At 44.3% G+C, this 288,358-nt stretch overlaps 5 protein-coding genes, 1 long non-coding RNA gene and 1 pseudogene across 7 annotated transcripts; 4 read left to right on the top strand and 3 right to left on the bottom strand.

Annotated features, from left to right (window-relative positions):
• Nucleotides 1-3,285: 3,285 nt before the first annotated feature.
• On the top strand, nucleotides 3,286-4,159 carry LOC137095586 (uncharacterized). Its single transcript, XM_067462365.1, has one exon. The coding sequence runs from the start codon at nucleotides 3,286-3,288 to the stop codon at nucleotides 4,144-4,146; it is 861 nt and encodes a 286-aa protein (XP_067318466.1). The 3' UTR covers nucleotides 4,147-4,159.
• A 26,751-nt stretch (nucleotides 4,160-30,910) lies between these two features.
• Nucleotides 30,911-76,371, top strand: LOC137095585 (proto-oncogene tyrosine-protein kinase LCK-like; annotated as a pseudogene).
• Nucleotides 76,372-77,585: 1,214 nt separating this feature from the next.
• LOC137095584 (proto-oncogene tyrosine-protein kinase LCK-like) lies at nucleotides 77,586-87,013 on the bottom strand. Its single transcript, XM_067462364.1, has 6 exons — nucleotides 86,941-87,013; nucleotides 85,552-85,658; nucleotides 84,372-84,533; nucleotides 83,950-84,094; nucleotides 83,321-83,452; nucleotides 77,586-77,788 (listed from the first exon to the last, which is right to left on the bottom strand). Exons 1-6 carry the CDS (start codon nucleotides 87,011-87,013, stop codon nucleotides 77,586-77,588), a joined length of 822 nt encoding a protein of 273 aa, XP_067318465.1.
• An 11,226-nt stretch (nucleotides 87,014-98,239) lies between these two features.
• On the top strand, nucleotides 98,240-219,549 carry LOC137095242 (histone deacetylase 1-like). 2 transcript variants are annotated; one of them, XM_067461694.1, is made up of 14 exons: nucleotides 98,240-98,332; nucleotides 165,807-165,919; nucleotides 167,389-167,506; nucleotides 173,375-173,449; nucleotides 174,798-174,936; nucleotides 188,515-188,656; nucleotides 188,769-188,861; nucleotides 190,146-190,254; nucleotides 191,856-191,996; nucleotides 200,233-200,341; nucleotides 200,431-200,561; nucleotides 210,083-210,229; nucleotides 216,404-216,452; nucleotides 218,262-219,549. In XM_067461694.1, the coding sequence occupies exons 1-14, from the start codon at nucleotides 98,284-98,286 to the stop codon at nucleotides 218,290-218,292; spliced, it is 1,446 nt and encodes a 481-aa protein (XP_067317795.1). In that variant the 5' UTR covers nucleotides 98,240-98,283; the 3' UTR covers nucleotides 218,293-219,549. The 2 variants fall into 2 exon arrangements, with proteins under 2 accessions (XP_067317795.1, XP_067317794.1); XM_067461693.1 differs by having other exon boundaries at nucleotides 218,259-219,549.
• A 7,730-nt stretch (nucleotides 219,550-227,279) lies between these two features.
• Nucleotides 227,280-248,408, bottom strand: LOC132780432 (MARCKS-related protein). The gene is made up of 2 exons (XM_060784145.2): nucleotides 248,050-248,408; nucleotides 227,280-228,517 (listed from the first exon to the last, which is right to left on the bottom strand). Exons 1-2 carry the CDS (start codon nucleotides 248,140-248,142, stop codon nucleotides 227,906-227,908), a joined length of 705 nt encoding a protein of 234 aa, XP_060640128.2. The 5' UTR covers nucleotides 248,143-248,408; the 3' UTR covers nucleotides 227,280-227,905.
• Nucleotides 248,409-267,831: 19,423 nt separating this feature from the next.
• Nucleotides 267,832-268,266, top strand: LOC137095090 (uncharacterized). The gene is made up of 2 exons (XR_010908787.1): nucleotides 267,832-268,029; nucleotides 268,111-268,266. It is a non-coding gene; the product is annotated as an uncharacterized lncRNA (long non-coding RNA).
• Nucleotides 268,267-275,481: 7,215 nt separating this feature from the next.
• On the bottom strand, nucleotides 275,482-276,672 carry LOC137095583 (golgin subfamily A member 6-like protein 25). The gene has a single exon (XM_067462363.1). It carries the CDS (start codon nucleotides 276,670-276,672, stop codon nucleotides 275,482-275,484), a length of 1,191 nt encoding a protein of 396 aa, XP_067318464.1.
• Nucleotides 276,673-288,358: the final 11,686 nt, after the last annotated feature.

Below are 288,358 nucleotides of genomic sequence, written 5' to 3'. Positions count from 1 at the left end.
CCTTTCCACACAGCCATATAACTCAGAATATCAAAGCAGAAAATCCCCCAATATGTGCTTTGAACTCGATTATATGCAGTGTGGTCTCAGATAACCCACCTTTCCACATAGCCATGTAACTCAGAATATCAAAGCAGAAAATCCCCCAATATGCGCTTTGAACTGGATTATATGCAGTGTGGTCTCTGATAACCCACCTTTCCACATAGCCATGTAACTCAGAATATCAAAGCACAAAATCCCCCAAATATGTGCTTTGTACTGGATTATATGGCAGTGTGATCTCAGATATCCCACCTTTCCACACAGCCATATAACTCAGAATATCAAAGCAGAAAATCCCCAAATATGTGCTTTGAACTGGATTATATGGCAGTGTGGTCTCAGATAACCCACCTTTCCACACAGCCATATAACTCATAATTTCAAAGCAGAATATCCCCCAATATGTGCTTTGAACTGGATTATACGGCTGTGTGGTCTCAGATAACCCAGCTTTCTACACAGCCATATAACTCAGAATATCAAAGCAGAAAATTCACCAACATGTGCTTTGAACTGGATTATATGGCAGTGTGGTCTCAGATAACTCACCTTTTCTCACAGCCATATAACTCAGAATATCAAAGTAGAAAATCCCCCAATACGTTCTTTGAACTGGATCATACGGCAGTGTGGTCTCAGATAACCCACCTTTCCACACAGCCATGTAACTCAGAATATCAAAGCAGAAAATCCCCCAATATGTGCTTTGAACTGGATTATATGGCAGTGTGGTCTCAGATAACCCACGTTTCCACACAGCCATATAACTCAGAATATCAAAGCAGAAAATCCCCCAATATGTGCTTTGAACTGGATTATACGGCTCTGTGGTCTCAGATAACCCACCTTTCCGCACAGCCATTTAACTCAGAATATCAAAGCAGAAAATCCCCCAATATATGCTTTGAACTGGATTATATGGCAGTGTGGTCTCAGATAACCCACCTTTCCACATAGCCATACAACTCAGAATATCAAAGCAGAAAATCCCCCAATATGTGCTTTGAACTGGATAATATGGCAGTGTGATCTTAGATATCCCACCTTTCCACACAGCCATATAACTCAGAATATCAAAGCAGAAAATCCCCCAATATGTGCTTTGAACTGGATTATATGCAGTGTGGTCTGCATATAATCCCACGTTTCCACACAGCCATATAACTCAGAATATCAAAGCAGAAAATCCCCCAATATGTGCTTTGAACTGGATTATACTGATGAAGGCTTGATGAAAATACATAATACACATATTGGAAAATATATTTGATATAACCATATTAGAAATAGGAGTTAGAAAATATATAAGAAAAATGTATGTATGCATAGCTAGTTCACTTGACTTCTCAAAAGCTGCAAAATAAGAGGCCAGCTCCAGGAATGCAATGTGGTGCCTGGCACTTCGAGAGGCCATAAGATAAGATATATACCAGGCCCCAGGCACCTTATTGTAAATTTGCCATTAAGGGGTGCCTGGTACCTTATCGTAAAATTGACTAATGAAGTGTCCATTAGGGGGTCTCAGGAATGTTATCTCAAGATGGATGGAGCAGGTCCGGAGACATCCCGGCGCTGGGAGTACATTAATAGTCACTCTTTAGATAGTAAATTAATGAGGATTGACAACTTGTTGATTTTCAAAATATGCCTTTGAAGTCAATGTAAGAGTAGATGTTTGTGACGCACATTGTGATGTTTCTATGATGCATGAATACTTATTTTCAAAAAGTGTATAAATACTCTGCATTTCCTTTGTTCGGGACCCTTCTTTCCTGGGCTACCAGGGGGTCTATATCCGGTTGGCGCCAACCGAGAATAAAGCGTGCTTTCCAGTACTCTGGATCTCTCTTTGTCTTTGTTCCTCAAACCATCTCTCTTCCATAACATATTTCTGGCGAGCCAGCCAGGAGGCTTTTGAGAGAGGTTTGTAGGGAAAAAGATTAAAGACAGAGGCCTTTTGGGAGGCCTGGAAGATTCCTCCGAGGCAGCAGGCTGGCTGCATCATTTCGACAGCACTCTCACCGGCCGGCATTGGAGGGAGCCCTCGGGAAGGTGAAGACAGACTGCTGCTTCTGACGAAATTCCATCCTTTCACCTAAGAGGCTGCGAAAACCACGGATCAGGCGAGTATGAATTGCACCATGACATTTTAGGAGAGTGTAGACATCAGGAAAAGCCTTAGCATTTTGCTGAAGGCCCCAGGAGTAATTAACCTGGAAAAAGGCAGTCCCTAGTAGACTTTTTTGGGGTTTGTGTTTGCTTTGTGTACCAGAAAAGGGAAACCGACTGCCTAGAGAAATAAGGAAAGGGGTTGGGGAGACAAGTACCTTGTGGTGGATGCATGTGTGAGTGAATGGTGTATGAAAGGGCCAAGAGGCTGGTCACAGGGGATCGCAGAATCCCAGACTGGTGAGCGAAGGGAAGTGTGGTCCGTGTCCGCCCCTCTGGGGTTGGCGTTCCTTCTAAAGGAATCCCTTGCAGTTCTCTTTGTCGGGCGACTGGCAGAGTCAGGGGACGGATGAAAGCGGATGATTAGATCCCGTACCTTTTTCCTTTTTTGTGTATTAGTTGTCCATTTGTCTGAACATGGGAGGGTCTGTTAGCAGCAAGCCTAAAACTCCTTTAGAGCTCATGTTAGCACACTTTGACAAAAGCTTTGGAAAGCTAGACTATGGAGAACCACTAAGGCCCAGTAGATTGCAGACTTTATGTCAGAAGGAATGGGTTAAATTTAGCGTAGGTTGGCCAGAAGAGGGCACTCTTGATCAACAAATCATTGCTAGTGTCTATGATAGAGCAAGAGGAGCAAATCCTTTTGAGGGAAGTTATCCCACACATATCCCCTATATCCTAGCTTGGGGAGATGTGGTGCGCCAAATGCCAGAATGGCTGAAGCCTTGTGCTTTAGCACATTGCAAAACTCTCCTAGCACAGAAAACTAAAGCTCCTATTCTGCCATGCCCTGTTGAGGAGGAAATAAATGCACCTCCTCCTTATTCAACTGGGGAGCTCATAGCCCCCCAGGCCCCTGCAATTCCAGCCCTTGATCCAGCAGCAGTAAGCCCTCCAACGCAACCTATGGCCCCAGCACAACTGTACCCAGATCTCCCTGAAGATTTAGATGATGACACAGACTCTACTATGACTGAGTCTTCTTCAACTCCATCCCCTGAAAAAGAATCCCTACAGGCAAAGGCACCACTGAAAACAGCAAAAGGCCATGACCATAACTTAAGGAATATGGACAAGGCAAACAAGAAATTGGCTACAGTAATGCCCCTTGGTCAAGTGAGGGAATTCATAGGGACCCAAGTTGAAGGTGGACAAAAAGAGCGTCAGTTCCGGCCAGCTTTTACGCATGTGCCATTTACCAGCTCAGATCTTTTCAATTGGAAAACACACACCACCCCCTTCTCTACAGATCCAGGACCAATGACAGATGTTTTCACTAATATTGTCAATACACATGACCCTACATGGCAGGACTGTCAGCAGTTGATGACGTCCCTCCTTACTACGGAGGAACGTAAAAGGGTCTTAGCAGCTATGAAGCGGCAGACTGAGGCTAGGAGAAATGCTGCTGTTAACCTAGCTGACCACATGAGGGAGAATTGTCCAGAGACTGATCCACAATGGGATCCTAATACAGCAGACCAATTGACTCGAATTCGTCAGTATGGCCAGTTAATGATCCAAGGCCTTGCAGAAGCTGGGAAAAAGCCTACTAACTTATCTAAAGTAAAAGAAATAAAGCAAGGTGCCGATGAAAGCCCAGGCGCCTACCTGGAAAGGCTGTTAAGTGCCTACACACAATACACGCCTTTCAACCCCGCAGAGGAAGCCAATAGAAACATGGTGAATGCAACTTTTGTAGAACAAAGCGCCCCAGATATTAGAAGAAAGCTACAGAAATTGGATGGGTTTGCTGGAATGAACATGTCTCAATTACTTGACATTGCTAATAGAGTCATGGCAAATAGAGATCAGGAAGAGAAGAGGGATAAACAGAGGCAGATGAGAGCTCAAGCCGTTTGCTTGGCTGCAGCACTGAGGGAATGGAACCCAGAAATAAGGCAAAGCAGAGGGCAAAGCAGAGGGTGAAGTTATGGGCCAGGAAGAGGACAGCCCCTTGGGCAGGACCAATGTTCCAACTGTAAACAACGGGGACATTGGAGGAGAGATTGCCCCCAGATAAGAAGAGGGAGAGGAAGAGGACACCCACAAGAGCAGAGAGGAAGAGGAAGTGAGATGCCCGGGAGACAGAGACCCTTCTATCAAGAAGCACGTGAGCAGCCAGAGGAAGAAGGATTCATTGGATTGGCCGGAGGCCCCCAATGGTCAGGGCGAGAAGAGGACTGAAGCCAGTCCGGGGTTCTAACCTTGGGATCCAGGGAACCCTTGGTCAAGGCAAAAGTAGGATCCCAAGAAATAACATTCCTAGTTGACACAGGAGCGGAAAAATCAGTAGTTACCACCCCATTGGCCCCCATAACTCAGCAAACCATAAAAGTTATGGGAGCAACAGGAGATCAATGTCTCCGACCCTTTCTACAGGAAAGAAGATGTCAGCTAGCAAATAAAGAAGTAACCCACAGCTTTCTATATATGCCTAACTGCCCAGTCCCATTGCTGGGAAGGGACATGCTGTGCAAACTAAAAGCAAGGCTATCATTTGAGGAAGATGGATCTGCTAAGATGGCTGTAGGAAGAACCACAGGCCTTTTGCACCTCACCTGCCCTATGGAGGAGGAATGGAGGCTGCTAGTAGTTAAAAGGGGCTCAGAGAACAATGAATGGGAAAAGTTTGAAACTCCTGAGGTATGGGCAGAAGATAACCCCCCAGGCATGGCCAAATACATACCTCCAGTCGTAGTAGAGTTAATCCCAGGAGCCCGTCCAGTCAGTCTAAAGCAGTATCCAATTCCCAGACCAGCAATAAAGGGAATCCAAAAGCATTTGGACCGTCTGTGGCAGCATGGCATTATAACAAAATGCCAGTCTCCATGGAATACACCCCTCCTTCCAATCAAGAAGCTAGGTACCACAGATGATTTTCGCCCTGTTCAAGACCTTAGGGAAGTCAACAAGGCAACAGTTACCTTGCACCCAGTTGTGCCAAATCCTTATGTGATATTGGGACTCATACCAGCAGAGGCCACCCATTTTACAGTCCTTGATCTTAAAGACGCTTTTTTCTCCATAAGGTTAGCCCCCCAAAGCCAGTTGTTGTTTGCTTTTGAGTGGGAAGACCCAGCCACAGGAGCAAAACAACAGTATTCGTGGGCAAGATTGCCTCAAGGTTATAAAAATTCTCCAACGATATTTGGAACCTCCCTAGCAAAAGATTTGGAGGACTTTCATTCTGACCCAGAAAAGACTGTCCTTTTGCAATATGTAGATGATTTACTTTTGGCCTCGACCTCAATGGAAGAGAGTTGGGGTGCCACCAAGCGGCTTCTCCAATTACTTTGCCATAAGGGATATAAAGTATCAAGGACCAAGGCCCAGCTGTGCAAAACTGAGGTCAAATACTTAGGATTCCAAATAAAACAAGGATTTAGAAGCCTAGGAACTGAACGAAAGCAAGCCATCTGCCAAATCCCAGTCCCCACTACGAGGAAGAGAGTCCGCAAATTTTAGGGGCAGCGGGGTTTTGTAGACTTTGGATTCCTGGCTATGCAGTATTGGCAAGACCTTTGTACCAAGTTACAAAGGGGGGTGAAAAAGAACCCTTTAAATGGACACAAGAACAGGACGAGGCTTTCCAGCAAATAAAGTCAGCCCTGATGACAGCGCCAGCTTTGGGTCTACCTGATGTAACTAAACCCTTCACTCTTTATGTTGCTGAGAAAGAGGGTGTAGCCGTTGGCGTTTTAACACAGACTTTGGGCTCCTGGCCACGACCAGTGGCCTATTTTCTAAACAGCTAGACATGGTAGCAAAAGGATGGCCCCCATGTCTACGTGCAGTAGCAGCTGCTGCCTTAGTAGCTGAAGAAGCCAGGAAGTTGACCCTAGGACAGGATTTGACCATCAAGGCCCCGCATGAGGTAGTGACATTGTTAGAGCACAAAGGACACCATTGGCTTACCACCTCCAGAATGCTGAAATACCAGACTTTGTTATGTGAGAACCCTCACATTAAGGTTCAGCAATGCACTACTTTGAATCCTGCTACCCTTCTACCTATAGATCCCCATATGGAGAAACATCATAGCTGTATTGAAGTAATGGACACAGTATATGCCAGTCGACCTGATTTGACTGATGTTCCATTGCAAGGAGCTCAGCTCACCATGTACACTGATGGCAGTAGTTTTATGGAAGAAGGGGAGCGAAAAGCAGGATATGCAATAGTTACCATCAAAGAAATATTGGAAGCAAATTCACTGCCAGCAAATACATCAGCTCAAAAGGCTGAGCTCATTGCTCTCACCAGGGCTCTGGAGATAGCAAAGGGAAAGAGAGTTAACATATACACTGATTCAAAGTATGCCTTTTCAGTACTGCACGCCCATGGAGCACTTTACAAAGAAAGAGGACTTTTAACTGCAGCAGGCCAACCAGTCAAACATGCAGAAGAGATATTACATCTCCTAGAAGCTGTATGGGCCCCAAAACAAGTAGCTGTGATGCACTGTAAGGGACATCAACCAGGGCAAGATCCGGTAGCACAAGGGAACTGAAGGGCAGATGCAGCAGCCAAAGAAGCCGCCGCCAGACCCCTTCAGGTGGCTACCCTCATCCCCTTGCCCAATCCCAAGGTGCAGCCTACCTATAATAAAGAAGAACAACAATGGGCCCAGGACAATGGAGCAGTAGAATTGGCGAACTCTACTGGTTGGCTAGCCTTTCCGGATGGAAGAATCATTGTCCCCAGAACCATGGCCTGGGAGGTAGTAAAAGGAGCCCATGAGTCAACACATCTAGGGAAAATGGCGCTAGCTAAACTACTAGAAAGACAACTGTACATAGATGGACTCCACTCTTTGACAATGGCAGCTTCAGCTAGGTGCCACACCTGTGCTAAGAACAATCCACGCCAAGGGCCGCGCCAGCCCCCAGGCACCCAGCATTGTGGAAATGTAACCTTTGAAGCCATTGTTGTAGATTTCAGTGAAATGCCTAGAGTAGGGCGATACCGCTACCTACTGGTGATGGTAGACACTTTCACTGGATGGCCGGAAGTGTACCCTACTGTTACCGAAAAGGCCACGGAAGTGGCAAGAGCACTCATGAAAGACATAATCCCAAGGCATGGGATGCCAGCATTCATAGACTCAGATAATGGCCCTGCTTTTGTTAAAGCCACCATTCAAAGCTTGGCTAAGGTTCTTGGAATTACTTGGAAATTGCATTGTGCATATAGGCCTCAGAGCTCAGGCAAGGTTGAGAGAATGAATCGAACTCTGAAAACTAAGTTAGCTAAAATGTGTCAAGAAACTGAACTTAGTTGGATTCAACTTCTTCCTCTAGCAGTGTTACATATTAGATGTACCCCCACTAAGACCATTGGACTGTCTCCCTTTGAAATGCTTTATGGGAGGCCCCCTCCTTTGTTTCCCAGATTGCAAGGGGAACTACATGAGATAGGGGCCCAGGCAAAGAGACAGGAAATGGTTGCTTTGGGGAAAACACTGCAAGAGCTACGACAGTATGCCTATGAGTTCAGGCCGCCCATTCACATGACCCCCACTCACTTGTTTCACCCAGGGGATGAGGTATGGGTTAAAGATTGGAAAGGGGAAACGTTGCAACCCAAATGGAAGGGACCTTATGTGGTAATTCTTACATCACCCAGTGCGGTCAAGGTAGCAGAAATCAAACCTTGGCTTCACTGGACTAGAATTAAAAAGGCTGCTCCCAGTTGGCATGCTATTCCAGACCCAAAAGACCCACTAAAGCTTAAAATAACTCGAAACTTTGGTTGTTCTAACCAAAAGGAAGGCGGTGGTAAATAAGAAGATTCAGACTAGACTGATACTGCAAGACACATACCAGGAAGCTATCTTGCCCTGCGTACAGTCAGATCTGCCCCTGCTGTTGGATGAGAAGATACGGGCTAGACACTGCGGCTTAAGTCCATACCTGGAAGCAACTAAGCTCTACGCACTGTCAGACCCCAACTGGAGAGGATAGAAGACGGAACTAGACCCTATTGCAGCCTACCGGAACGGTTGCTCTACATACGGTCAGATTCCAGAAGAATGAAAGCTTTGTGGGTGATATGTGTGTTAATGTGTGTGTCAATTTTAGAAGTAGATGGTAACTGGTTCAAAGAGCATGCCAAATTTATGTTTGATCAATATGGGAGAAATGCCACTCTGATATATGAACACCCTGAAACAGTACGTGAGTTTTCCTTTTTGCCTGCTTTGATCAATGAGGAAGCGGTGGTTTTGGCCACTCTTCTCTTAGCAGAGAAAACAGGAAAACCTACAATCTTTAACCCCCCTGCCTCTCTAAATGGGCTACGGCATAGAATGATAAAGGTTTCAAAGACCACCCCTGGCAAATGTTTTTGTTGTCATTATCCAGAAGGTTATCGGAAAGGGTGGAAGAGTATCCCAGAAAAGGAGAGGGAAATCCTTCTCAATGTGGGAAATTACTCTCACTGTACTGAGAAGTTTTACCTTCATGGGAAACATAATGCTTCCCAAGCATCAGGGTATTGGCACAGTTTATATTTCCAAGAACAATACAGTGACCCCTCCCAGGGAGAGGATGAATATTACAAAAAAGCCAGAGAACAATATGAAATCATGAAAGATAGCTCCTTTGGGTTATTTTCACAGTTTATGGAACAATACAACACACTTGAAGAGTTTTTGAAAGACTTAAGAGCCCTAATGATGAGAAAAAGCATGACAAATGAAGGGGATATTCTTACATGTAATGATTGGAAAATATATGATCCCAATTTGTGGTTTTTCTATGATGGTTGGGCGTCAAATTTCCATCCAGGTGGATACCAGTGTGCAGGCGTTGGATACTTTACATTCCCAGTCCAGGTTGCTTCTCACCGCATAAGAACAAAGCGAGACAGATCAGCACCCCTAGGCCCAGCCTGCTCAGATGAGGTAATAATAGGAGCACAATTGTCTGAGACAGAAGGAGGCCGAGTGGCTGGAGGTCTGCTAACGGGCATACTGACGCTTGGAAGCTACCCAGGCATAGTGGCCCAAGAAAATAGAAAGAGTATCCTAGGCCTCACCTGCCGATTGGAAAAATCCATAAATGCCACAGGACTCATAGTTAGGGCCATGCAAAATGAAGTAGAAGAGCTACATCAAATTGTCTTACAACACCGTATGGCCCTGGACTACCTGTTGGCAAGACAAGGAGGGTTCTGTAAACTAATGAAAGAAGGTTGCAAAGTCAGATTCCATGATCTGAATAAAACAATTGAGGATGAATTAAATCAAATGACAGACTTAATAGAAAACAACACACATGGGGTTTCAAACCCTTTTGATTGGCTCACGAGCTGGCTACCATCGATTCAATGGTTAAAGGAACTGTTTTTTGCTTTCTGTATAATCCTATTAGTAGTGTTACTAATGTTATGTATTCTGCCTATTATTTTCCAAATGCTGAAAAGATGCATATCTAAGATGGTAAATGATAAACAAGACGAAATGCAATTATTGGCTTTAGTTAGATGATGCTCTTCCCTTTCCAGTTCAGAGCACCAAAGGGGGGATTTGATGAAGGCTTGATGAAAATACATAATACATATATTGGAAAATATATTTGATATAACCATATTAGAAATAGGAGTTAGAAAATATATAAGAAAAATGTATGTATGCATAGCTAGTTCACTTGACTTCTCAAAAGCTGCAAAATAAGAGGCCAGCTCCAGGAAAGGAATGTGGTGCCTGGCACTTCGAGAGGCCATAAGATAAGATACATACCAGGCCCCAGGCACCTTATCGTAAATTTGCCATTAAGGGGTGCCTGGTACCTTATCGTAAAATTGACTAATGAAGTGTCCATTAGGGGGTCTCAGGAATGTTATCTCAAGATGGATGGAGCAGGTCCGGAGACATCCCGGCGCTGGGAGTACATTAATAGTCACTCTTTAGATAGTAAATTAATGAGGATTGACAACTTGTTGATTTTCAAAATATGCCTTTGAAGTCAATGTAAGAGTAGATGTTTGTGACGCACATTGTGATGTTTCTATGATGCATGAATACTTATTTTCAAAAAGTGTATAAATACTCTGCATTTCCTTTGTTCGGGACCCTTCTTTCCTGGGCTACCAGGGGGTCTATATCCGGTTGGCGCCAACCGAGAATAAAGTGTGCTTTCCAGTACTCTGGATCTCTCTTTGTCTTTGTTCCTCAAACTATCTCTCTTCCATAACAATACGGCTGTGTGGTCTCAGATAACCCACCTTTCCACACAGCCATTTAACTCAGAATATCAAAGCAGAAAATCCCCCAATATGTGCTTTGAACTGGATTATACGGCTGTGTGGTCTCAGATAACCCACCTTTCCACACAGCCATATAACTCAGAATATCAAAGCAGAAAATCCCCCAATATGTGCTTTGAACTGGATTATATGCAGTGTGGTCTCAGATAACCCACCTTTCCACATAGCCAGGTAACTCAGAATATCAAAGCAGAAAATCCCCCAATATGTGCTTTGAACTGGATTATACGGCTGTGTGGTCTCAGATAACCCAGCTTTCTACACAGCCATATAACTCAGAATATCAAAGCAGAAACTCCCCCAACATGTGCTTTGAACTGGATTATATGGCAGTGTGGTCTCAGATAACTCACCTTTCCACACAGCCATATAACTCAGAATATCAAAGCAGAAAATCCCCCAACATGTGCTTTGAACTGGATTATATGGCAGTGTGGTCTCAGATAACTCACCTTTCCACACAGCCATATAACTCAGAATATCAAAGCAGAAAATCCCCCAATCCGTTCTTTGAACTGGATCATACGGCAGTGTGGTCTCAGATAACCCACCTTTCCACACAGCCATGTAACTCAGAATATCAAAGCAGAAAATCCCCCAACATGTGCTTTGAACTGGATATTATGGCAGTGTGGTCTCAGATAACCCACCTTTCCACATAGCCATGTAACTCAGAATATCAAAGCAGAAAATCCCCCAATATGTGCTTTGAACTGGATTATATGGCAGTGTGGTCTCAGATAACCCACCTTTCCACACAGCCATATAACTCATAATATCAAAGCAGAAAATCCCCCAATATGTGCTTTGAACTGGATTATACGGCTGTGTGGTCTCAGATAACCCAGCTTTCTACACAGCCATATAACTCAGAATATCAAAGCAGAAAATCCCCCAACATGTGCTTTGAACTGGATTATATGGCAGTGTGGTCTCAGATAACTCACCTTTCCACACAGCCATATAACTCAGAATATCAAAGCAGAAAATCCCCCAACATGTGCTTTGAACTGGATTATATGGCAGTGTGGTCTCAGAAAACTCACCTTTCCACACAGCCATATAACTCAGAATATCAATGCAGAAAATCCCCGAATACGTTCTTTGAACTGGATCATACGGCAGTGTGGTCTCAGATAACCCACCTTTCCACACAGCCATGTAACTCAGGATATCAAAGCAGAAAATCCCCCATTATGTGCTTTGAACTGGATATTATGGCAGTGTGGTCTCAGATAACCCACCTTTCCACACAGCCATATAACTCAGAATATCAAAGCAGAAAATCCCCCAATATGTGCTTTGAACTGGATTATACGGCTGTGTGGTCTCAGATAACCCACCTTTCCACACAGCCATATAACTCAGAATATCAAAGCAGAAAATCCCCCAATATGTGCTTTGAACTGGATTATATGCAGTGTGGTCTCAGATAACCCACCTTTCCACATAGCCAGGTAACTCAGAATATCAAAGCAGAAAATCCCCCAATATGTGCTTTGAACTGGATTATACGGCTGTGTGGTCTCAGATAACCCAGCTTTCTACACAGCCATATAACTCAGAATATCAAAGCAGAAACTCCCCCAACATGTGCTTTGAACTGGATTATATGGCAGTGTGGTCTCAGATAACTCACCTTTCCACACAGCCATATAACTCAGAATATCAAAGCAGAAAATCCCCCAACATGTGCTTTGAACTGGATTATATGGCAGTGTGGTCTCAGATAACTCACCTTTCCACACAGCCATATAACTCAGAATATCAAAGCAGAAAATCCCCCAATCCGTTCTTTGAACTGGATCATACGGCAGTGTGGTCTCAGATAACCCACCTTTCCACACAGCCATGTAACTCAGAATATCAAAGCAGAAAATCCCCCAACATGTGCTTTGAACTGGATATTATGGCAGTGTGGTCTCAGATAACCCACCTTTCCACATAGCCATGTAACTCAGAATATCAAAGCAGAAAATCCCCCAATATGTGCTTTGAACTGGATTATATGGCAGTGTGGTCTCAGATAACCCACCTTTCCACACAGCCATATAACTCATAATATCAAAGCAGAAAATCCCCCAATATGTGCTTTGAACTGGATTATACGGCTGTGTGGTCTCAGATAACCCAGCTTTCTACACAGCCATATAACTCAGAATATCAAAGCAGAAAATCCCCCAACATGTGCTTTGAACTGGATTATATGGCAGTGTGGTCTCAGATAACTCACCTTTCCACACAGCCATATAACTCAGAATATCAAAGCAGAAAATCCCCCAACATGTGCTTTGAACTGGATTATATGGCAGTGTGGTCTCAGAAAACTCACCTTTCCACACAGCCATATAACTCAGAATATCAATGCAGAAAATCCCCGAATACGTTCTTTGAACAGGATCATACGGCAGTGTGGTCTCAGATAACCCACCTTTCCACACAGCCATGTAACTCAGGATATCAAAGCAGAAAATCCCCCATTATGTGCTTTGAACTGGATATTATGGCAGTGTGGTCTCAGATAACCCACCTTTCCACATAGCCATATAACTCAGAATATCAAAGCAGAAAATCCCCCAATATGTGCTTTGAACTGGATTATATGGCAGTGTGGTCTCAGATAACCCACGTTTCCACACAGCCATATAACTCAGAATATCAAAGCAGAAAATCCCCCAATATGTGCTTTGAACTGGATTGTACGGCTGTGTGGTCTCAGATAACCCAGCTTTCTACACAGCCATATAACTCAGAATATCAAAGCAGAAAATCCCCCAACATGTGCTTTGAACTGGATTATATGGCAGTGTGGTCTCAGATAACTCACCTTTCCACACAGCCATATAACTCAGAATATCAAAGCAGAAAATCCTGGTTGGACCTCGATTGCTATGCTGGGAGATTCCCTATACACTAGTCAAACTCTGATCAATATTCAAGACAGAGTTTGATTTCTGTTTCCTTTCTAAAAATTGTAATTGGGAAAAAATCAGAAAAATCTCTAGGACCAGGTTAGTATTAGACGTCTGTTTATGTTTTATGTTTGTGTGTAGTCTAAAAACACTACAAGGTACACTACACAACAATATAACGCATGCCAAATTGCTGCTAAGTCAGACAGAAAAGAACGTATTGTGTGAGTGACAGCTGTTGGATTGAAAAGCTGTATGCCTTTGTCTTATATTTGGCTGTGTATGGCTGGTTAAAATGTCTGTGTGCCTGTATGTTGACACATGGAGAAAGAGAAAGATAGTAAAAATAGCTAATTGGGCTGGAGAAGGTGTCTTTGCCTTGCCCCCTGATAATGGAAATGAGACTTCCTCAGATTTGGGGTCTTACATTAAAAAGGCTGAGAGGAAGGCAAATAGATTAGAATTGAAGATTCTAGAAGGAGAAGTAACTTTGAGGCACATACAAAGAACGCATAGAGATGTAGAGCTGAAAATAAGGGCATTTAAAGAAATTCAAATGGAAATGGCTCAGGAGTATCTAAGAGCTCAGAGGCGCTTTAGGCCTTCTCTGGGACTGGATCAGTGTTTTCTGTGTGGTTGTCATGGACGTTGGAAATCTTGTTGCCCAAGAAACATTAGAGAAAGACAAAAGGGAAAAATGCAAGGAAAAATGCAAGGTAGAAAGAAACAGATGAAACGAAATGATGTTAGAGAAGCCTGGCAGGTTTCCAGAATAGATACTCCAGGTTGAAATGAGTTTAAAACAGTGTTGTTGAATGATCTGTTCTAGGAAAAACATGATTGTGTGAATGAGTGTGATTTTGGGAAAAAGAGACAGTAGTAGACAAGGAAATGATAATGAGTTATGTTTGATTTGTGTTGTTCCCTCAGGACAGTACATTGGTGATATGGAACAGAAGGGGAAAGATGGAATTGAGTTCCCAGGAATGATAAAAATTAATGATGATTATGTTATGGTCCCATTTGGACAAAGGTTGACAGTTGAATCTGAATACATTAAGAGGCAAAAGTCATCTGAAAAGAAGAAGAAGCAAACTAAACAGCAAAAAGGCTTACCTTCTTAGGTGAGATTGAGATAAATAGAAAATTCCATTGGTTCCTTTTCCCTTGTCTGTAATATATCCATAGATCCATAGTGTGAAAAAGAGTTTCGCTTGCTGTAAAAAGAAAGAGGAAGGATCTTGATTAGCAGGTGGTGTTAGTCAGATGTTCGGGGAGCCAAAAAGGGAAAATCTCATGTTCAGGGAATATTTGGCTGAGGAGCCCCAGCTACTGTCCCATGTAGCTGCAGATGGAGGTTGGATTAAGCCCTGAATAGGTGGATGAACCCCAAGGTCCCCCCCCCCCAAAAAAAAACAAGCTCGAGAGAAAACGCAGGCTTAGATAGAATGAGATCCTTTCCAAATTGAAGTGTGGTGAAAGACAGAAAATGCATGAATGAGTTAAAGGCTGAGTTTGAGATTGTGAAATCTTTCTTTTCCGGCTTCAAGCCAGTTGTGGTTTCTTCCATGCAGAGAGTGAAAAAGAGGAAGTGTGATGTTTACATAGAAGCTTGGAGTGTAAAAGGAAAAGATTAGAGGGAGAGATCACTTAGACTCACCCCGTTTGGAAAACATTCAGTTTTGGGTTAAATGACTCAGTGTGTGTGTGTTATGTTAAACAGGAGAGAAAGAGAGAAGTACGTCTATAAATGTTGTCAAACTAAAAAGAGTGTTTTGTATGCTCTGTGTTGAAGAGAATTGTTTACAGAAAAAAAAAGATGATTAGAAACTCAGGTGCCTTTGGGAAAAGGGTAAATTCAAATGTGGCCACTTTGAATGCCTTCCCCAAATGCTAGAATCAACAAATTAAACAAAAATCAAGGTTTAAATTGTTCTTAGAGAAAAAGCTCTGTAGATAGGTCAAAAGGTATTCCCAGTGGGGACGGACCCCCGCTGAAACCCAAATGTGCCTGAAAATAAGGATTCTTTGAAGTAGTACCAGAAGTTGGTTGTTCGAGCCCTGAGGCAGGGATCCCCTCGGATCCCTAACCTCAGAAAGATTTATGAGCTAGAGCAGAGGAGAAATGAGAGCCCAGCAGCGTTCCTAGAAAGGTTGAGAGAGGATTTTGTGAGATATTCCCCGTATGACATGGAAGATCAAGATGCTAAGGCCGAGGAGAGGGTATTGTTGAAAAATGCCTTCATCGGCCAAAGTGCTTCTGACATTCGGAGAAAACTTTACAAAAATCCTGGGTTAGTTCACATGACCTTAGATAAGGTGTTGGAAGTGGCAAGCCAAGCCTATATGTCCTGGGAGGTCAGTCAGTCAGGCTCAACAGGAAGATGCCAAGGTGTCTCAGAGAGCTAAGTTGGTAGCGGCAGTGTTCCAAGAAAATGAAAAGAAAGGACAGAATCAAGGAAAGAAGCCCAAGGAAAACGTTTGGGGCGGAATGAATGTGCCCGATGCCATCAGCAGGGACACTGGGCTAGAGATTGTCCGACGAGAGCAGGAAAAGGAAAGAGATCAGCCTGAGGGAAAGGAAAGCAACCCCGTTGGGGCCCGGTGGCGGCTGGGTTGGCTAACCCAGCCCAGGATGGATTTAGGCTTGCTGCTGTCCAGGAGGAAGATGAGTGAGCAAAATGTATACAGAAAAGTGAGTTGGGTGTGTCAGTGGAATGTGGGGAAATATAGTTATGAGACAGAAGCCAAGCTTTGGGTTGTTAAAATGCATCAATCTATTGTTAAGAATTTGAAACATTGTATAGAGGGGGTTTGTGAAGATCAATTGTGTCTACCCTTGATGGGTAGACCTTCAATGGTAATTATACAAAGGTTAAAGTAGCCTATGATTTGAAAATCACAAATTGATACTTAGACAAGATAAAACTTGAGGAAAATATGAGATCCAAGGTTCCGGACATTTCAGGAAGTGGATTCTCATAACTAAGAGACCGGATGAATTGGTGATTTCCAAACCAGGCAAGGAAGAAGATTTGATAGAAATTTAAATGATTGTTACAAATGGTTCACAAAAGGTTTTAAAATTTGGAATTGATAAGTATGCAATTGTATTGATGTGTTACCCCTTCCATGTTACTGTGGATGCATTCTTTCCTACCAGGGGGCCAGGGTAACTGACTGAGAGATCGAGAGAGAGTGAGTCCCTGAGTCCGAGGTGGAAACGACTGCTGTTGGTGCTGTTGATAATCCCCATTGGTGAGTGAGCTGCAAGGGGTTTAATAAACTACCCACTCCGGAGAAGATCATAATTTCATCAGAGACTTGAACTTATGGGCAAATAAATTAAAGTTTGGACTGTTGATTGACATTTACTCTTAAATAAAGTTAAGGGGCAGGCTAAAAAACCACCCTGAAGAGGAGGGAGATCCAGCTACCTACAGCTACCTCCCTGAGGCCAAGTGACCAAGCAATGCCTTGAAAGGAAGGAGGGTAGCTTCCGAGAGTTACCCTAAAGACCGAAGGGACATTGGGGGCCTGGGAATTGTTTTATAAAACTGTATATCTAGTTGATGTTATAGTGTAAGTGTAAACATGAGATTCATATGTTACTTGATTTGGTTAGAAGTGATCCACCTAAAAGCATCATAGGGAGGGTGGAGTCAGAATAGTTTTCATGCAATGATTGAAACTATGGTTAACACAATAGAGGTTACTAATTCATGGGTTTGTACACCTAGTCCTCCCTCTCAACAAGAGGGATGGCCTCTGATGGTGGGGCCATTGATAAGTCGTAAGAGTTGGGCAAAGTTTGTACCTAAAAACTATGAGATAGGAAAAGGAATGTTTGATCTGGGTCACATATTGATTACTCATTGGGAAACTTCACCAGAATCCCCTGAGTGTATAGTATGGAACAAGGATGAAGAATTGGACCAAATAGACCTTGGAAATTATCCCATTTGCAAAGCTATCCGTCTAGACTTCCTAGACCGGCATTTGAGGCTGCAGAGGTCCACTGCCTCTGGAAAAAATGTCAGCAAAGGTGTGCCTAGGGTTCGCCAACATGGAGGTAATGTTGAAAAACATACATCAGTATTGGCGGCAGGTATAGAGACGGCGTCAGAGAGAGCGGGAGCGCCTCCTCGTCGCCCGATCCCTAGCCAGTCCAAAAAGGCCCCCCTAGTGGCAAAGACAACATTAAAAGAGGCTGACAGAAGACAATCACTCAGTGCCAGTAAAACTAGAGGAGTAGCAAGATTTGCAATGGGAGGTCTACCTGCAGGGTTGTTTTGGATTTGTGGACATTCGGTAGGAAGACTCCTACCTCCGGTCTGGAAAGGCATTTGTACTATTGGTACTTTGCTTCCAGCAAATGTAAAGGTCTACTCAGAAGAACAACTCTGAGAGATATGGAATAAGACCTTAGATTGGCATGATTCAAAAGAAAAATCTGATAATAAAGATAATATACAGGACCCAGATGACACATACCTTGATGAAATAAAGAAATTCGAAACTATTTTGTTCCCTGCTGGAAACACTATTCTCAGAGAGAGTCAGATTATATCAGTATCAATGCAAATGCAAAAATTAATGGGAAAAACAGGAGTTATTGAAGCTAGGACTGATTCATTAACAAAGATGCGGGGGCAAAAAAAGATCGTTTTAGATTACCTGTTCTCAGTTGGAGATAAATTATGTTTATGGTCATGAGGGATGTGTTGCCACTATGTTAATGAATCAGGGAAAATCGAAACAGACTTAGGGAAAATAAACAATATATTTTCCAGCATAAAGAATAATAACTCCCCAACAAAAACCAAAGAGTTCGTTTGGTTGACGTCTTGATTACCAAATCTTCAATGGTTAAAAGATATTACTGTTATTGTTTTTATAATGATGCTGCTTATCCTTTTTGTTATATTGGTGACACCATGTATAGTGTCTTGCTTGAAAAACAGGATTGAGAAGGTGATTAAAGCTACTAACACTAGAGATAGACAGAAGCGTGCTATTATATACATGAAATTGAAGAAACTGAACAAAATCCTAGAGTCAGAAAATCTATAAGTTGGAACTAAGAATGTTTTCTTAAGTCCCAAGAGAAAAAAACAAGGGAATGAGAGAAGTAATGAACCAAGGTCTCTCCATTTTGGGCTTATCTATCTCAAAGGTGACAGGGAAAGCATATTTCCAGCCTCTCAGTCAAAAAAGCAACCTTTGCTTCTCTATCTTTTGAAATAGGTGTCGCAATACGCAGCAGCTTGTCAGCTTGTACCAAGAGACCGTTTGTGGTCAGCCAATGTGGTCAGCTAGTTACTGTTGAGAAATGTATGCAATATGTTATGCCATAAATAATGTATATGGGAGATGTTTACAAAAACGGAAAGGGTCTTGCTAAATATGAAACGGTTTTGCGGTGGGCCGATTCCCCAAAGTGTTTATGCAGGAGGAATGGGTTGCCCAACCCAAAACTGTCAATAGGGAAAAGGGGAACTTCTTCTTCATAAACAGCCCTTCTATAAAAGCCCCAGGACCAGAGGGTCCAGGGCAGGCAGAACTTTTGATTGCCATGTTATGTACATGACTCTCTGTCTGTCTCCTTATTGCGCAATATGAATAAAGCTTGTGCTTGCTTGGTAAACTCTTGGACTCCTGCTTTGGATTCATAGCGAACTGGTAAGAACTTTGGGTTGGAAACTACGTTTTCCACAACAGTTGCATAATAATAATAATAATAATAATAATAATAATAATAATATGGCTCCTTCTACATTGCCATATAATCCACTTTATAAATGCAGATAATAATAATAATAATAATAATAATAATAATAATAATAACACTTTATTTGTACCCCGCTACCATCTCCCCATAGGACTCGGTGCAACTTACATGAGGCCAAGCCCACAACAATACAAGCAATAACAACACAGTACAAACAATTAAAAACACATAGACAATAAGAAACACAACATTATCAATAAAATAACACATAATTAAAAACAGATAAACCACATCTGCTTTGAACTAGATTATATGAGACCCTTTCTACACTACCATATAAAATCAACATTGGCCCCTTCTACATTCCATATAACCCAGTTTATCAAAGCAGATAATCTACATTATTTGCTTTGAAATGGATTATATGAGTCTACACTGCCATATAATCCAGTTCAAAGCAGATAATCTGGATTTTATATGGCAGTGTAAAAGAGGTCAGGATCTGTTTTGAAATGGATTATATGATGCCCCATCTGAACTGCCATATAAAATCCAGATTATCTGCTTTGAACTGGGGCCCCATCTGCGCTGCTATGTAAATCTTGATTATCTGCTTTGAACTGGATTGTATGGCAGTGTAGACTTGTATAATCTAAATCAAAGTGGATAATGTGGATGACCTGCTTTGATATTTATTTATTTATTAGCTTGGGGACCTGGCGCTGCCCGAGTTGAGAAACTAATGGTGGTTCTGTATTCCAAGTTTGGTCTTTATTGGTCATTGGATTACGGCTGCATTGTTTTCAGGAAGTGAGTTAAGGTACTTGAAGTCCCATCATCCATGGTCCACCCTCCTCCAAACAGCAGCAGGATATAGAGTGAGTCATGGGGGCTCTGTGTGCCAACTTTGGTCTTTATCAGTCATTGGATGAGGGTGGCAGTGGTTTCAGGAAGTTAGTGAAGGTACTGCAAGTCCCATCATCCAAAGACCGCCATCCTCCAAACTGAAACAGGATGTAGATAGGGTCATGGGGGCTCTGTGTGCCAAGTTTGGTATTGATCAGTCATTGGTTCTGGGTTGCAGTAGTTTCAGTAAGTGAGTGAAGGTACTCCAAGTCCCATCATCCATTGTCAACCCTCCTCCAAGCTGCAGCAGAATGTACAATGGGTCATGGGGGCTCTGTGTGGCAAGTTTGGTCTTGATTGGTCATTAGATGAGGGTTATAGCAATCTTGGGAAGAGAGTGGAAGTACTTGAAGTCCAATCATCCATGGTCTGTCCTCCAATCTGCACCAGGATGTAGAGTGGGTCATTGGGGCTCTGTTTGCCAAGTTTGATCTTGATCAGTCATTGGCGAGGTCTCAGTGGTCTCAGAAAGTGAGTGAAGTTACTGCAAGTCCCATCATCCATCTCCAAATCTTTCCAAACAACAGCAGGATGTTAAGTGGGTCATGAGAGGTCTATGTGACAAGTTTGTCCTTGATCAGTCATTGGATGAGGTTCACAGCAGTCTCAGAATGTGAGTGATGGAACTGCAAGTCCCATCATCCATGGTCAACCCTTCTCCAAAATGGCAGCAATATGTAGAGCGGGCCATGGGGGCTCTATGTGCCAAGTTTGGTCTTGATTGGTCATTAGATGTGGATTGCAGCAGTCTTGGGGAGTGGAGGTACTTGAAGTCCCATCATCCATGGCCTGTCCTCCTCGAAAGTGCACCAGGATGTAGAGTGGGTTATGGGGGCTCTGTGTGCCAATTTGGCCTTGATTGGTCATTGGATGAGGGTCGCAGTGGTTTCAGTAACTGAGTAAAGATACTGCAAGTCCCATCCTCCATGGTCCATCCCCCTTAGAACTGCATCAGGATGTAGATTGGGCCATGAGTACTCTGTGTGCCAGGTTTGGGCCTCGTCTGTTATTTGTAGGGGCTACAATGTTCTGTGGGAAGTGAATCGGGTGAAGGTACTGCAAATCCCTTCATTAGTGGCCCATCCTGCCCTGAACCGCACTGGAAGTTCCATCATCCATTGTCCCTCCATCTCCAAACAGCATCGGGATATAGAGTGGGTCAAGGGGGCTCTGTGTGCCAAGTTTGATCTTGATTGGTCATTAGATGAGGGTTGCAGCAGTCTTGGGAAGGGAGTGAAGGTACTTGAAGTCCCATCATCCATGGTCAGTCCTCCCTGAAAGTGCATCAGGATGTGGAGTGGGTCATGGGGACTCTGTGTGCCAAGTTTGGCTAGGGTCTCAGTGGTCTCAGGAAGTGAGTGAAGCGACTTCAAGTCGCATCATCCATTGTCAAATTCTTCCAAACCGCACCAGGATGTAGAGTGGGTCATGCCGGCTCCCTGTGAAAATTGTGATCCTGATCCATCATTGTTGACACTTGTAATGGTCTTAGGAAGGGAGTGCAGGTATTGCAAGTCCCATCATCCATGGTGCATCCTCCTCCAAACCGCACTAGGATGTAGAGTGCGTCATGGAGACTCCGTGTGCCAAGTTTGGTCTTTATCGCTAATTGGATGAGGGTTGTAGTGGTCTCAGGAATTAAGCAAAGGTACTGCAAGTCCCATAATCCATGGTCCATCCCCGGTCAAACCACACCAGGACATAAGTTGGGTCATGAGAGGTCTGTGTCAAGTTTGGTCCTGATCAGTCATTGGTTGATGTTAACAGTGGTCTCAGGAAGTTAGTGAAGGTACTGTGAGTCCCATCATCTGTGGTCCATCCTCCTCCAAACTGCACCAGGATGTAGAGTGGGTCATGGGGGCTCTGTGTGCTAAGTTTGGTCTTGATCAGTCATTGGATGAGGGTCACAGCGGTCTCAGAAAGTGAGTTAAGGTACTGCAAGTCCCGTCATCCATAGTCTCCCTCAAACATCACCAGAATGTTGAGTTGGCCATGGGGGCTCTCTGTGCAAGTTTGGTCTTTATTGGTATTTGGATGAGTGTCACTGTGGTTTCAGGAAGTGAGTGAAGGTACTGCAAGTCCCATCATCCATTGTCCGTCCTCCTCCAAACAGCACCAGGATGTAGAGTCGCTCATGGAGGCTCTGTGTGCCTAGTTTGGTCTTGATTGGTAATTAGATGAGGGTTGCAGCAGTCTTGGGAAGTGAGTGGAGGTACTTGAAGTCCCATCATCCATAGTCTGTTCTCTCCCAAACCTCACCAAAATGTTGAGTTGGTCATGGGGGCTCTGTGTGCCAAGTTTGGTCTTCATCAGTCATAGGATGAGGGTTTCAGTGGTTTCACTAAGGAGGTGAAGGTACTGCAAGTCCCATCGTCCATGGTGTATCATCCTCCAAACCACACCAGGATGTAGAGTGCATCATGGAGACCCGGTGTGCCAAGTTTGTTCCTTATCAGAAATTGAATTATGGTTGCAATGGTCTCAGGAATTGAGCGAAGGTACTGTAAGTCCCATAATCCATGCTCGATCCACAGTCAAAGCACACCGGTGCATAAAGTGGGTCATGAGAGGTCTATGTGCCAAGTTTGGTGTTGCTCAGTCATTGTTGAGGATCGCAGCAGTCTCGGAAAGCGAGGAGAGGTACTTCAAGTCCCATCATCCATGGTATGCCCTACTCTAAACTGCAGTAGGATGTAGAGTGGGTCATGGGGGCTCTGTGTGCCGAGTTTGGTTTTGATCAGACATTAGATGAGGGTTGCAGCAGTCTTGGGAAGGGAGTGGAGGTACTTGAAGTCCTATCATCCACGCTTTGTCCTCGAAAGTGCACCAGGATGTAGAGTGGGTCATCGGGACTCTGTGTGCCAAGTTTGGTCTTGATCAGTCATTGGCGGGGGTCTCAGTGGTCTCAGGAAGTGAGTGAAGTGACTGCAAGTCCCATCATCCATTGTCAAATTCTTCCAAACTGCACCAGAATGTAGAGTGGGTCATGCCGGCTCTCTGTGTAAATTGTGGTCCTGATCCATCATTGTTGGCAGTTGTAATGGTCTTAAGAAGGGAGTGCAGGTATTGCAAGTCCCATCGTCCATGGTGCATCCTCCTCCAAACCGCACCAGGATGTGGAGTGGGTCATGTAGACTCAGTGTGACAAGTTTGGTCTTTATCGGTAATTGGATGAGGGTTGCAGTGGTCTCAAGAACTGAGCAAAGGTACTGCAAGTCCCATAATCCATGGTCCATCCCCGGCCAAACCACACCAGGACGTAAAGTGGGTCATGAGAGGTCTATGTGCCAAGTTTGGTCCTGATCAGTCATTGGATGAGGTTAACATCGGTCTCAGAATGTGAGTGATGGTACTGTCATCTCGGAATCTTGGTATTGAGGCTGGCCAATCAGAGACCATATGCAAATTTCCTTCTCTCATCAATTTGGGCAGCCGCCTCGTGACGCGCGTTGTAGTATGCTTTCCTTAACCGACAGACGTCCTGCCCAATGGGAGATTTCCTGCCATAGTATTTCTCTGCATTACGAAACACCTTCAACATGTCACCGTTTTTGCCATGAACCCTTTTCTCCACCAGCTGGCCAATCTGAGACCATATGCAAATAGCACCACAGCGGCAGCCAATCAGAAGCTTGGAACTTTCAGGCTGGCCAATCAGAATGCTGGTGCATACTCCTCCACACTGCCACACGTCCGCCGTATACAAACTTTGACTGTTATTATATGTATAGATAGATAGATAGATAGATAGATAGATAGATAGATACCGTAAAAACTGGCCTACAAGACGACTTTTTAAACCTTGAAAACCCTTTCAAAAGTTGGGGGTCATCTTGTCTTCCGGATATACTAGGACGATGATGTATGGCAGCAGCAGCGGAGCTTGCAAGCGAGCCTTGACTTCGCCTTCAGTCTGGCAGGTGAAGTGGCTTGCAAGTGCACCCACTGCTGCTTCTGGAGAGACCGCCTCAGCCCTCCCTTTCCAGCCTTCAGCCACGTGAAGTGGCTGGCGAGTGCTCCCACCTGCCGCATCCAGTCCAGTTGCCTCTGGAGAGCGGATGACACAGCCTAGGCAGCGGAGGAGAACCTCTGCTTGCAGCAGCCTGCTTGCCTGACTTTCAGGGCTGCACAGTCCTGCGTTGACCTCTGCAGCTGGTGAGCGTGTTTGCCCCTGCTGCTCCCGACGAGGCTTCGAGTGAGATCGATTCTGGCCTCCAGGAGCAGCGAGGTGCGGGCCAGATGCTCCATTGGGCCCCAGTTGGGCCCAGTGAGGAAAGAGGCAGCGTGAGGAGGGAGGCCGGAGGGCAGCCTTTTTCATGCTGCCTCCCTCCTTCCTGGGCCCAATTGGGGCCAACGGAGCGTCTGGCCCCACCGCACTGCTCCTGGAGGCCAGTCGATCTCACTGAAAGCTTTGCCGGGAGCAGCAGGGGAGGGCTCGCTCACTCATCAGCTGTGGAGGCCAGCGCAGGCCTGAAAGTCAGTCAGGCAGGCTGCTGGGAGTGGAGATTCTCCTCTGCCTCGGTTGTATGCTCTGCTCACTGCTTGCGCCAGCACAGGCCTACAGAGGCCTGCACTGGTGAAAGCAGCAAGCGAACGACTCAGCCGAGGCAGCAGAAGAGAATCTCCTCTCCCAGCAGCCTGCCTGCCTGACTTTCAGGGCTGATGAGCGAGTGAGCCCTCCCCTTCTGCTCCCGGCAAGGCTTTCAGTGAGATCGACTGGCCTCCAGGAGCAGCGCAATGGGGCCAGACGCTCCTTTGGCCCCTATTGGGCCCAGGAAAGAGGGAGGCAGTGTGAATGACTGACTGACTTCCAGGCCCAGGAGGTACCATACTTTTTGCTTTTGCTCCATGAAGACAGAAGGGGGGTTGGACTACATGGACTTTAGAGCCCCCTTCCAACTCTATTCTCTTTCTTCTTATTATTAGTAGTAGTGTTAAGCCTGAATGGCCATCTGTCAGGGGTGCTTTAGTTATACTTTCCCTACATAAAGGCAAAAGGAAGGGGGTTTGTCTAGATGGCCTTTAGAATTCCCTTCCAACATTATTATTATTATTATTCATATTGATATAAAGGCTGGATGGCCATCTCTCAAGGGGGCTTTTATTGTGCTTTTCCTGCATGAAGGCGGAATTAAAGGGGTTTTACCAGATGGCCTTTAGAGCTCTCTTCCAATTCTATTACTATTATTATTATTATTATTATTATTATTAAGGCTAGATAGCCATCTGTTTTGATTGTGCTTTCACTGTATGAAGCAGAATGAAGGGGGTTGGGCTACATGGCCTTTAGAGCTCCCTTCCAATTATTATTATTACTATTAATTTTAATATTAAAGCTGGATGGCTATATGTTGGGGTGCTTTCCCTACATCAGCGTTTCTCAACCTGGGGGTCGAGATCATGAGGGGGTGTCAGAGGGGTCAACAAAGACCGTCATAAAACACAGTATTTTCTGTTGGTCATGGGGCTTCTATGTGGGAAGTTTGGCGCAATTCTATCGTTAGTGGGGTTCAGAATGCTCTTTGGTTGTAGGTGAACTATATAGCCCAGCAACTACAACTCCCAAATATCAAGGTCTATTTTCCCCAGACTCCACCAGTGTTCACATTTGGGCATATTGAGTATTCATGCCAAGTTTGGTCCAGACCCATCATTGTTTGAGCCCACAGTTCTCTCTGAATATAGGTGAACTACAACTCCAAAACTCAAGATCTGGGCCCACCAAACACTTCCAGTATTTTCTTTTGGTCTTGGTAGCTCTCTGTGACAAGTTTGTTCAATTCCATCATTGGTAGAGTTCAGAATGCTCTTTGATTGTAGGTGAACTATAAATCCCAGCTACTACAACTCCCAAATGACAAAATCAATCCTCCCCAACCCCACCAGTATTCAAATTTGGGCATATCGGGTATTTGTGCCAAATGTCGTCCAGTGAATGAAAACACATTCTGCATATTAAATATTTACATAACTGTTTATAACAGTAGCTAAATTACAGGTATGAAGTAGCAATAAAAATATTATGGTTAGAGGTCACCACAACATGAGGAACTGTATTAAGAGGTCACCACATTAGGAGGGTTGAGAAACACTGCCCTACATGAAGGCAGAATGAAGAGGGTTTGACTAGATGGCCTTTAGAGCTCCCTTCCAACTCTATTAATATTAATATTAATATTAAAGCTGGATAACCATTTGTCGAGAGTGCTTTGATTGTGCTTTCCCTGCAAGAAAGCAGAATGAAGGGGGTTGGACTAAATGACCTTTAGAGGTCCCTCCCAACTTTAGGATTCTATGAAAGGAATCTTTGTCGACGATGAGCCAATAGTGTGATGCTGCAGCTGAAAAGGCCAATGACGTTTTAGGCAGCGTCAATAGGAGAAGCCTGCGAGAAGGCAAATGGGAACTGATTTCACACTTTACTTCAGCTGGTTTTTTAATTGTTTTAAATGAGAATTATTTAATGCAAATGTTTATTTTAACTTATTGCCAGCATAATGTAATGGACCCAGAGTGTAAATGAAATTCAAGGGAGGAAGAGCAACTGTAATGTACAATATAAGGTACAATGTCCCTCTCATAGGAACCTGAATGTCATAAGCATTTGAATTAAAATTACCATATTGAATTCAAATCTGATTTTTTAAAAATGTTATTTGGTGTGCATTGGAAGAGGGGTGGTCTTATACGGCAAGTATATCCCAAATTCTATGTTTTAACTGGAAAAGTTGGGGGATCGTCTTATAGGCCCAGTCGTCTTATATGCCAGAATATACGGTAGATAGATAGATATAGATTTATTTATTTATTTACTTACTGTATTTGTATACCACCTTTCTCAGGCACTTGGAGACTCAAGGCGGTTTCCAACAAAACAGTACACATAATATCATAAAACAAGTTAAAACATTTAAAAGTATAAAACAACAATAATAATAACATCATTAGCGTCTCCTTATTATCAAGCATTGTCCAATTCTGTTGTCAAGACATTCAATTTCCTATGTCGTTTACTCTGCATTTGCAAATGCTTAGTCAAATAATCATTTTTTAACTTGCCTCTGAAATGTTAGTAGGGAGGGAGCCGATCTGATCTCCCTAGGGAGGGTGTTCCATAGCCGAGGGGCCACCACTGAGAACGCCCTGTCTCTCATCCCCGCCAGATGTGCTTGTGTCAAAGGCGGGACCAAGAGCAGGGCCTCCCCAGATGATCTCAGGGTCCTCGATGGTGAAGTTGAACATGACTCCCCCCCCCCCCCAAAAAAAGATAGTAACTAAGGACAAGGACACCAGACTGGATAATAAGGGTTAAGTCTTGGTCAATTTTCCAAGACACTAACAACAACAAGGACCCTTCCCATGTTAGATAGTGTGTACATTTAATCAAGGTTTTATGCCCTATGTTTCATATACAGCAGAAGGAAGCACATTTATTACTGAAAAACCACCTCCCTTTACACTTATGTGCTCTCTTGAACTTCTATGGGACTCTGGTGGGAAGGATAAGTGGGTATGTTTTCTATATCATGATTTCTATATTTCTATATTCCTCCCTGTGATCTGACCTCTTCCTGACCCTTTTGCCCAATTCCCCTTTGTTGAAAAATGTATAAAAATACAAGGCAACCCCCCCCCCCCCCCGCGTGACCCTGGAAAGAAGGAAATCTCCAGTTTAAAAAGACTCTTATCAAAAGACACTTTTTGCATGGACAATAACAAAGGATCGTGACCTCTGAGTTGGTCCCCCAGAGAAAGTGGTCATTTGGCAATTATGTTCATATCTCTATAGGATGGAGGGGGCCTTCGGAAAGCCGCACCTCATCCTAATCTGTCACGCATTCAACTTTTATTTCACTAAAGACTTCAGCCAAAGTTCCCTCATTGTTCCCATAGCTCCGCACTGGAAAAATCCGGATCTTGGCAGGATTGCCAAACATCAATGTTTATTGCAGCAACTCATAGACAATAGACAGACTGGCTCGCAGGCCCTCAGGACTTGCTTGTCATTTGGACATCTGAAAATCTCCATAATCCACTCAAGAACACATTGTTTCCCCTTGTCCCGCCTCCCTCTCTCCTGATTCGTCAGGACGTCGAGGTGGCAGGAGCCCAGCAATTGGCTCAGGTGCTCGGGAGGCAGCTAAGCCTCCTCCCAGCTGTTCAGGCACCAGCCAATCACTGTCGACTGGCAGGGGGGCAGGGAGTGGGAAATTCAAAACTGACAACCCTGCTTTTGTATAAAAAATGGCTTTTATTTGTACACATGTGCTTAGCTTGGTGAAATATTGCTGCTTTGCCTCCTTTTCAGCTGAATCGCAATACAACTATCTCGGTGGTGCTTCTTTCAACTTTGGTGAGATTTCTTTTGGGATCTTAGGAAAAACCTTTTAAATTGGACTTCTCTTTGCTCACCATTGTAGCGAGACCTCTTTGGTGGGTCCGCAGGGTCTCTCCTTCAGGGCCAGACTCTTTAAAATTCCTCCATGATTTCAATGGTTTGTAAGGGGAGATGCGTTTGGACAGGTAAATTGGGCCAGAACCGTTTAGGGCTTTAAAGGCCAAAGCCAGCACTTTGAAATGAGCCCGGTAGCAAACCAGCAGCCAGTGGAGCTGGGGGGTTGTATTCTCCCTGAGGGCTGCTCCTGTTAGCAACCTGGCTGCCATTCGCTGGACTAGTTGAAGCTTCTGGACCGTCTTCAAAGGCAACCCCACGTAGAGTGCGTTGCAGTAGTCAGGAGCCGGTTTCCAGGCCTTGAGTTTTGGCGCTAAAAACCAGGATCCTGACATGTAATGCTGATAAGAATGTGCAGCTGGTGACCTCGGGGGAAGCAGTTGGCATTTGGCGGGGAATATTGCGCGGGACTTTTGGTTGGCGGGAAAGGGGAGTTCAATTGTGAGGGAGGGTATATAAGGGTTGACCCGCAGCTGCCGGTCAATCCTGGCTTTCTTCGTGTATGAATGTCCAGCAGTAAAAGTTCCTGATTGATTACGGATTGGCGTCCTGTGTCGTTATTGGGAGCGGCTGCTGTGAGCTTACAGTAGTCTATACGGGATGTAACCAGAGTGTGGACTACAGTGGCCAAGTCAGACTTCTCAAGGTACGAGCACAGCTGGCACACAAGTTTTAACTGTGCACATGCTCCCCTGGTCACCGCTGAAACCTGGGGTTCCAGGCTCAGTGATGAATCTAGGATCACATCCAAGCTGCGAACCTGTGTCTTCAGGTAACACCATCCAACACAGGCTGTAACCCTATACCCTGTTCGGCCTTATGACTGACCACACCGTCAAAACTATCCTTGATATTATTATCCTTCCTATACAGATCTTCTGTATAGTCTCACCACCTTCTCTTGATCTCTTCAGCTTCTGTTAGGTCCCTGCCATCTTTGTTTCTTATCATACCAATTTTTGCCTGAAATTTACCTCCAATGTTTATAATTTTTTGGAAGAGGTCTCTTGTCCTTCCTATTCTGTTGTATTCCTCCACTTCCATGCATTGCTTATTTAAAAATAGTTCCTTATCTCTTCTGGCTAACCTCTGGAATTGCGCATTTAACTGGGCATATCTCCCCTTATCACTGTTTCCTTTTGCTTTCCTCCTTTCTTGGGCTACTTCCAGTGTCTCAGCAGACAACCATTTTGCCTTCTTGGTTTTCTTTTTCTTTGGGACGTACTTTGTTGCCGCCTCCTGAACAATGTCTCGGACTTCTGTCCATAGTTCTTCTGGGACTCTGTTTACTAAATCTAGTCCTTCAAATCTGTTCTTCACTTCCACTGTATATTCGCTAGGAATGTTAGTGAGATCATTTCTAACTGGTCTGTGTAATTTCCCTGATCTCTTTAGTTTTATTCTAAATTAAGCAATAAGAAGTTCATGATCTGAGCTACAGTCAGCCCCAGGTCTTGTTTTCACCGACTGGATGGATGTCCGCCACCTTTGGCTGCAAAGGATGTAGTCAATCTGATTGCGGTGTTGAGCATTTGGTGAGGTCCATGTATAAAGCCGTTTTTAGGTTGTTGGAAGTGAGTATTCGTTATACACAGCGAGTTTTCCTGGCAAAATTCTATCAGCCTGCGTTTTGCTTCATTTTGTTCATATAATAATCTGGATATAATCCAGTTAAAAGCAGATGGTCCAAATTGTATACGGCAGTATAGATGGGGCCTTTAATGTCCTCCTATCGATAGCATTGAGCTATTTAAAGTGGTGCCATATTGTATTCAGTCCACAATATTGTTGCACCCTATGGCATGGCTGTTACGCAGAATCAATTTGTTACGCAGTAGCAATGTCCAACATGTCCAAAACCCCAATGCCAAAGACACAGACCAGTCAGAAGAAATAAAACAGTAGAACTTTACTCTTGGTTGCAGAGTTGAAAATAAAACAGCTTGGCACACTTACATAGTCTCTGTAAGTAATACAGAATAAATCTTCTGTGTTATAAATCATAGAGCATAACAAAAGTACATGGTTACTTCACCATAACATGAGCTTTTTGCATCTGCTCTCCAGCAAATCAAACAGCCAACTGCAAAAACAGTTTGCAAAAGCCTCAGAAAACTGTTACATAGAAGAGGCATGGCATAGCCTTGCTGAGCTAAGCTTTTGCAGCTGCAGTTAATCATTAACAGTTTGCAAGGCTTTTCTGCAAGTTTTCTTTAACACACATACACTGGACTTACAACAATATACCGTAATAATGGCTTGTGTTGGTCTCTGTTCCTTGGCTCTGCTCAGGCCTTTTGAGCAATCTCTTGAAAGTCCTATGATTTTTCAATATCTTCTCTTTCTTTTTTGCAGAAGACAAAAGCCTGAGCAGGGAGCTGGGCCTCAGTGTCCCTTGCATTCCTGTCGTGCACCAGAAGCATGGGCTTCTGCTGCAGTTTGGACTGTGAAGAGGGCTGGGAGGAAGGGGACCTGGAGATCTGCCAGACTTGTCACTATCCCATCGACCCAGACACCAAGTCCCAGGTGAGAGGTTTTGCATCTGCACTGGAGAGTTAATGCAGGTTGGTAACACCTGGACTGCGATGGCTCCAGGCTTGGCAGACCCAGCCAGGATGCTGTGGCTAATATCACAACGTAACTTTATTTTTGTTCTTGTGTTATAAATGTAATTTCCTAGTTGGTGCTATCATGAAAACATTATTTTTAGACCTAAGAGGCGGCTGGAAGCCTTGCAAATCCAATACTACTACTACTACTTATAATACTAATAATACTTACTTACTTAGCCGATCCCTCATAGTTGGAGGATGATGGTCCTCCAAGTGTAGTGTTTTGGTTGTGGGTCTGTAGGTGGCTGCAGAAACCTATTCTTGACCTGCATGTTCTTCCACAGTGAGGACACCGGTTTCCAGGTAGAAGGCAGTCCTGGTCGCAGTTGGTTTGACGCTCCTTCCTCTTGGCATGTTTTTCCCTTTCTCACTTCATTGATGCTTCTTTTAATTCCTCAGCACTGCTGGTCACAGCTGACTTCCAGTTAGAGCACTCAAAGTCCAGGGCTTCACAGTTCTCGGTGTCTATGCCACAGTTTTTAAAGTTAGCTTTAAGCCCATCTTTAAATCTCTTTTCCTATCCTCCAACATTACGTTTTCCATTCTTGCGTTGTGAGTATAGTAACTGCTTTGGGAGATGGTGAACGGTTATTCAGACAACGTGGCTAGTTCAACGGAATTGATGGCATAGGCTCACAGTTGTCTGCCCGTCTTCCCAAGAGATTTGCAAGATTTTTCAGATGCAAAGCTGATGGAAGTATGATATCTGTAGAGAATCCACGTTTCACAGGCATATAGCAGGGTTGGGAGGACAATGGCTTATAAACAAGCACCTTGGTATCCCTACAGATGTTCCGATCCTCAAACACTCTCTGCTTTTTATTATTATTATTATAAATTGGTTTTGCATTAATAGAAGACATTGAACAATTTACATATATAAAAGGAGACAAGACAAACAATATGGGCTGGACCTAAAGGAGACATCAAGCAAAAAAAATCAGACAAGCAAAAATATGAACACATGTAAACCGTACAAAATCACCGCTCTCGTGATCCCTCCCCCTCCCATCCCCCATATCTAAAACCGACTTCCCCTCTTCTTCATTCACTTTCTAAATATTTTCTTTTTACAATCCTATTATTACATTCCTTTTCTCCTCATTTCCAAAGATAATATTGCTTTCATCTTAATACATTTCATTTACTACATCAATCTTAAATGAGCTCTAATCAGTCATTACATCTTAGTACATTTCGTTTTCTATATAGTTCTTGAGTAAGCTCCAATCCGTCATCTCAGTTCCTTTTCCATTATGCTGTCTTAACCAGAAAGTCAGTTCATCCATTTCTTGAATGTCCAGTAGTTTTTCTAGCCATTGTACTCTAGTTGGTATCGAGTCCTGTTTCCACATCTTAGCAAACGTCATCCTAGCGGCTGTTACAAAGAAGGTAAACAACTTTTCCATGTTATTGTCAGGAAAGAGATTTGTGTCAAACATTCCTAGCAGATATGCTTCTGGGGATATAGGAATATCTAGCTTTAAGATTTTTCTACATTCCTTATGTATCAACTTCCAGTACTCCCTCGCTTTCGGACATATCCACCATAAATGATAGAAAGAGTCCTCCTTAGCTTTACACTTCCAGCATTTGTTATCTGTGTTTCTATACATTTTTGCTATCTTTTGAGGTGTTAAGTACCAACGATGTAACATTTTAAGCCAGTTCTCTCTTAAGTCAGAAGAGTAAGTGTATTTGAGCCGTCTCATCCATATTGTTTCCCATTCTCTTAGTTGAATGGGTCTCCCTATGTTTTTCGCCCATTGGACCATTGAGTTTTTAATTATCTCCGTTTCAGTGGCCCACCCCAATAGGTTTTGGTATAGGACCGTTATTACTTTCCTACCTCTCTTCTGAATCCTTTCCCACAGATCATTTTCCTCCCCAAAACCTAGTTTTTTGTCCTCCTTGTAGCTTTCTTTGATCTGGGCGTATTGGAACCATAAAGTCTTTGGCCAAGTCGCTCTGGGTTCTTAATTCTCTTGAGCCTTTCTTTTTAAGGAGAATGTCTTTATAGGTCGGCCATTGGACCCAGCCCAATAGTCTACATTGTCTTGCCTCCAGCGGGGAAATCCACAATGGAGTTTTATGGGAGAGGTGTCTCTTATGTCTATCCCAGACCTTTATCAGGGCTGACCTCACAAAGTGGTTCCTGAAATTACTTTCTTTTTTGGTCCCTTCGTACCAGAGGTATGCGTGCCAGTCCTTTCGGAGGTCAAAGCCCTCGATGTTCAGGGTCTTTATGTTGGTTAATTTGGTCCAATCGCGTATCCAAGTTAGAGCACAAGCATCGTAATAGGATTGCATATTTGGTAGACCAAATCCTCCTTTGTTTACTGGTATGGTCATTATTGTATATTTTATTCTAGGCCTTTTGTTTCTCCAAACAAATTTTGAGATCTCTTTGTCCCACTCTTTAAAGATTTTGTTGTTTCTGATGATAGGGAGATTCTGAAAAAGATAGAGCATTTTGGGTAGGACATTCATTTTAATGGTCGCTATCTTGCCTAGTAATGACAGGTTTAGTTTTTTCCATGTCTCCATTTCCTTCTTAATTTCTTGCCATTTTACTGTGTAGTTGTTTTTTAGGAGGTGTAAGTTTTTTGGGTGACCCAGATTCCTAAATACTTGATCTTGCTTACCGTTTTAATTTCTGAAAGATCTTCTAATTTCTTCTGGTTGGATTTCGTGATGTTTTTAGATAATAACATTGTTTTCTCCCTGTTTAGTTTAAACCCCACGACCTTTCCGTATTTGTCGATTTTCTCCAGCCATGTTGTTATATTTTCCCTTGGGTTTTCTACTACACATATGATGTCGTCTGCAAAGGCTCTTAATTTAAGTTCTTGTTTATCTATTTTCAGGCCCTTTAATGCTTTGTCCTCTCTTATTTCTCTCAGTAGGATCTCCAAGGCAAAGATGAAAATTAACGAGGATAGGGGACATCCCTGCCTTGTGCCTTTCTCGATTGGAAAATCCTCTGAGCTGAGTCCATTTATTACTAATTTCGCTCTCTGGTCCTTATATATGGCTCCTATTGCGTTTCTAAATTGGAAACCAAAGTCCATCTCCTGGAATAGTGTTTTAAAGAAGTCCCAGTTGATGTTATCGAATGCTTTCTCAGCGTTGATGGCTAGTAGTGTCCCTTCTGATGGTGAGTTTCATAATATTCTATTGTGTCTAGGATGATTCTCACATTATCCTTGATGTTCCTATTAGACAAAAAGCCATTTTGGTCGTCCCCTATCCACTTTACTAGGAAGTTTTTAAATCTGTTTGCCATGATGTTTGAAAAGATTTTATAGTCGTTGTTTAACAAGGAGATCGGGCGGTAGTTCCTAATATCTTCTTTATTCGTACCCTCCTTGTGGATTAAGATAATTTCTGCCGATCTCCAAGACTCTGGGATTTTGCCTTCCTATAGTGTTTTATTCATGACTTTTCCCAGGGTATTTGTGATTTCATCTTGCATTGTCTTATAGAAGCATGCAGTGTATCCGTCGGGGCCAGGAGCTTTGTTATTTTGAAGGCCCTTGATCGCTTTTTAAATTTTGTCTGCTGAGAACTGGCTTAAATTTTGTCTGCTGATATTTCTTTATTTAGGTTGTACCTTTGTTCTTCCTTTATCTTCTCTAGTTTTTGGTCGCCTAGGTATTTTACTATCACTTCTCCCTTTACTTCGTTTTTACCGTATAGGTCTTGGAAGAAGTTTTGGAATTCCTTTATTATTTTGTTTTTCTTTCTTAAGTATTTCCAATTTTTCTTTCATTATCTGGTTATCTGGGCTGTCTTTCAGATCTTTTTCTGCTCTCCCTATCTTTTTTTCAATCTGGTCTTTTTGGTGATTTTTGTGTTTATTTCTGATTGCATTTTGTTGAATTAAGTAACCCCGTAGTACCGCTTTATACGTGTCCCATACGGTTTGTATCCTAATTTCCTCTGACATTTAATTGAAAATAATCCTTTGTTTTCTCCTTGTTTCTCTTGATCTCCTCTTCCGATTTGAGTAGGTTGTCATCTAGTCGCCATTTTCTAATTCCCTGTTTATGGTTTATTATCATAATTATCAGGCTGTGATCCAAGTAGTCCCTTGGAAGTATTTTTATTTCTTTTACCTTTGCTGTAATTGACCTTGTGGTCCAGATCATGTCTATTCTGGACCAAACACAGTGTCTATTGGAGTAATATGTATAGTCCTTAACTTCTTCATTATGAGTCCTCCAGGTATCATCCAGGTCGTATTCTTCCATACAGGCGAGGAAGCTTTTTGGGAGGGTATTGGTATTTGCTGTTTTCCTCTTGTTCTGGGGTACAGTCTTATCTAGTTTGTAATTTATGATTCTATTAAAGTCACCAAGAATTACCATGTGATTATAAATTCCAGGTGCAATCTTTTCCTTCAAGGTTTCTACAAATTTACATTTGGGGCCGTTAGGGGCATAGATATTACAGATAAGAATGTTTTCTGTCCCTATCGTTATTCTAACTGCCAACATTCTGGCCTCTTGATCTTTAAATATAAGTTCTGAGGGAATATTCTCATCTAGTACAACCCCTTTTTTCTTTTCAGGAGCTGAGAAGTAGTACAATCTGCCTAGTTTTTGTGGGCTAAATGTGCAGTATGACGTTGTGATATATGCGTCTCCTGTAAGGCAACTACGTTATACCTTCCTCGTATTAGTTGGTTAAAGATAGCTTTTCTTTTGCTAAGAGAGTTTAAACCATTTACATTATTAGAGTAGAATTTTACCTGTTGTGTGAAGTCATCCATTTCTTTCTTTTGCTTCATCCTGATCCATGTCATCATCATCCTCTTCATCGTCCCATTCCTCGTTTGTATGTTTTGAGTCCGAGGTCGTTCCGCTGGTTTCAGGAGAGTTGCTTCTTTTCCTCTTGGTTTTTTTCCTTTTTTCCTCTGTTCTGATTTTGAACTCTTTCTAGCTTCTTAAAGAATTATTTTGCTTTGTCCTCAGAAATGAGCCAAAATCTTTCCCCTTTATAGGTGGTCATAATTCCCTCCTGCTTTTCCTAGCGGAACCTAATGTTTAATCTTTTTAGCTCGTCCGTTAGGAAGAAGTATTTCCTCCTTCTACTTAGTGTATTCGGTGGAAATTCTTTTAGTATTGACACAACAGGTAAAATTCTTTATAATATACAGGCTTCTGATGGCTTATTTTCAATATCACATCCCTTGTCTTTTTCCTGACAAAATTTACCACAATGTCCCTTGGGGCCTTATTTCTTTTTGCGTAGTTCGTTTGGATCCTTTAGACTCTCTCTATCCCATTATCAATTTCTTGCATCGGTAGTTCTAATAATTTATTCAATAGATTGACTATGGTCTCCCTAATGTTTTCTTTCTCCATTTCTGCTACATTTCTGAAGCGAAATTGAAATTCTGTCTCACTTTGTTCTAGTTTCTCCTGTACTCACTCTAGTCTTTGATTTTGTTTCTCTATACTGTCCAATCTTTTTTCCACTTTAGTATGGGCTTTCTCTAACATCGTATTATTGGCTTTAATTTCCTTTATTTCCTGTAATGCCTTGCTTATTTCTCCTTTCATTAATTTCATATCTTCTTTAAACTCCTTTTTAATTTCTGAGACTTCTGTTTGAATAACTTTTTGTTGGGCCTCTTTCTTCTCCGCCCTTGCTTGGAAGTCTGCTTGCAATTTATCTTGTTTTGCTGATAGGACTTGTATCTCAGTTTGTATTTCCTTTAATAATTCTTTTAGACCTGGTTCTTCAGGAGTAGATGGACCAGCGATGGAGTGTCTTCTAGGGGTTCCCTTCATGTCTTTCAGCTCTTTTAGATCTTTTAGATCTTTGTCTAACTTGGCTTTAATGCTAGTCATATTTATTTGGAAAGGGGTCTTTGAGAGGGGGTCGTTGTTTTGTTTCGTATTTATTGCCAGATGTAGGAATTCCCTCTTTGTTTTATATTATCTCTTGCCTATAACCTACTTATTGGGTCGCAGTGCTTTCCTGATATACATTGTATTTCCTCCTACTTCCCCTGGGTTTGGCTTTTGGTATTAATTAAGTGGATCTTATATTCTTACTACCCTTTTGCCCTATTCCTTCTCCTCGATAGCTTCCTCGTGGGGTGTTTCTTTTATGTACTCTTTATTAATTTCCTAATCCTATACCTCTAGTACTCCCTGCATCAGTATATCATTGTTTGGTTTGGATTCTTGAGTCTAATGGTCTTAAGTTTCTCTATTACCCCTTCTATTTTGCTATCATTTTATCTATTTCTTCTGCTATTGCCCCTTTTCGGCCCTCTGTGTGGTTTCTCTATCTAATTCTATTCTACCTTCTCTCTTGGCTTTGACTTTTGTTTTGTTTCTTTTTACCCCTTAAGTCAGGCCTCTTGACCCCCTCTTGACCCCCTCTCACCACTTAATGTCTGATCCTCTCTTGCTTTCATCTTTTCCTTCCTACTGTTTCTCTTCTTCGGTATGACATTTTCTCTTCCTGACTCTGTCTTCTTCTCTTCCTCGTCCTGTCTATTTCTCCTTCTCCTTCTTGGTTCGTCTACTACTCGTCCTTGGGTGAGTATTGCTCCTCTCTCTATGTTGTGTCTGTGGTTTCCAGTCCTTGTCTTTAGAGGCCCTTCTTTCTCGTATTTATTCTATGAACTTCTCTGTCGTATCACTTCCTGTCCTCCTATGTGCCCTTCTATATTGTCCTTTCCTCTCCTCTTCTTTCCATCTTCCTGTTGCCCCCACTGTTCCACTATCATCTGCTAGAGGCCCAGCGGCCCCAGGCTCCGCCGCCTCGTTGCCACTCCCCGGGCTGGTTGCCGCAGGCGGTGCAGGCATCCATTGCCGAGGCCTCACTGCTGCCTGCCATCGAACCGCACCTCCACCGGCGCCGCCGCCTGTGGCCCTGCCGAGCCCACACTGCTGCCACGCCCCGCCAATGCTGGCGAGGCCACGCCGCCACCAGCACCGATGCCCGCGGCCCCGCCGAGCCGTGCTGGCGCTCCTGCCGATGCTGTCGAGGCCGTGCCGGCACCGATGCCCGTGTCCCCGCCAAGCCGCCAAGCCGCACTACTGCCGATGCCTCCAAGGCCACCGGGCCACGGTGCCTCCATCGCCTCCCCGCAGGGCTCCTGGGTCCGGCCTCGACAGCTCTAAGCTGTTATTATATTATTATATTGTTATGTTGTAGATTGTAGATTGTAGATTGAAAATTTATATAGGTTTATACAAATTATTAAGCCTCTCTTCCACTGCTGTTCCGAAGATTTACTCCTCGTATTATCCCTCTGCTTCTCCCAGCTTGCGGAGGTTGTACCAGACCCTTTCCTCTGACTTCTCTTCCTTCATTTTTCATCTTTTCTTAACCCATCTTCTATTGAATTTTCTGATTTATGCTATTATATATTACATATGTTGCAAAATTTGAGTGACTTTACGAGCTTTGAAAGAGCTTTGCGAGGCTTTGTTGTTGTTTGTTAGCTTGTTGGCTTGTTATCTTATTGATTTGCTTCAACCCCCCCCCCCCCCGCCCCCAAAGCCTAGAAAATTGGATGGGTTGACGAGAGAGCTAGTCAAACCTGACCTGCCTCAATGAGCGTCCACTGGAAGTCTATCTCCAAACACTCTCTGCTTCATTCGGAAAAATGCTGCACTTGCAGAGCTCAGGCGGTGTATTTCAGTGTCAGTGTTGTCTTTTGTGGAGAGGTGGCTGCCTAGGTAGTGAAAATGGTCAACATTTTCTAATGTTACACCATTAAGCTGTATTTCTGGCATTGCAGAGGGATTAACTGGTGCCTGCTGAAAGAGCACTTTGATTTTCTTGATGTTCAATGAGAGGCTACTTGTATGCTTCTGCAAAGGTGTTCAGAATGACTTGTAGGACTTCTTCTGAATGTGCACAGATTACGATATCCTCAGCATACTAGAGTTCTATAACAGATGTTGTTGCAATCTTGGTTTTGGAATCCTTGTTGTAGTTTGAGGAGGCACAAGAGAAGGCTGAAGACCTTGTGAACCCAATAATAATAACAACAACAACAACAACAACAACAACAACACATTATTCGCTGCTATATCAATAGTCCTAGACGCTAGGGAAGTGTCAGACGTGTGATCCAATACAACAATCAGCATAGTGATCTTGTCTGCTGTGTCCTAATCTTGTTGTGTTTCAAATAATAATAATAATAATAATAATAATAATAATAATAATAATAGAATCATAGAATCATGGAATCATAGAATCAAAGAGTTGGAAGAGACCTCATGGGCCATCCAGTCCAACCCCCTGCCAAGAAGCAGGAATATTGCATTCAAATCACCCCCTGACAGATGGCCATCCAGCCTCTGCTTAAAAGCTTCCAAAGAAGGAGCCTCCACCACACTCCGGGGCAGAGAGTTCCACTGCTGAACGGCTCTCACAGTCAGGAAGTTCTTCCTAATGTTCAGATGAACTCTGTAATCCCCAGAGTTGTACTTTGGGGTAGGCATAAGAGGAGGCTGAAGACTTTGTAAATCCAACAACAGCAACTGCTACCCACTTATGCTCATGGCTCAAGGCAGAGTATAACACAGTTGAAATACCTAGATAAAACATAAGATCATTAAAACAATTTATATTAAAAGACACAAAGCAAGGATTAAAAGATATTAAAATCATTATGCCAACTAATAAAATGTAAATTTAAAATTCAGTTTAAAATGGGCTTGGTAATCACACATGCAGGCAGAGTTTGCCATGCAAAGTGAACATCAGAAAGAAAGAATGATGAAAATGTAGTATAATTGCACATAATTTTCAAGGCGGTAATCTTGCTCTGAGATTCCTCCATGTCAATCTGAGGACCAGAGAAAAAAGAAGTGGGATCTAATAACTTCAGCATGAGATCAAGTTTGTTGAAAAACCTGGGCATAAAATAATATTTGGTGTTTGTTTATTTGTTTGTTTGTTTACAGAGGCCGGCTTTGAACGGCTCTGAGTTTTACAACCCTTTTTTGTATCCTGATGTAATCACGCCTCCTCCAAGTTCACCTCTTCAAGGTAAATACAATCACCATCCTTCCTCCTCTTGCATCTTCAGGTGGCTGAATTGTGTGGGGCAGCAGAAATGGAAATATAATAATTACTTATATGCTTTTCAAGACAATGCTCTTGTGCAGAGATTCCTCCATCTCACTTTAAAGACTAGAGAAGGAAAGAACTCTTAAGGCAATACCAAGCAAAAGGAGTTTTAAACCTGCTGATGCCCATATTAATGTGTTCCTTATAATGTCAGTGCTGTATCTGTATTTCCAACAGCATCTTGCATATTAAAAAGTGCATCTAGACAGCAGAATTGATGCACTTTGGCATCACTTTGAACTGCCATGGCTCAATGCTATGGGATCCTGGGAGTTGTAGTTTCGTGAGGCCCCAGTACCAATTTGGAACTAAGAGCAAAAGACTTGCAAAACTATAACGCCTATGATTCCAAAGCATTTTGCTACGGCAGTTGAAGGGGTTACAAACCACATTATTTCTACATTGTAGATGCACCCAAAGTGCATATATAGCCTCTTTTACACTGTCATATAATCCACATGATCTGCTTTGAACTGGATTATACAAGGGATTATACAAGGGTTGAATGAAAAGTAATGCCTCCACCTTCGTAACTCCTCAACAGATAGCAGTACTGGTATGCGGCAGGTACTGGCTTGTTCAGTAGACTCTCCTCTACAGTTCCATTTTGGCAGAAAGCCTTAGCATTGAACCGTTGTATTGTTAAATTGCGAAGTATGGAACCCTTCACAGACAGTCAGTCAATGCGACTTAAGCAATGTGCAGTCATTGAATTCTTGACAGCAGAAGGTGTTACCTTAACATCTTTAAACTAACTTGCCCAATGATACACAGTACTTACATCAACACAATAACCATAAACAGTTTGCTTTCTCTGATGAATCTCCTTTGGGGTGACACCTTCTGCTGTCAAGAATTCCATGACTGCACGTTACTTAAGTTGCATTGACTGACCATCTGGGCAGGGTTCCATACTTCGCATTTTAACAACACAACCATGCAATGCTAAGGCTTCCCACCAAAGCGGAACTGTGGCGAGTCTACAAGCCAGTACCTGCCGCATAGCAGTACTGCCATCTGTTGAGGATTTACGAAGGTGGAGGCATTACTTTTCATTCAATTCTCATATAAGTCTACACTGCCACATACTGTAATACAGTTATACATACTTTGAACGGGATTATATGATTCTACACTGCCATATAATCCAGTTCAAAACAGATATTCTGGATTTCATATGGTAGTGTAGAAGGGACCTGAGACTGGATCTACACTGCCATCTAATCCAGATTATTAGCTCATATAATCCAGATTTTGATTTGAACTGGATTATATGAGTCTACACTACCATATAATCCAGTTCAAAGTAGATAATCTGGATTCTATATGGCAGCGAAGATAGAGCACACGACTAGCTCTACACTGCATGTAATCCAATTTCTGATCCGCCTCAACAAATGAAGTGAGTCACACTCTCTCAGCCCCAAAGGAAGTCAAGGACAAAGCTCTTCTGAACAAACTTTCCCAAGATATTTTTTTTCTTGCTTTGCTTTTGTGTTGCTATAAATCGGAAACAGCATATAGGCACAGAAGCCTCTTTCATCTTTGGGGCAAATGCTAATTTTCTTTTCTTTCCTTGGAAAGATAAACTGGTGGTTGCCTTGTATGATTATGACTCAACCCACGAAGGAGACCTCGTGCTCCAGACAGGAGAACAGCTGCGGGTCCTGGAAGAGTAAGTCCCTTTCCCTACAGAAAGTGCTCCCTTTGGGAGACAACAAAACACATGTCTACATTGTAGAGTTAATGTAGTTTGACACCACTTTAACTGCCATGGCTCAGTGTTAGGGAATTCTGGGAGTTGTAGTTTCACAAGGTCTTTGGCTTTCTGTGGTTTTCTAACCCTTCAATAATGGACACATGGGAGTTCTATAAACGACAGCTTTCCAATCTTAAATAAGGGACATCTCTTATAATAAGAGATACTTGGGAGCCCTCGGTGGGTTAAAGTGCTGAGCTACTGAACTTGCTGACTGAAAGTTTGCAGGTTCGAATCAGGGAGCCTCGGCCAATCAGAGAGCCAGCGCTGCTTCGAGCTCTTGTCCAATGAGAGCGGAGGAGGCGGTTTAAGGGGAAAACAATGAACCAAGAGTCCAGATAAGTGGATTATAATGATTCAATGTGTGTCCTGATGGCTGGCGATTAACTCAAAGATTCCTCAAGTCTGCTAGATATTGTTCTTGAAGGTTTGAAGTATGCAGATATGGCTGGCACGAACCTGGAATTCTCTGCTACAGGTCAGATCAGCTTGAAGGCAGGGAGTTCCGAGTTGGACCTCAATATGAGTGGACTTAATGTCAGAGGAAAACCTTTACCTGGAAGTATTACAAGGGACAAACTTTCCAATCCTTAAATAGTAGACACCTTATAATAAGGGACACTTAGGAGTCCTATCAGGAACAAGTTTTACAAGTTTTAAGTAAGGGACATCCCTTATACATAAAGGACACTTGGCAGTCCTGAAAGGACAAGCTTTCCAGGATTTCAATAAGGGATATTCCTTATCACAAGGAACCTCAGCACAACTCCTACTTGTGCTCAGATATTCTAATAATTGCCATACTAAACTGCACCTTCCATTTGATAATCAAAGGTTGGTGTTTGTCTTTCCAGTGGTGCAAAATTGGTCTTTTGACCACCAAAATGACCCAGGAAATTTGACCAAACAGTGTCCCTCTTTTTTGGACAATTTGGGATAGGAATTAAAGGGGTTTCCTTCTCCCTGCATAGGTCTGGGGAGTGGTGGAAGGCCCAGTTGCTGACCACAGGGCGTGTGGGCTACATCCCGTCCAATTTCGTGGCCAAGCTGAACAGTCTGGAGCAAGAGCCATGAGTAGAAAATCTTCTTCCTTGGTCAACAGGCAGCAAACCTTTTCAATTTATGGATTCAATGAAAAGTTATGTCATAGATCCCTTCTACACTATCATATAATCCAGATTATCAAAACAGATAGAATTCCAAAATAATCCTATGAAATTCATGGTAAATGGGTAACTAAGGCACTCAGAAAGGTGCCAGATCCTATCTGAACTTAGAAAATAAGCAGGGTCCACCCTGGTTTATTGGAGATCACCAATAACTACTAGGCATCATAGGCTCTATTTCAGAGGAAGAAACTGGCAAACTGTTGCGGTAAACTAGGACTGCAGTTAAAGAGGATCTGTGCCTGGTTTATTTATTTATCATGTCAGACAACCAAACAGTTGTATTACATTTTTGACAGAACAAACAAGCAAACATACAAAAGACACAGAGTTTGCAAGCTTGGTAGTTGATTAAATGTCCTTTGACCAGTATCTGGCCACTTGGAGTGCTTCTGGTGTTGCCGCAAGAAGGTCCTCCATTGTGCATGTAGCAGGGCTCAGGTTGCAATGCAGCAGGTGGTCTGTAGTTTGCTCTTCTCCACACTCGCATGTTGTGGATTCCACTTTTTAGCCCCATTTCTCGTGGTACCAGAGCGCAGTCTGTTCAGTGCCTTCCAAGTTGCCCAGTTTTCTCTGTGCCCAGGGGGGAGTCTCTCATTTGGTATCAGCCATTGATTGAGGCTCTGGGTTTGAGCCTGCCACTTTTGGACTCTCACTTGCTGAGGTGTTCCAGCGAGTGTCTCTGTAGATTTTAGAAAACTATTTCTTGATTTAAGTCGTTGACGTTCTGCCTGATGCCCAAACAAGGGATGAGCTGGAGATGTCTCTGCCTTGGTCCTTTCACTATTGGCTGCCACTTCCTGGCGGATGTCAGGTAGTGCAATACCGGCCAAGAAGTGTAATTTCTCCAGTGGTGGAGGGCACAGACACCCCGTGATAATGCGGCATGTCTCATTAAGAGCCACATCCACTGTTTTAGTGTGGTGAGATGTGTTCCACACTGGGCGTGCATACTCAGCAGCAGAGTAACATAGCGCAAGGGCGGATGTCTTCACTGTGTCTGGTTGTGATCCCCAGGTTGTGCCAGTAAGCTTTCGTATGATATTGTTTCTAGCACCCACTTTTTTTGCTTGATATTCAGGCAGTGCTTCTTGTAGGTCAGGGCACGGTCATGCCTGGTAAAGTGCATGCTAAAAACCAGATAGACCAGGACAGAGAAACCAAGTTGAAGGCAAGCTGCAGAAGTTTGTTCAATTTGGCCAAAAGGGATGCATTATGGCTTCAAAATGTACAAGCATAAACATACAGAGAAATACAAGATACCTGATACCAGGTATGGGCCTGAGGGCTGGTTGCGCCCCCTTGGGTTCTTTTCTCCGGCCCTCCTCTCTCTCACCATCCTGTCCTTCCTTACTTTTCTCTTTTCCTTCCTCCTTCCTTTCCTCTTTGTCCTTCTCTCCTTCCTTCCCTTCCGTCCTTCCCCTTTCTCCTCTTTCTCCTTCCATTTTGTCTTTCCTTCCTTCTTCCCTCCCTCCATTCTTTTCCACCCTTCCACCCTTCTCTTCCTCCCCTTCTTCCTTCCTTCACTCTTTCCTTTCCCCTTCCACCCTTTCGTCCTTCTTTCCTCCTTCTCTCCCTCCTTCCCTAATTTCCCATCCTTCCCATTTCCCCTTTCTCCTTCCTTTTTGTCTTTCCTTCCTTCTCCCCTCCCTCCATTCTCTTCCTCCGTTTCTCCCTTCAATCCTTCTCTTCCGGCCCTTCTTCCTTCCTTCACTCTTTCCTTCCCCCTTCCACCCTTTCATCCTTCCTTCCTTCCTTCTCTCTCCCTTCCCTCTTTCTCCTTCCTTCTTGTCTTTCCTTCATTCTCTGTTTTCTCTCTCCCTTCCCTCTTTCTCCCTTCTTCCATCCCCTTCCACCCTTTTAGCCTTCCTTCCATCCTGTCCATGGTTTTGTCCTTCCCTCCTCTTTGTCTTTTCTCCTTTTTCTCCTTCCTTCCCTCCTTTACCCCACTTTCTCCTGCCATCCTTCCCTTCCCCCCTTTTGTCCTTCCTTCCTTCCCTCTTTCCTCCCTCTTTCCCTCTTTCTCCTTCCTTCCTTCCTTCCCTCCCTTTTGTCTTTCCTTCCTTCTCTCTTTCTTTTCCTCTTTCCCCTATTTCCCTCTCTCTCTCTTTCTCCTTCCATCCTTTTCTTCTAGCCTTTCATCCTTCCTTTCTTCTTTCTCCTTCCTTCCTTTTTGTCTTTCCTTCCTTCTCCCTTCCCTCTCTCCATTTTTCCACCCTTCCTTCCACCCTTCTCTTCCTTCCGTTCTTCCTTCCTTCCTTCACTCCACCCTTTCATCCTTCCTTCCTTCCCCCTCTCCCTCTTTCTCCTTCCTTCTTGTCTTTCCTTTGTTCTTTCCTCTCTTCCCTCCCTCTTTCTTCCTCCTTCCATGCCTTTCCACCCCTTTTGGCCTTCCTTCCATCCCTTACGTCCACCCTTTCGGCCTCCCCTCCCCTCTCTATTTCCAGCTTTTTCTCCTTCCTTCCTTCTCTCCTTTCCCTCCTTTTCTCCTGCCATCCTTCCCTTCCACCCTTCCGTCCTTTTTACTTCCCTCTTTCCTCCCTCTTTCCATCTTTCTCCTTCCTTCCCTTTTGTCTTTCCTTCTTTTTCTCTTTCCTTCATCCTTCCCTTCCTTGCTTCCATTTTGTCTTTCCTTTCCTGCTTCCCTCTCCTTCCCTCTCTCCCTCTTTCTCCTTTCATCCTTTCCTTCTAGACTTTCGTCCTTCCTTCCCTCTTTCTCCTTCCTTCCCTTTTGTCTTTTCTTCCTTCTCTTTTTTCTTCCTCCTCTCCCTCCCTTTCTTGCTCGCTTTCTTCCCTCCTTCCATCAGGGGCAGCCAGTTCTCTTAGCAGGAAGTGCTAGCATATGACCCCCAAAGTAGAAAGTTTGCTCATGCCTGTCTTATACAGTTTGGACTTCCCTCCCTCTCTCCTGATTGGCCAGAAAAGAGGCTGGCTCGGATCTGAGCTAGGATTGGCTGGCAGGTGAGAATGGCAGCCAGGGATTGGTCAGAGTGAAGAATGAATCAGTTGCAAGGATTCCTCTTGGGAGGGCACAGTCTGGGAAAACAAAGAGTAAAGATATGGAGATGGGCTTCTGATGAGCTCCAATGTCTAGTTTTATGTCAAAGATAGGAACTACAGTAGAGTCTCGTTTATCTAACCTTCGCTCATCCAACATTCTGTATTACCCAACGCAGTCTGCCTCTTACCCAGATCCACAACTGTTTCAATACATTGCGATGTTTTGGTGCTCGATTTGTAAATACAGTAACTACATAATGTTATCATGTATTGAACTGCTTTTTCTGTTGATTTGTTGTAAAACATGATGTTTTGGTGCTTAATTTGTAAAATCATAACCTAATTTGACATTTAATAGGCTTTCCGTAATCCCTCCTTATTAGCCAATTTTTTCACTTATCCAACGTTCTGCCGGCCTGTTTATGTTGGATAAGCAAGATCCTACTGTATTAGAAAACAAAGGTGTAAGATAGAGAGGTTGATCTTGGGTATGCAAAGGCTTGGCTGTCAATAAAGAGGTGGGACACATGCAAATGATAAACTCTTATTTTTGCAACCTCTCAGCTTCATGTGATCCATATAGCTAGATTGTCAGATCCTGCGGGATCTCAGAATGAAACACGCACTCACAAAGTGGATCTTTTGGATATCGGTTTATTCAGTCCATACAGGAGTCATGCAAAGAGAGATCTGAGGGTTTTCCCGCCAACAGCCAGTAACACATTCCCCCTGGATGCCTCCTCCCTTCTCCCCTCCTTATCTCAAGTTGTGACCACATTCCATTCCCACATCTACAAAGCAGTCTCTGCAACCAGATGGCTCCCTATCAAGCCATAAACTATCCTATTGTCAGGAGGGAGTCTTCATGGTTCCAGCCGTGTTTTCATAGCATGAAGGCCACAACCTGACATAACTCCCCCCCTTTGAAGATGGTTCCCACCTGGAACGAAAGAAAGAGAGAGATGTGAGCAACAATAACATCATGGCCCCGGCTTGTGCGGGAAGGAAACATGGAACTTCTTAATCAACCGGGGTGCTTTAACATGTTCTTGAACTACCCAATCAGGATGAATAGCTTTTGAGGCCCATTGAACCAAATAATATAGTTTGCCTCTGGTCCGTTTAGAGTCCAAAATGTCTTTGATCTCAAAATGGGTATGGGCCCCCACCATGATGGGGACAGGTTGCGAGTCTGGTTCTGACCACTTTTGGGAAGGACACGCAGGCTTAAGCAGGCTGACATGAAACACTGGGTGCACCTTCCTCCACGTGTGTGGCAGGTCAAGGCGCGCTGCCACTGGATTAATTAGTTTCAGAACTCGAAAAGGGCCCATAAACAAGGCTGACAATTTCCGGGATGGTTGTGTGGATCTCAGGTATTTGGTTGACAAATAAACAAAGTCTCCCACCTTTAGCGGCGGCTGCACAGACCGCTTTTTGTCAGCAATTTTTTTTATATTCCCTTTTTGCCTTGTCCAGTGTCTCTGTAATCATTGGCTAAGACGCTGCAATCTTTTCTCCCCATTCGTTTGCCCCCCCCCCCTTCCCGGCCCTGGTGGGGTGAGTCCTGGAAAAGGAGGAAAGTCTCTTCCCCCCACTATTTTAAAAGGGGAGGCTCCCGTGGAAGCATGATCACTGTTATTATAGCAATATTCGGCCAGATCTAGATTGGAAGCCCATTGATCCTGCTGATATGTGGAGTAACACCTCAAAAACTGTTGTAGGGTCTTTTGGACTCTTTCCGTGACCCCATCAGTCTTGGGGTGGAATGCCGTGCTCAGCGCTCGTTCTGTCCCTAACATAGTCAGAAATGACTTCCAAAATTTGGAGGTGAATTGAGTGCCCCTGTCTGTTATCACTCGGTGTGGACAGCCGTGTAACCTGAACACATGATGTAGGAACAGCTTCGCCAGCTCCGGGGCAGAGGGAAGCCTTTTCAGGGCCACAAAGTGGGCTTGTTTGGAAATAGGTCAATCACAGTCCAAATGGTGTTATATCCCTGGCTGTCGGGCAACTCCACCACAAAATCCATGGCTATATCTGTCCAGGGCTGCGTAGGATTAGCCACGGGTTGCAACAGTCCCGTAGGTCTCCCTACCTTCTGTTTGTTTTTTGCACAGGTGGAGCATTCCAGCACATAATCCCTTATGTCTTTCCGCATAGCTGGCCACCAGAACTGTCGTGCCAGCAGCTTGAGGGTCTTGGTGAAGCCAAAGTGTCCCGCCAACACAGAGTCATGGCCCCCCTTCATGATGGCTTTCCGCATGGAAGCAGGCACATAATATTTAGACCCATATGTCCACAGCTCACCCATTTGGGTGAGGTCTCCCCTATGTTGCTGTAACCACTCATCTGCCTCCGAAGCGTCTCCCAATCTCTGTAACAGTTCTGTGGGCTGACTCGGGGGCTGCAGCTTATTTTGAAGCCTGGTTCTCGTCTGCACCACCAATCCCATTTGTTGTTGGGTGAAAACAGTCCCCATCTCTGAGGGCGCTGAATAGTCAGCGGTGGGCATACGTGACAAGGTGTCTGCTAACTGGTTCGTCTTTCCTGGGACGAACTTAAGGCGGAAATTAAATCTTTGGAAGAACTGAGCCCATCTGAGTTGTTTAGCATTAAGTCTTTGTGGGGTTTGCAACGCTTGCAAGTTTTTGTGGTCTGTCCACACTTCAAAGGGAACCTGGGTGCCTTCCAAGAAGTGCCGCCAGTGTGCCAGTGCCGCTCGCACCGCAAAGGATTCTTTTTCCCATACGTGCCACCGTTTTTCTGTCTCAGAAAACTTTTTGAACAAGTAAGCACAAGGCTTGAGCTGGCCCTCATCGTCCACCTGTAATAGCACGGCTCCATAAGCCGCCTCAGAGGCGTCACACTGCACTATGAAGGGTTTGTCTAGTTGCGCATGAATCAAGATGGGCTGGCTCGTGAATCTCATTTTCAACTCCTCGAAGGCCTTCTGGCACTCTGGTGACCACTCCAACCGAGCCCCAGGGGTCTTCGCCCTCCTTGTCTTCCCTCTCCCTTTGGTTTTTAGCAATTCAGTAAGGGGTAGGGTTATTTTGGCAAAGTCTTTAATGAATTGCCTGTAGAAGTTGGCAAACCCCAGGAATCCCTGAAGCTGTTTTCTGGTGCGGGGTGGCTCCCAAGCTAACACATCTTGTACTTTGGCTGGATCCATAGCGAGCCCCCTAGTGGATATACGGAAACCTAGGTAATTGAGCTCAGTCCGGTGGAACTCACATTTGGAAAGTTTGACATATAGCTGGTTTTCCTATAATATTTGGAGCACCTTTTGGGTTGTTTTTATATGCTGATCCAGGGAGTTTGAGTATATCAAAAGGTCATCTAAATAGACCAGGACCCCATCATATAACATCTCGTGGAAGATGTCATTTATGAATTGCATGAACACTCGGGGCGAGCCTTTTAAACCCATTGGACAGACCCGGAACTGGAACTGCCCTAAGTGACAATTAAATGCCGTTTTCCAGCAGTCTTCATCTCGCACCCTCAGTCTGTAAAACGCGTCCCTAATGTCCAATTTGGTAAAGATTCGTGCTTTACCCAGTTGCGCCAAAATGTCCGACATGAGGGGGAGGGGGTACTTGTTGGACGTGCAGATTGCGTTCAGGCCTCGGTAATCTACACACAGCCTTAACGAACCATCAGCCTTGGGCCTAAATAGCACGGGTGCTGCCACTGGGGAGCTGGACGGCTCTATGAATCCCCTCTCCAAGTTCTTGTCGATAAACTCTCTTAGGGCTTTTTTTTCTGGCTCTGACATCGCATATAGCTTAGGGCTTGGCAGCGTGACATTGGGTTCAAACTCAATTGCACAGTCCGTTTTTCTATGGGGCGGCAGCTGGTCACATTCAGTCTCACTGAAAACCTCAGCCCACTTCCGGTAGACGCTTGGGATGTTAACTCCTTGGTCTGCAGGCGCTGCCTCTGCCTGGGCCCCTTGGGGTTGAGACTTGTGCGATGCCTGTGCGGGCCCTCTTTGTCTGTATTCCCCATCTGTAAAGACGAAAGTTCCCTCTGCCCAGTCAATCCGGGGATTTTGCCATCTCAGCCACGGGATCCCCAAGATGACTAACTGATGGGCCATGGGGGATATTATAAATTGTAAAGTCTCTTCGTGGGTTCCCATTTCCAAGTGTAAGTAACCCGTTTTCTCCCTCACTGGGGCCCCATGGGCAGAGGACCCATCTAACTGGGCGAAGACAACGGGCGTCTTTAGGGGTTGGGGCTTGACCCCCAATTGTGTCGCTAGTGTCGGGGTGATTAAACACCTGGTGCACCCACAGTCCAACATTGCCTCTGTTTCTACTTTCAACCCCGACTCTGGATTTGTTAGAGTTATTGTCATTTTTACTACCCCACAGTTGAGCCTTTTTAACTCACCGCCTTGGGAGCCTTTGATCTGCCTGCCGGCGGTCTTTACAGGAGATCTTGCCCGTTTCCCGCCAGGGGGTAGTCGTCTTCTGCGTCCTCCAGCTCAACCTCCTCCGCAGGGAGCTGGTGGGGCCCCAACGCTATCTCCACCGCTGTGGAGGCTTTTCCTTTAGCGGTTTTAGGGCCCGGTGTTGGCTTTTGGGGAAGGGCCTTGTCGACCTTGGGAGCGCTGGACCCTCTGGTGCATTCGGCGGCTCTATGCCCTTCCCGTCCGCAGGAGTAGCAGGCCCCCCTCCTTACTCTCCTCTCGTGGCTGGACGACCTCCCTCTGGGTGAGGGGCGTCTCATCCCTCCAGGCTGGCCGGCTGCCGGCTGCTGGATTCTCCCTCTCTCCTTCGCTCGACGGGGCATCTGTTCTTGGTCGCACTTGACCCTCCCAGCCAAAACGATCCAATCCTCCAGGTTATCAGGGTTTTCGCGATGCATAGCCCACTCCAAAACGTCGGAGCGCAGCCCAGCCCAAAAGTATTCCAGCTTAGTGGTTTCAGACCAGTCCCTGATTCTGCCCACTATCGCTTTGAATTCCAGGGCATATTCGGACACAGTCTTATTCCCCTGGTAAATCTTCTTAAGCTGTCCCTTTGCTCTTTCTTGGGCTAGGGGGTCCTGGAACCTCTCTCGGAGCGCCCTCAGGAAATCATCCAGCCTCCTTAGCTCTGGCGCTCGGGTGTCATACATTTGCATCAGCCAGTCAGCGGCGGCATCCTTGAGGTTGGCCCCCACGGCGTGGATCATGGCCCCCTCCGAGGGGAAGGTATCCCCATAATCTTCCATGAAGTGTCTTACGTTAGTTATGAAGTAAGACAGCTGCTTCGGGTCCCCATTAAACCTGACACGCAGTTCTCCTCTCCCAAGCCCACCGGGTAGTTGGCTTCTCCCCAGCAGACCTGTGGTGAACGCAGAAGTCCCGGGGGGTGGATAGGGCTGCTCCCCTTCCGCTGCAAACCCCACTCTCCCTGAAGGCCGATATCCAGTACCTTGCGTCTGTGAGCGCCTCTGCTCTCTCTCTCCCCGAGCCGCTTTCCAGGATGCTGCTACTTCCTTCTGCATCTCATCCAACTGGAATGAGAATGTTTGTAGCATGCGCTCCATGGCATCGACCTTCTCTTCTAGTCACCTCGTATCCAACGGAGGCTCCCCGAAGGGTTCCCGGAGCCCCGACATGGGCAGCTTGCGCCTCACCGTCACGTCCTTCTGGGCCGGCATCTGCGTGGAGGTCATCAGCGGCCAAGCAGCAGGAGCCTCTTCTTCCAGGTTCTCCTCTCCAGGGCACAGTTCGTCCTCCGACTCGTCTCCTAGCCCTGTGGGTAAGGAGGCATCCGCGCTGGCCCCGGTGCCCATGAATGGCTCACCCTCGAACATAGCTTGCTTCCCGGATAGATGTTTCCTCACGGGTTGGGCAAGAGTTTGTGAGATCTCTCTTTATGTCAGATCCTGCGGGATCTCAGAATGAAACACGCACTCACAAAGTGGATCTTTTGGATATCGGTTTATTCAGTCCATACAGGAGTCATGCAAAGAGAGATCTGAGGGTTTTCCCGCCAACAGCCAGTAACACATTCCCCCTGGATGCCTCCTCCCTTCTCCCCTCCTTATCTCAAGTTGTGGCCACATTCCATTCCCACATCTACAAAGCAGTCTCTGCAGCCAGATGGCTCCCTATCAAGCCATAAACTATCCTATTGTCAGGAGGGAGTCTTCATGGTTCTGGCCGTGTTTTCATAGCATGAAGGCCACAACCTGACATAGATTAAGACAGGCCCCTTCTATGGAGCCCCTAGTGGTGCAGTAGGTTAAACTGCTAAGCTGCTGAACTTGCTGATTAAAAGGTTGCAGGTTCGAATCTGGGGAGTGGCATGAGCTCCCACTGTTAGCTCCAGCTTATGCTAATCTAGCAGTTTGAAAACATGCAAATGTGAATAGATCAATAGGTACCACTCCGACGGGAAGATAACAGCACTCCATGCAGTCATGCTGGCCACATGACCTTGGAGGTGTCTACAGACAACGTCGGCTCTTTAGCTTAGAAACAGAGATGAGCATCAACCCCCAGAGTTGGACAAGATTGGACTTAATGTCAGAGGAAAACCTTTACCTTAACCCAAGGCCCCTTCTATACTGCCATATAATCCAGTTCAAAGCAGATAATCTGGGTTTTATTTGGCAGTGTAGAAGGGGCCAAACAGTTTCTCCAGGCTGGCAGGAAATCACCTATCTCTTTATACATATGAACAATTGGCTTGTTAATTGTCTCGGCTTGGAAAAAGGCACAAGGGGTTGGCCCACCCTTCCTGTCCAGGAAATCTCTTAGCAGGGAGATGAATACTTCTGGGCTTATCTGGTGATATTTTGATAAAGAAGTTTATACATTGTATATATATATATGAAATAGATACAGTATACAGAAAGATAAGAGTTGTATAGAAAGTCATGAAGAATAGATACACTGTATTAAAGGATATAGATATGATAGCTGTTGCTGGTTTTGTCTTGATCTTCTAATGCTTTGAGCCCACAAAAGGCATTTAGGCGGGGGGGGGGGGTGAGGGGTTGGGGGGCTTCAGCCCCCCCAAAAAATTCTGATGGTGGTCCGTGAGAAGGCCTTACTGGTACATTATTTAAACTGTTATGTTTATTCATATCATGATCTGATCACCATGCTCAACATATCCCATATGCATGGGGGTATTAGGGTAACGATAGAAAAGGTTTGCTAGGGTAGACCCTCTTTCACTCAGACCCCCCCCCCCCCCGAACCAAACTCAGCCCCCCTGAAACAAAATCCTGGCTACGGGCCTGCTGGAAAGGGTCTTTTTTTAAAAAAAGGGGAAAATCATATATGTACAAGGGTTGAATGAAAAGTAATGCTTCCACCTTTGTAATCCCTCAACAGATGGCAGTACTTGTATGTGGCAGGTACTGGCTTGTTCAGTAGACTCTCCTCTACAGTTCCATTTTGGCGGGAAGCCTTAGCATTGAGCGGTTGTGTTGTTAAAGTGCGAAGTATGGAACTCTGCACAGACAGTCAGATAATGCGACTTAAGCAACATGCAGTCATTGAATTCTTGTCAGCAGAAGGTGTCACCCCAAAGAAGATTCATCAGAGAATGCAAGTTGTTTATGGTGATTGTGTTGATGTTTTTTGTTTTTTAAAAATTTTAATTTCTTCATACTGATAACAAAACAATACAATACAAACCTTAACCATCTAAAAGATAACATCAAAAACCGATTGTGCTTCCTTTTACTGCATATCTTGATTGCTAACCCCTCTAAACCCCCCATTTATTGTTCCCTTCCTTTACCTCTATGGTGAAGGACAGAAATCGAGCTTTATTCCAATGTAGATTTTGCTCTATTATTTCCTCTATTACTTCTGTAATAGTATAATATTTTTGGATTTCAGAGCAGTCCCACCACATGTGTGAAAAAGTACCAATCTCCCCACATTTATGCCAACATGTGTTAGAAATGTTTTTCATAATGTGAGCCAATTGAGAAAGGGATCTATACCATTTTGAAATTATTTTCTTTTGTGTTTCTTTTATTCTTAGATGTTTAATTTTTTGGGTTTTATCAATCCAGGAGTTTATATCCTGTTTTCAGGCCTCTACTACAGTATGTTTTGTACTATATAATAAGGCTATTAGTTCCTTATATATTTCCCCTATAATGCCTTTCTCTTTTTCTATTTTCCAGCCAATTATTCTATCCAGCGGGGCATCTGGTGTTTCTTTCTGTTTTATTTCATGTGCTCTTTGTGACAAGTCTAACCAAGCTATCCTATACTGTTATAGAGCTAAAATTTAGGGGTCTTTGCCAGGAGGCAGAGACCAATTAGACTCATCAAAGAGTTCTTTTTTCCCTGGCAAGACAGAGAAGCATCCCATATTTTTCACTGATTTCCCAATGAAAAGTCTCACCAGTTGAAGAAGAGCCATCAAAGTTTGGGGGGTGAAGTCAGCCATGGCCGGATAGAGACGTCTTTCCCTGCAGCTCCGCTGCTCTTGAGGAAAAAAATGGCAAAAAAGCAGTGAAAAGTTGGATCGAAGGACTTCTTTTTGGATTAAAAAGGAGATGAAAGCGGTGAGCTTTAAGGAGCAGAAAAAGAAGCTTCAAAGGTAATTTATTACCACTTAATAGCTTTGATTTATGAGTCCTGGCAGAGACGAGTGAAAGCTGGCGGTGGCTGGCTGGCTGAAAGCGAAAGTAATTTTTTAATTTCGAGTGCGCAGTAAGCTGGAGAAGAAAAATAGCCAGCAACTTAAATAAACATTTAATTATTCTAATTGGAATCTGGAAGGTCATAGCAATAATTAAAGGCATGTTCCTCCTTTGAAGAAGGAGTGAGTCATTCTTGTCAGTTTAAAAATGAATCCCCTAGCTTCAAGGGAAGTATTGCAAGGCCTTGCAAGGAATATTTAACTGGAATTTTTTGGACTGTGCTGAACGGAGGGAAATTAAAAAGCGGAAGGAGTAAAATTGACAGGAAATTGAATGAGAAGGAAGAAACAATGTCAAGGGAAAGAACAGGAAATCCCAAAAAATCCTCTTTGGTCACGTACAAAACCTTCAGATAGATCTTTTTCCAAATTGGAAAGGGTGGAGAAAATTCCCCAAATTCCCCAGGCTCTTCAGCCCCCCACCCAGGAAATGAGTACAATCAGAAGAAGTCTCCCCTCAATCAAGGGGGGGAAACAATTAAAAATTACTCCCCCCCCCCCCAGAAAATGGGGGAGCAACAGGGGGAGGATGTATCACTACCTCACTACCATCTTTAACGGCAGAAGCAGAAGGAAGTAATGAGAGGAAAGAATTGGTGAAAGAAACGAGGAAAGAAATGGACAATAGTAAATTGTTAAGTAAAATAGCAGAACTGATCAAAGAGGAGTTTGATAAAGAAAGAGAAATGAGGAATAGCGATATTCAGGCATTAAAGCAAGATATTCTGACCAGTACCAAGGAAATGAAAATACAGCTGGAGGCAGAAAGAAAAAGCTTAGATGAAAAATTTCAGACAATAAAAGAAGTTTTGCAAACAGCACAGGGAGAGATACAAACAAACAAAGCAGAAATTGAAAAGAACAAACAAGAACAACTGGTACTCAAACAACAAACACAACAAAATGAAAACAGGCCTTCAGACGTGGAAAGAAAGTTTGTGTATATGCAAGATAACCAAAGAAGGAATAATGTAATAATTAAAAAATTTCCAGAAGGGAATAAAAAAGTAGATCAGAAAGCTGAAATTTTGAAGTGGCTGCAAAAGACCACGCCGACATTAAACTGGTCAGAATTGGATTTAGAACGAGTTCATCGCCTTACGGCTGGAAGAAATAAAATAATACCCAGGAATATAATAATTCGATTTCATAATTTTGCAAAAAAAGAAGACCTGATGAAAATACTAAAGAAGAATCCAGAATATTTAAATATGGGCGAATCAAAACTGGAGATATTCAATGACTATTGTCCTGAAACTAAGAACTGGAGATACTCAATGAAGCCTATTACGACCCAGTTAATGAAAACCGGAATTTTGTATACCTGGGATATCCTATCTTTTTCAAATTCCAATGGAAAAGCAAGAGATACAGAATAGACTCATTGGAACAAGGACATCAACTACTTGAGGAGATTGGTATAGTAAGAAAACAAGAGAGAGGTCGAAAGGAAGAGGAGAAGGGTCCGGATGGAGGAGAAGTGGAGGAAATAATCGGCGCCATTGGAGGAATCGAGATGTAAGAAGAAATTAAAGCACTGCAATCAAATTTACTTATTTAAAAATGAGCACTCGGGGGTAGGGAGACTCTGGGCCACAGGATGACTTCACCCCCTCCCCAATTGGGAAGGCCAGGGGCCATGGTTGGGACTAGAAGTCCCGAAGAATGGAAGGGGAGGAAAGGGGGAATGAGGAGGGGGGAGTAGGGGGAGGGGGTATGGGGGGGAAGGGAGGGGAGTATAAGGGACAAGGGGAACAGTGATGGCAGCCTGAGGTTAATGCTAAGTAAACAAAAGCAGAGGGGGGGGGGGTTTCCCCTTATCTTACAGAAACTTTTGTCAAACAATGCTTTACTCTAGTGGGCCATCTTCCGAGGCTAGAGATAAGAATCTCCTTCTTTTATCCATGCAAAGGTGTCTTTGGCGGGAGGTTTCAGTCTTTTGTTTCTGAAGGCTAAGGGGTTCCCTTACATATTTCTTTGGAGGGAGAAGGGGTAAATGGTCAGGAATACAAGGAAGCATAAAAACCATACAGAAATTATACACAGGGAAATAATATGCAGCTATCTTCCCATCCGGGACCCCAGAGAGAGATTAATAATACCAATTATAAAAAGCAGATGATATCAGGACACAGCATGAATTCATAAGTTGTCTTGAAGAAAGTTCATGGGTAGAGAGCGAGTCCTTGAAGAGAGTGAAGTCCAGGAATGTAGCAGAATTCAAAAAGCCAGACAAAGGGAGTCTATGGAGTTCCACTGGGTCAAGATGCAAAGCCCTGCAGCGCTGGGATGGAAGCCGGTCCCATGGTCCTTGGAAAACTACAGCTCTCTCTCGAGAGAGGCAGAGACCCCAAGGTCTAGCCATTCCCAAAGTTTCATGGGGTCCTCATTGTTTGTTAAGGCCTTGACAAATTGACCAAGACTTAACCCCTATTGTGCAGTCTGGTACCTTTGTTCTTTGCAGAACTATAAGTCACCATCCCTTGTTGGGGGGGGAGGTCATGCTCGGCTTCAATACTTTAAGCCACATTTGTCCTTTATCTTCTCCCATTTTTTAATATGTCCATTAGGTTCCAAGAGGTCTCCTACCTTCTTTACTCCATTCTCTTTCAGGGACCTGACTGAATTATTAAATGTAGTATCTTTGTTTTTTAGGGTTTCTAGCGGAAAGGGATCTTTTTTATTTATTTGTAATTTATTTTGCCATTTCTTCCAAACCTGCAGTGCTGAGAGGAGAGGGGCGTCTTTTAATTTTTAAAACTATTTTTAATCAATTTTTTCTCCCATAAATGAGCCCTTTTTCCAATCATTTAATTCTTTCTCTAATTTCACCCATTTCCCCCCCTTCCAGTTCCAGTTCTATTATTTTTGCAATATGGCATGCCACATAATACAATTCCAGGGACGGGGCTCCCCATCCCCCCATTTCTTGGATGCCATCTATACATATAATAAAAGTCAAAGTTTGTAAGCGGAGGACAAAAGTGTGGCGGTGTGGCGGGAGGAGTATGTGCCAGCGTTCTGATTGGCTGCATCTGTGGTGCTACTTGCATATGGTCTCTGATTGGCCAGCTTCAATAGGAGCCCCTGGTGGAGAAAAGAGTTCATGACAGAAACGGGGACATGAGAAGTAAATTTACATATAGTCTCTGATTGGCCAGCCTCAATTCCAAGATTCCGAGATGACAAAGAGAGGAAAGGAAAAGGCCAGGGGCTGCGTCAGAAAATTACCAATACAGACCAAACTTGGCACACAAAGCCCCCATGACCCAGTCGACATCCTACTGCAGTTTGGGGGAGGATGAACCATGGATGATCGGACTTGCAGTACCATCACTCACATTCTGAGACCGCTGTTAACCTCATCCAATGACTAATCAGGACCAAACTTGGCACACAGACCTCTCATGACCCACTTTACGTCCTGGTGTGGTTTGGCCAGGAATGGACCATGGATTATGGGACTTGCAGTACCTTCACTCAATTCTTGAGACCACTGCAACCCTCATCCAATTACCAATACAGACCAAACTTGGCACACTGAGTCTCCATGATGCACTCTACATCTTGGTGCACTTTTGAGGAGGACAGACCATGGATGATGGGACTTCAAGTACCTCCACTCCCCAAGGCTGCTGCAAAACTCATCTAATGACCAATCAAAACCAAACTTAGCACACAGCCTCCATGACCCACTCTACATCCTACTGCAGTTTTGGAGGAGGGTTGACCATGGATGATGTGACTTCCAGTACCTTCACTCACATTCTGAGACTTCTGCAAACCTCATCCAATGACTGATCAAGACCAAACGTGGCACATAGACCTCTCATGACCCACTTTATGTCCTGGTGTCATTTGGAACAAATTGGAGATGGATGATGGGACTTGCAGTAACCTCACTCACTTTCTGAGACCACTGAGACCCTCGCCAATGACTAATCAAGACCAAACTTGGCACACAGAGTCCCCATGACCCACTCTACATCCTGGTGCAGTTTGGAGGAGGACAAACCATGGATGATAGGACTTCAAGTACCTCTATCCCTTCCCAGGATTGCTGCAACCCTCATCTAATGACCAATCAAGATCAAACTTGGCACACACAGCCCCCATGACCCACCCTACATCCCGGTGCTGTTTGAATGATGGACGATGGATGATGGGACTTGCAGTACCTTCACTCACTTCCTGAAACCATAGCGACACTCATTCAATAAAGACCAAACTTGGAACAGAGAGCCCCCATGGCCAACTCAACATTTTGGTGAGGTTTGGGGGAGTACAGACTATGGATGATGGAACTTCAAGTACCTCCTCTCACTACCCAAGACCTCTGCAACACTCATCTAATGACCGATCAAGACCAAACTTGGCACACAAAACCCCCATGACGCACTCTCCATCCTGAAGCATTTTGGAGGAGGATGGACCACAGATAATGGGACTCACATTATGACTCACAGACAACTGTGAGTCATATAAATAACTGATAAAGACCAACCTGACGGAAGACATGGATGTTTAAACAAGCATTCGGTTAATCCGTTGCAACGAATTTTGATGACTAAAGGCTGGTAATCATGGACGACGAATTTTGGATTGTGATTTTAGTTACGAGATGCATGGGATTATTATTGGTGGCCCAATAATTTGTATTGTATATGTGTTTCATGTTTTAAATTGAATACTGTTTTTAATTGGTTTTAACTTTTTAGTTGTTGTAAGCCGCAATGAGTCGCCGACTTAGGCTGAGATATTAGCAGTATACAAGTGCATAAATAAATAAATAAAATAAATAAATAAACCTTGATACACAATTCCTTTCTCAAATAACCCGGGCAGCGCCGGGTCCCCAAGCTAGTAGAATATAAAAATTAGATTGTTTTGAAGTGAGTACTGTGCGTCTTTGGACAAGGAAGTTTAAAGATGATGAGGTGGGAACATCTGACTTGCAAAGAGTTGGACATCCTGTGACAGCAACCACCGAGTTTCACAAGAAAAAGGTTGATAGATTGATTGATTCAGGTCGATCGTCGTATCACTCAAAGAGAAATTTCAAGCATAATCAGCATTTCACAAGAATGTGTGGGTCACATTATTGCTTTGCTGGGCTACCAGAAGTTCTGGGCACGATGGGTTGCGGAAACAGAGTATCGACTTCTTTTGTGACAGTTTCAGAAAGCTTGTTAATCGTTGGCAGAAATGTATCCAATTGTCTGGTGATTATGTCGAAAAGTGAATAGTGGTAGTTAAAGAGCACATTCTAAGGATTATTTCTGCTTTGATTTATTAAAATATTCCCATGCAAACCCAAGTAACAAAGGTGGGGGCATTAATTTTCATTCAACCCTCATATTTTTGAGTCCTTGGTGAATTATAAATCTTTGGGACTGTTTTTTTTAGTAATGGCATTGCAATAATGCAATGGCCAAATTTACTTATGTGCTGCAAATCCCAGCTGCTGCCAGCAGTATTTCAGAGGAAAGACTGGTTAAACCACATCTGGCTTTCTTTGTACCTTATTTGCAAACTCCATTTAAGACATTAATTAACAGATACACAGCACATTCATGCTTCACATAAACATGCATCTTTGTAAACATGCTTTTCCTAGACGGTTACCCTAAATGTACGAGATCTAATCTGAAGTTGTAAGCTAAGCAGGATTAACCCTGGTTGGTTTTTGGAGATGTTCTATAAGGTTCTATTTTGATTCATGACTCAACTATAATGGGGATGCATCTTTGCAAACCTTGCATGCTTTTGATAGGCTTTGATAGGTTTCCGGCCTCGTTGGGTTTGAATCCAAAGCATTTTGTCGCAATAACCAAACCTGACGATTGCTGTGCGTTAGTTGCTTATTGCCGCTGGTTTTTCAAAGCGCTGAGCAGGAAGAATGCCGAACGACAGCTCCTGACCGTGGGCAACACACATGGGGCCTTTCTCATCCGGGAGAGCAAATCGACCAAAGGTAACTGTAATGAGGTCGTTAAACTGCTGCCACCAATTGTAAAGAAGACTGTATTAATGCCACCGAATGCCACCAATTGTGAAGGTGCGCGTGGTAAAGCACCCACTGCCACCTAATCTATGAGGGAAGCCGGGCAACGATCAATATCAGCCTAGGAGCTATTTTATAAAGGAACTGTTAATTACAGAAGGCTTTATTCACTTGATAGCGTAGCGTTTACTTTCTTGGCTTGATTTTACTATTGTAGGCTGTTCAACTTAGGAGCAACTGTATCAGATAAGGCTTGAGGAAAACAGTAACAAGTTTATTTTAACAGGAGTATAACAATGTATAACTGTTCTTCAAAAGAGGCACAAATCTTGATGGATACATTGGAAAGGTTTCATGAGTAAACTCAGGCAAACACTTCATAAGGTTTCACAGTTGGCACAACAGGCTTAAACCCAGCCAAACCTTGATTCTTAATTCAGAATCAACAACCCCCTGTACCGGGTCCTTCTCTGCAACCACTTGGTCACCAATTGATTCCCTGAATCTCCACCAAAAGATTCAGTTCACTCAGTAGCTCGCTTGCGTACTGACTAATTCCCTGTTTCTCCCACTAGAGAAATCAGTCCCTTCCTGTAGCTCACCAGCAACAGACTGCCACTTTCAAAAAGCTGCGCCGTGAAGTGATAGTTGGCTCCGCCCCCGTTGCCATGGCAACTCAGCTCAAGCCACTAGCCACCATCTCTAACAAAATAGAATCTCCCATACTTACCATCCCTAAACCATTGTCCAAACTACACATAACCAAAGAATAAAACTTACACATCGTCACAGTAACGGCAGAGAATTGCGAACAGGCCCAGTACTAGTGTATGTATGTACTCATGCCTCACATGTAGATGTGCATCTACATAGTAGAATTAATGCAGTTTAGCCCCACTGTAATTGCCATGGCTTCATGCTATGGAATTCTAAGAGTTGTACTTTGGTGAGGCCCTATTAGGCAGAGAAGGCTCAATCATCATCATCATCATCATCATCATCATCATCATCATCAATAGTATGTTGTTATTACTGTTAGGATATATACTTGACTTGTTATCTGCCAAAGGAGTAGTAGTAGTATTGTTATTGTTATTGTTAGGATTTATATCCAACTTTGTCTCTCCCTGGTGGCGAAGCAGGTTAAACAGCTCAGCTGCAAACTTGCTGACCGAAAGGTCAGCAGTTCGAATATGGGGAGAAGGGTGAGCTCCTGCTGTTAGCCCCAACTTCTGCCAACCTGCAATTCGAAAACATGCAAATGTGAGTAGATCAATAGGTACTGCTCCGGTGGGAAGGTAACAGCGCTCCATGCAGTCATGCCAGCCAAATTACCTTGGAGGTGTCTATGGACAATGCCAGCACTTCGCTTAGAAATTGAGCTGAGCACCACCCCGCAGAGTCAGACACAACTAGACTTAATCTCGGGGGAAACCTTTACCTTTACTTGTCTCGCTAAAGGAGGAGTAGTATTACACTAGGTAACATGATTTTTGTTCCTGGATAATAAATGTCATTTCCTAATTGGTTTTCTCATAAAAACATGGAAAAAGTTTATTAAACTACAAAAATGTCGTTGTTGTGGGAGGGACATCCTGCAGCACATTTTGCTCTAGTTTTTCAATGTCTCAACCAATTCAACTTAGTTTGTGGCAGCCCCAAAAATGAAGTTACTGGAGTAGATCAACTACTTTCAAAGTAAGGACCACACAATTAAACAGGAAATAACACTTTCAAATCAGGAACAGATTCCATGCCCCCCCCTATATATATATATATATATATATATATATATATATATATATATACACACATACATACACACACACACACACACACACACACACACACAGTTAAAGTGATAGGGCATTGACGCTCTCCTTTGTGTGTGTTTCAGGCTCCTTCAGCCTCTCTGTCCGGGGCTTTGACCAGGACCAAAGGGAAGTGGTGATGCACTACAAAATCCACAACATGGACAATGATGGCTTCTACATCTCCCCGCGCATTATCTTCGACAGCCTCCACAGCCTGGTGGAGCATTATATGCGTAAGGCTGACAGAGTAGGCCATGTGCCCCTTGTCTCTGCCCCATCTATGGATTGGGATGTGGGCCATTGGATCGTGCCCAGATTTTACATGTAGCTGCATGGTCTATAGCAGTGGTTCTCAGCCTTTCCCGATTTAATAATATTAATAATAATAGCACTACATAACACGATTTTGTTCCTGAGTTATAAATGCCATTTCCTAATTGGGTTAATCATAAAAACATGGGAAAAGTTAGTTAAATTGCAAATGCTTCATTTTTGTGTGGGAGGGATATTCTGCAGCACATTTTGCTCTAGTTTTTAAATGACTATCTCACCTGAGACTCAACCAATGCAACCTAATTTAATTGTGGCAGGCACAAAAACAAAGTTTCTGGAGTACACCAACTACTTGCAAAGTAAGTACTGCACAATTAAATAGGAATAACACTTTCAAACCAGGAACAGAATTGTTTTCAAATTTTGTTATATAGTGTAATAGTAATAATAATAGTAATAATAATAATAATAGCTGACATGATATGAGGATTTAAAGATCAAACTGCAAAGACTCTGGCACAAGCCAGTCAAGATGGTCCCAGTGGTGATCAGCACACTGGGTGCAGTGCCTAAAGACCTTGGCCTGCACTTAAACACAATTGGCACTGACAAAATTACCAGCTGCCAGCTACAAAAGGCCACCTTACTGGGATCTGCACATATTATTCACCGATACATCACACAGTCCTAGACACTTGGGAAGTGTCCAATGTGTGATTCAATATAGTCAGCAGAGTGTCTGCTGTGAACTCATCTTGTTTTGTTTCAAATAATAATAATAATAATAATAATAATAATAATAATAATATTGGCCACTTTTCCTTAAGGCAGGGTACAACATAGTTGAAAACACATACCATAAAATACATATATTAAAACATCTGGGTGGAACAGTCCTGGTGAATCCTCTATCATCCCATTGTCTCAGGTGTCTTTCAAACGTCCCGGGTTCTTTTTCCTCCCACTTCTTCCTCAGCTTCCTTCCATTGCCGCAAATTGAATTCAAATGCAAAACTGATTTCCACTCTGATGAGAACCAGATCTGAGCAGGAGTTCAAAAAGTATTTTTGGTGCATTCTTTCTCAAGCATCTCTTTCGACCCTTTTTGCAGGAGACACTGACGGTCTTTGCACCCGGCTGGGCAAACCCTGCCAGATCCAGAAGCCCCAGAAGCCTTGGCGGCAGGATGAATGGGAGGTGCCCTGAGAGAACCTCAAGTTGGAGGAGAAACTGGGAGCGGGGCAATTTGAAGAGGTCTGGAAAGGTGAATGTGCGCTCTTTGGGGGACTGGATCCCATTTGAGACCCAGCATATAGCAAATCCAGTTGTCCCTCCACATGTGTGATTTCTAAATTAAGATTTTCAACAAAAAATGCAACTTAAATCCACCCAATACAAAACCAGGGCTGTCCGAATATTGGGAGAACACAGCAGATATTTCCTGTCAAGTTTGATCTGGATTATATGGCAGTGCAGACTTATGTAATCCAGTTCAAAGCAGATTATCTGCTTTAATAACTGGGATTATATGGCAGCGAAAAAGAGGTGTCATATAATCCAGATCAAAGAAGATAATGTGGATCATCTGCTTTGATAATCTGGATTATATTGGGAAAAGAGAGGAAACGGGAAATAAAAGGGAAATAAAAGAAGCAATAATAGAATGTGCACAAGCAGTAATTGTATTAGGATGGAAAGATAAATCAAAATGGACAGTAAATAAATGGTACCAATATATGGCGGAGCAAATGGAATTTGAAATTATGAAAGTGAAATTAAATGATTTAAAAATCAATGAAAATAGAATGAGCGAAATGGAAGATAGATGGATAAGGGTAAAGAAATATATTATTAATCATTCCGGAGATAAAGCCATAAGAAATAAGATACAAATGTTATATAGTATACAGGATGGAAATGTATAAAAATAAAGATATAATGATTGTCACAAAACGAAATGAATATGTGAAAGATAATAATCCTCGTGTTGGTGGTGGGAATTGTAAATGTTTTGTGTGTACTGTACACTATATTTTTTTGTATTGTAAAAATAAAAATTAGTTTTTTAAATAAAAGACTCTGGATTATATGGCAGTGTAGACCCAGCATCATATAATCTAATTCAAAGCAGATACTGTGGATCGTCTGCTTTGATAATCTAGATCAGGGGTCTTCAAACTAAGGCCCGGGAGCCGGATGTGGCCCTCCAAGGTCATTTACCCGGCCCTTGTTCAGGGTCAACCTAAGTCTGAATCGACTTGAAAGCACACAACAACAACAACAATCCTATCTCATCAGCCAAAAGTAGGTCCATACTTCTCAATCAAATGCTAATAAGTTTACATTTGTTAAAATTGTTCTTCATTTTAATTATTGTATTGTTTTAAGTGTTTTTTGCACTACAAATATAGGATAGATATGTGCAGAGTGCATAGGAATTCATTTATATATTTTTTTCAAATTGTAATTGTGACGATGTGTAACTTTTATTCTCATGTTTATGTGTTGTTTAGACAGTGGTTGATAAATGGTAAGTATGAAGGAATATATTTTGTTGGAGACGATGGCTTGGCGTTAGCTGGGTTGCCATAGCAACAGGGGCGGAGCCAACTCCCTCTTCACGGGGCAGCTGTTTTGAAAGTCAGTCAGTAAGCCGGTGAGCTACTGGGAAGACTGAGTCTCTGGGTGGAGATTCAGGGAATTAATTGGTGACCAAAGGGGTTACAGAAAAGGACCCGGTAGTGATAAAACTACAGGGGGTTATGGATTCTGAGTTAAGAATCAAGGTTTGGCTGGGAGCCAATTCTGTTAGTAAGCCTTTTAGCTTATTTGTTTTATTTAGGACAGTTGTCCAGAAGAGTTACATTTGCTTATAGAAATGTCTTGAAGTCTGTGCCTGAGATTACTCATGAAACCTTACTAATGTAACCAATCAAGATTTGTGCCTCTTGTGAAGAAACAGTTAAACATGTTATACTCCTGTTAAAATAAACTTGTTACTGTTTTCCTCAAGCCTTGCCTGATACAGTTTCTCTTAAGACAAACAGCCTGCATAAGAAGTAAAGTCAAGCCAGGGACAGTAAACGCTACGCTATCAAATGAATAAAGCCTTCTGTAATTAATAGTCCCTTTATAAAATAGCTCCTAAGCTGATATTGATCATTGCCCAGCTTTCCTCACACATTAGGTGGCAGTAAGCTTTTAACCACACTCCTTTACAGTAATCCAGCCCTCCAACAGTTTGAGGGACTGTGACCTGGCCTTCTGTTTAAAAAGTTTGTGGACCTCTGATCTAGATCATCAAAGGGCTCTTCAACACAACCATATAACCCAGAATATCAAGGAATATCAATGACACCTGGGTCATGCACAGAGTACTTGAGGTTTCCAGATCAATTATCACACTGTAGACTTCTTAAGTTTCAAAAACAACAAACTTTACTGAAAGCATTTCTATAAACGACTACATCTTGATGGCTGAAAATGGCAACTGACTGAATACAGCATAAAACACACCAATGTGGTCCCAATCTTCAAGAAGGGAAAAAAGGATGACCCAAACAACTACCGTCCGGTCAGCCTCACGTTGATACCGGGCAAGATTCTGGAAAAGATTGTTAAGGAAGCAGTCTGCAAACACTTAGAAACAAATGCAGTCATTGCTAATAGTCAACATGGATTTATCAAAAACAAGTCATGCCAGACTAATCTGATCTCTTTCTTCGATAGAGCTACAAGCTGGGTAGATGCAGGGAATGCCGTGGATGTAGTGTACCTGGATTTCAGTAAGGCCTTCGACAAGGTCCCCCATGACCTTCTGGCAAGGAAACTAGTCCAATGTGGGCTAGGCAAAACTACGGTGAGGTGGATCTGTAATTGGTTAAGTGGACGAACACAGAGAGTGCTCACCAATGCTTCCTCTTCATCTTGGAAAGAAGTGACAAGTGGAGTGCCGCAGGATTCCGTCCTGGGCCCGGTCCTGTTCAACATCTTTATTAATGACTTGGATGAAGGGCTAGAAGGCATGATCATCAAGTTTGCAGACGACACCAAATTGGGAGGGATAGCCAATACTCCAGAGGACAGGAGCAGGATTCAAAACGATCTTGACAGATTAGAGAGATGGGCCAAAACTAACAAAATGAAGTTCAACAGTGACAAATGCAAGATACTCCACTTTGGCAGAAAAAAATGAAATGCAAAGATACAGAATGGGTGACGCCTGGCTCGAGAGCAGTACGTGTGAAAAAGATTTTGGAGTCCTCATGGACAACAAGTAAACATGAGCCAACAATGTGATGTGGTGGCAAAAAAAGCCAATGGGATTTTGGCCTGCATCAATAGGAGCATAGTGTCTAGATCTAAGGAAGTAATGCTACCCCTCTATTCTGCTTTGGTTAGACCACATCTGGAATATTGTGTCCAATTCTGGGCACCACAATTCAAGAGAGATATTGACAACCTGGAATGTGTCCACAGGAGGGCGACTAAAATGATCAAGAGTCTGGAGAACAAGCCCTATGAGGAGCGGCTTGGGGAGCTGGGCATGTTTAGCCTGAAGAAGAGAAGGCTGAGAGGAGATATGATAGCTGTCAGGTACCGCTGGGTCTTAGAATGAAACACACACTCACAAGTACAGATCCTGGAATTGCGGTTTATTCAGCCCATACAGTACAACAGCAAAGAGAGAACTGAGGTTTCCCGCCAGGATTCTCCCAATCCCCCTCCTGGCCTCGCTCCCCCCTTTCCCCCTTGGCTTATCACAGTTTAGACTACAATTCCTTTCCCACATCTTCAAAGTGAAAGCTTGGCCCAGATGGCCCTATTATAAACTAATCTATCATGGCTACTCCCTCTAGTGTCAGGACAGTGTCAGAAAGAAGACTTCTTGGAATCTCTTGGAAACATGAAGGCACATCCTGACATATCTCCCCCCCCCCTCAGAAGATGGCCCCCATCTGAAAGAAAAAGAGAGAAACATGAGACACAATATCAAGGTTTAGGCTTTAGGGGGGAGGTGGCGTGGAACTTCTTTGCAAGGCGCGGAGCGTTGACATGTTCATGTAACACCCACTCCGGATGGATGGCCTTAGAGGACCACTGAACCAAGTAATACAACTTCCCCCGTGTCCGCTTAGAGTCCAAAATGTCTTTGATCTCAAAATGAGTGTGGGCCCCCACCATGATGGGGACTGGCTGGGAATCAGCCTCAGACCATTTAGGAAAGGGGCATGCGGGCTTCAGCAAGCTCACGTGGAAGACCGGGTGGACCCTCCTCCAGGTGTGGGGTAGTTCCAGCCGCACTGTGACCGGGTTGACGACTTCCTGGACGGGGAAGGGCCCTATATACAAAGCGGACAGTTTACGGGATGGTTGAGTGGCTCTCAAATACTTGGTGGACAAGTAGACTAGGTCTCCCACTTTGAGCTGGGGCTGCAGCGATCTCTTTTTGTCAGCAAACTTTTTATAGTCCATCTTGGCCTTGTCTAAAGTCTCTCTAACCACAGGCCAAGCCGCTGCAATCGACTTCCCCCATTCATCCGGTGAAGTCTCTCCTGGCCCTAGGGGTGTTAGGCCAGGGAACGGGGGAAAGTCCCTACCCCCCACAATTTTAAAAGGTGAAGATCCTGTGGACGCATGTTCGCTATTGTTGTAACTGTACTCAGCGAAGTCCAACAGGGAAGCCCAGTTGTCTTGTTGATAAGTGGAATAGCATCTTAGGAACTGCTGCAGTGTTTTCTGGACTCTCTCGGTGGCCCCGTCAGTCTCTGGGTGGAAAGCTGTACTTAGTGCCCGCTCAGTCCCCAGCATGGACAGAAAGGACTTCCAAAATATGGAGGTGAACTGTGTGCCCCTGTCGGTTATAATCCTGCGTGGGCAGCCGTGTAACCGGAACACGTGGTGAAGGAACAGCTTCGCTAACTCTGGGGCCGAGGGAAGCCGTTTCAGGGCCACGAAGTGGGCCTGTTTGGAAAACAGATCAATTACAGTCCAGATAGTATTATATCCATGGCTGTTTGGCAGTTCCACTACAAAGTCCATGGCAATTTCTGACCAGGGCTGTGTGGGGTTGGCCACTGGTTGCAACAGCCCCGTGGGCTTTCCCACCTTCTGCTTGTTTTTTGCGCAGGTTGGACATTCCCGAGTGTAGTCTTTTATGTCCTTGCGCATAGTGGGCCACCAGAACTGGCGGGCCAACAGCTTGAGGGTCTTTGTGAACCCAAAGTGGCCCGCTAGTAGTGAGTCATGGCCCCCCTTAATTATGTCCTTTCGCATGGAAGCTGGCACATAGTATTTGGCCCCATAAGACCAGAGCCCCCCCCCCACTTGGGTCAGGTCCCCTTTGTGCCCTTGTAACCACTCATCCTTTTCCGCCGCTTCCCTCAACCTTTGTAACAATTCAGCTGGCTGGCCGGGAGGTGGCGGTTTGTCTTTGAGTTTGGCCTGGGTCTGGACTACCAATCCCATCTGTTGTTGGTTAAAGATCGTTCCTGCCTCCGTGGGAGATGAATAGTCTGCCTCCGGCATGCGCGAGAGGGCGTCTGCCACCTGGTTTGTTTTTCCTGGGATGAACTTGAGGCGGAAATTGAACCGCTGAAAGAACTGGACCCATCTGAGATGCTTGGCGTTAAGTCTCTGTGGGGTTTGTAGGGCCTGTAGGTTTTTGTGGTCTGTCCACACCTCAAAAGGAATTTGGGTGCCTTCAAGGAAATGCCGCCAGTGGGCCAGTGCTGCTCGCACCGCGAAGGATTCCTTTTCCCAGACATGCCAGAGCTTTTCAGTCTCTGAGAATTTTTTTGATAAATAAGCGCATGGCTTGAGTCGGCCCTCATCGTCAGCTTGTAAGAGCACCGCCCCGTAAGCTGCCTCCGAGGCATCGCATTGCACTACAAAAGGCTTGGCTGGCTGGACATGTGTTCGGATGGGCTGGCTTGTGAATTTCGCTTTCAGGACCTCAAAAGCCTTCTGGCACTCAGGTGTCCATTCCAGTCTAGCCCCCGGGGTTTTTGCCCTTTTTGTTTCCCCCTTCCCTTTCGTTTTTAACAACTCAGTAAGGAGCAGCGCCACCTCGGCGAAGTCTTTAATGAATTGCCGGTAAAAGTTGGCAAATCCCAGGAATCCTTGCAGCTGCTTCCGGGTGCGGGGAGGTTCCCGTGCTAGCACATCCTGTATCTTAGCTGGGTCCATGGCCAGCCGCTCTGTGGATATGCGGAAGCCCAGATAAGTGAGTTCGGTTTGGTGAAACTCGCACTTAGAGAGCTTAACAAAAAGCTGGTTCTCCCTCAGGATTTGGAGCACCTTTTGTGTTGTTTTTATGTGCTGATCCAAGGAGTCCGAGTATATCAATAAATCATCCAGGTAAATCAGCAGTCCATCATACAGCATCTCCCGGAAAATGTCATTAATGAATTGTTGGAACACCTTCGGGGCTCCTTTTAAACCAAAGGGAGTCACGGCCCACTGGAACTGCCCATAACAACAATTAAAGGCCGTCTTCCAACAGTCTTCATCCCTCACCCTCAGGCGGTAAATCGCCTCCCTGATGTCCAATTTTGTAAAGATTTTGGCTTTGCCCAGTTGGGCCAAAATGTCCGACATGAGGGGGAGGGGGTACTGGTTGGCAGTGCATATGGCGTTTAGCCCCCTATAGTCCACACACAGCCTCAACGATCCGTCGGCCTTAGGCCTAAAAAGCACTGGGGCCGCCACCGGCGAAGTGGATGGCACTATAAATCCCCTTTCCAGGTTTTTATCCAGGAATTCCCTCAAGGCCTTTCTCTCCGGCTCAGACATGGCGTAGAGCTTTGGGATGGGCAATTTGACATTCGGCTCAAATTCTATGGCACAGTCTGTTTTTCTATGCGGGGGTAGCTGATCACATTCTGTCTCGCTAAAAACGTCTGACCACTCCTGGTATACCTCTGGGAGGCACAATTCAGGGTCCTCTGGAGTCGCCTCTGCCTGCGCCCCTTGTATTTGTGTAGGGGGAGGGGTCTGGCTGAGCCCCGTAGGCCTATACTCTCCATCTGCGAAGGTAAACACTCCCTCGGCCCAGTTGATTTGAGGGTTTTGCCATTTCAGCCATGGGATTCCTAGTATGACCGGCTGATGGGCCATGGGGGATATCACAAACTGCAGGGACTCCCTGTGGGTCCCCATCTCCAGGTGTAAATAGTCTGTTTTTTCCCTTACTGGGGCCCCGTGTGCTGCTGTCCCATCCAACTGGGAAAAAATGACTGGCGTCTTTAATGCCTCGGGCTCAACTCCCAATTTGGCTGCCAGGGAGGGGGTGATTAGGCACCTGGTGCACCCGCAATCTAGCATGGCTTCAGTTTTTATTCTCAGTCCAGATTTGGGGTTGGCCAGTCACAGTCATTTTAAGCACATCACAATTTAGTTTCTTTAACTCACCGCCTGACGTCTTCACGATCTTCCTGTTGGCGGTGCCTCTTACAGGAGATCTTGCCCGTTTCCCGCCAGGTAGGAATCTCTGTCTGCGTCCTCCAGGTCCGCCTCCTCCTCTGCAGGAAGCTGGTGCGGGGCCAAAGCGGTTTCCACCGCCGTGGAGGCTTTCCCCTTCGTGGATTTGGTTCCTGGCGCTGGCCTCGCGGGAGGTGTCTTGTCAGGCTTGGGAGCATTGGGGGGGTTGCGTCCTCTTGGGCATTCCGCCGCTCTGTGCCCCTCCTGGCCGCATGCGAAGCAGGGGCCCCTCCTCCCTTTCCTCTCGCGGCTGGCTGACCTTCCTCTGGGCGAGGGGCGTCGCGACCCTCCCTGCGGGCCTGCTGCGGGGTGCCGGGTTCGCCCTCTCTCTCTCACTCTGCGTGGCATCTGCTCCTGGTCACACTCGACCCTCCCCACCAGCACAATCCAATCCTCGAGTGTGGTTGGGTTGCTCCGGTGCAGTGACCATTCCAACACATCGGAGCGCAAGCCCGCTCGGAAGTATTCGAGCTTGGTGGCTTCCGACCAGTCTCTAATCCTGCCTGCAATGGCTTTGAACTCCAAGGCATATTCAGAGACAGTCTTGTTGCCCTGGTAGATTTTTTTAAGCTGTCCTTTCGCCTTCTCCTCCGCCAAGGGATCCTGAAATCTCTCCCGGAGCGCTCCCAAGAAGTCATCTAGTCTCCTCAACTCAGGCGCCCAGGTATCATACATTTGCATGAGCCAATCGGCCGCAGCGTCCTTCAAATTGGCCCCCACTGCATGGATCATCGCTCCCTCTGAGGGGAAGGATTCATCATAGTCCTCCATAAAATGTCTCACGTTTGTGATGAAATAGGAGAGCTGCTTGGGGTCTCCGTTGAACTTTACGCGCAGCTCTCCTCTCCCGGGGCCTCCATGTAGTTGGCTTCTCCCCGCCCATCCCGAGGTGAATGCCGAGGCCCCGGGGGGGGGGGGGTGGAGCGGCTCTCCCTCCATGGCGAACGCCACTCTCCCCGAAGGCCGATACCCACGCCCCATACCTTGTGGATTAGAGCGTCGCTGCCCTCTCTCTTCTAGCGTGGTTCTCCACGACGTTGCTATCTCTTTTCTCATCTCATCCAGTTGGAATGAAAAAGTTTGCAGCATTCCCTCCATCGCATCCACTTTCTCCCCGAAGTGTTGCGCCGGCAGCACCGATGCGCTGCTGAGGGGCGAGGGTTCCCTGCGAGGTTCCTGCAGTCCCAACATGGGTAGCTTGCGTCTCATGGTTACATCCTTCCTGGAAGGCATCTGCGTGGAAGTCCGGGGGCCCCTCCAGTCTTCAGGCACTGCTGGGCCCTCTCCTTCTATCTCCACGTCTCCTTCCTGGGACGATCCCTCGTCCTCGATCCTCTCGTCCTCCAGCCCCTGGGAAGGGGAAGCTCCGATGCTTCCCTCGGCTCCCATCAGGATCTCTCCTTCCTGGAACATGCTCTTTCCCCGGATGGTTGTAGTCCTCACAGGTTGAGCAAGAAGTTGTGAGTTCTCTCTTTATGTCAGGTACCGCTGGGTCTTAGAATGAAACACACACTCACAAGTACAGATCCTGGAATTGTGGTTTATTCAGCCCATACAGTACAACAGCAAAGAGAGAACTGAGGTTTCCCGCCAGGATTCTCCCAATCCCCCTCCTGGCCTCGCTCCCCCCTTCCCCCCTTGGCTTATCACAGTTTAGACTACAATTCCTTTCCCACATCTTCAAAGTGAAAGCTTGGCCCAGATGGCCCTACTATAAACTAATCTATCATGGCTACTCCCTCTAGTGTCAGGACAGTGTCAGGAAGAAGACTTCTTGGAATCTCTTGGAAACATGAAGGCACATCCTGACAAATAGCCATGTATAAATATGTGAGAGGAAGCCACAGGGAGGAGGGAGCAAGCTTGTTTTCTGCTTCCTTGGAGACTAGGACGCAGAACAATGGCTTCAAACTACAAGAGAGGAGATTCAATCTGAACATTAGGAAGAACTTCCTGACTGTGAGAGCCGTTCAGCAGTGGAACTCTCTGCCCCGGAGTGTGGTGGAGGCTCCTTCTTTGGAAGCTTTTAAGCAGAGGCTGGATGGCCATTTGTCAGGGCTGATTTGAATGCAATTCCTGCTTCTTGGCAGGGGGTTGGACTGGATGGCCCATGAGGTCTCTTCCAACTCTTTGATTCTATGATTCTATGCCTCTAATGACTACAATTCTAACACACAGCTGAAAATAACTGAATCAATCATTAAATCTATCTTGGAATACATATGAATACACATTATTAACACATTGAAAAACATACATATAATACTTCCAATTATCCTGACAATCCCCTCTTTTTTCAATGTGGTTCAATAACTCTAATACATACATGTGGTCTGCATAATTGTAACATCTTAACTATTAACTCTTAACTCTTAACTTTAGTATTCGCTTATTCTTACTCTTTAATTTCACTGTTTACTCTTAAACATTTGCCTGCTATTCTTAACTTCTATAATAACCATCCTTCATTTGCTTTTCTCAACTTCCTTGCAATCTGATAACATTTCCATTACATATAATTACCTCTGTTTGTTTCCATTATATCTTTAACACATATAATAATTCCTTCTCCATGTATCTCTGCATTGCTTCATTGTAACTTTTATACACACAATAATTTCCTCTAATTATTCCTGCAATCTTATAATGTCTTAGTACATACAATCATATCTCCATACATTTCTGCATTTCTTTTACATATTAAATCCATATAATTACTGCTCTTCATTTCATAATATATCTCTGTGATTCTATAATCTTTCCAATACACACATTTACTTCTCTTCATTACTTCTTATTACATATTACATATTATTTCTTAATACATATCATTCCTTCATTTCTTCTTAATACATTTCCTCATTATAACTTCTATACTTCATTGCCTCAATACTTTAATTACAATTACATTTCATAATCATTTCATAACCATTATAACTCTTTGAACTCTTTAAATTCCACCTCATGTTTTAACTTCTTAGTCTCAATACATCAATACAACAATACAGGGGAAATGAATGCATCATAAAATCTTAGCAATACACATGGCAAAACTACAATACATAAAACACATTGCATTTCTAACAAATGCACCTACGCTTTAACTGAACACAGTTTCAAATACTTAGCATTACTACATTTTTGTCACTCTAAACCAAATCAAAACAAATTCATTTCATTTCATAACACTCTTGACCCTTGTGGATACTAGCAATCTCCATCATCCCATGTAGTATAGTCTTTCCCTACTGCAACTGTTTCAGTACTCCCAGTGGCCAAATTATGGTACTGCATGTATTTTATCTCATCTTGTTTGCTTATATCACTAACTTTCTCTGCAAATATCTTCCCTCCAGGTGACACGGGTTCCTTCTTCACTTGCACACTCTTTCAGGTGTTTTTGTCATTTTTCCCTTACTCTTTGGTGATTCTACTTCTGACTTGGAATGTGCACCTTGTTCTACTTTCTCTTGCAGTGTCTGCTTCACTTCTGCACATGGCTTAACTGTTATCTCATCCTTTGTGTATGTTTTTCTGACTCATGTTTCTTCTTCACTTCTGTACCTGTGACAACACTCCTTTCCTTTCTACGTGTATCTGGCTCAATCTTTACCTCTTGTCTCTGCTTCTGCTCAATCTCTGCACCTGGTGCAACTGTTCTCTCCTCTCTCTTCATGGGCAAACCATGTAAATTTTGTGTGTTAGTGTGTATGTCCTTCCAGTCTCTCAGTCTTGGAAAATATGCCACTCTCGTTAACCTAACTGTTTGTGGTGAGCTTAAGAATTTTAGACAATCTTTATGATAGCCTAGAAAATACATTTCATGATAACACTTGTTTTTCCTTTTTTCAGACAATAACACATTTGCATAGTGACCAAAGATCCTCATGTGTTTGAAACTTGGTGCATAACCATACAGTTTACGAAAAGGAATATCATCCAACACCTAATCCCACAAACGATTCATTATGTAATTAGCTGTATGGACTGCTTCAGGCCAAAGTGTATTTGCTATTTCCCCATCTTTAAATAACATTTTTTCATTTCATTTAGATATTCCAATCTTTTATCTGCAATTCCTTCCTCATTCTTGAGTTGACTCATTTCAATAACTTCAATCCCTTTTGACTGCACAAATTGTTTTAACTCATCAACACACACTTCAGCTCCTTCATCAATATACAAAGTTTCCAGTTGTGCATCAAAGACATTTTCAACCATTTTTAACCAACTTTTGAGCTTCTCAGTTGCCTCAGACAAATCTTTCAAGAAATAAATGGATCCAAATTTAGTTAATCTATCAACTATTAACATAGTATATTTTGACATTCCACCACTTGGTTGGTAAGGTCCTGCAACACTAATATGCCCTATTTGAAAAAGTCTCTCAGCTCTAATCTTGGATTTCTTGTAAAACTTAATCGGTTCAGATTTTATCTCATCACAGATCGCACAACTTAAATCAAAATAACATTTTTCAACCTCATGTTCTGGGCACAAATTCAGAGTTTTCTTTAAGACTTCCATGTCAGCATGTCCCATTATTCTATGAAGCAAATGTAAACATCTAAGCAAATGTAAACATCCACAATATCTGAGGCCACACTACCATATAATCCAGTTCAATGTGGATTTTATACAGCAGTGTGGAAGGGGCCTTTGTCTTCCTGATGGATTGCTGGTGGTGTCTCCTGGCTAGAAAATACCGTTTTCTTCTGTTCCAATGTTTGACCAGATTGCTCTGTCTCCCTTGGTAGGGATTTACAATGGCCACACCAAGGTGGCCATCAAAAGCCTGAAGCAGGGCAGCATGTCCCCTGAAGTTTTCTTGGCGTAGGCCAATCTCATGAAGAAGCTGTGTCACCTGCGCCTGGTGCGCCTCTATGCGATGGTCACCCAGAGGCCCATGTACATTATCACAGAGTTCATAGAGAAAGGTAACACGATCAAACAAAATTTCTTACATTTTGCAGTCTGTTCTGTGTAACTCTAGCAATGGTGACCAGGGTCCTTTCCATAGTTGAGATGGCTAACTCAATACGGGCATTAGTCTGAACTTGAATGGATTCACCCAAGTAAGGCCTGCACAATTAAACAGGAAATAACACATTTAAACCGGGAACAGAATCCTTTTCAAATTGTGTGGAAAGTGTAATAGTTTTGTGTCTCTTTAGCAATGGCAACTGGTGTCCCTTTTGTTGGTGAGAATGGCCAACCCGCTCCAGGAATTAGTCCGAACTTTAATGGATCCACCCATGGTGCTGAGCCTTATTTATTTATTTATCGTGTCAGTAGCAACCAGACAATTGTATTACAGTTTAAACAAATTTTTAACAAACAGACAAAACAGAGTTTGCAAGCTTGGTAGTTGATTAAATGTCCTTTAATCAACAGGAGACAGGATGGAGGGGAAAGAAAGGAAAAGGAAGGACGGAAGGAAGGAAGGAAAAAAGGAAAGGAGATGGCAGGGAAGGAGTGCGAGAAAGAGGAAGGAAGGAAGAGAAAAGGAAATGAAAAGAAAAGAGAGGGAGGGGGAAGAAAGAAGAAGGAAGGAAGGAAAGGGAAAGGAAAAGGGAGGGGAAAGAAAGAAAAAGGAAGGAAGAGAAAGGTAAGGAGAAGGAGGGGAGTGTAAGAAAGAGGTAGGAAGAGGAAAGGAAAGAAAAATAAGGGAAGGAGAGAAAGAAAAAGGAAAGAAGAGAAAAAGAAAGGCAGGAAAGAAGGCAGGGAAGGGGACAAAGAAAAGGGAAAAAAGGTTGGATGGATTGAAAGAAGGAAAAGGAGGGAAGGTATAAGGGAGGAAAGAGAAAGAAGGGAAAAAAGCAGCGAAACCTGGGCAACGCTAATACATTATTAAACTACAACTCTCAGGACCCTGTAGCGTCAAGCCATAGAAATTTAAGCGGGGCCAAACTGCATTCATTCTACAGTGTAGACGTACCCAATCTTTCACCAAACGAGAAGTCCCAAGACCCTATTAAGCATTGAGCCATGGCTGTGAAAGTGGCGTTGTACCATATTCATTCCACAGTGTAGGTGCGCCCTAGGACCAAGAGGATGGGATTCCTGCCCTAAAAGATTCCATCCATCATGGGTTCCAGATAAATGGATTCAATCCAGCATCTTTTCAATGATGCCATCCCAGGAGGGAGCAGATGATGGGGAGACGTTGTCTTAAGGTTCAGGCAGTGGCCCTCCATTTGTTCAGACCTGCTGCTCATATTGCCCTTCAGTGGCAGTGAAAAAGTCCTCCAGGACCCCTTTCAGGAACTCAAAGGTGGGCTGCTGCTCGGGGCTGTCCTTCCAGCACTGGAGCATCAGCTGGAAAAGCTCAGGCGGGCAGTTCTCTGGGGGTGGCATCCGGTAGCCTTGCTCAAGGTTCTGGATGACCTCTGGGTTGCTCATCCCTGGAGACACAAGGAGAGGAGAAGGAAAAGTGCTGGGGGCAAATACAGGTCATCCCTGAGTTACAAACATCTGAGTCCTAGAGAAGAACAGGGCTGGGACAACATGAAGTGAGAGACATGTGCCTCTCGAAAGGGAAATCTACTCCTGAAAGAATTATTATCAGGGGGAAAAGGTGTCTCCACTGAAGCTTTAGGGTCAGTCCTTGTTTCCAGAACAAGCCACATGTTCTAAAATTCGATTCTCACAGGGACAGAAAATGAGACGGAATCTGTTAAAGGATGTAAAAATCAGTTGGTGAGTGTGTTAACTGAAAAATGCAAAGCATGAAGCTGATTGGTTGGGCTACATTGAAGAGGCTAGCTGAGCCTGGGAGTTTTGGCAACAGCTACATATTTAAACTGTTAGCTGTACAAGAGCTTGCAGAGAAACAGATTTTGCTTCTGAGCTGCTGGAAGAGGGTCTTTCACATGGACCAGTGGAATCTCTCTCACAGGACATTGTGTGAGTCAATACAACTGTTTACATGGCTGTATATATGTTGCTCTGCATTTTAAAGAATAAACTTTCTGTTCTTTACTGACCACCTGCATAACACATCTTTTCTCTGGCAAGACAGCATGTGGACTGGTAAAATGTGAAATACGCATGATTTTCATTCCGCCACAGAATCTTCTGAACAGGGACACAGACAGCAAAAGAAACACCACAAGGGTGTGAACCCTTCCAAATGTGATCCAAAGCTTAGAGAGAGATAGATGTCTAGATAGATGCCTCGACAGATAGATAGATAGATAGATAGATAGATAGATAGATAGACAGATACAGGCAGGCAGGCAGGCAGGCAGGGATTCAGGCCTGTAGCAAGGGGTGGTTTTAGGGGTTCAACCCTCCCCCCTGAAATGTTTCAGATTTTTTTTTAAAAAAAAAAACTGGTTTACTCATGAATTTTAACTGGTTAACCAAATCCTCATGCTAAGTCTATGAGATGCAAAAAATTAAGAGTCCCTCCAGAACTGCAAGCACTATCTCAAGCAAATATTGACAATTTATTCACACTGTCATTACTTGCAGCAATAGCCGATGTAGTGAAGCAACCAAGTTGGGGGGGGGTGAATGCTCTCTTTAAGGAGGGCAGACTTGGTGGAGGTGGTTGACAGGGGCAGAGCTGCAGGCTACTGAAGGCTGCTCTGCCCCCTGCTGTGCTCTTGGCTTCAGCGTGAGCTAGGAGGCAGGTTTCAAACCCCACCCCCCACCCCCCGTGAAATTTTGCTACCTCATCACATTGTTGGCTCATGTTTAACTTGTTGTCCACGAGGACTCCAAGGTCTTTTTCACACGTACTGCTCTCGAGCAAGGCATCTCCCATTCTGTATCTTTGCATTTTGTTTTTCCTGCCAAAGTGGAGTATCTTGCATTTGTCACTGTTGAACTTCATTTTGTTAATTTTGGCCCATCTCTCTAATCTGTCAAGATCGTTTTGAATCCTGCTCCTGTCCTCTGGAGTATTGGCTATCCCTCCCAATTTGATGTCGTCTGCAAACTTGATGATCCTGCCCTTTAACCCTTCATCTAAGTCATTAATAAAGATGTTGAACAGGATCGGGCCCAGGACGGAACCCTGCGGCACTCCACTTGTCACTTCTTTCCAGGATGAAGAGGAAGCATTGGCGAGCACCCTCTGGGTTCGTCCATTTAACCAATTACAGATCCACCTCACTGTAGTTTTGCCTAGCCCACATTGGACTAGGCATTGGAGTTTCCTAGCCCACATTGCCTAGCCCACATTGGACTAGGCATTGGAGTTTCCTTGCCAGAAGGTCATGGGAGACCTTGTCGAAGGCCTTACTGAAATCCAGGTACGCTACATCCACGGCATTCCCTGCATCTACCCAGCTTGTAATTCTATCAAAAAAAGAGATCAGATTAGTCTGGCATGACTTGTTTTTGATAAATCCATGTTGACTATTAGCAATGACCGCATTTGTTTCTAAGTGTTTAGAGACCACTTCATTAACAATCTTTTCCATAATCTTGCCTGGTATCGACGTGAGGCTGACCGGACAGTAGTTGTTTGGGTCATCCTTTTTTCCCTTTGGCCCTCCTCCAATCTGCTGGAACTTCTCCTGTTCTCCAAGAACTCTCAAAGATTGTTGCCAATGGTTCCGAAATGACTTCTGCTAGTTCCTTCAATACTCTTGGGTGTAGTTGATCTGGCCATGGGGACTTGAACTCATTTAGAGCGGCCAGGTATTCCTGTACAACTTGTTTCCCAATTTGGGGTTGGATGTCCTCAAATCCCTCATCCAGTCCATCTTGCTGAGGTTGAAGATGACTTTCTTTTTGTGAGAAGACCGAGGCAAAGAAGGTATTTAGTAGTTCTGCCTTTTCCCTATCCCCTGTCAGCATTGCCCCATCTTCTCCTCGAAGAGGCCCTATCGCCTCCTTGTTTTTCCTTTTTCTACTGACATAAGAATAGAAGCCCTTTTTATTGTTTTTAATGTCCCTGGCAAGCCTGAGCTCGTTTTGTGCTTTAGCCTTGCGGACCTTTTCCCTACAGGTGTTGGTTATTTGTTTGAATTCTTCTTTGGTGATTTCTCATTTTTCCAGTTATTGTGCATGTCTCTTTTGTGTTTCAGCACAGTTAGAAGTTCTTTGGACATCCATTCTGGCTTCTTTGCACTTGTCCTATTTTTTCTTTTTGTTGGCACGGTTTGCAACTGCGCCTTGAGTATTTCACTCTTGAGAAACTCCCATCCATCCGTAACTCCCTTGTCTTTTAGTATCTGTGTCCACAGAATGCTGCTCAGTGTTTCCTTCATTTTTTGGAAATCAGCTCTCCTAAAGTCCAAAATGCGGGTTTGACTTGTCTTTGTTTCGGCCTTCCTTTGTACCTCAAATTGCAGGAGCACATGTCACTTGCCCCTAAGGATCCTACCACTTCAACTGCATCGATCAGGTCCTCCGCATTTGTTAGGATGAGATCAAGAGTAGCCAGTCCCCTTGTTGCTTCTTCTACCTTCTGGACCATGAAATTGTCTGCAAGGCAAGCGAGGAATTTGTTGGACTTTGTACTCTTGGCCGAGTTTGTTTTCCAGCAAATATCGGGATAGTTGAAATCGCCCATGACTACTACATCTCTTCTCTGTGCCTGTTTGGTCAACTGTTGGCAGAAGACTTCATCAAGTTCTTCCTCCTGGCTTGGAGGTCTGTAGTAGACTCCTACAGCAAGATCTTTTTGAGTCTCAGTTCCCTTGATTCTTATCCAGATGCTTGCAAGCTGGTTTCCCGGATTGCTGTCATGCATTTCTTCTGCAGCATAAGAGTTTTTGACATATAAGGCTACTCCGCCTCCTCTCCCCTTTGTTCGGTTTCTGTGAAAGAGGTTATAGCCCTCGATGTCTACATTCCAGCAATAGGAGTCATCCCACCAGGTTTCAGTGATGCCTATGATATCATATTTGTGGTGTTGTGCTAAAAGTTGGAGTTCGTCATGTTTATTTCCCATGCTCTGTGCATTAGTGTAAAGACATGTGAGCCCCTGAGATCTTCCCCTGAGCTGTTTAATTGGGATTATTATGCTTTCGTTACTTGGTCCTTTTTGTGTTTGTGCAGCCCTCCGTTTAGCCTTCTGGCGGTTCCCTGACATTGTGGGTAAAGTAGTGTTCGCAAGGCTGTTGTCCCCTTCCCCCAGTGGGCCTAGTTTAAAGTGCACCTAATGAGGTTTGCGAGTCTGTGAGCAAAAAGGTGTTTTCCTACTTGTGTGAGATGCACCCCAGCCCTTGCCAGTAGGCCATCCTCCTGGAAAAGCAGGCCATGGTCAAGGAAGCCAAAGCGTTCCTCCTGACACCATATTCTAAGCCAGTTATTGACCTGTACTATTTTTCTGGCCCTAGTAGGACCGTGTTTTATGACTGGGAGGAGGGATGAAAAGACCACCTGTACATTACATTGCTTTAGCTTTGTTCCTAGAGCTCGAAAATAATTTGTGATTTTTTGAAAAGTATGCCTAGCAGTATCATTGGTTCCTACATGAATCAACATGAGGGGAGGACGGTGATGGGGCTTGAGGAGCCTGGTGAGCCTCTGAGTGATATGATGTATTTTTGCCCCCGGTAGGCAGCATATTTCTCGAGCCATCCCATCCAGTCTGGAAATGACGGCTTCCATTCCTCTAAGGAGGGAGTCGCCTACTACCAAGGTCCGTTTTACTTTCAGGATTGGCAGGGCCCCTTTTGCGCAATGTAGTGTGTAGGTCCCCAGAAAAGTGATCCTGTTTGTGTGAATTGTGTAGGTGTAAAGTGTTGTCCTCCTCCTCGACATCCCCAGTGCATTCATCAAGGACAATCCATTGCCCCTTGACTTCAATCCCTGGTTTATATAGGGTAACCAGGAAGCAGAACAGGAAGCCCCACCTCTCAAACAAAGCAACACTCAAAGCAATTAATTATTAAACACAGGAAGCCCCGCCTCTCAAACAAAGGAACACTCAAAGTAGTTAATTTTTAAACACTCACTCAGATTTCTAGTGCCCTCTAAGACAAAGCTAATCCTGAAGCAGAAGGGAACAAAATGGATTCTACTTCCTCAACTTCTGTGGGGGCCGAACTGCCCCTTGACTTCAGGCCCTGGTTTATATAGGGTAACCAGGAAGCAGAACAGGAAGCCCCGCCTCTCAAACAAAGCAACAGCCAAAGCAGCAAATTTTAAACACAGGAAGCCCCGCCTCTCAATCAAAGCAACACTCAAAGCAGTTAATTTTTAAACACAGGAAGCCCCGCCTCTCAAACAAAGCAACACTCAAAGCAGTTAATTTTTAAACACTCACTCAGATTTCTAGTGCCCTCCAAGACAAAGCTTATCCTGAAGCAGAAGGGAACAAAATGGATTCTGCTTCCTCAACTTCTGTGGGGGCCCAGCTTCTGTGGGGGCCCAATTGTGGGGGCCCCTCCTGAAATTTTTTCTGGCTACGGCCCTGCTGGGGTTACATTTACAGAATGTCCCTGTTCCAATTTACAAACTAATTCAACTTAAGAACAAACTTACAGAACCGCTCTTGTCTGTAACTTGGGGACTGCCTGTACAGTAAACACTTGGCCCCTTCTACGCTGGCATATAAAGTCCATATTATCTTATTTGAACTGGATTATATGGCATTGTAGGCCCTTTCCACGCAGTTGAATAAAAACTCACAAGATCTGCTTTGAACTGGAATATATTGCAGTGTGGCCTCAGATAACTCAATTCAAAGCAGATATTGTGGGATTTTTTTTTGTCTCGATATTCTGGGTTATATGGATGTGTGGAAGAGCTCTTGGGCCCCTTCTACATTGTCATATAATCCACATTATCAAGTCAGATAATCCACATTATCTGCCTTGGTCTGTATTATATGAGTCTACACTGCCATATAATCCAAAAATTGATCATCTGGATTTCATACAGCAGTGTAGATCCAGCCCCTCAGGACCCATCTGCTTTGCCATATAAAATCCAGATTATCCGTCTGTATTTTACTGCTGAAAAGGTCCAACCTGGATAAGGAATCCGGCCATAAGTGATGATTTCGGTCAGCAGGATCCCAAAGGACCAAACATCAGATTTTATGGTGAACGTCCCATAATTGATGGCCTCTGGAGCTGTCCACTTAACGGGGAACTTGGAACCTGGAATAAACAAGATTATTATTATTATTATTATTATTATTATTATTATTCAAAATGCCTTTTGAATTCTACCCTTTTTGAATTCTGGCCACAAGAAGGCACTCTGCCTCCATCAGATTACACTAACTTTTGAAACTTTTCTATGACACAGAAGGGAAAAATATATTGTTTTGCATATCCTTGTGAAAAGTGTCACCATCTGAGAAAAAAACCCAGTTGTATTGTTGGGAGATAGTTTTGGAACAACTCAGGTAACTTAGGACAGAATAATATAAATGCTTCTGGGCATGAACAGAGTGCAATTAATGCAGTTTGGCTCTGCTTGAACTACTATAACTCAATGCTACAGAATCTTGGGAGCTGTAGTTTTGCAAGGTCTTCAACTTTGCCAAAGAGGGCTGGTGCCTCATTCAATTTCAACTCCCAGGCTTCCATAGAATTGAGCCCTGGAAGTTAAAGTGTGGTCAAACTGCAATGATTCTATAGTGCAGACCCACCTTCCTGTGCCGTGTATTCATCATCCTCGATGAGCCAGGCCAATCCAAAATCGGCAATTTTGCAGGAAATCGCCTCCAACACCAAGATGTTTGCAGCTCTTAGATCCCGATGGATGTAGTTTTTCTTCGCCATGCCTTCTGCGATCTTTATGGGGAAAGAGGTTGGCTTAGAAAATAGCCATATTTTTACAGTCAGGAATGTACAGCTCATACTGTATGTTCGGTTCTATTGAAATGATGGGGCTACAACTCCCATTATCCACAACTGTGGCTGTTGGACACTGTAGTCAGGAACATTCAGGCAAACTAGCATTAGTAAGAGCTGTTTTCTCCCTCTTTTGAACCAAAATAAATACAAACCTACTCCCTCCCCCAAAAGAATGCTTACAGAAGAGGGTCCATCTACACTATAGAATTAATACCTGGGCTGACATGTCCAGCAGTTTATAGATAGTCAGCCGGCTGCCTTTGGGGCCTTTGAGGAAATCCACCAAGTTCCCTATGGAGAGGGAAAGAAAACATATAGTAAAATGAGTGATACAGGCATAGGGGTGTCCACAATTCCTCTGAGCATATGCAGAGTGCTTTTTATAAAACCGACATCAACAAGAGCTTAGTTTATTTTATTTATTTATTTATTTATTTATTTATTTATTTATTTATTTTATTTACTGCGTTTATATACCGCGATTCTCAGTCCGAGGGTGACTCATCGCGGTCTACAACATAAAAAGACACAAGTGCAAATTACAAAACATATCATTATCAAAAAACATCTTATCAAAAACATCAGTATTACTACAAAATTTCTACTACATTCCGAATCGTCTCATCGTCAACCCACAATCCGATATCATTTCCGTTGTTCCATTCCTATGGTCAAATTACCAGTCATTGCACTTCTTGGTCAAATGCCTTCTTAAATAGCCAGGTCTTTAACTTCCTGCGGAATATCAACAGGGAGGGGGCTAGCCTGATGTCCACGGGAAGGGTGTTCCACAGCCGAGGAGCCACCACCGAGAAGGCCCTATCTCTCGTCCCCACCAGCCGTGCCTGTGACGCAGGCGGGATCGAGAGCAGGGCCTCCCCGGAAGATCTCAAAGTCCTCATGGGCTCATAGGCCGAGAGGCGGTCAGTTAGGTATCTTGGGCCGAAACCGTTTAGGGCTTTATAGGCCAATGCCAGCACCTTGAATTGAGCCCGGTAGCAGATCGGCAGCCAGTGGAGCTGGTACAGCAGGGGAGTTGTATGCTCCCTGCGTCCCGCTCCTGTTAGTATCATGGCTGCCGCACGTTGGACCAGTTGGAGCTTCTGGGCCGTCTTCAAAGGCAACCCCACGTAGAGAGCGTTGCAGTAGTCTAAGCGGGATGTGACCAGAGTGTGGACTACCGTGGTCAAGTCAGACTTTCCAAGGTACGGGCGCAGCTGGCGCACAAGCCTAAGCTGTGCAAATGCTCCCCTGGTCACCGCCGAGACCTGGGGTTCCAGGCTCAGCGATGAATCCAGGATCACACCCAAGCTGCGAACCTGCGCCTTCAAGGGGAGTGCGACCCCATCCAGCACAAGCTGTAACCCTATACCCTGTTCGGTCTTGCGACTGACCAGGAGTACCTCTGTCTTGTCTGGATTCCACTGTAAAAGAGTGCCCCCGAGACCCATCCCTGCAAGGCGCTCCAGAAGGATACCGTGGTCGACGGTATCGAAGGCCGCTGAGAGGTCCAGCAGCACCAACAGGGACACACTCCCCCTGTCGAGCTCCCGGTGCAGATCATCCACTAAGGTGACCAAGACTGTCTCAGTTCCATGTCCCGGTCTGAAACCAGACTGTGCCAGATCCAGATAATCCATGTCTCCCAAGAATACCTGGAGTTGTGAGGCCACCACGTGTTCCAAGACTTTGCCCAAAAAGGGAAGATTGGAAACTGGCCGAAAGTTGTCAAATTTAGTGGGGTCCAGTGATGGTTTTTTCAACAGCGGTTTTATTATAGCTTGTTTTAAGCTCGCTGGAATTCTGCCTTCCCGAAGGGAGGCATTAACCACCACCTCAACCCACTCAGCCAATCCCCCTCTGGCCTCCTTTAGAAGCCAGGATGGGCAGGGGTCTAGGATGCACGTGGTAGGCCTCATTCCTCCAAGTATCTTGTCCACATCCTCGGGCTTCACCAATTGAAATGAATCCATCAAAATAAGACAAGCAGGTGCTCGTGTTACATCCTTAGAGACTGCCCTTAATATGGTGTCTAGACCAGAACGGATCAAAGCGACTTTGTCTGCAAAGAACCGAGCAAAAGCTTTGCAGCGAGCTGCCGAGTTGTCAGGGATCCCGCCTAGATTGGCGGGGTTTAAAAGGCCTCTGACAATCCGGAACAGCTCAGCCGGACGGTTCTTTGCAGACACAATAGTGGCCGCAAAGAAAGTTTTCTTTGCGGCTTTTATTGCCGCGGCATATGCCCTTAAAAAGGACACAAACCGTGTTCGATTTGATGAATGCAACACGAGAAATGCAATAATATGAATATTAACCACAATCCTTATTATTATTATTATTATTTATATCCTGCTTTTTCTCTCCATCCGGAGACTCAAAGCAGCTCTCAATTAAAAGCATTACAATACAACTAAAAATATACAAATATATATACACTATTAAACATAATAGTGTTTGTTTTTAATATTAAAAACAATTCAGGTTAAAACCATAAAAGCTTTGTAAGTTGTTATGCAGACATCGGGGTGTCCACAGTGCCTCTGAGCATATGCAGAGTGACTTTTATAAAGTGGTGGGTGTTTGAATTCAAACTCACACTGCCCAAGTCTCAAGTCGTCAACAAGGAGCAATTAGTTTAGTATAGGCTGATGGAAACTAAGTCAACAAGATCTTAGTTTCTTTTAAGGACCACACCTTTAGAAAGGCAATAACAATAATAACAATAATAACAACTATAGTAGTAGTAGTAGTAGTAGTAGTAGTAATAGTAGTAGTAGTAGTACCAGTGAAGTCGATAGGAACTTTAGGAGGGTCTTCCCCAGGAGGAGGGACCCTCAGACCCCACCAAAGAGGCATCGCTACTTTAGCGAGCTAGGAGACGCCTGATTTAAGCTATTTTTATTTCCTTAAAACTCACCAAAGTTGAAGAAGCGGCACCGAGGTGTTTTTATTAGTGATTCAGCTGAAAAGGATGCAATGTAGCAATCATTTGCCTACAGAGCATGTGGTTACAGAGATCAGAGGCGTTTTTATAGGAAAAAGAGGCTCAAAAGTTTCAAAATGCCCACTCCCTGCCCTCCTCCCGGCTCGAAGGTGATTGGTTGACGCGATAACAGCTGGGAGGAGGCTTGGCCGCCCACCCTGCGCCAGAGCCAATCACAGAGCTCCTCTGCTGTGCAGGAGCCAATTGGAAAGCTCCTACCGCCTCAGCGCTCTGGCAAATCAGGAAGAGGGGAGGCGGGATGAAGAAGAAACAATGGATTTATGAGTGGCTTATGGGATTTCATGCCTTGGGGGTCTTGAGTCTGAGAAACCGGCCTGCAAAAGATGCCAAGTCTATTGTCTTTTAATGGGTCTGTGATAAGCGATGATTGCTTTATCCGAGTTTTCCTGTCGCCATCAGATATGACACAATGAAGAAACTGGGATGAATGTCCGTTGTGACAAGTTTTGAAAGAAGAAAAACAGTTTCGGGGGAAAAGACTGTTCGAGGGTCTTTTGTCCCCAATGGGAAGTGATCAAAAAGTTTGCCAAGCGAAATTCTTTGTCTGGCGGCCCAACTCCGAGACCAAACAAAGGCTCTCAAGTTTATGGTTCCACGCACAAGTATCAAGATAAGGGTTCTTTTGTGATTGCTGATTGCCTTTTCAGAACAGCTGGTAGCTTCCTTGATGATTTTCCCCAAAGGGGAAGGGGGCAATGGGCTTGGAGCCAGCGCAAAAATGTGAGGGAAAATACATGGGGAAATATAGAAATCACAAGAAATTCATATCAAACACCCCCTCCCTCCCCCACCCACCGGAGAAATTGATTAAAATAATTTCAGAAAAACATGTGTGCATAGTTCATACGGGGGAAATTCATATGTGAAAATGAGTTCATTAGAGCCAAAAATGTCAATCCTTGGTCCTTGGGAAACTATAACTCCTTCCAAGGACTGGGACCCCAAGGCCAGGCTCTTCTCTGAAAGCCTCGTGGGGTAGCCGCACCGAGTCTCCGGGGTAGGGGCTTGGCAGAGGTAAGGGAACAGTGAAAGGCAGCAGCAGCGCAGCAGCAGCAAGGACAGTCTTTTGACAATCAGCTGTTTCTTGAAATTATATTCTTAAAACTTATAAGATTATTCCCCGAGCGCCGAAGCCAGGAATGCAAAAAGCAACATAGCAGATAGGGTTAGAATTACGCCAGGAAAAATATGCCTTCAAAATGGAGGCGATCCACCATCTTGTGGATACAGGGCCCCCTGGGGGTTTCTGTATCCGCGGTTTGGAGGAGCGCAGATTCGGCCTCCCTGGAACGCCTCGAAGATATTCCGGGCAGGCCTGCAGTCTCCCGCGGCCTGGAAAAGGTTAGTTTCATGCATTTAGATTGTTTCAGGCAAGAAAGAGACACAAAGTATCAAGCTAGAGAGTTAAAAGTTGCAATTTCATTAATCTTTATTGGGGAATTTGTTACATAGTTGAGACTTAGCAGGGAAGTGAAAGGAGAGAGCACACGGCTGTGTAGAGTCCCTGGTTGAGTCTGCTATTGGGACACATTTCATCAGTTGGGCCCAATTTAGCATCCAGGAACTGTGGAATTCCTTGCTGCTGGTCACACCAGTTTGAAGGCAGGGGCCTGGAATGCCCTTGACGACACTAGTAGTAATAATATGGTCCATAGCATTTGAAGTTATGATGCAGTGAGGTGTTCCACAGTGTTTCTGAGCAAATGCAGAGTGCGTATTTAGAAAGGTTAAGTCAACAAAAACTTAAGGGTTTTTGGGGGGGGGGGCGGAAGACTTACAACTCTAGAAATGCAATAATAACAATAGCAACAATAGTAGTATTTATTTATTTATTTATTTATTTGGGGTTCTTTTACCCCGCCCTTCTCACCCCGAAGGGGACCCAGGGCGGCTTACACAGTAAAGGCACAATTAGATGCCTGCATCACAACAATCATCACAAATTACAATAAATTCACAGTTACCAACAGCTTCATGCATTATTCCAATAAAATCAATAAAATCAATACAAACCTAATTCCTCCCTTACATTGTCAGTGTTTGCTGTCTCATAGATCTGCTTTAATACCATTTCGTCAATCCTGCTGGTCTTTAATTGCCTGGCTGCCCAAAGGCCTGGTCCCATAACCAAGTCTTCACCCTCCTCCTGAAGGAGAGGAGGGATGGTGATGCTCTGATTTCCCCAGGGAGTGAGTTCCACAGGTGAGGGGCCACCACTGAGAAAGCCCTGCTCCTCGTCCCCACCAGCCTCACTTGTGAGAGTGGTGGGGTCGAGAGCAGGGCCTCCCCAGATGATCTCAAACTCCGAGGTGGGACATAGCGGGAGATACGTTCGGACAGATACACTGGACCGGAACCGTACAGGGTTTTATAGGTCAAGAACAGCACCTTGAATTGTGCTCGGAACTGAACCGGCAGCCAGTGGAGCTGGCATAGCAGGGGGGTGGTGTGCTCCCTGTATGTCGCCCCAGTGAGCAATCTGGCTGCCGCTCGCTGGACTAGTTGAAGTTTCCGAACAGTCTTCAAGGGCAACCCCACGTAGAGAGCGTTGCAGTAGTCTATTCGGGATGTAACAAGAGCGTGGACCACCGTGGCCAGATCAGACTTTCCAAGGTACGGGCGCAACTGGTGCACAAGTTTTAATTGCGCAAAAGTTCTCCCGGCCACCGCCGAGACCTGGGGTTCCAGGCTCAGCGATGAATCCAGGATCACTCCCAAGCTGCGAACCTGTGACTTCAGGGGGAGTGTAACCCCATCCAGTACAGGCTGTAACCCTATGCCCTGTTCGGCCTTACGACTGACCAGTAGGACCTCTGTCTTGTCTGGATTCAATTTCAATTTGTTAGCTCTCATCCAGTCTGACACAGCAGCTAGACACCGGTTCAAGGTCTGGACAGCCTCCTTGGTGACAGGTGAGAAGGAGTGACAGATCTGGACATCATCTGCATAGAGATAACATCGCAGTCCGAAACTCCGAATGATCTCCCCCAACGGCTTCATGTAGATGTTAAACAACATTGGGGACAGAATTGATCCCTGAGGGACTCCACATGACAATGGCTGTGGGGCCGAACAGGTGTCACCCAGTAACACCTTCTGGGACCGTCCCTCAAGAAAGGACTGGAGCCATTGCAAAGCAGTACCCCCAAGTCCCATATCTGTGGGGCGTCCCAGAAGAATACCGTTATCGACGGTATCGAAGGCCGCTGAGAGGTCCAGCAGAACTAACAGGGACACACTCCCCCTGTCTAGCTCCCTGCGAAGTAGTAGTAGTAGTAATAATATGGTCCATAATACTGGAAGTTTTGATGCAGACATGGGGGTGTCTGTTGTGACTCTGAGCGTATGCAGAGTGCCTTTTCTAAAGCAGTGGGTAAATCACAGGACCTTTCTATGATGTCATATAATCCAGATTATCAAAGCAGATAATCCACATTATCTGCTTTGAACTGGATTATACGGATTGTGTAGACTCATGCAATCCAGCTCGTATCAGATAATGTGGATTATCTGCTTTGATAACCTGAACTAGATGGCAATGTAGATCCAGCCTATGTCAACAAGAGCTTAGTTACTTTTGGGGACTACAACTCAAGAAATGCAATCATAACAACAATAACTATAATAATAGCAGTAGCAATATGATTCATAGCACTGGAAGTTAATCTGCATCAATTCTATTATTATTATTATTATTATTAGCTTTATTTTTATTATCCCGCTATTCTCCTCATCGTGGAGACATAGGGACTCATGCCGGCTAACACTAACATGACACAATAGAATTTAAAAACAAAGTGAATACATATCAATCTAAATATAACCATTAAAAAACAATTAAATGTTCCTGCCAGGTGTATAAAAGTTAAAAAACACAATTAAAATGAAATAAAATTGAATTAAAAACACATTTAAAAACTAGATAGCCCCCTCTTCCAGCATTCAACAGTTTACTGCACCCTGCACTAAATGCCAGTAATAATAAATTTAGAGGAACTTGTGTATTTCTGGAACTAGTGGCAATGGAGCCCAGGGTCTTTGAAAGGCAGGAAACCATTCCCGGATCCCCATCTATTTCTGCATCTTTGCAGCGATGTGTCATAACAGTCTTCCACTTCCTTCACTTCTTCTGCTGCCCTGGACCAAGTTCTGCAAAATTGGCCGGGACCTCTATTTGGCAAAGATACTTCCAAAATAACTCTCTTGGCTCTTGATGGAGGAAGGAGAGCGGAAAATAGACCAGTATAGGTGCATCTACACTGCAGAATTAATGCAGTACAATAACCACTTCAACTACCATGAGATCCTGGGGCTAGATCTACACGACCATATGATCCAGATCATCAAAGCAGAAAATCCACATTATCTGCTTTGAACTGGATTATATGAGGGAGGCCCCATCTACACTGCCATATAAAATCCAGATTATCTGATTTGAACTGGATTATATGGCAGGGTACATTCCTATAACTGAGTTCAAAACAGATAATGTGGATTATATGGCAGTGTAGAAGGGGTCTCATATAATCCAGTTCAAAGCAGATAATGTGGATTATATGGCAGTGTAGAAGGGGCCTCATATAATCAAGTTCAAAGAAGATAATGTGGATTATCTGATTTAATAATCCAGATTATATGGCACCGTAGATCCAGCCTGAGGCCCCTTCTACATTGCCATATATTCTAGATTATCAAAGCAGATAATCCAAATTATCTGATTTTAACTAGATTATGTGGCCTCTTCTATACTGCCATATAAAATCCAAATTATCCAGTTTAATCTGGATTATATGATAGTGTAGAAGGGCCTGAGTCTAAACTGCCAAATAATCCAGTTCAAAGCAGATAATCTAGAATTTATATGGCAGTATAGCAGGGCCTCTCTACACTGCTGCATAATCCAAATCAGATAATCTGGATTTTATATGGCAATGTAGAAGTTCCTGAGTGTACACTGCCATATAATCCAGTTCAAAGCTGATAATCTGGATTTTATATGGCAATGTGGAAGGAGCCATAGATAGTGCCTAGGTTGACTGTTCCAACAATGAAAGGGGAACCAGTCACCACTGATAGAGACACACAAATCTAATTCAAGCTTAGCACTTTGGATGGATCCAATAAAGTTCGGACAAATGCCCAGAGTGGGTTGGCCACCCTAAAGATAAAAGGAGTATGGCTCACCATTGCTAGAATTGCCCGAAACTATTACCAAGCTCGGTGCCTAGAATCATAGAATAGTGTTGGAAGAGACCACAAGGGCAATCTCCCTGTTGGCTCCCTGTTGGGATGGTCAGTCCTGGATGGATCCATTCCAGTTTGGACTTATGCCTGGAGTGGGTTGGTTGCCCTAATGACAAAAGGCACCAGTCACCATTGCAAGAGACAACCAAAACTTTCTGAGGCTCAACACCTTGGATGGATTCATTAAAGTTCAGACTAATGCCTGAAGTGGGTTGGCCATCCCACCAACAAAGGGGACACCAGTTGCCATTGCTAGAGAGACACAAAACTATTACACATGTCACACAATTTGAAAAGAATTCTGTTTCTGGTTTGATAGTATTATTTCCTGTTTAATTGTGCAGTCCTTGCTTTGAAAGTAGTCGTTCTACTCCAGAAACTTCATTTTTGCAACTGCCACAAACTAGGTTGACATGGCTGAGACTCAATGAGATATTCATTGAAAAACTAAAGCAAAATGTGCTACAGGATAGAATCATAGAATTATAGAGTTGGAAGAGACCTCATGGGCCATCCAGTCCAACCCTCTACCAAGAAGCAAGAATATCGCATTCAAATGTCCCTCCCGCAAAAACAAAATAATTGTGTTTATGATAGAACCAGTAAGGAATTGACTTTTATAACCCAGGAAAAAAAATGTGTTACATATTGTTATGAAGGCTAGTACCTAGAATCATAGAATAGTATAGAATAGAATAGAATCCTTGAGTTGGAAGAGACGCTAAATGCCCTCCGATCCAATTCCCTGTTGGCATGGCGAACAACTCAAGTTCGGACTAATGCCGAGAGTGTATTGACCATCCCATTGATGAAAGGTCGCCATTACCAGCAACATACAAGGCTCAACACCGTTGATGGATCCATTAAGGTTAGGACTAATACTGAGAGTGTATTGGCCATCCCATTGATGAAAGGACCCCAGTCCCCATTATTAGCGACATACAAGGCTAAGATCTACAGAGACACTCACTGGAACACCTCAGCAAGTGGGAGTGCAAAAGTGGCAGGCTCAAACCCAGAACCTCCATCCATGGCTGATACCAAATAAGAGACTCCCTCCTGGGCACACAGAAAACTGGGCGACTTGGAAGGCGCTGAACAGACTGTGCTCTGGCACTACAAGATGCAGAGTCAATCTCAAGAAATGGGGCTACAAAGTAGAATCCTTGACATGTGAGTGTGGAGATGAGCAAACCGCTGACCACCTGCTGCAATGCAACCTGAGCCCTGCCATATGCACAATGGAGGACCTTCTTGCAGCAACACCAGAGGCACTCCAAGTGGCCGGCTACTGGTCAAAGGACATTTAATCAACTACCAAGCTTGCAAACTCTGTTTAGCATGAGGATTTGGTTAACCAGTTAAAATTCATGAGTAAACCAGTTTTTTAAAAAAATATCTGAAACATTTCGGGGGGAGGGTTGAACCCCTAAAACCACCCCTCGCTACAGGCCTGAACCCAAGCCTGCCTATCTATCTATCATCTATCTATCTATTTATCTATCTACCTACCTACATACTACCTATCTATCTATCTGTCGAGGCATCTATCTAGACATCTATCTATCTCTCTAAGCTTTGGATCACATTTGGAAGGGTTCACACCCTTGTGGTGTTTCTTTTGCTGTCTGTGTCCCTGTTCAGAAGATTCTGTGGCGGAATGAAAATCATGCGTATTTCACATTTTACCAGTCCACATGCTGTCTTGCCAGAGAAAAGATGTGTTATGCAGGTGGTCAGTAAAGAACAGAAAGTTTATTCTTTAAAATGCAGAGCAACATATATACAGCCATGTAAACAGTTGTATTGACTCACACAATGTCCTGTGAGAGAGATTCCACTGGTCCATGTGAAAGACCCTCTTCCAGCAGCTCAGAAGCAAAATCTGTTTCTCTGCAAGCTCTTGTACAGCTAACAGTTTAAATATGTAGCTGTTGCCAAAACTCCCAGGCTCAGCTAGCCTCTTCAATGTAGCCCAACCAATCAGCTTCATGCTTTGCATTTTTCAGTTAACACACTCACCAACTGATTTTTACATCCTTTAACAGATTCCGTCTCATTTTCTGTCCCTGTGAGAATCGAATTTTAGAACATGTGGCTTGTTCTGGAAACAAGGACTGACCCTAAAGCTTCAGTGGAGACACCTTTTCCCCCTGATAATAATTCTTTCAGGAGTAGATTTCCCTTTCGAGAGGCACATGTCTCTCACTTCATGTTGTCCCAGCCCTGTTCTTCTCTAGGACTCAGATGTTTGTAACTCAGGGACGACCTGTATTTGCCCCCAGCACTTTTCCTTCTCCTCTCCTTGTGTCTCCAGGGATGAGCAACCCAGAGGTCATCCAGAACCTTGAGCAAGGCTACCGGATGCCATCCCCAGAGAACTGCCCGCCTGAGCTTTTCCAGCTGATGCTCCAGTGCTGGAAGGACAGCCCCGAGCAGCAGCCCACCTTTGAGTTCCTGAAAGGGGTCCTGGAGGACTTTTTCACTGCCACTGAAGGGCAATATGAGCAGCAGGTCTGAACAAATGGAGGGCCACTGCCTGAACCTTAAGACAACGTCTCCCCATCATCTGCTCCCTCCTGGGATGGCATCATTGAAAAGATGCTGGATTGAATCCATTTATCTGGAACCCATGATGGATGGAATCTTTTAGGGCAGGAATCCCATCCTCTTGGTCCTAGGGCGCACCTACACTGTGGAATGAATATGGTACAACGCCACTTTCACAGCCATGGCTCAATGCTTAATAGGGTCTTGGTGAAAGATTGGGTACGTCTACACTGTAGAATAAATGCAGTTTGGCCCCGCTTAAATTGCTATGGCTCGACGCTACAGGGTCCTGAGAGTTGTAGTTTAGTAATGTATTAGCGTTGCCCAGGTTTCGCTGCTTTTTTCCCTTCTTTCTCTTTCCTCCCTTATACCTTCCCTCCTTTTCCTTCTTTCCATCTATCCAACCTTTCTTCCTTTTCTTTCTCCCCTTCCCTGTCTTCTTTCCTGTCTTTCTTTTTCTCTTCTTTCCTTTTTCTTTCTCTCCCTCCCTTATTTTTCATTCCTTTCCTCTTCCTACCTCTTTCTTACACTCCCTTCCTTCTCCTTACCTTTATCTTCCTTCCTTTTTCTTTCTTCCCCCCTCTTTTCCTTTCCCTTTCCTTCCTTCCTTCTTCTTTCTTCCCCTCCCTCTCTTCTCTTTTCATTTCCTTTTCTCTTCCTTCCTTCCTCTTTCTCGCACTCCTTCCCTGCCATCTCCTTTCCTTTTTTCCTTCCTTCCGTCCTTCCTTCCTTCCTTCCTTCCTTCCTTCCTTCCTTCCTTCCTTCCTTCCTTTTCCTTTCTTTCCCCTCCATCTTGTCTCCTTTTTTGCTTTTTTTCTCCTCCCTCCCTTCTATTTTCTCCCCCTCCCCTGTCTTCTCCTTTCCTTTCCCCCCCTCTTCCTTCCTTTTTCTTTCTCCCACCCTCCCTTCTCCTTGGCTTTATCTTCCTTCTTTCCTTTTCTTTCTTCTACCTCAGTTCCTCCCTTCCCCTCTCCTTTCTTTTTCTCCTCCTATTTTCTTTCTGCTTTCTCTCCCTTCCTTCCCCTCTCTTGTTCTCTCCCTTTTACTTTATCCTCTCATTCTTTCCTTTCCTTGTCCTTTCCTTTCTTCCCCCTCCCTTCCTTCTCTTTTCCTTTCTTTTTATTTTCCTCCCCTTTCATTTCTCGCTTCCCTCGCTTCTTTCTTTTTCCCCTTCTTTTTCCTTTCTTCCCTCCTTTCATTTCTTTTCTCTTCCTTCCTTTTTCTTTCTCCCCTGCCACTTTCCTTTTTCTCTTCCTTCATTCCTTTTTCTTTCTCCCCCTCCCTCCGTTCTTTCCCCATTCCCTTCTTTTTGTCTTCCTTCATTTTTCTTTCTTCCCTCTCCTTCCATTTGTCCCCCTTTCCCCCATTTTTCCTCTTCTTTCGTTTTTCTTTCTTCCCTCTCCTTTCCTTCCTTATCCTTTCATTCTTTTTATCTTGCTTCCTTTTTCTTTCTTCCCTTTCCCTCTCCTCTTCTTTCACTTCTTCCCCTTCTCTTCTCCTGTCCTTTCTTTTTTCTTCCTTCCTTCCTTCCTTCCTTTTTCCCTTCCCCTATATACATGTAACCTTTCTTTCCCGGTGATGACAGAGAGCCGCTTCACCTAGCAGCAGCCAGTCCAATGACATCGCAGGGGGCCACTTCACCTAGCAACAAATTTTGTGGTACAAACATGTAAACATACATAGCTACATACTTTGACTTATATCTATCTATCTATCTATCTATCTATCTATCTATCTATCTATCTATCTAGACTGGGTACATCTAAACTGCTGAATGAATGCAGTGTGGCTCTACATTACTTGCTGTGGCTCAATGCTATTGAATCCAGGGAGTTGTAGCTTGACAATAGGCATGGGCAAACCTCGCCCCTGTTGGTGTTTTGGACTTCCAACTCCCACAATTCCTAACAGCTGGCTGTTAGGAATTGTGGAAGTTGGAGTCCAAAACACCTGGAGTGCCAAAGTTTGCCCATGACTGATCTACACTGCAGAATGAATGCAGTTTGACCCACTTGAACTGCCAAGGCTCAATACTAAGGGATCCTGGGATTTGTAGTTTGGGAAGGCACTAGTATTCATTGGCAGGGAAGGCTAAAGACCTTGTGAAACTACAACTGTCAAGATCCCATGGACCCATCTTGGTTCAAGTGATGTCACACTGCATTAATGCCAGTATGTAGACCTTTGCCAATCTCTCCTACAAAGAAAGGAGATTCCATCTGAACATTAGTAAGAACTTCCTGACTGTGAGAGCTGTTCAACAGTGGAACTCTCTGCCCCGGAGTGTAGTGGAGGCTCCTTCTTTGGAGGCTTTTAAGCAGTGGTTGGATGGCCATCTGTCAGGGGTGCTTTGAATGCAATTTTCCTGCTTCTTGGCAGGGGGTTGGACTGGATGGCTCATGAAGTCTCTTCCAACTCAATGATTCTATTATTCTATCATTCCAAAGTGTGTAAATGATGTTGTGTAAAATGCCACATTTGTTACCAAGACTTAACCATGGAAATGCACTCTGCTCATGCTCGTTCTCCACGAAGCTTGCAGCCTCTAGCATACATCCCTCCGGTTTCATTTTATATTTTTCCTATTCAAATTTATTATTTTTGTCAGATTTCAGTTACATCTTTTGGAAAATAAAAAAATGAATTATTTTTTCTCTCCTTATTTTTTAAATGTTGCTCTCTGGGGTGAGATTAGTGCATTTACACATTGTAGACTTAATGCAGGTTGATACCACTTCCACTGCTATGGTTCAATGGTATGAGATCCTGAGAGCTGGAATTCACCTGGTTTGATAATTTCAAACGTATGTTTTCCATAATCCTAAAAAAACCCCACTTTTTTGGGTGCTGAAATACATTTGACTGAGAAAAAACGTAGATTTAAACAATCCAAGATAAGTTATTTTGAGACTACAACGCCCATAATTAGGCATGCTGGAGGAGCGATTCTGGGCGTCCCCCAAGTTTTTAGTAACACCCACCTCCGAAGGAATAATGGTACGCTCCGTCTCAATAACTCAGTCTTTGTGGGAGCTTCCATTTCGTTGGCGGGGGGGCAAATTCATTTGTGGTCTTGAGAGGAAATGGTACACTCTTTATCTATATCTCTCCTTTTGGGAGAGAAATGGTACAGTCCAAGCAACTCCTCGCTGCTCGATCTAACTTGTTGTCTCAAAACCGCCCGCCTCGTTGGCCGTTGGAGAAGCTTCTCCACTTGTGATTGGCTGAGGTGGTCCAAAAGGGGCGGGGACAGTGGTGAAGGCTGGCTCGGTTGCGTGCCGGGACTCATTCGGGCCCGGGCTGAGGAGGCGGCGGCGGGAGAAAGAAGATGGCGCTGACTCAGGGGACCAAGCGGAAAGTCTCCTACTATTATGACGGTGAGAGGAAGGGGTGAGGGGGCCCGAGTGAGGACGGGGGGCGGTGGTCGGTTGGGGGCGGGGCTTCAGGAGGAAGGGGCGGGGCTAAGGAGGAAAGGTGGGAGGGGCGAGGAGGAGGAGGATGGAAAAGGAGGTGGGAGAGCCCTGCTTTCAGGCCTCGCCACAACAGCCCTGTGAGGCAGGACACTCAGGATCAGGATGGATTATGGAGGAAGGCAGGGAGTTTTAGAAAAAGCATCTATTTCTGTTGTATTGACTATTCTTAAGCTTTTGACTATGTGGATCATAATAAATTGTGGCAAGTTCTTAGTAGTATGGAGAGAGCAAATCAGAGTAGAATCTTCTTTGGTGGTATATTGTGGTGTTAGTATAAGGACCAAGTAGCAACAGTAAGAACTGACCATGGAACAACAGAATGGTTCAAGATTGGGAAAGGCGTACGACAGGGCTGTATACTCTCACCCAACCTATTCAACTTGTATGCAGAACACATGCGATGTGCGGGGCTTGACCAATCCAAGGCTGGGGTGAAAGAAATATTAACAACCTTAGATATGGCTTCTACCCCTCTCCCCATCTTATGTAATATAATATAATACTTCCCTGAATGCCTTTTACCTTTTTGCCTTCATCTTATTTTGAAATGAAAGTTTCTTATATATAAAATTTTTATTTGTTATTATTTCAGTTCGGCCATCCTAATAAGGTTATACCTTCTCAGGCATTCTGCTAAATTCCATCCCACATCATAGTGCTTTCCCCACTTATTCTAACTTGCCTCTTATATTAACATTAATAGTCAATAATCATAATACATAATAGTACTTTTTCATTTCATTTTCTATCACATGAGATTAGACTAACTCGCCTTTAAAGAGATGTTACTACAGTTCTCTCCCCCCCCCCCATAGTTCTAGGCCCTTTATCCACCCTTTCAGGAAGGAAACACAGAGGTCAAGGAAGCTCAATGGAGGAGAGGGAGGTTAGTCTCTTACTAAAACCACATTGGGCAGAAAGGGAGTTGACAAGAACTAAGGGAAAAAGGAATGAGGAAAATGAGCCAAAAAAACCCCCACCACATTTGAATGGGATCATTTCTGAAGTGCGTTAGCTTGAATATGAACGGTTTAGCTTCAAATAATAAAAGGGCACAATTAAGAAGATATATTTAAAGAAATAATTTTGGCTGTATAATGTTACAGGAAACACATAGATCAAGGAAAGACACAGAAAAATTACTAAATTTGCCAGGATGGAGTATAGTGGCAGAGGCTAGAGCGAATAATAAAGGGAGTTGCCATCTGGATGAAAAATAATTTAGAGGTGGTACAACATGATTTGGTGGTGGATACTAAAGGTAGATGGATAATTTTAAAGGTGAAATTTATGGGGTAAAAATTACAATTCTGAATATATATGTGCCTAATAAAGGTCAAAAAAGATATATAGAAAAGATATTTAGAAAGCTGGAGGGAATATATGAAGGAGAAGTAATTGTTGCAGGTGATTTCAATATGGACTTGATACAGAATAAGAGTAGTATTTTAAATAAATGGAAATTGAAGGACTGTTTCAAAGAAGTAAACATACAACCAAAACCAACATATTTTTCAGGAAGACATAAAAAGTTTACTCGCATAGACTATATATTAATCAAAGACTCCAATCAATCCAAGATATTAAAAGTCGATACCGGAAAGATAGAAATATCAGATCATGCACCAGTACAAATAACAATACAATTAATAGAGGAAAAATCTCAATATAAATGGAGGTTCAGAGATTCAGTACTGAAACAAGAAAAAGATAGGGAAGAGATAGCAAAGGAAATTAAATATTACTTTCAAGTGAACCGAAAGTCGGCAAAAGAAGGAATTATATGGGCTACAATGAAAGCATTTGTAAGAGGTTTATTAATTTAAAAAGAAGTATTCAAAAAGAAAATAAGAAATTTAGAACGGAATACAATATATAAGCAATTGGAAGAGAAATATAAGGAGTTACAGAATAGATATGATAAAAAAACTAAAAAAAGAAATAGATAAGTTGAAAGAAGAGCTGGAGGAAATTGATAAGTTTGATATATGGAAAAAAGAATTAATGGTTAAAAATGATTTTCAAAGGACAAATATCAATTCAGTGAGACGACTAGCAAATTATCTGAAAAAAGGAAGGAAAAACAAAGAGTGAAAAATATATATGATAAAAATAATAAATTGATAAAGTATAATAAAAGCATAAGGGAGATATTTGCAGATTTCTATCAGAAATTATATAAAGGAGAAAAAATATACCATGTGAAGATTGGGTGAGAAAAAAAATAGGAGAGGAGAAAAAAATGCAGAACAAAATATCATATCAAGAGATTGAGAAAATAATAGACAATCTTTAAAAAGGAAAATCACCAGGAAACAATGGATTTACTGCAGAATTTTATAAACAAATGAAAGAGATTCTGATTCCAGAATTAGCAATAATTTTTAATAATGTAATAAAAGAGTAGTACTGGAGTCCTGGAGAGAAGCAGAAATAATAACAATACTCAAACCAGGGAAGAATCCAAGAGAAGTGAATTCATATCAACCAATTAGCTTATTGAATCAAGATTGCAAAATATTTGCAAAAATTTTAGCAAATAGATTAAAGGATATATTACCAAAAATGATAGGGGATGATCAATACGGCTTTACTAAGGGAAAAAATATAAGCCACCTACTGAGGAATTTGATCAACATTATTGCCCAGAAAAGTAAAAAAAGTTACGCATTTATCAAATTAGTTGTATATAAAGCACTAGCTGTGCCCTGCCACGGGTTGCTGTGGCCTGTAGTAAAACTTATCAAAGTTGAGGTAGATATCTGGACTGTTATGAAAGAGAGGTACCTACCTATTCCTTCCCCCTTTTCCTCCCCCTTTCTCTCCTTTCTTCCTTCTCTACCTCTTTCTTTCTTTCCTTCTTTCACTACTTGGTTTCATCCTTCTCTCTTTCCTTCATTCCCTCCCCCTTTCTTCCTTTGCCTTTCTTCTCTCTCTGTTTGCTTCCTTCTTTCACTTTTTATTTCCTTTTATTTCACCACCATCATAACAATAACAATAATGCAATGCATTGCCTCTGGGACCTGACACCTCTCCCATTCCCCCAGGGTCTAATGGGAATAATAGCATAATAATAATAGAAATAACAGCCTTTACCCGCCACGTGTTGCTGTGGCCAACCTTCCCTCTTTCCTTCTTTCCCTCCTTCCTTCCTTCTTTCCTTCCTTCCTTCCCTCCCATCTTTCCTTCTCCTCTTCCTTCTCTATCTCTTTCCTTCCTTCCCCCTTTTTCTTTCTCTTCTGGTCTCTTTTCTTCCTTCTCTCTTTCCTTCTTTCCTTCCCTCCCTCTTTCTCTACATCTTCCACCTTCCTTCACTCCCTCTTTCCTTCCTTCATTGCCTTTTTTCTTCTCTCCTTCCCTCCTTCCCCCTTTTTCTTTCTCTTCTGGTCCCTTTTCCTTCTCTCTTTCCTTCTTTCCTTCCCTCCCTCTTTCTCTACATCTTCGCCCTTCCTTCACTCCCTCTTTCCTTCCTTCATTCCCTTTTTTCTTTCCTTCTTCCTTCCCCCTTTTTCTTTCCCTCCCTCTGTCTCTTATTTCTTTCTTCTCTACCTCTTTCCTTCATTCCCCCTTTTTCTTTCTCTTCTGCTGTCTCTCTTTTCTTTCCTTCCATCTTTCCTTTTCTTTCCTTTTCTTCTTCCTTCTTTCTCTAACTTTCCTTCCTTCCCCCTTTTTCTTTACCTCCCTTTCTCTTTCTTTCTTCTTTCATTCCTTCCTGTCTTTCCTGGATTTTGACAGGGCGGGAAGGGGCAGGGTGGGGTTTGGAGGTGGCATGAAGTAAAAGGAGGTAAGATTGGGGTAGGGGAGTGATGGAGTGTGGGGTTGTGTGTGTGTGTGCGGCGGCAGGGGGAGTGGGGTTGCGTGTGTGTGTGCGGCGGTGGGGGGAGTGATGGAGCGTGGGGTTGTGTATGTGTGTGCGGCGGCGGGGCGAGTGATGGAGTGTGGGGTTGTGTGTGTGTGTGCGGCGGCGGGGGGAATGGGGTTGTGTGTGTGCGGCGGCGGGGGGAGTGATTCAGCGTGGGGTTCCTGTGTGTGTGCGGTGGCGGGGGGAGTGATGGAGCGTGGGGTTGCTTGTGTGTGTGCGGTGGCGGAGGGGAGTGGGGTTGCGTGTGTGTTTGCGGCGGCAGGGGGAGTGATGTAGCATGGGGTTGCATGTGTGTGTGCAGCGGCGGGGGGAGTGATGGAGCGTGGGGTTGCATGTGTGTGTGCTGCAGCGAGGGGGAGTGATGGAGCGTGGGGTTGCGTGTGTGTGTGCGGCGGCGGGGGGAGTGATGGAGCATGGGGTTGTGTGTGTGCGTGCAGCAGGGGTGTGTGTGTGCGGGAAGCGGTGCGGCGGGGATTGGAGTGGGCATGGCTTCTTCAGGGGGAACGTTGGACGGAAGGCTGTGTGTGCACGCCAGAAAACTTGCGGCTGGGCGCCAATGCACATGCTCAGTTGTTTTGCCGGTTTGTGAATGTGTTGTTGTGTTATTTTTCATTTTGAGTAGATATGTTTGTACCTTGTGGGTTGTGTTATGGGCATGGGAATTTTGGTTAAGTTTTGTTGGGTTTTTTTAGTTTTGTTGTTTTGCCGTTTTGTGAGTGTGTTGTTGTGTTGTTTTTCATTTTGAGTAGATACGTTTGTTTCGTGTGGGTTGTGTTGTGGGCATGGGAATTTTGGTTAAGTTTTGTTGGGTTTTTTAAGTTTTGTTGTTTTGCCATTTTGTGAGTGTGTTGTTGTGTTGTTTTTTCATTTTGAGTAGATATGTTTGTAACTTGTGGGTTGTGTTATGGGCACGGGGATTTTGGTTAAGTTTCGTTGGGGCATTTTTGAGTTTTGTTGTTTTGCCATTTTGTGAGTGTGTTGTTGTGTTGTTTTTCATTTTGAGTAGATATGTTTGTACCTTGTGGGTTGTGTTATGGGCATGGGAATTTTGGTTAAGTTTGTTGGGTTTTTTTAGTTTTGTTGTTTTGCCGTTTTGTGAGTGTGTTGTTGTGCTGTTTTTCATTTTGAATAGATATGTTTGTACCTTGTGTGTTGTGTTATGGGCATGGGAATTTTGTTTAAGTTTCGTTGGGGTTTTTTGAGTTTTGTTGTTTTGCCGTTTTCTGAGTGTGTTGTTGTGTTGTTTTTCAACTTGAGTAGATATGTTTGTACCTTGTGGGTTGTGTTATGAGCATGGGAATTTTGGTGCAGTTTCGTTGGGGAGTTGTGGAGTTTTGCTGTCCCGTTGAACCAACCTAACAGATTTATATATATAGATTTGATACAGTTAACCACAATTTCTTATTTAAAAGAATGGAAAATTTATTGAAGTCATAAAAGAAATATATAAAAAGGGGCAGGCAAAAGTGAAAGTAAATGGGGTATATACTAGAGAAATAGTATATAGAAAGAGGGGTCAAGCAGGGATGCCCACTATCCCCAATACTATTTACATTAGCTATAGAGTATTTAGCGGACAGAATAAGAAATAATGGGAGAATAATGGGATATACAATAGGAAATGAGGTAGTAAAAGTAAATTTGTTTGCCTATGATTTATTGATAATTGCAAAAAACCCATTAGAATCATTAAAAGAATTGGAAATAATATTAGCAGACTTTTACAAATCTTCAGGACTGAAGGTTAGTATAACAAAATCAGAATTGCTGGGTTTCAATTTGGGAAAAAGATTCGAGGATATTCAGAGAAGAGTAGATATTCAAATAGCAAAAAAGAAAAGAAAATATTTGGGTATTTTCCTTACTAATATGTCAGAGAGGCTTTTGGACTTAAATCATAATACCATATATTCCGGGGTACAAGACGACTTTCTAAGCCAGGAAAATCATCTCAAAAGTGGGGAGTCGTCTTATACCCCGGTATAAATTTTGTTGGATCATTTTTTCCCTCGTGTCCCTTGCCCTTAGCATCCCCGCGTGGTGGAGTCTGAGGAGGAGGGAGGGTGGAGGGAGGGGGCGAGGCGGAGCAGCGGCAGGCTTCACTACCAAGCTGGCAGCAGGATAGCCTACTGGGCTCTCTTCACCCTCGCCGGCATTGAGTTGGCTCCGCCTCCGCCCTCTAATCCCAGGACAGCTGCTGCAGGAGCCAAAGCTGGAGGGGCGGGGCCTCTGGCTACTCCGGCCCCACCCCCACAGAGGGCCCCACCCCTGGTTCTCCCCCCCCCCACTCCGGCTTCAACTCCTGCTGCTTTACCAGGCCGGCGGGGGGTGTTTGTGTGCTGTGCTGTCCCCTCCACTACTGGTCTGCTGCTAGCTCCGCCTCTGGCCTCAAAGCCAGACCAACTGCCGAGGGAACCAAAACTGGAGCGGGGAGGCAGTGGGAGAAGAGGACCCCACCCCTTGTGGCCCCGCCCACACTCCGGTTTTGGTTCCCTCAGCAATTGCTCTGAACTTGAGGCCAGAGGCAGAGCTAGCAGCAGACCAGTGGTGGAGGGGATAGTACAGCATGCAAACACCCCCGCCGGCCTGGTAAAGCAGCAAGAGTTGAAGCCGAAGTGGGGGGAGGGGCGGAACCGGGGTGGGGCCCTCTGTGCGGGGGGCAGAGCAGCCAGAGGCCCCGCCCCCGCCCCTCCGGCTTTGGCTCCCTCCTGCAGCAGCTGTTCTGAGATGGAGGGTGGAGGAGGAGCCAACTGAATGCCGGCGAGGGTGAAGACAGCCCAGTAGGCTACCATGCTACCAGATTGGTAGCAAAGGCTGCCGCTCCTCCTTGCCCCCTCCCTCCCTGCGCCCTCCCTCCTCAGGTATGTGTGCCAAGTTTGGTCAGATACATCAGTGTTTGGATTCACAGTACTTTCTGGATGTAGGTGAACTACAACTCCCCCTAATCAAGGTGATTTTCCCCCAAAGGCCTCCAGTATTTTTTTCTGGCCATGGGGGCTCTGTGTGCCAAATTACTTCCAAATCCTTCATTGGTGGAGTTCAGACTGCGCATTGCAAGTGAACTATAAATCCCAGTATATAAAACTCCAAAATGCCCAGACCAATACCCCTTAAATGCACCAGTATTCAAATTTGGGTATATTGGGGATGTATACCAAGTTTGGTCCAGATCCAATGTTGTTCAGGTGCATACTATGCTCTGGATGTAGGTGAACTACAACTCCTGTAAATCCCTCCAAAGACCTCCAGCATTTTTGTTGTTCATAAGGGTTCTGTGTACCAAGTTAGTTCCAGGTCCATAAGTGGTGGAGTTCAAAGTGCTCTTAGATGGCAGGTGAACTATACATCCCAGTACCTTATTTATCCCAGTATTTATTTATTTATCATGTCAGGAGCAACCAGACATTTGTATTACATTTTTAACAAAACAAACAAACAGACAGGCAGACAAAACACAAAGTTTGCAAGCTTGGTAGTTGATTAAATGTCCTTTGACCAGTCTCTGGCCACTTGGAGTGCCTCTGATTGTCAGGTTCTGCTGGGTCTTAGAAAAAACTCGCACTCACAAGCAGGTACTTGGATTTGGAGTTTATTTCAATCCATACAGAACAAAGTCAAAGAGAGAACTGAGGTTTCCCGCCATGAGTCTCCAGATCCCCCCTCCTGGCTTCGCCCCCTCCTTCTCCCCCTTGCTTATCAAAGTTTAGACTAAGATTCCTTTTCCCACAGCTTCAAAGCGAATACTATGCGCAGATGTCCCTGCCATAAACCCATCTATCATGACTACTCCCTCTAGTGTCAGGAAGAAGACTTCTTGGAATCTCAAACATGAAGGCACATCCTGACATATCTCCCCCCCTCGGAAGATGGCCCCCATCTGAAAGAAAAAGAGAGAAACATGAGACATAACATCAAGGCTTAGGCTTCAGCGGGAAGGCAGAGTGGAACTTTTTTATAAGGCGCGGAGCGTTTACATGTTCTTGTAACACCCACTCTGGGTGGATAGCCTTCGAGGACCACTGAACCAAATAATACAGGGTTAGTCAAAATGAATAGGCCAATAAGAAAATTAATTGTACCCGAATGTATGTTTACTGTAACCAAACCACAGCTACATAGCGACAGATAAACTATCAAAGTTTTTTTTTGAGCAACACACATGTACGTTAATGCCACTAGGCGTCGCTAGGAGTCGCTGTTTTCAAAATGGCGGAATCAGGCAAAGAGAAGGCGTTTTGTGTGATGACATTTGCTAAAACAATGTCAGTAATTACGGTCCAGCGAGAATTTCGAGCCAAGTATGGCAAGGAACCACCTCATCGACATTCCATTGCGAGGTGGGTAAAGCAATTTGAGAAGACGGGCTGCTTATGCAAGGGTAAAACCACAGGACGACCGCGTGTCTCCGAAGACACAGTGGAATCCATTCGTGCATCCTTTCAACGAAGTCCCCAGAAGTCGACAAATCGTGTTTCCATGGAATTGAACGTTCCACAAAAAACTGTGTGGCGCGTGTTACGCAAACGTTTGCAGTTCAAGCTGTATAAATTGCAAATGGTGCAGGCTTTGAAAAAAGGTGACTATTCGAAACGACACGATTTTTGCGAATCAATGCAGCGAAGACTAGAGGAGGAAGGCTTTGCCAACAGACTGGTCTTCAGTGACGAGGCAACGTTTCACCTGTGCGGGAAGGTCAATAGGCATAATCTCCGCTTTTGGGGATCTGAAAATCCTCATGCCTTATTGGAACATGTAAGGGATTCGCCGAAGGTAAACGTTTTCTGTGCAATAAGCAACCGTCACGTGTTTGGCCCATTCTTTTTCGCGGAGAAAACCGTAACAGGCATAGTGTACGCTGACATGTTGTCTGAATGGTTGATGCCACAGTTAGAAGAGAAAGTGCCCGATTTCGTATTCCAACAGGATGGTGCCCCTCCGCATTGGCACAACAGTGTACGCGAGTACCTCAACGAACACCTTCCCAGACACTGGATTGGCCGTGCTGGAGTGACTGATCTTCCATTCCTCCTGTGGCTCCCCAGGTCCCCCGACCTCACACCATGCGACTTTTCTCTCTGGGGGTATGTGAAAGACACTGTGTTCCGACCTCCATTACCGCTGACCTTGGAAGTCTTAAAACAGCGCATATGTGCTGCATTCGATGCCATTACGTCGGATGTGCTGCAACGGATGTGGAATGAACTGGACTATCGCTTGGATGTCTGCCGTGTCACATGGGGCGCCCATATCGAACATCTCTGAAGGTGAGACAAAACTTTGATAATTTATCTGTCGATACGTAGCTGTAGTTTGGTTACAATAAACATACATTCGTCTAAAATTAATTTTCTTATTGGCCTATTCATTTTGACTAACCCTGTATAACTTTCCCCGTGTCCGCTTAGAGTCCAAAATGTCCTTGATTTCAAAATGAGTATGGGCCCCCACCATGATGGGGACTGGTCGGGAATCCGCCTCAGACCATTTCGGAGAGGAGCATGCGGGTTTAAGCAAGCTCACATGGAAGACGGGGTGGACCCTCCTCCAAGTATGGGGCAGCTCTAGCCGCACAGTAACCGGATTGATGACCTCCTGGACGGGGAAGGGCCCCATATACAAAGCGGACAATTTACAGGAAGGTTGGGTGGATTTCATATATTTGGTGGACAGGTACACTAGGTCCCCCACCTTGAGCTGGGGTTGTAGCGACTGCTTTTTGTCAGCGAATTTCTTATAGTCAGACTTGGCTTTGTTTAAAGTCTATTTAACAACAGGCCAGGACGCTGCAATCATCTCTCCCCATCCATCCGGTGAAGTTTCTCCTGGTCCCAGGGGTGTCAGGCCCGGAAATGGGGGAAAGTCTCTACCCCCCACAATTTTAAAAGGGGAGGACCCCGTGGACGCATGTTCGCTATTGTTGTAACTATACTCAGCGAAGTCTAGCAGGGAAGCCCAATTGTCTTGTTGATAAGTGGAATAGCATCTTAGGAACTGTTGTAAGGTTTTTTGAACTCTCTCGGTGGCCCCATCAGTTTCTGGGTGGAAAGCTGTACTTAGGGCCCGCTCTGTCCCTAGCATGGACAAAAAGGATTTCCAAAACTTGGACGTGAACTGTGTGCCCCTGTCTGTTATAATTCTGCGTGGACAGCCATGTAACCTGAACACATGGTGAAGGAACAGCTTCGCCAATTCAGGGGCAGAGGGAAGTTTTTTCAGGGCTACGAAGTGTGCCTGCTTGGAAAACAGGTCAATTACAGTCCAGATAGTATTATATCCATGGCTGTCGGGCAGTTCTACTACAAAGTCCATGGCAATTTCTGACCAGGGTTGTGTGGGGTTGGCCACTGGTTGTAACAGTCCCGTGGGTTTCCCCACCTTATGTTTGTTTTTTGCACAGGTTGGACATTCCCGGGTATAGTCTTTTATGTCCTTGCACATAGCGGGCCACCGGAACTGACGGGCCAGTAGTTTAAGGGTCTTGAACCCAAAGTGGCCCGCTAGCAGTGAGTCATGGCCCCCCTTAATTATGTCCTTTCGCATGGAAGCTGGCACGTAGTATTTGGCTCCATAAGCCCAGAGTCCTCCCTCTTGGGTTAGGTCCCCTTTGTGTTGTTGTAACCACTCATCTTTTTCTGCTGCTTCCCTCAACCTCTGTAACAATTCAGCTGGCTGGCTGGGGGACGGTGGCTTGTCTTTGAGTTTGGCCCGGGTCTGCACTACTAATCCCATTTGCTGTTGGTTAAAGATCGTTCCTGCCTCCGTGGGGGATGAATAGTCTGCTTCTGGCATGCGCGAGAGGGCGTCTGCCACCTGGTTGGTCTTTCCCGGAACGAACTTGAGGCGGAAATTGAACCGCTGGAAAAACTGAACCCATCTGAGATGCTTGGCGTTAAGTCTCTGTGGGGTTTGTAGAGCCTGTAGATTTTTGTGGTCTGTCCATACCTCAAAAGGAATTTGGGTACCCTCAAGAAAATGCCGCCAGTGGGCCAGTGCCGCTCGCACCGCAAAGGATTCTTTTTACCAGACATGCCAGCGCTTTTCAGTCTCTGAGAATTTTTTTGATAAATAAGCGCAGGGCTTGAGCTGGCCCTCATCGTCAGCTTGTAAGAGCACCGCTCCATAAGCTGCCTCCGAGGCATCGCATTGTACTACAAAAGGCTTGTTTGGCTGGACATGTGTTAGGATGGGTTGGCTAGTGAATTTTGCTTTTAGGCTTTCAAAAGCTTTCTGGCACTCAGGTGTCCATTCTAGTCTAGCCCCCGGGGTTTTCGCCTTTTTTGTTTCCCCCTTCCCTTTTGTTTTGAACAATTCAGTAAGGGGCAGCGCCACCTCGGCGAAGTCTTTAATGAATTGCCGATAAAAGTTGGCAAATCCTAGGAACCCTTGTAGTTGCTTCCGGGTGCGGGGAGGTTCCCATGCTAGCACATCCTGTATCTTAGCTGGGTCCATGGCCAGCCCCTAGGTGGATATGCGGAAGCCCAGGTAGGTGAGTTCGGTTTGGTGAAATTCACACTTAGAGAGCTTAACATATAGCTGGTTCTCCCTCAGGATTTGGAGCACCCTTTGGGTCGTTTTTATGTGCTGGTCTATAGAGTCCGAATATATCAAAAGGTCATCCAAATAAATCAGCAGTCCATCATACAGCATCTCCCGGAAGATGTCGTTTATGAATTGCATGAACACCTTTGGAGCTCCTTTTTAACCGAAGGGGGTCACGGTCCATTGAAACTGCCCATAACAACAATTAAAAGCCATCTTCCAGCAATCCTCATCTCGCACCCTCAGGCGATAAAACACTTCCCTGATGTCTAATTTTGTAAAGATTTTGGCTTTGCCCAGTTGTGCCAAAATGTCCGACATGAGGGGGAGGGGGTATTGGTTGGTGGTGCATATGGCGTTTAGGCCTCTATAGTCCACACACAGCCTCAACGATCCATCGACCTTAGGCCTAAAAAGCACTGGGGCCGCCACCGGTGAAGTGGATGGCTCTATGAACCCCCTTTCCAGGTTTTTATCCAGGAATTCCCTCAAGGCCTTTCTCTCTGGTTCAGACATTGCGTATAGCTTCGGGCTAGGCAATTTAACATTTGGTTCGAATTCAATGGCACAGTCTGTTTTTCTATGTGGGGGTAGTTGATCACATTCTGTCTCGCTAAAAACGTCTGCCCACTCTCGATAAACCTCTGGGATGCGAAACTCAGGGTCCTCCGGAGTCGCTTCTGCCTGCGCCCCTTGTATCTGCACGGGGGGGGGGGTCTGGTTGAGCCCCTCAGGCCTATATTCCCCATCTGCGAAGGTAAACACTCCCTCAGCCCAGTTAATTTGGGGGTTTTGCCATTTCAGCCATGGGATCCCCAGTATGACTGGCTGGTGGGCCATGGGGGATATCACAAACTGCAAAGTCTCTCTGTGAGTCCCCATCTCCAGGTGTAAATAGTCTGTTTTTTCCATTACTGGGGCCCCGTGGGCTGCTGTCCCATCCAGCTGGGAGAAAATGACTGGTGTCTTTAATGCCTGGGGCTTAACTCCCAGTTTGGTTGCCAGGGAGGGGGTGATTAGGCACCTGGTGCACCCACAGTCTAGCATGGCTTCAGTTTTTATTCTCAGTCCTGACTTGGGGTTGTTTAGAATCACAGTCATTTTAAGCACATCACAATTTAGTTTCTTTAACTCACCGCCTGACGTCTTCACGATCTTCCTGTTGGCGGCGCTCACAGGAGATCTCGTCCATTTCCCGCCAGGTAGGAATCTCTGTCTGCGTCCTCCGGTTCTGCCTCCTCCTCTGCAGGGAGCTGGTGCGGGGCCAAAGCGGTTTCCACCGCCATGGAGGCTTTCCCCTTCATGGTTTTGGATCCTGGCGCTGGCCTCGCGGGAGGTGTCTTGTCAGGCTTGGGAGCGTTGGGAGGGTTGCGCCCTCTTAGGCATTCCGCCGCTCTGTGCCCCTCCTGGCCGCACGTGAAGCAGGGGCCCCTCCTTCCTTTCCTCTCGCGGCTGGCTGACCTTCCTCTGGGCAAGGGGCGTCTCGACCCTCCCTGCGGGCCTGCTGCGGGGTGCCGGGTTCGCCCTCTCTCTCCCACTCTGCGTGGCATCTGCTCCTGGTCACACTCGACCCTCCCCGCCAGCACAATCCACTCCTCGAGCGTGTTTGGGTTGCTCCTGTGCAGTGACCACTCCAACACATCGGAGCGCAAGCCCGCTCGGAAGTATTCGAGCTTTGTGGCTTCAGACCAGTCTCTAATTCTGCCTGCAATGGCTTTAAACTCCAAGGCATATTCAGAGACAGTCTTATTGCCCTGGTAGATTTTTTTAAGCTGTCCTTTCGCCTTCTCCTCTGCCAAGGGATCTTGAAATCTCTCCCGGAGCGCTCTCAAGAAGTCATCCAGTCTCCTCAACTCAGGCGCTCGGGTATCATACATTTGCATGAGCCAATCAACCGCAGCTTCCTTCAAATTGGCCCCCACTGCATGGATCATAGCTCCCTCTGAGGGGAAGGTATCACCATAGTCTTCCATAAAATGTCTCACGTTCATGATGAAATAGGAGAGCTGCTTGGGGTCTCCATTGAACTTTACGCGCAGCTCTCCTCTCCCGGGGCCTCCATGTAGTTGGCTTCTCCCCGCCCATCCCGAGGTGAATGCCGAGGTCCCGGGGGGGAGGGTGGAGCTGCTCTCCCTCCATGGCGAATGCCACTCTCCCCGAGGGCCAATACCCACGCCCCATACCTTGTGGATGAGAGCGTCGCTGCTCTCTCTCTTCTAGCGTGGTTCTCCACGACGCTGCTATCTCTTTTCTCATCTCCTCCAGTTGGAATGAAAAAGTTTGCAGCATTCTCTCCATCGCGTCCACTTTCTCCCCGAAGTGTTGCGCGGGCAGCGCCGATGCGCTGCTGAGGGGCGAGGGTTCCCTGCGAGGCTCCCGCAATCCCAACATGGGCAGCTTGCGTCTCACTGTTACATCCTTCCTGGAAGGCATCTGCGTGGAAGTTAGGGGCCTCCTCCAGTCTTCAGGCACTGCTGGGCCCTCTTCTTCTATCCCCACGCCTCCTTCTTGGGAAGATTCCTCGTCCTCGATCCTCTCATCCTCCAGCCCCTGGGAAGGGGAAGCTCCGGTGCTTCCCTCGGCTCCCATCAGGATCTCTCCTTCCTGGAACATGCTCTTTCCCCGGATAGTTGTGATCCTCACAGGTTGAGCAAGAAGTTGTGAGTTCTCTCTTTATGTCAGGTTCCGCTGGGTCTTAGAAAAAACTCGCACTCACAAGCAGGTACTCGGATTTGGAGTTTATTTCAATCCATACAGAACAAAGTCAAAGAGAGAACTGAGGTTTCCCGCCAAGAGTCTCCAGATCCCCCCTCCTGGCTTTGCCCCCTCCTTCTCCCCCTTGCTTATCAAAGTTTAGACTAAGATTCCTTTTCCCACAGCTTCAAAGCGAATACTATGCCCAGATGTCCCTGCCATAAACCCATCTATCATGACTACTCCCTCTAGTGTCAGGAAGAAGACTTCTTGGAATCTCAAACATGAAGGCACATCCTGACACTGATGTTCCTACAAGAAGGTCCTCCATTGTGCAGGTGGCAGGGCTCAGGTTGCATTGCAGCAGGTGGTCTGTGGTTTGCTCTTCTCCACACTCGCATGTCGTGGATTCCACTTTGTAGCCCCATTTCTCAAGGTTGGCTCTGCATCTCGTGGTGCCAGAGCGCAGTCTGTTCAGTGCCTTCCAAGTCTTCCAGTCTTCCTTGTGCCCAGGAGGGAGTTTCTCATTCGGTAACAGCCATGGATCAAGGCTCTGGGTTTTAGCCTGCCACTTTTGGACTCTTGCTTGCTGAGGTATCTCTGTGAGTATCTCTGTAGATCTTAGTTAGCTATTTCTTGATTTAAGGCATTTTCTTGCTGGTTGATATCCAAAAAGAGGATGGGCCAGAGATGTCCCTGCTTTGAGTCATAGAATTATAGAGTTGGAAGAGACCTCGTGGGCCATCCAGTCCAACCCTATTCTGCCAAGAAGCAGGAAAATATCATTCAAAGCACCCCTGACAAATGGCTATCCAGCCTCTGTTTAAAAGCTTCCAAAGAAGGAGCCTCTACCACTCTCTGAGGCAGAGAGTTCCACAGCTGAATGTCTCTTACAGTCAGGAAGTTCTTCCTAATGTTCAGATGGAGTCTCATTTCTTGTAGTTTGAAGCCATTGTTCTATTGCATCCTAGTCTCCTGGGCTGCAGAAAACAAGCATGCTCCCTCCTCCCTGTGACTTCCTTTCACATACTTATACATGGCTATCATGACTCCTCATATCTCCTTTCAGCCTTCTCTTCTTCAGGCTAAACATGCCCAGCTTTTTAAGCTGCTCCTCCTTTTAGTAACCCTCCTCTGGACACATTCCAGCTTGTCAATATCTCTCTTCAACTGTGGTGCCCAGAATTGGACACAGTATTCCAGGTGTGGTCTAGCCAAGGCAGAATAGAGCATGGGGAGATGACTTCCCTGGATCTAGACACTAGACTCCTATTGATGCAGGCCAAAATCCCATTGGCTTTTTTTTTTTGCCACCGCATGACATTGTTGGCTCATGTTTAACTTGTTGTCCACAAGGACCCCAAGATCATTTTCACATGTACTGCCCTTGAGCCATGCATACCCCATCCTATATCTTTGCATTTCATTTTTTACAGAACTTGAAAGCTCTTATTTACCCAGGGTCCCCCTTCCTCTTTTCTGATCTCTTTCCCCCTTTTAACAATTAAACATCACCTGGCTGTGTTCTTGAGAAAAACAATTCAAGCTGTCACAGTGATTTAAGGATGAAGACATGTCAAGATGTGACCTAGTAAACACGTGCCATGCCATTTCTGAAGGATTAGGGTCCAATATGCCCCTCTCTTCTGATAGGAAGTCCTGATTTATAAAGACTGTATATAGATAAAAATTCTACAAATGCTTTGCCTTCACCTCAGTACTCATAGTACAAAGCCTGACTTCTATTTGCATGCAAGCTTCTATGCCAACATAAATGTAATCTGAACCATTTAAAGTCTGCTTTCATACTTGCCAGCATGATGTAAAGGACCCAGAGTGTAAATGAATTCAAGGGAGGAAGAGCAACTGTAAGAGCCGTCGCAAACTCTGTTCCTGCGGGAGAAAACCTTGCTAGCACGTCCCTGACGTCATGAGCCTGCGCCTCTCTCCCCGCCCCTTTCTCCGCCCCTTTCTCTTTGCCAGCGTGGTTTTTCCTTTGCTAGGGCAGCATTGCCTGCATTTTCTCTCAGTTGAATTCTGCCAACTGAGAGAAAATGCAGGCAATGCTGCCCTAGCAAAGGAAAAACCACGCTGGCAAAGAGGAAGGGGCGGAGAAAGGGGCGGGGAGAGAGGCGGAGTCTCATGACGTCAGGGACGTGCTAGCAAGGTTTTCTCCCGCAGGAACAGAGTTTGCGACGGGCCTAATGAGTAATGTAAGGTACAGTGTCCCTCTCATAGGAACCTGCATGTCATAAGCATTTGAATTAAAATTACCATATTGAATTCAAATCTGATTTTTAAAGTTTTTTATTTGGTGTGCATTGGAAGAGGGGTGGTCTTATACGGCGAGTATATCCCAAACTCTATATTTTAACTGGAAAAGTTGGGGGTCGTCTTAAAATATATCTAAGAGAATTAAGGCAATTAAAATGTCTATACTCCCCAAAATTTTGTATTTGTTTCAAACACTGCCATTAGATATCTCACAGCAAACATTTCAAAAATAGGATAGAGAAATTATTTATTTATTTATTTACCTTACTTATATACCGCTCTTCTCAGCCCGAAGGCGACTCACAGCGCCTTCACAACAAATATGAACAGCAAAAATTCAGTGCTACAGTATAGAAACAGTTAACAACCTAACACATTACACAATTAATAAACAGTTACTACAATACCCATTCACTGTCGTCTCGTCATCAAAAACATGTTCCAGATTCGTCATCCATTGTTCCATTCCAGTGTTCATTAACCAAATTAGAAAGTGGATATTTGGGGAGAAGAGACCAAGAATAAGTAATAAGGAATTATATATGTCAAACAAAGAAATAGGATGGGGGATACCAAGAATATTATGAAGCATTTCAATTGAAGGCAATTTTGGAACTAGAAGAAGAAAATCAAGTGAAATGGATAAGAATAGAAAATGAAGTAAACAAAGGTCAAGGTGAATATGGAATCTTCACACAAAAACTAAAAGAGGTAATAGGGAAAACAATAGGTCCAAGGAAAATAGCTTTAATAATATGGGAGAAATGGAAGAAAAAATGGATACCATTTTTCTCAAAGGAGGCCCCAATAGGGAGTTTGAGGAACAAAGAGGATAAGAGCGTTATAAAGAAACTGAAACAGTTGGGATATTATAAAATAAAGGATTTATATAATAGAAAAAATGTATTAATGGAATGGAGTCAGCTAGAAATATTTAGGCTAATAATATTAAGAGGCATTTGGGAACAAATAAAAAAGAAAGAAAGTAATATGGGTGAAAATATAATAGAATATTGAAAGAAAGATCCAGTGAAAAGCAAAAAGGGTTAGGTAAAATATATGGAAGAATGTTAAAAGATGGGGAATTTATGTATAAAAGGATGGAAAATAGATGGGAAAAGGAAGGAGGCATAGGGAAAGAAAAATAGATAGAATAAGGAATGGATTAAATAAAATAAAGATAGAAAAATATAGGGATCTGGAGCAGAAAGTAATAAAATGGTATAGGACACCGATTCAATTGGCACATATGATTCAGGGTCTAAATTCGAAATGTTGGCACTGTGGGAGTAGAGAAGCCTGCTACTCACATTTATAGTGGGAATGTAAGGAGACACAAAAGTTCTGGAATCAAATCTTCATAAAAATTGAATTATATACAAAAATAAAAAAATGATTTAAATATGGAGATTCTCTTAAAAGAGATTTGTGAGGACAATAAAATAAAAGCGCATGAACAAACACTAGTTATGATTATGTTTAAAGCAGCACATGCTGTGATTGCCTGGGGGTGGAAAGAAAAAAAGAAATGGACCCTGGGAAAATGGTATGAATATGTGTGGGAATAAGTACAATTGGAAATTATGGACATTAGAAGAAATGAAAAACTATGTACAGAAAAGCAGAAGGAAATCAAAGAAATATGGTCAACCTTTAAAAATTGGATACAAGAAGCTAAACCATAAGACGATCATTAGAAGAAGAAAAACTACCGTATATTCCGGGCTACAAGATGACTTTCTAAGCCAGGAAAATCATCTCAAAAGTGGGGAGCCGTCTTGTACCCTGGTATTTTTCCTTTGTCTCCCTCGCTCTTGGCATCCCCGCGTGGTGGAGCCTGAGGAGGAAGGGTGGAGGGACGGAGGGGGCGAGGAGGAGGAGCGGCAGGCTTCGCTACTAAGCCAGCAGCATGGTAGCCTACTGGGCTGTCTTCACCCTCGCCGGCATTGAGTTGGCTCCGCCTCCACCCTCTAATCCCAGAACTGCTGCAGGAGCCAAAGCTGGGGTGGGGGCGGGGCCTCTGGCTGCTCTGGCCCCGCCCCCTGCAGAGGGCCCCGCCCCGGTACCACCCCCCTGCTCCGGCTTCAACTCCTGCTGCGTTACCAGGCTGGCAGGGGGGGGTGGGTTGCGTGCTGTACTGTCTCCTCTGCCACTGGTCTGATGCTAGCTCTGCTTCTGGCCTCAAAGCCAGAGCAACCGCCGTGGGAACCAAAACCAGAGCGGGGAGGCAGTGGGAGAAGAGGACCCAACCCCTCGCGGCCCCGCCCCACGCTCCGGTTTTGGTTTCCTCGGTGGTTGCTCTGACCTTGGGGCCAGAGGCAGAGCTAGTAGCAGACCAGTGACGGAGGAGACAGCACAGATTGCAAACAGCCGTCCTGGTAACACGGCAAGAGTTGAAGCAGGAGGAGCAGGGGGTGGGGCCGGGGCCCTCCATGGGGGGGCGGAGCAGCCAGAGGCCCCGCCCCCACCCCTCGGCTTTGGTTCCCTCATCAGTGTTCTGAGATGGAGGGCGGAGGCAGAGCCAACTCAATGCCGGTGAGGGTGAAGACATCCCAGTAGGCTACCATGATGCCAGCTTGGTAGCAAAGCCTGCTGCTCCTCCTCCTCGCCCCCTTCCTCCCTCCCTCCGCCCTACCTCTTCCTCAGGTATGTGTGCCAAGTTTGGTCAGATGCATCAGTGTTTGGATTCACAGTACTTTCTGGATGTAGGTGAACTACAACTCCCCCTAATCAAGGTGATTTTTTCCCCAAAGGCCTCCAGTATTTTTTCTAGCGATGGGGGCTCTGTGTGCCAAATTACTTCCAAATCCTTCATTGGTGGAGTTCAGAGTGCTTGTTGCAGGTGAACTATAAATCCCAATATATAAAACTCCAAAATGCCCAGGCCAATTCCCCTTAAAATGCACCAGTATTCAAATTTGATTATATTGGGGATGGAGTCACAGGCAAGCATGGTCTGGGAGAACAAAATGAAGCGGGACGCAGGCTGATAGAATTCTGCCAGGAAAACTCGCTGTGTATAACGAATACTCTCTTCCAACAACCTAAAAGACGGTTTTATATTTGGACCTCACCAGATGGTCAACACCGAAATCAGATTGACTACATCCTTTGCAGCCAAAGGTGGTGGACATCCATCCAGTCGGTGAAAACAAGACCTGGAGCTGACTGTAGCTCAGAGCACGAACTTCTTATTGCTCAGTTTAGAATAAAACTGAAGAGATCAGGGAAAATACACAGACCAGTTAGATATGATCTCACTAACATTCCTGGCGAATATACAGTGGAAGTGAAAACAGATTTGAAGGACTAGATTTAGTAAACAGAGTCCCAGAAGAACTATGGACAGAAGTCCGCAACATTGTTCAGGAGGTGGCAACAAAGTACGTCCCAAAGAAAAAGAAAACCAAGAAGGCAAAATGGTTGTCTGCTGAGACACTGGAAGTAGCCCAAGAAAGGAGGAAAGCAAAAGGAAACAGTGATAAGGGGAGATATGCCCAGTTAAACGCGCAATTCCAGAGGTTAGCCAGAAGAGATAAGGAACTATTTTTAAATAAGCAATGCATGGAAGTGGAAGAAGACAACAAAATAGGAAGGACAAGAGACCTCTTCCAGAAAATTAGAAACATTGGAGGTAAATTTCAGGCAAAAATGGGTATGATAAGAAACAAAGATGGCAGGGACCTAACAGAAGCTGAAGAGATCAAGAGAAGGTGGCGAGACTATACAGAAAATCTTTATAGGAAGGATAATAATATCGAGGATAGTTATGACGGTGTGGTGAATGAATTAGAACCAGACATCCTGAGGAGTGAGGTTGAATGGGCCTTAAGAAGCATTGCTAAAAACAAGGCAGCAGGAGACGACGGGATCCCAGCTGAACTGTTTAAAATCTTAAAAGATGATGCTGTCAAGGTGATGCATGCCATATGCCAGCAAATATGGGAAACACAAGAATGGCCATCAGACTGGAAAAAATCAATTTATATCCCCATACCAAAAAAGGGAAATGCGAAAGACTGCTCAAACTTCCGTACAGTGGCACTTATTTCTCATGCCAGTAAGGTAATGCTCAAGATCCTGCAAGGAAGACTCCAGCAATACATGGAGCGAGAGTTGCCAGATGTTCAAGCTGGGTTTAGAAAAGGCAGAGGAACGAGAGACCAGATTGCCAATATCTGCTGGATAATGGAGAAAGGCAGGGAGTTTCAGAAAAACATCTATTTCTGCTTCATTGACTATTCTAAAGCCTTTGACTGTGTGGATCATAATAAATTGTGGCAAGTTCTTGGTGGGATGGGCATCCCAAGCCACCTTGTCTCTCTCCTGAGGAATCTGTACAAGGACCAAGTAGCAACAGTCAGAACTGACCACGGAACAACAGACTGGTTCAAGATTGGGAAAGGCGTATGGCAAGGCTGCATCCTCTCACCCAACCTTTTAAACTTGTATGCAGTTAAAACATCATGCGATGTGCGGGGCTTGATGAATGCAAAGCTGGGGTGAAAATTGCTGGAAGAAACATTAACAATCTCAGATATGCAGATGACACCACTCTGATGGCCGAAAGCGAGGAGGTGCTGAGGAGCCTTCTAATCAAGGTGAAAGAAGAAAGCGCAAAAGCTGGGTTGCAGCTAAACGTCAAAAAAAAAAAAAACCAAGATTATGGCAACAAGAATGATTGACAACTGGAAAATAGAGGGAGAAAATGTGGAGGCTGTGACAGATTTTGTATTTCTAGGTGCAAAGATTACGGCAGATGCAGACTGTGGCCAGGAAATCAGAAGACGCTTACTTCTTGGGAGGAGAGCAATGTCCAGTCTTGATAAGGTCACGAAGAGTCGGAGACGACTGAACGAATGAACAACAACATACCAAGTTTGGTCCAGATCCATTGTTGTTCAGGTGCATACTATGATCTGGATGTAGGTGATCTACAACTCCTATAAATCCCTCCAAAGACTTCCAGCATTTTGTTGGTCATAAGAGTTCTGTGTGCCAAGTTAGTTCCAGGTGCATAAGTGGTGGAGTTCAAAGTGCTCTTAGATGGCAGGCGAACTATACATCCCAGTACCTACAACTCCTGTAAATGATGGTGTATTCTAGGTTTGTTTCCCAGATAATTAAAAAAATACTTTCTTCTATGGCTGATTGAATCCATGGATACAGAAAGCTGGCTGTAATGGGAAAGTCTTAAAATAACCACGCTGTGCAAGCCAGTTAATGCTTGTGTAAACAGGGCTTTTAATAATAATAACAGCCAACATGGCACTGCCATTCCATGGTGGTGAGATTGGGACAATAGACTATATTTATAATGTCAGAAGCGGTACAGTTATAATGTATTTAAAAAGACACAAACAGAGCTAAAAACTTGGCATTACACTACATTTCCTTTGACCAGAAGTTGGCCACTTGGAGTGCCTCTGGTGTTGCTGTGGGAAGGTCCTCCATCGTGCATGTGGCAGGGCTCAGGCTGCATTGTAGTAGGTGGTCTGGTTGCTGTTCTCTGCACTTGCATGTTGTGGACTCCCCTTTGTGGCCCCATTTCTTAAGATTGGCTCGGCATCTCGTGGTGCCACAGCACAGTCTGTTCAGTGCCTTCCAAGTCGCCCAGTCTTCTGTGTGCCCAGGGGGGAGTCTCTCATTGGGTATCAGTCATGGATCGAGGCTCTGGGTTTTAGCCTGCCACTTTTGGACTCTCGCTTGCTGAGGTATCTCTGTGAGTATCTCGGTAGATCTTAGTAAGCTATTTGTTGATTTAAGGCATTTCCTTGCTGGCTGATATCTGAAAAGAGAATGGGTCGGAGATGTCCCTGCTTTGAATCCTAGAGTTGGAAGAGACCTCATGGGCAATCCAGCCCAACCCTATGCTGCCAAGAAGCAGGAAAATATCATTTAAAGCACCCTGACAGATGGCTATCCAGCTCTGTTTAAATGCTTCCAAAGAAGGAGCCTCCACCACACTCCGGGGCAGAGAGTTCCACTGTTGAACAGCTCTCACAGTAAGGAAGTTCTTTCTCATGTTCAGATGGAATCTCCTTTCTTGTAGTTTGAAGCCATTGCTCCATTGCATCCTAGTCTCCAGGGCAGCAGAAAACAAACTTGCTACCTCCTCCCTAGGACTTCCTCTCACATATTTATACATGGCTATCATGTCTCCTCTCAGATTTCTCTTCTTCAGGCTAAACATGCCCAGCTCTTTAAATCGCCTGGGGCTTGTTCTCCAGACCCTTGATCATTTTAGTCGCTCTCCTCTGGACACATTCCAGCTTAGAGTCAAATTCTCTCTAGAATTGTGGTGCCTAGAATTGGACACAATATTGCTGGTGTGGTCTGACCAAGGCAGAATAGAGCATGGGGAGCAGGACTTCCCTTGATCTAGACCAGGGATTCCCAAACTACGGCCCGTGGGCCGTATGCGGCCCGCCAAGGGCATTTCTCCGGCCCGCGCGGCCTGGCCTGGCCTGGCCACGCCTACCCGGTGCCGCTCCACCCATTGCGGACACCCTCTGCTTCGGCCGCTCGGCTCTGCAGAAGACCCACCTCGTGGCCGTGGAGAGTGTGGGAGGGAGAAGCCTCCCAGGTGGGTCTTCTGCAGAGCCGAGCGGCCGGAGCAGAGGGTGTCCAAAATGGAAGGAGCGGCGCTGGGTGGGCATGTCCAGGGAACCTGGCGCTGCTCCGCCCATCTCAGGCACCCTCTGCTCTGGCCGCTCTGCTCTCCGCGGCCACGGGACGCTTCCTGCTCCACTGCCAGCTGCGCCGGGAGAACAAGCCCCTGCAGCAAAAAGGTTTGGAATATTAGTGCCAAGTTTTTAAAGCTTTTAAACAGGGGCTGGATGGCCATCTGTCAGGGGTGATTTGAATGCAATATTCCTGCTTCTTGGGCAGGGGGTTGGACTGCATGGCCCATGAGGTCTCTTCCAACTCTTTGAATCTATGATTCTAAATTTGCAGGTGAACTATAAATCACAGCAAATACAACCCCCAAACGCCACCAGTGTTCACATATTGAGTGTCAGTGCCAAGTTTGGTCCAGATATATCATTGAGTCCACAGTGATTTATGGAGGCAGCTGAACTACAACTCAAAAACTCAAGATCAATGCCCACTAAACCCAGTATTTTCTGTTGTTCATGGGAGTTCTGTGTACCAAGACTGGTTCAATCCCATCATTGGTGGAGTTTAGAATGCTCTTTTATTTCAGGTAAACTATAAATCCCAGCAAATACAACCCCCAAACGCCACCAATGTTCACATTTGGGCATATTGAGTATCAGTGTCAAGTTTGGTCCAGATCCATCATTGTTTGAGTCCACAGTGCTCTCTGGATGTAGGTGAACTACAACTCTAAAACCAAAGGACACTGCCCACCAAACCCTTCCAGTATTTTCTGTTGGTCATGGGAGAACTCAAGTTTGGTTCAATTCCATCGATGATGGGGTTCAGAATGTTCTTTGATTATAGGTAAACTATAAATCCCAGCAACTACAACTCCCAAATGACAAAATCAATTTTTTTTGGTGAAGGACATACATTGGGTTGTTAGGTTTCCAGTGCTTTTTGAGTTCTGTTAATCCCACAAACGAACATTACATTTTTATATAGATTTATTTCCTATATTTATACTTTGCCCTCCCACCGCCCCACAAGGGGACTAATGCTTACATATTCTAAAACCACTTTCAAAAAGACAGAAAATAGAATGTTTTCCTCATTTTAATTGGAACTATTTTATCTTCAGAAATGCTAAAACCATGCTTTATGTTCAGATTGTAACAATAAAAATACATGATGCATATCAGATATTTACATTACGATTCATAAGAGTAGCAAAATAGGACATGTGCAGTGTGCATAGGAATTTGGTTATCGTTTTTTTAAAAAACTATAGTCCGGCCCTCCAACAGGCTGGGGGACAGTAATCCGGCCCCCGGTTTAAAAAGTTTGAGGACCCCTGATCTAGACACTAGGCAGGCCAACATCCCAATGGCTTTTTTTTTGCCACCATATCACATTGCTGGGTCATGTTTAACTTCTTGCCCACGAGGACCCCAAGATCTTTTTCACATGTAGTGCTCTTGAGTCACGCGTTCCCCATCCTGTATCTTTGCATTTAATTTTTGACAGAAGTCAAACTTGAAAGCTCTTATTTACCCAGGGTCCCCCTTCCTCTTTTCTGATCTCTTTTCCCCTTTTAACAATTAAACATCACCTGGCTGTGTTCTTGAGAAATTCTAAAACAATTCAAGCTGTCACGGTGATTTAAGGATGAAGACATGTCAAGATGTGACCTAGTAGACATGTGCCATGCCAAATGCTACATTTCTGAAGGATGAGGGTCCAATCTGCCCCTCTCTTCTGATAGGAGGTCCTGATTTATAAAGACTGCATATAGATAAAAATTCTACAAATGCTTTGCCTTCACCTCAGTACTCATAATACAAAGCCTGACTTCTATTTGCATGCAAGCTTCTATGCCAACATAAATGTAATCTGAACCATTTAAAGTCTGCTTTCATACTTGCCAGCATGATGTAACAGACCCAGAGTGTAAATGAAATTCAAGGGAGGAAGAGCAACTGTAATGTACAATGTAAGGTACAATGTCCCTCTCATAGGAACCTGCATGTCATAAGCATTTTAATTAAAATTACTATATTGAATTCAAATCTGATTTTTAATTGTTTTATTTGGTGTGCATTGGAAGAGGGGTGGTCTTATACGACGAGTATATCCCAAACTCTATATTTTAACTGGAAAAGTTGGGGGTCATCTTATACTCCCAGTCGTCTTATATGCCGGAATATACGGTAGATAGAATGCAACGATGGCTTGAATAAATGAAGAAGGATCAACTTGTCAATGGGGGGAGAGGAAAGGGTTAAGGGGTGGAAAGCAACAGCTCCAGCTCCTTATGGGCCAAAAACATAAGGCACGTATCATAGCTGACTGGAAGCAGCTGCTGGAGGCATCACAATCAAACGACACCAAGAAATTCTGGTCAATAGTAAACAAAACAAACTATCCGCAGGAACCACCCAGAGCAGATATCTCCCTAGAGAGATGGGCCGAGCACTTCTCGAAAGTGTTCGCTGAAATAAACCCTCCCCAAGAAAACGAGGACAGTGGAGAGCCAGTGGGTCCAAGCTGGGAGCCGGTTACATCTCAGGAAATCATCGACCTGATACACAACCTAAAGACAAATAAGGCTCCAGGTAGCGATGCCATTATCCCTGAAATACTGAGGGCAAACCCACTGTGGTGGGCAAATCTACTAGCAAACCTCTTCACAAGGATCAACGAAACGGGGTACATGCCAAAGGCATGGACCTCCTCTATAATGGTCCCAATATTCAAAAAAGGAGACCAAAATGATCCAACGAACTATCGGCCCATTAGCCTGCTCTCCATAATAGGGAAAATGTATGCCAAGCTCCTGAAAACTAAGCTAGAATCATGGGTCAACCAAAACAACATAATTGGCCCATAACAAGCAGGATTCTCTAAGGGGAAATCAACATTAGACCAGACTCACATCTTGGCCCACCTAGCCAACAAATACTCAAAAAATTGCCCTAATAAGCTAAACGTGGCCTTTTTGGACCTGAAGGGGGCATTTGACTCTGTGAATAGAGAACAGTTGTGGGAAAAACTAGTAGCCCTCAACATAGACCCAAGACTACTCTTCTTGATTAAGAAATTGCACAACCAAAACCTCTGCCAGATGAAAGACCACAGGGGATGCCTGTCAAACCCGATCCTGGTTCAAAAGGGAGTCAAACAAGGGTGCGTACTAGCCCCACTCCTTTTCAACATCTTTTTACACAATCTCCCTACAGCCCTGGCTCAAGTTGACGGGCATAGCCCCAAGATTGGCCCAAAGCATGTCCCCCTTTTGCTATTTGCGGATGATGCAGCCCTATTATCCCTCTCCCATGTGGGCTTAAAAAGACTCCTGCATAAATTTGTTGATTTTTGCGAGATGAACGAACTGCAGGTGAACTACGATAAAACCAAAATCTTGGCGTTTGGGAAAAGCAACAAAAGACAAGTCTGGAAGATAAAGGGCCATTATATTGAGCAAGTAAAACATTTCAAATACCTAGGTCTCTGGTTTAGCAACAACTTGTCATGGTCCACCCACTTAAAATATACACTGGCCCAGGCCAAATCGGTGGCAGTGCGACCAGGAGGTTCTTCCACTCCAGGGGTAACCAATATATCCCCCTAGCTCTGCAAGTCTTCAAAGCAAAGGCGATGTCACAACTTCTCTATGGAGCACCCATCTGGCTAACCCCCAATAACAGCGCCATCAGATCTTTTCATTCGAAATTCCTCCACAAACTATATGGTGCCCCCAACTGTGTCCCGTATGCAGTTCTTTGTCTTGAATCTGGGCAATATTCTATTGAGGCTACTATCTGGCTAACCGTCATTAAATTTTGGCTATCTATACACTATCAAAGTCCCAGCGACTCTCTGATTCAACTCACCTTGAGCGAACTCCACCACTCCAAATGGTGCTCAACTGTCCTAGCAAAGATCGGGGAATTGGGCTACGACAGCGATTTCCTGACCCTACTATCTTTTCCCGAGATTTTTACCCTCATCAAAAGGAGGCTGCTAGAAAGGGACCACAACCAATTGTTGAGCTTGGCAAACAAATCCTGCTCACCTATTAACTTGGCAATTCCATACAAACAGGGAAATCCAGCCTTCTACATCACAGAGCTCACCAACCCCTCTTACAGAAGAGCCTACATGCTGGCTAGATTTAACATCATGCCATCGCCGCTCCATAGAGGAAGACTTAACGGCCTCCCGAGCGACAAGAGGGTCTGCCTCTGCAGCACAGGACAGCTAGACTCCATACCGCATATTCTCCTGCACTGTCCACTCTACCAGGAGCTAAGATCCAGCCTGCTAACACAAGCTATAGATTCACTGAAGAACCGCAGCGATTCTGACAAAGTGATTTTGCTTTTAAATTGCCAGGACTTTAGCTGCTGCCTTTCAGTGGCAAGATTCCTGAATGAAGTCTGCAAACTGAATGTGTAGCAAACGAGAAGCCCTTTTTATTACGTGTACTATGTTTTTATACTCTCTGCCATGTTATGCCAATAAAGGCTTATTGTATTGTTGTATTGTTGTGGGTGGAAAGAAAAATGTATTGAAACTAAAGCAATGTAAAGATAAAATTATAAATAGTTGTTAACAATACAATACAGAATTTTTTAAAAATAAAGCAACCATAGATATGCAGATGATACCACTTTGTTGGCTGAAAGCGAGGAGGGGCTGAGGAGCCTTCCAATCAAGGTGAAAGAAGAAAGTGCAAAAGCTGGGGTGCAGTTAAACATAAAAAACCAAGATTATGGCAACCAGACTGATTTATAACTGGCAAATAGAGGGAGAAAACATGGAGGCAGTGACAGATGTTGTATTTCTAGGTGCAAAGATTACTGCATACCAAGACTGCAGCCAGGAAATCAGAAAATGTTTATTTATTTATTTACATAAATATTAAAAAACATTTATCCAAATATAAAAATATACCATTTAAAATCGTCTTAGTTATCCGCGTCAAGTCTAATTGCCCTGGTCATCTTTCCTATTACCGCTTTATTGCCCTGTCCTGAAAGCTTGGTCCCACAGCCAAGTTTTTACCATCCTTCTAAAGGACAGGAGGGAGGAGACCGACCTGATCTCACCAGGTAGGGAGTTCCATAGCCAGGGAGCAATCACCGAGAAGGCCCTGTTTCTCATACCCACCAATTGTGCCTGTGACAATGGCAGGACGGAAAGCAGGGCCTCCCCGGAGTATCTTAATTTCCGCGATGGTTCATAGGGGGAGATGCATTCGGACAGGTAATTTGGGCTGGGGCCGTTTAGGGCTTTATAGGCCACAGCCAGCACTTTGAATTGTGCCCAGTAGAAAACTGGCAACCAGTGGAGCTGGCGTAACATGGGAGTTGTATGTTCCCTGTATGCCACCCCAGTTATTAGTCTGGCTGCCTCTCGTTGGACTATTTGAAGCTTCCGAGCAGTCTTCAAAGGCAACCCCACGTAGAGTGCGTTGCAGTAATCTATCCTAGATGTACCAAGAGCGTGGACCACCGTGGCCAAGTCTGACTTCCCAAGGTACGGGCGCAGCTGGCACACAAATTTTAATTTACTTCTTGCTAGGAGAGCAATGACAAATCTCGATAAAGTAGTGAAGAGTAGAGACATCACACTGGCAACAAAGATCCTCATAGTCAAAGCAATGGTATTCCCTGTAGTAACCTACGGATGTGAGAGCTGGACCATAGGGAAGGCTGAATGAAGGAAGATAGATGCTTTTGAACAGTTGGAGGAAAGTTCTGAGTATGCCTTGGACCGTCAGAAGATCCAACCAGTCCATACCTCAGGAAATAAAGCCTACCTACTGCTCATTGGAGGGAAGGATAGTAGAGGCCAAGATGAAGTACTTTGGCCACATCATGAGAAGAAAGGAAAGCTTAGAGAAGACAATTATGCTGGAGAAAATGGAAAGAAAAAGGAAGAGGGGCTGACCAAGGGCAAGATGGATGGATGGCATCCTTGAAGTGACTGGATTGTCCTTGAAGGAGCTGGGGTGGTGATGGCCGATGGAGCTTTGGCGTGGGCTGGTCCATGAGGTCACGAGAGTCAGAAACAACTGAACGAATGAACAACAACATGAATATTGACCTTGAAGGAGATGGGGGTGGTGACAGCTGACAGGGAGCTCTGGCGTGGGCTGGTCCATGAAATCACGAAGAGTCAGAAGCGACTGAACGAATGAATAACAGTGAAGGATATACTACCCATTGAACAATATTGAGTTTCCCATTAATCCCAGTGAACTATGCAAAGGCCTCAGCAGTGGTAAAGAATTGTGGTGTAGCAGCAATTCTCTATATACTTTTGAATTATATCAGCCTTGCTGCACAAGCATCTTACTTATTTGTGCCGCTCTTTGGCACAGTGGGTTAAACCGCCAGCTGTAGAAAATCTTGCTGATTGGAAGGTTGGCAATTCAAGCCTGGGTCGGGGTAAGCTCCCGCCGTCAGTCCACCTTCTGGTCACCTAGCCAATCGAAACAGCAGTGTGAGTAGATAAATAGGTACTGCTTTAAGAGGATGCATGGCTTGAGAGCAGTACGTGTGAAAAAGATCTTGGAGTCCTCGTGGACAACAAGTTAAACATGAGCCAACAATGTCATGCAGCGGCAAAAAAAGCCAATGGGATTTTGGCCTGCATCGATACGATCATAGTGTCTAGATCCATGGAAGTTATTCTGCTCCTCTATTCCGCCTTGGTAAGATTACATCTGGAACACTGTGTCTAATTCTGGGCACCACAATTGAAGATGCTGACAAGCTGGAATGTATCCAGAGGAGGATGACTAAAATGATCAAAGGTCCGGAGAACAAGTCCTATGAGGAGCGGCTTAAAGAGCTGGGCATGCTTAGCTTGCAGAAGAGAAGGCAGAGAGGAGACATGATCAATATGTGAAGGGAAGTCATAGGGAGGAGGGAGCAGGTTTGTTTTCTGCTGCCTTGGAGACTAGGACTGAGAACATTGGCTTCAAACTACAGGAAAGGAGATACCACCTGAACATTTAGATCACACCAGGAATTTTGTGTCCAATTCTGGGCACCATAATTGAAGAGAGATATTGACAAGCTGGAATATGTCCAGAGGATGGTGACTAAAATGATCAAGGGTCTGGAGAACAAGCCCTATGAGGAGCAGCTTAAGGAGCTGGGCAAGTTTAGCCTGAAGAAGAGAAGGTTGAGAGGAGACATGATAGCCATGTATAAATATGTGTGAGGAAGTCACAGGAAAGAGGGAGCAAGCTTGGCTTCAAAATACAAGAACGGAGATTCCACCTGAACATTAGGAAGAACTTCCTAATGGTGAGAGATGTTCAGCAGTGGAACTCTCTGCCCCGGAGTGTGGTGGAGGCTTTTAAACAGAGTCTACAGGGCCATTTGTCGGGGGTGCTTTGAATGCAATTTTCCTGCTTCTTGGCAGAATGGAGTTGGACTGGATGGCCCATGAGGTCTCTTCCAACTCTATGATTCTATGAGAGGTAATAAACGGCGCCCATAAGGATATTCCAGCGAGAAGGAGAATTACAGATAACAAAAAGCTCCATGGCATGGAAGATGGAGCAGAGTCGAGCACAGCCTCCAGTTGCTAAAGATGGGAAAAGCCTATACCTCTGTTTATGTATTGCCTGTCCTTCTTAATTGTATAACAGCATTGGATGTTTGCTATATATGTGTTTTCTGTAATTCACCCTGAGTCCCCTTGAGGACATAGAGTGGAATATAAATAAAGTATATTGTTATACTAGCTGTCCCCTGCCACGCGTTGCTGTGACCCAGTCTGTTGATCTGGAAAATAAAGTAATGAGAAAGTGTTGGTTTCTAATATATGTAATTTCTTTATGCTTGTGGGTAAACAGTATTTCTTACTGTTTCTTTGTCAGTGTTGATGTGGAGAGTGTCTGATTTGCCCACCCTGGAACATGAAACATACCATTGTCCTTCTGTAAGGGTCCTTTTTCAAATCTATGATACTATATCTCTCTCTGTGTGAATCATTATCTATCTCTATCTATCTATCTATCTATCTATCTATCTATCTATCTATGGCTGGATAGCTCTTTGTCAGGAGGACTTTGATTATGTTTCCTTGCCCTGGTAAAGAGATTTGGACATGGCACATAGTCCCGAAATCATAGTCCAAGCCGTTCCAATTGTCTTAACTTTGTAGCCGCGTATTCCTCGTATAACTGCTCTCCGAATGTTTGGTTCTATAGCCAAGTCTTCACGTTCTTTCTAAAGGACAGGAGGGAGGAAGCCAATCTAATATCACTGGGGAGTGAGTGCCACAGCCGAGGGGCCACACTGAGAAGGCCCTGTCCCTCATCCCAACCAGCCGCTCCTGTGAAGGAGGCGGGACTGAGAGCAGGGCTTCCCTGAAAGGTCTTAATGTCCGAACTGGCTCTTAGGGGGAGATGCATTCGGACAGGTAAGCTGGGCCAGAACCATTTAGAGCTTTATAGGCTAAAGCCAGCACTTTTGATTGTGCATGGTAGCAAAGTGGCAGCCAGTGGAGTTGATGCAATGAGAGAGTTGTGTATTACCTGTACGCCACTCTGGTGAGCAATCTGGCTGCTGCCCGTTGGACTACTTGAAGCTTCCGCACAGTCTTCAAAGTTAACACTATGTAGAGCACATTGCAATAGTCTATTCGGAATGTAACAAGAATGTGGACCACCGGGTCAAGTCTGGCTTCTCAGGGTACGGGTGCAGCTGGCATACAAGTTTTAGTTGTGCAAAAGCTCCTCTGGCCACAGCCAAAACCTAGGGTTCTAGGCACAGCGATGAATCCAAGACGATTCCCATGCGGCGAACCTGTGATTTCACGGGGAGTGTAAACCCATCCAGCACAGGCTGCAACCCTATACCCTGTTCAGCCTTCCGACTGACCAGGAGTGCCTCTGTCTTGTCTGGATTCAATTACAATTTGTTCATCCTCATCCAGATTGTCACAGCTGCCAAGCAAAGGAAGGTAGACGCTTTTGAACTGGTGGTGTTGGAGGAAAATTTTGAGGGAAGGATATTAAAGGCAAAGATGAATTACTTTGGCCACATAATGAGAAGACAGGACACCTTGGAGAAGATATTTACCCTGGGGGAAAAGGAAGAGGGGCTGACCAAGGGCAAAATGGATAGATGTTATCCTTGAAGTGATGGACTCAACCTTGAAAGAGCTGTTGGTGGCGATGGCTGATAGGGAGCTCTAGCGTGGGCTGATCCATGAGATCATGAAGAGATGGAATTGACTGAATGAATAAACATCATCATCATCTATGTCTATATCTATATCTATCTATCTATCTATCTATCTATATATCTATATCTATATCTATATCTATGTATATAATAAAGGTGAAAGTTTGTATGCGGTGGACAAAAGTGTGGTGGTGCGACGGGAGGAGTATGTGCCAGGGTTTTGATTGGCCAGCCTGAAAGTTCCAACATTCGGATTGGCTGCCCCAGTGGTGCTATTTGCATATGGTCTCTGATTGGCCAGCTTCAATAGGAGCCCCTGGTGGAGAAAAGAGTTCATGGCAGAAACGGAGACATGAGAAGGAAATTTGCATATGGTCTCTGATTGGCCAGCCTCAATTCCAAGATTCCGAGATGACAAAGAGAGGAAAGGAAAAGGCCGGGGGCTGGGTCAGACAATTACCAATACAGACCAGACTTGGCACACAGAGCCTGCAAGACCCACTCGACATCCTACTGCAGTTTGGAGGAGGATGAACCATGGATGATGGGACTTGCAGTACCATCACTCACATTCTGAGACCGCTGTTAACCTCATCCAATGACTGATCAGGACCAAACCTGGCACATAGACCTCTCATGACCCACTTTACGTCCTGGTGTGGTTTGGCCGGGGATGGACCATGGATTATGGGACTTGCAGTACCTTTGCTCAATTCTTGAGACCACTGCAACCCTCATCCAAGTATGTGGAGGACAAAAGTGTGGCGGTGCGGCGGTGTATGTGCCAGCATTCTGCCAGCATTCTGATTGGCCAGCCTGATGGGACTTGCAGTACCTTCACTCATTTCCTGAAACCACCGTGACATTCATCCAAATACCAATAAAGACTAAACTTGGCACTGAGAGCCCCCATGGCCAACTCAACATTCTGATGATGTTTGAGGGAGACTATGGATGATGGGACTTGCAGTACCTTAACTCACTTTCTGAGACTGCTGTGACCCTCATCCAATGACTGATCAAGACCAAAATTAGCACAAAGAGCCCCCATGACCCTCTCTCCATCCTGGTGCAGTTTGGAGGACGATGGACCACAGATGATGGGACTCACAGTACCTTCACTAACTTCCTGAGACCACTGCGAGACATATAATAACTGATCAAGACCAACCTTGATATACAATTCCTTTATCAAATAACCCGGGCAGTGCCGGGTCCCCAAGCTAGTATATTATTATTATTATTATAAAGGTGAAAGTTTGTATGCGGAGGACAAAAGTGTGGCAGTGTATGTGCTAGCTTTCTGATTGGCTGCCACTGTGGTCTCTGATTGGCCAGCCTGAAAGTTCCAAGATTCCGATTGGCTGCCGCAGTGGTGCTATTTGCATATGGTCTCTGATTGGCCAGCTTCAAGAGGAGCCCCTGGTGGAGAAAAGAGTTCATGACAGAAACGGAGACATGAGAAGGAAATTTGCATATGGTCTCTGATTGGCCAGCCTCAATGCCAAGATTCCAAGATGACAAAGAGGGGAAAGGAAAAGGCTAGGGGCTGAGTCAGAAAATTACCAATACAAACCACACTTGGCACACAGAGCCTGCAAGACCGACTCGACATCCTACTGCAACCATGGATGATGGGACTTGCAGTACCATCACTCACATTCTGAGACCGCTGTTAACCTCATCCAATGACTGATCAGGACCAAACTTGCCACATAGACCTCTCATGACCCACCTTATGTCCTGGTGTGGTTTGGACGAGGATGGACCATGGATTATGGGACTTGCAGTACCTTTGCTCATTTCCTGAGACCACTGCAACCCTAATCCAATTACCGATAAAGACCAACCTTGGCACACTGAGTCTCCATGATGCACTCTACATCCTGGTGCAGTTTGGAGGAGGATGCACCATGGACGATGGGATTTGCAATACCTGCACTCCCTTCCTAAGACCATTACAACTGCCAACAATGATGGATCAGGACCACAATTTACACAGAGAGTCCGCATGACCCACTCTACATCCTGGTGCGGTTAGGAAAAATTTTCAATGGATGATGGGACTTGCAGTGACTTCACTCACTTCCTGAGGCCACTGAGACGCTTGCCAATGACTGATCAAGACCAAACTTGGCATACAGAGTCCCCATGACCCACTCTACATCCTGTTGCACTTTTGAGCAGGATAGACCATGGATGATGGGACTTCAAGTACCTTCACTCCCTGAAAACAATGCAACCGTCATCCAATGACCAATAAAGACCAAACTTGGCATACAGAGCCGCCATTACCCACTTTCTCTAATTACCCGGGCAGCGCCGGATCCCCAAGCTAGTCTATACATATAATAAAAGTCAAAACTTGTATGTGGCGGATGTGTGGCGGTGCGACGGGAGGAGTATGTGCCAGCGTTTTGATTGGCCAGCCTGAAAGTTCCAACATTCGGATTGGCTGCCGCAGTGGTGCTATTTGCATATGGTCTCTGATTGGCCAGCTTCAAGAGGAGCCCCTGGTGGAGAAAAGAGTTCATGGAAGAAACGGGGACATGAGAAGGAAATTTGCATATGGTCTCTGATAGGCCAGCCTCAATGCCAAGATTCCAAGATGACAAAGAGAGGAAAGGAAAGGCCGGGGGCTGGGTCAGAACACTCCCAATACAGACCGAAATAGGCACACAGAGTCCCGATGACCCACTCTACATCCTACTGCAGTTTGGAGGAGGATGAACCATGGATGATGGGACTTGTGGTACCATCACTCACATTCTGAGACCGCTGTTAACCTCATCCAATGACTGATCAGGACCAAACTTGGCACATAGACCTCTCATGCCCCACTTTACATCCTGGTGTGGTTTGGTCGGGGATAGACCTTGGATTATGGGACTTGCAGTACCTTTGCTCAATTCTCGAGACCACTGCAACCCTCATGCAATTACCGATAAAGACCAAACTTTGCACACTGAGTCTCCATGACACACTCTACATCCTGGTGCGGTTTGGGGGAGGATGCACCATGGACGATGGGACTTGCAATACCTGCACTCCCTTCCTGAGACCATTACAACTGCCAACAGTGATGGATCAGGATCACAATTCGCACAGAGAGCCCACATGACCCACTCTACATCCTGGTGCAGTTTGGAAAAATATGGAAATGGATGATGGGACTTGAAGTCACTTCACTCACTTCCTGAGACCACTGAGACCCTCGCCAATGACGGATCAAGACCAAACTTGGCACACAGAGTCCCCATGACCCACTCTACATCCTGGTGCACAATTGAGGAGGATAGACCATGGATGATGGGACTTGAAGTACCTCCACTCCCTTCCCAAGACTGCTGCAACCCTCATCTAATGTCCGAACAAAACCAAACTTGGCACACAGAGCCCCCATGACCCACTCTACATCCTACTGCGGTTTGGAGTAGGGCATACCATGGATGATGGGACTTGAAGTACCTCTACTCGCTTTCTGAGACTGCTGCGACCCCCAACAATGACTGAACAACACCAAACTTGGCACATAGACCTCTCATGACCCACTTTATGCCATGGTGTGGTTTGACTGTGGATCGAGTATGGATTATGGGACTTGCAGTATCTTCGCTCAATTCCTGAGACCACTGCAACCATCATCCAATTTCCGATAAGGACCAAACTTGGCACACCGGGTCTCCATGATGCACTCTACATCCTGGTGCGGTTTGGAGGATGATGCACCATGGACGATGGGACTTGCAGTTCCTTCACTCACTTAGTGAAACTACTGAGACCCTCATCCAATGACTGATGAAGACCAAACTTGGCACACAGAACCCCCATGGCCAACTCAACATTCTGGTGAGGTTTGGGGGAGAACAGACTATGGATGATGGGATTTCAAGGACCTCCACTCACTTCCCAAGACTGCTGCAACCCTCATCTAATGACCAATCAAGACCAAACTTGGCACACAGAGCCCCCATGAGAGACTCAACATCCTGGTGCTGTTTGGAGGAGGACGGACAATGGATGATGGGACTTGCAGTACCTTCACTTACTTCCTGAAACCACAGTGACATTCATCCAAATACCAATAAAGACCAAACTTGGCACAGAGAGCCCCCATGGCCAGCTCAACATTCTGGTGATGTTTGAGGGAGACTATGGATGATGGGACTTGCAGTACCTTAACTCACTTTCTGAGACTGCTGTGACCCTCATCCAATGACTGATCAAGACCAAACTTCTCCATCCTGGTGCAGTTTGGAGGACAATGGGACTCACAGTACCTTCACTAACTTCCTGAGACCACTGCGAGCCATATAAATAACTGATAAACACCAGCCTTGATATACAATTCCTTTCTCTCATAACCCGGGCAGCGCCGGGTCCCCAAGCTAGTATATAATAAAGAAGAGTGTTTGTATGGGAAGGACAGAGGTGCGGAGGGCGGAAGGTGTATGTGCCAGCGTTCTGATTGGCTGCCGCTGTGGTGCTATTTGCATATGGTCTCTGATTGGCCAGCTTCAATAGGAGCCCCTGGTGGAGAAGAGGGTTCATGGCAGAAACGGGCCATGACAGAAGGAAATTTGCATATGGTCTCTGATTGGCCAGCCTCAAATCCAACATTCCGAGATGACAAAGAGAGGAAAGGAAAGGCCGGGGGCTGGATCAGAACACTACCAATACAGACGAAATTTGGCACAGAGCCCCCATCACCCACTCTACATCCTACTGCAGTTTGGAGTAGTATGAACCATGGATGATGGGACTTGCAGTACCACCACTCACATTCTGAGACCGCTGTTTACCTTATCCAATGACTGATCAGGACCAAACTTCGCACATAGACCTCTCATGACCCACTTTACATCCTGGTGTGGATTGGCCGGGGATGGACCGTGGATTATGGGACTTGCAGTACCATTGCTCAATTCTTCATACCATTGCAACCCTCATCCGATTACCAATACATACCAAACTTGGCACACTGTGTCTCCATGGCACACTCTACATCCAGGTGCAGTTTGAAGGAGGATGCACCATGGACGATGGGACTTGCAATACCTGCATTCCCTTCCTAAGACCATTATAACTGCCAACAATGATGACTCAGGAACACAATTTACACAGAGAGCCCGCATAACTCACTCTACATCCTGGTGCAGTTTGGAAGAATTTGACAATGGATGATGGGACTTGCAGTCACTTCACTCACTTCCTGAGACCACTGAGACCCTCGCCAATGACTCATCAAGACTAAACTTGGCACATGGAGCTTCAATGACCCACTCTACATCCTGGAGAAGTTTGGAGGACAACAGACCATGGATGATGGGACTTCAAGTACCTTCACTCACATTCTGAGAGCTCTGCAAACCTCATCCAATGACAGATCAAAACCAAACTTGGCACATAGACCTCTCATGACCCATTTTACGTCCTGGTGTTATTTGGAAAACTTTGGAGATAGATGATGGGACTTGCAGTACCTTTGCTCAATTCCTGAGACCACTGAGACCCTCGCCAATGACTAATCAAGACTAAACTTGGCACATAGAGCTCCAATGACCCACACTACATCCTGCTGCAGTTTGGAGGAGGACAGACCATGGATGATGGGACTTCAAGTACCTCCACTCCCTTCCAAAGATTGCTGCAACCCTCTTCTAATGACCAATCAAGACCACACTTGGCACACAGAGCCCCCATGATCCACTCTACATCCTGCTGCAGTTTGAAAGGGGATGGACTTTGGATGATGGGGCTTTCAGTACCTTCACTCACTTACTGACACCACTGCCACCCTCATCTTATGACTGATAAAGACCAAACTTGGCACACAGAGCCCCCATGACCCACTCTATATCCTGCTGCTGTTTGTAGGAGGATGGCCCATGGATGATGGGACTTCAAGTACCTTCACTCACTTCCTGAAAATAATGCTGCCATTATCCAAAGACCAATAAAGACCAAACTTGGCATACAGAACCGCCATTACCCACTTTCTCTAATAACCCAGGCAACGCCGGGTCCCCAAGCTAGTCTATAATAAAGAAGAGTGTTTTCTATCGGACAGAGGAAGGGCAGCGGGCGGTGTATGTGCCAGCGTTCTGATTGGCTGCTGCTGTGGTGCTGTTTGCATATGGTCTCTGATTGGCCAGCTTCAATAGGAGCCCCTGGTGGAGAAGAGGGTTCATGGCAGAAACGGGGACATGAGAAGGAAATTTGCATATGGTTTCTGATTGGCCAGCCTCAATTCCAAGATTCCGAGATGACAAAGAGAGGAAAGGAAAAGGCCAGAGGGGGCTGCGTCAGAAAATTACCAATACAGACCACACTTGGCACACAGAGCCCCCATGACCCACTCTACATCCTACTGCAGTTTGGAGGAGGATGAACCATGGATGATCGGACTTGCAGTACCATCACTCACATTTTGAGACCGCTGTTAACCTCATCCAATGACTGATCAGGACCAAACTTGGCACATAGACCTCTCATGACCCACTTTACATCCTGGTGTGGTTTGGCCGAAGATGGACCATGGATTATGGGACTTGCAGTACCTTTGCTCAATTCTTGAGACCACTGCAACCCTCACCCAATTGCCGATAAAGACCAAACTTGGCACACTGCGTCTCCATGACCCACTCTACATCCTGGTGTGGCTTGGAGGAGGATGCACCATGGACAATGGGACTTGCACTCCCTTCCTAAAACCATTATAACTGCCAACAGGACCACAATTTACACAGAGAGCCCGCATAACCCACTCTACATCCTGGTGCGGTTTGGAAGAATTTGACAATGGATGATGGGACTTGCAGTCACTTCACTCACTTCCTGAGACCACTGAAACCCTTGCCAATGACTGATCAAGACCAAACTTGGCACGCAGAGTCCCCATGACCCACTCTACATCCTGGTGCACTTTCGAGGAGGACAGACCATGGATGATGGGACTTCAAGTACCTCCACTCCCTTCTCAAGACGGCTGCAACTCTCATATAATGTCCAATCATGACCGAGCTTGACACACCGAGCCCCCATGACCCACTCTATATCCCGGTCCTGTTTGGAGGAGGATGGATGATGGGACTTGCAGTACTTTCACGTACTTCCTGAAACCACAGCGTCACTCAGCCAAATAACTTGATATAGAGAGCCCCCATGACCAGCTCAACATTCTGGTGAGGTTTGTGGGAGAAGACTATATATGATGGGAGTTGCAGTACCTTAACTCACTTTCTGAGACAACTGCAATCCTCATCCCAATGACTAATCAAGTCCAAACTTGGCACACTGAGCCCCCATGACCCACTCTCCATCCTGGTGCAGTTTGGAGGAGGATGGACCACAGATGATGGGAATCAAAGTACCTTCACTAACTTCCTGAGACCACTGCGAGTCATATAAATAAGACATAAAGACCAATCTTGATACACAATGCCTTTCTCAAATAACCCGGGCAGCGCCGGGTCCCCAAGCTAGTATATAATAAAAGTCAAAGTTTGTAAGCGGAGGACAAAAGTGTGGCGGTGTGGCGGTGTATGTGCCATCATTTTGATTGGCCAGCCTGAACGTTCCAAGATTCTGAGTGCCTGCCGCTGTGGTGCTATTTGCATATGGTCTCGGATTGGCCAGCTTTACAGGAGCCCCTGGTGGAGAAAAGGGTTCATGACAGAAACGGGGACATGAGAAGGAAATTTGCATATGGTCTCTGATTGGCCAGCCTCAATTCCAAGATTCTGAGATGACAAAAAGAGGAAAGGAAAAGGCTGGTGCACCTTCGAGGAGGACAGACCATGGATGATGGGACTTCAAGTACCTCCATACCCCAAGACTGCTGCAACCCTCATCTAATGTCCGATCAAGACCAAACTTGGCACACAGAGCCCCCATGACCCACCTTACATCCTGCTGCAGTTTTGGAGGAGGACGCACGATGGATGATGTGACTTCCAGTACCTTCCCTCACATTCTGAGGCCTCTGTAGACCTCATGCAATGACTGATCAAGACTCACTCACTTTCTGAGACCACTGAGACCCTTGCCCATTGGCAAGGGTCTCAGTGGTCTAGGAAAGTGAGTGAGGTTACTGCAAGTCCCATCATCCATCCCCATTTTTTTTCCAAACGACGCCAGGAAGTAAAGTCGGTCATGAGAGGTCTATGTGCCAAGTTTGGTCTTGATCAAGACAAAACTTGGCACACGGAGCCTCGGTGAACCACTCTATACCCTGGTGCAGTTTGGAGGAAGACAGACCATGGATGATGGGATTTCATGTACCTCAACTCCCTTCCCAAGATTGCTGCAACCCTGATCTAATGACCAATCAAGACCAAACTGGGCACACAAAGCCCCCATGACCCACCCTCCATCCCGGTGCTGTTTGAAGGATGGACGATGGATAATGGGACTTGCAGTACATTCACTCACTTCCTGAAACCATAGCGACACTCATTCAAAAACCAATATAGACCAAACTTTGAGCAGAGAGCCCCCATGGCCAACTCTACACCCTGGTGCACTTTGAAGGAGGACAAACCATGGATGATGGGACTTCAAGTGCCTCCACTCCCTTCCCAAGACTGCTGCAACCCTCATCTAATGTCCAATCAAGACCAAACTTGGCACACAGAGCACCCATGACCCACTCTACATCCTGATACTGTTTGGAGGAGGTTGGACCATGGATGATGGTACTTCAAGTACCTTCACTTGCTTCCTGAAAACAATGTGGCCATTATCCAATGACCAATAAAGACCAAACTTGACCTACCCAACCGCCATTACCCACTTTCTCTAATAACCTGGGTAGCGCCAGGTCTCCAAGCTAGTCTATATCTATCTATATATATAATAAAAGTCAAAGTTTGTATGCGAAGGACGAGGACAGGCCATGGATGATAGGACTTCAAGTACCTCCACTCCCTTCCTAAAACTGTTCCAATCCTCATCTAATGTCCGATCAAAACCAAACTTGGCACACAGAGCCCCCATGACCCACTCTACATCCCTTGGCCAACTCAACATTTTGGTGAGGTTTGGGGGAGAACAGACTATGGTTGATAGTACTTGCAGTACCTAAACTCACTTTCTGTGACCACTGTGACCCTCATCCAATTATTGATCAAGAACAAAACTTGGCACACAGAGCCCCTGTGACCCACTCTCCATTCTGGTGCAATTTGGAAGAGGATGAATCACAGATGATAGGACTTGCAGTATCTTCACTAACTTCCTGAGATCACTATGAGCCATATAAATAACCATATAAAGACCAACCTTGATGCACAATTCCTTTGTCAAATAACAAATGACTTTACTGATAAGACGTGATGGATTAGTTATATGGATGTATTGATGTTATATTGATGTATTTTATATTGATGTAGTTGATGTAGTTGCCTTAGTTACTGTTTTAAATGCTAATGTTGTGCACTTTGTATATTGACCTGGCTGTAAGCCGCACTGAGTTGCCTACGGGCTGAGAGAGTGCGGTATACAAATAAAGTAAATAAATAAATAAATAAACCTGGGCAGCGCCGGGTTCCCAAGCTAGCAATCTATATAAATAAAAATGTAATGTTCATTTGTGGGATTAACAGAACTCAAAAACCACTGGACGAATTGACACCAAATTTGGACACAAGACACCTAACAATCCAATGTATGTCCACTCAAAAAATTGATTTTGTCATTTGGGAGTTGTAGTTGCTAGGATTTATAATTCACCTACTATCAAAGAGCTTTCTGAACCCCACCAACGATGGAATTGAACCAAACTTGGCACACAGTTTTCCCATGACCAACAGAAAATACTGGAAGGGTTTGGTGGAAATGGCATTGTATTTCATCTACATCCAGAGATCACTGTGGACTCAAACAATGATGGATCTGGACCAAACTCTACACGAATATTTAATATGCCTAAATTTGAACACTGGTGGAGTTTGGGGGAAATAGACCTTGAAATTTGGGAACTGTAGTTGCTGGGATTTATAGTTCACCTACAATCAAAGAGCATTCTGAACCCTACAAATGATAGAATTGGGCCAAACTTCCCACACAGAACCCTATGTGGGCCACAGCAACGCGTGCCAGGGGACGGTTAGTAAATATAATAAATTTAACAATAATGGAGTAGGGATGATCAAGCATTATTATTAGAAATATTTTATTACTATTGATAATTTATATTAATTATTATTAATACTGGATATTGATGCTCAGGAAGACATTGCTGCCCAAAGTAAAGCAGGCTTATCAAAATATCTAAATATAGAAATACCTAAACACCTCAGGAGGGTGTTTAGTAGAACTAGATATGAACAGCTGGACACAATGGTCAAACATAGAAGGTTTAACCAAGTTCCATATAAGAAACAATTTTGTATCTGTGGAGCGTCAGAGGTAGAAGATATCATACAGGTACTGTTGTAACTTGTATAAGAAAGAGAGAAACCAATACCTCGGGACATCCATTATACAAAAGACACATTGGGATCCTTATATTAAAACTGCATTTTTATTAGCTGTCTGGAAGGCTAAAATAACATACAAAACAGCCCGTTTTCTATATAAAGCAACTCAGCTGAGTATTGCAGTCAATTGAAGTAAACTGTGGGGGTGATGCAGATATTTGATCTGGAGCAGATATCTGATCTGAATCAAGATCTTGATCCCTTTTTAATAGCTCGTTTATTTTAAGTTATTGTAATGTTGGTTATATGCTATATGTCTATGTGTTAACTGTATTTGCCAAATGTTTTGATACAGCCGATGGGCTAATAAATAAAATGCACAATATTGTTAATAATATAAATAATGGATGTGCATCCCTTCTCCATGCATCCCAAATCCGAAGTGCTCCAAATTACAAAATAATTGGGGCTGAGAGAGTGTCACCTTTGCTTCCTGATAGTTCAATAGGCAATACATTTTCCTGCACGAACTTGTTAAAAAGATCATATTTATTATTTATAGTCCACTCTTTATTTATTTAAGCGATTTTTTAGTCTGCCTTTCCCCACTCAAGGGCTCAAGGTCGCTAATGGCATTTACAAAATACAGTACAAACATTAAAACAATACATACGACACAATAAAACCTGCCGTACTGAAAAATGTTAAAATCTATGTATTAACATAAAACTAAAAATTCTAAAGCAGGGGTTCCTAAAAGCCATTTGAGTGCCATCTATATATATATCAAGGTGAATGCCGTCCTTAGTCATTCAAAAACGGGAAAACTACTGGACCAAATCTCACCAAATTTGGCCTTCTAATGCCTCATACCCCAAGGTATGACCAACAATCATCAAAATTCCAATAAACACCACAACAAACCCACAAATTCAAAACAACACTGAGCATGCACACAGGGCTGGGGAGGCTTCACGCGCGCAGAAGAGCTCCTCCATCGTCGCTTTCTCTTTCTCATCTCGGCTCAACAGTCCTCCTTTCTCTGGCCACTTGCTTTCCCCACCTCCATTGGCTTCTCCTCGTGCAATATAATTAAATCTAGATTTGAAATCAAATGTTTGCTCCTTCTCATAGAAAGAAATAAAGAAAGATGATGAGGAGGATGGAGGAAGTTTACACGCGTTACACTCTGGGAGTTGTAGTTCCTCCCCTGGCTGGTCCTTCAACCTATGGGACTGAGGGACTCCATTTCCCAACTTGCCCCACCGCCAAGGTGGGCACCGCATGCGCGGTGCCGCCTCTCTGCCTCCTGCTAGCCCATCGCTCCTACCAATGGCTGAGAAACAGAGAGGGAAGAAAACAAGGAGAGGAAGAAAATACAGGAAGGGGAGGATTGCAAGCGGAGGAACAGCAAGTCGAGGAGGGCGAAGTAAACAAAAAAGGCTGGAGGGGGCATGGAAGCGGCCGGGGGCCTCCAAGGGCAAGAAAAACAAAAGGAGAAGGGAGGCCCTCTGTCTTCAGCGAAGCCAGGGGCTCGATTTGTGGTGCAGCCTGGGCTCCCTCTTGCCTTCGCCGGTCTCAAAACCAGGCCTGTGGTAGGTGGGTCTCTCACAACTGCTGATCCAGGCTACTGTTTATTTTTTACTTTACTTCTATCCCTCCCCAGTCTCCCTGTGTGGAGTCAGGGCGGTGCACAGACACAAAAAGGCAAACATTCCATGACTTCCACAGTAATAAACAAGTACTTGTTGTATGTTGTATGTGTTGGTTGTTGATTGTGACGGGAGGTGTAGAGAATAAATAGGATTATACATAGGAGATTGATAGCATAGGATAGGGATTCGATCTGTTGAAGTGAACCTAGGAGAGCACATGAGACTGACTGTTGATAGGAAAGTGAAGACATAGGAAGGTGTGGATGGTATATGGATGTGTATGTGGATGAGAGAGTGTGAAGGTTAGTGTTGATTGGTGAGCGAAATTGTGAAGAATGATGTGAGTGTGGGTTATTGTGATATGTCTGGAGGAGTGACTGATTGTGATGTAAGTTGCCATTGAGTGAGTGTTGGTAAGTGTGGAGTAGTGTTAGTAGTTTAAGTGCTGCTGGTGATAGACATAGGAATGGCTGAAACAGATTCTCGTGTGAAGAATGACCTATCGCACTTTTACGACCTCCTGGGAGAATCGTTTAATCTTTTGTTGCTTCAACTTAAGATTCTGAACGATAAAATGGATCATATCTTTGGAGGACTTGCCCATATTACCAGAACTTCAGTGCAATCCAATCTCCCAAGGGCAGACAACTCCTTATGTGCAGACTTGGCCAAGGGCTTGTGCTCAAATGGAGAGAATTGCTCATTGGATTGTGGGTTGGAAGGAGGGATGGATGATGTGATGACTGAGGGAAGGGGAGGGTTGTTGGGTATGTATGGAAACGAAAACATCTTGGATTGGCAGATGACATCTGTGGACATCCAGAGGACAACTGCTAATTTAACATCAGATCCCATTGCTCAGCCAACCGCAGTTTCTACTCAGGATCAACATCTCCTAATGACAGACAATTTTGCGGTGGACATTGCTGACCAAAGGATCAATAGAGGCAGATGGACTTCTAGGAGGGCGGTTTGTGACTCTCTGGCCCAAATCCTATTGAAAAGACCATGGGAAATAAGATTGAAAACCATAACTTGGCTGCGGAGGGACTACCAGTCACTTGACCGCTCCATGTGTCTTTTAATTACACCGGAAGACAATTCGTGGCTTGGCGGGCTACTGGCAATGCGATCTTGCCTAAAGAAATGGGGCATTACCATCAGAAGGGTAGTTGTGGGCCCTCATATTCGCCCCCTTATTGACACAGTGGTACCGTCTCGCCTTGTTCCATCAGGTCCCTGTGATAAATCCACAGATAGCCCCCCGGGTAGGGCCCCCCTCCTGGTCTGTACCAATTTGAAACCCCATCTGTTCCAGTTGTCCCTACACAATCAGCCACACTTTCCCGCCCAAGAACACTTCCCCTGTTTAGTCCACTTAGTTCCCTCGATGGCTCTCCTTCCACTTTAACATCGGAAGCATCCCTACCTGAAGCTTAAGGGAGACTATACTCCAGCCTTACTTCTTCTGAAAGTTGACTAGCCACAGATCCAAACCATGTAGGGGGGGAGGGGGGACCGGAGGAGGGGGGCGCCATTCAGGTCGTGTGGGGGAGGAGACTTGCGGGTCACCAATGCCCCAGGGAGAAGCGCAACAGAGTTCTTGCGACACTGGAAAAGGTAGGAAGTGGTAGTCCCCTCAGCCTTAAGGTCTTTCTGATTAACGCCAGATCCGTCAATGGTAAGACCGCTGCCATTCAGGACTTGGTTCTGGATGGGGGGGGGGGGATCTGGCTTGCATTACTGAGACCTGGCTGGATGAGCTGGGGGGAGTAAATCTCACTCAGCTGTGCCCACCGGGCTTCGGAGTGCATCAGCAGGCCAGGCTGGGGGGAGGGGGGTGGGGAGGAGGGGTCGCAGTTGTCTATCGGCAATCCATCGCCGTGGTGAGATGCTCTGTTCCGCAAGCATCTGGGTTTGAGTGTGTCCACCTGAGAGTGGGGAACTGATAGCGTGGGGTTTCTGCTGGTGTATCGCCCACCCCACAACCCAGTAGTTTCCCTGACTGAGCTAGCAGAGGTGGTCTCTAATTCGGCCATGGTCTCCCAGCGCCTGGCTGTGCTGGGAGACTTTAACATTCATGCTGAGACCCCCTTGACTGGTGCACCTCAGGATTTCATGGCCGCCATGACGACCATGGGGCTATCACAAATCATAGCTGGTCCTACCCATCAGGCTGGACACACACTCGACAGTTTTTGTGGCGGACAGTGGAATGATCAGAGTGGAAGAACAAAACATTCTTCCTGTGTCATGGTCTGATCAATATCTGGTCAGTTTTAGACTCTCGGCGACCCTAAACCTCCGCAGGGATGGAGAACAAATTAAGATGATCCGCCCCAGGAGACTAATGGATCCGGAGGGATTCCTGAGGAATCTTGGGGTTCTTCCTGCCATGGAGCCTGGCGATTCTGTCGACGTCCTGGTCGATCTCTATAACTGGGAAATGACCAGGGCGATAGATACGATCGCTCCCGAACACCCCATCATGTTGCGTCATGACAAGCCGTCTCCCTGGTTCACCGGGGAGCTGGCTGTGATGACGCATACGAGGAGGGGGCTAGAGCGCACTTGGAGGAGTTCTCGGGACGTGTCTGACCAAGCACAGGCTACAGCCTCTCTTAGGGCGTATACCGTGGCTATACGGGTAGCCAAGGAGCCCTGTACGACTACCCATATAGCGTCTGCAGCAAATAGATCATCGGAGTTGTTCCATGTCGTTGGGGAACTCCTTCAGCCACCTGTGGTGAAGGAGAATTTTGACGACCTGGCAACTCGGTGTCGTGATTTCGCACACCATTTTGCCGACAAAGTCGCTCAGATATGCCTTGAGCTCGACTCCAACTTCATCACAGTGCCAGAGGAGGTGATTGAGGCATCTGCTTGTCCGATTTTGTGGGATTTTTTTAGGCTTGTTCTTCCTGAGACCGTGGAGGAGGTCCTTGGGGCTGTGAGGGCAACCACATCGGCTCTGGATCCTTGCCCGTCTTGGCTAATTAAATTGGCCAGGGAGGGGTTGATTGATTGGTTTGTGTTGATCATTAATGCATCGTTGGAGCAGGGTTTTTTTCCATCTCACCTGAAACAAGCTGTGGTTCGTCCACTCCTTAAAAAGGTTTCCCTTGACTCCATGGTGCTGAGCAATTACAGACTGATCTCCAACCTCCCTTTCTTGGGTAATGTGCTGGAGCGGATGGTTGCCTCCCAGCTCCAGGGCTTTTTAGATGATACCAACTAAGTCACAGTCTGGTTTCAGGCCTGGTCAAGGCACTGAGACAGCCTTGTCGCCTTGGTGGATGACCTCCGTAGAGAGCTGGACAGGAGAGTGTGACTCTGTTGGTTCTCTTGGACATCTCAGTGGCTTTCGATACCATCGATCATGGTATCCTTCTGGGACAACTCTCTGGGATGGGTCTCGGGGGCATGGTTTTGTCGTGGCTCCGATCCTTCCTGGAGGGTCGATCCCAGATGGTGAAGCTGGGAGACGCCTGCTCGGATCCCTGGCCTTTGACCTGCTGGGTCCCGCAAGGCTCTATTCTGTCTCCTATGCTTTTTAACATCTACATGAAACCGCTGGGAGAGGTCATCCGGAGTTTTAGAGTTAGGTGTCACCTCTATGCAGATGACGCACAACTCTACTACTCTTTTCCACCTAATTGCAAGGAGGCCTCTCGGGTGCTGGACGAGTGCCTGGCCGCTGTGTCTATCTGGATGAGGAGGAACAAGGTGAAGATCAAACCTGACAAGACAGAGGTCCTCCTGGTCGATCGTAAACCTGACCGGGGTATAGGGTGGCAACCTGTACTGGACGGGGTTACACTCCCCCTGAAGCCACAGGCCCGCAGTCTGGGAGTCCTCTTGGATTCATCGCTCACGCTTGAGGCTCAGGCGTCGGCAGTGTCTGGGAGGGCTTTCGCACAATTGAGACTTGTGCACCAACTGTGACCGTACCTCGCGAAGGCTGATCTGGCCGGGGTGGTCCATGCCTTGGTCACCTCCAGATTGGACTACTGCAATGCGCTCTACGTGGGGCTGCCCTTGAAAACGGCTCAGAAGTTCCAACAAGCAGCAGCCAGGATGTTAACTGGGGCCCCTTACAGAGAGAGGTCAACCCTCCTGTTCAAGGAGCTCCACTGGCTGCCGTTTATTTTCCGAGCCCAATTTAAGGTGCAGGTGTAAGCTCACAGCAGCCGCTCCCAATAACAACACAGGACGCCAATCCGTAATCAATCAGGAACTTTTACTGCTGGACATTCATACACGAAGAAAGCCAGGATTTGCCGGCAGCCGCGGTTCAACCCTTATATACCCTCCCTCACAATTGAATTCCTCTTTCCCGCCAACCGAGAGACCCGCGCAATATTCCCCGCCAAATACCAACTTCTTCCCCCCCCAAGGCCACCAGCTGCACATTCTTATCAGCATCACATGTCAGGATCCTGGTTTTTTGCGCCAAGACTCAAGGCCTGGAAACCGGTTCCTGACATGACGTCCTCCTCCTCCTCCTCTTCTTCCCGGAATGGAAATACATGTCACTACTATATTCCTTCTTCATCCAGCGAACCTTGATACTTTTTCAACAAGCTACAGTGAAACGTTGGGTGTATCTTCCCCAAAACCTTTGGTAGTTGCTATGTATATGTGACATCATTGATTTTACTGGAGATTCTAAACGGTCCAATGTATTTGGGAGATAACTTCCTGGACGGGGTATTCAGCTTGAGATTTTTGGTGCTCAACCATACCAAATCCCCTTCCTCCAATCTGTCTCCTTCTCTTCTTTTTCTATCTGCAAATAACTTATATCTCCGTTGGGCTTCTCTGAGTGATTTCACTACCTCCTCCCAACTCGCCCTCACCTTGTCTGGCCACCCCTCCTTTCCCCACGGTTCCTCCTCCTCCCAACTTGGCAGTTTAGGCAAAGGGGCTACCTCCATACTGTAGACTATTTCAAAGGGGGATTTCCCTGTGGACGTGTGACAGGCTCCATTATATGCGACTTCTGCATATGGGATGAGATCTGCCCAGTCGTTCCGGCAATGATTTGTGTATGTCAGGAATAATCCCAACATCTGCTGAGTGCGCTCGACCCCCCCCCCCCCATTGGTCATGGGATGGAACACTGAACTCAGGGTCCTTTCCACCCCCATCAGTTGCATGAACTTTTCCCAGAAACGTGCCGTAAACTGCACCCCTCGATCGCTAATCACCTGATCGGGACACCCATGCAACCGATATATGTGTTTGATAAACAGCTCAGCCAACTTTTCCGCAGATGGCAATTTGGGCAGCGACACGAAATGTGCCTGTTTTGAGAACAAGTCCATTACTGTCCATATGTAGCGCTGACCCCAGCTATTTGGGAGTTCGCCTACAAAATCCATAGCAATCACACTCCATGGCTTTGACGGCTCTGCTACCCTCTGCAACAACCCTGTTGGTTTTTGTGTGGGTACTTTGTTCTTTGCACATGTGTTACATCAGGATACATATGATTTTGTGTCACCCCTCATCTCGGGCCACCAACATTGGCGTGCCAGTAATTTCAGAGTTTTCGTAACTCCCAAGTGTCCTGCCCCATTATTGTCATGGCATCTGATCATCATTTTTTCCCGCAGGCTGACTGGGATGTATACCTTCTTGTTTACAAACCCCAATCCACCCTTCCATTCCACATTTCCCTTGTTCCTCTCCAGCCACTCATCCTCCTTGCATGCCTGTCTTATCTCCTCCTCCCATCCCCCGTCCTTACTCTCTACCCCCACAAGTCTTTGACTGCGTTCCGCTTGTGCCCTGGTCTGCACCGCCATGCCCCACTGCCGCTCCGAGAAAATACTCCCCTTTTGGTCTTGCCCCCTCCCTTCATCCTCCGGCATACGTGACAAAGTGTCTGCCACCACATTTTGTCTCCCCTTGTGGAACTTCAGCTGGAAATCGAATCTGCTGAAGAACTGCCCCCATTTTATTTGTTTCGCTGACAATTTCCTGGGCGAAGTGATATATTGTAGGTTTTTATGGTCGGTCCATATCTCAAAGGGTATGCCGCTTCCCTCTAACAAATGCCTCCATGTCTCCAGAGCTCTTATGATTGATAGGGCTTCCTTCTCCCACACCGGCCAGTTTCGCTCAGCTTCGCTGAACCTTTTTGATATGAACCCACATGGCTTCAACCTCCCCTCCAGATCCCTTTGCATCAACTCTGCCCCATAGGCCCAATCCGATGCGTCACAATGGATTACAAACTGCTTAGTCAGATCGGGGTGGATTAGGACAGGTTCTTCTGTGAACCTGCATTTCAGTTCCTCGAAAGCCCTCTGGCATTCTGCTGACCAATTCAATTGTGCCCCCGGGGACCGCACCTTTACCGTCTCCCCCCTCCCCTTTGTCTTCAGCAATTCAGTGAGGGGCAGCGCCACCTGAGCAAAGTCCTTTATGAACACTCGATAAAAGTTCGCAAACCCTAAGAATGACTGTAACTGCTTGCGTGTTTTAGGAAGTCCCCATTCCCTGACATCCTCCACTTTTGAAGGATCCATTGCCACCCCTCCCTGGGAGATTCTGTATCCGAGGAAGTCTATTTGTTCCTTATTAAATTCGCACTTTGGCAGCTTTGCAAACAGCTTTGCTTCCCTCAATTTCTGGAGCACCTCCCTCACCAACTGAATATGGGACTGCCTATCACGGCTGAATATTATTACATCATCCACAAAACAGTACACTCCTCGGTACAGTAACGGGTGCAGCACCACATTAATCATTTGCATAAATGCCCCTCCCGAGCCTTTTAATCCAAAGGGACACACAGAATATTCAAAATGCCCTAATACATATGAGAAGGCCATTTTCCATCTGTCCTCAGGCCGTATCTGCAACTTATGATAGGCCTCAATCAAGTCAATTTTCGTAAACACCCGTGCTTCTGACAGTCTCGACAGTAAGTTCTTGGTTAGAGGCAATGGGTAATTGTTGGTCATGCTCACTGCGTTCAGCCCCCTATAGTCCACACACAACCTTAACGAGCCGTCCTTTTTGTGCCTAAATAGCACTGGGGCCCCCAATGGGGATTCAGATGGTACTATGAACCCTCGGGCTAAGTTCTTATCAATGTACTTCCTCAGTTCCTCCAACTCCTTTGCCGACATGGGGTATAGCCTACTCCTAGGCAGCTTAGCATCTTTATTGAGTTCGATTTTCACCTCGACCCTTCTTGGGGGAGGAAGCTGATCTGCTTCCTTCTAATCAAACACGTCCTCAAAGTCTCTATACTCAGGAGGGATCTCCTGCAACCTGTCTGTCGTGCATCCCTCCCCCTTACAACACTCCCCCTTTTCATCTTGGAAGCTCAGGCTGCCTTTCCTCCAATTGATCTGTGGGTTTGCCTCCCTCAACCACGGCATCCCCAATATCACATTATAAGTTGCCATAGGGGACACCACAAATGTTATGCCGCCTTCCCAATTCCCTATCTTGCACTGCACTTCCCCCACCTCGAATCGCACTGGGGCTCCAGCCGCCACTGATCCATCCAGCTGTGAAAATGCTAAAGGAGCTGGCAAGACGGCTTTCTCACATTTCAGTTCGTCTGCCAATTCAGGGGTTATAATGTTTCTGGAGCAGCCACAATCCATGAGGGCTTTGCAACTGGCCCACTTACCCTCCCCTTCTAGCCTTATCAGGAACACTAGCATTCCTGGGTTGTGACTCACCAGATCCCCCACTGGGGCCCTGTGAGGGAGGCTCTCTTCCGCTCTCTTCCCAGCGGCCGGTTTAAACTTTGGCTGAGGGGGATCCCCCCCTTTTCTCTGCCAACAATTGGCGGCCCGATGCCCCAAACAGCCGCACACTAAACAGCCGCCTTTCTGCTCCTTGGGTCCTCCGGCTGGGCCTTTCCCGATCGAGCCTCTCTCCGTCCTCCGACTCTCCTCCTTGGCTCTCGTCTGCTGCGGTACCGCCCCTCGATGTCTCCTGACCTGAGCCAGGGTCGTCTCGATGTGGCCAGCCAGCTCAATCCATCCGCCTATCTCCTCCGGATCATCGCGATGAAGCGCCCAAGCTAAGATTTCCTTCCGCAGGCCTTCCTTAAAAATCTGGACCTTAGTGGTACCGGACCACTCAGGCACCTTTTCTGTCCGCAACTGGAATTCTTCCACGTATTCGGACACGGAACGCTGGCCTTGGGTTATTGTCTGCAACTTCTCTCTCGCTCGGACTCCCTCAAGCCGGTCCCTGAAGGGTGCTTCCATCGCTGCTAGGAATTGCCTCGTGGATCCCAAGCATGGGTCATGTCTGGCATGGAGCTGGACATACCACTCTGCCGCTCCTCTTCTCAGTGCTGCGCCCACTGCCCGCACTCTGCTTGCCTTCGATCTGAAGGTGAGTGCGTTATCCCCTAGATAGCCCCTCACCATGGTTAGGAAATAATCGAGGCTCCCGTCTTCACCTCCAAATTCGATTCTCAGCTCCTCCCTTCTCTGGTGGTGGAGAAGGGGCTGCATCTCCCGGCTCTCTGCTCGCAGTGGCCCTCCCTGGAGCCCATGCTGCTCCGGGGGCAATCCGTATCGCCCTGTGCCGCTCCCGGCTCCGGCCGGGGGCACCAGAAGCGTCTGCTGGGACGTTAGCGTTAGGCCCCATGGCTGTCTTTCCTCCTCATCACTCTCTGCCCCGGCTCTCCAACTCGCCTGCGTTTTAGGCCGTGCTCCGGGTCCCTGGTCGCTCTTCTTCTCTGCACTCCACACCGATTCCCCCCGGGGTTGTGGTTCCTCTACCAAGGGGGCCAGCCGCTCCATCACCCTCGACATCACTGCGAGGGTGGTTTCCATGGCTGCCACCTTTTCCTCCAAATACTTCATCCTCTGCGGAGAGGGGAAGTCTAGCCCACTGCTTTCTCTCGCTGCCGCCTCTGCCCCCTTCACTCGCCTCTGGGTCACCCCATTGGGCCGGGCATAAGCAGTCGATGAAGCCAAGGCAGCCACTCTCTCCAGCTCCTCCTCTACATTCTCAAAAGGGGAGTTTGGCTCTCCCTCTGCCGCTGGATTTTCCTCTTGTTCCATAAGGGTACCTCACCGCAGCCGCGGGACGGACCGAAAAATCCTGGCTTAATGTAAGCTCACAGCAGCCGCTCCCAATAATGACACAGGATGCCAATCCGTAATCAATCAGGAACTTTTACTGCTGGACATTCAGGATTGGAAAGTCAGGATTGGCCAACAGCCGCGGTTCAACCCTTATATACCCTCCCTCACAATTGAATTCCCCTTTCCCACCAACCGAGAGACCCGCGCAATATTCCCCGCCAAATACCAACTGCTTCCCCCCAAGGCTACCAGCTGCACGTTCTTATCAGCATCACATGTCAGGATCCTGGTTTTTTGCGCCAAGACTCAAGGCCTGGAAACCGGTTCCTGACCGCAGGTGCTTAAGCCCTGAACGGTTTGGGGCCATCCTACCTGTGTGACCGCATCTCCGTCTACGAACCAACACGTTCACCTCGGTCATCTGAAGAGGCCCTGTTCATGATCCCGTCTGCGTTGCAAGCACGGTTGGTGGGGACACGAGACGGGGCCTTTTCTGTGGTGGCCCCCCGACTCTGGAACACCCCCCCTCCCAAAGATCTTAGACAGGCCCCTACCCTGGCAGTCTTCAGAAAGAACTTGAAGACCTGGCTGTTCCGATGCGCCTTCCCAGATTAGGAAATCTCCAATACCAAGTCCCATAAGCACTTTATTAGAACTAAGATTGCTGCACATCGCACACTGCACTTGCCCTATAAGCCTTATACACCACCTGTCACATCAGCACTTTTAATCCTGTACCCATTACTCTGGCCCGGCCCAGTTTTTTTTGTGTCTTAGTGTATTGTTTATTGCTTGTTGTTTATATTGCTTTAATTGTTTTTAATTTGCTTTAGGTTTTGTATTGTTATATTGTGTGTTGAGGCCTTGGCCTTTGTAAACCGCATCGAGTCCTTCGGGAGATGCTAGCGGGGTACAAATAAAGTTTAATAATAATAATAATAATAATAATAATAATAATAATAATACAATCCATGAAGTAAACTGTCCATGCCTTAAATATATATCTCTATATGATTTTGTCATTTGGGAGTTGTAGTTGCTGGGATTTATAGTTCACCTACAATCAAAGAGCATACTGAACTCCATCAACGATGGAACTTAATTGTGAAGTCTCGACCTAGTATTTATTTCCTTGTTTGCTTTGTTGCCTGTTGGACTGTTCCATTTTGCCAAGTTTAGGGGAGAAGCTTAGGTTCCCCTAGAGGCCGAGCTCGGTTGGTGCAGCCCATTCTGACTCAGAGCCAGAATGGGCTGGTGATAGAACTTCTTTTGGCATTCTTTTTGGTCTGGCCTAGCAATTTGAACAGACCATCCTTAGCACATATTTGCCTTATAGATAGACTAGCTATGCCCTGCCATGCGTTGCTGTGGCCTATAGTTAAACTTATCAAAGTTGAGTTAGATATCTGGACTATTATGAAAGAGAGGTACCTACCTATTCCTTCCCCCTTTTCCTCCCCTTTTCTCTCCTTTCTTCCTTCTCTACCTCTTTCTTTCTTTCCTTCTTTCACTACTTGGTTTCATCCTTCTTTCTTTCCTTCATTCCCTCCCCCTTTCTTCCTTTGCCTTTCTTCCCTCCCTATTTGCTTCCTTCTTTCATTTTTTTATTTCCTTTTATTTCACCACCATCATAACAATAACAATAATGCAATGCATTGCCTCTGACACCTGACACCTCTCCCATTCCCCCAGAATATAATAGGAATAATAGCATAATAATAATAGAAATAACAACCTTTACCTGCCACGTGTTGCTGTGGCCAAACTTCCCTCTTTCTCTCCTTTCCCTCCTTCCTTCCCTCCCAGCTTGCCTTCTCCTCTTCCTTCTCTATCTCTTTCCTTCCTTTCCCCTTTTTCTTTCTCTTCTGGTCTCTTTTCTTCCTTCTCTCTTTCCTTCCCTCCCTCTTTCTCTACATCTTCCCCCTTCCTTCACTCCCTCTTTCCTTCCTTCGTTCCCTTTTTTCTTCTCTCCTTCCTTCCTTCCCCTTTTTCTTTCTCTTCTGGTCTCTTTTCTTCCTTCTCTCTTTCATTCTTTCCTCCCCCCCCTCTTTCTCTATATCTTCCCCCTTCCTTCACTCCCTCTTTCCTTCCTTCATTCCCTTTTTTCTTTCCTTCTCCTTCCTTCATTCCCCCTTTTTCTTTCCCTCCCTCTGTCTCTCATTTCTTCCTTCCCTACCTCTTTCCTTCCTTCCCCCTTTTTCTTACTCTTCTGCCGTCTCTCTTTCCTTTCCTTCCATCTTTCCTTTTCTTTCCTTTTCTTCTTCCTTCTTTCTCTAACTTTCCTTCCTTCCCCCTTTTTCTTTACCTCCCTTTCTCTTTCTTTCTTCCTTCTTTCCTTCGTTCCTGTCTTTCCTGGAATTTGACAGGGCGGGAAGGGGTGGGGTGGGGTTTGGAGGTGGCATAAAGTAAAAGGAGGTAAGATTGGGGCAGGGGAGTGATGGAGCGTGGGGTTGTGTGTGTGTGTGTGGCGGCGGGGGGGGGAGTGATGGAGCATGGCATTGCGTGTGTGTGTGTGGCAGCGGGGGGAGTGGGGTTGCGTGTGTGTGTGCGGCGGCGGGGGGAGTGATGGAGCGTGGGGTTGCATGTGTGTGTGCAGCGGTGGGGGGAGTGGTTGCGTGTGTGTGTGCAGCGGCAGGGGGAGTGATGGAGAGTGGGGTTGTGTGTGTGTGTGCGGCAGCAAGGGAGTGATGGAGCATGGGGTTGCATGTGTGTGTGCGTTGGCGGGGGGAATGATGGAGCGTGGGGTTGTGTGTGTGTGCAGCGGCGGCGGGAGTGGGGTTGCGTGTGTGTACGGCGGCGGGGGGAGTGATGGAGCGTGGGGTTGCATGTGTGTGTGCGGCAGCGGGGGGAGTGCTGGAGTGTGGGGTTGCATGTGTGTGTGGCGGCGGGGGGAGTGATGGAGCGTGGGGTTCCGTGTGTGTGTGCGGCGGCGGGGGGAGTGATGTAGCATGGGGTTGCATGTGTGTGCAGTGGTGGGGGGAGTGATGGAGCGTGGGGTTGCGTGTGTGTGTGTGCAGCGGCGGGGGAGTGATGGAGCGTGGGGTTGTGCGTGTGCGTGCGGCAGGGTGTGTGTGTGTGCAGAAAGCGGCGGGGCTTGGAGTGGGCATGGCTTCCGCAGAGGGAACGTTGGCCAGAAGGCTGTGTGCGCACCCAGGGAACTTGCAGCTAGGCGCCAATGCGCATGCTCAGTTGTTTTGCCGTATTGTGAGTGTGTTGTGTTGTTTTTCATTTTGAGTAGATATGTTTGTACCTTTTTGGTTGTGTTATTGGCATGGGAATTTTGGTTAAGTTTCATTGGGGTTTTTTGAGTTTTGTTGGTTTGCTGTTTTGTGAGTGTGTTGTTGTGTTGTTTTTCATTTTGAGTAGATATGTTTGTACATTGTGGGTTGTGTTATGGGCATGGGAATTTTGGTTAAGTTTCATTGGGGAGTTTTTGAGTTTTGTTGTTTTGCCGTTTTGTGAGTGTGTTGTGTTGTTTTTCATTTTTGTACCTTGTGGGTTGTGTTATGGGCATGGGAATTTTGGTTAAGTTTCATTGGGGAGTTTTTGAGTTTTGTTGTTTTGCCATTTCGTGAGTGTGTTGTTGTGTTGTTTTTCATTTTGAGTAGATATGTCTGTACCTTGTGGGTTGTGTTATTGGCATGGGAATTTTGGTTAATTTTCGTTGGGGTTTTTTGAGTTTTGTTGTTGTGCTGTTTTGTGAGTGTGTTGTTGTGTTGTTATTTATTTTGAATAGATATGTTTGTACCTTGTGGGTTGTGTTATGGGCATGGGAATTTTGGTTATGTTTCGTTGGGGTTTTTTGAGTTTTGTTGTTTTGCCGTTTTGTGAGTGTGTTGTTGTGTTGTTTTTCATTTTGAGTAGATATGTTTGTACCTTGTGGGTTGTGTTATGGGCATGGGAATTTTGGTTAATTTTCATTGGGGTTTTTTGAGTTTTGTTGTTTTGCCATTTTGTGAGTGTGTTGGGTTGTTTTTCATTTTGAGTAGATATGTTTGTACCTTGTGGGTTGTGTTATGGGCATGGGAATTTTGGTTAAGTTTCATTGCGGAGTTTTTGAGTTTTGTTGTTTTGCCGTTTCGTGAGTGTGTTATTGTGTTGTTTTTCATTTTGAGTAGATATGTTTGTACCTTGTGGGTTGTGTTATGGGCATGGGAATTTTGTTTTAAGTTTCGTTGGGGTTTTTTTTAGTTTTGTTGTTTTGCTGTTTTGTGAGTGTGTTGTGTTGTTATTTATTTTGAGTAGATATGTTTGTACCTTGTGGGTTGTGTTATGGCATGGGAATTTTGGTTAAGTTTCGTTTTTTTTTTAGTTTTGTTGTTTTGCCGTTTTGTGAGTGTGTTGTTGTGTTGTTTTTCATTTTGAGTAGATATGTTTGTACCTTGTTGGTTGTGTTATGGGCATGGGAATTTTGTTTAAGTTTCGTTGGGATTTTTTGAGTTTTGTTGTTTTGCCGTTTTGTGAGTGTGTTGTGTTGTTTTTCATTTTGAGTAGATATGTTTGTACCTTGTGGGTTGTGTTATGGGTATGGGAATTTTGGTTAAGTTTCATTGGGGGTTTGTGGAGTTTTGCTGTCCCGTTGAACCAACCTAACAGATTTATATATATAGATAGTTCAGATATACATGCCCCATAGATTATAGATTTGTAAATGTTATAAAGGATAGATAATACATGCCCCAGAGTTAATATCCATGCATGTGTTAGAGTTTATAGATTACATTGTTCAATGGAGAAAAAGTTGCAGGCCTGAAAATAGTTGTTCTACTATGATTTTGGGCTGCTGAAAACGAAAATGACATTTAAAAATGTATATTGGCTCTAGTTTTTATGATATAAGCAATCACATGATCACGTATAATTGAAAAAATGCATGTTGCGACTTACACTATGGAAGATTCTAGAATATTCTAGTAAGTTTGATGACGCAGTATTAGTACTGTGTGTAAAAGCCAGAAAGTCCTATATAAGGCCAGACTTTTGAACGATGAGGGTCAGTCAGTTGAAGACTGAGGCAGTATCGTTAAACATCGTTTTACATTGTTCTTTTTACTGTAGTTATGCCTCGCACGTGTGTAAATAAAGCACTATGGAAAAAAGATATCAAGGTAAATGGACTCTGTCAATGCTGTCAGACTACTGCTGGAGCATTGTAAGAGACAATCCTTTCCTTAGGTTCTTGTGGGTTTTTTCGGGCTATAGAGCCATGTTCTAGAGGCATTTCTCCTGACGTTTCGCCTGCATCTATGGCAAGCATCCTCAGAGGTTGAGAAGGTCGTGACCTCATGGGCCAGCTCACGCCAGAGCTCCCTGTCGGCTGTCACCACCCCCAGCTCCTTCAAGGTCAGTCCAGTCACTTCAAGGATGCCATCCATCCATCCATCTTGCCCTTGGTCGGCCCCTTTTCCTTTTGCCTTCCACTTTCCCCAGCATAATTGTCTTCTCTAGGCTTTGCTGTCTCCTCATGATGTGGCCAAAGTACTTCAACTTTGTCTCTAGTATCCTTCCCTCCAGTGAGCAGCTGGGCTTTATTTCCTGGAGGATGGACTGGTTGGATCTTCTCGCAGTCCAAGGCACTCTCAGCACTTTCCTCCAGCACCACAGCTCAAAAGCATTGATCTTCCTTCGCTCAGTCTTCCCTAAGGTCCAGCTCTCACATCCGTAGGTGACTACAGGGAATACCATGGCTTTGACTAGGCGGATCTTTGTTGCCAGTCTGATGTCTCTACTCTTTACTATTTTATCGAGACTGGACATTGCTCTCCTCCCAAAAAGTAAGCATCTTCTGATTTCCTGGCCACAGTCTGCATCTGCTGTAATCTTTGCACCTAGAAATACAAAGTCTGTCACGGCCTACACGTTTTCTCCCTCTATTTTCCAGTTGTCAGTCATTCTTGTTGCCATAATCTTGGTTTTTTTGACGTTTAGCTGCAACCCAGCTTTTGCGCTCTCTTCTTTCACTTTGATTAGAAGGCTCCTCAGCTCCTCCTCGCTTTCGGCCATCAGAGTGGTGTCATCTGCATATCTGAGGTTGTTAATGTTTCTTCCAGCAATTTTCACCCCAGCTTTGCATTAATCAAGCCCCGCGCATCGCATGATGTGTTCTGCATACAAGTTAAAAAGGTTGGGTGAGAGTATGCAGCCTTGCCATACGCCTTTCCCAATCTTGAACCAGTCTGTTGTTCCATGCTCAATTCTTACTGTTGCTACTTGGTCACAGAATCATAGAATCAAAGAGTTGGAAGAGACCTCATGGGCCATCCAGTCCAACCCCCTGCCAAGAAGTAGGAATATTGCATTCAAATCACCCCTGACAGATGGTCATCCAGCCTCTGTTTAAAAGCTTCCAAAGAAGGAGCCTCCACCACACTCCGGGACAGAGAGTTCCACTGCTGAACAGCTCTCACAGTCAGGAAGTTCTTCCTCATGTTCAGATGGAATCTCCTTTCTTGTAGTTTGAAGCCATTGTTCCGCGTCCTAGTCTCCAAGGAAGCAGAAAACAAGCTTGCTCCCTCCTCTCTGTGGCTTCCTCTCACATATTTATACATGGCTATCATATCCCCTCTCAGCCTTCTCTTCTTCAGGCTAAACATGCCCAGTTCCTTTAGCCACTCCTCATAGGGCTTGTTCTCCAGACCTTTTATCATTTTAGTCGCTCTCCTCTGGACACATTCCAGCTTGTCAATATCTCTCTTGAATTGTGGTGCCCAGAATTGGACACAATATTCCAGGTGTGGTCTAACCAAAGCAGAATAGAGAGGTAGCATGACTTCCCTAGATCTAGACAGATTCCTCAGGAGAGAGACAAGGTGGCTTGGTATGCCCATCCCACCAAGAACTTGCCACAATTTATTATGATCCACACAGTCAAAGGCTTTAGAATAGTCAATGAAGCAGAAGTAGACGTTTTTCTGAAACTCCCTGCCTTTCTCCGTTATCCAGCGGATATTGGCAATCTGGTCTCTCATTCCTCTGCCTTTTTTAAACCCAACTTGAACATATGGCAACTCTCGCTCCATGTATTGCTGGAGTCTTCCATGCAGGATCTTGAGCATTACCTTACTGGCATGAGAAATAAGGACCACTGTACGGAAGTTTGAGCAGTCTTTCGCATTTCCCTTTTTTGGTATGGGGATATAAGTTGATTTTTTCCAGTCTGATGGCCATTCTTGGGTTTTCCATATTTTCTGGCATATGGCATGCATCACCTTGACAGCATCATCTTTTTAAACAGTTCAGCTGGGATCCTTTCATCTCCTGCTGCCTTGTTGTTAGCAATGCTTCTTAAGGCCCATTTAACCTCACTCCTCAGGATGTCTGGTTCTAATTCATTCACCAAACCATCAAAGCTATCCTCGATATTATTATCCTTCCTATACAGATCTTCTGTATAGTCTCGCCACCTTCTCTTGATCTCTTCAGCTTCTGTTAGGTCCCTGCCATCTTTGTTCTTACCATACCAATTTTTGCCTGAAATTTACCTCCAATGCTTCTAATTTTCTGGAAGAGGTCTCTTGTCCTTCCTATTCTGTTGCCTTTTTCCACTTCCATGTATTGCTTATTTAAAAATAGTTCCTTATCTCTTCTGGCTAACCTCTGGAATTGCGCATTTAACTGGGCATATCTCCCCTTATCACTGTTTCCTTTTGCTTTCCTCCTTTCATAGAATCATAGAATCAAAGAGTTGGAAGAGACCTCATGGGCCATCCAGTCCAACCCCCTGCCAAGAAGTAGGATTATTGCATTCAAATCACCCCTGACAGACGGCCATCCAGCCTCTGCTTAAAAGCTTCCAAAGAAGGAGCCTCCACCACACTCGGGGGCAGAGAGTTCCACTGCTGAATGGCTCTCACAGTCAGGAAGTTCTTCCTAATGTTCAGATGGAATCTCCTCTCTTGTAGTTTGAAGCCATTGTTCCGCGTCCTAGTCTCCAAGGAAGCAGAAAACAAGCTTGCCCCCTCCTCCCTGTGGCTTCCTCTCACATATTTATACATGGCTATCATATCTCCTCTCAGCCTTCTCTTCTTCAGGCTAAACATGCCCAGTTCCCTAAGCCGCTCCTCATAGGGCTTGTTCTCCAGAGCCTTGATCATTTTAGTCCCCCTCCTCTGGACACATTCCAGCTTGTCAATATCTCTCTTGAATTGTGGTGCCCAGAATTGGACACAATATTCGAGATGTGGTCTAACCAAAGCAGAATAGAGGGGTAGCATTACTTCCTTAGATCTAGACACTATGCTCCTATTGATGCAGACCAAAATCCCATTGGCTTTTTTTGCCGCCACATCACATTGTTGGCTCATGTTTAACTTGTTGTCCACAAGGACTCCAAGATCTTTTTCACACGTACTGCTCTCGAGCCAGGCGTCCCCCATTCTGTATCTTTGCATTTCATTTTTTCTGCCAAAGTGGAGTATCTTGCATTTGTCACTGTTGAACTTCATTTTGTTAGTTTTGGCCCATCTCTCTAATCTGTCAAGATCATTTTGAATTCTGCTCCTGTCCTCTGCTCCTTTCTTGGGCTACTTCCAGTGTCTCGGCAGACAACCATTTTGCCTTCTTGGTTTTCTTTTTCTTTGGGACGTACTTTTTTGCCACCTCCTGAACAATGCCTCAGACTTCTGTCCATAGTTCTTCTGGGACTCTGTTTACTAAATCTCACCGTTTATATACATGCAATAAGGTTAGGTGCATTATCATAATATTAACAAATTACCTATTGTGGAGAAAATTGAAATAGCTGTTGCATAAAAACCAGAGCCAATTAACACATTTAATTATTATATTTGAATTCAGCATGTTAAATTTATTAAGAAACGGCACAATTTGTTTCCGCAACTGAGAAAAACTGAAAATTTGTAGAACTGTGTTATAGAACATGCAATAGTTAATAGATATACTTGCCATAGTTTATAGTTATACATGCCTTAAAGTTTATAGATTATAGATTAGAATTGTACCATCATAGAGAGTTCTTACCTCATAGTATAGTTATACATGCCATAGTCTATAGTCACACATCCCCCTTAGTTTATAGTTATATTTACCTTGTAGAAATTATAGTTGTTTTTTTACCTCAGAGTTATACCATCATAATCAATCTGCAACTTTGTATACCATGTTTTGATTCATCTTGATTGCTTAATTTAGTCTTGTTTCTAGTGTTTTATTTTGAGGTATTAAAGTAATTTAGGGCATACCGATGGTCACTGGGAAAATAGCCAGACACTTTTTGTTTTCTCAATAGATCTTCCTGGTGTGCCATCATATTAATCATAAAATCATTGAGTTGGAGGAGACCTCATGGGCCATCCAGTCCAACCCCCTGCCTAGAAGCAGGAAAATCGCATTCTAACCACCCCCGACAGATGGCCATCCAACCTCTGTTTAAAAGCTTCCAAAGAAGGAGCCTCCACCACACACAGAACTCCCATGACCAACAGAAAATACTGGAATGGTTTGGGGGCGGGGTATAAATAAAGTTTTCCTTGGGCAACCTACAATTATTTTGCTAGTCTCTTGTCTGGTGTTGCTACCTCCACATCATTTACCTGTTCATCTCTGTGTGAGTTTGGCTCATCTTACTTTCTGGGACGCAAATCATGGATTATATGATTGCCCTTTTTGGCAACCCTCGCTGCTCTTTTCTCTTATTTGAGAAGCATGTTGCTGTACTCTATGCTGGAGGCACACAGCTTTGTGTTTATTTTATTTTTAATTTTTTTGCAACTCCCAAATCCCTGACGTGATGTTGGAACAACCCTTGGGCAACAAGTGGGCGCTGTGGGCGGTTGGGCTACTGAGAAGCCTATGGTTTTCACCCTTTCTGCCCATCTCAGTTCTAATCTTCCAGCACTTACCATTCCAGTTTTCATCCGCAGCTGGACAAAATTCAGAATTTAGAAAAATGATTCATTTTGAGTCAAGGCATAGCTCTATTGAATGGAGCTGTAGGACGTGTGCATTCCTTAGGTGTTTTGGGACTGCACTATCCAGCACTCTGTAGCCAGTGAATACTGGGAACTTCAGTCACACAACTGCTTGGGAGGTACATGATTCATTTTTTTTAATCGCTATGTTTATTCTTAATTATTTCAGCAATTTAAGTGTAACTATACAATTTGTATAATTTGGAGCTGCCGGTGACATAGTGGATTAAACTGTTGAACTGCTGCCCTTGCTGATTGAAAGGCCGGTGGTTTGAATCTGGAGAGTAGGGTGAGCTCCCATTGTTAGCCCCAGCTTCTGGCAACCCAGCAGCTCAAAAACATGGAAATGTGAGTAGATCAGTAGGTACTGCTCCAATGGGAAGGTAACGCTGCTCCATACAGTCATGCTGGCAACATGACTTCGGAGGTGTCTATGGACAACACTAGGTCTTTGGCTTAGAAATGGAGATGAGTACTACCTCCAGAGACCGACACAACTAGACTTAATGTCAAGGAGAAACCTCCCCCCAGCACCAACTACCGCTCTGGGCCAGAGCGAAGAGAGGAGAGGCCAGGGGACAGCACCATCTTGTCTCCTGCATTTGCCATCCGTTGGGGACCCCTCCCCCCAGCACCAACTGCCGCTCTGGGCCAGAGCGAAGAAAGAGGGGCCAGGGGACAGTTCCACCTTGTCTCCTGTGCTATTCTAATAATATGTTATAATATAATATATGGTATATACATATAATATTTATAATATTGTAATGTAATGCAATATAATACTAGTAATTGTTTTTAAATGCATAATGATTTTGTATTCTGTATATCTAAACTATTGTAAACTGCTCTGAGTCGCCTAAGGGCTGAGAAGAGCGGTATACAAATTAAATAAATAAATAAAATTTATCTTTATACAATTTGTAAAGTTCCCCATATATGACCGATATCTCTTCCTGCACCAAATAAGGCTAGCTTCCCCAACCTACTACAACAATATTCAAAATCATAAAATTATCAAACAAATACATACTGGGGAGTGCAGTCCCACAACGGCTTGCAAGCCATTTGATTCTCACTTTTTAAATCTGCCCCCCCCCTTCCAGAAATCTTAAATGTTAATATATAATGACTTGTATCTCTTTCTGCATCAATTAAGGTTGACTTCCCCATTCTTCCCACTAAAAAGAATACTCAAAATCATAAAATTGTAAAACAAACATGAACTGGGAAGTTGCAGTCACGCAAGAGCTTGGGAGTCACGTGATTTGCTCTTTTTAAATCTATATATTATTTATTTTTCAACAATCTAAGTGTTTTTCTTCCATTTATAAAGACAACAATTTCCCCAAATATGACTTACACCATTATATATTTTCGGGCTATATGGCCATGTTCTAGAGGCATTCTCTCCTGACGTTTCGCCTGCATCTATGGCAAGCATCCTCAGAGGTAGTGAGGTCTGTAGGAACTAGGAAAATGAGTTTATATATCTGTAGAAAGACCAGGGTGGGACAAAGGACTCTTGTCTGCTGGAGCTAGGTGTGAATGTTTCAACTGATCACCTTGATTAGCATTTGATAGCCTGGAAATGCCTGGAGCAATCTTTTGTTGAGAGGTGCTTAGATGTCCCTGATTGTTTTCCCTCTGCTGTTTTGCTGTTTTAATTTTAGAGATTTTTAATACTGGTAGCCAGATTTTGTTCATTTTCATGGTTTTCTCCTTTCTGTTGAAATTGTCCACATGCTTGTGGATTTCAGTGGCTTCTCTGTGTAGTCTGACATGGTGGTTGTTAGAGTGGTCCAGCATTTCTGTGTTCTCAAATAATATACTGTGTCCAGGTTGGTTCATCAGGTGCTCTGTTATGGCAGACTTCTCTGGTTGAAGTAGTCTGCAGTGCCTTTCATGTTCCTTGATTCGTGTTTGTGCGCTACATTTGGGGGCCCCTATGTAGACTTGTCCACAGCTGCATGGTACACGGTAGACTCCTGCAGAAGTGAGAGGATCCCTCTTGTCCTTTGCTGAATGTAGCATTTGTTGGATTTTCTTGGTGGGTCTGTAGATAGTTTGTATGTTGTGTTTCCTCATCAGCTTCCCTATGCGGTCAGTAGTTCCTTTGACGTATGGCAAGAACACTTTTCCTCTGGGTTCAGGCATGTAGCCAGGGGGGGGGGGGGGGCTCGGGGGGCTTCAGCCCCCCCCCCCCCCCGAAATTTTCATGGTGGTTCGCGAAAAGACCTTAATGGCGCATTATTTAAACTATTATGTTTATTCATATCATGATCTGATCACCATACTCAATATATCCCAAATGCATGGGGGTATTGGGGTAATGATACAAAAGGTTTGCTAGGCTAGACCCTCTTTCACTCAGATTCAGCCCCCCCCCGAAACTCAGCCCCCCCCCCGAAACCCCCCCTGAAAAAAAATTCAGCCCCCCCCCCCCCCCCCCCCGAAACGAAATCCTGGCTACGGGCCTGTCTGGGTGGATCTTCATCTTTACTCTCGTGGCTTATTCTTGGTCTTGCAGCTCTTCTGATGTCTGAGGTGGAGTATCCATTGGCCTGTAGGACCCAGTTTCGGTGGTTCAGTTCATCTTGAAGGAGTTGGGGTTCGCAGATTCTTTTTGCACGGTCTGCCAAGGCTTTAATGGTGCTTCTTTTTTTACTTGGGTGAGGGTAGATATCTATCTCTGTGTGTGGGTTTTCTGTAAACGTAAATTGGGTGTGACCCAATTGTTGATCTGGTTTACGGATGACAAGGACATCTAGAAAAGGCAGTCTTCCTTCATTTTCTTTTTCCATGGTGAATTGGATATTTGGGTGGATGCTGTTGAGATGGTCCAGGAACCTGTTTAGTTCTTCTCCATGGCTCCAAATAGTGAAAGTGTCATCCACATATCTGAACCATATAGTGGGCTTTTTGTTGCTCTTTCCAGGGCTTGTTTTTTAGAGTGTTCCATGTAGAAATTAGCTATGACCGGGCTGAGAGGGCTCCCCATAGCTAATCTTTCTCTTCGTAGAATTCATTGTCCCACTGAAAGTAGCTGGTGGTGAGGCAATGGTGAAACAGAGCTGTGATTTCTTCTAAGAACATCTTCCAGGCTATCAAATGCTAATCAAGGTGATCAGTTGAAACATTCACACCTAGCTCCAGCAGACAAGAGTCCTTTCTCCCACCCTGGTCATTCCACAGATATATAAACCCTTTTTCCTAGTTCCTACAGACCTCACTACCTCTGAGGATGCTTGCCACAGATGCAGGCGAAACGCCAGGAGAGAATGCCTCTAGAACATGGCCATATAGCCTGAAAAAACCTACAACAACCCAGTAATTCCGGCTATCAAAGCCTTCGACAATACATTATCCCATTCTCCCTGCTAAAAACAATACTCAAAATCTTAAAATTATTAAAGGTTAAAATGGACTTCCTAGCTCAAAGGCACTGCGTGAAAATATTATTGTCATCCTACCAATCTCTCAAACATGCACAGTTTCTTCATTCTATAATAATAACAATATTAATAATAATAATATTTTAAAAATGTAATACCTGTCTCTCCTTATGGCTTGAGGCAGAGCACAGCATACTTAAATATATCTATAAAAGCACATCTTAAAACATAGTTACCTTACTATTTCAGAAGTTTTTAACTCTGTTGTCAGAAGCCACAAGCATTTTTACATTTCCCTACTTGCTCTTTGAAACCCCTTTAACTAAAGATGCCAGAAAATGTATCCCAAACCTTCGGCATTCATTGCAGGGATGTTGCCACTTCATGTCAGGAGTGACTTGAGAAACTTCAAGCCGCTTCTGGTGTGAGAGAATTGGTCCTCTGCAAGGATGTTGCCCACAGGACGCCCAGATGTTTTACCATCCTGTGGGAGGCTTCTCTCATGTTCCTGCATGAGAAGCTGGAGCTGACAGATGGGAGCTTACTCTGCTCCCTGGATTTGAACTGCCGACTATCGATCAGCAGTCCTGCTGGCACAAGGGTTTAACCACCGAACTAAAATATCCCCTTCCTAGTTTTGCTCCTTTTGGTCCTTATTATCTTCTGTGATGTTTCAGATGTCTTCAGCGTGATGCAAGTTTTGTCTCATCTTTCTCTTCTCAGGGGACACTGGAAACTACTATTATGGCCAAGGGCACCCCATGAAGCCCCACAGGATCAGGATGACCCACAACCTCCTCCTGAACTACGGCCTTTATAGGAAAATGGAGATCTATGTAAGTTGAAAAGGGCAGAGTTGTCTTCCTTTTAAAATCTACATTGCTGGAAAACATCATAAGGAGATGCAACTAAAGGACAGGGGATCGCAAGATAGAAAGTATATAACTATGGAAACCAGAACAGTGCTAGCAAAACATGTAGAACATAGAGAAAACTATAGTCAAAACACATATACGGTATAACAGATTTCCAGATCTGTTTTGACTAAAAGTATCTTCACCCTATGTATTCATGTTTTTGTGTTAGCTTTTATATTTCAAAACTAGGTGCTGTAAATATTTTAATCTCCATAGAGCAGGGGTCCTCAAACTAAGTCTGATACAACTTGAAAGCACACAACAACAATCCTATCTCATCAGCCAAAAGCAGGCCCGCATTTCCCATTGAAATGCTAATAAGTTTATGTTTGTTAACATTGTTCCTCGTTTTAATTATTGTATTGTTTTAAAGTGTTTTTTACACTACAAATAAGATATGTGCAGTGTGCATAGGAATTCATGTTTTTTTCCAAATTATAATCCGGCCCTCCAACAGTTTGAGCGAGTGATATCTGGCCCTCTGTTTAAAAAGTTTGTGGACCCCTGTTCTATTGTTTTAAAGAGTTTTTTGTACTGCAATAAGATGTGTGCAGTATGCATAGGAATTCATTCATGGTTTTTTTTTTCAGATTATAATCCAGCCCTCCAACAGTTTGAGGGGCTGTGACCTGGCCCTCGGTTTAAAAAGTTTGTGGACCCCTGCCATAGAGTTTGTTTCCTCCAATTTGACTCCAGTTAGAGCAGACCCATTGAAATAAATGAAGCTGCTCAGGCAGCCATTTAATTTCATTGGTTATGGAACAGTGGATTTACTCTATATCAACCTTTTAAAAACATATTTGCAAGCTTCTCTTTAACAAAATATTAAAAACCTGTGTCCTTGTCCTATCTATGCTGGCCTATAATGCATTGAAGTGTGAATCTACAATGATCATGTATGGCAATGTAGACTGGTGGCGCAGTGGGTTAAACCACAGAGCTGCTGAACTTGTGGAACGAAAGGTTGGCGGTTCGAATCCAGAGAGTGGGATGAGCTCCCTCTGTTAGGCCCAGCTTCTGCCAACCTAGCAGGTTGAAAACATGCAAGTGTGAGTAGATCAGTAGGTACCGCTTCTGTGGGAAGGTAACAGCCACATGCTGGCCACATTACCTTGGCGGTGTCTAAGGACAGCGCCGGCTTTTCGGCTCCCCAGAGTTGGACATGACGAGACTTAATGTCATGTTTACCTCTTAGACAGGACCTCAGATTCTTTGTTCTTTTAAACCATTTCTCCTGATTGCATTAAATGAAAGAAATGGAAGCTAGGCCCTCTCATTGCCTCTTGTTTTCTCATCTTGCTTAGGCTCCTGAGTATAAAACCCATTTGAATAGATGCTGGTATTGGAAGTGTGTTTAAAAAGTTTTCCTCCAAATTATCTCATTCCAGAGGTCCTATAAAGCCAGTGCTGAAGAAATGACCAAATACCACAGCGATGACTACATCAAATTCCTGCGCTCAATTCGCCCAGACAACATGTCCGAATACAGCAAGCAGATGCAGCGATGTAAGCTTTGATGGGTAGGAGGGTCTCTTCTTGGGTAAAAAATGACCCTTTCCAGCATTATCTTGTTTCCAGAATACAAAAAAAAAAACATAGTTGGAGGACATTTGTGACTGAACGCAAAGTTAGGCAGATGGCAATGCGAGAGTAAAATTTCTTGGCAGCACACTCTGCGTTGCCTCTTGTGCCAACCTTATGAAGAAAACCCATCTTCCTGTGATAGGAAGATAGTGGCTGTATTCAGAGATAACAACAAAACATGGCTTGTAGTTATGAGCCCTGAGCCTCAAGGGTGGGTGTTTCCTTCTCCCCTTTAATGCTTGTTTTGCACTTGCGGGGATGAACAAAGGAACTGCTGCTTAGGTTTAGGAGCAAACCAATATTTTCACCCAACTTGAAGCAGTTGCACATCCTTCTATGTGAGTAAGAGAGGGAGGAAAAAGAGACATTGGAAAAGGAGCTTAAAATTGGCCTTGCAATAATAATATTGCAAGAATAATCTTGCTTTGTTATGTCTTAGCCAAAATCTGGGAAAGTTGTTGTTTTTTATAATAGCTCCCAGAAGCTTTCAGTCAGCATTGGAACCATCCTCCCCAAAATAACTTCCTCTAAACTGAGACAATACATATGAAGTATTTTAGATCTGTAGGATTGCTTGGAAGCAGAGTTGGAAAATTCTGAGCTTTTGCATTCATTTCCATGTGTCTCCTCCAAATAATGAATGGTTGTGTTCATTCCTACTCATTTCTAATGCCCACATTGGTGGTCTCTCCCTCTGCGTTTTCTTCCAAGTGTGTTTGAGGGAAGGGTTCGTTAGTAAATTCAGATAAATCAGCTTCCTTATCTCAATTGCTCTGACTTTACAAGTTCTACTTGAAGACACGTACTGGTAAAGACACCAGACTCCAAAATCAGCTTTCACCGAAAGCGGCACTTTATCTTTTATTATTTACAAAATATACAAGACAATCTTTGATCATGCCCGCTCACATCTCGGCACACTGCGAGAAGCACATTTCTTTCTTATCAGAGCTTATTATTTATTTATTTGCTTTATTTCTATACCGCATTTTTCAGCCCAAACAGGCGACTCAATGCGGTTTACATGGTACAATTTATCAAACAATGTCAGTGCAATTAAAACGCAACAAATGCAGCAAACAGGATCAACAACAATCTATAACAATTAACAAATCAAAACAAGACAAGTCAACAAAACAAAACATGCCTCAGTGAAATCAGATCCGTTCTCATAATCCTTGTGCCAGTCCTATGTTCCATTTACCGTCTTCCTTTGATTGGTTGCACTGCTTAACCAAACACTTGTTCATAAAGCCAGGTCTTAACCTTTCTCCGAAACGCCAGCAGCGAAGGTGCCTGTCTGATGTCTGCCGGTAAGGCATTCCATAGGCGAGGGGCCACCACTGAGAAGGCCCTGTCTTTCGTCCCCGCCAAGCGTGCCTGTGACGCAGGCGGGACTGAGAGCAGGGCCTCCCCAGACAATCTTAATGTTCTAGTCGGTTCATAGGTGGAGATGCGTTCGGAGAGGTAAGTGGGGCCAGAACCATTTAGGGCTTTATAGGCTAAAGCCAGCACCTTGAATTGTGCCCGGTAGCGGATTGGCAGCCAGTGGAGCTGGCTCAACAGAGGAGTGGTATGCTCCCTAAGTGCCGCTCCCGTTAGCAACCTGGCTGCCAAGCGCTGGACCATCTGAAGCTTCCGGGCAGTCTTCAAGGGCAACCCCACGTAGAGCGCGTTGCAGTAATCAATCCGGGATGTAACCAGAGCGTGGACTACCGTGGCCAAGTCAGACTTCCCAAGGTATGGGCGCAACTGGCGCACAAGTTTTAGTTGTGCAAATGCTCCCTTGGACACCGCCGAAACTTGGGGTTCCAAGCTTAGCGAAGAGTCCAGGATCACACCCAAGCTGCGAACCTGCGTCTTCAGGGGGAGTGTAACCCCGTCTAACACAGGCTGTAACCCTATACCCTGTTCGGCCTTTCGACTGACCAGGAGTGCCTCTATCTTATCTGGATTCAGTTTCAATTTGTTCGCACTCATCCAGTCTGATACAGTGGCCAAGCAGCGGTTCAGGACCTGAACAGCCTCCTTGGTAGTAGGTGGGAAGGAGTGACAGAGTTGGACGTCATCTGCATACAGATAACACCACACCCCGAAACTCCGGATGATCTCTCCCAACGGCTTCATGTAGATGTTAAATAACATGGGGACAATATTGAGCCCTGCGGGACCCCACATGACAATGGTTGTAAGGTAGAGCAGTTGTCCCCCAGCAACACCTTCTGAGTACGGTCCTCTAGGAAGGACCTGAGCCACTGCAGAACAGTGCCACCAAGGCCCATTCCCACGAGGCATCTCAGAAGGATACCGTGGTCGACGGTATCGAAGGCCGCTGAGAGGTCCAGCAGAACTAACAGGGACACACTCCCCCTGTCTAGCTCCCTGTGCAGATCATCCACTAAGGCGACCAAGGCTGTCTCGGTACCATGTCCCGGCCTGAAGCCAGACTGTGCCGGATCTAGATAATCAGTGTCTACCAAGAATACCTGGAGTTGTGAGGCCACCACATGTTCCAGGACTTTGCCCAAAAAGGGAAGATTGGAAACAGGCCGATAGTTGATGAATTGAGTGGGATCCAGCTTCTTCATCCGGTAAGCACAGGAAGCTCCAAAAGTGACACACTATCAGTACTACACATTTCTATGTTTTAACCCATGCATTTCTGAAATCACACAGTTTAAACTATAAGTAATTTTCATACCATATAACATTGCATACTGACAGGGTTAACATACCATATATACTCGAGTATAAGCCGACCCACATATAAGCTGAGGCACCTAAATTTACCACAAAAACCTGGGAAAACATATTGACACAAGTATAAGCTGAGAGTGGGAAATGCAGCTATTGGTAAATTTCAAAATCAAAATAGATACCAATAAAATTACATTAATTGAGGCATCAGTAGGTTAAATGTTTTTGAATATTTACATAGAATGTAATTTAAGATAAGACTGCCCAACTCTCATTAAACGATTATTCTAACCTTCAGTGTAAATGTGCTGATGTATCCTTCCAATAATAATAAAGAGAGAAAAATAATGGAAATGTAATAATAATAATAATAATAATAATAATAATAATAATAATAATAGTGGAAATGTAATAATAATAACAATAATAGAGTAAAATAATAAATGTAATAATACCAATAATAATGATAAAGTAAAATAATAAAGGTAATAATAATAGAGTAAAATAATGTAAATGTAATAATAATAATAATAAATAGAGTAAAATAATAAATTCAATAAAAATAAGACTAATAACAGTGTAAAATAATAAATATCCTTAACTCGAGGATAAGCCGAGGGGAGCTTTTTCAACCTTAAAAAGGGGCCGAAAAACTAGGCTTATACTTGTGTATATACAGTATATTCTGTGCCAAGAAAATGGCAAAAAGAGGAAGCACTTACAAGACAAATAATAGAGGGCATAAAAAGAGAGACTAGGAAAATCAAAATAGAGAAGTACAAAGAAATGGACAGGAAATTTATATGGAAACTATTAACTATCAAATATGATTAGCGGTAAAAGTTCAACATTTTTATCACTTTGGATGAAGCAAAGGATGATATGCTCATATGGGGTGGGAATGTCCAAAGGCAAAAACATTTTGGGAACAAATAATGGGAAAAAAATGAAGGGAATATTTAAAATACTACTTCAAGTAAATATGGTGCTGATGGCTATGGAAACAATAGGATCAGTGTAAAATATCAAGATTTATTCAGTGCGATTATTCTTGCAGGGAAGGCCGTAATAGCTTGGAGTTGGAAAGATTTTTAAAAACCTCATATGGTGAATTAGAACAATTACTTGTTTGATTAGGTCCAATGAGAAATTATTGCAAACGTAACCTGTGAGGATATGAAGGAAGATAAAATGAGGAAAATTATAGAAAAATGGTTGATATATCCAGAATGGATAAAAAGAGGTGAAGCCAATGTAAATATTGTACAGAGATGGGCTCAAGCTGAGCTCATGGATGGAGTTAAAATTCTGAGCGAAATTGCGGTATGGATTTGGGGTGAGGGGAGGTGGGAGGTAAGGGAAAAAAAGAGTTAACAACTAAGATAGTGGGTTGTTGTAGGTTTTTTGGGCTGTATGGCCATGTTCTAGAAGCATTCTCTCCTGATGTTTCACCTGTATCTGGGGCAGACATCCTCAGAGGTTGTGAGGTCACTAAGATATATTAGTAAGTGAGTGGATAATATAGAATGAAATGGGAGAAAATGGAAGAGAGTAGGGAAATGTAGTTATAGATAAATGAGATGTATATATTAAATGTACAAATCTCACAAAACAAAATACAATATTAATAAAATATTTTTTAAAAAACAACAACATATATTCTGTACCAAGGAACATATTGGATAAATGTCAAGTCTTATATTGCTCAGCGCTAAAATGGTAATAGATTCTTTCAGAATGTAAACACCCTGTGTCAATGCAGCTGCTTTATTTTTTTTATTTACTGTATTTGTATACCGCCTTTCTCAGCCTTTCGGCGACTCAAGGTGGTTTACAGGCAACAAGTAATATACATAATATCAAAATGCACATATAAACACTAAAAACAATATAAAACCACAACAGAAATAATAAGCAACAGCCCAGGAGGCAGATGTTTTCAAAGTCTCTTCCTTAGTCCCCTTTCTCCTCTTAGCTGGCTTGAGGAAGGTGGGTGGGGGGAAGAAGCAGCAGGATTTCCTCCTTCTCCTCGTGAGGTGGCAAGCAGATGTAGTAAGCAACAGCCAAGAGACAGGTGTTTTTAAAGTCTCTTCCTCAGTCCCCTTCCTCAGCTGGCTTGGGAGGGGGAGAGTGGCAGCAGGATTTCCTCCTTCTCCTTCTGAGATGGCAGGCAGATGTAGCAAGCAACAGCCAGGAGACAGGTGTTTTTAAAGCCTCTTCCTCAGTCCCCTTCCTCCTCTTAGCTGGCTTGGAGGAGGCGGGGAGAGTAACAGCAGGATTTCCTCCTTCTCCTTCTGAGGTGGCAGGCAGATATAGTAAGCAACAGCCAGGAGACAGGTTTTTTTAAAGTCTCTTCCTCAGTCCCCTTCCTCCTCTTAGCTGGCTTGGGGGGGGAGTAACAGCAGGATTTCCTCCTTCTCCTTCTGAGGTGGCAGGCAGATACAGTAAGCAACAGCCAGGAGACAGGTGTTTTTAAAGTCTATTCTTCAGACCCCTTCCTCCTCTTAGCTGGCTTGGGGGGGGGGGCAGGGTATCAGCAGGATTTCCTCCTTCTTCTCATGAGGTGGCAGGCAGATGTAGTAAGCAACAGCCAGGAGACAGGTGTTTTTAAAGTCTCTTCTTCAGTTCCCTTCCTCAGCTGGCTTGGGAGGGGGAGAGTAACAACAGGATTTCCTCCTTCTCCTTCTGAGGTGGCAAGCAGATGTAGTAAGCAACAGCAATGAGACAGGTGTTTTTAAAGTCTCTTCCTCAGACCCCTTCCTCCTCTTATCTAGCTTTGGGGGGTGGGGTGGGGGAAGAGGCAGGATTTCCTCCTTCTTCTACTTTCTGCTTGTGCTCAACATATCTAGATTACCTGAACTAATTTGGAGGGAAGATTGTGTTCATGCAATTCAGATTTCTACACATTTCCATCAGATCTTGTCATCCTTGCTTAGCTTTCATATTGCTTTCTTCCCCAAAGTGATGTTGCCTTGGTACAAAATCTATTTCAAAGTCTGAATAGCTCTCTTTCTCTGTCCCGATGATTCTATGTGTGCCTTTCAATAAATATTTGTTTTTCCACAATCTTTTCTTCTTGTTTTCTTTTTGAAGTCAACGTCGGAGAGGATTGTCCTGTCTTTGACGGCTTGTTTGAGTTTTGTCAGCTTTCTACAGGAGGCTCAGTTGGTAAGTGACAATTCACATGAGAAATGTATCGAAGCATGAAAGGTGTATATCTCTTTCCTCTTCTAATTTAACTGGATAGTGCAGTGCTTGTTTGCCATAGAGTCACCCATTGAGGTGGCATGGTCACTCTGGACCGTGCTCTTACCTACAAGAAGCACTGCCTGAACATCAAGCAAAAAGTGGGCGCTAGAAACAATATCATACGAAAGCTGACTGGCACAACCTCGGGATCACAACCAGATACAGTGAAGACATCTGCCCTTGCGCTGTGCTACTCTGCTGCTGGGTATGCATGCCCAGTATGGAACACATTTCACCACACTAAAACAGTGGATGTGGCTCTTAATGAGGCATGCCGCATTATCATGGAGTGTCTGCGCCCTACACCACTGGAGAAATTACACTGCTTAGCCAGTATTGCACCGCCTGACATCTGCCGGGAAGTAGCAGCCAATAGTGAAAGGACCAAGGCAAAGACATCTGCAGCTCATCCCCTGTTTGGTTATCAGCCAGCACGTCAATGACTTAAATCTAGAAATAGTTTTCTAAGATCTACAGAGACACTGGCTGGCACACCTCAGCAAGCGAGAGTCCAAATGTGGCAGGCTCAAACCCAGAATCTCAACCAATGGCTGATACCAAATGAGAGACTCCCCCCTGGGCACACAGAGGACTGGGTGATTTGGAAGGCGCTGAACAGACTGCACTCTGGCACCACGAGGTGCAGAGCCAACCTTCAGAAATGGGGCTACAAAGTGGAATCCTTGACATGCGAGTGTGGAGAGGAGCAAACCGCTGACCACCTGCTGCAATGCAACCTGAGCCCTGCCACATGCACAATGGAGGACCTTCTTATAACAACACCAGAGGCACTCCAAGTGGTCAGATACTGGTCAAAGGACATTTAATCAACTACCAAACTCACAAATTTTGTATTTTGTCTGTTTGTTTGCTTTGTTCTGTTAGAAATGTAATATAATTGACTGGTTGCCCTGACACGACAAATAAATAAAACCCCTTGAGGTCCTAGAGATTCCTAAAGAAGTGTTGTCTTAGGTTAGAAAAAAGTACTTTTTATTTCTGATTTTTCCTGTGCTCCTTGACTTCTGTGAAATTGGAGAGCTTATTGTAATTGGATGCTAAAAGGTTACAACGGCATGAGAGTGAACCTAGTGGACTTTGAGTTTTGGGTTTTGGAAATTTTGGATGTTAAGTCTATCCATTTACAGGAAACCTACAATTGCAGAACGTAGGCATCCCAAGCAAAGTCTTGTTTTTTTCAAAAAGTGGTCTGACCCATTCCTCTGGACTCTTGCTTTGCCTCACCATTCTCGTGTTCTCTTCGCAGCCAGTGCAGTGAAACTGAACAAGCAGCAGACGGACATCGCGGTCAACTGGGCAGGAGGCTTGCATCATGCCAAGAAATCGGAGGCCTCGGGCTTCTGCTACATTAACGACATTGTCTTGGCAATCTTGGAGTTGCTCAAGTAAGTTGGACACCAAGATTCCAAGCTCCATCCACAGCAGAAGTGGCCATTTCTAATGTCCCTGAACTTCAACATCATTACTTAGTTGTACTACTTTCTCAACACAGCAGCTTTTAGGCCTTAATTACATAGGTCATGCATATCTCCACTGGATGAGATGTTCTTTATGCGTCTGCCCTGGGGCTGCTGCTATCTCATGAAGATCAGCTTTGGCAAACATTTTTCCTAAGTATTACTTCTTCTGGCAATGTGCGTGTTTCCTTTTTTACAATTCCCTTCATAAATCTATGGCCTATAGCAGTGTTTCTCAGAGCTATGAGTGTTGCTGAACAACAATTCCCAGAAGTCAAAAACAGCCCCTCCCTCAACCCCACCATTATTTAATGTTGGCCATGTAGGTAGTGTGCCAAGTTTGGTGCAGATCCATTGTGCAGATCCATTGTGGTTCAGAGTGCTCTTTGATTATAGGTGAACTATAAATCCCAGCAACTGCAACTCCTAATGACAAAATCAATTCCCCCAAACCCCACCAGTATTCAAATTTCAGCTTATCAGGTACAGGGTGAAGCAGCATAACTTCCTTTTTTCAAAACTTAATAAAACCCATTGTATGAATCAGAATTGTTTTTATAATGTAGACGCATACCTAAAGTTTTGTTTTACATAGTTTTGAAGATCAAATTCGATAGGTGACGTCCCCCATTCTCCATTCTCCATACACTGAGTAAACTGATTTCTGGCATTTGTAATGACTCTTGCCAGCATAGCAGGCGTTATGTTGGCAATTTCTTCCTGGATGTTGGTCTTCAAATCCTGTAGGGTCCTTGGACGGTTCACAGAAACACAGGATTAAAAAAAAACCATAGAAAAAAATCACAAGGGCCAAATCTGGAGAGTGGGCCGGTCACTCCAAATCCGCTCGAAAAGTAGGCCTCAACGGCAAAAGCATGCTCCTCACTGTTCCAACGCATGATGGCGACTGAACTGTGTCAGGACAAAACTTTATACTCCTGCCTCTCGAACGAGACCACTAACGCTCCTCTACATCTTCAACCAACCGAATAGCGCGCATTTTAAAAAAGGAAGTTATGCTGCCTCACCCTGTATTTTTACCAAATTTGGTTCAGATCCATCGTCGTTTGGGTTCATAGTGCTCTCCGGGGGTAGATGAACTACATCTCCCCTAAGTCACTGTCAATTCATCCCAAATTCCCCCAGGATTTTCTGTTGGTCATGGGGGTTCTGTGTGGGAAGTTTGGACCAATTCTGTTGTTGGTGGGGTTCAGAATGCTCTTTGATTGTAGGTGAACTATAGATTCCAGCAACTGCAACTCCCAAATGTCAAGGTCTGCTTTCCCCCAAACTCCACCAGTGTTCACAATTGGGCATATTGAGTATTTATGCCAAGTTTGGTCCAGATCCATCATTGTTTTGAGTCCACAGTGCTGTCTGGATGTAGGTGAACTACAACTCCAAAACTCAAGGTCAATGACCACCAAACTCTTCCAGCATTTTCTGTTGATCATGGGAATTCTGTGTGCCAAGATTGGGTCAATTTCATCTTTTGGTGAAGTTCAGAATGCTCTTTGATTGTAGGTGAACCATAAATCCCAGCAACTACAACTTCCAAATGACAATATCAACCGGGTTGTTGTAGGTTTTTTCGGGCTATATGGCCATGTTGTAAAGGCATTTTCTCCTGACGTTTCGCCTGCATCTATGGCAAGCATCCTCAGAGGTAGTGAGGTCTGTTGGAACTAGGAAAAAGGGTTTATATATCTGTGGAATGACCAGGGTGGGACAAAGGACTCTTTCTCTGCTGGAGCCAGGTGTGAATGTTTCAGCTGATCACCTTGATTAGCATTTGATTGCCTGGCAGTGTCTGGAGCAATCCTTTATTGAGAGGTGATTGTTTGTTTCCTCTCTGTTGTTGTGCTGTTCTAATTTTGGAGTTTTTAAATACTTTGTTCATTTTCATGGTTTCCTCCTTTCTGTTGAAATTTATCCACATGCTTGTGGATTTCAATGGCTTCTCTGTGTAGTCTGACATGGTAGTTGTTAGCATGGTGGGGCATTTCTGTGTTCTCAAATAATATACTGTGTCCAGGTTGGTTCATCAGGTGCTCTGCTATGGCTGATTTGTCTGGCTGAAGTAATCTGCAGTGCATTTCATGTTCCTTGATTTGTGTTTGGGCGCTCCTGTATCAAAAATAAAGCTTCAGACTCTACCCTCTACTCACACTTCATAGAAAAATCTCATTCATACACTAGTTTTAAATTCTGTGTTTTAGAAAGAATCATCACAAACCTCATGGAGATCTAAATAGTACTTTACTACAGAGAGAAGCATTTTGGATCTCTAAGCTACAGACAGTACACCCACAAGGGTTAAATGACAAATTAGAGCTCACCTGTTTTCTGTAATCACCGGTAACTAACTGATAATCCTTAAAAAGGAGTAACCTCCTTTATCTTATTGCTCATGAATTGAAAGCAGAAGCATGCTACACTGTATTGAAATCTCTTTGCAGAGCCGTTGGTGGTAATAATGTAAGTAAGTATCTCTTTGTATTAATTTGTTAACATAAGAATTTTCAAATTATAACTGGAGGCCACTTAGCATATCTATTATTTTTAGTAAAAACCACAGAAGTGACTATTACATTTGATTAAATGAAATAACCCCCAAGAAGCCTGATGAAGAACATTATTTATTTATTTATTTATTTATTTATTTACCTTACTTATATACCGCTGTTCTCAGCCCGAAGGCGACTCACAGCGGTTCACAACAAATACAAACAGCAAAAATTCAGTGCTACAGTATAGAAACAGTTAACAACCTAACACATTACACAATTAATAAACAGTTACTACAATACCCATTCACTGTCGTCTCGTCATCAAAAACATGTTCCAGATTCGTCATCCATTGTTCCATTCCAGTGTTCATTAACCAATCATTGCACTAATTATTGGAACGCCTGCTCAAACAGCCAGGTCTTCACTTTTTTGCGGAATACCATTAGAGATGGTGCTAGTCTAATGTCTGTAGGAAGGGCGTTCCACAGCCGAGTAGCCACCACCGAGAAGGCCCTATCTCTCATCCCCGCCAGCCGAGCTTGAGAAGCAGGCGGGATCGAGAGCAGGGTCTCCCCGGAAGATCTCAAAGTCCTGGTGGGTTCATAGGCAGAGATGCGGTCGGATAGGTAGCTTGGGCCCGAACTGTTTAGGGCTTTAAAGGCCAATGCCAGCACTTTGAATTCAGCTCGGTAGCAGATCGGTAGCCAGTGGAGTTGGCGCAACAGGGGGGTTGTATGCTCCCTGCGCTCCGCTCCTGTTAAAATCATGGCTGCCGAGCGTTGGACTAGTTGGAGCTTCCGAGCTGTCTTCAAAGGCAACCCCACGTAGAGAGCGTTGCAGTAGTCTTAACGGGGTGTAACCAGAGCGTGGACTACCTGTGGCCAAGTCAGACTTCCCAAGGTACGGGCGCAGCTGGCGCACAAGCTTTAGCTGTGCAAATACTCCCCTGGTCAGCTATGAGTCCAGGGTCACACCCAAGCTGCGAACCTGCATCTTCAGGGGGAGTGCGGCCCCATCCAACACAGGCTGTAACCCTATGCCCTGTTCGGCCTTGCGACTGACCAGGAGTACCTCTGTCTTGTCTGGATTCAATTTCAATTTGTTCGCCCTCATCCAGACCGTCACAGCGGCCAAGCACCGGTTCAGAACCTGGACAGCCTCCTTAGTAGCAGGTGGAAAGGAGTGACAGAGTTGGACATCATCCGCGTACAGATGACACCATACCCCGAAACTCCGGAAACTCCAGCGGCTTCATGTAGATGTTAAACAACATGGGAGACAATATTGAGCCCTGAGGAACCCCACAAGACAATGGTTGTGGGGTTGAACAGGTGTCCCCCAACAACACCTTCTGAGATCGACCCTCTAGAAATGACCGGAGCCACTGCAAAACAGTACCTCCAAGACCCATCCCTGCGAGGCGTCCCAGAAGGATACCGTGGTCGACGGTATCGAGGCCGCTGAGAGGTCCAGCAGCACCAACAGGGACACACTCCCCCGTCGAGCTCCGGGCGCAGATCATCCACTAAGGTGACCAAGGCTGTCTCGGTACCATGTCCCGGCCTAAAGCCAGACTGTGCCGCGTCTAGATAATCCGTATCTACCAAGAATACCTGGAGTTGTGAGGCCACCACACGTTCCAAGACTTTGCCCAAGAAGGGGAGATTGGAAACTGGCCGATAGTTGTCGAATTTAGTGGGGTCCAGTGATGGTTTCTTCAACAGCGCTTTTATTATAGCTTGTGGTGTACTCCCAAGTTTGCTGAACGCAACGCCAATTGTTTCCAAGTTTGATACATTCAACGTGGAGTTGAAGTTTGTCCTGCATGTATTATGAAAGTTACTTAAACTTGTATCTGTACTGAAGCTCATTTCAATAGGACAATTGCATATTTATAACTCTTTTGTAGATATCTGTGTTATTAGAGTATATTGCCATATTGTTAGTATGGCTGACTGGCATGGGACATTAAGCTTTGACACAACACTTATTACAAATTAGAATACATAAACCTCCAGGAATGTTCTTGGATGATGAGATTTTCTTGAAAGATTGGGCTGCAATCCTGAACAAATGTTCTCTAGATCTAATGGTGTTGATTATTCAGAAATCTAACTCAGTCATGGAAGAATATGAAAAGAAAGCAGCCTCCCTTTTGGAGGATATCAACAAAGTCCAATCGTTACAAACCAGACTTGGAGAGTTAGATAAGAAGTGTAAAGAACTTTATACACAGATTAAGGACTTCAAAATTAAGAAATTCAATAGAGATAAAACAGATTATGATAACAATAGAATTTACACTTGGACTTCCAAAACTAACCATACTGAATTACACAAAAGACAAGTACGATTTGACAATAGAAACTCCACTTACTTCTCCACCTCAGAAGAAGATCCTGGTAGAACTGCAGACAGCTCAACCACTTCTACCAATAGTATAATGCTGTGTAGATCCAATAGAACTAGAACCCAACACCAGCCGCACCTTTTCATAAAAACCAGCACAAACAATACCCAACCTAGTAGTCAACCTATCTAGCTACCCTTTATCACCACAAGAAGTGAATATAATTAATAAAGGATTGAGTTATGTACCTATCCTTTACCTAAGGATCCAACTGATAAAATACGATATTTAATTCACACTGTCTGCACAGAAGGACTCTCAGGTTTTTCTGAATAACTATATCATTTTTTACAAAAACAGTTTCCTAGGATATCTAAGTTCAATTTATTTCATACCAAAGTACAACTATTTAAGTTGTTCAGAACAATTAGATTAAGAGACTTTTTTGGCACTAAAGAAAATTTGGAATATACAACACAGTTTAAAACCAGGAGTAAATTCTTTCCTCATACAGACAACATAATGATCAAAACTTTTGAAAGGGTGGTAGAAAGAGATCTGAAAACACTGTCTCATACAAAGACCAATATACATCAGAATATGACTACAACAGAGATGAACACTATCAGAAGACTAGCCAATATGCCAGACTATATATGGAAACAGGCTGACAAGGGAGGGGCAATAGTGCTACTCATAGAATCATAGAATCATAGAATCATAGAATCATAGAGTTGGAAGAGACCTCATGGGCCATCCAGTCCAACCCCCTGCCAAGAAGCAGGAATATTGCATTCAAATCACCCCTGACAAATGGCCATCCAGCCTCTGCTTAAAAGCTTCCAAAGAAGGAGCCTCCACCTTTGGAAGCTTTTAAGCAGAGGCTGGATGGCCATTTGTCAGGGGTGATTTGAATGCAATATTCCTGCTTCTTGGCAGGGGGTTGGACTGGATACTCAATAAAAAGGATTACATAGAAGAAGTAATGAAATACCTAGAGAATCAGGCATACTATAAGCCCTTAACTAAGGATCCAATGGAGCCCCCGGTGGCACAGTGGGTTAAAGCACTGAGCTGCTGAGCTTGTTGATCGAAAGGTCGCAGGTTCGATTCCGGGGAGCGGTGTGAGCTTCCGCTGTCAGCCCTAGCTTCTGCCAACCTAGCAGTTCGAAAACATGCAAATGTGAGTAGATCAATAGGTACCGCTCCAGCGGGAAGGTAACGGCGCTCCATGCAGTCATGCCAGCCACATGACCTTGGAGGTGTCTATGGACAACGCTGGCTCTTCGGCTTAGAAATGGAGATGAGCACCACACCCCAGAGTCAGACGTGACTGGACTTAATGTCAGGGACTACCTTTACCTAAGGATCCAACTGATAAAATACGATATTTAATTCACACTGTCTGCACAGAAGGACTCTCAGGTTTTTCTGAATAACTATATCATTTTTTACAAAAACAGTTTCCTAGGATACCAGTATTCTATATACTTCCTAAAATCCATAAAGGAATTTTTCCTCCTCCAGGGAGACCTATTGTTTCTGGCACAGCCTCTATCTTAGAACCTGTAGCTCAATTTTTAGACCATTTTCTAAAACCTTTTGTATCCCTCTCACAATCTTTCATAAAAGATACAAAAGTCTTCATAAACATCATAGAATCATTAACAATACCACCACAAGCTGTCCTTATGACATCAGACATTACATCACGCTATACAAATATACTACTGGATGAAACCAGGACAGTTATTAAAGAACTTTTAGATACACGTGAATCAACAATACCACCAACCCATTTCCTTATGGATCTTTTGGTTTCCTGTCGTAGTCAACTGTGAATCGCACATACTGGTATTCCTGTGTCTTCGCAGTCCAGCTTCGGAATCTTCTAGCACTTACAAAAAAACATTTTGCTCCCCTCCTGCCCCCCTCCCCCGAGTACATAAGGCCCTGGGTGTGGCCAGCCACCAGTCCTCTTTTTTCCGCTGAACGGTAGGCATCAGCTAAGAGAACCTTTGTTGTTTAACTGCTTAATTGCTTGATTGCTTATTTTTTTCTCTTTTTATCTCTTATTGCTTGATTACTATTCCTTTCGGACTGATTTTTTTGGCTTGACTGGACTTTGCTCCCCTGACTACTCAGATACTCTGTCTCCCCTAACCTCGGACCGCACCCTGACTATTCTTCTGGCTTATGTTTTGGACTTTCTCTGGTTGTAAAATGGCAACCACTTCCTTCAAGAAGTGTAGAGACTGCCCTAATGTCCTTCCGGACACAGATGGCCATGAGTTGTGCCTGGCATGCCTGGGAGAGGTTCACCTCTCTCAGGCCTGTGCTATCTGTACGGCCTTTACTCCGCAGACATGGAAAAATAGAGAGTCGTGCCTCAAGGTGGCTCTCTACGAGAGGGCCCTTCTCCCTCCCCCCGCTGCTAAACCACTGGTGGCAATGCGGGGCAACCTACCTTTGGAGAAATCCAGGTCGGGAGGTGCGTCTCTGAAGAAAAAGGCGAAGAAACAAATTGAGAAAGGCCAAGATGGCCGCCTCAATCCTCAGGGCCGAGTTTCTTCTAAAAAGACGGGAAAGCCTTCTACCGCTGCCCAACATCCTTCTGCACCAGTGCAGAGAAGCAGTGGGCTCCCTCTACTGTTGGGAGATTGGGCCCTGCAGATGGAGCCTCTGGCTCACCCTGCGCAGACATGATCTATGGCCTCAGCAGCGGGGAATCCCTCACCATCGGCAACTCCGGGGCTTCAGTCCCCCTTGGAAACCGCAGCCGCTCAACTTGCTGAGGCCGGCGATGTTCCTCCTTGCGATGCAGTTGTAGGTGCTGCACAGCGGCATCGCTCCCCAGTATCAGCTCCTCCCAATCCTGAGGGCAGGCCCCTCTCTGTGGGTGGAGCTACTGCCTCACAGCTGATCGGGACTCCCGGCATCAGTACAGAGGAGGCTGGAACCCGCAGTAGCGCAGAGAGCTTCACCCCTCAGGCATCGACTGGCAGTGTGGGAGGCCCCCCTCACTCCTTCACACCGCAGTCAACTACTGGGCAGGATCCTGTGAGAGGGGAAAATCAGCGCTACAGGCCCTGCAGATTGCGATCTCCCTTGTGCCGTAGCAGAACCTCTGGCAGGCGTAGGTACTGACAGGCGTCGGTACCGACATGGATCGGGAGGCAGATCGAGGTCGGGCTTGACATCGTCCTCATCCTTTTCATCTTCCTCATCCTCCTCCTGGTCTTCTAGAAGAGCTCGTCACTCACGGAAATCGCATTCTTCTGCCTCTCACTGGGGCCACTATGGGCCTGGGCCTTACCCCTATCCAGGGTTTTGGCAGATGGGCCCATCGGGCCAATTTATGTACCCCCAACACCAGCTCCCCCCCCCCTTTATGCTCATGCTTTGCATGGAGGCTATTCCTGGAATCGCTCAGAGAGGTTTGGGAACCTCCACTACAGTGTTCCTGCCAGCAGCCCCGCTGCCCCCACCTGCGTCTGCTATACACACTGGGGGGCATGGGGCCATATATTGTGCTCTTGTACTGGCCAGGATTTATGTGTTGACCAAAACTTATGTGCTGACCATTCCTTTTGTGTTGAACTTGCTAATTGTGATGCTGCACCTGTGCTGATCTCAACTCAGCCTGAAATTTCATGCACACCCCTCAGGGGACCAAAGGACTATCGACCTTGATTATTCTAATTCTGATTCCACTGAGTCAGCTCAGGCCCAGGGGGGAACGGAGGCAGGACCTCTACCACCTGACTTCAGCAAATTCTCCTCTTTGGTTGATAGAATGATCAGGGCCCTAGACATTCCAGCTCCCAAGGCCCGTGAGCATGTAAAGGATCCCATGTTCCCATCAGAGGAGCAGAATGTTACCTCCTCTACAGCTCTCCCTATGCTCCCCTACTTGCTCAAACTAGCTAAAATTCTTGATACATCGCCTGCCACAGTGTCCGCCATCCCAAAAAGGGTTGACACAATGTACAAGATTGATTTGGCCTCGGCCAGATGGGTAACAAACCCCTCAAAACTGAATACCCTTGTGGCTGAGGTAGTAAAATCCAAGCGCCCCAAGGGAGCCCTATCCTCCCCACCGGATAAAGAGGGCAAAAAGGTATATTCTTTAGGAAAGAAAGCTCATGTGGCGGCAGGCCTTTTCACCTGTATGGCCCACTACGCCACATACATGAGCAGATACCAAACTTTCCTGTGGAATAGGATGCTTCCCTACGTTGAGAAACTGGCCCCAGAGGAACAACGCCTCCCGGAGACCTTGCAATCAGAAGCTATACTTTTGTCAAAAATCCAAAAGGATTTCGCTAAACATTTGGCTGAATCAGCCTGCCACTTGTTTGCCACAGCTACCTTATTTGATGCTTACTTTCATTTGTCAATAGTGCCACATCACCGGAGATTCTTAACGTTTATGGTAGGATGCAGGGTTGTCTGTTATAATGTGCTCCCGTTTGGCTTGAGTACGGCCCCAAGGGTGTTCACCAAATGCATGGCAGTAGTGGTGGCGCACCTACGTACCCAGGCGATTATCGTTTACCCTTACATAGATGATTGGCTTACTGTTTCTAAATCTCGTAACCAATTACAGGAACATGTCTCTGTTACTCTGTCTCCTCCAGTCCATGGGGCTTATGGTCAACATGGACAAATCTTCCCTGCAACTCTCTTGCCAGATTCAGTTTATTGGAGCGCTCCTGGACTCAGATTCACAGAGGGCCTATCTTCCTGGCGATCGCTTCTCCAGCCTGCAGGAACACGTCAGATCGGTTATGAGATCTTCCATGGTGTCGGCCAAGCAGATCCAGGTCCTTCTGGGCCACATGGCTTTCACTACTTCGGTGACCCCATTTTCACGACTGAGATTATGCCCCCTGGTTTGGCTCGGTTTTCAATCCCCTGAGGGACAACCCGCATACCAGACTTGTTTTACCCGAGCAGGTCTGCCGCTCCCTACTTTGGTGGACGCAGGCCCAGTGGGTATGTTCGGGCCTTCCATTCCATTTCCCCAGCCTGACCGTAATGATCACAACAGATTCCTCTTTGACGGGGTGGGGGCCCATTCACAAGGTCTCATAGTACACGGCAAGTGGTCTCCAAACGAGGCTATGCTGCACATAAACGTGCTAGAGCTGATGGTGATAGAAAGGGCTCTAAAATATTTTGAAGGCATAGTATGGGGAACAGTAGTGCAAGTACTAACAGACAATACAACCGTCATGTACTACCTGAACAAGCAGGGTGGCACACACTCCCATCAGCTCCTAAGCCTCACAATGGACATTTGGGTTTGGTGTATACAGAGAGGAAGCTTCCTACTAGTTGCTCATCCGGAGAGCAGAATTCTCTAGTGGATTCCCTGAGCAGGAGCCCTCTGGGACATCACGACTGGTCCCTGAACCAGGAGGGAGCATTGCGAGTGTTTCAGGCTTGGGGTTACCCAGAGATCGATCTCTTTGCCACCCCCAACAACTCAAAATGCGTCAGCTTTTGTTCAGGGACACAGCCCTCCTTGTGGGAGGGGTGCCTGTGGAATGTGTTTCTCAGGAACTGGGGAAACTTCCTCAAGTATGCGTTCCTTCCCTCTCCTATTGAGGGTGGTAGCAAAGATACAAACAGACAGTGCTCACTGCATTCTAGCAACCCTGTGGTGGCCTTGCTAGCCGTGGTTTGCACCACTCCTTCAGTTGTCGAAGGGAGTTTTCATGCGGTTCAGGAACAGAGTGGATCTCTTTACCTCCCAGCAGGGACGGGTTCTATACCCGTACATTCATCTTCTGAAACTGACCGCGTGGTTTGTATGACCGACTGGATAGGACCTACCTTGGGCCTCTCCAATTCAGTCTTGTCTATCATCGAGGCAGTTCATAGACCCTCGACTAGGCGCTCATATATTTTTAAGTGGGCTTGGTTTTGTAAGTTTGCTAGATCTACCAGTATGTGCGATTCACAGTTGACTAAGACAGGAAATTATAGGTTGCTTACCTGTAACCGTAGTTTCCTGAGTAGTCACCTGTGAATTCGCACATCACCGCCCATCCTCCCCTCAAGTGTCATGCCCCGCCTTCTGGCTGCCTTGTGGCAGAAGAGGACTAGTGGCTGGCCCTGCCCAGGGCCTTATGTGCTCAGGGGAGGGGAGTGGGGCCAGGAGGAGAGCAAAATGTTTTTTATAAGTGCTAGAAGGTTCCAAAGCTGGCTTGCGCAGGCGCAGGAATACCAGTAAGTGCAAATTCACAGGTGACTACTCAGGAAACTACGGTTACAGGTAAGCAACCTATAAATATAGTTTTAGACTACAATTATTTCAGATTTCAAACACAGTTCTATCTACAAACATTTGGGATAGGATGGGAAGCCCTCTGGCCCCCTCCTTAGTTAATCTTTTCATTTCAAATTTAGAAAAAAACATGTATTTTGAATCAAACCCAAAACAGACTACTACAAGATATTATATATTACGGGATATTCATTTATGATGTCTTTCTAATCTGCAAAACAGAAGAGACAGTGATCCAACTGGGTAAATGGTTCAATACAATACATGAGAATATTAAAATCACAAGCACTCATAGCCATACTAATATTAATTTCCTAGATGTCACAATGTTTAAAAATAATAACAGATTAACAATTAAAAACTACAGAAAACCAATGACAAAAATTCCATATTACATTACTCTAGTTTCCACCACCATAAATTGGTCCAATTTACTCTTTTCACAACTCCTGAGGTTAAAACGCAATACGAGTATTCCCAAGGATTTCACAACAGAAATCTCCATCTTTAAGAAACAATTGAATGAGAGGGGTTATTCAACTAGAATCATCAATACAGCTATAAAAAAAGGTTAGCTCTGTAGACAAAAGCGACTTATTAAGAGACACAACTAAAAAACATACAGACTGGATTGTTTGGCCATTAACTTTGACACAATTCACTCCACAAATTGACAAAATAGTTAGGAAAAATTGGCACCTCATTAAGGATATTCCAGGATGCCAAAGTCTACCCATGATACCACACAAACGCTCAAGAAACCTTAAGGACATTCTAATTAGTTCAGCCGGCACAACTCCCAACATTACTAAGAAATCTAACCTTAGAGGCCATTTCAAGTGTGGACACCGCAGCTGCTGCATACAGTCACTCACAATTAAAGATTTATACATCCTACCTTAAAATTCAAGATACAGCTAAGAACCTTTACTATCTGTCAATCAGACTCGATAATATATTTAATTCAGTGCCCCTGTGGACTACTTTACGTAGGTAAAACAAGCAGAACCTTAAAAACTAGAATCCTTGAACATCGCTCCTGTATCAAAAATAAAGCTTCAGACTCTACCCTCTACTCACACTTCATAGAAAAATCTCATTCATACACTAGTTTTAAATTCTGTACTTTAGAAAGAATCATCACAAAGCCTCATGGAGATCTAAATGGTACTTTACTACAGAGAGAAGAATTTTGGATCTCTAAGCTACAGACAATACACCCACAAGGGTTAAATGACAAATTAGAGCTCACTTGTTTTCTGTAATCACCGGTAACTAACTGATAATCCTTAAAAAGGAGTAACCTTATTGCTCGCCAATGGAAAGCAGAAGCATGCTACACTGTATTGAAGTCTCTTTGCAGAGCCGTTGGTGGTAATAATGTAAGTAAGTATCTTTTTGTATTAATTCGTTTATATAAGAATTTTCTAATTATAACTGGGTGCCCTTAGCATATCTATTATTTTGTCCTCTCTAAATTTTTACTATATTTAGAGAGGACAAAATAATAGATATGCTAAGGGCACCCAGTTATAATTTGAAAATTCTTATATAAACAAATTAATACAAAGAGATACTTACTTACATTATTACCACCAATGGCTCTGCAACCACAGAAGTGACTATTACATTTGATTAAATGAAATAACCCCCAAGAAGCCTGATGAAGAGAATTTATTCTTGAAACAAGGACACAAAACACCTGGGGAACCTTGTTGTGTACTCCCAAGTTTGCTGAACACAACACGAATTGTTTCCAAGTTTGATACATTCAACGTGAACTATACTCCCAAGTTTGTGGAACACGACGCGAACATTTGTGGAAAACATTATGGACCTATTGAAAGTGTATTCTCAAGTTTACTGAACACATTGTGAACTGTTTTCAAGTTTGATATATTCATTGATATATATGTCTTATGAAATTATTTTGTAAACCTTATATATTTTATTTGTTTCACTATTGAAGTTTGTCCTGTATGTATTATGAAAGTTACTTAAACTTGTATCTGTACTGAAGCTCATTTCAATAGGACAATTGCATATTTACAACTTCCCCTACTTGGGGCAACCAATAGGCAAGTGATCCAAAATGTTTGGTTTCAAGTGGATCAACAACGAGGTTGTGCACAGAATTAACTCTGCTATTCTTTGGAGTAGCTCTTTTCCTTCGCTTGACCTGTTGATAGCGAGAGGGTTTGGAAAGCTTGAGAAACTTGGTCCTCCTGCGGTATTTAAAATGGAAAGAGTGCCCTTCCTTGTATGTCTGAAACTCTGGGCCAGTGAGTAGCGTTTTTGACAATTTGGCTCCCTGTTTCCATCCTGACCTTCTATTTCCTCCCAATTGCAGGTACCACCAGAGAGTGTTGTATGTGGACATTGACATCCACCATGGCGATGGTGTGGAGGAGGCGTTCTATACCACAGACCGCGTGATGACAGCGTCATTCCATAAATACAGCGAATACTTCCCTGGAACAGGGGACCTGCGGGTGAGAATGGAGGCCCCGACTTCACCCCCACCACTTTCCCCTGAGAAGCCCAGCCACCTATTTTACCCTGACTGTCCTTCCACAGTGTGCCTCCTTTCATTTCCTTCTCTAGGACATTGGTGCAGGCAAAGGGAAGTACTACGCCGCCAATTACCCTCTCAGGGACGGAATCGATGATGATTCCTATGAAGCCATCTTCAAGCCGGTAAGCTCCCCTTTCCTTTTATGCCTCCCTGAGGTACTCCGTGGCCTCCAGAGAGGCATTTGCTGGGAGGAGGTAGATTTACTCAGGTTTCTTATTGCTTTTCTGTGGTGAGTGTCTCATCACACGCTAACGAATATTGGAAAAATACTTTTAAGCTGGAATTCTGTTCCTTTGCAGTGCTACCTGGGGAGGAAGAGCAGACAACATATATTCACTCCAAGTAGCTACTGTCGCCAATATTTTCCTTCACTTCATCCATGTGTGATCATAGTGGTATCGTTGTGTCACAAAAAAGGAACTTGGGTGCTGAGAAAGAATGGGGGTGGCTTCTGAAGTGGCTTCTGAAGTTGAAGTGGCTGTCTGAACAATTTATTGTGTCAGAAGCGAATTGGGGATACAATTAACATGTATTTTAAAACACAAAAATTAAGAAAACTTGGCATTGTGCTAAATGTCCTTTGATCAGAAGCTGGCTACTCTGGTGTCTCTGTGAGAGGGTTCCCCATTCTGCATGTTGCTCAGGTTGCATTGTAGTTTGCTCTTCTCCACACTCGCATGTCATGGACTCCATTTGTAGCCCCATTTCTTAAGGTCAGCTCTGCATCTCGTGGTGCCAAAGCACAGCCTGTTCAGCACCTTCCAAGTCGCCCAGTCTTCTGCATGCCCAGGAGGGAGTCTCTCATTCAATCTCAGCCACTGATTGAGGTGCTGGATTTTAGCCTGCCACTTTCGGACTCTTGCTTTCTGAGGAGTTCCTGCGAGTAACTCTGTGGATCTTAGGAAGCTGTTTCTTGATTTAAGGCATTGGCCTGCTGGCTCATATCTGAACGGAGGATGGGCCAGAGATGTCAATGCCTTGGTCCTTTCAGTATTGGTGGCTACTTCCTGACAGATGTGGGGTGGTACACTACCTGTTAAACATTATAATTTCTCCAGTGGTGTGGGGTGCCAGCATCCTGTGATAAAATGGCATGTCTTTCCCTCACATCAGAAAACAACTTGCAGACATTTTATTTATTTACCATATTTATATACTGCCACTCTCAACCCAAATGCAGACAATAGAACAAACCCCTTCCCCAAAAGTTGGAATGGAAGCTATTTTTGACTTCACATGGATAATACAGTGTGATGCCTCAAAGTCCAAAGCTGCAAATAGAACTGTCTTGGTGCACGCTTTGAAGAAAGGTGGCTCTGGTACCTGCCTACCTTGGATCCTCTTACACTTGCAGCAGTGATACCTGACCCAGATGCTGAAACTGCCCTCTTGTTTGCCTTGATCAGGTGATGTCCAAAGTCATGGAGATGTTCCAGCCGAGCGCAGTGGTCTTGCAGTGTGGCTCCGACCCCTTGTCAGGGGATAGATTGGGCTGCTTCAATCTGACCATTAAAGGTAAAAGATTGGTGGGTCGGCTGTATGTGCTTGCTGCCCAAAGTAGCTTTTACCTAAAGCCCTAAACAGTTCTGGCCCAACATACCTGTCCGAACATATCTCCCTTTATGAACCAACTAGAACACTAAGATCTGCCAGGGAGTCCCTGCTTTCGGTCCCACCCCTCTTGCAAACAAGACTGGTGGGGACGAGAGACAGGGACTTCTCAGTGGTGATCCCTCGGCTGTGGAACTCCCCCCCCCCCAGTGACATTAGATTGCCCCCCTCCTAAAAACTTGGCTCTGGAATAAGGTGTTCGGGGAATAGTGCAATATGGAATTGGACTTGCAGCACCTCAAATAACGGCTATTAGACTAGGCATGATGTTTTAATCCAGGGATCTTCAAAGTAAGGCCCAGGGGGCGGATACGGCCCTCCAAAGTCATTTACCCGGCCCTCACTCAGGGTCAACCTAAGTCTGAAACGACTTGAAAGCCCACAACAACAATAATCCTATATATATAATATATTTGTTTTGTTTTGTATTTATAATGCGGCTTTGACTTTTGCCGTAATTGTAAGCTGCTTTGAGTCCCCTTCAGGGTGAGAAGAGTGGGATTGAAATATAGTAAACAAATGAATACCTTGAAAGTTGCCCTACATTAATCTGATGAAGTGTTGGAAGAAGCATCAACGCTTTTCAGCCTGCGGCCCTCCAGGCCTTCAAGACTTCAGCCCCCAGAATTTCTGACCAATAGACAAGCTGGCTAGGGCTTCTGGGAGTTGGAGGCCCAAACACCTGGAGGGACAACAGTTTAAGAGCCCTGATAATAGAGGCATTGAGGGCAGAGAGAGCCCTGTGGTGAAGGTCTGCTGCCTTGTTTTGACCTCTCCTTCCTAGGTCGATATCACTCAAGGTGACATTCTGCTTCCTGCCTTCATGGAGAGAGAGGGCACTTTCCCTTCTTTCCTAAAGTCTTTAGAGCTTTATTACCCTTTTTCAAAAAATAAAGGAGTGTCAGGAGGCCTTTTCCTGCCTCAACATTCACAGACCTGAGGGTTAGCATTAGGGACTCTTCTGTGAAATTTAGGTAACTTTCTTTTCTTTGTCTACTCATTGTTCTGAAATGGATTACTCAAAAACATGCAAATGTGAGTGGATCAATAGGTACCGCTTCTACAGGAAGGTAATGGCACTCCATGCAGTCATGCTGGCCACATAACCTTGGAGGCATCTAGAAAAAACGCTGACTCTTCGGCTTAGAAATGGAGATGAGCACCACGTCATCTCCATTCAAGAGTTGGACATGACTAGATTTAATGTCAAGGAGAAACCTTTACCTTTACCCTTTTATTTTATACTTTACTAGAGCATCTTCTCTTCTCTGCCCCCCATTCCTTCGCTGTGTACTACTTTGGGGTCCCTTACTGACGGGTGCAGTCTTATAAGTTGTGCCTTGTTGTCCTATATAGAACTGTGCAAGATCCAGAAACAAAATGTCTCTTGGAGCGGTCTCTGACTCTGGGACCAGCCTCTCCAGTCCTCCCCAGTTCTTCCTCCTCTCCCCATCAGCTTGATGCTCCTTTCTTCATTTGCTGCTCTCTTCTTCCTCCGCATTCAGGTCATGCCAAGTGTGTGGAGTTCATAAAAAGCTTTAACCTGCCGATGCTGATGCTGGGAGGCGGCAGATACACCATCCGCAATGTGGCCCGGTGCTGGACGTATGAGACTGCTGTGGCCCTGAACACAGAGATCCCGAATGGTAAAGTAGTGCTTATTCAGCACTGATTTACATCTGATTAATGTAGAGGCAGGTCCCATCAGCACCCCACACTTAATGGGCGAGGACATGGACAAATGCCTTGTTAATGACCTCTTGGTGAAAAGCCCTCCCTGCTTGTTTCACGCCAGCAAGCCAAGACCTTTTATTACACAGTCATTTTATTAATTAAAATAATAATAATACCCAATGGGATAAGGGATAAGATTAAAAGGTGCTAGCTCTCATTGTTGGAAAATGTATGGAATAATAATAATAATAATAATAATAATAATAATAATAATAATAATAATCTGCAAAGATTCTGGCACAAGCCAGTAAAAGTGGTCCCAGTGGTGATCAACACACTGGGTGGAGTGCCTAAAGACCTTGGCCTGCACTAAAAAACAATTGGCACTGACAAAATTATAATCTGTCAGCTGCAAAAGGCCACCCTACTCGGATCTGCATGCATTATTTGCTGATACATCACACAGTCCTAGACACTTGAGAAGTGTCTGATGTGTGATCCAACACAAAAGCCAGCATAGTGATCTTGTTTGCTGTGTACTAATCTTGTTGTGTTTCAAATAATAATAATAATAATAATCATCATCATCATCATCATCATCATCATCATCATCTCAGTGGAGTAAGGGATAAGATGAAAGGGTGGTAGCCCTCCTAGTTGGAAAATGTATGGTCAAATAGCAACAACAACAAAAAACACAACAAGGGACAATGGGTTAATGGATAACAACAACAACGGATAATGGGATAATGGATAAGATTAAAGAGTACTAACATTCCCAGTTGGAAAATGTATGGCCCATGTAATAATAATAATAATAATAATAATAATAATAATAATATACATTTTACATATAATAACAGTACATTTTAAATATAATAATAATAATATCATCATCATCCTGACTTAAGATCAAGTCGGGGGGGGGGGGTGTGCAGTTTTAGCTATGTATAGAATTTTAATTGGTTTAAGGGATTTAGCTGTTTATTTTTCATACAGTTCATACTTAATTCTATTTTAATTGTATTGTATTGGTTTTATTGTGAGCCATTTTGAGTCTTGTTGTAAGAGCGAAAAAGGTGAAATATTAATAATAGTAATGTATCATTTAAGTTGCTATTTTATAATTTTTATTGGGTCTGTTTTTATCCATTGGTTTGATTTGTTATTGCTGTTTTGGCATTGAATGTTTGCCATTGTGTTTATTTTGCTGGAAAGCACCCTGAATCTCCTCGGGGAGATAGGGCGGGTTACAAATAAAGTATATATTATTTTAGTAACAGTAAAAGTAAATTAGTATTGATCGTTGGGGTGACATGTTATTACCCTGTTCTTTTAAAGTGGCATTTCAAAGCTACTTTAAAATGGGTTTTTACTCTCTAGTTTTTTTTTTTTGAATAATTTTTATTAGGGTATTTATCAAATACAACGAAAGAGGGGGAACATTCAAAGAAGATAGAACAGTAGGTAAAATTATAGAAAAAGAGACAAGAAAAAAAAGAAAAAGAATATATATATATATATATATATATATATGAAAAATATGGAAAAATATGAAAAATTCTAAAAAAACATTTTAAAAAGTCCAATATAAAAAAAGATAAAAAGAGTTTGACTTCTATCTCCTCATCAGGTGTTGTGTCTCCTAAATTGTTTCTGTTGCTTTCCATTCAATTGTCTCATGTTTACTTTTTCCTTTCCTTCTCGTAATTATCAAAAAGTGTCCAGTCAGTCTTCTTTATCGGGTTTCCGGTATTTTTTCTCAAAAGAAAAGTCAATTCATCCCTTATTTCTCTAATTTTCATCAACCATTCCTCCTTGTTAGGTATACTTTCCTGTTTCCAAACCTTTGCTAACACTATTCTCGCTGCCGTCGTCATATAGGTAAAAAGTTTATCGTCATTTTCCTGTAATTGTAATTCCAAGTGCGTGAGCCCAGTAGATAATATTCTGGTTTCTTCTTAAATACTCTTTTCAAAATTTTTTGTAACTCTTCGTGTATCATAGACCAGTATTTCAATACTTCTTTGCACGTCCACCACATATGATAGACGGTCCCTATCTGTTGGCAATTTTTCCAACATTTATCAGAAGAATTTTTGTTTATTAAAGATAATTTCTTAGGGGTGGTATACCATCTGTGGAACATTTTTATCCAGTTTTCCTTTAAGTCTGTTGCATATACATATTTTAATTTCTTGTTCCACATCTGTTCCCATTCCTTAAATTGAATCGGTCTTCTTATATTTTCTGCCCACTTTATCATACATGGTTTAACTTGTTCAGCTTCCGTTAGCCACGACAAGAGCGTATTGTAGATAACTGTAATAACTTTTTTCTTTACCTTCAAAATTTTATCCCAGGTTGATTCTTCCCAAGCAAAACCTATTCTATTATCTTGCTTAATATAGTATTTCATTTGTAAATAATGCAGCCATGTCATGTTCACATTTTTCTCCTTTAATTGCTCATAAGTTTTAATCTCTCTTGTATTCTCTTTTAATATATCTTTATATGTTGGCCACGCTCTCCAGCCTAATAATCTTCTTTGATGTGCCTCCATTGGAGAAATCCAAAGGGGCGTTTTGGTATAAAAGTAGTTCTTATATTTTTCCCATACTCTCAACAAGGATGCTCTGACAAAGTGATTTCCAAAGTTTTTTTTCCTTTTTCTCTCTATCATACCATGTGTAGGCATGCCAGCCCACACGTAGATCATGTCCTTCTAAATTCAATCCTTTTTCATTTTCTAATAACATCCAATCTCTGATCCATAAGAGAGCACTTGCATCATGATAAGCTTTGAGATCTGGGAAACCTAGACCTCCTCTCTTTTTTTTATCTATTAGATTTAAATATTTAATTCTAGGTCTTTTTCCCTCCCAAACGAATTTCAACAATTCTTTCTTCCAATTTTTGAAAATTATTTGATTTCTGATTACAGGGATATTTTGAAATAAAAACAGTAATCTCGGTAATATATTCATTTTAATCAGCGCTATTCTTCCTAATAGAGATAACTTCAATATTTTCCAATTCTTAAGGTCCTTCTGTATTTTACTCCAGACCGATTCATAATTATTCTTCAGCAATTGACCATTCTTAGTAGATATCCAAATTCCTAAATATTTTATTTTTTTAACAATTTCCATTCCTGTAGTAGATGTAATCTTCTCCTGTTTTTCCTTCTTTACATTTTTGGTTAAAATTTTTGTTTTTCCTTTATTCAGTTTGAAGCCTGCCACTCTTCCATATTCTTGAATTTTCTCTATCCACTTCTGAAGATTATTTGTGGGATCTTCAACTATCCCTAGCAAGTCATCCGCAAAAGCTTTGATCTTATATTCGTATTTCCCAATTTTAACTCCCTTAATATTTGTATCTTCTCTTATTCTTCTCATCAATGGCTCCAGAGCCATAATAAAGATCAAGGGAGATAGCGGTCTTGTTCCTTTCGTAATTATAAACTCTTCGGATTGTTGACCATTTATCCGAATTTTTGCTCTTTGTACATCATAAATAGCATTAATTGCATTTGTGAATTGTGCTCCCATATCAATTTCCTGGATCAGCATCTTAAAAAAATCCCAATTCAAATTATCAAATGCCTTCTCTGCATCGATTGATAAGATAGCAGCTTCCTTCTGGTGGTTCACTTCAAAATATTCTATCAAATCAAGAACAGTTCGTATATTGTCCTTCATGTACCTTCCTGGGAGAAACCCTGTCTGGTCCTCCCCTATCCAATCCATCAAAAATTCTTTTAATCTTGTTGCCAAAATATTCGTGAATATTTTATAATCTACATTCAGTAATGAAATAGGTCTGTAATTTTTGATATCCTCAGATGGTGAGCCTTCTTTATGTATCATTACTATTTCGGCCTGGTTCCAAGATTCCGGGATTTTTTGATACAATAATGCCTCGTTTAGGACCTTTTTCAACATTGGTAGAACAGTTCTCTTCGTTGATTTATAAAAGCCCGCCGTAAATCCATCAGGGCCTGGGGCCTTATCTGCATCCATTTTATTCAATGCTCTATCAATTTCTTCTTCCGTAATCTCTTTATTTAGCTTTTCTCGTATCTCCTCCGAAACTTTTTGTAATTTCAATTGGCTTATATATTCGGTGATTTCCTCCTTCCTTATTCCATCACTTGTATATAATTTACTAAAGTATTTCCTAAATTCTTCCATAATCTCCTTATCGGTCGTAAATACTTTATCTCCTTCAATTATTTTCGTTATTTGAGTAGCTTGTTTCTTCTTACGGACTTGTCTTGCTAACCATTTCCCAGATCTATTCGCATTTTCAAACGTTTGCTGTTTCAAAAATTTCAGCTCTCTTGCTTGTCTTTCCATCTCTAAGCGAGACTTCTCCTGTCTAAGTCTCGCTATTTCCTTGTTCAGTTTTTTACTATCCGGTTTCTTTTTTAGTTCTGTCTCTTTCTCTCCAATTTTGTTCATCACTTCCTTCATTTGTCTCTTTCTTTCTTTATTTTTTCTAGCTCCATGTTGAATGAAGTATCCTCTTAAAACGGCTTTCAGCGCGTCCCATGTTACTTGTATTTTTGTCTCTTCGATGTCATTAATTTCAAAATAGTCCTTAATGATTTTATTATAATGCATTTTGTCTTCCTCTGTCTTAATCAAATTTTCATTCAATCTCCATTTCCTTTGGTAATTCTTATAATTTATTTCTATCTCCAATGGGCAGTGGTCTGAGATGTCTCTGGGTAGTATTTCCATTTGTACTACCTTAGTAGCTAATTTTTTTGATATCCACGCCAGATCTATCCTTGACCATGTTTGATGTCGATAGGAATAAAAGGTGTAATCCTGTTTCTTTTCATTCCTAACTCTCCAGGTATCTTCCAAGTCGAATTCCTTTTGGAGATCAAAAAATTTTTGTGGTAGTAAGCCCCCTCCGTCTCCATTTCTTTTTGTCTTGTTCTTATCTTTTTGTTTGTCCATCACTCCATTAAAATCTCCAATCAGTAAGAGCTCATCAAATTCTGTTTCTCTTAGTTTTGTAGATAAAAATTGGATGAATTTAGTCTTTGGGCCATTTGGTGCATATATATTGCATATCAAAATTTTCAAAGATCCCATCAAAACTGTAACTGCCACACATCTTCCTTCTACATCCTTAAACGCCAATTCTGGAGTCAAATTTTCTTTTATATATGTTACTACTCCTCTTTTTTTCTTTTCGTATGATGAATAAAATGTCTTACCTAATCTCTTGTTTTCCAAATGTGCCACATGTTTGTGGCAGATATGCGTTTCTTGCAATAAGATAATGTCCAGATTTGCCTTTTGTAATTTACCAAATAATTTATTCCGTTTCTGGGGCGAGTTCATACCATTGGTATTATTTGAGAAACATTTAATTTGTCTTTCTGCCATTTTATCCAAGTAAATCTGTGTCTTGTCCTATATCGCCCAAATTCAGTTCCGAAATTCCTTGCGCTGTTATGTCCGGACCGTAAGCTCCTTCTCCTAGATCTTCTGATGTTAGTACACTACTCCCTTGACTTTTACTAAATCGTCTATATTCCTCTGGGGTTTCAATTCTTGGCTTTTTCTTCTCTTTACCATTTCCATTTCCATTCCCTGGTGTCAATGCCTTTTTATCTCCTTTCCTCCCTTCAGATTTTTCCTCTTCAGCTTCTTTCATTAAATTCTCATAGAAGGACTTGGCCTTTTGTTCCGATGTCAACCAGTATCTTTCTTCTTTATACGTTACCATAATACCCTCGATTCTCTCCCATCGGAATCTAATTGATCTTTTCTTTAATTCATCTGTAAGGAAGTAGTACTTTCTTCTTCTGCTTAAGGTCGATTGTGGAAATTCTTTCAGAACTGCAATCTTGGTTTCTTTATAATAGATTGGATTCTTGTTGCTTCTGTATAGCACTTCATCTCTGGGTTTTTTTCCATGTGAATTGTACTATCACATCTTATTTTTCCTTGAATAAAATGAGGATACACGATAAATTTGATCTAACTCCATCTCCAATTCGTCTTCTTCACATTCCAGACATTTTGCTATCAAATTTGTTATCAACTGGGCAATATCTTCTTCTTTATCTTCTTGAATATTTCTGAATCGTAAATAATAATCCATTTGCTTTTGTAGTAACTTTTCTTGCTCAATTTCCATCTTTTCTTTTTGTCTATCTATTCCTTTGATTCTCTTCAACATATGAGATTGTGTTTCCTCCATCTTCTCCTTACTAGTTTTCAGCTCCTTTACTTCTCCATATAGATGAGATAAATCTTTTTTTTATTTGCCCAAATTCCTCTTCCATCTTCTTTTTCATTCCATGAAACTCTTCTGTCATTTTTTTATAATTCTTTTCTTGCTTATTAAAAAACTCTTCTTGTTTGTCCGCCATATCCTTTTTTAGTGAATCTTGTTTTTTGGACAATTTTTTGATTTCCTTCAGAATATTCTCCATATTAAGACTGGTATCCAAGGAACCTCTTCTTATCTGAATCTTCTCCTTCTCTTGCTTCCCTTTTAATGACATCTATTCTTTGTTATTTTCAACAATAATTTTCAATCAATTTATATCTTCTAATTCATTAAATTTTTCTATAATTATTTCCAAATATTTGATTATTTTTATTATTTTCTTAATTGTATATATATATATCTGTAATCGAATTATCTTCTTCAATTTAAGACAATTTCCTTTATTAAAATATTTACTATATATTTAATTTAATTTACACTTAATTAATTTGAATTTTGTGATTAATTGATTATTATTATTTATTTATATTGTTTGTATTTAATTCAACTAATCATCAATTATCTTATCTTATCCGTTAATTCCCCTGTCTTCTTCAATCTTCGATCTTCTTTAACAGTTTCTTCTCTTCCCCTATTTCGTCTGCTTCTCTTCTTGGTTCGCGTCTTCTTCTCGTCCTCGTTCCTGTAGTACTCGTCTGCTTCTCTTCCTCGTGGCTCGTCTTCTTCTCGTCCTCGCTTCTCCTCCCGTCTACTTCTCATCCTCAAGTGTCCACAGATGTCCCTTTATCTCTGTTTACTTCAAAAAAGCCAATTTCTGCCATTTTTTGCCGCTTTCCGCCGCTCCGTAACATTCTTTCTCTATGGTCTCTCTATGATTCCGCCCTTCTTCCGCCCTTCCTCTGAGTTCTCTTCCGCCCTTCTTCTTGTTTGTCCCTCCTTTTCCTTTTGACTTCACTTCCCTTTCCTCTCTTCTCTTCTCTTCGTCACTTCCTGTTTTTCCTCTTTCCAACTTTGTTTATGAAGAAGGGGCTCACTAGCCACAACAATATGACGCTCAAGGTCAGCATTCAACATTCAACTTTCTTCTTTACCACATCGGTTGGGTGGAGGTAAGGGCAAGGAATGGGTTAAGAATGGGACGGGCGGGCGGCTGCTTATTTTTAATTCAGTTCTAGGCTATCAATCTTCTTGTTTCTCCAAGCCTTTTCCTCCCACGCGGCAATTAATTATATAATTAAATTTTAAATAAAATATTTCCCAATTAGTCAAATTGTCCCTTTGTTTCCTTTCCGGATCGCCTCTTTAATTAGCGTTCTCGCTCTTTCGCTTTTCTCTTAATTTCTCTGTATAGTTCTATATATTTCTTTGACTCCTTATCTTTACTTCTTCACTCTCCACTCTCCTGCTTTATTAGTTACTTTGAGGTAAACTCTCCCGTTACCTGATGGTGAGATCTTCTCGTTTTTCTCCTTTGAGATTCTTATTTCTTTCTTCTTTCTTTTGTGCGGGCTGGCTGCGGTTGAAACGGGTTTTCACCCGATCCCAGCGGGGTGCTTGCTTCCCACCGACCCGGACCCCCTCGACCCCCCTCCTTGAGGGAAAGGGGTTCTTGGGGCTCTACAGGTCTCTGTGGGTTCGCTACACCTTTGCCTTCAATCCAGCAAAGGTGGGGGAATAATAAGCTCACCCAAAGGCGCCGCTACGCTGGTCCCCCGTCGGAGCTCCCTCTCAACGAGGTTTGCCCGTCGCCATCACACACCGGAAGTCTTTACTCTCTAGTTTTAATGACGTTGCTGCTTAATTTCTTTCAAAACTTTTGCTCTTATCTTTTCGTCTCTATTAAATGTTATTCTCTGCCTTGGGGTCCTTTGGTGGGACGTGAAATTTGTACGAACCAATAAACAAGTGTTCCCTCTCCCTTAAAAGAACATTAAATTTCTCCCGCAGAGCTTCCTTACAATGATTACTTTGAATACTTTGGCCCAGACTTCAAACTGCACATCAGCCCTTCCAACATGACGAACCAAAACACCAACGAGTATCTGGAGAAGATTAAGTGAGTCCTGTGGGTCTGGAGGGAGGTTTTACTGTCTTGTTGCTGTTCCTTTGGGGTTGTCCGACACCTCTGTGGCTTCTTCATGTCAGGCAGCGTCTCTTTGAGAACCTGCGGATGCTTCCTCGTGCTCCGGGGGTCCAGATGCAGCCTATTCCAGAAGACTCTATGCCAGAAGATAGTGCGGATGAAGAGGAAGAAGATCCCGACAAGCGGATTTCCAGTGAGTAACAAATACACATTTAGTAAATAGAGTCCCAGAAGAACTATGGACAAAAGTAAAACTATGTACAGATTTAGTAAATAGAGTCCCAGAAGAACTATGGACAGAAGTCCGTGACATTGTTCAGGAGGCGGCAACAAAGTAAGTCCCAAAGAAAAAGAAAACCAAGAAGGCAAAATGGTTGTCTGCTGAGACACTGGAAGTAGCCCAATAAAGGAGGAAAGCAAAAGTAAACAGTGATAGGAAGAGAGGAATTGCCCAATTAAATGGGCAATTCCAGATGTTAGCCAGAAGAGATAAGGAACTATTTTTAAACAAGCAATGCATGGAAGTGAAAGAAGACAACAGAATAGGAAGGACAAGAGACCTCTTCCAGAAAATTAGAAACATTAGAGGTAAATTTCAGGCAAAAATTGGCATGATAAGAAACAAAGATGGCAGGGACCTAAGAGAAGCTGAAGAGATCAAGAGAAAGTTGTGAGACTATACAGAAATTCTGTACAGGAAGGATAATAATATCGAGGATAGTTTTGACAGTGTGGTGAATTAGAACCAGACATCCTGAGAAGTGAGGTTGAATGGGCCTTAAGAAGCATTGCTAACAACAAGGCAGCAGGAGACGACGGGATCCCAGCTGAACTGTTCCAAATCTTAAAAGATGATGCTGTCGATGTGATGCATGCCATATGCCAGCAAATATGGAAAACACAAGAATGGCCATCAGACTGGAAAAAATAAACTTATATCCCCATACCAAAAAAGAGAAATGCTAAAGACTGCTCCAACTTCCATACAGTGGCCCTTATTTCTCATACCAGTAAGGTAATGCTCAAGATCCTGCAAGGAAAACTCCAGCAATACATGGAGCGAGAATTGTCAGATGTACAAACTGGTTTTAGAAAAGGCAGAGGAACGAAAGACCAGATTGCCAATATCCGCTGGATAATGGAGAAAGGCAGGGAGTTTCAGGGGGGGGAAAATCTATTTCTGTTTCATTGACTATTCTAAAGCCTTTGACTGTGTGGATCATAATAAATTGTGGCGAGTTCTTGGTGGTATGGGCATACCAAATCACCATGTCTCTCTCCTGAGGAATCTGTATAAGGACCAAGTAGCAACAGTCAGAATTGACCATGGATCAACACACTGGCTCAAGATTGGGAAAGGCGTACGGCAGCGTTCTATACTCTCATCCAACCTTTTCAACTTGCAGAACACATAATGTGATGTGCGTGGCTTAATGAATGCAAGGCTGAAGTGAAAATTGCTGAAAGAAACATTAACAACCTTAGATATCCAGATGACACCACTCTGATGGCCGAAAGCGAGGAGTTGAGGAGCCTTCTAATCAAGGTGAAAGAAGAAAGCGCAAAAGCTGGGTTGCAGTAAAAAAACCAAGATTATGGCAACAAGAATGATTGACAACTGGCAAATAGAGGGAGAAAATATGGAGGCAGTGACAGACTTTGTATTTCTAGGTGCAAAGATTACTGCAGACACAGACTGCAGCCAGGAAATCAGGAGATGCTTACTTCTTGGGAGGAGAGCAATGTCCAATCTCAATAAAATAGTGAAGAGTAGAGACATCACACTAGCAATAAAGATCCGCATAGTTAAAGCAATGGTATTCCCCATAGTCACCTATGGATGTGAGAGCCAGACCATAGGGAAGGCTGACCGAAGGAAGGTAGATGCTTTTGAACTGTAGCGTTGGAGGAAAGTTCTGAGAGTGCCTTGGACAGCGAGAAGATCCAACCAGTCCATACTTCAGGAAATAAAGCCCGACTGCTCATTGGAGGGAAGGATAATAGAGGCAAAGATGAAGTACTTTGGCCTCATCATGAGAAGAAAGAAAGCTTAGAGAAGACAATTATGCTGGGAAAATGGAAGGAAAAAGGAAGAGGGGCCAACCAAGGGCAAAATGGATGGATGGTATCCTTGAAGTGGCTTGACTCTGAAGGAGCTGGGGGAGGTGATGGCTGACAGGGAGCTCTGGTGTGGGCTGGTCCATGAGGTCACGAAGAGTCAGAAATGACTGAACAAATTATTTATTTATTTATTTGCTGCATTTGTTAACCGCCGCTCTCAGCCCTAGGGCGACTCGCGGCGGTGTACAACATATAAAAAATATATTTTACAATAAACTACACGACAAAACAACATATCACTAGCACACTATCATCTAATTACACTAAAATAATCCACTTCGTCTTATCATAGAATCATAACCAGTCTCGTAGTCTATATTCCGTTCCAGTTGTCTCAGAATTAACAACAACAACAAACAAACAAACAAACAAATACACATGCTTGTTGGGATTATTACTAGAGAAAAAGCCAGGCAAACCTTGGTGACCATTGCTCACCTCTGCATCTCTCAGGGAGTCGTCTCTATTTCTCAGAAGGACCATAAGACAAATCAGCCTCCTTCTGCTCTGTTTCTTCCAAAATAAGACCTAGCTGGAAAATAAGCCCTAGCATAATGCTCGTAATATAAACCCTCCTCCCAAAATAAGCCCCATTTAAGATCAGCGTCAGCCAGATGGACACATTTCCCATCAGTTGTAGCACATTTATTTATTTACTTACTGCGCTTATATACCGCAATTCTCAGCCCAAGGGCGACTCATTGTAGTGTACAACATGAAAAAACAGGTGCAAATTACAAAACATAGTGCAAAATAATCCACAATTCATCATTATCAGTAAAACATCTTATCAAAACATCAACATTACTATAAAATTTCTACTACATTCTGAATCGTCTCATCGTCAAACCCACAATCCAATATCATTTCCGTTGTTCCATTCCTATGGTCAAATTACCAGTCATTGCACTTCTTGATCAAATGCCTTCTTAAACAACCAGGTCTTTAACTTCCTGCGGAATATCAACAGGGAGGGGGCTAACCTGATGTCCACGGGAAGGGTGTTCCACAGCCGAGGAGCCACCACCGAGAAGGCCCTATCTCTCGTCCCCGCCAGCCGTACCTGTGACGCAGGCGGGATCGAGAGCAGGGCCTCCCCGGAAGATCTCAAAGTCCTCGTGGGCTCATAGGCCGAGAGGCGGTCAGTTAGGTATCTTGGTTCGGAACCGTTTAGGGCTTTATAGGCCAATGCCAGCACCTTGAATTGTACACCAATTTACCATATTAGGAGATCTGTTTGGAATTACTAGTGTAATTGGAATTGAGCCCGGTAGCAGATCGGCAGCCAGTGGAGCTGGTACAGCAGGGGAGTTGTATGCTCCCTGCGTCCCGCTCCTGTTAGTATCATGGCTGCCGCACGTTGGACCAGTTGGAGCTTCCGGGCCATCTTCAAAGGCAACCCCACGTAGAGAGAGTTGCAGTAGTCTAAACGGGATGTAACCAGAGCGTGGACTTCCGTGGCTGTCAGACTTCCCAAGATACGGGCGCAGCTGGCGCACGAGCCTAAGCTGTGCAAATGCTCCCCTGGACACCGCCGAGACCTGGGGCTCCAGGCTCAGCGATGAATCCAGGATCACACCCAAGCTGCGAACCTGCGCCTTCAAGGGGAGTGCGACCCCATCCAGCACGGGCTGTAACCCTATACCCTGTTCGGCCTTGCGACTGACCAGGAGTACCTCTGTCTTGTCTGGATTCAATTTCAATTTGTTCGCCCTCATCCAGACCGTTACAGCGGCCAAGAATACCTGGAGTTGTGAGGCCACCACGTGTTCCAGGACTTTGCCCAAAAAGGGAAGATTGGAAACTGGCCGAAAGTTGTCAAATTTAGTGGGGTCCAGTGATGGTTTTTTCAACAGCGGTTTTATTATAGCTTGTTTTAAGCTCGCTGGAATGCTGCCTTCCCGAAGGGAGGCGTTAACCATCACTTCAACCCACTTAGCCAATCCCCCTCTGGCCTCCTTTAGAAGCCAGGATGGGCAGGGGTCTAGGATGGACGTGGTAGGCCTCATTCCTCTAAGTATCTTGTCCACATCCTCGGGTTTCACCAATTGAAATGAATCCATCAAAATAGGACAAGCAGGCACTCGTGTTACATCCTCAGAGACTGCCTTTAATATGGTGTCCAGACCAGAACGGATCAAAGCGACTTAGTCTGCAAAGAACCGAGCAAAAGCTTCGCAGCGAGCTGCTGAGTTGTCAGGGTTCCCGCCTAGAGTGGCGGGGTTTAAAAGGCCTCTGACAATCCGGAACAACTCAGCCGGACGATTCTTTGCAGACGCAATTGTGGCCACAAAGAAAGTTTTCTTTGCGGCTTTTATTGCCATGGCATATGCCCTTAAAAAGGACACAAACCGTGTTCGATTTGGCTCGCTCGGATCCGATCGCCACACACTCTCTAGTTCCCTCTTCCTTCGCTTCATCGCTGCCAGCTCCTCAGTGAACCAAGGAGCTGGTTTCGCTCGGCTACTTGAGAGGGTATGTTCCGGAGCGATCGTGTCAATTGCCCTAGTCATCTCCCCATTCCAGAGAGCGACCAGGGCATCAACAGGATCACCTACCGAGGTGGTGGGAAAATCCCCAAGAGCTGTCAGGAATCCATCCGGATCCATAAGCCTCCTGGGGTGGACCAACTTAATGGATCCTCCACCTCTGCAGAGGTTAGGGGGCGCAGTGAGCCTAAATCTGACCAGGAAGTGGTCGGTCCATGGCAATGGAGAGATAGTCATCTCCTCCACACCGCCACCTTTCTCCCATCCCTGGCAGAAAACTAAGTCCAATGTATGTCCAGCACAGTGGGTGGGGCCAGATACTTGTTGGGACAGCCCCATGGTTGCCATGGCTGACATGAAGTCCTGAGCCGCTCCTGAAAGGGTCGCCTCTGCATGGACATTGAAGTCTCCCAGCACAAGGAGCCGTTGAGACTCCAATGCCAGGCTCGAGACCACCCCGCTAGCTCAGGTAGGGAGACTATAGTGCAGCGAGGTGGACGGTACACTAGCAGAATCCCTATTCTGTCCCGGTCACCCACCCTCAGGTGAACGCATTCAAAATTTGTTGACTGCGGGATGGGGCCCCTGGTCAGAGGGATGGAATCTCTATAGACCACTGCGACCCCGACTCCCCGCCCTCCGGATCTCGGCTGATGCTGCACGGAAAAACCTGGTGGGCAAAGCTGGGTCAAATTCACGCCTCCAGCTTCGTCCAACCAGGTCTCTGTGATGCACGCCAGATCTGCCCGCTCGTCCAGGATTAGGTCCTGGATGGCAGTAGTTTTTCCGTTGACAGATCTGGCGTTCAACAGCACCACCTTCAATCCAGAGGGACCATCACCCCGGTTACACCAATTTACCATATTAGGAGATCTGTTTGGAATTACTAGTGTAGTTGTATGATCCCTAGGCCGAATTGATGGTCTCCTTTTTCTGCATCTCCCCCTCCCCACCACATCTTCTATGGGGGCTCCTCGGCTAGTGGAACACCTCCCCTCCTCCATGCCGCAGTCTATTTCCACGACCTTTATTTCTATCCCATTATTGGTTGTCTGATTTGTTAAGGTCTAAGAACTTTGCCATGTTCTTCCATTTCCTTTACCCCCCCCCCCCCCGGCCTTATCATTTCCCACAATCTCCAGCCCGTTACGTCCCGTTTCCCTTCCACAAGTAATTAGCACCAAGGATAGTAAAAATAGGGAAGTAGGGGACCACATGAGTAGTGGTGGTAGACTACGTACAGCTGGAGCCGATCTTAAAGTGCAAGTTCTTAAAGTGCAAGGAAATCAAATCTAGCACTAGGCGCTACCTAAAGTGCGATCTTAAGGTGCAGTTCTTAAAGTGCAAAAGAACCAAAGTCTAGCGCTAGCGCTACCTAAAGTGCGGCATGGAGGGAATGGAATAGTCAAAGTGCTGAGTTGGAAGTAGCAGCAAGTAGGGCTAGAAATCAAGTGCTATGCTAGGCGATTCGTAAACAATTCTACAAGAATATTAATGACCAGGAATCAATTGGTGAAGTTATTGTGGGTCATAGATGTAAATGATGGACAGTTGGTGTAATCAATGAATGGATCTTAGTTCTTCCGGAGATGGTCAACACAGGTGGTCGGTCAGCAGTGCTGGTCAGCACAGTTGGTCCACACAGAGCCTGGCCGCACAGTTGGTCTACACACGGGTCGGTCTGCCCAGGAAGTTGGTCTACACACGGGTCGGTCTGCACAGGAAGTTGGTCAGCACAGTTGGCCAGCACAGTTGGTCCACACAATTGGCTGGAGGAGGCCGGCAGAGGCCAACTAGATGACAAAGAGTTTGCCAAAGAGGGTATTCATGCTGCAGGACCCTCGCAGGACCCTCGCCCAGATGGAATTGTTGGCACAGTGGAAGGCTGCCCAGATGACGTCACGGGGGCCTTGCTTCTTCTCTCCCTCCCTCGGGTCGACGGGGGGAAGGGGCGTATGGCGGTGGGGCCTAGCAAGCCCGATGGAATGCTGGCAAGCCTTGCTTCTTCACTCCCTCCCCTGGATCGGCAAGAGGGAGGGGAGCAGGGCGGTGGGGCCTAGCAGGCCCGATGGAGTGCCGGCGGGCCTTGCTTCTTCTCTCCCTCCCCCGGATCGGCGGGAGGAAGGAGCGCACGGCGGTGGGGGCTAGCAGGCATGATGGGGCGCCGGCGGGCCTTGCTTCTTCTCTCCCTCCCCCGGATCGGCGGGAGGGAGGAGCGGACAGTGGTGGGGCTAGCAGGCCCGATGGAGCACCGGCGGGCCTTGCTTCTTCTCTCCCTCCCCCGGATCGGCAGGAAGGAGGGGCGCACGGCGGTGGGCCTAGCAGGCCCGATGGAGCGCCAGCGGGCCTTGCTTCTTCTCTCCCTCCCCCGGATCAGCGGAAGAGAGGAGCACACGACGGTGGGGCCTAGCAGGCCTGATGGAGTGCCTGCGGGCCTTGCTTCTTCTCTCCCTCCCCTGGATCGGCAAGAGGGAGGGGCGCACGGTGGTGGGGCCTAGCAGGCCCAATGGAGCACCGGCGGGTCTTGCCTCTTCTCTCCCTCACCCAGATCGGCGGGAGGGAGGCGCGCAACGGTGGGGCCTAGCAGGCCCGATGGAATTGGTTTGGCTAGATGGCCGGCCCCTCCCGGAGCCAAGAGCCGAGCTCAGCACTGGAGCGGCGCAGCTGGAGCCAAGCCCCCGCAGCGATGGTCTCAGCGGCAGCGCCGGCAGCGGGGGACGCTAGCAAGATGCCAACACACTCACCAGGTAAGTTTGCGGTCTTAGGGTTGAGGGAGCCTGCCGCGTTGTATTGGCGGCGCTGCACCTCCTCTTCCTTCTTTCTCCCGGATCCCTGGGCTCCCCAGGCCACTCGGGCCACTACAAGACCCTTGATAGTCTCCGGGTCTCTCTCCTTGATTTGGAGGAGGTCGGGTGGGGGGGGGATCACCCTGGATTCCCTCGGATTAGACTTTCCAGCGGTCGCAGCTCTGAATCTTGCTGCTGCTGACCGCCATACCGGAACCGGAAGCCGGAAGCACATGACATAGACGTATTGATTTAAAAAAAAAATCATGTTAAGAGCAACTTAGAAACTGCAAGTCACTTCTGGTGTGAGAGAATTTGCTGTCTGCAAGGACATTGCCCAGGGGATGCCGGGATGTTTTTTGATGTGTTACTGGGGGCTCCATGACATATTGAATTAGAAATAATAATAATAATAATAATAATAATAATAATAAGGCGCCCCCGGTGGTGCAGTGGGCCTTGTGCCAGCAGACTGAAGACCGATAGGTTGCAGGTTCAAATCTGGGGAGATCACAGATGAGCTCCCTCTATCAGCTCCAGCTGATAATGAACATAAGAAATGAGTAAACAGGGTATATTACACTATGTAACAACATTTGAAAAATGTTCTGTTCTTGGTTTGAAAGTGTTATATTCTGTTTAATTGTGTAACCATAAAAATGAAGTTTCTGAGTGTAACAACTACTTTCAAAGTAAGGACCTACTGTTATATAGCTGTTATATAGCTGTTATATTCCAGAAACTTTGTTTTTGTGACTTCCACAGACTATGTTGAATTGGTTGAGATTCAGTGATAGCAATACGTGCTACAGGATGTCCCTCCTGCACAAAGATTTTGCAGTTTAATAAACTTTTCCCATGTTTTTTTATGATAGAACCAATTAGGAAATGACATTTAAAACCCAGGAATAAAAATCGTTTGCATAGTGTTACAATCATATATATATATACTAGCTTTACCCGCCACACGTTGCTGTGGCCAACCTTCTCTTCCTCTTTCTCTCCTACTTTCACTCCTTCCTTCATTTCCTTTTATTCTTTCCTTTCTTCCTTCTCTACCTGTTTACTTCCTTCCTTAGCTTTTTGCTCCCATTGTTCCTTCTCTTTATTTCTTTCCTTCCCTCCCTCTTTTTCTCCTTCTTTCTCTTCTTCCTTTGCTCTTTCCTCCCTTCCCTTTTTTCTTTCCTTCTCTCCTCCTTCCTTCTCTTCCTCTTTCCTTCCTGCTCCCTTTTTATTTTCCTTCCTCTTTCTCTCCTTTCTTCCCTCTCTATCTCTTTCCTTCCTTCCTTCGCTCTTGACTTCCAGACTTATTTTCTTCCTTCGTTCCTTCCTTTCTTCCTTGCTATTTACACCCCTTCCCCTCATTTCTGTCCTTCCTTCCCTCCATCCCCTTCCTCACCGATGGCGGAGCCAGACGGCGGTGTGCGGGGGCGGCCTGGGCCGGGCGTTGCGGTGGCCGATAGGCTGTCCTCAGCAGAGCTGGGCCGCGGCCTCTCCTGGCCAGGCCAGGAAGGCGCGCAGCAGGGGCCTCCCGGGCAGCCTCCGCTGGTCGCGCAGCATTCTGGCCCCCAGCGATCACAGCCGGCCGAGCTCCATCTCCCAGGCCGGGGCTTCAGCATCAGCAGGTTCTAGAACTAACAGTTCCCAGAGTGCATGGCGTGTGTACTTCCTCCCCTGGGCACTGCGCATGCTCAGTTGGTTTTTGTAATTGTGAGTTTGTTGAAATGTTGTTTGGAATTTTGATTCGTGTTGTGCATACCTTGTGGGTTGAGGTATGGGCATGGCAAATTTGGTGAGTTTTCATCGGGGTTTTTTCGCGTTTTGCTGTCCTGTTGAACGCCCTTTCCCTTTTTTATATATATAGATATAACTATGTGTCCAGTAATCATCTTCCCTGAATCTATAATTTGCTGATGGATCTATGCATTGTATGTTTTTACCCTGTTTCCCCTTCTGCTCCCTCACCCATATTGTGCTTCAGTAGTTATATTTATATTTTTAATGTACTAAACGTACCAAGTTTGTATGAAAATGTGACTTCTATTTCTTGTGCTGGTCTATGACCGAAATGAATGATTTGATTTGATATATATATGGTATGAAACTCTTCTAAGGGGTTGGTTTAACCTCCTTTCGTAACCATGTCACGAAAGGAGGCATGCCACGACAGCTTGGCAGCAATATGAAAAGTTTGGAAAGCTGTGTATTAGAGCTGAAGACTTTGTGAGGCTTTTCAGGATTTGACCCCTATTTTCCTTCCCCTCCCGGAAACTTAGCGCTTCTGATGCATACTCCTTTTCTCTTCATTTGCCTTGCAGTCCGCTTCTCAGATAAGAGGATTGTGTGTGATGAAGAATTCTCTGATTCTGACGATGAGGGCAAAGGCGGGCGCAAGAACATGGCCAACTTCAAGAGGGCCAAACGTGCAAAGACCGAGGAGGAGGAGAAAGAGGAGGAGAAGAAAGGTGGGGAACTCAAGCTACTTGCACAGTTCTTATTTTGCAGGAAGGGCAAAGTTTCCCAGTTCCAAATCCTTGAGTATGTTTGCAAAAAGAGAGAAAAAGAAAGACAAGTACCATATATACTCAAGTATAATCCAAGTTTTTCAGCCTTTTTTTAAGGCTGAAAAAGCCCCCCATGGCTTATACTTGAGTCAAGGTTATTTATTATTTTACTCTGTTATTATTATTATTATTATTATTATTATTATTATTATTTTACTGACACAAAAATAAAGTATGACACAGTAAACAAGATATATATGCTGGATTTTGTATCACAAATTCACAAGTCGGAACACTTCCCAAGTGTTTAGGACTGTGTGATGTATTATTATTATTATTATTATTATTATTATTATTACATTTATTATTTTACTCTATTTATTATTTTACTCTATTGTTATTACATTTACATTATTTTTTATTATTTTTATTACATTTATTATTTTACACTATTATTACATTTATTATTTTACTCTTTTATTTTACTTTATTATTATACATAAGCACATTTACATTGAAGAAGGTTAGAATAATGGTTTAATCAGAGTTGGGCAGTCTTATCTTAAATTACAGTTTTATGCAAATATTCAAAAACATTTAACCCACTGATGCCTTAATTAATGTCATTTATCTATTTTTAATTTGAAACCAGTAGCTGCTGCATTTTCCACCCTCAGCTTATACTCAAATTAATAGGTTTTCCCAGTTTTTTGTGGTAAAATTATTATTATTATTATTATTATTATTATTATAACTTTATTTGTACCCCGCTAGCATCTCCCGAAGGATTCGATGCGGCTTACAGCAGTCCGAAGCCCAAAACAATACAGCAATACAATACACAGCAAAATAAAACAGTCAAACAAAAACAATGACAATAGCAACACGACAAGACATTATTAAAAACTGAGTCGGCCGAAGTAGGGTACAGGGTTAAAAGTGCTGATGCGTCGGAGGGGAGTGGGATTATAATAGAAGTGCGGTGTGCAGTGTGCGGTAATCTTGGTAACTAAAGTGCTTCTGGGATTTGGTCCTGGGAGATTCCTAGTCTGACAAGGCACATTGGAACAGCCAGGTTTTCAAATTCTTTCTGAAAACTGCCAGTGTAGGTGCTTTCCTACAAAGCCCTAAACGGTTTGGGACCTGCGTGACCGCATCTCCGTCTACAAACCCACATGCTCACTTCGTTCATCCGGAGAGGCCCTGCTCGCGATCCCACCTGCGTCGCAGGCGCGTTTGGTGGGGACGAGAGACAGGGCCTTCTCTGTGGTTGCCCCCCGACTTTGGAACACCTTCCCCAAATACATTAGACTAGCACCCACGTTGGCAGTCTTTAGGAAGAACTTGAAGACTTGGTTATTCCGATGTGCCTTCCCAGAATAGGAACCTCCAATAACAAGTCCCAGAAGTACTTTATTAATAGAGTGTAATACTCTCTGCACATTGCACTTGCCCAGAACTCCAACATACCACCTCACACACCCAGCACTTTTTAATCTGTACCCATCATTGGCCCAGCCCTGATTTTATTATGTAATAGTGTAATGTTTTGTTGTGTTATTGCTTATGTTTTTAATTTGTTGCATTGTTATTGTCTGTTGTTCTTGTGTTGAGACCTTGGCCTTTGTAAGCCGCATCGAGTCCTATGGGAGATGCTAGCAGGGTACAAATAAAGTTTAATAATAATAATAATAATAATAATAATAATAATTTCTGCGAGTTGTAGGCCAAAATACCTGGAGACCCACAAGTTGAGAACCACTGATCTAGAAACTCTTATAGAGGTGTTCACTATGGTTTTAAAAAAGGTATTTTTATTGTGTTTTCCCCACTTTATCTTTAATCTTCAAGGTTTGAGTGGAGTTGGTAGTTTGCAGTTCCAATCAATTTTTAATAGATTTCCCTAGTTTTCTAATGAAGGGTCACTCCAAAAACATTAATTAAAAGATTAATTTTTAGGATTTGCAGGTTTCTTGGGGGATTCAATGATCGAAGTTTTAGATCCTGGGGTAACAGGTTTCCCATCCCATTATCTGGTATTTACTTTTCTTTGTGGAGGTTTGCTTTTGAGCCTGGGCTTTTGCGTACATTTTGCCAACTGATATTCTTTATCAGGAACAGTGCGAATCTTTAACCAGCAACAGTTATGAAAACACGGTTTTGTTTCATGTATATCCCTATCTCTGCCAGTTTTGCTCTACAACTTCACTAAGGACAGATAAAGTTGATTCCCAGGGAATGAAAAGATCACATGATCAAGCATTATCATCATCATTATTATAATTACTATATTTATATTTATTATTATATTCATTACTAACTGTCCCCAGCCACGCGTTGCTGTGGTCCAGTCTGGTGATCTCGAAAATAAAGTAATGAGAAAGTATTGGTTTTTAATATATGTAATTTCTCTATGCTTGTGAGTAAGCAGTTCGTGGGGGTCATAAAGCTCATTGATTGTTGGTGAACTGTAAATCCCAGTAATTATAACTCCCAAATGTCAAGTCTATTTCCCCCAAACTCCATCTGTGTTCATATTTGGGAATATTGAGAATTCCTACCAAGTTTGGTCCAGATCCATCCTTGTTTAAGTACACAGTGCTCTCTAGATGTAGGTGAACTACCCAGAGTCAAAACTCGCCTGCATCAATAGGAGCATAGTGTCTAGATCTAAGGAAGTAATGCTACCCCTCTATTCTGCTTTGGTTAGACCACATCTGTAATATTGTGTCCAATTCTGGGCACCACAATTCAAGAGAGATATTGACAAGCTGGAATGTGTCCAGAGGAGGGCGACTAAAATGATCAAGGGTCTGGAGAACAAGCCCTATGAGGAGCAGCTTAGGGAACTGGGCATGTTTAGCCTGAAGAAGAGAAGGCTGAGAGGAGATATGATAGCCATGTATAAATATGTGAGAGGAAGCCACAGGAAGGAGGGAGCAAGCTTGTTTTCTGCTTCCTTGGAGACTAGGACGCGGAACAATGGCTCCAAACTACAAGAGAGGAGATTCCATCTGAACATTAGGAAGAACTTCCTGACTGTGAGAGCCGTTCAGCAGTGGAACTCTCTGCCCCGGAGTGTGGTGGAGGCTCCTTCTTTGGAAGCTTTTAAGCAGAGGCTGGATGGCCATTTGTCAGGGGTGATTTGAATGCAATATTCCTGCTTCTTGGCAGGGGGTTGGACTGGATGGCCCATGAGGTCTCTTCCAACTCTTTGATTCTATGATTCTATGATTCTATGATTCAAGGTCAATGCCCACCAAACCCTTCTAGTGTTTTCTGTTGGTCATGGGAGTCCTGTATGCCATGTTTAGTTCAATTCCATCATTGGTGGAGTTCAGAATGCTCTTTGATTGTAGGTGAACTATAAATGCCAGCAACTACGACTCCCAAATGACAAAATAAATCCCCCACAACTCCACCAGTATTCAAATTTGGACATATTGGGTATTAATCCCACAAATGAATATTACATTTTATTTATATAGATTACTAGCTTTACCCGCCACGCGTTGCTGTGGCCAACCTTCTCTCCCTCTTTCTCTCCTTCTTTCACTCCTTCCTTCATTTCCTTTTCTTCTTTCCTTTCTTCCTTCTCTACCTGTTTACTTCCTTCCTTAGCTTTTTGCTCCCAGTGTTCCTTCTCTTTATTTCTTTCCTTCCCTCCCTCTTTCTCTCCTTCTTTCTCTTCTTCCTTTGCTCCGTCTTTCCTCCCTTCCCTTTTTTCTTTCCTTCTCTCCTCTTTCCTTCTCTTCCTCTTTCCTTCCTCCTCCCTTTTTATTTTCCTTCCTCTCTCTCTCCTTTCTTCCCTCTCTCTCTTTCCTTCCTGCCTTCGCTCTTGACTTCCAGACTGCCTTTTCTTTCTTTCTTTCTTTCTTTCTTTCTTTCTTTTCTTCCCTCCCTTTCTCTTCTTCCTTTGCTTTTTTCCTCTTCCCCTTCCCAAATTCCCCTTCCTTCCTTTCTTTCCTTCCTTTTGACACCTTCCCTTCCCCTTCCCTTTCTTCTTTTTTCTATCTTTCTTTACTTTCCTCCTTCCTTCCTTTCTCCCTTCTTTCCCATCCTCCTTCTCTCTCTCTATTCTTTCTTTCCTACCTTTCTTTTTTCATATGCCTTCTCAACTTCTCTTTCCTTCCTTCCTTCATACACCTTCCCTTCCTTCCTTCCTTTCCTTCCTTCCTTCCTTTCTCCGTTCTTTCCCATCCTCCTTCTCTCCCTTTCTTCTTTCTTTCCTTCCTTTCTTCTTTCATATACCTTCTCAACTTCTCCTTCCTTACTTCCTTCATACACCTTCCCTCTCCTCCGTTCTTCTTCCTTCCTTTCTCCCTTCTTTCCCATCCTCCTTCTCTCCCTTTCTTCTTTCTTTTCTTCCTTTCTTGTTTCATTTACCTTCTCAACTTCTCCTTCACTCCTTCCTTCCCGTTTAGGGGCGGGGGAGGGTGGGGGCATGAATGTGGGGGGTGTGGGGGCATGGTGTGAAGTTGGGGGGTGTGGCCGGGGGAAGAAGAAGGAGGGGGAGGAGGTAAGGTTGGGGTATGGGCATTTAGGGGTGGGGTGGGGGAGGGTGGGGGTGTGGCGTGAACGTGGGGGGCGTGGCATGAATGTGGGGTGCATGGCCAGGGGAAGAAGGAGGGGGAGGAGGTAAGGTTGTGGTATGGGCATTTAGGGGCAGGGTGGGGGCAGGGCATGAACGTGCTGGGTGTGGGGGCATGGCGTGAACGTGGGGGGCGTGGGCGGGGGGAAAAGAGGCAAGAGGTAAGGTTGGTCTATGGGCGTTTAGGGGTGGGGCGGGGGAGGGTGGGGGTGTGGCGTGAACTTGGGGGGCATGGGGGCGAGGTGTGAACGTGGGGGCGTGGGCAGGGGAAAAAGAAGGAGGGGCAGGAGGTAAGGTTGGTGTATGGGCGTTTAGGGGTGGGGGGGGAGGGTGGGGGTTGAGCGTGAACGTGGGGGGCATGGGCGGGGGAAGAAGAAGGAGGGTGCGTTGGAAAGAAGGCGTATGGGAGGGTAGGGGCGGGGCGACGGTGGATGGGGGCGTGGCTTGCGCGGAGGGTGCATTGGCCGGCCGGCCATGTGCGCGCGCCGGGGACTTACGGCGGGGCGCCTTTGCGCATGCTCAGTTGTTTTTTGTGATTGTGAGTGTGTCAAAATATTTAGAATTTTGAATCGGTTTGTGCATACCTTGTGGGTTGAGGTATGTGCATGGTAAATTTGGTAAGTTTTCGTTGGGGGTGTTTCGCGTTTTGCTGTCCCGTTGAACGCCCTTTCTCTTTATATATATATAGATATTCATTATTATTATATAATAATGAAAATAATGAACATAATATATGTAATAATAAACGTATTTATTGAATTTATTATTTTCATTATTATTTTCATTATATTATTGTTACTATTATATTATTATTATATTTCTTGTTGTTGTTACTATTAATATTATTATTTTCAGGCATACCCAGGAAGACTAGGAACTTTCCTCTTTTTTTAATTGGAAGCTTAAGTGTCATTTGCTGCTAAATTCTTCACATTTACATAACATTGAATGGTGGGTTAGGAGAGGGATAACAAGAAACAACGGGGAACACTATGAAATAACAAGAGGAAATTAGAGTTTATGAATATATTGTTACGCAGAATCAATTTGTTGCGCAGTAGCAATGTCCAACATGTCCAAAAACCCAATGCCAAAGACACAGACCAGTCAGAAGAAATAAAACAGTAGAACTTTACTCTTGGTTGTAGAGTTGAAAATAAAACAGCTTGGCACACTTACATAGTCTCTGTAAGTAATACAGAATAAATCTTCTGTGTTATAAATCATAGAGCATAACAAAATAAAACATGGTTACTTCACTATAGCATAAGTTTCTTGCATCTGCTCTCCAGCAAATCAAACAGCGAACTGCTAACAGGCTGCAAAAGCCTCAGAAAACTGTTACATTCAAGAGGCGTGGCCCAGCCTTGCTGAGTTGAGCTAGCTTTTGCAGCTGTAATTAATTATTAACACTTTGCAAGGCTTTTCTGCAAGGCTTTCTTTAACACACACACACTGGACTTAAAGCAATATACCGTAATATATATGTATCTCCAGATAACATTTCCGCAGCTAAACCTCTTGTGTTTTGCAATCTCTTCCAGAAGTCAAGGAAGAAGATAAAGCAAAAGAAGAAACAGTGGAGCCCAAAGGGTGAGAAGTTTTGTTTCTGGAGCCCATTAATGTTGCTTATCTTTGCCCTTCTCGTTGAGCCACAAAAGGACCTTTGGGGCCAGTTTCCGGCTAGGCTGTTGCTAGGAAGGAAGAAGAAAGAAAAAGGAGGGGAAGGAGGGAGGAAAGGAGAGAAAGGAAAGGGGAAAGGTATAAAGAGAGAGAAGGGAAGGGAAAGAAGAGAAAGGAATGAGAGAGGAAAGTGTAGGAAAGAGGAAAGCTAGGGAGGGAGAGAGGAAGAAAAGAAGGAAAAGAAAGGAAAGGAGAAGAAGGAGAGAGTGAGGAAAAAGGAAAGGAAGAAAGGGGAAGGGTGTGAAGGAAGGGAAGGAAAAGAAGAGAAAGGAATGAGAAGGGAATGTGCATGAGAGAAAGCAAGGGAAAGAAGGAAAAAAAGAGAGAAAAGGGTTAGAGGAAGGAAGGAAAGAAAAGAAGGGGGGAAAGGCATCAAGGGGGGGAAGAAAAGAAAAAGAAGGGAAGGTAAAAGAAAGGAGGGGAGGAAGGGTGGGAAAGAAAAGAAAGGGGGGAAAGATATGAAGAAGAGGGAAGGAAAAGAGAAGAATGAGATGGGAATGTGCATGAGGGATAGCAAAGGAAGGAAGGAAGGAAGGAGAAAGGGGAGAAGAAAAAATAAAAGAGAGAGAGGAAAGGAAGGAAAAAGGTATGAAGGGAGGGAAGGAAAAAAAGAGAAAGAAGTGAGATGAGAAGGTGCATGGGGGAAAGCAAGGGAAGAAGGAAGGAATAATGAGAAAAGGGAGAAGAAAGAAAAAGGAAGAGAAGAAAGTAGGCAAGAATAGAAAGGGGGAAAGATGAAGAAAGGGAAGGAAAAGAAGATAAAGGAATGGGAAGGAAAGGTGCATGGAAGAAAGCAAAGGAAGAATGAAGGAAAGAATGAGAAAAGGGAGAAGAAGGAAAAAGGGAGAGAGGAAGGAAATAATGGAAAGAAGGAAAGGTATGAAGGGAGCGAAAGAAAAGAAGAGAAAGGAATGGGAAGGGAAGGTCCATGAGGGAAAACAAGGGAAGAATGAAAGAAGGAGAAAAATAAGAAAATAAAAGTGAGAGAGGAAGGAAAGGAAAAAGGAATGAAGGGAGGGAAAGAAAAGAAGAGAAAGGAATGGGATGGGATGGTGCATGATAAAGAAGGAAAGACTGAGAAAAGGGAGAGAGGAAAGTATGAAAGAATGGAAAGGGTATGAAAGGAGGGAAGGAAAAGAGAAAGGAGTGGGACGGGAAGGTGCATGAGGGGAAGCAAGAGAAGGAGGGAAAGAAAGGAGAAAAAGGAGAAGAAAGAAAAAGGGAGAGAGGAGGGAGGGAAAGAAAGGAAAGGGGAAAAGGTATCAAGGGAGACAAGGAAAAAAGAGGAAGAGAAAGGGAGAAGAAAAGGAGGAGGGAGGGGGAAAAAGAGATAGAAAAAGGGAAGGTGAGTGAGGGAAAGCAAGGGAAGAAGGAAGGATGGGAGATATAATATGTGTGTGAGGGAAACAGAGGAAGGAAAGAGAGTGCTTTGAGTATTTGAATGCTACCATCCTTTCCATCCTTTTGTAAAGAAAGGCCCTCTCGCAACCTTGAGTTTTTCATTCTCACGATCCAGAGAGAGAAGAGGGGCATCATGGGGACCTCTGTGATGAAGAAAAATGCAGAACCCTTCTCTGTCTTTTGGGAGATTTTAGCTGGTTCTATTGCTCGGCCTTGACCAAAACAGCCAAACTTTCCAAATGGATGGAAGGGAGATTCGAAATATCAGCTGGCAAGCTCCCGCTGTTAACATGCCTCCTCTTTCTGTCTTTGCAGCAGCAGCATCAAGGAGGAGATGAAGTCAACCTAGAAGGCCACCCTTTGGCCACTAAACCCTCCCCGAACCCTAACTTCGCTCTCTCTGCCTCCCCTCCTCATGTCCTGAGAGTTCTATTTTGTGCTTTTCTGTAAATATTTCTATATAAATATATTGGAGGTAGTGGGACCAGGCGGGATCCCTCTAGGACGGTTCGGAGAGACGTCCTTCCGGCGGCCATTGCTTTTTTTTTTAAAAAAAAGAAAAAAATATTTTAAACCATCTCCTTTTTCCTTCCTCTTCTTTTCCAAGGACTTCCGTTTCCTCAGGACACTCTCTATGGGGCTTTTGCCTGCTTTTTCCTTAGTCTTTCTGAGGTATAGATACAGCCATAAAACTTTGGGGGAAATATTTGGGTTTTCGGGGGTTTTGGGGAAGGAGGAGAATAGAATTGAAAGCTGTGCACCTATGAGAGGATTCACCTTGTTTACAATTAGTTGGCCTCCCAAAATGCAGCTGACTAATAGCACGATCAATGTTTTCGGATCCGCACTACGCAGTTACAGCATTTGGGCACTTCTTCCTAACTTACACAGAAATCCTACAATTTGAACTAACGTAAGAGATGCAGATTTCTCTGTCGGAGAGTACTAATATCACAAAACCCTGGATCTTATAGACAGTTAAAGTGGGATGAAAGTGCTACAGCTGTGAAGTGTGAACAAGATTGAGTGCTCATCAATGTGAAGTCTGTCCACAGTTGCATCCAGTGATTCGAAAAACTGGGGTTTTGGAATTCAGTTCCCAGAATCCTCAATCACTGGACAAAGCAATAGAGGCTGCTGGGAGTTAAAGTCCAAAAAGCTATATTACTAGAGTTGGGAAACAATGATTCCCAGATTCTGGACTTCAACTCCCAGAAGCCTCAGCAAGTGACCATAGGGGACATTATGGGGGTGGGAGGCCCAGTATAGCCATGTCTTTTTTTGGGAGTGGGGATGGTGGGTTTTGGAGGTAAAAAAAGCCTTTTATTTTTGTAATTCTCTCCGTCTTTGCCATTTTCTATTCTCTCCAATGGAAGTTCCAGGCGGTTCTTCTTTGCTCCCTTTGATACTAGTCTTGGTGATGGATCATTGCATTTGTGTGGGGGGTTTTTTGGGGGGATATATATATATATATATATATATATATATATATATATATTGGTGTTTGTTTTTTTTAAAAAAAATGCAACAAAAAGATGGACTTTTATTTTTGTTGGTTTTTTTGGAAAGGAAAATCTTTGTAATAAAATGGGTCTGTTTCTCGGTTTTGAAGAGTGTTTTTTGACAGTTTGGGAGAATGGAAGCAGATCCAACGTTTACAAGTCGACATTTTGTGATGCATTTTGCTAAGAGGTTAAAAGAACGGCAGTTGTTTAAAAAACACTTTTTGTGGCCCTCAGCTTATTATTAATTTGCTGTTCCTGCCACACGTTGCTGTGGCCAATCTTCGCTCGCTCTTTCTCTCCTTTCTCTCTCTCTCTCTCTCTCTCTTTCTTTCTCTCCTTCCTTCCTTCTTTTTCTTTTTCTTCTCTACCTGTGTCTTTCCTCCCTTCCTTTGCTCTTTGGTTCCATCCTCCCCTCTCTCAATTCCTTCTTTCTTTCACTTTTTTATTTCCTTCTCTCCTTCCTTCCTTCTCTACCTTTCATTCTTTCCTTTTTTTCTTCCTTCTCCACCTGTGTCTTTCCTCCCTTCTTTTGCTCTTTGGTTCCATCCTTCCCTCTCATTCCTTCCTTTTCACTTTTTTATTTTCTTCTCTCCTTCCTACTCTACCTTTCTTTCTTTCCTTCTCTCCCTCTTTTTCTCCCTCCTCTCCTTCCTTCCCCCTTTCTGTGTGTTTGTGTATATGTGTGTATATATTTGTGTGTTTGTGTATATATGTGGTTTTGCACATGTGTTGTATTTTTTGGGGTTTTTTTAGCTTTCTAAGTCTTTTCTGTTGTGTTTTTCAGTGTTTTTATGAGTGATGGTCACTCGTTGGCCTGAAAGGTGTATTGCATCCAAATTTGGTGACAATTCGTCCAGTGGTTTTTGAGTTATGTTAATCCCACAAATGAACATTACATTTTTATTTATATAGATAACAATAGATTACACAATGTAACATGATTTTTGTTCCTGGGTTATAAATGCCATTTCCTAATTGGTTCGATCATAAAAATATGGGAAATGTTTTTTGTTGTTCATTCGTTCAGTCGTCTCCGACTCTTCGTGACCTCATGGACCAGTCCACGCCAGAGCTCCCTGTCAGCCGTCACCACCCCCAGCTCCTTCAAGGTCAGTCCAGTCACTTCAAGGATGCTATCCATCCACCTTGTCCTTGGTCGGCCCCTCTTCCTTTTGCCTTCCACTTTCCCCAGCATAATTGTCTTCTCTAGGCTTTGCTGTCTCCTCATGATGTGGCCAAAGTACTTCAGCTTTGTCTCTAGTATCCTTCCCTCCAAACATCCTGCAGCAGATTTTGCTCTAGTTTTTCAATATGTTTCTCATCATTAAGTCTCAACCAATTCAGCCATAGTTTGTGGCAGCCACAAAAATGAAGTTTCTGGAGTAAAACACTACTTTCAAAGTAAGGGCCACACAATTAAACAGGAAATTACACATATTCTGTTATGGCCGCAATGATTTCTCAACTCTTGAGGAGCTTCCCTCATTCCTCTGTTGCTCCTCTTCCCAAGTCTTTGCCTTTTTCAAAATTTTTGACTACTTACTATGCCAGTTAATGTCATGTAAATAAGCCTTAGCGGGTTTTTTGAGGTTAGAAAATAAGCCCTATTTGATACTTGAAATATAAGGCCTACTTCAAAAGAAGCCCCAAGTTACAGTTCATTTGAAAAAAGTCAATTTGGAGAAATAAGACATCCCCTTAAAATAAGCCCTAATGCATCTTTTGGAGCAAAAATTAATAGAATATCATCTTGTTTTGGGGAAAATGGGGCATGTCTGAATACCCAGCTGTAACCCCAAAGCTGTACCCAATCCTTAATTATACCACTTATACCAATTTGGAACCACGGCTGTTTCATTCCCTGACAGACAAATATTTGCTGCAGCGATTATAACTATAATTATTTTATGCATATCAGGAGTGACTTGAGAAACTGCAAGTCACTTCTGGTGTGAGAGAATTGACCACCTGTAAGGACATTGCCCAGGGGAATCTTGAATGTTTTGATGTTTACCATCCTTGTGAGGGAGGGGGCTTCTTTCATGTTCCCACATGGGGAGCTCCTGACAGAGGGAGCTCAACCCACTCTCCTCGGATTTCAACTGCTGACCTGTCAAGTCAGTCCTACAAGTACAAGGTTTTGACCCATTGCACAACCAGGGGCTCCTATAATTAAATGAGGGAATTATTATACTACGGGGCTCCCTGGTGGCACAGTGGGTTAATCGGCTGAGCTACTGAAGTTGCTGACCAAAAGGTTGTCAATTCAAATGTGGGGAGCGGGGTGAGCGTTCCCTATTAGTTCCAGCTTCTGCCAATGTAGCAATTCGAAAACATGGGCATGGGAGATCAATACGTACCACTTCAGCAGGAAGGTAATAGTATTCCATGCAAATGTGAGTAGATCAATAGGTACCACTCCAGTAGGAATGTAACGACGCTCCATGCAGTCATGCCGGCCACATGACCTTGGGAGGTGTCTACGGACAATGCCAGCTCTTCAGCTTAGAAGTGGAGATGAGCACCACCTTCCAGAGTTAGACACAACTAGATTTTAAAATGTCAGGAAAACGTTTACCCTTACCTTTAGTATGTAACAAAATTTGAAGGAAAAAAACCAGTTCCTGGGTTGTTGAGTTTTCCAGGCTGTATGACCATGTTCCAGAAGCATTCTCTCCTGATGTTTTGCCTGCATCTATGGCAGGCATCCTCAAAGGTTGTGAGGTTTGGTTTGAAAGTGTTATCTCCTGTTTAATTGTGCCACACTTACTTTGAAAAACTTTGTTTTTGTGGCTGTCACAAACTATGCTGAAATGGATGAGACTCGTGTGATGAGATATTCATTGAAAAACTAGAATAAAATATGCTGCAGGATGTCCCTCCCGCAAAGACAAAGTTTTTGCAATTTAATAAAAAATGTTGATGTTTTTATGATAGAACCAATTAGGAAATGATATTTATAACCCAGAAACAAAAAACGTGTTTCGTAGTGTTGCTATGTTTTTGCTTAATTCTTGAAACCAGGAAACGGGGGTTCACAAGAACAAGACTGTTGCTACTGTTTGCAACCAAGGCCAGATTAGGCTTCATTAAGGAAGACACACAAATAGGTTTTTAAAGAGGTGAAAGACCAGGAGCATCATTCATAGAGAGAGGGTTTTTTTTTTTGTTGTGTCAGGAGCATCCTGTTGTAAGAGAATTGGCAGTCTGCAAGGACACTGCCCAGGGGACACCCGGATGATTTTGATGTTTTATCATCCTTGTGGGAGGCTTCTCTCAAGTCCCCGCATGAGGAGCTGGAGATGATAGAGGGAGCTCATCCGCCTCTCCCTGGATTCGAACCTGAGACCTGTCGGTCTTCAGTCCTGCCAGCACAGGGCTTTAACCCACTGTGCCACTGGGGAGAGAGTTAACACTACAAAATTGTTCATAGTTCAAACCCACTTTAAAGGTTAATGCCCTGTAATATGGGATTCTGCATGGAGAGCCATTACCTTCCCACCAAGGCAATACCTTTTGATCTACTCACATTTGCATGTTTTTGATCTGCTAGGTTGGCAGAAGCTGGGTCTAACAGCGGAAGCTTACCCCATTCCCTGGATTTGAACTGCTAACCTATTGGTCAGCAAGTTTAGCAGTTCAGTGGTTAACCTGCTGCACTATCGGAGGTGCCTCCTATAGTGCCTCCTATCTATCCCAGCTTTTCTGAAAAACACACATATAGAGAAATATCACAGTATTTCAATCAGATTGTGCTGTGATCCACACAACGGGTTTTACCAATGTATTCATCTTTCCCTAAATGAACTCACTACAAGAACTTAATAAAACAGGATAAAAATTAGGCTTCAGGGAAAAACACATAACGGAACAATTCACCAGAAGAACTGGGTGGACTACATCTCCCATCATTCCCTGGGCAAATGGCACTAGACATATACAATGCAATTGGTATCTATAGGGCAGGGCTCCTCACAAAAGTGGGGTTCTGAGAGTCAGAATTGGAAGCAATTGACTTCAAAATAAAAAGACGCCAGATTAAATGCCTAATTGAGTGTGTATTTATTGTCACAGGGAAGTTTCCTTGTTCACAAATGCTAATCCAATATATTCCATGTCTTAGCAAGGAGCCTGATGAGTCAACAGATGATATTCCTCATGCTATTCTATTTACTACAATCAATTTGATGCTACAAGTTGATTGAGCCTTCCTTCGTCGAAACACTCCCAAAATCTGAAACTGAGATAGGGAAACCTTTTCTTTCTAAGGGATCAATTAAAAAAAAATACCTTAAAAATATGGTGTAAACATTATAAAGTGCAGGAATGAATCTGGTGTTTGGTCTGATCTCTTATATATATGCAAAGACAAAATCTGGAAAGAAATTGGAAACCTAACTTCTAGGTCTGAAACATTTCTCAGATCATGGATACGAAATATATTGACATTTAGGAAGGCATCAGATGCTATACGAGAGGGCCAGGTCACAGTCTCTTACGCTGTTGGAGGTACGGATTATAATTTGAAAAAAACATGAATGAATTCCTATGCACACTGCACATATCTTATTTGTAGTGCAAAAAAAACAACAAAAAAACAAAAACACCCACCCACTTTAAAACAATACAATAATTAAAACAAAGAACAATTTTAACAAATATAAACTTATTAGTATGTCAATGGGAAGTGTGGGCCTGCTTTTGGCTGATGAGATAGGATCATTGTTGAGTGCTTTCAAGTCATTTCAAACTTAGGTTAATGCTGAGCAAGGGCCGTGTAAATGACCTTGGAGGGCCATATCCGGCCCCCGGGCCTTAGTTTGAAAACCCCTGCTATACAAGTTGGGAGTCTTGGCTCACCGACTATAGACAAAAAGGCAAGGGAAAAACACTCAGGGAAAAATAAAATCAAAGTGAATCTGATATAATCCAATCCAGGATATTTAGTGAAGAGCTTTTTCTCCTTCCAAAATGACATCCCTGCATTCTGGTAGCATCAAACACTGAATAAAATCTCATTTTCTGGCCAACAAAGTCATATGCAATGCCCTAGCTCCCGGCATTGCAACCTCTGTTGCCCATGGGAATCCAGATTCAATGCAATTGCATATTTGGGAGGCAAACTGACCCCCTTATTGTTGGGAAGCTCTTTGAGCCATCTTAAATCAGAGCCCTAATGTCTCAGTCGGCTATTGCTTCTGCCATCTCTGTGCCTGGCTCATATTGGCTTAAAATGGCTGCCACAGATAAGAGAGACAATACGGAAGAGGCTTGTGGAATAAAAGACCCCTCCTAGACAGATCTATCTCCCTTTATTCCTCCAGGATTGTGCTCACCCTGCAGGAAACTCACCCGGACGTCCAAAAATGCAAGACTATCAAAAGCAAAGAAACCTTCCCTCCCCACCCCCCAGTCTCCCCCTCCCCACCTACCCCACTATGCCTTCCCTGAGATTTTACTGCAATTTTGTAAAACAAAAACCAATAAAAATATTTATTTTAAAAAAGCAAAGAAACCAGCTTTCCAACCTGCTGATTCCCAAAGCAAAATAATATTTAGTGAAGGTGTGGCCGGGATCTGCAAACACTGCAGGGCTTCCTTTTTTGCTGGCTCTTCGGCTTTTTTAAGGGGATAGGTAAAGAAAGCAGTGCCAGTTCTTTCCATTCTCTTTCCAAAAGTAAAGCATTGATTCCCTGACTTATCAAGGTGCCAAAGGCTACATGTTACACACACAGGGAGATCTAGTTCACCGAGACTGCAGAACCAGGGTTCAAAGCATGGCTACTGCAACCGGGAGGGTGATGCATGGGCACTTTCTGTACAGCTAGATTTTGCATCCAGTCCCAGCAAAAATGGGTATAGAAGCCAACCCAACGCAATAAGACTGGTCCTCCAGACGGCATTGGAAGCACGACTCCCAGCTATGGGCTACGAATGCTAGGATTTGTAGTCTAAGAATACCTGGAAGGCCATGAAGTGCCACCTATCTTCATGAGATTCTAACACCATGCAATTTGAGGACCTGAGTTCTCCAAGATGCCTCTCCCAACCAGTTCATCTCCTGGCACTTTTTGGACTGCTAAGAACGTTCACATCCAGGCCCAGCAAGTAAAGCAAAAATAGGTATAGAATACCACCCACCGCAGTAATAAGACTGGACTTCCAGATGGCATTGAGAGCATGACTCCCAGCATCCACTGATATTGGCCAAGGATGCTAGGATTTGAAGTCTTAATATCTGGAAGATGTATTGTCGAAGGCTTTCATGGCTGGAATCACTGGGTTGTATGTTTTTCAGGCTATACGGGCATGTTCTAGAAGCATTCTCTCCTGACATTTCACCTGCATCTATGGCAAGCATCCTCATAACCTCTGAGAATCCTTGCCATAGATGAAGGTGAAACATCAGGAGAGAATGCTTCTAGAACATGGCCATATAGCCCAAAAAACCTACAACAACCCAATATCTGGGAGGCGATACAATCCCAGCCTCCCTTCTTGAGCACTGAACATGTAATTTAAAGCAAAAATAGGTACAGAATCCCATCCTCCAGTGAGAAATATGGAAAAGGGGATAGAGTTCCAAATGACTCCTAGCATCCATTGCCACTAGGCTGAGGATGCTGGGATTTGCAGTCCAATAACATCAGGGCCCCCTGGTGCCATAGTGGGTAAAACCACTGATCTGCTGAACATGCTGATTGAAAGGTTGGCAGTTCAAATCCAGGGAGCGGGGTGAGTTCCCACTGTTAGCCCCAGCTTCTGCCAACCTAGCAGTTCAAAAACATGCAAATGTGAATAGATCAATTAGTACCACTTTGGCAGGAAGGTAACTGTGCGCCATGAAGTCATGCTGGCTCTTCGGCTTAGAAATGGAAATGAGCACCATCTTCCAGAGTTGGACATGACTAGACTTAATGTCGAGGGGAAACTTTTACTAACATCAGGAAGGCAATGCAATCCCAGCCTTCTTGAGCATCAAACACCATGCAACTGCAGGGCTTCGGTTCTCCAAATCCCTTCTCCCACCCAGCATGAAACGGGATAAGAGTTCCAAATAAGCAGCCACTGCCAAGGATACTGGTGTTTGCAGTCTAATAATGCACTGAGGCTATGCAGTCCCAGCCTTCTTGAGCATCAAACACGATGCAATTGAAGAACTTCGGTTCTCCAAATCCCTTGGTTTCCTTCCTCTCTCACCCAGCATGAGAATAAGAAGTGTCATCTATAAAGAACCATACAACATCTGAAAGGCTATGCACTTTGCCTTCTTCCTGTGGATTTTAGTCCCCCCCCCCCCCCCAATGCGTTGAGAAACAGCCTCATCTTTAAAGGGGGTCACCATTTATTCCTTTTCAAATGTTACAATAAAGACCCATACAACGTTTGGGTTAGAAAACGGCAGATCTGAAGTTGGGTCATTAAAAAATTATTTACAAAGACAAGGAAACAGAAACAAAAACAAAGGAAACCAAGAGTCACGTCATACAGCCAGCACACTCCCCCCTCCCTCCCGCGCCCCACCCCCTTCGATCCCACCCCCCAAAATAAACCCAAAGATCTCCCTCTGAAGTCAAAATTAAACACAGGACTTACAAGCTTCGCGGTTTTTAAAGCCAAAGAGCAAGATGTTATAAAAAAACTAACCCTCTGAAGTCAAAATTAAACACAGAGGACTTACAAGCTTCGTGGTTTTTAAAGCCAAAGAGCAAGATGTTATAAAAAACTAACCAGATTAACTTTCTTCTTCTTCTTCAACAATGGTCGATTTCTATAAAAACCACAAAATACCCTTAAAATGAAGTCAGAACCAGGAATGTAAACCAAGAGATCAAAAAGAGGATCCGTTCTGAAGAACAGACCGTTGCTGGTTTATTGGACTTTTTTTCCCGTGGAAACAATAATAATAATATAATAAAAAAGAATAGACGACAAATGACGACAACGAAGAAGCTGCTCGGAGAATTAGTAGAAACCAAAAAGTCAGAAAAGCCAAGAGCTTGGGAAACTGATTTGGGAGCCTCATGAAACGGGAGCCGCGTTCCAGTTTCTGTCCAGGAACGACGCTATCATTCCGTTTTTCAGAGTTTTAGGGAGGATTGCTTATTGTAAAAGACAACCAGCTCCGAAGTGTGATGCCAATGGGGGACCAAAGTATCTGAGGCGGTGTTGATGCCGCTGTCCTCTCTCTTTTGGAATATATTTTTGCTTCCGGTGGGAAAGGGAACCATCTTAGAGTGAGGAGTGGGGGGGAACGGGACCCATTAAGTTCGACGCAGGAGAGGGACTCATTTTCTCAGCGCCGCTGAGTGGCATCTGGGTCTACGATGAGAGCAAGGCAGCAGTTCCGTTGGGTTGACTGGGACGAAAAGGATGGCACAACAAAATAATAAAAAGTCATTTCCCCCCTCCCCTCCGGTTTCTTGTTAAGTTAGACCGACGCTGGGTTGGCTCAATCTACTCCTCCTTCTGCTCGGCAGGCACCAGACTGGCTTTGGCCGCTTTCTCCTCCGGACTCTCGCTGGGGGTTGAGGGGACCTCTGCTGGCTTCTCCTCCTCCTTTACCGCTCCTTCTTCGTTCCCTCCTTCCTGCTTGGCTGGCTCGTCTTCCGGGGCTTCTACAGCGGGAACGGTGGCAACCTTCCCCATCTCCGCCATAGTGGCCTCCTCATTGGTGGCTTTGCTCTGCTCCTCCTCCAGGTTGCTCTTCTCCCCTTTGGCTTCCGCTTTGCCCTGCTGCTCCTCGCCGCTGGGAGAGGAGACAGCCGAGGTCTCGCTGGACTGCTTCTTGGCTTTCCGGAAGGAGATGCCGCTCAACTTGAAGGACTTTTTGAATGAGAACTTCTTCTTCTTTGGGGTTTCCTTGGAGGCGGCAGGCTTGGCCTCGCCGTCCGCCTTGGCCTCTCCAGAGCCTTCGGCGACCGGGGCCGGCTCGATGGAGTCACCGCTAGCTGTCTCCGCCTTGACTTCCTCCTTGACCAGCTCGGCGGATCTGTTGCCGTTCAGTGGAGTGGCTTCACCATCTACTTTGGGCGAGACATCCCCATTGATCTTGACATGGCCGTTCTCCTGGAGAGAAACACAACAACATCATCATCATTATTATAATTGCTGGCTGGAATTCAATGTCAGAATTCAACGCCTGCAGAGCATGGAATTGAGCAGCTTTACTAGGTTTGGATTGGCAAGCGGTTGTCAAGATACTAGGACTCAGAGCAATGGATTCAAATTACAGGACAAGAGATTCCACCTAAATATTGGGAAGAACTTCCTGACCACAAAAGCTATTCAACAGTTGAACCCACTGCCTCAGAATCTGGTGGAGGCTCCTTCTCTGAAAGTTGTAAATTAGGGGCTAGATGGCCATCTGTCAGGGATGATTTGATTGTGCTTTTTCTGCATGTCAGAATGGGGTTGGTCTGGATGGCCCCTGGGGTCTCTTCCTACTCTGCGATTCTATTGGACTCAGCAAAGGACCTATTATATTGAGTGCCAAAATGCACCATTCATGTATTTTGAGTCACTGGCTATAACCACAATATAGAATCATGCCCATTGCTGGTTACCACATTTTCTGTAGATGCCTGACCTAGTGGTACATGCCTTCTTAATGCATGTTATTTTTACATGGAGCCGCCTCTGAAAAATGGGTTATTCAAAAGATGGCAGCCAGTGGAAGCCGGAGATGGGCATGAAACGACTTCACTGCTCAAACAGCTCCAATGGCTGCCAGTTTGTTTCCAGGCACAATTCAAGGCGCCGGTTATGATACACAGTTAAGCCCTGGCACACCTGATCTCTTTTATGAGGTTGCCCAGACAGAGTCACTACACAAGACAGGGTCTTCTCCATCATTGCCCCTAATTGCAGAAAATCCCTTCCCAGGGAGACCCAAATGACCCCTTCCTTGTTATTCTTCTCTCACCATGCTTTTAAAAAAAGGGCTTTATAGACTTCTGTACTGTTTCTTTACTGAACTGATTTTTGAGTGCATCTTTTAAACTGCTTTGATGCTCCAAATGGTTTGTTTGTCTCCAAATAGCTTTTAGCTATCCAAAACTTGTTTTGGTTTGTAAGACACTGCAAAAAGGTTAGAGAAGTCAAAGTATACACTGAGCCACAACAACAAACCTGCCTTTTCTGCCCCCAAACCAAAAAGAGGTGTATATAAATAAACAATATTATTAACACATGCAAGAAGGCAACATTAAAATAAGGAGGATGCCATTGAGTCAAGCCTTCCATGGCCTATGCAGCTCTAAAACTATTCCTTGGACTAGTGTGGCCTGAATCCTATAAGTTAATGAATTACGTTGCATGTAGCAAGTAAATAAATGATATTACACCAAGTTTAGTTGGGAGTGACAATACTGTGCAAACTCTATTGGGATACCTTGCTTGGACTTTTTGCAGACCTAGCAGCATATAAGTATTAGTAACAGTCACACCTGTTTTCCCTATGCTGGAGTAACTCTGTTAATTGTAATGCCCATATTATGGCAATCCCTCTTTTCAAAAGGTGGAAAATTCTCTGCCTAGGCTTTTGAAGTGCGTCTGGCTGCTTGCAAAGACTATAGCACCTTTTCCCTTGATCTAATAGCAGAATAACAACAACAACAACAACAACAATAATAATATCATTATCATATGGAGTCCTGACTTTGTATGTACTGAGTTGGCTTTTCAATGGGAGTCATTCCCAAGTATGTGGGATGTTTTGTGATACCATTCATCAAAGGACTACTTCCCTCCCCAAACGGAAATTCTAAGGTCCTTTCACACCACACTTAGTATGATTTAACTGCGTTGGAATGCATACACACCACTGAATAAATGCAGTTTGACACCTCTATACCTGCTGCGGCTCAATGCTATGGAGCCCTGAGAGTTGGCCAAACTACAAATCCCATAATTCCATAGTATTGAGCCTTGATAGTTCTCTGCCAACCATGGAAGAGTTGAGTTTCTTCTCTCCAAACTGGGCACAACTGATCTGAAACACTTGGAAGGCAGCATTTTGGAGGTACCTTCTCCAAATGGGTGTCTTTCCCCATTTTCTAGAATGATACAAGTTGAAAGAGACCCCAAGGGCCATCCACATCCCCACATACATGGAAGGCACCACACAAGGCCTCCCCACAAATGCCCATCTTTCAAAACCTTCAGAGAAGGAGACTCCGTTCCTAGGCAGCAAAAGAAAGGAGGAAATGTAAAGCATACAGGGGGATGGAAAAATGCTAACGTAGGCCTGGGTAAAAACGCAAAAATTTGTTTCTAAAATCGATTTGTATTTGGGGGTTTTTTTTGTTTCGATATTTAAAATAATTACAAAATTTTCCTTTTAAAAAGTTCGATATTTACGAAATTTCGTAAATGGTAAAAAAAATAACAAATCGATTTCCGAAACAATAACGAATCGATTCGTTAATGGCGGACGCAACCGCGAAATACGCTAAAAAACCTCCAAAAACTTCTGAAGCTTCCCTCTCCCTCTGTTCTTGACTGTTGGTGTGATATAATTTTTTTTCACTAATTAAACCATAAAACTGGCCCAGACATGCGGAAATAATAACGAAACGACCTCTGAACAATAACAAAACGAATACAATAACGAAATACGAAGCATTTACAAAACGTGTTTAAAAATTCGTTTTTTTTAATGATTGCTCCAGAATGGTACGTTATCGTTTTGTAATTGGAAAAATTAACGAATTATTAACGAATTACGAATTAACGAAACGAAACCGCCCAGGCCTACTAACCAGGGACAGAGAAAAGGCCTCGATGCAGTCCCAAAAGGTTAAAAGGGCTCAATTTGGGGGTTACAGAGATGGTGATAGCAGTGGTTCTCCACATTCCCAATGCCACAACCCCTTAATACAGTTGCTCATGTTGTAGTGACCCTCAACTATCACATTATTTTCATTACTACTTCATAACTGTAATTATGCTACTGTTATGAATTGAAATGTAAATATCTGATGTGCAGGATGTATCTTCATTCACTGGACAAAATTTGGCACAAATACCTGATACGCCCAAATTTGAATACTGGTGGGGTTGGGGGGATTGTTGATTTTGTCCTTTGGAAGTTGCCGTTGCTGGGATATATAGTTCACCTACAATCAAAGAGCATTCCAAACTCCACCAATGATCCTACATCCAGAGAGCACTGTGGACACTGAAACAATGATGGATCTGGATCAAACTTGGCATGAATACTCAATATGCCCAAATGTAAACATTGGTGGAGTTTGGGGGGAAAAAGACCTTGACACTTGTAGTTGTAGTTGCAGAGATTTATAGTTGTAGTTGCAGAGATTTATAGTTCACCTAGAATCAAAGAGCATTCTGAAGACCACCAATGAGAATTGGGCCAAATGTTCTACACAGATCCTCCTATGACCAACAGAAAAGATTTGAGTTTGGTGACCCCCCTGATGACTCCAGGGTCCCAACCCTTAGGTTGAAAAACACTGCAATAAAGGAAATACAGCACAATATAGGTAAAGAAGCAGTATAGAAATACCTGGCTATTCCCAAATGAATTCAAGCATCTTAAGGCTAGATGAGGCATGGGCAAACTTGGGCCTCCCTCCAGGTGTTTTGGACTTCAACTCCCACAATTCCTAACAGCTTCAGGCCCCTTCCTTTCCTGCTTAAGTGGTTGAGTTGAAGTTCAAATATCTTGGAAGGGCCCCCCAAGTACGCCCATGGCTGAAGTAGAAAGATAACAGAACAGAGAGGACAGTAGAGGAAATGTTGCACAATGAAAGTAAAAAGACAGCAGAGCAGTGGTTCTCAACCTGTGGATCCCCAGGTGTTTTGACCTACAACTCCCAGAAATCCCAGCCAGATGACCAGCTGTTAGGATTTCTGGGAGTTGGAGGCCAAAACATCTGGGGACCCACAGGTTGAGAACCACTGCAGTATAGAAATATCTGACTATTCCAAGGGATTTTAAGTCACCAAAGGCAAAATAAGACAGGAGAGAAGGAAGTAGAAGAAATGCACTGCAGCAAAGAGGCAGGAAAGGAATAGTAATAATAATATTAATAACTAGTCGTCCCCTGCCACGAATTGCTGTGGCCCAAACTATGTATATGTGTTTTGTGTGTGTATATATGTTTGTGCACATGTGCATAAATGTGGTTTAGAGCATCCGTTGTAATGTATTTTTTATTTTTTGGCTTTTTAAGTCTCCCTCGCTGTGTTTTTCAGTGCTTAATGAGTGGTGCTCACTCTTTGGCCTGACAGATGTATTGCGTCCAAATTTGGTGTCAATTCGCCCAGTGGTTTTTGAGTTATGTTAATCCCACAAATGAACATTACATTTTTATTTATATACAAGAAGAAGAAAATATATTGTCGAAGGCTTTCATGGCTGGAATCACTAGGTTCTTGTAGGTTTTTTCGGGCTATAGGGCCATGTTCTAGAACAGTGGTTCTCAACCTTTCTAATGCAGTGGCCCCCAAATAAAGTTCCTCGTGTTGTGGTGACCCCCAACCATATTTCCGTTGCTACTTCATAAATAATTTTGCTACTCTTATGAATTCTAATGCAAATATCTAATATGTAGGATGTATTTTCATTGTTACAAATTGAACATAATTAAAGCATAGTGATTAATCACAAAAAAAATGTTTAGGGGAGTATGGATAATTGATGATGGGATTTGCGGTACCTTCAACCAATTCAGCTCTGACTTCTACAGACCACTGAGATCCCCCACGAATTACAGACCTGGACCAAACTTGGCACATAGAACTCCCATAATTATAAGTTGCTTACCTGTAACTGTAGTTTTCTGAGTAGTCACCTGTGAATTCGTACACTTGGTATTCCTGCGCATGCGCAGACAGCTTTCGGAACCTTCTAGAAATAAAAAGAAACACTTCAAACCCGGTTAAGCCCGCCCACCTCCCTCGAGTATAAGTACCCTGTGGGCGGGGTTAGCAAAGCAGACAGAAGGTGTGGTATGACTCGAGGGGAGGATGGGCGGGTGTGTACGAATTCACAGGTGACTACTCAGGAAACTACAGTTACAGGTAAGCAACTTATAATTTCCTGTCGTAGTCACTGTGAATCGTACACTTGGTAGATTAGCGAGCTAACTAAATAGGACGACGGGACTCATGCCACCGCTGAGAATAAAACAGCTCTACCAAACTGAGCATCCCTCTTGGAAACAATATCCAACTTATAGTGAGCTACAAAGGAAAGCGGTGAGGACCAAATGGCCGCTCGTTATATAACATCTAATGGTCCGCCTCTCCAAAAAGCAACCGAAGTAGAGACCGATCTGGTCGAGTGACCCCTAACAGGGAGAGGAAGTTCTTTCCCAACTATGCGGTAGGAGAGTTTAATTGTTGACACGATCCATGAAGCTAGTCTTTGTGAAGAAACAGGCAACCCCAACACATCAGAACGGTATTTAACAAACAACTTGGGGAACCTTCTAAGGGAAGATGTCCTATCCGCGTAGAAGGCCAGTGCTCTACGGACATCGAGTAAATGTAAGTTTTTTTCTAGAGGAGTAACGGGGTTTTGAAAGAAAGAGGGCAGAACAACCTCTTGTGAAACATGAAACCTCGTAGAGACTTTAGGTAGGAAGGCTATATCAGTCCTAAGGACGACCTTATCAGGATGGAATCTAAGATAAGGTGGGTCTACTCTGAAGGCACACATTTTGCTGGCCTGCCTGGCCGAGGTGATTGCCACCAGAAAGGCGGTCTTCCAAGAGAGGTAAGTAAGGCTAACAGTCGCCAATGGTTCAAATGGAGGTCTCATCAAGGAGTTTAACACAACCTCCAGACTCCAGGAGGGAAGGACCAGAGCTATGGAAGGCCTGGTGTTCATGATCCCCCTCAAAAAGGTCTTGACTAGGGGATCGGTGAAACAAGAGGGTAGACCCGATTTTCTCCTGAACCAGGAAATGGCAGCTAGATAGCATTTTAGAGAGGCGTAAGCCAGTCCAGTGTCAGATAAATGAGCCAGAAAGTCTAGAATTATGGAAATAGGGGCATCAATAGGATCCGCCCCTCGCGAATTTGAGAAGGCAGAAAAACGATTCCATTTATGGAGGTATGATCTCCTGGTAGAGGATCTGTGAGCTGCCTCAATGATCCTCAACACCGCGGGGGATAGGGCTTGGATGGGAACCAGTGGCCGGGAAGAATCCGCCATGCAGTCAACCTCAGTTTGTGTACCTCTGGGTACAGTACTAGGTCTCGTTGGAATGTTAGCAGGTCTGCCCTGGGAGGGAGTTGGAAGAAAATCCCCCATGACAGCTGAGTGAGAAGGGGAAACCAGGGTTGTCTGGGCCACCATGGAGTCACCAGGATTTTCTCTTAGGATTTTCGCCGTCACCCTCAATAGGAGGAGGAATAGAGGAAAGGCGTATGTTGGGTGGCCCGTCCATGTGTGCAGGAAGGCATCTCCCAGGCAACCCTCCTCCAGAGAGGGATGGGCCCTGGCGCAGAATAGGGGGCACTTGGTGTTGGACCGTGTCACAAAGAGATCTATCTCGGGAGTGCCCCAAGCCAGAAAGAGTCTCTGCGTTTCCGCCTCGTTGAGGGACCACTCGTGGTGGGCTAGTGGATTGCGACTGAGTGCGTCTGCCAGTAGGTTCTGCTCGCCCGGGACATGTGTTGTCATCAGATAGATTCCTCTGTCTATACACAATTCCCAGATCTGCATGGACAGGATTAAGAGTGTGCGCCTCCTTGTTTGTTGAGGTAATACATCACCGTGGTGTTGTCGGTGAGAATGTGTATTACCTGACCTGTTACCTGACCTGACCTGAAGGATTTTAGAGCCTTTTCGACCGCCATGAGCTCTAGGATGTTTATGTGAAGTGCGGCGTCCTGTTCTGACCACATCCCGTGAGCAACCAAACCCTGGGAGTGTGCACCCCAACCTGTCAAGGAAGCGTCTGTGGTGATGGTTCTTGTGGCAACAGGGGTGTGGAACAATAGCCCCGAGCATGCCCAGGTTGGGTCCAGCCACCACTGGAGCGAATAGCGGACCCAGTGGGGAAGGGACAATTTGGTGGATGGTTTGTCCACCAAGGGGTTGAAATTGGACAGGAACCAAAACTGAAGCGGTCGCGTGCGTAACCTGGCATGACTGATGACTGACGTGGTGGACGCCATGTGTCCCAGCAAAACCTCTAGCTGTTTCGCCGACACCAGGGGTCTTGTCATGACCTGCTGCACCAGTTCTCGGAGGTTGACGAAACGATCCTCTGGCAGGAAGGCTCTCTCGCAGGTGGAGTCCAGTAAGGCCCCGATAAACTGGATACGTTGGGTCGGTACCAGTACGGACTTCTCCCGGTTGAGGATGAGACCTAGGGACTGGAGTAGAGACAAAACCGTGGAGATATGTATCTGAAGTTGTCTGCGGGAGCTAGCTACTAGAAGCCAATCATCAATATAAGGAAAAACCGTGATCCCTCTTGTTCTAAGGTGTGCCACAACCACCGCCATACACTTTGTAAAAACCCGTGGGGCGGTAGAGAGCCCAAAGGGTAGTACATTAAAACAGTATGTCCTGGACACGAAATGAGAGGAATCTGCGGTGATGTTGGGCGATGGAAATATGAAAGTAGGCATCTTTAAGATCTATGGCAGCGAACCAAACACCTCCAGACAGGAGGGGAGTTATGGAGGCGAGAGACACCATGCGAAGTTTTTCGGCTTGATGTGTTTATTTAGTGCTCTTAAGTCCAAGATGGGACGCAGCCCACTGCCCTTCTTAGAAACAAGGAAATAACGGGAGAAAAAACAGAATGCAACATTAGGGTCAACAAGGGAAACAGCCCCCTTCCTTAATAACATGTCAATCTCTTGCATCAACTGTGATGAAGGTAAGGTATCTCTAAAGATGCCCACTCTGGGAAGATCTTCAAATTCAATGATGTAACCCCTTGAAATGATAGACAGTACCCAGGTGTCGGAAGTAATTTCGGCCCATTTAGGGTAGTAGGCGAAGAGCCTGTCCTTAAAGCTGGGTAGTATTTCAGCTGAACACCCTGGGCCGGGGTTAATTGGATAGTATGGGAGCCGGGCACCAACGGGTGAACAAGTCTGGGATGAACAATGAACTGGAAGAGGCTCTGTTCCTGCGTCTAGGTACTGGGTATCAAAGACGCTTCTTGGATGCGCCTACAGGTTTAGTCTTTCCCTGGAAGGGTTGGGACCTGGGCTTCTGGAAATATGGGGTTCGTCTTTCACCCTGAAATCTAGATTGACCCCCTGGCCTATTTCTATAAGAGCCTGAGAAGGAGCCACCAAAGGGCTTCCGGTAACCAGAGGGAGACGGTTGCCATCTGCTCTTTTGTTGTTGGTAAGGCTGCCACGTGTAGCCGAACTTAAAAGCAGACTGTCTAACATCCTGCTTTTGTTTGAGATTGTCATCTGTATTGGGATTGAACAACCCTTCTTCGTGGAAGGGAAGGTCCTCAGCCAAGGCCTTCCCTTCCTCGGAGAGATTAGATGCTCTCAACCATGCGTGCCTTCTTAGGGATGTGGTGGTGGCAAACAGATTACCGGATGCTTCTGCCATATGTTTGGCGAAGTTCTTTTGCAGTTTGGACAGCGCCAAAGCTTCGGTTTGCAATGCCCTGGGGAGGCGTTGATCATCTGCAGGCAAGGCATCAATGTATGGTAGCATTCGGTTCCAGAGAAAGGTCTGGTATCCAGACATGTAGGTCGCATAGTGGGCCATGCGAGTGAACAGGCTAGCTGAAAGATAGGCCTTTTTCCCCAGTGTGTCCAGTTTCCTGCCCTCCCTATCAGGTGGGGCTGTGAGGGAATTTCTGGGACGTTTTGATTTTGTGACCTCTGCCACTACAGTATTTGCCTTGGGAGGCGCTGCAACCCATTTTGCTGTGGACAAATCAATTTTATACAGAGATTCTAAGTGTTTCGGAACAGCAGTTACCATGGAAGGGGAAACATCAGCTACCTTAGCTAGTTTTAACAGGTAAGGCAGTATGGGAAGGGCCGAGGAGGAAACCACGTTTTGTTCTTCCGAAGGAAACATGGGGTCCTCCACGTGCTCCGGGGGTTTGGGTGCAGGGATGTCGAGGGCTTTAATCATTCTTTCCACAAGTGCTGCGAACTTATTGAAGTCCGCAGGCAAGCTAGTGGAGGCCTCCTCAACTCCCAATTGTGGAGCGTCAGGTGACTCAAAATCGGAGTCAGAAGCTCCCTGGTCATCATCGTCCTGAGTCGGGACGGCAGGCAAGGCCAAATTGGATGTGGTCAACGGGTTGGTAGGAGTGCCCAGTGGGGACTGTAAAGCCGCCATTCCTGTAGAAGGGTGAGGATTTTGCACCATAGGGTTTTGCACAATAGGAGAATTACACACAAAGGTCTGCACATTAGTAGGAGTACACACACCTTGGTCAACAGTTAGGAGGGGGTGCAGAGGCATCAGGGCGACACAAGTTCAGTTCAACACAAGACGCCCTTCCTTGGAGGTGGCTGTTCGAAGGTGGGGCAGTATCAGAAGCCACAGGCGCAGGTAACGCAGACAGACTAGGTGATGGTAGGGGCAATGCAGTTAGTGGGGGTTCCACCCCAGGCCCCGTGATTGCAGTCCCTGGCAAGGCAGGTATGGCAGGGGGAAAAGGCATATCCGCTGCCACGAAGACCAATTGGCCTGCCTAGCTAACTTGCCAATAGCCGGAGGGGGGCAGGGGCGCCGCTTCGCAAACTCTCCATTGTGAGGAGCGTGCGCGCAAGGCTCTGGAGCGCCGTCTGCGCCTTGATCGTGAAGAGGACGAGGAAGAGGCAGATGAGGAAGAGGAGGAGGAAGATGATCTGCCACGGCCCCTGCTTCTTGCCGAGGAGCGATACCGCCGATACCGGGAGCTTCTGCTCCTTCTCGATGGCGAGCGGGACCACCTTGGGCGTCGGTACGGAGGACGCATCGCCCCGGGCTGCATCAGCTGATCAGGAGGGGCGAGGGAGAGCATCGAAGGGGGTGGGGCCAAGGCCGCGTCAGGTTCCTCCCTTGATACCGCCCCTGCCGGCAACGGAGAGGCGCTCATGGTCGATGCCGCCCTTGCCGGTATCTGAGAAGCGCTTGTGGTCGGGGGCATCGGAGTGTCAGCCACCTGGATGGAAGGAGCCTCTATAAGGATCGGGGGAGCGTTGAAGATGCCTCCGAAGGCCTGGCTACCCGATGGTATCGCTGCTGGGGAACTGAGCGTCGAAGGGGAGCCATTGAGCACTTACGGGCTCCTCTCCCTGTCGCCCTGGCCCTCTCCAGCTAGAGCTAAAGGGGTTGGTGCTGCAGAAAGCGACAGGACTGCATCTCCCTGTCTCTCAGGGCCCAGATGACACAGGGCAATGTCGGCATCGGTGGTTGCTTGGGCAATGCTCTCAGCTGCCGCAAGGGGCCGCGCAGAGTCTCCCAGTGAAGCTTCTCTGTGGGAAGAAGCTGAGGAGATAGGCCCAGGGTTTCCCGCTCTTTTTGGAGCCGTTTTTTTAATCGGGATGGCCCGGCGGCCATCTTGGAGGCCCTTGTCCTTGGGTTTTTTGACCTTTTTCTTGGGCAAGGAGTTAGCGCGGCTTAAGGTAAGTAGGGTTGGCTCCGGAGTGGCGGCCTGCCCCTGGGGAGGAGGCAGCAAGAGAGCCTTTGCATAAAGGGCCGCTTTAAGACACGATTCCCTGTTCTTCCGCGTCTGGGCTTCCGCGAGAGGAGATTCCATCTGAACATGAGGAAGAACTTCCTGACTGTGAGAGCCGTTCAGCAGTGGAACTCTCTGCCCCGGAGTGTGGTGGAGGCTCCTTCTTTGGAAGCTTTTAAACAGAGGCTGGATGGCCATCTGTCAGGGGTGATTTGAATGCAATACTCCTGCTTCTTGGCAGGAGGTTGGACTAGATGGCCCATGAGGTCTCTTCCAACTCGTTGATTCTATGATTCTATGGGCTGTAAAAGCCAAGCAAACAGGGCAAGATTGAGTAAGGTGGCCCTCTCCCAAACACGTCAGACACAGAGAGTTGCCGTCCGTGTCGTGGAAGGTATTGGGGCAGCTGGCCCTGGCGCACCTTTTAAAAGAGGAAGTAGCCATGACGGCAGCAGAGGTGACGCAGTCAACATGCCGGATCGGGGCAGGAGAGTGACGAAGAATGGTGAGACAGTCCGGATTGAAATACCAAAGGAGTAAGTCAAGTCCAAATCGTTAGAGAAATAGCGTAGTCCAAAAAACAGTCTGTTAAAGCCAGATAAATCTCAAGGGAAGCTCGCAATGAAGGAGAGAGGTTCTCAAGCTGCTGTCAAAAGAAGCGCGGAAAAGAGAACAGCTGGCTAACCCCGCCCACGGGGCACTTATACTCGAGGGAGGTGGGCGGGCTTAGACGGGTTTGAAGTGTTTCTTTTTATTTCTAGAAGGTTCCGAAAGCTGTCTGCGCAAGCACAGGAATACCAAGTGTACGATTCACAGTGACTACGACAGGAAACCAACAGAAAATACTGGAGGAGTTTGGGAGGAGTTGACAGTGATTTATGGGAGATGTAGTTCACCTACATCCGGAAAGCACTGAGAACCCAAATGACTATGGATCTGGACGACACTTGGCATAGAATCATAGAATCATAGAATCAAAGAGTTGGAAGAGACCTCATGGGCCATCCAGTCCAACCCCCTGCCAAGAAGCAGGAATATTGCATTCAAATCACTCCTGACAAATGGCCACCCAGCCTCTGCTTAAAAGCTTCCAAAGAAGGAGCCTCCACCACACTCCGGGGCAGAGAGTTCCACTGCTGAACGGCTTTCACAGTCAGGAAGTTCTTCCTAATGTTCAGATGGAATCTCCTCTCTTGTAGTTTGGAGCCATTGTTCCGCGTCCTAGTCTCCAAGGAAGCAGAAAACAAGCTTGCTCCCTCCTCCCTGTGGCTTCCTCTCACATATTTATACATGGCTATTATATCTCCTCTCAGCCTTCTCTTCTTCAGGCTAAACATGCCCAGTTCCCTAAGCCGCTCCTCATAGGGCTTGTTCTCCAGACCCTTGATCATTTTAGTCGCCCTCCTCTGAACACATTCCAGCATGAATACTCAATATGCCCAAATTTGAAAAATGGTGGAATTTGGGGGAAATGGATTTTGACATTTGGGTGTTGTAGTTGCTGGGATTTATAGTTCCTCAGCCAAAAAAAAGGGCATTCTGAACTCCAACAAAAATGGAATTGAAGAAGCTTGGCATACAGAACTCCCATAACCAACAGAAATTGCTGGAGAGGATTGGGGTACCTTGGCATTTTGGAACTGCTGGGATCTATAGTCCTCTCCCATCCCAAAGCATTCTGAACTCATGCAGCCATGCAATGCAATCCAACTTGGCACAGAGAATTCCCATGGTGAACAGAAAATACTGGAGATAACTGTGATACATAGACCTTGGCAACTGCTAGGATCTATAGTTCTCTCCCATCCCAAAGCATTCTGAACTCATGCAGCCATACAATGCACTCCAACTTGGCACAGAGAATTCCCATGGTGAACATAAAATACTGGAGATAACTGTGATACATAGACCTTGGCAACTGCTGGGATATATAGTCCCCTCCCATCCCAAAGCATTCTGAACTCATGCAGCCATGTAATGCACTCCAACTTGGCACAGAGAATTCCCATGGTGAACAGAAAATACTGGAGATAACTGTGATACATAGACGTTGGCAACTGCTGGGATTTTTAGTTGTCTCGCATCCCAAAGCATTCTGAACTCATGCAGCCATGCAATGCACTCCAACTTGGCACAGAGAATTCCCATGGTGAACAGAAAATACCGGAGATAACTGTGATACATAGACCTTGGCAACTGCTGGGATCTATAGTCCTCTCCCATCCCAAAGCATTCTGAACTCATGCAGCCATGCAATGCACTCCAACTTGGCACAGAGAATTCCCATGGTGAAAAGAAAATACCGGAGATAACTGTGATACATAGACCTTGGCAACTACTGGGATCTATAGTCCTCTCCCATTCCAAAGCATTCTGAACTCATGCAGCCATGCAATGCACTCCAATTTGGCACAGAGAATTCCCATGATGAACAGAAAATACCGGAGATAACTGTGATACATAGACCTTGGCAACTGCTGGGATCTATAGTCCTCTCCCATCCCAAAGCATTCTGAACTCATGCAGCCATGCAATGCACCCCAACTTGGCACAGAGAATTCCCATGGTGAACAGAAAATACTGGAGAAAACTGTGATACATAGACCTTGGCATTTTGGAACTGCTGGGATATATAGTCCTCTCCCATCCCAAAGCATTCTGAACTCATGCAGCCATGCAATGCACTCCAACTTGGCACAGAGAATTCCCATGGTGAACAGAAAATACTGGAAATAACTGTGATACATAGACCTTGGCAACTGCTGGGATCTATAGTCCTCTATAGTCTATAGTCCTCTCTCACCCCCTGCATGAGTTCAGCATTCTGAACTCATGCAGCCATGCAATGCACTCCAACTTGGCACAGAGAATTCCCATGGTGAACAGAAAATACTGGAGATAACTGTGGTACATAGACCTTGGCATTTTGGAACTGCTGGGATATATAGTCCTCTCCCATCCAAAAGCATTCTGAACTCATGCAGCCATGCAATGCGCTCAAACTTGGCACAGAGAATTCCCATGGTGAACAGAAAATACTGGAGATAACTGTGATACATAGACCTTGGCAACTGCTGGGATCTATAGTCCTCTATAGTCTATAGTCCTCTCTCACCCCCTGCATGAGTTCAGCATTCTGAACTCATGCAGCCATGCAATGCACTCCATCTTGGCACAGAGAATCCCCATGGTGAACAGAAAATACTGGAGATAACTGTGATACATAGACCTTGGCAACTGCTGGGATCTATAGTCCTCTCCCATCCCAAAGCATTCTGAATTCATGCAGCCATGCAATGCACTCCAACTTGACACAGAGAATTCCCATGGTGAACAGATAACTGATAACTGTGATACATAGAACTTGGCATTTTCGAACTGCTGGTATATATAGTCCTCTCCCATCCCAAAGCATTCCGAACTCATGCAGCCATGCAATGCACTCCAATTTGGCACAGAGAATTCCCATGGTGAACAGAAAATACTGGAGATAACTGTGATACATAGACCTTGGCAACTGCTGGGATCTATAGTCCTCTCCCATCCCAGGGGTTGCGACCCCCAAGTTGAGAAACGCTGTTCTAGAGGCATATCTCCTGAAGCTAGGTGTGATTGTTTCAGCTGACCTCCTTCATTAGCATTTGAAGGCCTAAAATTGCAACAGCAAATCAGCAGAGAGGAAACAACCAGACACATCTTAACACCTCTCAACAGAACATTTTCCCAGGCTCAGCCAGGCCCTCAAATGCTAATGAAGGTGGTCAGCTGAAACATTCACACTAAGCTTCAGCAGAGAGCTCTTTGCCCCACCCCAGTCATTCCACAGATATATAAACCCATTTCCTATTTCCAACAGACCTCACTACCTCTGAGGATGCTTGCCATAGATGCAGGCGAAACGTCAGGAGATATGCCTCTAGAACATGGCCCTATATGACTCTAGAACCCACACGCTCGCTCCGGTCATCTGGGGAGGCCCTGCTCGTGATCCCACCCACATCGCAAGCGCGCTTGGTAGGGACACGGGACAGGGCCTTTTCTGTGGCGGCCCCCCGACTTTGGAATGCCCTTCCAAAAGATCTTCGACAGGCCCCTACTTTAGCAGCTTTCAGAAAGAACCTAAAAACTTGGCTGTTCCGATGTGCCTTCTCAGATTAGGAATTCCCCATCCCAAGTCCTAGAAGCACTTTAGTACAATTAATATTGCTGCACACCGCACTATTTTAATCCTACGTGCCTCCTGCCATTTCAGCACTTTTAACCCTGTACCCCATTGCTCTGGCCGGCCCAGTTTTAAGGTGTCCTGATGTATTGTCACTGTTGTTGTTATTCTGCTAACTATTTTGATTTGATTTGTTTATTGTTGTGTTTTTACTGTATTGTGTTCTGAGGCTTCGGCCTGTGTAAGCCGCATCGAGTCCCTCAGGAGACGCTAGCGGGGTACAAATAAAGTTAATAAATAATAATAATAAATATAGCCCGATAAAACCTACAAGAACCTAGAAGAAAATAATAGCTGGCTACTGAAAATGGCATTCAAGTCTAGAGGGTCAAATCCAAAAGTATAAAAAGAACTGGGCAGAATTTCAGAACCAATGGCCATCATCTTCAAGAAGTCCCAGCAGACTGGAAGAAGGCTAATAGTAATAGTAGTAGTAGTAGTAGTAATAATAATAATAATAATAATAATAATAATAATAATAATAATACAGTGTTCCCTCACTTATTACGGGTGTTCCATTCCAGGACCACCCACAATAAGTTAAATACTGCAAAGTAGGGATGCTCCCCACCCCTCTCTCACTTCGCCTTCTCTTTCCTCTGCCCTTTCCCCTCTCTTCCTCCCTCGGGCACCCATGCCACCCTCCCCTGGCAAGAGGGACACTTTGACCTGCATGGCCCTCCTCCTCCTTGCCTTCCCTCCCTCCCTCCCTTCGCTGCTTTCCCTCTTCTATGTCCCTCTCACTCAGCTCATGCTGCTTCTGCAGGAGCTGCCACAAGTCTCCTCCAGCAGGGACCCAGTGTACCTTTGCCAGGTCTTTGCTCTGGACTTTAACCCCGCCAGGCCCAGGGGCAGAGACTCCCACCATTTCCTCCCCAGCATCTTCTTCTTCCTCCTCCTCCTCCTCCTCTTTCTCCCACAGCCTTAGGAGAGAAAGTGGCGGAGGAAGGAAGGCACAGAGGGAGGGCAAGGAGGGCCATGTAGGTGAAAGTGTCCCTCTTGCCAGGGTGCCTGGGGGAGGGAGAGGAAAGAGAAGGCAAAGTGAGGGGGGGGGGGGGGAGAGGAGCCATGCAGGGAAACCCGCAAAGCAGCAGGTCCACAGTAAGCGAATCGCGAAGGAGCAAGGAAACACTGTACAGTGTTCCCTCACTCATTGCAGGGGTTATGTTCCAGTAGTGTCATCATAGTTTATTTGATGCTTAGACCATAGGTCTTTCACATACAAGGCAAGGCAGGTAGATAAATACATGAACACCAGATTATAAAATACAATATAAAATACACAATAAAATCCTATTAATCGTTAAAATGCTACATGTAGGGACGCTATATTTATTTTAATATTTATACATTGTTTTAGTAGTTATATACTATCTTAAGTCTTTATAAACTTAAAATAAAGTGAAGGAAGGAAAGGCCCTTAAAGGTAGGAGGGAGGACTGAGAAGGGAAAGCACTTCGGAGAGCAGCAGTGGTGGCAAAAACCCGTAAAACAGCAAAAAACAGCAAAAAAAATTTAAATCATTTTTTTAAAATCGTGAAACAGCGAGTTCATTAAAAGCGAACCACGAAGTAGCGACGGAATACTGTACAGTGTTTCCTCGCTACTTCGCAGTTCACTTTTCGTGGGTTTTTGCCTCCTGGCAATGATAGTGTGGAAGGGGGGTTTCACCCTCCCCCTCTGGAGAGAGGCAGCCAATCACTACAATTACTTCACGGATTTTCACTTTTCGCGGGTAGTCCTTGGAACGTTATACCAGCTATAAGTGAAGGAACACTATAAAAAATGTAATGTTCGTTTGTAGGATTAACATAACTCAAAAACCACGAAATTTGGACACAATACACTTATCAGGCCAACAAATGGCCATCACTCATAAAAACTCTGAAAAACACTGAAGAGACTTAAAAAGTCAAAAAAATAAAAAATATATTACCACGCATGCGCAAAACCACATATACTGTATACACAAATATATACAAACACATATATACACACACTGGGCCACAGCAACGTGTCACAGGGGAAGGCTAGTAATGCATAAATATTAAAATAAATACTAGCTGTCCCCGCCACACGTTGCTGTGGCCAATCTTCCCTCCCTCTTTCTCTCCTTCCCTCTTTTCCTTCTTTCTTCCTTCTCTACCTGTGTCTTCTCTACCCTTTCTTCCTTTGCTCTTTGGTTTATCCTTCCCTCTCTCATTCCTTCCTCCCTTCTTTCATTTTATTTTATTTCCTTCTCTCCTTCCTTCCTTCTCCACCTTCTCTCCTTCCCCCTTTCTGTGTATGTGTTTATGTGTGTGTATATTATTTGTGTGTTTGTATATATATGTGGTTTTGCACATGCATTGTAATGTATTTTTTGTTTTTTAACTTTCTAAGTCTCTTCCGCTGTGTTTTTCAGTGTTTTTATGAGTGATGGTCACTTGTTAGCCTGAAAGGTGTATTGCATCCAAATTTGGTGACAATTTGTCCAGTGGTTTTTTAGTTATGTTAATCCCACAAACGAATGTTACATTTTTATTTATATAGACCAGCCATCCTCTGACACGCGTTGCTGTGGCCCAGTCTGTATATATGTGTTTTGTGTGTGTATATTTGTATATATGTGGTTTTGTGATTGCATTGTGATGTATTTTTTTTTATTTTTTGGCTTTTTAAGTCTCTTCTGCTGTGTTTTTTACAGTGTTTTTATGAGTGATGGTCATTTGTTGGCCTGATAGGTGTATTCTGTCCAAATTTAGTGTCAATTTGCCCAGTGGTTTTTGAGGTCTGTTAATCCCACAAAGGAACATTACATTTTATTTATATAGTGTCGCTACATTGCGGTTTTTCACTTATTGCGGGAGGTCCTGGAATGTAACCCCCGCAATAACTGAGGGAACACTGTACACCCAAAAGCATTAAAAGAACTGGGCAGAATTTCCATAACCAATGGCCATCATCTTGGGAGAATTCCCAGCAAACTGGAGGAAGGCTATTAGGGCTCCTTCCCCTTTCCAATGTTAGTTAAGGGAGTGAGAGAGAGAGAAAAAACGAAGATGATGAAAGGCTCTTGTTGTCTCCTTCCGCCACCGGGGGGCAGCGGTTCCCTGAAAATGCCATTCTCTTTTGCGCGCTCTGGGGAAAAATATTTAAAAAAATGCACGCAGGGAACGCGCATGGAGCAGGAGCGCGCAAAAAGGGTGGAGGAGAGATGAGACTATAGGGTTACCTCCACTCCATGCAAAAAATAAATAATATACATTGAACAATCTTTGCATAATGCCATTCAATTGGGATTTTAATATAATGCTCTCCCCCCCCCCGCGGAAAAAAAGAGCGAGACGAGACCGCGAACACGTCCCACGGTGTGTCCCCAGACCCCACGAATAAGGTCCCAATCCAATGCATTGGTCTTGATTTTTTTTAAAAGATCTGCAAATCCCGATTGTTAGTTCTTTGCAAAATGGGTCAAATAAGAACAATTGGGAAGCGCCAACACGTGTGTATCGTTCACACGATCAGCGCAATCCAAAGGGAGGGGGGTCCCCAAAATGAGACTTGAGCCTTTTAGAAATATCATAAAATTGAGGAGTTCTCAAAGAGGTGCAATGAAGAAGGGGTGGGTTCCCTTTGTTTGCTTCCTGCAAAAGGGAGGGGAGGTCTCCTGCAAACAAAGGAAAAGGAGATTGTCCGCATTCACACGAGACGCGTGTCGAGTCAAGAGGGACAAAAAAGTAACGCGTTAAAAAAAACCTACCACCACTTATGACTTGGACGGAATTTTCCACCTATTGTTGGGCCCTATCCGAGGAGACCCATTGACACCAATGGATTTACTCCAGTGTAGCGTTCCAAAATAGGTCTAACTTCCTAAGGCTGTGTATGAGAGCCTCCGCCCTATTCCTGGTCCCCATCCGAGGAGACCCATTCATTTCCTAGGCTTTACTCCAGTGTAACATCCAAAACAATACAAACCCTTTGAGGGTGAGCCTTAGGGCAGAGGCCTTCATTGGCCCTATTCCTGGCCCCTATCCGAGGAGACCCATTGATTCCTTAGGATTTACTCTAGTGTAGAGTTCAAAAATAGCAATAACCCATTCAGTATGTGCCTTAGGCTTCATTGTAAAGCCTCCGCCCCATTATTGGCTCCGATCCGAGGAGACCCATTGATTCCTTAGAATTTACTCTCGTATAGAGCCCAAAACAGTAACATTTTCAGGATGTGCCTTAGGTTTCATTGGAAAGCCAACGCCTAATTATTGTCCCCGATTCGAGGTGACCCATTGATTCCTTCGGATTTACACCCATGTAGAACTCCACAGTAATAAGTACCCCTTAGACAATTAGCCTTAGGCTTTGTTGGAGGGTCTCCGCCCTATTCTTGGCCCCGATCCGAGGAGACCCATTGGTTCCCTCGGATTTACTCCGAGGGAGCTCCAAAATAGCAACAACCCTTTAAGGATGAGCCTTCGACTACACTGGATGGCCTCTGCCCTATTATTGGTCCCGACCCGAGGAGACCCATTGATTCCTTGGGATTTACTCCAGTGTAGAACTCCAAAAGGAGACAATCACGTTTTCTATCCGAAATTCCTTGGCTCCGATGGGTTTCCTCGGATCGGGGCCACATGCCAGTCAGGAAACACAAGGCTTTGTGACCTCAGGCGAGAAACCAATTTGTTGCACCGACACGGGAGTAAGTCCATAGGAGCCAATGGATCTCCTCGGCGCGGAGGCCCGATCTTGCAACCCACCTGGCCATTGGACTTGGAAGGCGAGGCGTCTCCGGCGGCGTCCTGCACGACGAGGTCTCCTCCCTTGGCGGCTTTGGAGCTGTGGCTTCCCATTGTGGCCAAAGAGGGTCTCCCGGAGAGTCAAGAGAAGAGCAACCGACGGCGGAAGGGGACCCTCCTCAACCTTCCCAAGCCTGCTTTGGCGTCGAATCCCAAACCTGAAGGAGCTCAAATAAAGATGCTTTGGGATCGGGACTTTCTTTGCAAGTCTTCCTCTGCAAGCAAACGAGCGAGCGCGCCCGTCCAAGAAACTCCTGCACATGCGTAAGCAAACACAACCACACCCTTCACACACTGCTTGACTTCTGCCGCGAGTGGGGCCGGGCACCGCCTAATAAGAGCGCGGCGGAGGAGTGGGCGGGGCTAGGCGGCATCTTTGGCGAAAAAGGGACCGAGATGAGAGCGGGGCGGGGCTTCTCTTTCACTCACTCTCCCCTCTTTTTCTTTAGGGTCCATGCAGGCCGGTAGCCAGGATTTCGTTCGGGGGGGGGGGGGCTCAATTGTTTTCAGGGGGGTTTCAGGGGGCTGAGTTTCGGGGGGGGGGGGCTGAGTCTGAGTGAAAGAGGGTCTAGCCTAGCAAACCTTTTGTATCATTACCCCAATGTTGTTCATTCCTTCAGTCGTCTCCTACTCTTCGTGACCTCATGAACCAGTCCACGCCGGAGCTCCCTGTCGGCCGTCACCACCCCCAGCTCCTTCAAGGTCAGTCCTGTCACTTCAAGGATGCCATCCATCCATCTTGCCCTTAGTCAGCCCCTCTTCCTTTTGCCTTCCACCTTCACCAGCATAATTGTCTTCTCTAGGCTTTGCTGTCTCCTCATGATGTGGCCAAAGTCCTTCAGCTTTGTCTCTAGTATCCTTCCCTCCAGTGAGCAGTCGGGCTTTGTTTCCTGGAGGATGGACTGGTTGGATCTTCTCACAGACCAAAGCACTCTCAGAACTTTCCTCCAACACCACAGCTCAAAAGCATTCCTTCACTCAGCCTTCCCTAAGGTCCAGCTCTCACATCCGTAGGTGACTACAGGGAATACCATGGCTTTGACTAGGCGGATCTTTGTTGCCAGTCTGATGTCTCTACTCTTTACTATTTTATCGAGACTGGACATTGCTCTCCTTCCAAGAAGTAAGCGTCTTCTGATTTCATGGCTACAGTCTGCATCTGCAGTAATCTTTGCGCCTAGAAATACAAAGTCTGTCACGGCCTCCACGTTTTCTTCCTCTATTTTCCAGTTGTCAATCATTCTTGTTGCCATAATCTTGGTTTTTTTTTTATGTTTAGCTGCAACCCAGCTTTTGCACTTTCTTCTTTCACCTTGATTAGAAGGCTCCTCAGCTCCTCCTCGCTTTCAACCATCAGAGTGGTGTCATCTGCATATCTGAGGCTGTTAATGTTTCTTCCAGCAATTTTTACCCCAGCTTTGCATTCATCAAGCCCCGCACATCGCATGATGTGTTCTGCATACAAGTTAAAAAGGTTGGATGAGAGTATGCAGCCTTGCCGTACGCCTTTCCCAATCTTGAACCAGTCTGTTGTTCCGTGGTCAGTTCTTACTGTTGCTACTTGGTCCTTAAGAACTGACCACGGAACAACAGACTGGTTCAAGATTGGGAAATACCCCCATGCATATGGGATATATTGAGTATGGTGATCAGATAATGATATGAATAAACATAACAGTTTAAATAATGCACCAGTAAGGCCTTTTCGCGAACCACCATGAGAATTTCGGGGGGGGGGGGGGGCTGAAGCCCCTCAAGCCCCCCCCCCCCCCCGGCTACATGCCTGGGTCCATGTATATTAGTCTAGTACAGGCCTGGACAAACTTTGGCCCTCCAGGTGTTTTGGACTTCAATTCCCACAATTCCTAACAGCTGGTAAATAAATCTATCTATCTATGTATATAATAAAAGTCAAAGTTTATATGCGGAGGACAAAAGTGTGGCGGGAGGAGTATGTGCCAGCGTTCTGATTGGCTGCTGCTGTGGTGCTATTTGCATATGGTCTTTGATTGGCCAGCTTCAATAGGAGCCCCTGGTGGAGAAAAGAGTTCATGACAGAAACGGGAATATGAGAAGGAAATTTGCATATGGTCTCTGATTGGCCAGCCTCAATTCCAAGATTCCGATATGACAAAGAGAGGAAAGGAAAAGGCCAGGGGCTCTGTCAGAAAATTACCAATACAGACCAAACTTGGCACACAGAGCCCCCATGACCCACTTGACATCCTACTGCAGTTTGGAGGAGAATGAACCATGGATGATGGGACTTGCAGTACCATCACTCACATTCTGAGACCGCTGTTAACCTCATCCAATGACTGATTGGGACCAGACTTGGCACATAGACCTCTCATGACCCACTTTACATCCTGGTGTGGTTTGGCCGGGGATGGACCATGGATTATGGGACTTGCAGTACCTTTGCTCAATTCTTGAGATAACTGCAACCCTCATCCAATTACCGATAAAGACCAAATTTGGTACACTGAATCTCCATGACGCACTCTACATCCTGGTGCGGTTTGGAGGAGGATGCACCATGGACGATGGGACTTGCAATACCTGCACTCTCTTCCATTCCATCCGTCTTAGACCATTACAACTGCCAACAATGATGGATCAGGACCACAATTCACACAGAGAGCCCACATTTATTTATTTATTTAAAAGTTTTATATACCGACCTTCTCACCTCTCTCGAGGGACTCAGACCGGTTTCCAACCATAATATCACATACAGTCAATAAAACATCATCTTTCATATTACAATAAAACATTAAAACAGCAAAACAGCAATTACATTCAATAAATACAATGGTCAGTCATCCCACTAAATTTGGTGACTCACTCTACATCATGGTGCGGTTTGGAAAATTTTGACAGTGGATGATGGGACTTGCAGTCACTTCACTCACTTCCCGAGACCACTGAGACCCTTGCCAATGACTGATCAAGACCAAACTTGGCACACAGAGTCCCCATGACCCACTCTACATCCTGGTGCACTTTCGAATAGGACAGACCATGGATGATGGGACTTCAAGTACCTCCACTCCCTTCCCAAGACTGCTGCAACCCTCATCTAATGTCCGATCAAGACCAAACTTGGCACACAGAGCCACCATGACCCACTCTACATCCCGATGCTGTTTGGAGGAGGACGGATGATGGATGATGGGACTTCCAGTACCTTCACTCACTTCCTGAAACCACAGCGATCCTTATCCAAATACCAAGACAGACCAAACTTGGCACAGAGAGCCCACTTGGCCAACTCAACATTCCGGTGAGGTTTGGGGGAGAACAGACTATGGAGGATGGGACTTGCAGTACCTAAACTCACTTTCTGAGATCACTTTGACCCTCATTCAAGGATTGATCTAGAACAAAACTTGGTGCACAGAGCCCTCACGACCCACTCTCCATTCTGCTGCAATTTGGAGGAGGATGAACCACAGATGATGGGACTCGCAGTACCTTCACTAACTTCCTGAGACCACTGCGAGCCATATAAATAACTGATAAAGACCAACCTTGATACACAATTTCTTTCTCAAATAACCCGGGCAGCGCCGGGTCCCCAAGGTCCCCAATAATAAATTTTGGACTTCAATTCCCACTATTTACACATCCTGGAATTCCTACAGCTGGTAGGAATTCCAGGATGTGTAAATAGTTATTATTATTATTACTCTTACTATTTTATTTTATTGTAGTATTTTATTATTTACTAGCCGTCCCTGCCACGAGTTGCTATGGCCCACATGGGGGTTCTGTGTGGGATGTTTGGCCCAATTCTATCAGTGGTGGGATTCAGAATTCTCTGTGATAGTAGGTGAACTATAAGTCTCAGCAACTACAACTCCCAAATGTCAAGATTCTATTTTCCCCAAACTCCACCAGTGTTCACATTTGGGCATATTGAGTATTCGTGTAGAGTTTGGTCCAGATCCATCATTGTTTGATGGATCTGGATCCCTGGATGTAGGTGATCCCTGGATGTAGGTGAACTACAATTCCCAAACCAAAGGACACTGCCCACCAAACCCTTCCAGTATTGAACCTGGCCCAGTTTGGTTCAATTCCATTGTTGGTGGGGTTCAGAATGCTCTTTGATTGTAAGTGAACCATAAATCCCAGCAACTACAACTCCCAAATGACAAAATCAATTTTTTTAATGAAGGACATACATTGGGTCGTTAGGTGTCTTCTGTCCAAATTTGGTGTCAATTCGTCCAGTGGTTTTTGTGTTCTGTTAATCCCACAAACGAACATTATATTTTTATTTATATAGATGTTATTTCGTTATGTATTTATTAATGTATGATTATATTTTATTATAGTATTTTATTATTTATTTCATTTCATTATTATTTATTATTATTTATGTGTCTTGGGCAGACTTCAATTCCCACAATTCCTAACAGCTAGTAGGAATAATAATAATAATAATAATAATAATAATAATAAAACTTTATTTATATACTGCTCTATCTTCCCGAGGGGACTCAGAGCGGTTCCCAAGTAACATCACAAAACATACAGAATACAACAACATAACCATAAGATTAACAAAACAATATAAGCATAAAAATTGTCGCCATAACATATATATGTATTAAAAGTAATCCTGCCTGTTCAAGGCAATCTAAAAATGTAAAAGGCCGGGCCAAGATTTGCGCAAGCCCAAAAATTCTAGGGGGGGGGGGGGCAGGAATTAAGTGCAATGCTATGGCAGGCAACAATAATATTAGGTACAGGTCTGTGGCTGTCCATTCCAGGATGTGTAGATAATGATTATTGTTGTTGTTGTTTTATTATTTTACTAGCTGACCCTGCCACACATTGCTGTGGTCCAGTTTGGTGATCTGGAAAATAAAGTAAGTGAGAAAGTGTTGGTTTCTAATATATGTAATGTCTTGATGCTTGTGGGTAAACAATATTTCTTCTTGTTTCTTTGTCAGTGTTGATGTAGAGATTGTCTGGGTTGTTTATTCTGGAACATGCACAGGGGTGGCTCATCCATTACGCGAAGTAAGCAGTCGCAGAACACTTTTTTTTTTGCCAGGGGTGCAGAGGTGCCTCTGTAAATGCCCCTCGACCGCCACTTGAAGAGCAGCCCCTCAGCTCACAACAGCCCTAGCAGTCCGGGGGTAGCCTCGGCTTTCTTGCGTCGCTGCCAGGCGATCCTCTTCCCAAAGGGACCGGGCCCTTGAGCCTCGCCTAGCCTCGCTCGTTCCTGCTCCACCCGGCCACCGGGTGCGCGAGCAGAGCCGGCGCTCAATCGTTCTCCGCGTTCGATCCCTTCCCCATGACCGGCTCCCTTTCCCGATCCCCCGGCATCCACCCGCCTCCTCTCCTCTCCCCAATCCGCAGGTGGGCCAAGGGGCGGAGCCGCTGCGCCTGGCCCGCTTTAGGTCTGGAGGCATATCTGAAGACCCCAGCATGCACACCAAAAGTCGCCTCTTCTCCTGACTTTCTCTTCAGTCATTGGGACCAAGAGAGAGAGAGAGCCCCTCCGGCTGGAGGTATCTCCCACCTCCGCTCCCTCCTTTGTTTTTGCGCCTACCTTCAGGAAAGGTGGGCATCTCCACCTCTCTCTCTCTCTCTCGGTCCCAATGGCTGAGGAGAAAGTCAGGAGAAGAGGTGACTTTTGGTGCACACGCCAGGGTCTTCAGGCACGCCTCCGGACCCAAAGCAGGCCAGGCAAGGGAGCAAATGTGGCAAGTGTAGTTACTGGGATGTATAGTTCACCTACAATCAAAGAGCATTCTGAACTCCACCAATGATGGAATTGAACTAAATATGGCACATAGAACTCCCACGACAAACGGAAAATATATATCATGATTGGTTGGGGGAGGGGGCACGCCAAAATACTGTTTGCTTACCGTTGAAAATTACCTAGGGCCGCCTCTGAACATGCAACACATAATTGTCCTTCTTTAGGGGCCCCTTTCAAATCTATGATACTATATCTCTCTCTGTGTGTGAATCATATCTATCTATGTATCTATATCTATGGCTGGATGGCTCTTTGTCAGGAGGGCTCTGATTACGTTTTCTTGCCCTGATGAAGGGAGTTGGATTGGATGGCCTTAAGTATTTTCTGTTGGTCATGGGGTTTCTGTTGGACATGGGGTGTGGGAAATTTGCCTCAATTCTGTCGTTTGTGGGATTCAGAATGCTCTTTGATTGTAGGTGAACTATAAATCCCAATAACTACAAATCCCAAATGCCAAGGTCTATTTCCCCCAAACTCCATCTGTGTTCATATTTGGGCATATGGAATATTTGTGCCAAGTTTGGTCCAGATCCATCCTTGTTTGAGTCCACAGTGCTCTCTGTATATAGGTGTACTACAACTTCCAAACTCAAGGTCAATGCCCACCAAACCCTTCCAGTATTTTCTGTTGGTCATGGGAGTTCTGTGTGTGGTGGAGGCTCCTTCTTTGGAAGCTTTTAAACAGAGGTTGGATGGCCATCTCTCAGGGGTAATTTGAATGTGATTTTCCTGCTTCTAAGCAGGGGGTTGGACTGGATGGCCCATGAGGTCTCCTCCAACTCAATGATTTTATGATTAAGTTCCATCGTTGATGGCGTTCAGAATGCTCTTTGATTGTAGGTGAACTATAAATCCCAGCAACTACAACTCCCAAATGACAAAATCATATAGAGATATATATTTAAGGCATGGACAGTTTACTTCATGGATTGTAGTACTTGTTTATTACTGTGGAAGGCATGGAATGTTTGCCTTTTTGTGCCTGTGTGCCGCCCTGACTCCACATGGGGAGATGGAGGGATAGAAGTAAAGTAAAAATAAATAAACAGCAGCCTGGATCAGCAGTTGTGAGAGACCCACCTCCCACAGACCTGGTTTTGAGACTGGCGAAGGCAAGAGGGAGCCCGGGCCACGCCACAAAACGCTTCGCTGAAGACGGCGGGCCTCCTTTCTCCTTTTATTTTTCTTTCCCTCCGAGGCCCCCCGCCGCTTCCATGCCCTCCCCGGCCTTTTCCGCTTACTTCGCCCTCCTCGTCTCGCTTCTCCTTTTATTCCTCCGCTTGCAATCCTCCCTTTCTTCCTGTATTTTCTTCCTCTCCTTGTTTTCTTCCCTCTCTGTTTCTCAGCCATCAGCGGGAGCGATGGGCTAGCGGGAGGCAGAGAAGTGGCACCGCGCATGCTGCGCCCACCTTGGGGGCAGGGGAAGTTGGGAAATGGAGTCCCTCAGTCCCATAGGTTGAAGGACCAGCTGGGGGAGGAACTACAACTCCCAGAGTGCAACGCGTGTAAACTTCCTCCATCCTCCTCATCATCTTCCTTTATTTCTTTCTATGAGAAGAAGCGAACATTTGATTTCAAATCTAGATTTAATTATATTGCATGAGGAGAAGCCAATGGAGGTGGGGATAGCAAGTGGCCAGAGAAAGGAGGATTGTTTTGCCGAGGTGAGAGAGAGAGGGGGACGATGGAGGAGATCTCCTGCACACGTGTAGCCTCCCCAGCCCTGTGCGCATGCTCCGTGTTGTTTTGAATTTGTGAGTTTGTTGTGGTGTTTATTGGAATTTTGATGATTGTTGGTCATACCTTGGGGTATGAGGCATTAGAAGGACAAATTTGGTGAGATTTTGTCCAGTAGTTTTTCCGTTTTTGAACCACTAAGGACGACATTCATCTTTATATATATATAAATAGATTACAGTTTTTTTTAAAAATTGTTTTTATTGAGTTTTGTGAGTATATACAAACAGGGTGGGTGAAGAGAGAAAAAACAAGTGATCAAAGATAATAAGATAATCAGATAAATAATAATAAGATAATCAGAAGACACACAGATGAGAAACAGCGAAAGAAAGAAAAAGAGAGACCCAAAATCTCAGAAATTTGTGCCAATAGTGTGACTTCCCATGGTCTTCCAAGAACATTTAATGTTTGATCTGTGTTGGTCTTCTTCGTTCCTGCTGACATATTCTTCCACTTTTACTTCATATGCAAGATAAGTCTATCAGTACTAGTATTTCCCGTGTGCTAATAAAGTCTTTAAAACTTGACAAGTTTGTTCTTTTACGTGTTCAGTTTATTCTTTGAGATAAACAGTTCATTTGGATTATGTCGAAGACTTTTACAATCCATTCTCCATGATTTCGGGTTTCTCTATGTTTCCACCTCCTGGCTAGTAGCAATCTTGCCGCTGTGCTTAGCAGAAAGAGCATTTTCTCCTGGTTTTCATTAAGTTTGTTTTCGTTGGTAATGCCCAATAGGTATGTTTCAGGTCCCTGTGGGAATTTTGTTCTTAGTATTTTCTGGGTTGCTTGGTGTATCTCTTTCCAATATCCTCTTATTTGTTTGCACGTCCACCATTGATGGAAGAAGGTCCCTGTCTCTTTTCCACATCTCCAGCTTCTATTTGTGATGTTTTTATTGAATTTGGCTAATTTTTCTGGTGTATAGTACCAACGAAAGAAAATTTTATACTAGTTCTCCCGAAGGTCACTAGCGATAGTGTATTTAATTTTTATATTCCAGATTTCTTCCCATTGATTTGTTAGAATACTGTGACCTATGTCTCTTGCCCATTTGACTTGGCAGTCATAGAATCATAGAATCAAAGAGTTGGAAGAGACCTCATGGGCCATCCAGTCCAACCCCCTGCCAAGAAGCAGGAATATTGCATTCAAATCACCCCTGACAGATGGCCATCCAGCCTCTGTTTAAAAGCTTCCAAAGAAGGAGCCTCCACCACACTCCGGGGCAGAGAGTTCACTGCTGAATGGCTCTCACAGTCAGGAAGTTCTTCCTAATGTTCAGATGGAATCTCCTCTCTTGTAGTTTGAAGCCATTGTTCCGCGTCCTAGTCTCCAGGGAAGCAGAAAACAAGTTTGCTCCCTCCTCCCTGTGGCTTCCTCTCACATATTTATACATGGCTATCATATCCCCTCTCAGCCTTCTCTTCTTCAGGCTAAACATGCCCAGCTCCCCAAGCCGCTCCCCATAGGGCTTGTTCTCCAGATCCTTGATCATTTTAGTCGCTCTCCTCTGGACCCATTCCAGTTTGTTAATATTTCTCTTGAATTGTGGTGCCCAGAATTGGACACAATATTCCAGGTGTGGTCTAACCAAAGCAGAATAGAGGGGTAGCATTACTTCCCTGGTCCTAGACAGTATGCTCCTATTGATGCAGGCCAAAATCCCATTGGCTTTTTTTGCCGCCACATCACATTGTTGGCTCATGTTTAACTTGTTGTCCATTGTTGGCTCATGTTTAACTTGTTGTCGGCTGAGCTGGATCCAAGCCACGCCATAAGAAGAGACAATTCTTCATCTGCTTCTAATTTGAAATCTCGGATGGTCCTCTTGAAGGTAATTTTCCACAGGAGGTAGTTGTCTGGCCAGTCAGTGAATTTCTGGACGCCTTTGTCTCTGATATCTCTTCTGGGATTACGCAGGAGGAAGCCCAATTGCGAATCCGGTGTGTAGGGATACATCTGAGGAGTCTGCTGTGGTGTGACAAAGTCAATGTTCTTCGGTTGAACACGTCTCGTTATGATGGTAGGAGATGTTGAGTTCAGCAGATTGCTGGTAGGCAGCGCCTCTGAAGCTTTAATCTTCAGCGTTGAAACAATTGGCTTGGTATGCAGGGATGGATGTGGTGGCTCACTCCTGGCCATGCCTTGCCAATCTGAGAGGACATCTGGATCCTGCTGAAAGACGTCATCCTTTTGTTCCCACATAGACAGGTGGTTCCAGTTGCAGGTGTGCTGAAATCACATCACATTGTTGGCTCATGTTTAACTTGTTGTCCATGCCATATGCCAGCAAATATGGAAAACACAAGAATGGCCATCAGACTGGAAAAAATCAACTTATATCCCCATACCAAAAAAGGGAAATGCGAAAGACTGCTCAAACTTCCATACAGTGGCCCTTATTTCTCAGGCCAGTAAGGTAATGCTCAAGATCTTGCAAGGAAGACTCCAGCAATACATGGAGCGAGAGTTGCCAGATGTTCAAGCTGGGTTTAGAAAAGGCAGAGGAACAAGAGACCAGATTGCCAATATCCGCTGGATAATGGAGAAAGGCCGGGAGTTTCAGAAAAACATCTATTTCTGCTTCATTGACTACTCTAAAGCCTTTGACTGTGTGGATCATAATAAACTGTGGCAAGTCCTTGGTGGGATGGGCATACCAAGCCCCCTTGTCTCTCTCCTGAGGAATCTGTACAAGGACCAAGTAACAACAGTCAGAACTGACCACGGAACAACAGACTGGTTCAAGATTGGGAAAGGCGTACGGCAAGGCTGCATACTCTCACCCAACCTTTTTAACTTGTATGCGGAACACATCATGCGATGTGCGGGGCTTGATGAATGCAAAGCTGGGGTAAAAATTGCTGGAAGAAAAATTAACAACCTCAGATATGCAGATGACACCACTCTGATGGCCGAAAGAAAGAAGAAAGCGCAAAAGCTGGGTTGCAGCTAAATATCAAAAAAACCAAGATTATGGCAACAAGAATGACTGACAACTGGGAAATAGAGTAGAGTAGAGACATCAGACTAGCAACATAGATCCGCCTAGTCAAAGCCATGGTATTCCCTGTAGTAACCTACGGATGTGAGAGCTGGACCTTAGGGAAGGCTGAGCGAAGGAAGATCGATGCTTTTGAGCTGTGGTGTTGGAGGAAAGTTCTGAGAGTGCCTTGGACTGCAAGAAGATCCAACCAGTCCATCCTCCAGGAAATAAAGCCCGACTGCTCACTGGAGGGAAGGATACTAGAGACAAAGTTGAAGTACTTTGGCCACATCATGAGGAGACAGCAAAGCCTAGAGAAGACAAATATGCTGGGGAAAGTGGAAGGCAAAAGGAAGAGGGGCCGACCAAGGACAAGATGGATGGATGGCATCCTTGAAGTGACTGGACTGACCTTGAAGGAGCTGGGGGTGGTGATGGCTGACAGGGAGCTCTGGCGTGGACTGGTCCATGAGGTTACGAAGAGTCGGAGACGACTGAACGAATGAACAACAACCACGAGGACTCCAAGATCTTTTTCACACGTACTGCTCTCAAGCCAGGCATCCCCTATTCTGTATCTTTGCATTTCGTTTTTCTTGCCAAAGCGGAGTATCTTGCATTTGTCACTGTTGAACTTCATTTTGTTAGTTTAGTTTGTTAGCCCATCTCTCTAATCTGTCAAGATCGTTTTGAATCCTGCTCCTGTCCTCTGGACTATTGGCTATCCCTCCCAATTTGGTGTCGTCTGCAAACTTGATGATCCTGCCTTCTAACCCTTTATCTAAGTCATTAATAAAGATGTTGAACAGGGCCGGGCCCAGGATGGAACCCTGCGGCACTCCGCTCGTCACTTCTTTCCAGGATGAAGAGGAAGCATTGGTGAGCACCCTCTGGGTTCGTCCATTTAACCAATTACAGATGCACCTCACCGTAGTTTTGCCTAGACCACATTGGACTAGTTTCCTTGCCAGAAGGTCATGGGGGACCTTGTCGAAGGCCTTACTGAAATCCAGGTACGCCACATCCACGGCATTCCCCGCATCTACCCAGCTTGTAACTCTATCAAAAAAAAAGAGATCAGATTAATCTAGCATGACTTGTTTTTGATAAGTCCATGTTGACTATTAGCGATGACCGCATTTGTTTCTAAGTGTTTGCAGACCACTTCCTTAACAATCTTTTCCAGAATCTTGCCTGGTATTGACGTGTGGCTGACTGGACGGTAGTTGTTTGGGCCATCCTTTTTTCCCTTCTTGAAGATTGGGACCACATTGGCCCTCCTCCAATCTGCTGGAAATTCTCCCGTTCTCCAAGAACTCTCAAAGATGGTTGCCAATGGTTCCAAAATGACTTCCGCTAGTTCCTTCAATACTCTGGGGTGTAGTTGATCTGGCCCTGGGGACTTGAACTCATTTAGAGCGGCCAGGTATGACTTGTTTTCCAATTTGGGGTTGGATGTCTTCAAATCCCTCATCCACTCCGTCTTGCTGAGGTTGAAGATGACTTTCTTTTTGTGAGAAGACTGAGACAAAGAAGGTATTAAGTACTTCTGCCTTTTCCCTATCCCCTGTCAGCATTGCCCCATCTTCTCCTCGAAGAGGCCCTATTGCCTCCTTGTTTTTCCTTTTTCTACTGACATAAGAGGCGCAGGAAATGTGGCGTACGGAAGACCCCCTCCCCGGCGCTGCTCCTTTGTTTTCTTCCTTCTGATTGAGGTACAGCCCGCGGACAATGTGTGGCTGATAGCGGCCCCCGGTGCGTCAGGACCGGTCTTCTCGGAGTCGGGTTGCTTGGGAATGCAGCCCAAAGCGGGTGGTAAACTCCATCTAAGGCTAAATACCGGCACGAGACCGATAGTCAACAAGTACCGTAAGGGAAAGTTGAAAAGAACTTTGAAGAGAGTGTTCAAGAGGGCATGAAACCGTTAAGAGGTAAACGGGTGGGGCCCACGCATTTTGTCTGGAGGATTCAACCCGGCGGGTTATCATCGGTTGCACCGGGTGCGCAGATTCCCCCCCCCCCCGCCCCGGTCCCACCTCGGGGAAGTGGTTCCCAGAAGGGGACAGCCGCCCACGCGGAACCGGCCCCCGTCGGACGCATTTCCACTGGGGCGGTGTGCCGCGACTGGCTCCGGGTCGGCCAGGAAGGCCCCAGTCAGGGCAAGTAGCCCACCTCTGAGAAGGAGTAGGAAGAGAAGAAGATGATTGATAAGGAAGGGGCTGGATTTTCTGGTCAGATGGTCAGGCCTCCTCAAGTGGAAGAAAAAGGGGAAGAGGAGGGAAGAACATACGTCGTTCCTACTTTTCAAGAATGCTGAAGAGAACAAGGAGCAAGGGGTAGGTCAGCAAGGATTGCTGAAAAGTCTCACAGCAATCAGACCACTCTTTAGAAACACATGTGCTGTAGCTGAGTACTATAAATCAAGAGCATGGGAAACAGCCATTGCTGGCAGCAACTGATCCAATCACCTAGTCTTTGCTCCCTTCAGAGGAAAAGTGTTCTTGCCATACATCAAGGGAACTACTGACTGCATAAAGAAGCTGATGAGGAAACACAACATCTACAGACCAATCTACAGACCAACTAAGAAAATCCAACAAATACTACATTCAGCAAAAAGACAAGAGGGAGTCTTTAACTTGTTCTTCCTCCGTTGACCATAATAACAATTGTTGGTATAAAATTTTTATTAGTTTTTCTTTTTTTTCATAATTAATTCCCAAGAGTCTTGATCTTGACCAAAACCCTGCTTTTCATCTTCTTTAAATCCCTGATGTATTTGGAAGTAATTTAGCCATATAGTTTTTCCATTTAGATTTTTAATCTCCTCTAAGGATTTTAGTGTAAAATTTCCGTCTTCTTTTAAAAAAAATATTTGTTGGCAGGCTAACCAATTTCCTTCGCCTAGCTCCCATTTGTGTTTTGCCTTTACTGGGGAAATCCACAGTGGGGTACTCCTAAAAAATCTGGGCTTATATTTTTCCCATGTTTTAATTAGCGAAGCTCTTATATAGTGGTCACTTAAGCTTTTCTCAACTTTCCTCTTATTGTACCACATATAACTGTGCCATCTGGCTCTAAGATCGTGCCCTTCTAATGTTAACATTGGGTGGCCCATTCCTTTATCGCAACTAAGTTGCATGCTTCATAGTAAATGAAATTTGGTAACCCCAGACCCCCTCTTTTTCTTTCATCCGTCAGTAATTTTAAGCTTATTCCTGGCTTTCTGTTCTTCCATATAAATTTTGTTATGTCCGAATTCCACTTTTTAAATAAGTGGTCATTTCTGATCACTGGTAAAGGTTGAAATAGGAATAATAATTGAGGAAGAATCATGATTTTAACTATCACTATACGACCAAGGAGTGATATATTTTGATATTTCAATTTTTCCATGTCTTTTTGAATTTTTTTCCATAGAGGCCCGTAATTGTTTTTTATTAATGCCGCATTGCTTTTGGATATTGTAACCCCTAGGTACTTTATTTTATTTACGATTTTAATTCCCGAAATTTCTTGCAGTGTTTTTCTATCCATATTTTTAACTAGTAATTTTGTTTTCTGTTTGTTCAGTTTGAAGCCCGCCAGATTTTCAAAACTATCAATTTTCTTTAGTCAGTCCTTAATATTATTTACCGAATCTTCGATGATGCAAACAACATCGTCTGCATACACCCTCAATTTGTATTGTTGCTTTATGATTTTTATTCCTTTTAGGTTTTTATCCTCATTTATTAGGCTTGGGCGGTTTTGTTCGTTATTTTTGTATTTCGTTATGGATTCCTATTTAAATTAGTTTACGATCCAATATCAAGCCATGCAGGAATAGTGTGAGGAGTAATTAAGAATCGAAACATTTTTTCCAATTTTTGTAATTATTTTGTAATTATTTTTGTATGTCTGGTGCAAGTTTTACAATCTCTCCGTTTCTCTTCCCTCCCCGGTAGCAAGCTAGCAAGTGGCGCATTTACCCCACTTCTGGTATCTCCCCTCCTGCCAGCCACCTTTGCTCTGCTGCTTCCCTACTCTTTCCTCATGCTGTCTTCCTGGCCAGCAGCTTCAAACTATTATTACTATATATCAGGGGTCCTCAAACTTTTTAAATGGGGGGGGGGGGAGAGAGATTACTGTCACAGCATGGGTAAGAGTCTTAATATAACAGTAGGAAATCCATGAATATGTTTACTGATCAGTCGATCAGCCGAACTATCAGGAATGTGGTCTCAAATAACCCACCTTTCCACACAGCCATATAACTCAGAATATCAAAGCAGAAAATCCCCCAATATGTGCTTTGAACTGGATTATATGGCAGTGTGGTCTCAGATAACCCACTTTCCACACAGCCATATAACTCAGAATATCAAAGCAGAAAATCCCCCAATATGTGCTTTAAACTGGATTATATGGCAGTGTGGTCTCAGATAACTCACCTTTCCACACAGCCATATAACTCAGAATATCAAAGCAGAAAATCCCCCAATACGTGCTTTGAACTGGATTATATGGCAGTGTGGTCTCAGATAACTCCACCTTTCCACACAGCCATATAACTCAGAATCCTGCAGCCTGCTAGAGGAGAAGAATCAGGAGGAGGAGGAGGATTAGGAGGAACAGCTTAATTATAATATAGTATAATAACATTATATATATATAATATTATAATAATATAATATAATATACAATAATAATATATTATTGTATATTATATTATATTACTATATTATTATTATATTATATTATTATTATATTATATTATAATTGTATTTATTATATTATAATATATCATATATGTCCCAAGCCCACAGCATGTCCAAAAGCAGAAGATTAAGTCAGAACAAAACATCCAAAAACAATCCGAAGTAAGAATCCAATCTTTAAACCGCTTTGAAACGGTTTAATGTAATATAATGTAATATAATAATATAATATAATATACAATAATATTATACAATAATAATATAATATAATATAATATAATATAATATAAAATATAATATTATTATAGTATATTATTATTGTATATTGTCAGCTCACGATAGCTGGGCTCAATGATGACACGAGACTTCCATCATAATCAAACAAAGAACTTTACTATCAGATACTAAGACACAAAAAAGCCGGGATTGCCTGGTCGCAGCAGGCGATCCCTTATATACACTCCCACCAGTTCAAAACGTGAACTTTCGCCAAACCCAAAACCCCGCGCAAAAGCTTCCCGCCACCAGACAACTGCCTCCCTCCAAGGCCACCAGCTGCAGATTCCTTATCGGGGTGAAACGTCAGGAGATACTTAAGTTTTTTTGCAATGGGATCTAGGTAAAAGGAACAAATTGTGGCTATTAACATTTAAACGTTACATATATCAAAATAAATGTTTTACCAATATATTTCACCAAATAGGTGTATACTCACAAGATACTCTGCTTCTAAGTTTGATTCTAATTGCGAGTATGAACAGGCTCTGGGGGTTTCCTCTATTTAAAGAGGAAAATGCACATCAGATGTAGAGGAGACAGAGAAGTTAATTAAAGGCTCATTTAAAGTTATAGGTGTAGAGGAAGTCACCACTAGATGGCGTTGTGAGTAATGTACTCCCCAGGGATGTGTAGTATACAAGGGATAATATAAAAAATCTCAAGGTTATATATAGCAACTGTATGAATTGTATTCATTAAGACCGTGTGGGTGTTCCGTCCGTAATCTGAAGATCCAATATGTTTCCCTTTGTAGGAGTTTAATGTTAAAGTCCATGTGTTTGGATTGTGTGACTACTTCTAATATGTGGTATTTGAAAGATTCAGGATTGTGCTGTAGATCATCAAAATGTTTATACAGTATGGAGTCTCTGGAATTAGTTCTAATTTTGCTCCGGTGTTCTATAATCCTAGATTTCACTTCTCGACGAGTTTGACCAACGTACATCAGATTGCATTCACAAATAATCATGTAGATAACTCCTTTAGTTGTGCATGTAGCAAAATGGGAGAATTTAATTTTCAATGGTGGGTGTTGGTGTGTAAATATTTTTGTCTCCACCAATTGGTTACCCTATTGGAGTTACTGGGGGTGGATCCCCCAGTTTCAAAAAGTGATCTGTCTTTAATTAAAGATTCCTTGAATTTATCATCAAAACTTAATTCCTGTAGCCATTCTGCCATAACAAAGCAATGCTTTGGAACAATACAATATGAATGGGTTCCTTAGTAGACAGGTTTAACACCAATAATCCACTTATAAAGATAACATAATGAATAAGTCCAACAAATAGGTAAATTGTGAAACTTAGACTGTTCAATTCACAGTAGTCACAAAATTAAGCAATATGAAATAAGTTCTGTATAGTCTTTTAGTGATGTCGTTGTATGTTCATGAATCAGCCTCCCACGACCGGTTTCGGCCTTTGCTTTAGGCCTTCTTCGGGTGGTCTGTAATTTTACATACATAAATACATTTTATGTATTTATAAAAACTCAGTCTCTAGGTGTGCTAGAGAAATTCAACTCTGATGCGCAATTTAAAATTGATTTGGACACCCTCACAAATAAACTCAAGGAATTTTCCACACAACTTAGATCTTTTAAACTGAAAAAGTTTGAAAGGGACGAAAATGATTACAAGAACAACAAAGTTTACCAGTGGCTATATTCCAAACACTACCACTCTAGAAAACAAGTAAGGTTTAGTGAATTCACTTCTGAAGAAGACACAGGTTCTATGTCGGATAGTTCAGGACATAGTGTGGCCTCATACAGGAGGGACAACAGCCACATACCTAGACGTACGGGTCGTATCAGAAACAAACCTAATCGTTTTTTTCAAGAGGCTCCAAATGTGAAACGGAAAACTTAATAGTGAATTTATCCAACAGAGTTTTAACCCCTCAGAAAAAGCATGTTATTAATAAAGGACTAACATTTGTCCCTAAACCCAAATACAATCCATTTAAGATGCGTATAGAATTAGCTAGGCTATTTCGTACCATCAGATTAAGACAGCATTTTGGGACCACTATAAACAGCACTATTTCTACCTTCAAACCTCGTAGTAACTTTTTTCCTAGCACAGACCATATAGGACTTAGAGTTTTTGAAAAAACAATATGTGAGGAACTCTGTCACACATTCACAAAAAATAAAGGGACACACAGTACAAACTTTTCCAACAGTGAGTGGAACACGCTTCGTAGTTTAGCCAATGACAAAAACCTCATTTGGAAGCCGGCTGACAAGGGTGGAGCCATAGTGTTAATGAACCATACTGATTATATTAATGAGATCCACAGACAATTATCAATAAGAGAACACTATCTTAATATAGAACGGGATCCCACACATCACATCCAATCTATTATAAAAACGGTGACAATGGAAGGACTGTCGCTTGGATATATATCAGAGGATGTGTATAAGTATCTACACACTCCATGGCCCAGAACCCCTGTACTGTATATTCTACCGAAAATACATAAGAACATCAGGCCAGTTCCGGGCCGTCCTATCATATCAGGATCAGGCTCCATTCTAGAACCATTAGCAAAATTTGTGGATTACCATTTACAACCCTTTGTAAAACAGACTTCATCTTATGTTAGGGACACTAAACACTTTATCAATATCATTGAACCCTTGGTGATTCCAACAGATGCTGTTCTGATGTCCATAGATGTAACTTCATTATACACCAGCATTCCAATAGAAGAGGCACGCACAGTATGTGAGTGAACAGGAGATCAAACTGTCACCCTCCCACTTTCTTTTTGTTGGACCTCCTTGATATCATTCTCGAAAAAAATTTCTTTAAATTTGACCAAAAATATTATTTTCAAATACAAGGAGTGGCCATGGGCAGCCCTGTTGCATCTTCAATAGCAAATTTATTTATGGATAATTTGGAAAACAATATAATTCTGAATCGTGCATATAACCCTGTAGCGGATAGCATAATCAAATATTGCAGATTTATTGATGATATCTTCATCATTATAAACTCACATCATGAGGCAGAAACATTATTATCCTGGATCAATACAGTACACCACAATATCAAATTTACAGGGAACATCAGTGCCACATCCTTGGTTTTCCTGGATGTCATGATTATAAAAGAAAACGACCGATTGAGGGTGAGAAACCACCGTAAAACCACGGATAGAAACTCTCTGTTACACCACAATAGTTACCATCATTGGGCATTAAAAAATAATCTACCGTTTTCACAGATGCTCAGGATTAAACGTAACTCCTCGACCCAACAGGATTTCACTCAGGAGATTGAGGTAACGAAACGACAGTTTAGAAACCGGGGATATCCTGAACATATAATACAATCATCTTATCTAAAAGTAGCCAATATTCCCCGGTCTAAACTTCTAGAGAACAAGACTAGACCTAGAGTAGAAAGATTAATATGGCCACTTACTCTCACTAATATGTCCAGTTTAGCCATCAGAACAATTAAAAAATACTGGAACCTAATAAGGGACATCCCGGGCTGTGAAAGACCCCCATTAATAGCATATAAAAGAACCAAGAGCATCAGGGATTTTTTGGTACATTCAGATTTAACACATAATGTTCGGACCATGAAATCAAATCTGATTGGCAATTATCGGTGCCACCATTGCTCAGTGTGTAACCAATTGGTGGAGACAAAAATATTTACACACCAACACCCACCATTGAAAATTAAATTCTCCCATTTTGCTACATGCACAACTAAAGGAGTTATCTACATGATTATTTGTGAATGCAATCTGATGTACGTTGGTCAAACTCGTCGAGAAGTGAAATCTAGGATTATAGAACACCGGAGCAAAATTAGAACTAATTCCAGAGACTCCATACTGTATAAACATTTTGATGATCTACAGCACAATCCTGAATCTTTCAAATACCACATATTAGAAGTAGTCACACAATCCAAACACATGGACTTTAACATTAAACTCCTACAAAGGGAAACATATTGGATCTTCAGATTACGGACGGAACACCCACACGGTCTTAATGAATACAATTCATACAGTTGCTATATATAACCTTGAGATTTTTTATATTATCCCTTGTATACTACACATCCCTGGGGAGTACATTACTCACAACGCCATCTAGTGGTGACTTCCTCTACACCTATAACTTTAAATGAGCCTTTAATTAACTTCTCTGTCTCCTCTACATCTGATGTGCATTTTCCTCTTTAAATAGAGGAAACCCCCAGAGCCTGTTCATACTCGCAATTAGAATCAAACTTAGAAGCAGAGTATCTTGTGAGTATACACCTATTTGGTGAAATATATTGGTAAAACATTTATTTTGATATATGTAACGTTTAAATGTTAATAGCCACAATTTGTTCCTTTTACCTAGATCCCATTGCAAAAAAACTTAAGTATCTCTTATGAGAACATATGTAAAAGACTGAACTTTGTAAGTATTTCTAAATGCATTTTATTTCATTATGTTCAACCTACACAATTGTAAAATGTATTTATGTATGTAAAATTACAGACCACCCGAAGAAGGCCTAAAGCAAAGGCCGAAACCGGTCGTGGGAGGCTGATTCATGAACATACAACGACATCACTAAAAGACTATACAGAACTTATTTCATATTGCTTAATTTTGTGACTACTGTGAATTGAACAGTCTAAGTTTCACAATTTACCTATTTGTTGGACTTATTCATTATGTTATCTTTATAAGTGGATTATTGGTGTTTAACCTCATTCTGTCTGCCCAATCCTCCTCCCTCCTCTGCTCTCTTTCCTCCCATTCTGGCAACTTTGAAAGGGTAGAGACCTCTTGGCCATACACGACTTTAAAAGGGGACTCCCCTGTTGTTGAGTGTGGGGCTGCGTTGTACACTAGTTCTTCATACGGGAGAAGATCGACCCAGTTTTTACCTTTTTACCTTTGTGGAATTTTTATTCAAATTGGAAACGTGAGAAGAACTGAGCCCATCGAATCTGGCTGACAATTTGCAGGGAGATGTTAGGTACTGTAGGTTTCTATGATCAGTCCACACCTCAAATGGGATTCTGCTCCCTTCTAACAGGTGCCTCCAACATTCCAGTGCCCTCATTATCGCTAGTGCCTCCTTTTCCTAAATCGGCCAATTGTGTTCTGTCTCAGTGAATTTTTTTGATAGGAACCCACAAGGCTTCAATTTCCCCTCAGAATCTCTTTGCATAAGTGCTGCTCCATATGCCCAATTGGATGCATCGCAATGCAGCACGAACTGCTTGGCCGTATCCGGGTGTGTTAAAAGTGGTTCCTCAGTGAATCTGCACTTTAGCTTTTCGAAGGCATCCTGACACCCCTTTGACCATACTAGCTTAGCCCCTGGGGATCGTGTTTTGGCTGACTCCCCCTTCCCTTTTGTTTTCAGCAGTTCTATGAGTAGTAACGTGAGCTGGGCAAAATCCTTTATGAATGATCGGTAAAAGTTTGTGAACCCCAAGAATGACTGTAGCTGTTTGCGTGTGGTTGGGGGCTCCCATGCTCTCACATCCTCCACCTTCGTGGGATCCATAGCAATACCTTTGTGGGATATCCTATACCCTAAGAAGTCAATTTGCTTCTTATTAAACTCACATTTGGCTAGTTTGGCGAACAATTTTGCCTCCCTTAGCCTTTGGAGTACCTCCCTCACCAATTGGGTATGGTCCGCTTCATTTTTACTAAAAATTATTACATCATCAATAAAACAAAAGACCCCACGGTACAATAATGGGTGTAACACTTGGTTGATCATCTGCATGAATACTCCTCCCCCTCCTTTTAGGCCGTAAGGTAAAACACAGAATTGGTACAATCCTAGCGCACATGAGAATGCAGTTTTCCACCTGTCCTCTGGCTTCACCCTGAGTTTGTGGTAAGCCTCGACCAGGTCCAGTTTCGTGAATACCCTCCCCTCCACCAGTCTAGATAGTAAGTCCTTGGTTAGGGGTAGAGGGTAACAGGTGGTTGTGCTCACGGCGTTTAGCCCCCTGTAGTCTACACACAGTTGAAGCGAACCGTTCTTTTTCTGTCTAAATAGCACGGGGGCCCCGAGGGGGGAATCGGAAGGCTCAATGAAACCCTGCGGGAGGTTATTGTCTATGTACTGTTTCAATTCGTCCATCTCCCTAGCCGACATCGGGTAGATTTTGGCCTAAGGGAGTGTAGCGTCCTTGTGCAGTTCAATTTTCACCTCAACCCTCCTTTTGGGAGGTAGTCTGTCAGCTTCCTCCTCATCAAAAACATCAGCAAAGTCCCGGTATTGGGGGGGAATGTCTTGCACCCAACCCTTTGGCTTGCTTTCCTCACCTCGGCTACCCATTCCCGTTGGCGTCTTTGGGAATCTCAGGCTCCTCTCCTCCCAATCTATGCAAGGGTTTGCTCCTCGTAGCCATGGCATACCCAGAATTACGTTGTATGTTGCTAATTGGGAGATAACAAATGTTATCTCACCCTCCCGGCCGCCCACTTTGCACTTCACTCCCCTAACTTCAAACCTTGCCAGGGCGCCTGATGCCATCGACCCATCTAATTGGGTGAAAGCTATGGGGATCTGCAAAGTTATCTTCTCGCATTCCAGTTCCTCTGCTAGTTCGGGAGTCATTATGTTCCTGGAGCACCCGCAATCTACAAAGGCTTTGCAGCTGGCCCATTTACCCATCCCTTCTAGCCTGATGGGGAAGACTAACATTCCAGGGTTGTGACTCACCAAGGATCCCATTGGGGCCTCCAGGGGGAAACATTCCTCCGCTTTCTTTCCAGCAGCGGCTTTCGTTTTGGGCCGTGGGGGATCCCCCCCTTCCTCTGCCAACAGCCGGAAGCTTTATGGCCTAAATGGCCGCAAATAAAGCACCTGTTCTGCCGGCTTCTCTCTCCGCTCGCAGGCTCTTTCTTGGGCGGCTCCCCTCCAGGCTTCCGGCTCTCCATCCTTGGCGGTCCGGTCTGCGCCGCCGCTCCTCGATGCCTCCTGATTTGAGTCAACGTCGACTCGACCCGCTCGGCTAGTTGGATCCATCCTTGGATCGTTCCCGGGTCGTCGCGGTGAAGCGCCCAGGCCAGCAATTCCTTCCTCAAGCCCTCTTTGAAGATTTCTACTTTTGTCTGGGCCGACCACCCTGGGACCCTTTCAGCAAGCAGCTGGAACTCCTTGGCAAACTCCTGGCCTTGAGTGATATCACTCTTGGCCTTGAGTGATAGTTTTCAGCCTATCTCTTGCCTTGACGCGCTCGAGGGGGTCCCGAAAGCGTGCCTCCAGTGCAGCTAAGAACACCCTCACTGACCCCAAGCATGGGTCGCCCCAGGCGTGGATTTGAACGTACTAGCTTGCTGCGCCTCCCCTCAGCACTGCTCCCACGGCTCTCACTTGGCTAGCCTCCGACCTGAATGCGTGCGCGTTGTCCTCCAAGTATCCTCTCACTATCGTCAGGAAAAAGTCGAGGTCTTTGGATCTACCTCCGAACTCTGCACGCAGATCCTCTCTCCTCTGCTGTGGTGGTTGGAGCTGCACACCTCGGCCGCCTACATGTGCCATTCCTCCCGGGGCCACTGGTTGCCCAAACAATGCTCCGGGTTGCCCCGTGCCACGTCCTGCACCGGCTGGGATTGTTACCGGAAGGGTTTGCGGGGTCGTCGCATCCCCCCGTGGTATTCCCTCTCCTCCGTCACTCGGGGCTGCCTGGGTTCTACATCTTGCCCCCAGGATCTGGCTGCTCCCCGCGCTCGCCTCCCACGGTGACTCCGCGTGGGGCTGGGATTCCTCCAGAAGGGGGGCCAGGTGATCCATCAGCCTTGACATCATGGCTAATGTTGTTTCCATGGCCAGTTTAAAGACTGGATTCTTACATCGGATTGTTTTTGTTTTGTTTTTTAAAAAAATATTCTTTATTGAGATTTTCATAAAACATAAAACTTAGCGAGGAAAAAAGAAGCAATAGAAGAAAAAAAAGAAAAAAAATGAAAAAATGAAAAAATGGGAAAAAGAAAAACAAAAACAAAAACAAAAACAAAAAAGAAAAATTAAAATTTGACCTCCTGGTATCTTCGGAAGATCTTATCAGCTTTCTTGCTGTTTATGTCCTTGAGTTTTCTTCTTTCCCTCTTTTTGGCGTAATTCAGTCTATTTTTGTATTTCTTATAATACTATTTCTTTTTTCTTCTTTTTCAGATATTCTGTAACATCACTCCAATCCGTTTCTTTCCTTTTGGTTTCTTTATTCTTTAACAGTAGAAAAGTTAGCTTGTCTAGGTTTCTTATATCCAATATTTTTGTTACCCAATCATTTATCTCTGGTATCTCTTCTTGCTTCCATACTTTGGCGTAGCACATCCTTGCTGCTGTTAATATCAAGAATAGTATTTTATCTTTATTCTCATCTAATTTTCTATTATACATCCCTAACAGAAAGATCTCTGGTTTCAATGGCAATTGTATTTTCATCATAGATTGAATTTCTTTGTGTATTTCCCTCCAGAATTTTCTCGCTTTGTCGCACGTCCACCATGCATGGAAAAAGGACCCTTCTTTATTTTTACATTTCCAGCAGGTCGTGCTTGTATTATTATATATTCTGCCCAATTTCTTCGGTGTCAAATACCACCTTTGCGATATTTTTACCCAATTCTCTCTTAGTTCTATTGCATATGTAAATTTTAATCTTTTTTTCCAAATTACCTTCCATTCTTCTTTTCTAATATTTCTTTGAATATTCTCGTTCCATCTTCTCATGTAATTTTTCTCCTCATTTTTTTCCAGATGCCATTCTAGTAATTTTTTGTATAATTTGGTTATTAATTTTCTTTCTGTTTTCATGATGGTATCCCAGAATTCGTCTCCTTGTGCGAATCCTAATTTCCTATCCAGTTTAAATTTTTCTTTAATTTGCCAGTATTGGAACCATGATATATTTTTGTCGATTTGGACTAATTCTTGTTGTTCTTTTATTTCTATTTCCCCTTGTTTAGTTTTTAGTATTTCTTTGTAGACAGGCCAGTCATTCCACCCCAGACACCTTCTTTGCGTTGCCTCCAGAGGTGATATCCAAATTGGTGTTTTATTGTACAGTTTTAATTTATATTTCTCCCACACTTTTAGAATTGCAGACCTTATAAAATGATTCCCGAAGTTTTTTTCTTTTTCTTTCCCTTTATACCAAGTATAATGGTGCCACCCTGCTCTTAGATCTATCCCCTCTAATGTTAATAATTTCTTTTTCTTTAACATGGTCCAGTCTCTGGCCCATGTTAGAGCACAGGCTTCGAAGTATGTTTTTAGGTCCGGTGCAGCCAATCCTCCTTTTTCTTTTTGTTCTATTAAGTTTTTATAATGTATCCTTGGTTTTTTATCATTCCAGATAAATTTAGAGATATCCCTGTTCCATTTTTTAATCTCATTCATGTTCCTGATTATGGGCAAATTTTGAAATAGGAATATCATTTTTGGTAAGACTTTCAATTTAATCGAAGCGATCCTTCCCATTAATGATAAATTTGATTTTTTCCACTTTTTCATATCCTCTTTAATTTCCCTCCATTTATTTAAATAATTATTTTGTAACAGATGTAGATTTTTTGCTGTTATCTGGATCCCTAAATATTTTATTTTTGGAACAATGTGCACATTCCATTTCTTTTGTATCTCTTCCTTTTCTCTTTCTCCGATATTTTTTGTTATTGCTTTAGTTTTTTCCAAATTTATTTTAAATCCTGCCACTTCCCCATAGTTTTTTATTTCTTCCAGCCAATTTCCTGTTTTTTCTTTTGGGTTCTCTATAATACAAATTATATCGTCGGCGAACGCTTTGTATTTATAGTCCAATCCTTGTATTCTAGCACCCTCTAGGGTCTTTTCTTCTCTTATTCTTTTTAGCAGTACTTCTAATGATAAGACAAATATTAACGGTGATAAGGGGCAGCCCTGTCTGGTTCCTTTTTCTATCTGAATCTTGTCTGTTTCCTGTCCATTAATTATAATTTTGGCCTCTTGTTCTTCATAAATTGCTTCCACTGAATTTTGGAAATAGTACCCCATATCAATCTCCCTCATTAAAAATTTAAAAAAATCCCAATTGACATTATCAAATGCCTTCTCGGCATCCACGGCCATAAACATTACTTTCTTTTGGTGGTAAATTTCATAATACTCGATCAAATCTATTACTGTCCTCACGTTATCTTTTTGTTGTCTGTTGGGTAGGAAGCCTGCTTGATCTTCCTCTATGTATGTTTCCAAAATTATTTTTAATCTTTCCGCTAGGATACTGGAAAAGATCTTATAATCTACATTAAGTAGCGATATGGGGCGATAATTTTTAACCTCTTCCGGGTCCGAATTTTCCTTGTGTATTACAGATATATTGGCCTGTCTCCAGGAATTTGGTATTTCTTTATACATTCTTATGTTATTCATTATTTTCTTCAGATATGGTGTGAGTTCTTGTTGGAAAATTTTGTAATAGCCCGATGACAACCCATCTGGGCCTGGAGCTTTATTTGGTTTTAGATTTTTTATTGCCGTTTTTATCTCTTGTTCGGATATTTCCTTATTAAGTGTTTCCCTTTGTTCGTCTGAGATCTTTTGTAATTTTTGTTTTCCTAAATATTGGTATATCTTTTCCCTATCTATCTTCTCATTCTGATATAATTTCTTGTAAAAATTAAAGAATTGATTTCTGATCTCCTTTTCTTGAGTGTATATTTTATCTTCGTCTCTTATTTTGGTTATGTGTACTTTCTCTCTCTTTTTTCGTAGCTTATTCGCTAACCATTTTCCTGATTTATTTGCATTCATAAAGTAATTTTGTCTTAAATACTTTAATTGTTTTTCTTTTTCTTCTAATTCCAATAGGTCTAATTGCTTACGTAGATTTTCTAATTTACTATTTATTTCTCTATTTTTTGGGCTTTTTTTGAGGTTCTGTTCCTCTTTTTCCAATTCTTTCTTAATCCCATTCATCTTTTCCATTTTTTGTTTATTTCTGGCTATTTTTTGCTGTATAAAATGGCCCCGCATTACTGCTTTACTTGCTTCCCACAGATTTAGTGTATTTGTTTCCATATTATCATTTAGTTCAAAATATTCTTTTAGTTTATTTCTAATTCTTTCTATGTCTTCCTCTCTTTTTATCAAATTTTCATCTAATCTCCATCTTCTTATTTTGTCCCCTAGTTCTATTCTTAGTTCCAGGGGGCAATGATCTGAGTCAGCCCTCGGCAAAATCTTAAAGCTCTTTATTTTCCCTATCATTTGTGTTGTTGTCCACATCATATCTATCCTAGACCAGTTTTGAAATCTGGCTGAATAATATGTGTAGTCTTTTTTGTTACCATTCTTTGTTCTCCATACGTCCTTTAAGTTTAGTTTTTTCATCATTTTTATCATTATATTTGGAAGGTTTCCTTTGTCTTTAGTTTTCTTTGTGGTGTAGTTTGTCTTACTCCTATCTAGTTCCCTATTCATGACCCCATTAAAATCTCCCATAATTATTAGGTGGTCATATTCCTGCTCCTCTATCTTTTTTTTTAGTTTTTCTGTGAATTTTATCTTGGAGTCATTAGGCGCATAAATATTACAGATTAGAAGTTTCAAATCTTGTATTTTTATATTTACCCCCAGGAATCTTCCCTCTTCGTCCTTAAATGCTATTTCCGCTGGAATGTCCCTGTTTACGTATATTACTACCCCCCTTTTTTTCTCTTTTGCTGAGGATATGAATGACTGGCCCAAACTTTTGTTTTCCAGATGTTTTATATGGTCTTCCCTTATATGTGTTTCTTGAAGTGCTATAATATGAAACTTTTTCTTTTTTAGGTTAAAAAAAACTTTATTTCTTTTATTCGGCACATTCAGACCATTAATATTATTTGAATATAGTTTTAACTCTTTCATTGTTTGTTGTCTTCTTCTCTAGTCCCTTCTTCCTTTTCGTTCCTCTCCTCTTCTATTTCCTCTTTCTCCCTTTCTTCCTCCCCTTCACTCTCTTCAGGTCCTTCCTCTCTTATTTCCTCCTCTTTGGGTCCATCTCGTTCTAGTCCATCCAGATTTTGTATGCCATTTGTCTTTACCATGTTCGACTCTCTCTCTTCTTCCTCCCTCTCTTGTTCCCTTTTTCTTTCTTCTAATTCTTTTTTTCTCGCTTTTCCCTTTGTTGGATCTGTGTCCTTTTCCTTTTCCTCCCGTTTTATCTTTTCTAGAAATTCTTTTGCCCTGTCGACACTTTTGATCCAATACCTTTGTTCTCTATAAGATGCCATCAGGCCTTCTTCTCGTTCCCATCTGTATCTTATTCTTCGTCTTTTTAATTCTTCCGTTAAGAAGTTGTATTTTCTCCTTTTCGTTAACACTGTGTTTGGGTATTCTTTCAATATGATGATTTTTTTCCCTTTATAATATACTGTTCTTCTGTTGTTTACTTTCAAAACTTCGTCTCTTGTGGTTTTCTTTGCAAAGTGCACCACCACATCTCTTGCTACTCTGTTTCTTGTCGCAAAATTTGTATTTACTCTATAAACTCTGTCTGTCTGGTCTTGCATCTCTTGGTCTGTATATTCTAGTAATTCTGCTAGAATATCAATCACTTTGTCTCTTATATTCTCTTTTGGGTCCTCTTCAATGTTTCTCAGTCTCAATTGAAATTCCAGTTCTTTCGCCTCCATCTTTTCGCACTTTTCCTCTAGTTTCGCTGTTTTCTGTTCTAAATGTCTAATTTTTCCCTGCATGGCTTCTTGAGTCTTCTTGATTTCTGTCTTTTCCATTTTCAAGTCTTTGAATTCTTGTTGCATTAATGTTATTTCTTTTTTCACTCCTCCAATTTCCTCTTTTATTTCCTTTTTCAGATCTGCCATCTGTTCTTGGGATGCTTTCTGTGCCGCGTCTTGTTTCTCCTTCACTGATTGTATCTCCTTCATTACTTTCTCTGTCATTTTCTCAAGTAAATCTTTCAGCGTTTGTTCCTCTGGCAGAGAGACTCTTCTTGTAGTACTTTTCATTTCCTTCTGTTCTCTGTCGCCCTTCTCATTCTTCTCTGTCTTGTCAGTCTTGTCAGTCTTATCTGTTTTGTTCCTTGTGTTATACATCTTCTTACCAAGGAGTTGTTCTCTTATTTTCTCTGAATGTCTTTAATCTTGTTCTGATTTCTTTCTATGCTTCTTTATCTAATTGTGCAAGACAAGGTATATTAGTTTCAGTTATAGTTTTCTATGAGAGTCCTCCTTTGTATACTTTTTCCTCCCCCTTTTAATTCACCAGCTTTTTTATTTTTATTTTTATTTTATTTTATTTTATTTTATTTTATTTTATTTTATTATTATTATTTATTATTTATTATTTATTATTTTTGTATTTTCTTAATATATTCTTGATAATTAATTATGCAATATTTTTTGTTTATTTGTCCAACTTATATTTCTCAATTGCTATTATTATTATTATTTATTTATTATTATTATTATTTTCCTCTATTTTTTATTATTTTTATTTTTATTTATTTTATTTTTGAGCCTCTGACGTTTGTTTTTTCCCCTTTCAGTAAGCTGGTCTTTCTTCCTTACCCTCGCTGCATTTCTTCCTCTGCGACCCCTCTCGTCTTCCTCTTTGTTCCGTTTTATTCTTATTGTGCTTTATTCTCTTATTTGTTTGATTATTATTTTCACTTCCTGTTTCCTGGTTCTCTTCTTCTCGCGATGTTTTCTATTTCCACTTCCTGGTTTTCTTCTCCCTCCAAGTCTCGCGTCTTTAGCCTTATTCTCGCGTTATTTTCTTGCTCTCCCCAATTCTCACGTTGTTTGTGCTCTCTCTCGCGTTTCTTCCTTCCTCCTCTAACCCCCCTCCTTCCTCCTGGTCTCGCTCGCTCGCTCGCTGGTCTCGCTCGCTCCCGCGCGGTTTCTCCACGTGCACTCCTCTCCTCCTCCTTATCTCGGCCTGGTGGGGGCGAGGGGGGCAGCGCGATGGCGCAATGGCGCAGACTCTCAAACGCGGCGACAGGAGTCTCCAAGGTCGTCTCCCTCCTCCCTTTAGACTCCTCTCAGTCCTCTCGTCAAAACATTCCCTTGTTTCAAGGTCAGTCTACCTTTGTCTTTATCTTTGTCAACTCCTTTGCCAGCTCAGTTTCGTTCTATATTATATTTAGGTTTCCATCAATTTTTATTGTAATTATTGCGGTTTCAAAGTTTATGTTTTTGTATATATGTATATAGAATATATAGAATTATTCCAGCTTAGTTATTATTGGTCACTTTCTTCTTCCCTCCTCTTCCCTTCTCTTCCTTAAACTTCTCTTTTGCTCCTTTCGTTCCTTTTCCTCCTTCTTGGATTCGTGAATTCTTGAGTTACTTTCCACTCTTTCCACTCTAATTCTTTTGACTTCTTTCACTTCTTACCTTACTTTTCCTTTATTTATTTGTTTATCTGGGTTTCCTCTTTCAATCCCTCCACCTCCTTTTTCTTCCTTCCACGCTAGCCGTAGCTATTATTCTTTTCTATTCTCTTTCACCTCTTTGGGGAAGATCTTTATAGATCTCTTCCGATACCACCTTCTTCCCTTTAGTTGTTTATTATTCTTATCTCCTTCTCCTCCTTCTTAGTTTAAAAATGCATGTGGCCGGAGATATGCAGGCTCTTCGGCTTGCTGCGTTTTGGAGCGATCCGCCGTACCTCGGGGTCAATACCGGGTCCGTTCAGAGATCTCCTCTTGAGGAGAAGACCCCCTTTTGGACCATCGGCTGACCCACCCGGTTTCGCTGTTCCCTTTGTATCGATTCACAGTTGGGAAGGGAGCAAAAGCTCTACCCGATCCACTCCAACGCTCACACACTTTGCAGAGCTCTAGTGTGTGCGACTCTCCGCCATCTTCATGCACCCGGAAGTCCACATCGGATTGTTTTTGGATGGACATTTCATTCTGACTTAATCTTCTGCTTTTGGGCATGCTTTGGGCTTGGGACATTTTTTTGAGAACACTTTTCCTTGCTTCCACCCAATGTTTTCTTGTGTTTTCTAACCCAGTGATTCTGAAGCAGTTTGCTTGAACTGCTCTTATCCCAGATTATATACCAGGATAATCTGGATTATTTGCTAAATTATGTTTTTGGCACAGCAATTTGCTATAGACTTTAGTTCTTGATACTAGAAGTAGATACACTGAATTAAGTGCTTCTAGCTATTTTTGTTGTTATAATAATAATATAATAATATATAATATATTATAATATAATATACAATAATATAATATAATAATATAATATAATAATATAATAATATATAATATAATATAATATATAATAATTTAATATAATATACAATAATGTAATATAATAATATTATATAATTGTTTGTTTTATCACACCAACAGTCAACAACAGAGGGAGAAGGAAGTTCCCCCTGTCCCATTTGGAGGTTTTTTTTTAGCATATTGCGCAATTGCCTCCGCCATTAACGAATCGATTCGTTATTATTTTGTAAATTTCAAAATTTTGAAAATGGAAATTCTGTAAGTCCTATCAAAATCGAAACGCTAGCACTCCCTGGAAACGAAACGAGTTTAGAACCAAATTTTTTCTTGATCGCCCAAGCCTATCATTTAAATTCCTTATTAGTGTTTCCATCACTAGGATAAACAACAAAGGTGAAAGCGGGCACTCCTAACATGTGACCTGGGTGAAGTGAATTGATTTTTTTGTTTCTTGGCCATTAATTACTAGGGTGGCTTCTTGGTTTGTATAGATTGCTTCTACAGCGTTTTTAAAGTGAAATCCTATGTCTATTTCATTTATTAGCAACTTTAGATAGTTCCAATCAATTTTGTCGAAAGCCTTTTCGGCATCAATTAAAAGCAGGGCAACTTGCTTTTCATTATATTTCTCATAATATTCTAATGCGTCTATTAATATTCTTGTGTTATCCTTAATTTGTCTGCTGGGGAGAAGACCTGCTTGTTCTATGGATATCCAATCCTTCAAAAATATTTTTAATCTTTCAGCCATGTTTATTGAGAATATTTTTTAGTCATTATTCAATAATGAGATAGGATGATAGTTTCGGATTTCGATTGGGTCTGTTCTTTCTTTGTGTATTGACGTTATGTTGGCTTTCTCCCATGACTTAGGAAAGATTTTATTTTCTAGAATGCTGTTTAAATTTTTTGTAATAGGGGGCTTAATTTATTTCTAAATGTTTTATAGAATATAGCCGTATAGCCATCAGGCCCTGGGGCTTTGTGTTTTTTTTTTGTTTTTTTTTTTGCTTCTTAATGCCTTCATCAATTTCATACATTGAAATTGGGCCATTTAGGATACCTCTCTGGGTATCTGTTAGTTTAGGTAGCCTTAAAACACATAGGTATTTTGTTATCTTATTTTCTGTTATGTCTGTCCTTTAATATAGTTCTTTATAGAATTTGAGAAATTGGTTTGTAATGCTGCATCCTTCTGTGTATATTTTCCCTTGGACTTGTATTGTTAATTAACTGTTTTTGTTTTCGCTCTTTCATTTTACTTGCTACCATTTGCCAATTTTATTGGCATCTTGAAAATAATTTACCTTCACAAATTTTATTTGTTTTTCTAGACTTTCAGTTTGTAATAATTGTAGTTGTTTTTTGAGTGATTCTGAAATAAGAGTTAGTTTTTTGTTTTTAGGGTTTTTTTAAAGTAGTTTCTCATTTTTATTTAGTTTTTCTAGAATTTCTTTAGTTTCCTTATTTTTGTTTTTCCTGTTGATTGTGTCTTGTTGAATTAGGTAGCCCCTCATGACTACTTTCATAGCCTCCCATTGTGTAACTATAGATGTTTCCTCGCCCTTGTTCAATTTTAGATATTCTTCTAGTAGCAATCTATTTTTAATGTCTTTTTCTTTTTTAAAAATAGGTGATCTTTCAATCTCCATCTAAAATATGTTTCTTTCCCTCTAATTGTGATTTCCAGAGCACAGTGGTCTAAAAAGGTTCTTGCCGCTATGCTTATTTTTTTATTTCTAAAGTCAATGTTTTAGTGGCCCATGCCATGTCAATGCGGGGCCATGAATTATGTCTCCCGGAATAATATGTGTAGTCTTTAATTGTATCTTTGTGGTGTCTCCATATATCCTGCAAATTTAGATTCTCTAACTGTTGCAGAAATTTTTGGGGCAATAAGCATGCTCTGTCAGGTTTTTTGTCCATAGATACATCTACCACTCCATTGAAATCCCCTAATATTATTAGCTCATTCCAAGTGTGGTTGTCTATTTCCTTTTTTAATTCTTTTATAAATTTTAATTTTGAGCCATTTGGACAGTAAATATTACAGAATAGGATTTTTTGATTCTTTATTTCAATTAAAATACCGATGTATCTTCCTTCTGGGTTTTAAAAGTTTGTTTTGGATTAAGCCAATCTTTAGCAAATATCACCACTCCTCTTTTTTTTTTTTAGAGCATGATGTGTGGAATACTTTCTTCAGTCTCTCTTGTGTCAAATGTTTTGTATGTTTACTTGCAAAGTGTGTGTCCTGGAGTGCGATGAGGTCTAGATTCTTTTGTTTTAGAAAATTGAAGATTTTCTTCCTCTTACTAGGAGGATTTAGGCCATTAATGTTATTAGAGTATATTCTGATGTTTCTACTCATGAATATTTTCTGCCATCTCCCTTTGTAGGACTTCTTGAGGCAGCACCAGTTGATAATTCTCTGGTGAGAACTCTCTTAATCTCTTTAGTTCTCTTTCCTCTTTTCCATTCCGTTTTTTTGTTGTGCCTTCCTTCTGTATCCTCACCCTCTTTCTCATCCGTATCTTTTTCTCCGTCTTGCCTTGTTTTGAAGTCTTTGGATTTCTTCCCCTTCGTGTTGTTCTGACATTTTCTTTGTGAAGATTCTTGTGCCTTAACTTTTATATGGTCCGTGTAGAAAGTTCTCGCCTTTTCTTCTGAGTTCAGCCAGTAACTTTTGTCATTAAGAGTGACCGTGATGCCTTCTGTTTTTTCCCATCTATATTTTATTTTCCTTTTAATTAGTTCTTCTGTTAGGAGTGAGTATTTCCTCCGCCTGGCTAGCGTTTGCTGGGTCACTTTTTTCATAATGACAATTTTGTGAATACTGGGTTTTTTGCATTCTCCTTAAGAATTACGCCCCTTCTGCTCTTCCAGCAGAAATTGATCACCACGTCCCTTGCTGTTTTGTTTTTTGGCATATCCAGTCGGGACTTTGTATAGCCAGTCCATGTCCTGTCCTATTATTTCAGTGCTCACTTCCAGCAAATCTGCTAGAAGTCCAGTCATTATCTGCTTGACATTCTCATTCTTTGATTCCTCTAAATTTCTAATTTTTAATTGGTATTCCAGTTCTCTGTTTTCTAAAAGTTGTTTGTTGCTGGATTTTTTGTAAGATTTTCTATTTTATTTATTCTGTTATCCATTTTTCCTTGGGTGTTGATTATCTTTTGGTTTTCCTTTTTCATTCTGTCTACATCTTCTGGTAGTTTACTTATGTCTTCTTTTAAGTCTGTCTTCATATTCTGGATTTCTTTTTGTAGTTCTTTGTGTTGATCGTCCTGCTTGGCTGATAACTTTTTGATTTCGGCAAGTATATGATTCAGAACTGCTCTTCTGTCAATTAGTCCCTTTTTGTTTGTATCTTTGCTGCTTGTGGAGCTTTCCCTTTCACACCTTGCGCTGCCATTGCTTTCCTCCCTTAGATAGATTTGGTTAGATTTCCTTAGTTATATTTGGTTAAATTTTATTATTATTATTGATTGTTGGTTGTTGTTTTTTGTATATTTATACTTATTTGTTTATCATTATTTCCTTTATTTTCTATTATTGTGGTTAGTCTGTTGCCTTATTTCCTTCTTTTCTCCTCCTGCTTCTGCTCATTTCTCCTGTTTTCTTTGACAAAAAGCTTCTATTTCCTTGCCTTTGTTCTGTGTTCTTTTTGTCTCGCTAGTTCTATCCGCGCTATGCTTCTTTACCTTTGGTTTCTCTTCCTTTCCCTTTAAATTTTGCTGTCTTATTTATCCACGTCCCTCTCAGTTCTTCCTTCCGCCCTTCTTCCGCCTTTTGCTGTCTGACCTCACGACAACTTCTCTCAGTCTCTTGCAGGATTTCTCAGCTCTCGCCAAACTCTCACCCAGCTCCTCTCTCACGTTCCCGCGAGATCTTCCCTTCTCTCTTAGAGGTCTCGCGTTGCCACCTTCCAGCTCCTTCACGTTGCGATCTCCTCCTCTTTCTCTTCCTCTTCTTCAAGGATGATACAATAAGATGATAAGGCCACCACCTCTCCTTCCTGGCACCAGGCCAGATCAATGTTGGCATTGTCAAGGTTGTTTTTTGTTTTCTTTAAATCTAATTCTCAATCTTAGTGCTTTTCTTGGCTCGAGAGGGTAAGAGAGGACCCCCTGACTCAGCCGCGCATTATCAAGGGCCGCAGCACCTCTTTGTATGAGTTTAAGTGTTTAAAAGTATGAATTTTTAGAAGTATAATTTTGTGAGTCCATTGTCTTTTGCTGCAACCCACTGTACCTTAAGCCCTTCTGGTCCCTGCCGGTCGACCCTTTCTGGGATTGGCTGTCAGTCACCTTGGGTTCTGGTTCTGCTGTCCTCTTTTGGGAGGGAGCTATTGCAGTTTGAATTTTAGCTCTACCCAGCTGTGGCAAATTAGTGGATTGGTTGGTAAGATAATTTCTGTCTTCACCCCTCTTCACCCCTCCTTCCTTGTTACCTTGTTGCCTTGTTGCTTTGTTACCTTAATTTATAGTCGGGTCTTTAGTAGTCCTTTAGTGGTCCTTTTATCCTTTTGTCTTGCAATCAATCAATCAATCAGTCTTATCTTGCCATCAATCAAACGTTTTGCTGCTTTCCGTCTTGTCAGCTCAGAGTTTCTTAGAAGAGCCGTAGCCTTGTTATTTTCTCATTCACATAAAGTTTCTTCTTCCTTTCTTTGTGCCGGTGGCTGATGGAGCGTTTGGAAGCTTTGTCACTTCCAACTTAGGCTTGTGTCTACCCAGTCATGCCCTGTTGCCGGGTGTCTTTGGGTACCTCCTTGAGGGGGGGGGCACCTCTTGACACCATCGGCTGATGGCACTGTAGGGGCTTGCCTCCGCGACCTCAGACCATCAGACGGAGGAGTATCAAATTCATTAAGTAAGTATATAATTTAAAATCCACAGAAATTAATTTATAAATGAAAAAACATTACATTAAAAAATAAACAAATCAACATAAATAATAAATTAAAAAATTAAAAATTAAAGAAATAAACAAATATACATAAATGAATTTATAAATTTTAAAATATTATATCCAAACAATAAAAGTAGTATCATAAAATATAGTAAAATACATACATTACAGAAATAGAAAATAAAATAAAATAAATAATACATACATTAAATTAAATATAATATACCACATAACTTGAAACAAATAATAACTGTACTGTACTTATAATCAAATTTTCAAAATACTTCCAAATTTGTAGGAAAGTGAAGACTTATGTAATCCAGTTCAAAGCAGATAATCTGACTGTGACGGCCAGTACCCATTCCACCCACCTCCAAGCCCTCCCGGGGGCCATCATGCATTAACCCCCGGACGGACTGACTGACATACAGATAGACAGACACAGACAGACAGGCTGGCTGGCTGCCTGCCTGCACTGAAGGCAAACGCGCCCCATTCCGGCCACACCCAAGCTCTCCCAGGGGCATCATGCATTAACCCCCAGACGGACTGACAGAAAGACAGACAGACAGACATCATGCATTAACCCTCGGACGGACTGACTGACAGACGGACAGACAGACATAATGGCTGCCTGCACTGAAGGCAAACGCGCCCTATTCCGGCCACCTTCCAGACCTCCTGGGGGCCATCATGCACTAACCCCCGGACGGACTGACAGATAGATAGACAGACAGACAGAGACAGAAAGGCTGGCTGGTTGCCTGCAGCAAAGGCAAATGTGGCCCATTCCGTCCACCTCCAAGCCCTCCCGGGGGCCATGGGGTCTTGACCCCCCCCCCCCGGGGCTGCCTGCTTGCCTGGTTTCTGAAGGCCCGCGCCCCATTCCGGCCTTCTCCAAATCCTCCCGGGGGGTGCATCGGCCAACAACACCTTTGGAGTGGAAGGCCAATACCCTTCCCAGCCTTATCCAAGTCCTCCCGGGGGGGGGGGATAGGGCATTAATCCCCTGGGAGTGTCATAGTGCATTCTGCTTTCACTGAATATCAGCCGTCCTCCAGTGAGACTGCCTCCAAGTCCTCCCGGGGGGGGGGGCATTGGCCATTGACCCCCTGGGAGTGTTTGTATGCAATCTACATTCACATCATATCAGCCATCCCCTAGTGAGACAGCCTCTAAGCCCTCCCGGGGGGGGGGGCTTCACCCTGCCCCCCTGGGAATGCCTGCCTGCCTGCCTGTTGTGTGAAGGCCAATTCCCTTTCTGGCCACCTCCATGCCCTCCCGGGGGAGCTAAGTCCATTCACTCCCCGGGAATGTCTGTCTGCAATCATCTTTCACAGCATATCAGCCGTCCTCCAGTGAGACAGCCTCTAAGCTCCCCCGGGGGGGGGCATTGATCCTGCCCCCCCCCCCGGGACTGCCTGCTTGATTGCTCGGTCAAGGCCAATACCTTTCCCGGCCTTCTCCAACTCCTCCTGGGGGCCGTAAGTCAATTAACCCCCCGGGAGTGTCTGAATGCAATCTACTTTCACAGCATATCAGCCGTCCCCCAGTGAGACAGCCTATAAGCACTTCTGGGGGGGGGGCTTGACCCTGCCCCCCCCCCCCGGGACTGCCTGCTTGATTGCTGGGTGAAGGCCAATACCTTTCCCGGCCTTCTCCAAGTCCTCCCGGGGGCGGTAAGTCAATTAATCCCCCGGGAGTGTCTGTATGCAATCTACTTGCACAGCATATCAGCCGTCCCCCAGTGAGACAGCCTATAAGCCCTCCCGGGGGGGCTTTACCCTGGACCCCCCGGGACTGCCTGCTTGATTGCTGGGTGAAGGGTAGGCCAATTCCCTTTTCTGGCCACCTCCATGCCCTCCCGGGGGGCCATAAGTCAATTAAACCCCCGGGAGTGTCTGTATGCAATCTACTTTCACAGCATATCAGCCCCCCAGTGAAACTGCCTATAAGCACTCCTGGGGGGGGGGGCTTGACCCTGCCCCCCCCCCCCAGGACTGCCTGCTTGATTGCTGGGTGAAGGCCAATACCTTTCCCTGCCATCTCCAAGTCCTCCCGGGGGGGCATTGGGCATTAACCCCCTGGGAGTGTCTGTATGCAATCTACTTTCATAGCATATCAGCCGTCCCCCTGTGAGACAGCCTCTAAGCCCTCCCGGGGGGGGGCATTGATCCTGCCCCCCCCCAGGACTGCCTGCCCGCCTGCTGTGTGAAGGCCAATTCCCTTTCTGGCCACCTCCATGCCCTCCCGGGGGGTGGTAAGTCCATTAACCCCCCGGGAGTGTCTGTCTGCAATCTACTTTCACTGCATATCAGCCGTCCTCCAGTGACAGTCTCTAAGTCCTCCCGGGGGGGTCTTGATCCTGCCCCCCCAGGACTCCCTGCCTGCCTGCTATGTGAAGGCTAATTCCCTTTCTGGCCACCTCCATGCCCTCCTGGGGGGCGGTAAGTCAATTAACCCCCCAGGAGTGTCTGTCTGCAATCATCTTTCACTGCATATCAGCCGTCCTCCAGTGAGACAGTCTCTAAGCCCTTCCGGGGGGGGCATTGATCCTGCACACCGGTTGTGTACAACCGTCACTCTTTCCATTCCCCCAGGAATGACCGCTTGCCATTTATGTTGCCACATGCTTTCTTTGTCTCTGACTGCTCCTCTGCATCGATGGTGTCTGTTTTCTTCCTCTTCCCTTTGACAACCAATGCCCAACGCATATGCCACCTCTCCCGGGCACCGCAGAGACATTGCCTGCCAGGCTGAAAAGTGAACTTCTGACTCTACCCAAAGATACATGGAACAAGGATTACAAACCTCCGAACCAACGAACACCTACTGGTTCATGGGTGGTTGGAGGGGGATGACAGAGATGCTGTGAAAGCTAAATGCATACATGACAACCGCCAGGGGCCCCGGGAATGACTGCTTGCCTGCTGTGAAAGCTAAATGCATACATGACAACCAGAAGGGCAGCCAGGAATGGCTAAGGAAAGGGTGCAGAAATGGGCATTAATGGAAGCAAACAGTAGTACTTCGGCCACATCATGAGGAAAGGGGAAGTCAAGCTGGCCTTTGAGCGAGAATGCCCGCCCTTGATGGAGGGGGACGGCCGAGATGCAGTGAAAGCTAAATGCATACATGACAACCGCAAGGGGCCCGGGGAATGATGGCTCCTCTGTTATGAAAGCCCAACGCATACGCCACCTCTGCCGGACACCGCAGAGACGTTGCCTGCCAGGCTGAGAAGTGAACTTCTGACTCTACCCAAAGATACAGGGAACAAGGATTAGAAACTTCTGAACCAACAAACACCTACTGGTTCATGGGGGGTTGGAGGGGGACGGCAGAGATGCAGTGAAAGAGAAATGCACACATGACGTTCCTAAATTGTGGTAAATAATCAATTCCTCACATATTCATTCGAGAAACGTGACGGTACGTCCTCCGTGGGGTACTCTAAAAGATTCAAAGTCACACAGCAATCAAGCAGTAGCTCCGCGTATACAAAGGAGGTAAAGAGTAAACAGTGCCCAGGATGGAAAAAAAATACAGTGACAGTAAAGGTCGGGGATGGGGATGTAAAGCTGGCATGAGAAAAAATGTCAGAGGTCAATGGCACTCCATCAAACTGCAGAGGAATGTTCCTAAATTGCGGTAAATTCTGGATGGGATGGGCATACTAACCTGCCTTGTCTCTCTCCCGGGGAGCCTAAACAATTTCTTCATAGAGGGGAACATGGCCCAAGTAAGAACAAAGCAAGCAGGTTAAGTACTCCGTTCCTCACAGATTCATTCTAGAAACGTGACAGAACATCTTCCGCTGATAGATCCAACCGATCCAGACTCACCGAGTAATCAAGCAATAGTTCCCCGGAGACAAAGGAGATAAAGAGAGAAGTTTGTTATGGATGGATAATAGCAGACAGATTGGAGTTCCAGGAGCGGGGGGGGGGGGGGGAAGGGTGCCAGAGTAATTGCAGTGTTTGTTCTTGGGATGGAGATTTGCATTTCAACATGGTGGAAAGGGTTGGGGTGAGTAGGTAGGCAGGTAAAGTGTATTGATTAAAAATGAGAGCAGGAGAATAACACAGTAAAGAGTGCGGAAATACTGTAGCAGCTGTTCTCTGATAAATGCAATTCCGCCCCAGTTTTTAATAGGTTTTCCTTAAGGGTTTTTTCATCTTTTTTTAAAAAAAATTTAATGAGGTAGTTTCTGTAAGTTGATGAGAAGGTATTTCAGGCTCTATCGTTGAGCACTTCTTTGTATGAATGCAAAGAGCAGTTGTGGGGATGACAAAAGTATTGAGAGGTGCACCATCCCTCATGAGGAATCATACTATTGTTCCGTTTCCAAAAGAAAATGTGTTGTTCTTGAGGAAGTTTGTGGAAACAGTATGGGATCATTCCCCCAGTGCGACTATCTCAAAGCCCTCGGGGGTGGCATCGAGCCTTAACCCCCCCCCCCCCCCCGTGAGTTTCTGCTGGAATTCTTGCCTGCACTTAAGGACAGCGCACCTTTCTGGCCAACTCAATGCCCTAGAAGGGGTGCATATACCCTTTACGCCCCCTGAAGGAAGGAGAAGAAGGAAAACTGGAAAAATAAAAGCAGGGGCACAGAG

This window comes from Anolis sagrei, chromosome Y (assembly GCF_037176765.1).
Source record: "Anolis sagrei isolate rAnoSag1 chromosome Y, rAnoSag1.mat, whole genome shotgun sequence".
Classification (NCBI taxonomy): Eukaryota; Metazoa; Chordata; class Lepidosauria; order Squamata; family Dactyloidae; genus Anolis; species Anolis sagrei.
Note: the sequence above shows the minus strand (reverse complement) of the source record. Positions and strands in the feature narration are given on the sequence as shown.

Bases quoted from the DNA above. Each gene is read 5' to 3' on its own strand.
- LOC137095242 (XM_067461693.1), top strand. From the start codon at position 98,284: ATGGCGCTGACTCAGGGGACCAAGCGGAAAGTCTCCTACTATTATGAC. The intron at 167,507-173,374 runs GTAAGCTTTGAT...TTCTTTTTGAAG, and splicing joins CAGCAAGCAGATGCAGCGAT to TCAACGTCGGAGAGGATTGT. The intron at 174,937-188,514 runs GTAAGTTGGACA...TCCCAATTGCAG, and splicing joins GCAATCTTGGAGTTGCTCAA to GTACCACCAGAGAGTGTTGT.
- LOC137095584 (XM_067462364.1), bottom strand. From the start codon at position 87,013: ATGCCTCTTTGGTGGGGTCTGAGGGTCCCTCCTCCTGGGGAAGACCCT. The intron at 84,534-85,551 runs GTCAGTCGCAAG...TTTTATAAAAAG, and splicing joins ACAAGACAGAGGTACTCCTG to CACTCTGCATATGCTCAGAG. The intron at 84,095-84,371 runs GTATTAATTCTA...TTCCCCATAAAG, and splicing joins TGCTGGACATGTCAGCCCAG to ATCGCAGAAGGCATGGCGAA.
- LOC137095583 (XM_067462363.1), bottom strand. From the start codon at position 276,672: ATGTATAACACAAGGAACAAAACAGATAAGACTGACAAGACTGACAAG.
- LOC137095586 (XM_067462365.1), top strand. From the start codon at position 3,286: ATGGACAAGGCAAACAAGAAATTGGCTACAGTAATGCCCCTTGGTCAA.
- LOC132780432 (XM_060784145.2), bottom strand. From the start codon at position 248,142: ATGGGAAGCCACAGCTCCAAAGCCGCCAAGGGAGGAGACCTCGTCGTG. The intron at 228,518-248,049 runs GTGGGTTGCAAG...GTTTCTCTCCAG, and splicing joins CTTCCAAGTCCAATGGCCAG to GAGAACGGCCATGTCAAGAT.